At 48.1% G+C, this 288,358-nt stretch overlaps 2 protein-coding genes and 1 long non-coding RNA gene across 4 annotated transcripts; 1 reads left to right on the plus strand and 2 right to left on the minus strand.

Annotated features, from left to right (window-relative positions):
• Positions 1 to 24,014: 24,014 nt before the first annotated feature.
• Positions 24,015 to 190,836, minus strand: ARHGAP39 (Rho GTPase activating protein 39). Of its 2 annotated transcripts, XM_040433245.1 has the most exons (10): positions 190,640 to 190,836; positions 140,095 to 140,529; positions 87,098 to 88,493; positions 77,005 to 77,566; positions 64,599 to 64,685; positions 44,945 to 45,018; positions 34,811 to 35,010; positions 34,611 to 34,702; positions 31,041 to 31,210; positions 24,015 to 24,737 (listed from the first exon to the last, which is right to left on the minus strand). In XM_040433245.1, the coding sequence occupies exons 1-10, from the start codon at positions 190,648 to 190,650 to the stop codon at positions 24,543 to 24,545; spliced, it is 3,222 nt and encodes a 1,073-aa protein (XP_040289179.1). In that variant the 5' UTR covers positions 190,651 to 190,836; the 3' UTR covers positions 24,015 to 24,542. The 2 variants fall into 2 exon arrangements, with proteins under 2 accessions (XP_040289179.1, XP_040289180.1); XM_040433246.1 differs by lacking the exon at positions 64,599 to 64,685.
• On the minus strand, positions 46,920 to 47,293 carry LOC121001962. The gene is made up of 3 exons (XR_005779191.1): positions 47,241 to 47,293; positions 47,027 to 47,174; positions 46,920 to 46,956 (listed from the first exon to the last, which is right to left on the minus strand). It is a non-coding gene; the product is annotated as an uncharacterized LOC121001962 (long non-coding RNA).
• A 72,111-nt stretch (positions 190,837 to 262,947) lies between the features above and the next one.
• On the plus strand, positions 262,948 to 279,316 carry GFUS (GDP-L-fucose synthase). Its single transcript, XM_040433068.1, has 11 exons — positions 262,948 to 263,008; positions 272,928 to 273,081; positions 274,030 to 274,144; positions 274,772 to 274,900; positions 274,974 to 275,047; positions 276,835 to 276,968; positions 277,058 to 277,122; positions 277,581 to 277,647; positions 277,720 to 277,799; positions 278,401 to 278,500; positions 278,817 to 279,316. Exons 2-11 carry the CDS (start codon positions 272,939 to 272,941, stop codon positions 278,870 to 278,872), a joined length of 963 nt encoding a protein of 320 aa, XP_040289002.1. The 5' UTR covers positions 262,948 to 263,008; positions 272,928 to 272,938; the 3' UTR covers positions 278,873 to 279,316.
• Positions 279,317 to 288,358: the final 9,042 nt, after the last annotated feature.

The following is a 288,358-nucleotide window of genomic DNA, read 5'->3' on the forward strand; positions in this document are numbered from 1 at the left end:
AAGTTTGGACACACATTCTCATTCAAAGAGTTTTCCTTATTTTCATGACTATGAAGGCATCAAAACTATGAATTAACACATGTGGAATTATATACATAACAAACAAGTGTGAAACAACTGAAAATATGTCATATTCTAGGTTCTTCAAAGTAGCCACCTTTTGATTTGATTACTGCTTTGCACACTCTTGGCATTCTCTTGATGAGCTTCAAGAGGTAGTCCCCTGAAATGGTCTTCCAACAGTCTTGAAGGAGTTCCCAAAGATGCTTAGCACTTGTTGACCCTTTTGCCTTCACTCTGCGGTCCAGCTCACCCCAAACCATCCCGATTGGGTTCAGGTCCGGTGACTGTGGAGGCCAGGTCATCTGGCGCAGCACCCCATCACTCTCCTTCATGGTCAAATAGCCCTTACTTTCAAAGTTTTCCCAATTTTTCGGCTGACTGACTGACCTTCATTTCTTAAAGTAATGATGGCCACTCGTTTTTCTTTACTTAGCTGCTTTTTTCTTGCCATAATACAAATTCTAACAGTCTATTCAGTAGGACTATCAGCTGTGTATCCACCTGACTTCTCCTCAACGCAACTGATGGTCCCAACCCCATTTATAAGGCAATAAATCCCACTTATTAAACCTGACAGGGCACACCTGTGAAGTGAAGACCATTTCAGGGGACTACCTCTTGAAGCTCATCAAGAGAATGCCAAGAGTGTGCAAAGCAGTAATCAAAGCAAAAGGTGGCTACTTTGAAGAACCTAGAATATGACATATTTTCAGTTGTTTCACACTTGTTTGTTATGTATATAATTCCACATGTGTTAATTCATAGTTTTGATGCCTTCATAGTCATGAAAATAAAGAAAACTCTTTGAATGAGAAGGTGTGTCCAAACTTTTGGTCTGTACTGTATGTGGAGACTGCTGAGCAGTCAGCAAAGAACTGGTTAACTGTTAAAGGGGGTGTCTTATCTTGACAATGAACTCTGACCACCAGCTTGCTGGGCACTTCTGTTGCTCCTATGTACTGCAATGGGAGCTAATGAAACAGCGCCGCGCCAGCCAGCAGGTGGTTGGGGGTTTAGTCTAATCTCGCCTTAGTAACGGTCAGATGAGACAACCCCTTTAAAGGGAACCTGTCACTATAAAAATGCAAATTAATCTGCAGGTGGCAGGTTATTGAGCAGGAGGAGCTGAGCAGACTGGTATATAGTTTTAGGGAAAAGATTAATCAAAACTTGTATTTCAATCATTTTAAATCCTGTTCATTCTGGGCTTTGAATACCTGGACATATGTGTGTGGGGGGTGAATACCTGGACATATATGTGTGGGGGGTGAATACCTGGACATATATGTGTGGGGGGTGAATACCTGGACGTGTGTGTGGGGGGTGAATACCTGGACATATATGTGTAGGGGGTGAATACCTGGACATGTGTGTGCGGGAGGTGAATACCTGGACATGTGTGTGTGGGGGTGAATACCTGGACATATGTGTGCGGGGGGGTGAATACCTGGACATGTGTGTGTGTGTGGGGGGTGAATACCTGGACATATGTGTGCGGGGGGGTGAATACCTGGACATGTGTGTGCGGGGGGGTGAATACCTGGACATGTGTGTGTGGGGGTGAATACCTGGACATATGTGTGCGGGGGGGTGAATACCTGGACGTGTGTGTGTGGGGGGTGAATACCTGGACATATGTGTGCGGGGGGGTGAATACCTGGACATGTGTGTGTGGGGGGTGAATACCTGGACATATGTGTGCGGGGGGGTGAATACCTGGACATGTGTGTGCGGGAAGTGAATACCTGGACATGTGTGTGGGGGGTGAATACCTGGACATGTGTGTGCGGGGGGTGAATACCTGGACATGTGTGTGCGGGGGGTGAATACCTGGACATGTGTGTGGGGGGGTGAATACCTGGACATATGTGTGCGGGGGGGAGGGGTGAATACCTGGACATATGTGTGCGGGAAGTGAATACCTGGACATGTGTGTGTGGGGGGTGAATACCTGGACATATGTGTGCGGGAAGTGAATACCTGGACATGTTTGTTGGGGGTGAATACCTGGACGTGTGTGTGCGGGGGGGAGGGGTGAATACCTGGACATGTGTGTGCGGGGGGTGAATACCTGGACGTGTGTGTGGGGGGTGAATACCTGGACATGTGTGTGGGGGGTGAATACCTGGACATGTGTGTGGGGGGTGAATACCTGGACATGTGTGTGGGGGGTGAATACCTGGACGTGTGTGTGGGGGGTGAATACCTGGACATGTGTGTGGGGGGTGAATACCTGGACATGTGTGTGGGGGGTGAATACCTGGACATGTGTGTGGGGGTGAATACCTGGACATGTGTGTGGGGGTGAATACCTGGACATGTGTGTGGGGGTGAATACCTGGACATGTGTGTGGGGGTGAATACCTGGACATGTGTGTGCGGGAGGTGAATACCTGGACATGTGTGTGGGGATGAATACCTGGACATGTGTGTGGGGGGTGAATACCTGGACATGTGTGTGCGGGGGGTGAATACCTGGACATGTGTGTGGGGGGTGAATACCTGGACATATGTGTGCGGGGGGGAGGGGTGAATACCTGGACATATGTGTGCGGGAAGTGAATACCTGGACATGTTTGTGGGGGGTGAATACCTGGACGTGTGTGTGCGGGGGGGAGGGGTGAATACCTGGACATGTGTGTGCGGGGGGTGAATACCTGGACATATGTGTGTGGGAGGTTAATACCTGGACGTGTGTGTGGGGGTGAATACCTGGACATGTGTGTGGGGGTGAATACCTGGACATATGTGTGTGGGGGGTGAATACCTGGACATGTGTGTGGGGGTGAATACCTGGACATGTGTGTGCGGGAGGTGAATACCTGGACATGTGTGTGCGGGAGGTGAATACCTGGACATGTGTGTGGGGGGTAAATACCTGGACATATGTGTGTGGGAAGTGAATACCTTGACATGTGTGCGGGGGGTGAATACCTGGACATGTGTGTGCGGGGGGTGAATACCTGGACATGTGTGTGGGGGGGTGAATACCTGGACATGTGTGTGGGGGGTGAATACCTGGACATGTGTGTGTGTGTGTGGGGGGTGAATACCTGGACATGTGTGTGGGGGGTGAATACCTGGACATGTGTGTGGGGATGAATACCTGGACATGTGTGTGGGGGGTAAATACCTGGACATATGTGTGCGGGAAGTGAATACCTTGACATGTGTGTGGGGGGTGAATACCTGGACATGTGTGTGCGGGGGGTGAATACCTGGACATGTGTGTGCGGGGGGTGAATACCTGGACATGTGTGTGGGGGGGTGAATACCTGGACATATGTGTGCGGGGGGGGAGGGGTGAATACCTGGACATGTGTGTGTGTGGGGGGTGAATACCTGGACATATGTGTGCGGGAAGTGAATACCTGGACATGTTTGTTGGGGGTGAATACCTGGACGTGTGTGTGCGGGGGGTGAATACCTGGACGTGTGTGTGGGGGGTGAATACCTGGACATGTGTGTGGGGGGTGAATACCTGGACATGTGTGTGTGGGGGGTGAATACCTGGACATGTGTGTGGGGGGTGAATACCTGGACATGTGTGTGGGGGTGAATACCTGGACATGTGTGTGCGGGAGGTGAATACCTGGACATGTGTGTGGGGATGAATACCTGGACATGTGTGTGGGGGGTAAATACCTGGACATGTGTGTGCGGGGGGTGAATACCTGGACATGTGTGTGGGGGGTGAATACCTGGACATATGTGTGCGGGGGGGAGGGGTGAATACCTGGACATATGTGTGCGGGAAGTGAATACCTGGACATGTTTGTGGGGGGTGAATACCTGGACGTGTGTGTGCGGGGGGGAGGGGTGAATACCTGGACATGTGTGTGCGGGGGGTGAATACCTGGACATATGTGTGTGGGAGGTTAATACCTGGACGTGTGTTTGGGGGTGAATACCTGGACATATGTGTGTGGGGGGTGAATACCTGGACATATGTGTGTGGGGGGTGAATACCTGGACATGTGTGTGGGGGTGAATACCTGGACATGTGTGTGCGGGAGGTAAATACCTGGACATGTGTGTGTGGGGGGTGAATACCTGGACATGTGTGTGGGGGTGAATACCTGGACATACAGGGAGTGCAGAATTATTAGGCAAGTTATATTTTTGAGGATTAATTTTATTATTGAACAACAACCATGTTCTCAATGAACCCAAAAAACTCATTAATATCAAAGCTAAATATTTTTGGAAGTAGTTTTTAGTTTGTTTTTAGTTTTAGCTATTTTAGGGGGATATCTGTGTGTGCAGGTGACTATTACTGTGCATAATTATTAGGCAACTTAACAAAAAACAAATATATAGCCATTTCAATTATTTATTTTTACCAGTGAAACCAATATAACATCTCAACATTCACAAATATACATTTCTGACATTCAAAAACAAAACAAAAACAAATCAGTGACCAATATAGCCACCTTTCTTTGCAAGGACACTCAAAAGCCTGCCATCCATGGATTCTGTCAATGTTTTGATCTGTTCACTATCAACATTGCGTGCAGCAGCAACCACAGCCTCCCAGACACTGTTCAGAGAGGTGTACTGTTTTCCCTCCTTGTAAATCTCACATTTGATGATGGACCACAGGTTCTCAATGGGGTTCAGATCAGGTGAACAAGGAGGCCATGTCATTAGATTTTCTTCTTTTATACCCTTTCTTGCCAGCCACGCTGTGGAGTACTTGGACGCGTGTGATGGAGCATTGTCCTGCATGAAAATCATGTTTTTCTTGAAGGATGCAGACTTCTTCCTGTACCACTGCTTGAAGAAGGTGTCTTCCAGAAACTGGCAGTAGGACTGGGAGTTGAGCTTGACTCCATCCTCAACCCGAAAAGGCCCCACAAGCTCATCTTTGATGATACCAGCCCAAACCAGTACTCCACCTCCACCTTGCTGGCGTCTGAGTTGGACTGGAGCTCTCTGCCCTTTACCAATCCAGCCACGGGCCCATCCATCTGGCCCATCAAGACTCACTCTCATTTCATCAGTCCATAAAACCTTAGAAAAATCAGTCTTGAGATATTTCTTGGCCCAGTCTTGACGTTTCAGCTTGTGTGTCTTGTTCAGTGGTGGTCGTCTTTCAGCCTTTCTTACCTTGGCCATGTCTCTGAGTATTGCACACCTTGTGCTTTTGGGCACTCCAGTGATGTTGCGGCTCTGAAATATGGCCAAACTGGTGGCAAGTGGCATCTTGGCAGCTGCACGCTTGACTTTTCTCAGTTCATGGGCAGTTATTTTGCGCCTTGGTTTTTCCACACGCTTCTTGCGACCCTGTTGACTATTTTGAATGAAACGCTTGATTGTTCGATGATCACGCTTCAGAAGCTTTGCAATTTTAAGAGTGCTGCATCCCTCTGCAAGATATCTCACTATTTTTGACTTTTCTGAGCCTGTCAAGTCCTTCTTTTGACCCATTTTGCCAAAGGAAAGGAAGTTGCCTAATAATTATGCACACCTGATATAGGGTGTTGATGTCATTAGACCACACCCCTTCTCATTACAGAGATGCACATCACCTAATATGCTTAATTGGTAGTAGGCTTTCGAGCCTATACAGCTTGGAGTAAGACAACATGCATAAAGAGGATGATGTGGTCAAAATACTCATTTGCCTAATAATTCTGCACGCAGTGTATGTGTGCGGGAAGTGAATACCTGGACATGTGTGTGCGGGGGGTGAATACCTGGACATATGTGTGCGGGGGGGAGGGGTGAATACCTGGACATATGTGTGCGGGAAGTGAATACCTGGACATGTGTGTGCGGGGGGTGAATACCTGGACATATGTGTGCGGCGGGGTGAATACCTGGACATGTGTGTGTGGGAAGTGAATACCTGGACATGTGTGTGCGGGGGGTGAATACCTGGACATATGTGTGCGGGGGGGAGGGGTGAATACCTGGACATATGTGTGCGGGAAGTGAATACCTGGACATGTGTGTGCGGGGGGTGAATACCTGGACATATGTGTGCGGGGGGGAGGGGTGAATACCTGGACATGTGTGTGCGGGAAGTGAATACCTGGACATGTGTGTGCGGGGGGTGAATACCTGGACATATGTGTGCGGGGGGGAGGGGTGAATACCTGGACATATGTGTGCGGGAAGTGAATACCTGGACATGTGTGTGTGGGGGGTGAATACCTGGACATATGTGTGCGGGGGGGAGGGGTGAATACCTGGACATATGTGTGCGGGAAGTGAATACCTGGACATGTGTGTGCGGGGGGTGAATACCTGGACATATGTGTGCGGGAAGTGAATACCTGGACATGTGTGTGCGGGGGGTGAATACCTGGACATATGTGTGCGGGGGGAGGGGTGAATACCTGGACATATGTGTGCGGGGGGGAGGGGTGAATACCTGGACATATGTGTGCGGGAAGTGAATACCTGGACATGTGTGTGCGGGGGGTGAATACCTGGACATATGTGTGCGGGGGGGAGGGGTGAATACCTGGACATATGTGTGCGGGGGGGAGGGGTGAATACCTGGACATATGTGTGCGGGGGGGAGGGGTGAATACCTGGACATATGTGTGCGGCGGGGTGAATACCTGGACATGTGTGTGGGGGGTGAATACCTGGACATATGTGTGCGGGGGGAGGGGTGAATACCTGGACATATGTGTGCGGGGGGGAGGGGTGAATACCTGGACATGTGTGCGGCGGGGTGAATACCTGGACATGTGTGTGTGGGGGGTGAATACCTGGACATATGTGTGCGGGGGGAGGGGTGAATACCTGGACATATGTGTGCGGGAAGTGAATACCTGGACATGTGTGTGTGTGGGGGGTGAATACCTGGACATATGTGTGCGGGGGGTGAATACCTGGACGTGTGTGTGCGGGGGGGGAGGGGTGAATACCTGGACATGTGTGTGCGGGGGGTGAATACCTGGACGTGTGTGTGCGGGGGGGGAGGGGTGAATACCTGGACATGTGTGTGCGGGGGGTGAATACCTGGACATATGTGTGTGGGAGGTGAATACCTGGACGTGTGTGTGCGGGGGGAGGGGTGAATACCTGGACATGTGTGTGCGGGGGGGGGTGAATACCTGGACGTGTATGTGCGGGGGGAGGGGTGAATTTCTGGACGTGTGTGTGCGGGGTGAATACCTGGACGTGTGTGTGCGAAGGTAGGTTGAATACCTGGACGTGTGTGCGCGGGGGGTGATTACCTCGACGTGTGTGTGCGGGGGGATGGGTGAATACCTGGACGTGTGTGCGCGGGGGTGAATACCTGGACGTGTGTGTGCGAGGGTAGGGTGAATACCTGGACGTGTGTCTGCGGGTGGGGGGGAGAATACCTGGACGTGTGTGCGCGGGAGGGGAAGGGGTGATTACCTGGACGTGTGTCTGCGGGGGAGGGGGTGAATACCTGAATGTTTGTGCGCGGGGTGTGATTACCTGGACGTGTGTGTGTGAATACCTGGACGTGTGTGTGTGTGCGGGGGGGGTGAATACCTGGACGTGTATGTGCGGGGGGAGGGGTGAATTTCTGGACGTGTGTGTGCGGGGGGAGGGGTGAATACCTGGATGTGTGTGTGCGAGGGGAGGGGTGAATACCTGGATGTGTGTGTGCGGGGGGTGAATACCTGGACGTGTGTGTGCGAAGGTAGGGTGAATACCTGGACGTGTGTGCGCGGGGGGTGATTACCTCGACGTGTGTGTGCGGGGGGAGGGGTGAATACCTGGACGTGTGTGCGCGGGGGTGAATACCTGGACGTGTGTGTGCGAGGGTAGGGTGAATACCTGGACGTGTGTGGGGGTGAATACATGGACGTGTGTGTGTGTGTGAATACCTGGACGTGTGTGCGCGGGGGGTGAATACCTGGACGTGTGTCTGCGGGGGGGGGGGGGAGAATACCTGGACGTGTGTGCGCGGGGGGGGGGAAGGGGTGATTACCTGGACGTGTGTGCGCGGGGGGGGGGGAAGGGGTGATTACCTGGACGTGTGTCTGCGGGGGGGGGATGAATACCTGAATGTGTGTGCGCGGGGTGTGATTACCTGGACGTGTGTGTGTGAATACCTGGACGTGTGTGTGCGGGGGAGAGAAGGGGTGAATACCTGGACGTGTGTGTGCGGGGGAGAGAAGGGGTGAATACCTGGACGTGTGTGTGCGGGGGAGAGAAGGGGTGAATACCTGGACGTGTGTGTGCGGGGGAGAGAAGGGGTGAATACCTGGACGTGTGTGTGTGCGGGGGAGAGAAGGGGTGAATACCTGGACGTGTGTGTGTGCGGGGGAGAGAAGGGGTGAATACCTGGACGTGTGTGTGCGGGTGGGGGGAGGGGTGAATACCTGGACGTGTGTGTGCGGGGGGGGGGAGGGGTGAATACCTGGACGTGTGTGTGTGGGGGAGAGAAGGGGTGAATACCTGGACGTGTGTGTGCGGGTGGGGGGAGGGGTGAATACCTGGACGTGTGTGTGCGGGGGGGGGGAGGGGTGAATACCTGGACGTGTGTGTGCGGGGGAGAGAAGGGGTGAATACCTGGACGTGTGTGTGCGGGGGGGGGGGGGAGGGGTGAATACCTGGACGTGTGTGTGCGGGGGAGAGAAGGGGTGAATACCTGGATGTGTGTGCGCGGGGGGGATGAATACCTAGACGTGTGTGTGGGAGGGGAGGGTGAATACCTGGACGTGTGTGCGCGCAGTGGGTGAATACTTGGACGTGTGTGTGCGCAAGGGGGGTGAATACCTGGACGTGTATGTGCAGAATGGGAATACCTGGACATGTATGTGCAAGGGGTGAATACCTGGACACGGCCTCCGTTATTAAGTACCTCTCATACAGTTGAGTTCAAAATAATAGCAGTGTGTTTAAAAAAGTGAATAAAGCTCTAAATCCTTCTAATAGCTTTTATTTCCATACACACAAATGCATTGGGATCACTACACATTCTATTCCAATCAAAACATGAAGAAAAATATATCAAATTTGTGTTATTCACTTTTCTTCAATTTTTTTTTAGAAGAACATTAGACTGTTCAAAAAAATAGCAGTGTTTATATTCTTCTTTACAAACGCAAACATTTACTATATAAACTGAAAAATGTTTGAAGACTTTGCTTTCCTTTGAATCACTTATAACCGCTGTTTCTGAGAACTGCTGGACATCTGTGCTGCTCGGAGACGACCACCTTCTGCCTCTGTGACCAGGTATTCCAGCCCAGGATGATTGGACTACAGTTCACAGTTCTTCTCTATTTCTTGGTTTTGCCTCAGAAACTGCATTTTTGATGTCACCCACAAGTTTTCTATTGGATTAAGATCCGGGGATTGGACCGGCCGCTCCATAACATCAATCTTGTTGGTCTGGAACCAAGATGATGCACGTTTACTGGTGTGTTTGGGGTCGTGGTCTTGTTGGAACACCCATTTCAAGGGCATTTCCTCTTCAGCATAAGGCACCATGACCTCTTCCAGTATTCTGATGGATTCACACTGATCCATGATCCCTGGTCTGCGATAAATAGGCCCAACACCGTAGTATGAGACACATCCCCATCTCATGATGCTTGTCCGCCATGCTTCTCTGTCTTCACAGTGTACTGGGGCTTGAATTCAGTGTTTGGGGGTCGTCTGACAAACTGTCTCCGGCCACTAGACCCAAAAAGAACAATCTTACTTTCATCAGTCCACAAAATGTCTCTTTAGGCCGTCAATGTGCTCTTTGGCAAATTGTAACCTCTTCAGCACATATCTTTTTTTCAATAGTGGGACTGTGAGGAATATGGATTAATATTTACTGTCAGCCATGTTCCCACACCAACCATCTGCTGAAAGGTAGCAGAGGTAGTGAGCACCACAGTGGGGGGCCTGCTTCAAAGCCAGCCAGATGCCAGAGAGCAGTCCACCTTTGTTTACATTTCTTACCTCCATTCAGCCAGCCAGGAACCAAGCTAATGGAACAGGAAAAACTTCCCTGCAGGGGGTCTAGGCCATTCCCCAGTTCAATGAACATTATCAGACATCATGGAACCGGTGGTTCATAAGGAATTATGAATCGCCCGTCCATCACTGACATAAACCAGATACACATTTGTGTCCCTGGCCACGATGAACAGGTCTGTGGTCATAGTTTGGTGGTGGGATGCCAGGGAAGGGAGATATACATATCTCTCCACAGAAACTAAATAACGGTACCATGCTTGGACTCTACTGGTAGCTGGAACCCAGGCAGATCTAATGGTCCCAGAACCACCTCCCTGCGACATTCTAGTCTGGAGCCATGAGCCCTAATAGGTTTTGTGGCTCATGTGCTGCTGACCCAGCAGAGGACAGGTTAAAAGGCTTGTGCTAGCAAGCGGGCGGGTCTTTCTCTGTGCTTCTCATGTGACCACAGCTAAGAACTCATCACAACCCAAAAGACTCCTATACCTGGTAAACTGACTTTTGTTCTGCTTAACCCTGTTTGTACCACGCCATCTGTATTTGTAACCTCAGACCACTCTATATATTCATGTATGTTAATATTATATCCGCGCAGGCTTTTATGAATAAATTCTGACAATTCATATCCTTCTTCACAAGTTCCTTTAGATTTCACATGTACAGTCGCATAGTTTCCTACCTTAAAAGCTTGTAGTCACTTGTTCTTCTATGCGGACATGAGCCGGGAGCTTGTTGCAGAGTGTTGTGATCTTCAGCTCTACTGTACATGTGAATCTAAAGGAACTTGTGAAGAAGGATATAAATTGTCTGAATTTATTAATAAAAGCCTGCGCGGATATAATATTAACATACATAGATATACTTTATTCCATTGCCAGCCCTATCAGGGGGACTGGAACCTATATCCAGCAGCGGCATCCTGCTAGTACTAGCAGGATAGAACACAGGATTAGCACATACGGTAGGGCAGAAGTGTATATCTATAATATTACTATAACACTGTATATATTCTTTGTGTGTATGGCGTTATTTCTAGTGAGCTCTTAAGGCGATTAAATATATAATTTAATATTGTGCTGTCTGGCATCTCGATCACGAATCCCCACGTCCCTGTTTCGGCCTAGTAATACGCTACCGTGGGTTGGTTTCTCACCCTATATAATGGGGCAGTGAAAAGGCTCTCAGCTTGTTGCCTCTCTGTGCCCGCGTGGACCTTACCCGCTCCTCCAGGAGGGCGTAACGTCACACCTTGGTAACCATACCGTATCTCGCTGGCTCTACGTAGTTGACGTCCAACGTCAGTAGGGGTACGGTATTCATCACAGGGACTTTGAGGGGGCTTCTTGCAGATAGCTCGGCTTCACATAGGCGTCTTCTAATTGTTACAGTCCTCACAGGTAACTTTAGACCTTCTTTGATCTTCCTGGAGCTGATTGTTGGCTGAGTCCTCGCCATTTTGTCTATTCTTCTATCCATTCGAATGGTTGCTTTTCGCTTTCTTCCACGTCTTTCAGGTTTTGGTTGCCATTTTAAAGCATTTGCGGTCATTTTAGCTGAGCAGCCTATCATTTTCTGCACTTCTTTATATGTTTTCCCCTCTTTAATCAACTTTTTCATCAAGGTACGCTGTTCTTCTGAACAATGTCTGGAACGACCCATTTTCAATATAACAAAATAATAGCAAAGACAGGTGCACTCTGCTTTCTTACTAAACCCTCAAACTGATTTTAAAATTGAGAGATTAGCCAACATGTCCTACGGTGTAGGACATGTCTGAGCCCGAGCACCGCGCCAAGGTTTCTCAAGTAGCTCAGGGGCCTAACACTCCCCTACCTGTGCCATATGGGCAATACCAGGAGCCAGTGGGCAAATTACAGGAGCATGAGGCTGACTCACAGACAACTGTGAGTTACATGCTGGAGGTAACTGGTGAGTTGTCTGTGAGTCGGCCTCATGCTCCTGTAATTTGCCCACTGGCTCCTGGTATTGCCCACATGGCGCAGGTAGGGGAGTGTTAGGTCCCGAGCTACGTGAGAAACCTTGGCGCGGTGCTCGGGCTCAGACATGTTCTACACCGTAGGACATGTTGACTAATCTCTCAATTTTAAAATCAGTTTAAGGGTTTAGTAAGACCGCAGAGTGCACCTGTCTTTGCTATTATTTTGTTATATTGTTATATTAATTATCACATCCACATAATTGCTATCTTGTGTGGGATGTCTATTGTAGTACTTGTGGTTCGCTGCGGGCATCCTCCACTGTATGCATTTTTGCTGGGGATAGCCATTAGCAACGGGCCACAAGTGCAGGATTTGCTCCCCTATATATATGCACAACTGCATGTGGGTCTGAGCACTTCCTGCCTGTTTAATACCACAACGACCCATTTTCCTCAGAATTTCAGAGAGAAATGCACTGTAACCAGCATACTCAACATTTGCTGCCTTCCTTCCTTAAATAAGGGCAATAATTGCCGCCTGTTTTTTCAAAGAATGAATGACCTCACTCATTGAACTCCGCTCTGCTATTATTTTGAACATGCCCCTTTCAATTAGTGATTCAATTACACAGAATCAGCAGCATGCATGTCATGACTATTGGGTTTCTATTACTCTAATACACCTGCTAGTAAATTATTTGCCATGTAGAAATATCATTTCTATCAAAAACAGTGATTGATAAGGTTAGTGATGTCTGACTGCTATTATTTTGAACACAACTGTATATGATATATGGTGTGTATATATATATATCATATACATTTGAGCACTATACATTATTGGGATGTTCCCGGTACTGTAGGGGCTGCAGAACACCCCAGGTCCTTATGAAGACCTGACCCAGGAGTGAATGGCTCTGTGGCTCTAGATTGGCCCTATTTCCTTTTCTCAGATTACAATGGGCTCCATCATATTCCATAAGGCACAATATTCAGCATAAAACTTCTGGAGTGGAGCTGTAGTTCCAGGGTTAGCCACAAGATGGCGCCAGTGCTCTATAAATCCTTCACAGGCCATCCCTTCTGTAAAGTCTATCCTGCAGTGATTATGCAGAGGATCCATCATCTGTAGGGTGACTGTATGTCCGATTTTTCCTGGACACGTCCTCTTTCGGGGACCTAAAAAAATTTGTCTGGCTGGTATGTATAGGTTACCAAAAACATCCAGAATTCTGATGGAGGAAGGGAAGGCGGGTGGAAATAAGGCACTATTACCAAAGAGCACTTCCATTGTTGAGCGCTCATTAGTGGTGGCGGTGTTAAGGAGAGGCGAGTATTTTTTTCTCTCTCCTAGTCTGAGGTCGGCAACTCTGCATTTAGGGGAAGGAGGCGTTGGGTGGGCCAAGAGGGTAACCTATGGGGGGCTGTGCATGGCATGAATTTGGGTCTGTATGAATTTGGAGGTCTGAGGGCATGGTGGACGGGCTGCAGAACAGCCCATGCTTCCAAAGTGAAGAGGAGCAGAAGTTAGAACTCCAATCTATTTCCACCTCATGTGCCCCCAAGAGTCCTCCTTTTTTGAAGTCCAAAATATGGTCACCCTCATCATGTGTGCTCCAATGTGGCCACAAGACGCCCCGTAATCTCACTAATAACCACATGGGGCGATCCGGGGCGGACCCATGGGAATTTCTGCTTCAAATACATAAATCATACCCAGGAGAAATAACCGAGAAAGCTGGCTGACAACCAACACTTCATTATACAGTGCATTGGGAAAGTCTTCACACCCTTTCAATTTCATTCCATTTTATTTTGCTCCTTGTGCTATAAATTCCCCCAAAATGAAAAAGTGATAACAGAATGCTAGAAATCTTTACAAATTCATAGAAAAGGATAAACTAAGGCTACTTTCACACTAGCGGCAGGACGGATCCGACAGGCTGTTCACCCTGTCGGATCCGTCCTGCCTCTATTTCGCCGTGCCGCCGCTCCGTCCCCATTGACTATAATGGGGGGGGGGGGGGGGGGCGGAGCTTTGGCGCAGCACGGTAGTTCGCTGTGAGAGGCCGCCGGACAAAAAATTCGGACATGCAGTACTTTTAGTCCGGTGGCTTTTCGCCGTGCTGCGCCCCGTCCCCATTATAGTCAATGGGGACGGAGCGGCGGTCCAGCGGCATAGCGAAATAGCGGCAGGACGGATCCGACAGGGTGAACAGCCTGTCGGATCCGTCCTGCCGCTAGTGTGAAAGTAGCCCAAAATGTCAAAAAGTCTTCAGCCCCTTTACTCGGGTCACAAGTCTTCAGCCCCTTTACTCGGGTCACAAGTCTTCAGCCCCTTTACTCGGGTCACAAGTCTTCAGCCCATTTACTCGGGTCACAAGTCTTCAGCCCCTTTACTCGGGTCACAAGTCTTCAGCCCCTTTACTCGGGACATACGTCTTCAGCCCCTTTACTCGGGTCACAAGTCTTCAGCCCCTTTACTCGGGTCACAAGTCTTCAGCCCCTTTACTCGGGTCACAAGTCTTCAGCCCCTTTACTCGGGTCACAAGTCTTCAGCCCCTTTACTCGGGACATACGTCTTCAGCCCCTTTACTCGGGTCACAAGTCTTCAGCCCCTTTACTCGGGACATACGTCTTCAGCCCCTTTACTCGGGACATACGTCTTCAGCCCCTTTACTCGGGTCATAAGTCTTCAGCCCCTTTACTCGGGTCACAAGTCTTCAGCCCCTTTACTCGGGTCACAAGTCTTCAGCCCCTTTACTCGGGTCACAAGTCTTCAGCCCCTTTACTCGGGTCATAAGTCTTCAGCCCCTTTACTCGGGTCATAAGTCTTCAGCCCCTTTACTCGGGTCATAAGTCTTCAGCCCCTTTACTCGGGTCATAAGTCTTCAGCCCCTTTACTCGGGTCACAAGTCTTCAGCCCCTTTACTCGGGTCATAAGTCTTCAGCCCCTTTACTCGGGTCATAAGTCTTCAGCCCCTTTACTCGGGTCACAAGTCTTCAGCCCCTTTACTCGGGTCATAAGTCTTCAGCCCCTTTACTCGGGTCATAAGTCTTCAGCCCCTTTACTCGGGTCATAAGTCTTCAGCCCCTTTACTCAGGACACAAGTCTTCAGCCCCTTTACTCAGGACTTAGTTGGAGCTCTTTTGTCAGTGATTCCAGCCTCCAGTCTTCTTGGAGATGAAACCACAAGGTTTACACCTGGATTTGGGGATTTTCTGCCATTCTTCTCTGCAGATCCTTTCCAGTTCTGTCAGGTTGGATGGGGGAGGTCGGTGGACAGCCATTTTTAGGTCCCTCCAGAGATGTTCCATTGGGTTCAGGGCTCTGGCTGGGCCCCTCAAGGACATTCACACAGTTGTCCTGGCCGTGTGCTTAGGGTCATTGTCTTATTGGAAGGTGAACCTTCGGCCCAGAGCTCTGGATCAGATTTTTATGAAGAATATCTCTGGACTTTGCTCCATTCAGCTTTTCCTCCAGCCTGACCAGTCTCCCTGTCCCCCCAGCATGATGTTCCCACCACCATGCTTCACTATAGAAATGGTATTGGGCAGGTGATGAGCAACGCCTGGTTTCCTCCAGACATGACACTTAGGGCTCTTTCACATGCACGGATCCCATGTGGGTAATCCGCTGCGTGAAAGAGAGCCAAGTCCCGTTCTGGACAGCAGAGACACGGACCATTAACATGACTGATAATGCTCCGTGCCTCTCTGTGATCTTTTTACTACAAAATCACAGTGAGATAAAGCGGTCATTGTGATTTTGTAGTAAAAAGATTACCCGCTCGTGTAAAAGAGCCCTTAGAATTGAGGTCAAAAAGTTAAATCTTCAGAGCAAAGTATCTTGTTTCTCACAGTCTCAGGGTCCTTTAGGTACTTTCTTTGTAAACTCCAGGCGGCTTTCATGTGTCTTTTACTGAGGAGAAGCTTTATTCCTGCCGCTCTGCCATAAAGCCCAGATCGGTGGAGGCTGGAGTGACAATTGACCTTCTGGAAGTTTCTCCCATCTGCACACAGGATCTTTGGAGGGACCATTGGGTTCTTTGTCACCTCTTCTCCCCCGAGCGGCAGCTCCAGGAACAGTCCTGGTTGTTCTTCTTCCATGTAAGAATTATGGAGGCCACTGTGTTCCTGGGAACTTTCACTGCAGCAGACATTTTTTGTCCCCTTCTCCAGATCTGAGCCTCCACACAATCCTGTCTCTGAGCTCTACAGGCAGTTCTTTCCTCCTCATGTCTTTGCTCTGATGCATTGTCAGCTGTGAGATCTTATATAGACGGGGCTGTGTCTTTCCAGATCATGTCCAATCCACTGAATTTACCACAGGTGACTCCAATCAAGGTGTAGAACATCTCAGAGATGATTCAGTTAGGCCGCATTCACACATACGTGGATTTAAAAACCCGGCCTGCCGTCCTGCTGAGTGCGGGAGCGCACGGCGTCATTGGTTGCTGTGGCGCCGTGCACTTCATGCTGCTGTACAGTAATACACTCATATGATCTATACGAGTGAATTACTATACAGGGGCACGAAGCGCAGGACGGAATCATAGAAACCAATGACGCCGTGCGCTCCCGCACTCAGCAGGACGGCAGGCCGGGTTTCCACAGACCGTGGCTCGTGAAAATCCATGTATGTGTGAATGCGGCCTTAAAATGGAAGGCCCCAGAGCTCAATGTCAAGTGTCACAGCAAAGGGGCTGAATACTTACAGTACAGACCAAAAGTTTGGACACACCATCTCATTCAAAGAGTTTTCTTTATTTTCATGACTATGAAGGCATCAAAACTATGAATTAACACATGTGGAATTATATACATAACAAACAAGTGTGAAACAACTGAAAATATGTCATATTCTAGGTTCTTCAAAGTAGCCACCTTTTGCTTTGATTACTGCTTTGCACACTCTTGGCATTCTCTTGATGAGCTTCAAGAGGTAGTCCCCTGAAATGGTCTTCCAACAGTCTTGAAGGAGTTCCCAGAGATGCTTAGCACTTGTTGGCCCTTTTGCCTTCACTCTGCGGTCCAGCTCACCCCAAACCATCTCCATTGGGTTCAGGTCCGGTGACTGTGGAGGCCAGGTCATCTGGCGCAGCACCCCATCACTCTCCTTCATGGTCAAATAGCCCTTACTTTCAAAGTTTTCCCAATTTTTCGGCTGACTGACTGACCTTCATTTCTTAAAGTAATGATGGCCACTTGTTTTTCTTTACTTAGCTTCTTTTTTCTTGCCATAATACAAATTCTAACAGTCTATTCAGTAGGACTATCAGCTGTGTATCCACCTGACTTCTCCTCAACGCAACTGATGGTCCCAACCCCATTTATAAGGCAAGAAATCCCACTTATTAAACCTGACAGGGCACACCTGTGAAGTGAAGACCATTTCAGGGGACTACCTCTTGAAGCTCATCAAGAGAATGCCAAGAGTGTGCAAAGCAGTAATCAAAGCAAAAGGTGGCTACTTTGAAGAACCTAGAATATGACATATTTTCAGTTGTTTCACACTTGTTTGTTATGTATATAATTCCACATGTGTTAATTCATAGTTTTGATGCCTTCATAGTCATGAAAATAAAGAAAACTCTTTGAATGAGAAGGTGTGTCCAAACTTTTGGTCTGTACTGTATGTCCAGGAGAAAGGGGCTGAATACTTATGTCCAGGAGAAAGGGGCTGAATACTTATGTCTAGGCCAAATTTTAAATTTCATTTTCTATAAATTAGTAAAGATTTCTAACATTCTGTTCTCACTATGGGGTATTGAGTGCAGATTGATGGGGAAGCTTGAAATTTTTTTAAATTTTAGCTCAAGCAGCAACATAACAAAATGTGAAAGAAGTGAAAGGGTCTGAAGACTTTCTGAACGCACTGTACTTCATTTTACTATAGTGCAGTATTGCACTACCACACTATTACATTGCACTATGCTGTACACTATACTAAGTCACCGTAATACCATACTCCTACCAAGCAGGACCACTGGACCATCCTGCACAGAGCACCATGTAATGTGAGGCCTGCCCTGGGTAATCTGCGGGAGCCATATTGGTGGCCAAACTGTCACCCGGCTTTCTCAGATGCAGCTATAAGAAAGGTTCCCCCGCACTGACGGACGCCCCTGCGGACCCACAATCAGACGGCGGCGGGTCAGGGCTCTGGTACAGAATCACACTGAGACGCCATCCTGGTTTTAGATGCTGAAATTAGTCTTTATTCCGGTGGACGCACTGTGACATCTGCATCTACTCAATAGGAAGAAGAAGAATGTTAGAACCATCGCTTTACCAAGGAGGGGTCGTTACAACGGGATGACTCGCATCAGATTGTTCTCATCCCGACACAATTTTTTACATTTTTTTTTAACAATTATTCCGTAATTATTTTTTTTTAATAAATAAAACAGTTGTAAAAAATAAAAATTAAATAGATTCTGTAAAAACAGTGAAAAAAACAAGACGTAGAAGGCTACAAAGCAAAGCTCTATGGCCGGCGTCATGTACAATGTCGTGTCGCTCTACCGGGAAAAGGAACAGAAAGAAACCAAGTCCATGGACACCTCCTCCTCCGATCTAGAGCCGTAAAGCTGGTGGTTGTCGTACGCAGGAAGCGGGGGAGGGGTCGTGGCTGCGTGTACATGTACCGGGAGGGGATATGCACACACACGCGGACCCCAGGATTCCAGCGGGGGAGGGGGGGGGCACTGTATCAATGATGGGGTCAGAGCACGGTGACAAGTCTGGTGATTATACAGTGTATGGGTCATGCAGGAGTCGCGCCTCTTCTGTACACGGTAACAATGCATCATTTATATTACAGATCGTGATTATTATGGAAGAAAGAGCGAAAAATATTCCGGTCGGACGCGTTTCGTTTTCTGTCCCCTGATTGACGCTCATTTCCACAGAAAACATCATGGCGGTCAATGATCTAGTTGGTTTGGGGTCACATGATGGCGTTGGGTCCCTTTCTCTCTCTGGACATAGATGATGATGATGATGATGGTGGAGTCAGGATATTTCATCTTACGATACAGACTGGGAAGGGCGATGGCGCGGAGTCGCTCTCGCAGGGCACTGGGACGCTTTGTGGACGGGCGGCTGAGAACCTGGCAGGATCTGCAGCAAGGGATGGCAGAAAGTTGGCACTGTGCCACCCCTTCCATATTTCTCTATGTAATCACAAATCACCTAGTCTTGGTGCAACCGCCCCTTTAAATATGACGGTAAAGCTCCAGGTTTAAGGGAGATTTACAGTATAAAGCTAAATATCCTTTTACTGATCAAAAGGTACATCATCCACTCCGATCACATCCAGAGCTGCAGTCATTGCTCTGTTGTTTTCCATTCATCTCTGAAGCTGCAGGATCTCATTGCCGCCCTCTGCTGGCTCAGTGTCTGAGCTACATCATGCTCCGGTTACATCCAGAGCTGCAATCATTGATCTGTTGGTTTCAGGGTCTGAACTACATTGCGTCTTATGCTCCGGTTACATCCAGAGCTGCAATCATTGATCTGTTGGTTTCAGGGTCTGAACTACATTGCGTCTTATGCTCCGGTTACATCCAGCGCTGCAATCACAGTCCTGTCTAGAAATTACACTCTGGTTTATTTCTGATAAAGGTCCTCACAGAAACCCTAAAGAATAACGGATGTAAGAAAACAGATGATTGTCGCACCCGTCCGCTCCAGGCAGTGTATATATATATATCTTTGGGTGCACCGCCACATTGAGAGCAGCCGCCCACGAGGAGCGCGCACGTACGATGGCAGCCCGATGTGGACATCGCGCTCTAGATCTAATCTGAGGCCGACACGTTTCTACCTGCAGAGGATCACGGGAGGGATGTACGCATCATGTGCACTATAAGAACACCGCGGCGGCGGCGCGCACAGACGTGTGATAATGTACAGAACGGATCCTCATCCAATAAATATAATTTACAGTGAGAACTCTCTATATACAGACATAATACATCAACGCGACAACAGCCTCCAGGGAGCGGGGCTTGCACTAGGTTGTCAGCGACCAGACCAAGAGTCGAGAAGTTAGAAGTCCTATCACCGTCCTCGAGACACAAGGGGGCGTTAAATAACCAATAAATAAATAGTGTTCTAAAGTCTCCGCAGCTTTGTGCCGGACGAGTAAGTGACATAAGCGATGATGTCATCCTGCCAGCGTAGTCACCAGAAGACACCTTGGGAGGGGGGTGCCATCATTTGCAACTTTTTGCTTTTCTTGCTACTTTTCAAATAGTGCAAATAAAAGGGGTGGGATTAGGAGGAGGGGGCGGAGCCACATTTACCATAAATTCCCCAGAAACTGCTGTAAATTATAGATCAATGCTACGCCAGCCCATAGCTGCACGGAGTTATTGCGAGGCCTGTGCATCGCACACCAGTAAACAGGAGATCGAGACTGGCACAGGAAAGGCGGATAAATCTGGTGCTGTTACATTACCAGATTATTCGGCTGAGCATAGAACACGCGTCCATCAGACTGTGCCCCTCTCTAACGGATCTGAGCAGGTCACATCATAGAACCAAGAACGAAACGATCCAGCACTTGATAAAACCCGTAATCCCCTTTAAAGCATAAAATCACAGCATCCAGTGCGGGAGACCACCTACGCGTTTCGGACGCCTGGTGCGATCTGAGTCAGGGTAAAATAGGCGCCCCACAGCGTCAGGGGGCATTGATTAACCACTACAGACTGGCGGTACCCACATGTGTCATGTACCGCAACAGCTGTAGTCAAATCAATAAACCGCTAAGAACAAATACAAGTGAATATAAAATCAACGCCCTCATGAGCCAGATGAGGAGGGAAGATACATCACATATTAAATGTATACAGGATGGGTGAAGGAGAACAGAAACGATCTGCTTATACATATATGTCGCTGACTTTGCATACGTTGGCGGCCGGCCATGAAGGGGCTTACCAACAAACCTTCAATAACGACGCAGAAGTTCCCGTCTTAAGTTACGAAATATCCAATATGCCTCCCTGTCTAAAGGTTGGCGTTTTAAGCCTCCACCCCTGGCGGTACGCTGTCTATAATGATCAATGTTCAGCTGCACTAGAAATACGGAACCAGATTATTTTATTTTTATATTTTTTCCTCCCTCCACCTAAAAGACTTCAGTTTGTTTTTCCATGGAGTTGTACAGTTTATAGGTCACATTAAAGGGGGAAAAAGTTCTGAAATGATTTATCTTTGTCTCATTTATTTACATCACAGAAACCTGACATTTTAGCTACAGGGGCGTGTAGACTTTTTATATCCACTGTATGTGGTATGTGATCTCCGAGCAACCACCCTACAGCCATCTGGTCATCATCTGTAAGGACTTTTACCTTGTGTCCGCTGTAGGTAGGTACCAGGGTCGGACTACTATTCTTGGTAATACGCTTCTTACTTCTATGTTTACCAAAAAGCAGTTCCTCCCCATTTTTAGTGATGGCGAATCGCCATTGGCGATATATTAAATGTAGGTTCACAGGTCACCACCTCATCTTCTGCCTCCGCTACTGAATCGGTTTCCACTCTCCGGACTCTGATCATTCACCCACCAGGACAGTGTGGGGGCCGGTAGATCTCCCTCCCACATAAAGAGGAGGCCCTCGATACAGTGCATTGTGTGTGTTGGTTTTGTTTTTAGCGGTTTATAGATTTGATTACAGCTGTTGCGGTACCGTGTGTAAATGGCGACACATTGTATACTGAATTTACCTGCTGTAATGGTTAATCGATTCCGTCTGATGCTGTGGGGTTCTACTTGGCCACGACTAAGAGCGCACTAGGCCTTTGAAACGCGTAGGCGGCCCTGCAGTGGGTGCTGTGACTCTCTGTACTGCTGTGACGCTTTTGTCCTGTGCTGGATCGTTTCTTTCTTGGATTTATTTTCCGCTGGAATTATCGCTTTTGTACATGTTACATCGGGGTCATGAGAATGTGACATATCCATGGTAACCTGCCTCCAGTTACTCCCCGCCGGGCAGCACGCGGCCAGGGATGGGCACAGCTCACTCTGCCATCATGGAGCCAATTAAAAGCAGAACAGCTCACTGGGCATCTGCAGCGTTAAAATAATGTGTGCACCGGAGACAGCGCCAGACGCCCCCAGACGTTCCGTCCAGCAGTTGGCGCGGCCACAGGGCGATTCATTTAATAACCAATGTAGAATTAAATAGCATTTTCCCTCCAACATTGTTTACATCCGTTTTCCATGTATTTCCTCTTGCTGGCTCCCGGTTATTAATATGGGTCCCAGCACCAGCTGCCCTTCTGACCCTCCAGCATACCCTTTTCTAGCCACCACTAGAGGGCAGCACTAACCTCTGCAATCTCTTCTTTAGCCACCGACCAAGGACAGCACTACTGACCTGTACACTCCCATCTTTATCCACCAACAGAGGGCAGCACTAACCTGTGAATACCTTTCTATAGCCAACATGAGAGGGTTGCACCTCTGCATTTCTCTTTAACCACCACTAGAGGGCAGCATCACTGACCTGTGCCTACCTTTCTATAGCCATGTTGATCTGTTCACACATGCAGCTTGTCAGTAGATTGCAGCATCACTGATCTGTTCATACCAGCACCCACCACTAGAGGGCAGCATTACTGATCTGTTCATACCAGCACCCACCACTAGAGGGCAGCATCACTGATCTGTTCATACCAGCACCCACCACTAGAGGGCAGACTCACTGATCTGATCATACCAGCACCCACCACTAGAGGGCAGCATCACTGATCTGATCATACCAGCACCCACCACTAGAGGGCAGCATTACTGATCTTGTTCATACCAGCACCCACCACTAGAGGGCAGCCTCACTGATCTGATCATACCAGCACCCACCACTAGAGGGCAGCCTCACTGATCTGTTCAGACCAGCACCCACCACTAGAGGGCAGCATTACTGATCTGATCATACCAGCACCCACCACTAGAGGGCAGCATCACTGATCTGATCATACCAGCACCCACCACTAGAGGGCAGCCTCACTGATCTGATCATACCAGCACCCACCACTAGAGGGCAGCATTACTGATCTGATCATACCAGCACCCACCACTAGAGGGCAGCATCACTGATCTGATCATACCAGCACCCACCACTAGAGGGCAGCATTACTGATCTGTTCATACCAGCACCCACCACTAGAGGGCAGCATCACTGATCTGATCATACCTGCACCAACCACTAGAGGGCAGCATTACTGATCTGTTCATACCAGCACCCACCACTAGAGGGCAGCATCACTGATCTGATCATACTAGCACCCACCACTAGAGGGCAGCATTACTGATCTGTTCATACCAGCACCCACCACTAGAGGGCAGCATCACTGATCTGATCATACCAGCACCCACCACTAGAGGGCAGCATTACTGATCTTGTTCATACCAGCACCCACCACTAGAGGGCAGCCTCACTGATCTGATCATACCAGCACCCACCACTAGAGGGCAGCCTCACTGATCTGTTCATACCAGCACCCACCACTAGAGGGCAGCATTACTGATCTGATCATACCAGCACCCACCACTAGAGGCAGCATCACTGATCTGATCATACCAGCACCCACCACTAGAGGGCAGCCTCACTGATCTGATCATACCAGCACCCACCACTAGAGGGCAGCCTCACTGATCTGTTCATACCAGCACCCACCACTAGAGGGCAGCATTACTGATCTGATCATACCAGCACCCACCACTAGAGGGCAGCATCACTGATCTGATCATACCAGCACCCACCACTAGAGGGCAGCATTACTGATCTGTTCATACCAGCACCCACCACTAGAGGGCAGCATCACTGATCTGATCATACCAGCACCCACCACTAGAGGGCAGCATTACTGATCTGTTCATACCAGCACCCACCACTAGAGGGCAGCATCACTGATCTGATCATACTAGCACCCACCACTAGAGGGCAGCATTACTGATCTGTTCATACCAGCACCCACCACTAGAGGGCAGCCTCACTGATCTGATCATACCAGCACCCACCACTAGTGGGCAGCATCACTGATCTGATCATACCAGCACCCACCACTAGAGGGCAGCCTCACTGATCTGTTCATACCAGCACCCACCACTAGAGGGCAGCATTACTGATCTGATCATACCAGCACCCACCACTAGAGGGCAGCCTCACTGATCTGTTCATATTCACAGCCCACCACCAGGGGGCAGCCTCACTGATCTACGTGGAGGGTAGAGCTGACCTATGCCTGACATGGGAGAGGATACGGCTTATTTTATAAGCTTGGTAATGGAAAGCACATTATATGTGCTGGAGCACAGTCACAAAACAACACGCCTCACAACTCTGGCACATGTATGCGTACACGTTAACCCCTGCAGTCAGTGTCCTGCACTCCCATCATGCCTTGCAGGGACATATGCTGCACTTTGGTCCGAGGTGGAGGGGTGTGGGGTCCTTATTGCCACAGCAGATGACTCATTCACTCCATGTTGTCTGTACAGGATGAGAATGTGGTGGGAGCGGAGGTCTCTGCTGGAATAATGAGAAGACAGAGACGGTCGCACAATATTCCTGTATTCGCGTGTCCTGGGGGACATCACAATCTGCTATAGAACGGCCTCCATGAAGCTTGTGTCCAGGTGCTGGATCAGGACCCGGATGAAGGACATTTCTTTCCTGGTGTTCTCGAAGATGATACGCGGATCGTCCGACTGGCAGCGCAGACAGTTTGGCGCCATCACCATGGCGAGGTTACTGACGTCCATTTTTGTAACAGCCACATTGGCTGGCTGGACAAATACCTGGAAGACAGAACAAAGTCGGAGTTATGGAGAACCCATCAGGAATCCTTAAAGGGGTTGTGCAGGAATGGGAGGTTTATGGATCGGACTTGTAGAGGGAAGCTTACTTTCCTGCTTCCCGCCCAGCTCCTCTTACGTCATGTCAAATGGTCACATGATGCAAGGGGATCCAGTCTCCACCGCAGCCAGCGATTGGCTGCAAGCGGATGTTTTCCTACCCTAGCGGAGCATCACAGGCGGGGAGGAGACGGAGCCCGGAAGCAGGTAAGTAGGCTTCCCGTTACAGGTCTGGGCCAAGCTCCCCCCCAACCCCATTCTTGCACAACCCCTTTAACACTTTTGCCCCTGGTGACATCATGTCACTTGATTGACAGGTCCAGGTGTGATTCCGTTTACACTGCCTGACCCTGTCAATCAAAGTGCAGAGGGCGTGGCAGTTTCAGGGAGAGCCGAACCTCTGGTGTAATGGCAACGCCCCTGTTGCTCCTAGAGGCTCATTTGCATATATTAACCACCTCAGCCCCCAGTGCTTAAACACCCTTATAGACCAGGCCACTTTTTACACTTCTGACCTACACTACTTTCACCGTTTATTGCTCGGTCATGCAACTTACCACCCAAATGAATTTTACCTCCTTTTCTTCTCACTAATAGAGCTTTCATTTGGTGGTATTTCATTGCTGCTGACATTTTTACTTTTTTTGTTATTAATCGAAATTTAACGATTTTTTTTGCAAAAAAAGGACATTTTTCACTTTCAGTTGTAAAATTTTGCAAAAAAAACGAGATCCATATATAAATTTTGCTCTAAATTTATTGTTCTACATGTCTTTAAAAAAAAAAAAAGTTTGGGTAAAAAAAAAAAATGGTTTGGGTAAAAGTTATAGCGTTTACAAACTATGGTACAAAATGTGAATTTCCGCTTTTTGAAGCAGCTCTGACTTTCTGAGCACCTGTCATGTTTCCTGAGGTTCTACAATGCCCAGACAGTAGAAACACCCCACAAATGACCCCATTTCGGAAAGTAGACACCCTAAGGTATTCGCTGATGGGCATAGTGAGTTCATAGAACTTTTTATTTTTTCTCACAAGTTAGCGGACAATGATGATTTTTTATTTTCTTACAAAGTCTCATATTCCACTAACTTGTGACAAAAAATAAAAACTTCCATGAACTCACTATGCCTATCAGCGAATACCTTGGGGTGTCTTCTTTCCAAAATGGGGTCACTTGTGGGGTAGTTATACTGCCCTGGCATTCTAGGGGCCCAAATGTGTGGTAAGGAGTTTGAAATCAAATTCTGTAAAAAATGACCAGTGAAATCCGAAAGGTGCTCTTTGGAATATGGGCCCCTTTGCCCACCTAGGCTGCAAAAAAGTGTCACACATCTGGTATCTCCGTATTCAGGAGAAGTTGGGGAATGTGTTTTGGGGTGTCATTTTACATATACCCATGCTGGGTGAGAGAAATATCTTGGCAAAAGACAACTTTTCCCATTTTTTTATACAAAGTTGGCATTTGACCAAGATATTTCTCTCACCCAGCATGGGTATATGTAAAATTACACCCCAAAACACATTCCCCAACTTCTCCTGAATACGGAGATACCTGATGTTGTGACACTTTTTTGCAGCCTAGGTGGGCAAAGGGGCCCATATTCCAAAGAGCACCTTTCGGATTTCACTGGTCATTTTTTACAGAATTTGATTTCAAACTCCTTACCACACATTTGGGCCCCTAGAATGCCAGGGCAGTATAACTACCCCACAAGTGACCCCATTTTGGAAAGAAGACACCCAAGGTATTCCATGAGGGGCATGGCGAGTTCCTAGAATTTTTTATTTTTTGTCACAAGTTAGTGGAAAATGATGATTTTTTTTTTTTTTTCTTACAAAGTCTCATATTCCACTAACTTGTGACAAAAAATAAAACTTCCATGAACTCACTATGCCCATCAGCGAATACCTTGGGGTGTCTTCTTTCCAAAATGGGGTCACTTGTGGGGTAGTTATACTGCCCTGGCATTCTAGGGGCCCAAATGTGTGGTAAGTTGTTTGAAATCAAAATCTGTAAAAATTGGCCGGTGAAATCCTAAAGGTGCTCTTTGGAATATGGGCCCCTTTGCCCACCTAGGCTGCAAAAAGTGTCACACATGTGGTATCGCCGTACTCAGGAGAAGTTGGGGGAATGTGTTTTGGGGTGTCATTTTACATATACCCATGCTGGGTGAGATAAATATCTTGGTCAAATGCCAACTTTGTATAAAAAAATGGGAAAAGTTGTCTTTGCCAAGATATTTCTCTCACCCAGCATGGGTATATGTAAAATGACACCCCAAAACACATTCCCCAACTTCTCCTGAATACGGAGATACCAGATGTGTGACACTTTTTTGCAGCCTAGGTGGGCAAAGGGGCCCATATTCCAAAGAGCACCTTTCGGATTTCACTGGTCATTTTTTACAGAATTTGATTTCAAACTCCTTACCACACATTTGGGCCCCTAGAATGCCAGGGCAGTATAACTACCCCACAAGTGACCCCATTTTGGAAAGAAGACACCCCAAGGTATTTCGTGATGGGCATAGTGAGTTCATGGAAGTTTTTATTTTTTGTCAAAAGTTAGTGGAATATGAGACTTTGTAAGGGAAAAAAATAAAAATCATCATTTTCCGCTAACTTGTGACAAAAAATATAAAATTCTAGGAACTCGCCATGCCCCTCACGGAATACCTTGGGGTGTCTTCTTTCCAAAATGGGGTCACTTGTGGGGTAGTTATACTGCCCTGCATTTTCCAGGGGCCCTAATGTGTGGTAAGTAGGTAAATGACCTGTGAAATCCTAAAGGTGCTCTTTGGAATGTGGGCCCCTTTGCGCATCTAGGCTGCAAAAAAGTGTCACACATGTGGTATCGCCGTACTCAGGAGAAGTTGGGGAATGTGTTTTGGGGTGTCTTTTTACATATACCCATGCTGGGTGAAAGAAATATCTCGGCAAAAGACAACTTTTCCCATTTTTTAATACAAAGTTGGCATTTGACCAAGATATTTATCTCACCCAGCATGGGTATATGTAAAATGACACCCCAAAACACATTGCCCAACTTCTCCTGAATACGGCGATACCACATGTGTGACACTTTTTGCAGCCTAGATGCGCAAAGGGGCCCACATTCATTTTATGAGGGCATTTTTAGATATTTGGATCCCAGACTTCTTCTCACGCTTTAGGACCCCTAGAATGCCAGGGCAGTATAAATACCCCACATGTGACCCCATTTTGGAAAGAAGACACCCCAAGGTATTCAATGAGGGGCATGGCGAGTTCATAGAAATTTATTTTTTTTTGGCACAAGTTAGCAGAAATTGATTTTTTTTTTTTTTTCTCACAAAGTCTCCCTTTCCGCTAACTTGGGACAAAAATTTCAATCTTTCATGGACTCAATATGCCCCTCACGGAATACCTGGGGGTGTCTTCTTTCCGAAATGGGGTCACATGTGGGGTATTTATACTGCCCTGGCATTCTAGGGGCCCTAAAGCGTGAGAAGAAGTCTGGAATATAAATGTCTAAAAAATTTTACGCATTTGGATTCCGTGAGGGGTATGGTGAGTTCATGTGAGATTTTATTTTTTGACACAAGTTAGTGGACTTTGTAAGAAAAAAATATATAATTTCCGCTAACTTGGGCCAAAAAAATGTCTGAATGGAGCCTTACAGGGGGGTGATCAATGACGGGGTTGATCACCCCATATAGACTCCCTGATCACCCCCTGTCATTGATCACCCCCCTGTAAGATCCATTCAGACGTCCGCATGATTTTTACGGATCCACTGATACATGGATCGGATCCGTAAAACACATACGGACATCTGAATGCAGCCTTACAGGGGGGTGAGCAATGACAGGGGGGTGAGCAATGACAGGGGGGTGATCAATGACAGGGGGGTGAGCAATGACAGGGGGGTGAGCAATGACAGGGGGGTGAGCAATGACAGGGGGGTGAGCAATGACAGGGGGGTGATCAGGGAGTCTATATGAGGTGATCACCCCCTTGTCATTGATCACCCCCCTGTAAGATCCATTCAGACGTCCGCATGATTTTTACGGATCCACTGATACATGGATCGGATCCGCAAAACACATACGGACATCTGAAAGCAGCCTTACATGGGGGTGATCAATGACAGAGGGGTGATCAATGACAGGGGGGTGATCAATGACAGGGGGGTGATCAGGGAGTCTATATGGGGTGATCAACCCCGTCATTGATTACCGCCCTGTAAGGCTGCATTCAGATGTCCGTATGCGTTTTGCGGATCCGATCCATCTATCAGTGGATCCGTAAAAATCATACGGACGTCTGAATGGATCTTACAGGGGGGTGATCAATGACAGGGGGTGATCAGGGAGTCTATATGGGGTGATCAACCCAGTCATTGATCACCGCCCTGTAAGGCTGCATTCAGATGTCCGTATGCGTTTTGCGGATACGATCCATCTATCAGTGGATCCGTAAAAATCATACGGACGTCTGAATGGATCTTACAAGGGGGTGATCAATGACAGGGGGTAAACAGGGAGTCTATATGGGGTGATCAACCCCGTCATTGATCACCGCCCTGTAAGGCTGCATTCAGATGTCCGTATGCGTTTTGCGGATCTGATCCATCTATCAGTGGATCCGTAAAAATCATACGGACGTCTGAATGGATCTTACAGGGGGGTGATCAATGACAGGGGGTGATCAGGGAGTCTATATGGGGTGATCAACCCCGTCATTGATCACCGCCCTGTAAGGCTGCATTCAGATGTCTGTATGTGTTTTGCGGATCCGATCCATCTATCAGTGGATCCGTAAAAATTATACAGACGTCTGAATGGATCTTTACAGGGGGGTGATCAATGACAGGGGGGTGATCAATGACAGGGGGGTGATCAGGGAGTCTATATGGGGTGATCAGGGGTGATCAGGGGCTAATAAGGGGTTAATAAGTGACAGGGGGGGGTGTAGTGTAGTGTGGTGCTTGGTGCTACATATTGCTGAGCTGCCTGTGTCCTCTGGTGGTCGATCCAAACAAAAGGGACCACCAGAGGACCAGGTAGCAGGTATATTAGACGCTGTTATCAAAACAGCGTCTAATATACCTGTTAGGGGTTAAAAAAATCACATCTCCAGCCTGCCAGCGAACGATCGCCGCTGGCAGGCTGGAGATCCACTCGCTTACCTTCCGATCCTGTGAACGCGCGCGCCTGTGTGCGCGCGTTCACAGGAAATCTCGCGTCTTGCGAGAGGACGCGCCGGCGCGTCCACCCAGAGTAACAGGACCGCCGCAAAGACGCAATCCTGCGTACGGCGGTCCTGAGGAGGTTAAAACATACTTTTTCTCAGCAGTGCGAGCACATATGAACATGGGAGAATAAAAGCGTTCCTGCTTCGGCGCTTCACAACCACTTGAGCCGGTCTTTTTTTTAAGAGTATTCTTTCAACCTGATGAAGTGGACTTAAGATTCCCCGAAACGCGTTGTTGCATGCACCTTTTATTTAATAAAGAAGAATTTTCTTTAAAAAAAAGACCGGATCAAGTGGTTTTGAAGCCCCGAAGCAGGAACTCTTTTATTCTCCTTAAACGATCCTCCGGAGGGACTGGACGTCTTCTCTGAGGAACCCAACACCCTGCGGCAGCACACCCAAAGACCGGGTCTCGCCTGCCAAGTGCTCAATAGTGTTACACCTATTCTAGCGTAACCATACAAGGTGAGCCTTTCACTTGCTCTATTGGTTAACCAGTGTGAACATGCTACCCTATTGTGCGCCATCCTTATTAAGCCCTAGGCACGTCCACCACCTTCCCCCGCTCAGTTCAGTTCCAAAGGTGGGACCCACACCTATCAGACAATAAGCCCCCATTATTTGTGATGGGAATACCCCTTTAAAGAGGTTTTACAGGCTATTAATATTGATGACCTATCCTCAGGATAGGTCATCAATATCAGATCGGCGGGGGTCCAACACCCGGCACCCCCGCCGATCAGCTTTATGAAGAGGAGGCAGACGCCGTGCTCGCGTGCCATCTCCTGCCTCTCTTCCTGTTGGCTGCTGCTATGTCTATGGCAAGCAGGAAGAGAGGCAGGAGACGGCACGTGAGCATGACGCGTGCATCCTCCTCGTACAGCTGATCGGCGGGGTTGCGGGGTGTCGGACCCCTGCTGATCTGATATTGGGGACCTATCGTGAGGATAGGTCACCAATATGAAAAGCCTGAAGAACCGCTTTAAGCTTCAGATGTTGAGACGGCATCACCTGTAGGAAGCGGATGAGGTAGCACAGCACCATCTTGTTCAGTTTTGGGAGTGAAAGCACAACTGCAATGGCCGCCTCTGGGTTCTCGTAGTGAGTGATGCACTGCTCGTAGAATTCGTGAGGGATCAGAGGCTCCTCCAGCTCCCGGTACCACAGTTTTAATAACGACGCTGTGAGGAAAAGAGCAGAAAAGAGTGTAAGCGGGAGGTCTACATCATTACATGTGAGAGGAGGCCCCCATCACCACGGAACACCATACCGAGCCTGCGACTCCGAGGGGGCTTCTGCTATCCTCCTCAGCTACAGCATAATAATACTCAACTGCTGCAGAACCTCTTTAAGGAGGAAGCAGGAGGCTCCTGTCAATCACTGAAGTACATCAATCAACAGATTTCTGCAGCAGAGTTTTTATTAGTGTCAACCATCGACCCCCCCAAAAAGTGCCAAGTATTGTGCCCCCCACGGAGGGGACCCTGCGCTTCATGTAAGACAATGTCCACAAATCTCTCTCCTGTCCTGAGAGTTTGTTACAATGTATCAGTGCAGGTAACATGTATCACCCCATACATCTGCACTGGATACAACTGCAACAAATAGAGGAAAAAAAATTAAAAAAAAATCAGGAATGTTCCCATTCGCTGACAGCAAGCAGAGACTGTGAAAATCTAAAACGTACAGCAGAAAGTTATATAAAAACAAAACTGAATCACAGAAAAACAGTTCTATGAAATGTCCCTAGAAAAAACTGGGAATGGGCCCCGGGGGGGGGGGGGGAAACTACAAGTCCAAGCAGATCACAAAAGGCTGAATTTCAACAAGCTTTATTTCTATAAATGCAGATCCCACAGCACAGAGCACGAAGATCTCCTTAGTTACACAGATATGGGGCGGTGTGTAGGACATGGGCAATAAATCACTGAGGCAGAGAGGAGCGGAGAGGACATAAGGGCACAGCTTTGGGGGTGCAGTTCTTGTGGCACTACATGCACCTCCACCAGTGCAGCCCTTCCGCCATCAATGCATTGCCTGGAGGAGGGGCCCTTTCCTGCCGCACTACATCCACCTGCACGGCCCCCTCACACTGGTGGTGTAAAAAGGGGTGACACGGGATCTCCGCATTTAGAACAGACCCTCCTCCCCCTGGTTTCCATGGTAACCGGGTGCTGCTCCAGGGACCCAGACAGCAGTGATATACCGCATAAGCACAAAGCATCGCTGCGCACAATGTCATATAGAGCACAGGAAGCGGCAGACGAGCAGCCCCCGCAGGTCCGTCTGCCCCCAGACATAATAGGACCCGCTTTCCGGGAAATATGCTCCAATAGCAGAGCACACACGGATCCTCGTCTGATCTCTGTGCAAGGTCAGGCTGGACCACCAGAGTACTACAGGACGTCCTCATGGGCCCCTAATGCAACAGGGCCCCAAAGGTCCAGCAGAAGACAATCCCATTTCTTTGTGACTTTGCAGCCAATCAATTGGCACTAGAATCACCCCCCCTCCCTGCGTTCAGGGAGAACAGTCTACTGTGCCTGATGGAACGGGTGTGTCCCCCATAATGCACCTGGACTACACAGCCACTGAGGCAGCAGGGAGTGCTGCATGGCATTACAAGTAAAGCAGACAGGGACGTTCAATGCTCTGATGCTCTTAGGGACTTTTCTATAAGCCCACCTCTACGGGAAGTGAAGGGCAGATCTTATAGTCATATAGATCCTGAGCTCACTATATAAAGTCATGAAGAAAGTGGAAAGCAACATGTCTGCTTGTTAAGCTGCAGGTTCAGAGCTCAGCGAGCATCATCTGCTGAAGGAGCTGCAGGTTCAGAGCTCAGCGAGCATCATCTGCTGAAGGAGCTGCAGGTTCAGAGCTCAGCGAGCATCATCTGCTGAATGAGCTGCAGGTTCAGAGCTCAGCGAGCATCATCTGCTGAAGGAGCTGCAGGTTCAGAGCTCAGCGAGCATCATCTGCTGAAGGAGCTGCAGGTTCAGAGCTCAGCGAGCATCATCTGCTGTAGGAGCTGCAGGTTCAGAGCTCAGCGAGCATCATCTGCTTGTGAAGCTTCAAGTTCAGAGTCCAGTGAGCATCACCTGATTGTGGAGCTGCAGGTTCAGAGCTCTGCGATCATCATCTGCTGAAGGAGCTGCAGGTTTAAAGCCCAGTGAGCATCACCTGAATGTGGAGCTGCAGGTTCAGAGCTCAGAAAGCATCATCTCCTGAAGGAGCTGCAGGTTGACAGCTCAGTGGACGTCCCCTACTTGTAGAGCTGCTGGTTCAGAGCCCAGTCGATGTCCCCTTCTTGCGGAGCTGCAGTTTCAGAGCTCAGCACACATCCCCTGCTTGTGGAGCTGCAGGTACAGACCTCGGTAAGCATCAACTGCTTGTGGAGCTGCTGGTTCAGAGCCCAGTGGATGTCCCCTACTTGTGGAGCTGCAGGATCAGAACTCAGCAGAAATCCCCTGCTTGTGGAGCTGCTGGTTCAGAATACAGAGAGCATTCCCTGCTTAATGAGATACAGTTTCAGACCTCAATGATTTTTAGTGATATTTAGTGAAGCAGCTGCCGAGGTTCAGGTTGTTTTTGTCCTTTGGACCTTCTTCCTGACATGTTTGCTTATCAAGCTGCAGGTTCAGAGCTCAGGGGACAACATCCCCAGCTTGTGCAGCTTAGTGGACTTTACCTCCTTGTGAAGCTGCAGATTCAGAGCTTGGTGAGCACCACCTGCTTGTGAAGCTGCAAGTTCAGAACTCAGTGAGCATCATATGATTGTGGAGCTGCAGGTTCAGGGCTCAGTGAGCTTTCCTTGCTTGTGAAGATGCAGGTTCAGAGCTCAGTTAACATCACCTGATCGTGGAGCTGCACATTTAGAGCTCAGTAAGCTTCACCTGTAGAGCTGCAGATTCAGAGTTCAGTGGGCATTCACTGCTTATGAAGCTACATGTTCAGTAATCGATCCCTGATTGTAGAGCTGCAGGTTTAGGCCTCAGATGGCATTCCCTGTAAAGCTCTTCTCTCCTCTCCTTTCTCTCAATGTTTTTGTCTAATCTGTTGCATTAAAAATATTGGAGCTGAGACATGAAAAATGTTTACAGACTGAATTGTGATGTGATATTTAATTTGGCTTTTGCAAATCATGAACCCTGACCACAACAGCTGCTACTGACCTCTCTTCCTGGCTTGTGCCCGTTTCTACTGCAATCTCTTCCTCATAATCAATAAAAGACTACGTCCAGTTTCCAGCGGCCACAATGTTGCATGAGTGAATGGTATTTTGCACCTGTGCAACCTCCCTCCTACAGCACTGTGGCTTTTCTGCATCCTGCTGAGAGTTGGCATTATAACGTCTCATTTTATTAGTAAGTATGGCTTCTTTCAGTGAAATGTTGCAAAAGTAATCTTTTTTTTTTTTGTAATTTGGAGGTGTAAAAACTTCAGGAAGAAAACTCTAATTAAAAATGAAGGTGGTGAAATATTGTACAGAATATTTTCAGGGGAAAATTATAAAAGCTACATAATTAAAGAATTAAAAAAACATAGACGAGAAGCATTTCAATCCAGTCAGTGCCTAACCTGGAACATGGGGGTCTTCTAGGCCGGTTGGAATCTTCCACTGATCAACCTGCAGCTTTAGGGCGTTCACTTCATCTATATCTCCAGGTACCCTGAAAGGGCAAACAATGATGTAGATATAACCAGCGGTGCTGTAGCCTATACACCCTACACTGTCTGAAGACACTGAACACATCTAACACTATATCGCCAGCAAGTACCTGAAAATGCCCTCAGTCTGGTCACCATTTAGTGCCAAGACTTCCTCGGAGAGCCGTGTTTGTACCCAAGGCAGCTGCCTTTCCGGATATTTCTCTTTCTGCATATTCATGATCTCCTGTAAGGAGCTTCCGAACATGGAAGGGCTGAACACAGCGTTACGGGCATGCCGGATTTCCTCAATGTTTGGTTTCTTCAATCCCTACAAAATAAATAATAGTGATTAGATATAAGATAGTAGGATCAATGACATCATCAGCATCTGCGGAAAGGGCTTTCCCCTCCACATTAGCGTATGCCATATCACTGGGGAATATTACTGAGGGGTTCATATACTTACTGCAGAGTTACCTTAGTCTCTTTCTCTGCAGTATACTACAGATGGCCATTATCACACTGTCTATAGATATAACCTAGCTTTCCTCATAGTCCCAGCTCTCTCATGCCACTTAGATGCTGTGGTTGCTAATGACTGCAGCATCTAAGGGGTTAAGCCACCAGGATAAGAGTTTTGCCGATCACTGCCTATAGGGCAGGAGCCTAACATTTATACCAGGCTGCAGATGTATTTGTGATCACCAAGGGGTTAAGTTGTTCCTCCTCATGTATATATAATAAGAACACATATAGTACTTTGTACGTGACGATGAGGATAGACACACGCACTGCACACGCAGACAGACAGCTCCATTACAACACACATGAACACCCTGCTGACTGTTCCCATGGTCCTTCACTGCAGCCAGACAAGACATTAGTAAGAAGATCAGAGACATGACCTCTGCCCGGGAGGTGACCTCTCTGTGGTGAAGACATCCTGTAATCTGCATGAGATCAATACAGACAGTCCTGTACACAGCACTCACACAGCCCACCCTATTACTACAGGCAGTCCTGTACACAGCACTCACAGAGCCCACCCTATTACTACAGGCAGTCCTGTACACAGCACTCACAGAGCCCACCCTATTACTACAGACAGTCCTGTACACAGCACTCACAGAGCCCACCCTATTACTACAGACAGTCCTGTACACAGCACTCACAGAGCCACCCTATTACTACAGACAGTCCTGTACACAGCACTCACACAGCCCACCCTCTTACTACAGACAGTCCTGTACACATCACTCACAGAGCCCACCCTCTTACTACAGACAGTCCTGTACACATCACTCACAGAGCCCACCCTCTTACTACAGACAGTCCTGTACACATCACTCACACAGCCCACCCTATTACTACAGACAGTCCTGTACACAGCACTCACACAGCCCACCCTCTTACTACAGACAGTCCTGTACACAGCACTCACAGAGCCCACCCTCTTACTACAGACAGTCCTGTACACAGCACTCACAGAGCCCACCCTCTTACTACAGACAGTCCTGTACACAGCACTCACACAGCCCACCCTCTTACTACAGACAGCCCTGTACACAGCACTCACAGAGCCCACCCTCTTACTACAGACAGTCCTGTACACATCACTCACAGAGCCCACCCTCTTACTACAGACAGTCCTGTACACAGCACTCACAGAGCCCACCCTCTTACTACAGACAGTCCTGTACACAGCAGTCACACAGCCCACCCTCTTACTACAGACAGTCCTGTACACAGCAGTCACAGAGCCCACCCTCTTACTACAGACAGTCCTGTACACAGCAGTCACACAGCCCACCCTATTACTACAGGCAGTCCTGTACACAGCACTCACAGAGCCCACCCTATTACTACAGACAGTCCTGTACACAGCACTCACACAGCCCACCCTCTTACTACAGACAGTCCTGTACACAGCACTCACAGAGCCCACCCTATTACTACAGACAGTCCTGTACACAGCACTCACACAGCCCACCCTCTTACTACAGACAGTCCTGTACACAGCACTCACACAGCCCACCCTATTACTACAGACAGTCCTGTACACAGCACTCACAGAGCCCACCCTCTTACTACAGACAGTCCTGTACACAGCAGTCACACAGCCCACCCTCTTACTACAGACAGTCCTGTACACAGCACTCACAGAGCCCACCCTATTACTACAGACAGTCCTGTACACAGCACTCACACAGCCCACCCTCTTACTACAGACAGTCCTGTACACAGCACTCACAGAGCCCACCCTCTTACTACAGACAGTCCTGTACACAGCACTCACAGAGCCCACCCTATTACTACAGACAGTCCTGTACACATCACTCACACAGCCCACCCTATTACTACAGACAGTCCTGTACACAGCACTCACACAGCCCACCCTCTTACTACAGACAGTCCTGTACACAGCACTCACAGAGCCCACCCTCTTACTACAGACAGTCCTGTACACAGCACTCACAGAGCCCACCCTCTTACTACAGACAGTCCTGTACACAGCACTCACACAGCCCACCCTATTACTACAGACAGTCCTGTACACAGCACTCACAGAGCCCACCCTCTTACTACAGACAGTCCTGTACACAGCAGTCACACAGCCCACCCTCTTACTACAGACAGTCCTGTACACAGCACTCACAGAGCCCACCCTATTACTACAGACAGTCCTGTACACAGCACTCACACAGCCCACCCTCTTACTACAGACAGTCCTGTACACAGCACTCACAGAGCCCACCCTCTTACTACAGACAGTCCTGTACACAGCACTCACAGAGCCCACCCTCTTACTACAGACAGTCCTGTACACAGCACTCACACAGCCGACGCTATTACTACAGACAGTCCTGTACACAGCACTCATAGAGCCCACCCTCTTACTACAGACAGTCCTGTACACAGCACTCACAGAGCCCACCCTCTTACTACAAACAGTCCTGTACACAGCACTCACAGAGCCCACCCTCTTACTACAGACAGTCCTGTACACATCACTCACACAGCCCACCCTATTACTACAGACAGTCCTGTACACAGCACTCACAGAGCCCACCCTCTCACTACAGACAGTCCTGTACACAGCACTCACACAGCCCACCCTCTTACTACAGACAGTCCTGTACACAGCACTCACAGAGCCCACCCTCTTACTACAGACAGTCCTGTACACAGCACTCACAGAGCCCACCCTCTTACTACAGACAGTCCTGTACACAGCACTCACACAGCCCACCCTCTTACTACAGACAGTCCTGTACACAGCACTCATAGAGCCCACCCTATTACTACAGACAGTCCTGTACACATCACTCACACAGCCCACCCTATTACTACAGACAGTCCTGTACACAGCACTCACAGAGCCGACCCTCTTACTACAGACAGTCCTGTACACAGCACTCACACAGCCGACCCTATTACTACAGACAGTCCTGTACACAGCACTCACACAGCCCACCCTCTTACTACAGACAGTCCTGTACACATCACTCACAGAGCCCACCCTCTTACTACAGACAGTCCTGTACACAGCACTCACACAGACCACCCTCTTACTACAGACAGTCCTGTACACAGCACTCACAGAGCCCACCCTCTTACTACAGACAGTCCTGTACACAGCACTCACACAGCCGACCCTATTACTACAGACAGTCCTGTACACAGCACTCACAGAGCCCACCCTCTTACTACAAACAGTCCTGTACACAGCACTCACAGAGCCCACCCTCTTACTACAGACAGTCCTGTACACATCACTCACACAGCCCACCCTATTACTACAGACAGTCCTGTACACAGCACTCACAGAGCCGACCCTCTTACTACAGACAGTCCTGTACACAGCACTCACAGAGCCCACCCTCTTACTACAGACAGTCCTGTACACAGCACTCACAGAGCCCACCCTATTACTACAGACAGTCCTGTACACATCACTCACACAGCCCACCCTATTACTACAGACAGTCCTGTACACAGCACTCACAGAGCCGACCCTCTTACTACAGACAGTCCGGTACACAGCACTCACAGAGCCCACCCTCTTACTACAGACAGTCCGGTACACAGCACTCACACAGCCCACCCTCTTACTACAGACAGTCCTGTACACAGCACTCACACAGCCGACCCTATTACTACAGACAGTCCTGTACACAGCACTCAGAGCCCACCCTCTTACTACAGACAGTCCTGTACACAGCACTCAGAGCCCACCCTCTTACTACAGACAGTCCTGTACACAGCACTCACAGAGCCCACCCTATTACTACAGGCAGTCCTGTACACAGCACTCACACAGCCCACCCTCTTACTACAGACAGTCCTGTACACAGCACTCACACAGCCGACCCTATTACTACAGACAGTCCTGTACACATCATTCACAGAGCCGACCCTCTTACTACAAACACTCCTGTACACATCACTAACAGAGCCCACCCTATTACTACAGACAGTCCTGTACACAGCACTCACAGAGCCCACCCTATTACTACAGACAGTCCTGTACACAGCACTCACACAGCCGACCCTTTTACTACAAACACTCCTGTACACATCACTAACAGAGCCCACCCTCGTACTACAGACAGTCCTGTACACATCATTCACAGAGCCCACCCTATTGATACAGACAGTCCTGTACACATCATTCACAGAGCCCACCCTCGTACTACAGGCTTGTACACAGCATTTATAGAGCCTACCCTCTTACTACGCACAGTCCTGTACACAGCACTCACAGAGCCCACCTTCTTACTACAGAAAGTCTTGTACACAACACTCATGGAGCCCACTCTCTTAATACAGACAGTTCTGTACACAGCACTCACAGAGCCCACCCTATTAGTACAGTCGGTTCTGCTCCACATCATGCACAGAGCCCACCCTATTAGTACAGACGGTTCTGCTCCACATCACGCACACAGCCCACCCTATTAGTACAGACGGTTCTGCTCCACATCACGCACAGAGCCCACCCTATTAGTACAGATGGCCCTGCTTCACATCACGCACACAGCCCACCCTATTAGTACAGACGGTTCTGCTCCACATCATGCACAGAGCCCACCCTATTAGTACAGTCGGTTCTGCTCCACATCACGCACACAGCCCACCCTATTAGTACAGACGGTTCTGCTCCACATCACGCACACAGCCCACCCTATTAGTACAGACGGTTCTGCTCCACATCATGCACAGAGCCCACCCTATTAGTACAGATGGTCCTGCTACACATCATGCACAGAGTCCACCCTATTAGTACAGACGGTTCTGCTCCACATCACGCACACAGCCCACCCTATTAGTACAGACGGTTCTGCTCCACATCATGCACAGAGCCCACCCTATTAGTACAGATGGTCCTGCTACACATCATGCACAGAGTCCACCCTATTAGTACAGACGGTTCTGCTTCACATCACGCACACAGTCCACCCTATTAGTACAGACGGTTCTGCTCCACATCATGCACAGAGCCCACCCTATTAGTACAGATGGTCCTGCTACACATCATGCACAGAGTCCACCCTATTAGTACAGACGGTTCTGCTCCACATCACGCACACAGCCCACCCTATTAGTACAGACGGTTCTGCTCCACATCACGCACACAGCCCACCCTATTAGTACAGATGGTTCTGCTCCACATCACGCACACAGCCCACCCTATTAGTACAGACGGTTCTGCTCCACATCACGCACACAGCCCACCCTATTAGTACAGATGGTTCTGCTCCACATCACGCACACAGCCCACCCTATTAGTACAGATGGTTCTGCTCCACATCACGCACACAGCCCACCCTATTAGTACAGACGGTTCTGCTCCACATCATGCACAGAGCCCACCCTATTAGTACAGACGGTTCTGCTCCACATCATGCACAGAGCCCACCCTATTAGTACAGACGGTTCTGCTCCACATCATGCACACAGCCCACCCTATTAGTACAGACGGTTCTGCTCCACATCACGCACAGAGCCCACCCTAGTAGTACAGACGGTTCTGCTCCACATCACAGTTCACGCGGGTCATCGGCTGCAGAAGTGTAATTGACCCTGTGCATCCGAAAGTTTACAGGAAAGACTGCAGAGGGAGAACAGGGACCCGAAACAGAGTGGCGGGAAGCAGGTGAGTATGGTTTTCCCAAAAGGTATAGCTCGGTGTACTTCACATTTACAAAAAAGTGTAAAAAGCTAGAAAACCCCTTTAATGGTCTGAAACATTGGCTTATAACACTGCAGGACTAATACACACTGATCAGCAAAAACACTGAAACCACTGACAGGTGAAGTGAATGATATAAGTAGAAAAAATAGGCAAGTGTAAGGATCTGAGCACCTCTGACAAAGGTAAAGCTGTGAAGGCTAGACCACTGGGTAAGAGCATCTCTGAAATGGGTGGACTGCTCCCCGTCCAAACAAGGACAACCAGTGAATCTGAAAAAAGGGTCATGTCACCCAAGTTCCTTCTGGCCACGACAGAAAGGCATCAGGACACAGGTTATTGCTGCTTGATGTTTATGGGGCGGTGTACCTGCAGACCAGTGGAGTGTCCATGCTGTCCACCACTGAAAGTGCCTACAATAGGCCCATGAGCATCAGAACTCTACCATGGAGGAAAGAAATAAGGCGGCCTAGTCTGAGGAATCATGTTACATGGTGTGGTACGGCAGGTGCGTGTGCGTCATTTACCTGGGGAAGAGATGGCACCAGATGCACTATGGGAATAAGGCAGCCTGGTCTGATGAATCATGTTACATCATGTGGACGGGTGGGTGCGTGTGCGTTACTTACATGGGAAAGAAGTGGCATCAGGTGCACTATGGGAATAAGGCGGCCTGGTCTGAGTAATCATGTTACATGGTGTGGACGGCGGTGTATGTGCGTCACCTACCTGGGGAAGAGATGGCACCAGGTGCACCATGGGAAGGAGATGGCCTGGTGTGATGACTTACATTACATTATATGGATGACCATGTGTGTGGGTGTGCAGAATGCGGCCTGGTCTGATGAATCACATTACATCATGTCGATGGCTGGGAGCGTGTGCGTCACTTACCTGGAGAAGAGATGGCACCAAGTGCACTATGGGAAGAAGACAAGCTGCTGGAGGTGGTGTGATGCTCTGGGCAATGTTTTACAGGAAACCTTGGGTCCTGGCATCATGTGGATGTGGCAAGTGCCACCTACCTAAACACTGTACAGAGAAGTACCCCCCTGCATGGCAGCAGTGCCCCATAATGGCAGTGACCTCTTTCAGAAGGATAATGCCCCGGCCGCACTGCAAAAACTGTCCAGGAATGAGAAGAGTGACAAAGGGATCACAGCAATGACTTGTCTCCCAATTCCCAAATCTCAATCCAAAACATGGAGGTCACCAAGAATGTTACAGGATTTAGAGCAGCGATCAGCAACCTTCGGCACTCCAGCTGCTGTGGAACTACAACTCCCAGTATGCAAACATGCTCAGCAGTTCTCATAACTCCTATAAAAGTGTACGGAGCATTCTGGGAAGTGTAGCTTGAGAACACCTGGAGTGGCGGAGGTTGCCGATACCTGATTTACGGGATACAGATACCACAGGACACCTCAGAGGTCTTGTGGAGTCCTTCAGAGGTCCTCAGAGAGGTGGAGCTACACAGTATCAGACAGGTGGTTTTAAGGTTATGGCTGATCAGTGTACATTTCCAACTATTACTGATCTGGATGCAGTGTGGACCTGTGAGGAACCATGACCCCCGAGCCTACTGCAGGGGACAGGAGGATTTGGCTTCCACTCCTCCTACCAGTTTGCTTGGCCTCGGGTTTTCTGCTGTGACATAGGCTGTTGCTGGGCAGGATCAGAAGAACGTTCTCCATCACTGCGGACACACAGCAACAGGGGCTCTCTAAAAGGCTGCAGAGGTCCCTGCGGACAACAGCCCCCCAACGAGTGCAGACTAATCCAGGAGCCAGACGTCTGAGCGCTAATGCTGAGGACCCGCCAGGGATATGATGATGCCGTGCTATTACTCTGAGGTGTGCTACAGGAAAGAGAGAGGAAGGTGCAGTGCTGCGGGTTACCATGGCAACACTGGCTCCTCACTGCACATTGAGAATTAACACCACGACCGCCATCTACTTGTCAGTGAACTCCGTCACCGGCGGCAACAGAGAACTACAAGGAGGGGTGAACATCCCACTGATACACTGTGCAGTCCTATGTAACACCACAGATAACACAGGAAAAACTGAATACAGATAATGTAGTAGATGTCACCTGCAGTCCTATGTAACACCACAGATAACACAGGGATAACTGAGTACAGATAATGTAGTAGATGTCACCTGCAGTCCTATGTAACACCACAGATAACACAGGGATAACTGAATACAGATAATGTAGTAGATGTCACCTGCAGTCCTATGTAACACCACAGATAACACAGGGATAACTGAATACAGATAATGTAGTAGATGTCACCTGCAGTCCTATGTAACACCACAGATAACACAGTGATAACCCTCTGAGTACAGATAATGTAGTAGATGTCACCTGCAGTCCTATGTAACACCACAGATAACACAGTGATAACCCTCTGAGTACAGATAATGTAGTAGATGTCACCTGCAGTCCTATGTAACACCATAGATAACACAGTGATAACTGAATACATATAATGCAGTAGATGTCACCTGCAGTCCTATGTAACACCACAGATAACACAGTGATAACTCTCTGAGTACAGATAATGTAGTAGATGTCACCTGCAGTCCTATGTAACACCACAGATAACACAGTGATAACTCTGAGTACAGATAATGTAGTAGATGTCACCTGCAGTCCTATGTAACACCACAGATAACACAGTGATAACTCTCTGAGTACAGATAATGTAGTAGATGTCACCTGCAGTCCTATGTAACACCACAGATAACACAGTGATAACTCTGAGTACAGATAATGTAGTAGATGTCACCTGCAGTCCTATGTAACACCACAGATAACACAGTGATAACTCTCTGAGTACAGATAATGTAGTAGATGTCACCTGCAGTCCTATGTAACACCACAGATAACACAGTGATAACTCTCTGAGTACATATAATGCAGTAGATGTCACCTGCAGTCCTATGTAACACCACAGATAACACAGGGATAACTGAATACAGATAATGTAGTAGATGTCACCTGCAGTCCTATGTAACACCACAGATAACACAGTGATAACCCTCTGAGTACAGATAATGTAGTAGATGTCACCTGCAGTCCTATGTAACACCACAGATAACACAGTGATAACCCTCTGAGTACAGATAATGTAGTAGATGTCACCTGCAGTCCTATGTAACACCATAGATAACACAGTGATAACTGAATACAGATAATGTAGTAGATGTCACCTGCAGTCCTATGTAACACCACAGATAACACAGTGATAACTCTCTGAGTACATATAATGCAGTAGATGTCACCTGCAGTCCTATGTAACACCACAGATAACACAGTGATAACTCTCTGAGTACAGATAATGTAGTAGATGTCACCTGCAGTCCTATGTAACACCACAGATAACACAGTGATAACTCTGAGTACAGATAATGTAGTAGATGTCACCTGCAGTCCTATGTAACACCACAGATAACACAGTGATAACTCTGAGTACAGATAATGTAGTAGATGTCACCTGCAGTCCTATGTAACACCACAGATAACACAGTGATAACTCTCTGAGTACAGATAATGTAGTAGATGTCACCTGCAGTCCTATGTAACACCACAGATAACACAGTGATAACTCTCTGAGTACAGATAATGTAGTAGATGTCACCTGCAGTCCTATGTAACACCACAGATAATGATAATTCTCCTAGTACAGATAATGTAGATGTCACCTGCAGTCCTATGTAACACCACAGATAGCACAGAGATAACTGAGTACAGATAATGTAGTAGATGTAACCTGCAGTCCTATGTAACCCCATAGATAACACAGTGATAACTCTCTGAGTACAGATAATGTAGTAGATGTCATCTGCAGTCCTATGTAACACCACAGACAGCACAGTGATAACACAGATGCGGACACTCTACTCACTGATAAACAATGCAAATTAATTGTCAGTTAATTAGAAATATCCTCCAGACCTGAACTGACGGTGCAGCAAATGTGAGACTGTAGACGACAGGTCATATTATATAGAGACATTCATGTGAGAGCAGAAGATACTGGGGGTGGGGGAGGGGCAGGTACCTTTTTCGCTCCCATCAGAGCTGCTTTCTGAAGTTTCCTGTAACAGTATTTGGCATAGGTGCTGATCGCCACTCCTGAAATAAGAAGAAGAAGACAGAGTGAGGTCTCGTGTGATAAGTTACCATACACTATATTACACTCATTGACAAAAAAATCCCCCCTCTAGAATGGATACAAGATGAGATACGGCCTCTAGCCTGGATACAAGATGAGATACGGCCTCTAGCCTGGATACAAGATGAGATACAGCCTCTAGCCTGGATACAAGATGAGATACGGCCTCTAGCCTGGATACAAGATGAGATACAGCCTCTAGCCTGGATACAAGATGAGATACGGCCTCTAGCCTGGATACAAGATGAGATACAGCCTCTAGCCTGGATACAAGATGGGATACAGCCTCCTGCCTGGATACAAGATGAGATACGGCCTCTAGCCTGGATACAAGATAAGATACGGCCTATAGCCTGGATACAAGATGAGATACGGCCTCTAGCCTGGATACAAGATGAGATACGGCCTCTAGCCTGGATACAAGATAAGATACGGCCTCTAGCCTGGATACAAGATGAGATACGGCCTCTAGCCTGGATACAAGATGAGATGCGGCCTCTAGCCTGGATACAAGATGAGATACTGCCTCTAGCCTGGATACAAGAAGAGATACGGCCTCTAGCTTGGATACAAGATAAGATACGGCCTCTAGCCTGGATACAAGATGAGATACGGCCTCTAGCCTGGATACAAGATGAGATACAGCCTCTAGCCTGGACACAAGATGAGATACGGCCTCTAGCCTGGATACAAGATGAGATACAGCCTCTAGCCTGGATACAAGATAAGATACGGCCTATAGCCTGGATACAAGATAAGATACGGCCTATAGCCTGGATACAAGATGAGATACGGCCTCTAGCCTGGATACAAGATGAGATACGGCCTCTAGCCTGGATACAAGATAAGATACGGCCTCTAGCCTGGATACAAGATGAGATACGGCCTCTAGCCTGGATACAAGATGAGATGCGGCCTCTAGCCTGGATACAAGATGAGATACAGCCTCTAGCCTGGATACAAGAAGAGATACGGCCTCTAGCTTGGATACAAGATGAGATACGGCCTCTAGCCTGGATACAAGATGAGATACGGCCTCTAGCCTGGATACAAGATGAGATACAGCCTCTAGCCTGGACACAAGATGAGATACGGCCTCTAGCCTGGATACAAGATGAGATATGGCCTCTAGCCTGGATACAAGATGAGATACGGCCTCTAGCCTGGACACAGGATGAGATACGGCCTCTAGCCTGGATACAAGATGAGATACGGCCTCTAGCCTGGACACAAGATGAGATACGGCCTCTAGCCTGGATACAAGATGGGATAAAGCCTCTAGCCTGGATACAAGATGAGAGACAGCCTCTAGCCTGGATACAAGATGAGATACAGCCTCTAGCCTGGATACAAGATGAGATACGGCCTCTAGTCTGGATACAAGATGAGATACGGCCTCTAGCCTGGACACAAGATGAGATACAGCCTCTAGCCTGGATACAAGATGAGATACGGCCTCCTATAAATGCTGGATTGGTGATAAATCTGGTGACAGGACAGCCATAGAAAGTGTTGTAATCTGGGAAGACATTCCTGGGAAACCCTTGCTGTGTGCAGCAGAGCATTATTCTACCATGAGAAGAACTCATGTGGCGGCAGGATGTCCTGGCAGGTGTCCCTCATATCACTACTAGGGGTGAAAGACCGCGGTGTGCGATGGCTCACATGGTGACAATCAGTCCTCACCTCTCCTGTCCTTATACTATAGATAAGCAGGGTGTTCTAGTGATGATAGATAATCAGTTCTCACCTCTCCTGTCCTTATACTATAAACAATGATAAGCAGGGTGTTCTAGTGATGATAGATAATCAGTCCTCACCTCTCCTGTCCTTATACTATACACAGTGATAAGCAGGATGATCCAGTGCTGATAATCAGTCCTCACCTCTCCTGTCTTCTCCCCTGTCCTTATACTATAAGCAGTGATAAGCAGGGTGTTCTAGTGATGATAGATAATCAGTTCTCACCTCTCCTGTCCTTATACTATACACAGTGATAAGCAGGATGATCCAGTGCTGATAATCAGTCCTCACATCTCCTGTCTTCTCTCCTGTCCTTATACTATAAACAATGATAAGCAGGGTGTTCTAGTGATGATAGATAATCAGTCCTCACCTCTCCTGTCCTTATACTATACACAGTGATAAGCAGGATGATCCAGTGCTGATAATCAGTCCTCACCTCTCCTGTCTTCTCCCCTGTCCTTATACTATAAGCAGTGATAAGCAGGGTGTTCTAGTGATGATAGATAATCAGTTCTCACCTCTTCTGTGTTCTCGCTGTCCCTTATACTTGGTATCTACATGGTGCTCAAAGGCCTTTAGTTAAAATGCCTGAAACTGTGCTGCACATGCTCAGTAGTAATAGGAAGAAGTCCACTACTGGTCATGCCTGTAGTCATTTCAGAACTGCTAGACAGAACAGGAAGACAGCATTAAAGGGGATGTCCAGGAATAAGTAACTTTTCTCAAGTGCCCGCAGCCTGCCTCTGCTATGGAAAGAGTCCTACTTCTCTACTACCCGATTCTGTGGTCCTGCATCCTGGCTCCTGTGTGTCCAACTTCTGGTGCGTGGCTTGTTTACTTCCTCTCTGTCATGGGTATAATCATCTGCTGCGCTGCAGACAATGACTCGATTTAGTGGTGATTTGTCTCCTGTGGACACCAGTCATTGGCTGCAGTGGATCAGATCATCATGCCCATGTCGGAGAGGAAGTAAACAAGCTGCGGACCAGAAGATAGACACAGGAGAGCCAGTGCGCAGGACCAGAACTGCAAATAACAGGTAAGTATGAATCTTCCCATGGAGGAGGCTGAGGCTCCTTTGAAAAGCTCTTTATTCCCACTGAATATAGCAGCTCCACTTCTTAATCCCATTTAGACTTGCAGATAATTCTCTGCATTTCCAGGACAAGATTTTCTAATGTTTTCTGAGGACAAGTTCCTAGGTAGGAAAAAGCCGGACGTCACCATTTTACTACAGGAAACTTCTTATTACTAAATTTTTGGCCATTTATGAAGTCGGAGAGGGATAAAATGCGGAGTCGGAGTCAGAGCTCTGCCTGACCGACTCCACAGTTTTTGACCAGTGAAATGAGATGATTTCTTCGTTACTGTCTCGGAGGACATTTTGCTATTTCAATGGCAGATGCTAAATCGAAGACACGAGCAGCGGGCACAATGGAAGGAGCGATGTGTGGGAGCTGAAGATTAGCATCTGTCTTATCGTCCTCCGGCATATCGTACATGGGTCTCTTCAGAAAGACACACGCCGCTACACAAAAAATATTGATCAGACCGAGTCAAGGGTCATTCGCATAAAGCCTGAGATAACGGCTGCACAAGAACGTCCACGAGGGATCAATGTGTCCATCAAAAATGCAGAGCCACCATGTTGTTTTAAGGGAAATAGCTGTAGAGGATCCGTCCTCCCAAGCCCTTCATCAGGACCCTTCCCATCTCAGGGCAGCCGCCTGTTCAGCTTTTTATGAATTTCATGAATGACTGGCAGGACGAGCGGCTGCAGACAACTGAAGGTAAGTGTCGGTTTAGCGAGGACTCAAATGCTGGGGTCCCCACCGATCACAAGACCCGGAATCCCATGTTCCCGTCTGAATGCAGCAGTGGACACACATGTGCACTCTTTTCAACTCTATGGGGCTGGGGGAGATAGCCGAGTACAACGCTCACCTATCTCCGAGAGTCCCATAAAACTGACTAGGCCAGCATCACACAGGCACTTAAGCGCCCCATTCACATGGGGGAACACGGGCCCTCGTTCTTGTGATTGGTGGGGGCTCCAGTATTTGGATTTTCACCAATCAGACACTTATCCCATATGCTGAGGATAAAGCTATGCTGTTGTGGTGGGACAATGCCATTTACTCATCATCAAAAACGTGATGCCAGATGTAGATTTGCCGGCCATTCCATCGGATTGCGGGGCTGCTATTTACAGTGGAGCCGTCTACGTAAAGCAAGGAAATGAATGAACAGGAATGTATGAAATCAGGTCTTGTGAACTGCACTGATGAACATTAGCCCAGTATTCAGGACCGTCCAAGTGCGCTAGTGTGAACGTGGCCTGTTAGAGTCTGTTCACACGCCGCAGATCTGTGGAAGAAATTTGTACAACAGAAATCAGAGTTATACAGAAATTTTCTGCAACAAATCTGCTACTGCCCTTAGGGTATGTTCAAACAGAAAGTAAAAAGCAGCGGGAAAATCCAATCTGTAAGGCCTCATGCACACAACTGTGTCCGTTTTGCGGTCCACAAATCGCGGATCAACAAAATGCGTATGTTGTCCATGTGCGGTCTGCATATTTTCTGCAGACACATTGACCTCGGTTTGCGGACATAGTCTATCTTGCAGAGCGCACGTACGGATGCGGAATGCACAGGGATGATCTGTGTGCTTTCTGCATCCACATGTCCTATACTTGACCACAAACCCACTGAAGTCCAAGGGTCTGCAGAAAATGCAACATGGACGGTATCCGTATTTTGCGGATCCGTAATTTGCAGACCGCAAAATACATACAGTCATTTGTGGATTTGCTGCAGATTTCTCCCTATGAATTATGCAATCTTTATGCAGCAGAGGGAAGTGATTTATTTAAATCTCATCCACTCTCTTCTCTGCTTGTAATTCCTTCTTGTGTAAATGTACCCCAAGTCTGCCGGGCCCGGATCCAGTGCACGCAGAGTGCTGCTCCACATAGAGGTGCCGGGAGTGTAACTGGGACATCTGGTTCAATAGTCATGAGCTCGTCTTCCAATGGAAGCAAGAATCAAGCGAAATTCACCACAAAATGTGCGCCACCAAAATAGAGCAAGTGAGATGCATCATAATGCCAGACGTGCGCCACCGCTAATCTTGTGCGGCTCCATAGCAGAACAATACTAAGGCTCTGTTCACATCACGCTTGTGGCCAGCTATAGCATGTAGACAGGTGTGTAAGTTATCCCCTATACACAGCATAAGCCTCTGATTCGTGGAGGTCCACCCATTCAGAACCCCCCACCGATCATGAGAAAGTGGGTCCCAATCCCCCAAACAATGGAGCAGAGGTCGAGCACGAGCACCAGCGCTCCGTACATCTCTCTTATCCTGTGGACAGCGGATAATTTTACATAACATCACATTATTATTATAAAAACTCAGAGCATTTCCTAATCACACCGCATGACACGTGAGCCCAACGTCAACCGACGAATGTCTCTGTGACAGCGGCCTGCGAGGTCTGAGATGAGTGTGACGAGGGATCCACACAGGATAGCAACTCATGCACTGGTCAGGACGAGCGCTGCTCCTGGGCATGCACTGCAGGCATTAAGGAGCTGTAAGGCTGCGATCACACATGCAGTAAAGTTGATCAGATTTGGTTCTGGGCCGCTATATACAGTATGTGACCCATTTCTGCATTACTAAGACTGTGACTGACAGGATAGTCCATCACCGATATCCTACCGCATACAGCTGTACGGAATAGTACTGTGCGGTACCCCAAGGAAGCCACAGAGCGGGCGATCTTCATTATGGTTTTACTTCACAACTGATTGCTTTGTTGTTGTTTTTTTCTCTTTGATTCTTGGCTATTTATGCTTGTGGGTATATATATATATATATCTACACTGCTCAAAAAAATAAAGGGAACACAAAAATAACATCCTAGATCTGAATTAATTAAATATTCTTCTGAAATACTTTGTTCTTTACATAGTTGAATGTGCTGACAACAAAATCACACAAAAATAAAAAAATGGAAATCACATTTTTCAACCCGTGGAGGTCTGGATTTGGAGTCACACTCAAAATTAAAGTGGAAAAACACACTACAGGCTGATCCAACTTTGATGTAATGTCCTTAAAACAAGTCAAAATGAGGCTCAGTAGTGTGTGTGGCCTCCACGTGCCTGTATGACCTCCCTACAACGCCTGTGCATGCTCCTGATGAGGTGGCGGACAGTCTCCTGAGGGATCTCCTCCCAGACCTGGACTAAAGCATCTGCCAACTCCTGGACAGTCTGTGGTGCAACATGACGTTGGTGGATAGAGCGAGACATGATGTCCCAGATGTGCTCAATTGGATTCAGGTCTGGGGAACGGGCAGGCCAGTCCAAAGCATCAATGCCTTCGTCTTGCAGGAACTGCTGACACACTCCAGCCACATGAGGTCCAGCATTGTCTTGCATTAGGAGGAACCCAGGGCCAACCGCACCAGCATATGGTCTCACAAGGGGTCTGAGGATCTCATCTCGGTACCTAATGGCAGTCAGGCTACCTCTGGCGAGCACATGGAGGGCTGTGCGGCCCTCCAAAGAAATGCCACCCCACACCATTACTGACCCAATGCCAAACCGGTCATGCTGGAGGATGTTGCAGGCAGCAGAACGTTCTCCACGGCGTCTCCAGACTCTGTCACGTCTGTCACATGTGCTCAGTGTGAACCTGCTTTCATCTGTGAAGAGCACAGGGTGCCAGTGGCGAATTTGCCAATCTTGGTGTTCTCTGGCAAATGCCAAACGTCCTGCACGGTGTTGGGCTGTAAGCACAACCCCCACCTGTGGACGTCGGGCCCTCATATCACCCTCATGGAGTCTGTTTCTGACCGTTTGAGCAGACACATGCACATTTGTGGCCTGCTGGAGGTCATTTTGCAGGGCTCTGGCAGTGCTCCTCCTGTTCCTCCTTGCACAAAGGCGGAGGTAGCGGTCCTGCTGCTGGGTTGTTGCCCTCCTACGGCCTCCTCCATGTCTCCTGATGTACTGGCCTGTCTCCTGGTAGCGCCTCCATGCTCTGGACACTACTCTGACAGACACAGCAAACCTTCTTGCCACAGCTCGCATTGATGTGCCATCCTGGATAAGCTGCACTACCTGAGCCACTTGTGTGGGTTGTAAACTCCGTCTCATGCTACCACTAGAGTGAAAGCACCGCCAGCATTCAAAAGTGACCAAAACATCAGCCAGGAAGCATAGGAACTGAGAAGTGGTCTGTGGTCACCACCTGCAGAACCACTCCTTTATTGGGGGTGTCTTGCTTATTGCCTATAATTTCCACCTGTTGTCTATCCCATTTGCACAACAGCATGTGAAATTGATTGTCACTCAGTGTTGCTTCCTAAGTGGACAGTTTGATTTCACAGAAGTGTGATTGACTTGGAGTTACATTGTGTTGTTTAAGTGTTCCCTTTATTTTTTTGAGCAGTGTATATATATATTGTGCGGTGATTTCTGTGTAATACAAAGTGGGGGTCGGTCTGGGGGAGTGAGGGGTCACTTATCATGGCGTGTGCCCCACTCATATCGTGGTGGAGTTTGCCTTTTTATTGTGGTCTTTGGCGTCACATTTTGTTCATATTTAACCCATTTCTTTGTTTTTCGCTCTCACTTTCGTTAGTTGTTTTGGGCAGGAGGGACTTACATGACTATTCCTATATACTGCGACAGGGTAAGGGCTCATGCACACAGTCGTTGTTTCAGTTCTCATCTAATCCGCATTTTTTGAAGGTCGCATGTGGATCTATTCTCTTCGATGGGACCGTGTGCTGTCCGTATCCGTATGTCCGTTCCACGACCCCACAAAAAAATAGAACATGTCCTATTATTGTCTGCGACTGTTCTATTACGGGCGGACGTTCAGTTCTGGAAAATGCAGACCGCACATGGCCAATATCCGTGTTTTGTTTAATCCGCAATTTATGGCCCGCAAAAACGGCTATGGCCGTGTACAAGAGCCCTAAGCGTGATACAAACCCTGCTTATTCGTTCTGACCGTGGTTCGTCTTCAAATCCCATTAATGTCTCGGCCAATCACACATAAAATCACGAAACGGCCTTTCCTGCATTAGTGGAAATCCTCTGGGCTCAGCGTCATATCCAGCAGTCGCTGCAGCCAGACGTACAGCCAGACGCCGGCAGAAGGCAGCTCCGCATTCCACCGTCATCTACCTCCCCAGCTGCCCATCAGGTCAATGATGTCGATGAAGAGGGTCTTTTCGTAACTTTAGAACATGTACCCAGAATAATGCACCTCAGGGGTTCACTAACTTTAACTATAAAACAAATACAAGGTGCATGAAATGCACGTCTGTCCTGCGGTCTGTGAGAGGACTGGTGCTTACCTGCAGTGATACCACAAGAAACAGCAGCACAGAGGAACAGAGTCCGTTTCATTAGTCATTAGGGTGTGAGGGTATGGCTACACAGAGATTTTGGGAGCTACCATAGGAATAAAACGAGATTTTTGTAAAACTTACCAGTAAAATCTCTTTCTCGCTCTTCATTGGGGGACACAGAGACCGTGGGTATAGCTATGTCCTCTAGGAGGCACTGACACTAGATAAAGCTGTTAGCTCGTCCCCTGGCAGCCATACCCCCTCCAGCCTGGAGAGAGAGCTTTCGTTTGTGAGAAGCAGTAGAAGAAGCAAGCCAACCAAGAAAAAACGTGGAACAGCAACCATGCCAAGAACCGAACCCGGGTTCTAACCAGCAACAGCCACAACTGTGGTCGAACAACAATACTGGGTGGGTGCTGCGTCCCCCAATGAAGAGCGAGAAAGAGATTTTACAGGTAAGTTTTACAAAAATCTTGTTTTCTCGCCCATATTCATTGGGGGACACAGAGACCGTGGGACGTCCTAGAGTAGTCCACAAGGAGGGAAAACCACAGACCCATGGAGTAAGCGCCCCTGCAGGTAACTAAGAACTGCCGCCTGTAAGACCAAGTGGACCAAAGGCGGCGCCCGCCGAAGCATAAGCGTGCATCTGGCAAACCTTTGTGAATGTGTGCAAAGAGGACAGTAGCCGTCCTGCACAACTGCACGGCCGAACTTTGAATCCTCCAAGCCCAAGAGCGCCCACCGCCCTGGTGGAGTGAGCCGTGACGCCGAAGGGCGGGACCCTCTCCCGGGTGCAGTATGCTTAAGCAAATGTAGATGTGCAATTGCCCCCTGGAGGCCGCCAATGCCCAGCGAGGACCCTCCGTGATGACATAAAAGGAGAGTCCGTACTCCGGAAGGATCTGGAGGCTAGCAATAACTTGTCAGAGCCCTGACAACTTCCAAATGATCTAACTCCCGTTCCCTAGGAGGTGAAGGGGAGGGACACAGTGATGGAAGGACAGTTTCTTCATTGAAATGGAACTCAGAGACCACTGTCGGAGAAAGGAATGAACGGGCCGGGGAACCACTTATCCCTGTCAGAACCAGGAGGTTCTCTGCAAGAGAGCGCCCCAACCCGAACAACCATCTGATGGATGTGATAGCCACAAGAAAAAAACACCTTCCAGAACCGGAGTCAGAGAGACATCTCCCGCAAGGGTTCAAGGGGAGAATTCTGGAGCGCTGAAAGGACTAAGGTCAGATCCTAAGGCGGTAAAGGAGGACGGTATGGAGGAACCGCATGTGCCCAGGAAACCACACATTGGCTAGGTAAAAGCAGAGACGATATGAGAATCACCGGCGGTGGAGTTCCTTCAACGACCATGTATTAACGGAGTAGCAACACTGCTTGACAGAAAATTTAGAACAGACCAAGACGAGAGAAAAAAACTCCTGCCTTGAAGAGGAAGAAAAGAAGGGGTGTTCCGTTCCAGAAACGAAACTCCATCAACAGTCGTGACAGCACCCCTGCTCAGCCTGGCGTGGTGAGTCTCGTAGTCAAGCCACGGAACGTGCAGTGAAAAGGCATGACTACATCAGACTGACATGGCAGTCACTAGTCAAGTGGTGAGGTAGTTGTAGATACGGGTAGTACACCCAGGACCAACGGGTAGTAGTCGGAAAGAAAAAGCCACAGCCCAACAGTCGGTCCGGAACAGGACTTGGAAGAAAAAACCACAGAACCAATACCCTGCCACCCACATAGATGAGGGGAAGTAGTAACGTAGGAGATACCAAGGTTTGCGGAATGGCCGTGAACCCTGAGCCAGAAAGGGAAAAGAAAATCGGAAGAAAAAATGGCAAGGCGAAGTCCATTCCCCATCTGAGACTGAAGTAGCCCCCGAATGATAGTGGTGGTGCCACACTCCGCCTAAGGAGGAGGCCATGCAGTGTACACCACCGAATCTAGCGTCAGGAGAATTCGTCACCTGACGGAGGAGCCGTGTAGGAGGAGCCAGAGTACATAATGGCTACTCCAGGACCCCCGTACTGTAGTATCCGCAGTGCGCCCGCCAGCACAAGCTGAGGGGCAGACTAGAGGGATCCGGTAGAGGCCATGGTACCATACTGCCTCAGGAAGGAGAGCTAACCTTAAATACTTCACCAGGGAAGGGCGTTAGACAGGAACAACCGCCAAGCCAGCGTCAGGGTAGAACCCCTACCTGAGGGAATGACCCACTGCAGCGACTGCGAACGCTAATATCAGCGTAAAAAGTCTGCATCAGCGGAGGAGAACACGCTGCAATGCTAAACCAGAGTGCCAGCAAAAATGGTGGATAGGGAATATAGAGTCAGTGTAACACTCGACTTGCTGAAACGTAATCACAACATTACGTGCCATGGTGTACGCACTACATATTGTTGAAGACCCATATTGGAGAGAGGATGTCATACTCATCCCCTAAAACGGCACCAAGGACAAAGACACAACGTGGAAACCGCCACAGTATCCCTGGCGGCACCAAAATACCATGAGAAGAAGAGGACAGGGCCCCAGCGTGTATCGATACTTGCTGCGCTCCACTTGTAAAAGAAGCTAAGACAACTATAACCATGGCGTAGTTGAAGTGCAACATCCAAGATGTGTACTCATTCCCCACGGTAGTGGATCAGTCGTGGAAAGGGCAGTGTTGCAATTATTCCAACATTTAAAGGGGGTAATGCTTAAGGCAAGCACTACACTAGTGGTAGTGCAAATACTCCACCATGAGGGTGGTGATGCAGTAATGCATCTAGCAGGAACGGAATCCAAGTAGAGAGAGAGTACGCCTGTTACGGAGAAAAGGGCAAGGCATAAGGAGAGTCCCGTATCCATACCCCACCTACGTAAAGGGGTAATACATACAGTAAACACAGAAGCAGGGACAATGCCATAGCGCCACCTATGCAAGAGGCTAATGCATACCATAAGTACTGTCCCCAGTGGGAAACACCTACTGCCGGCACTGAAACCGTGCTAGCGCGGTTAGACCCCAATAGAGGAAGGTAATAACCCAGGGAGTACTGCATCCAGTAGTAGTGCAAATACTCCGCCTGAGGAAGGGGGTAATGCATACGACAAGTACTGCTGTCTACCTCGGAAGCCATCTTGGAAGATCGCACCGGAATCACGGCAGAGACCGAACCACTGATCCTCCCTTCAGACCGAACCTCTCCAGGGAGGGAGGGCGCGTCTGAGCGTGACCCTAGGGAGGAAGGGTGGGGGTGTGGAGGTGACCGAGGAGGAGTATATCCTGCTTTGGCCCACTATGTGCAATCCTGCCTCACAAGAACACGACCATGGCAGCTGAGACTGCGCCGGTCGAATCTATCAACCAAATTACTTGGGGTGGAATGGCAACGTCTAGAGGTTCACTCACCGGATTGCGCAGGCGGAGGTACATCAACCAAAAGAGCCCCGAGGGTGAATTGGGAATTTTTAGAGGTCCTCCATTGGGTTGCACAGGCAGTTCTTTAATCAAACGACCTCTAGGGTGCATTGGGAAAGTCCGGAGATCCACCATTGGATTGTGCCGGCGGTGCATATCCCAACAAACAACCCAGGATGGTGACTGGAAAGATCCGGAGATCCACCATTGGATTGCGCAGGCAGCGCTTTATCAACCAAACTGACCCCGGAGGGTGATTGGGAAGGTCCGGATGTCCACAATTGGATTGTACAGGTGGTGCTTATCAACCAAACGACCCCGGAGGGTGAGTGGGAAGGTCCGGATGTACACAGTCGGATTGCGCAGGTGGTGTCTATCAACCAAACGACCCCGGAGGGTGAGTGGGAAGGTCCGTATGTACACCGTTGGATTGCGCAGGCAGCGCTTGGCGACCACACGGCCCCAGAGGGTGAGTGGAAAGACAGATAGATCTACCATTGGATTGCGCAGGCAGCGCTTGCTAACCAAAGCAACCCGGAGGGTGAATGGAAAACTGATGGGTCCTCTTTTGACCGTGATAGGACACAGGCCCAGTCTGACACAGACTGAGGGGGAGGACCCGAATGGACTTATTTGTGTTCATTTATAATTATTATTTTTTTATATTTTCTTTTTTTTATTTTTTATAAAAAAACTGGGATGCTCACCTCAATTGGGCAAGAGGCAGAGGAGATAAGTCCCTCAACAGTAAAGCCCCTCAGCCAGAACCCCATATAACCCTGTGTCAGCTTCAAGAGAAGTCTGACCAGGAAGGGTTAACTGCCTGAGGACCGAGGCCGGGCTCTGCGAGCTACAGGGGGAGGGGAAGGCAAGGCGCGAAGAATTTGCACCAGACTGCCCCCTCCCCGGAGAAGAATTATGGGCTAGTAGGCCGCAAGCTGGAGTCTAAAGTTATGGGACCCGACCGACTGTACCGCCGGCGCACCGAGGGCTGTGGGGACAACGGTGTATGACCGCGGCCGGCCGAATCGGAATGAGCAGGTGAAAAGGTCCGGCGTGTACCACCCACCAGCGATCGCTGTAAGCGCAGGTAGCGCTTTTGAATGGCGCCAGACTGTAGAGAAATGCCCCTGCATGTAGAAGCGCAGGCCGGAGTGAAGGCGGAGCCAGATTAATGGTGTCCGGAGCCAAGCTGGCGTTAGGTTCCTGGAGCGTTGCGCACTCCAGGGATGAATATCACAGGGGAGCAGAAGTTATCAACCAAACGACCCCGTGTAAGCGTTAGTTGCGCAGGCACTCTGCGTCCGTTCTCCACTCCCGACCAAAGCGGTATGCAAGGAGTCCGCTGTATAATATAATAGCGCCTGCGGGGAGCAGGCCATTAACCCCCTTATGTGCCCAAATATCAACGTCACAGAGGGGAAGGGAAGGAAGACTGTTGGAAGCTGGGCTAGTGATAAATGAAGCCCATGTCTGGTCAAAGAGGGAGCCTTTTCCGTAGAACCCTTTAATAGGAAGGGAAGGGAGGGGGTTAACATACTCACCTAGTCCCGTACTCACCTATCTTCACCCTCCCTAAGTGGGCCCATAAGGTACCTTTTTCCAGCAGGGTCACCTCCTCAGCAGCTGGCACCGGAGTGGCAGGAGTCTGGTATGGCGGGAGGGTCTTCTCTTTGGCGGACCTAGGTGACCCCTTGGCTGGCGGGATGCAGGGGAGCAAGTGTGCCCTGGTCCACCTTGTCTTCTGTGGGGGAGGCAGCAGTGCAGACGACCGGCACTGGCGCAACTCGACCCCGGGAGAACAGGGAGGCGAGGCGACCACTGTTGTCCCATCTGAAAAAAATAAAAATCTTCAAGGTCTTGCCTCCTATTGACACTAGAAAAAACGCCTCCTAGAGGACATAGCTATACCCACGGTCTCTGTGTCCCCCAATAAATATGGGCGAGAAATGGGGTCGCAGCACAACTCGCATGTTTGCTGCAACCGTGACGCGTGAATTGCAAAAAAAAATTATAGATTTTTAATTGTTATTTTTAACAGCCGTTAAAAACAGACAGATGGATAGACAATGGATGCACACCCTAATGCAAAAAGGCCATGAAGAACTGACAGTGTATCCGCTTGCGGTTAAAGATTCCTTTAATACAGACGTCCAAAAGCAGCCGAGTTTTGGTCATCTGAAAGAGGCCTAAAGGGTCCGATTAGCGGCATGAGCAGTACCAGGGCAAGTGCACTGGGTGGGTTTATAATGTCATTCGTGGACAATGGGGGTCAGTTACAAAGACCAGTGTTTTACACGAGTCTTTGTTTCCCCCTCTGCGTTGGCAGAGAAAGCGTCTAATTTATGATGAGGTTCAGGCGCGCCGCTGTCTGTCCATGTGCCTGGAGTAAAACAGCTCTAGCCCCTGACTGATAGACCCCCGACTGACAGACCCCTGACTCATAGACCCCTCGCTGACAGTCCCCCGACTGACAGGCCCCTGACTGACAGACCCCCAACTGATAGACCCCCGACTGATAGACCCCCGACTGATAGACCCCTGACTGACAGACCCCCGACTGACAGGACCCTGACTGACAGGCCCTTGACTGTCAGACCCCTGACTGACAGACCCCTGTCTGACAGGCCCCTGTCTGACAGACCCCTGACTGACAGGCCCCTGACTGACAGACCCTTGACTGTCAGACCCTTGACTGTCAGACCCCTGACTGACAGACCCCTGACTGACAGACCCCTGACTGACAGACCCCTGTCTGACAGGCCCCTGTCTGACAGACCCCTGACTGACAGACCCCTGACTGACAGGACCCTGACTGACAGACCCCTGACTGACAGGCCCCTGACTGACAGGCCCCTGACTGACAGGCCCCTGACTGACAGACCCCTGACTGACAGATCCCTGACTCACAGACCCCTGACTGACAGACCCCTGACTGACAGACCCCTGACTGACAGACCCCTGACTGACAGGCCCCTGACTGACAGACCCCTGACTGACAGATCCCTGACTCACAGACCCCTGACTGACAGACCCCTGACTGACAGACCCCTGATTGACAGACCCCTGACTGACAGACCCCTGATTGACAGACCCCTGACTGACAGGCCCCTGACTGACTGACCCCTGACTGACAGGACCCTGACTGACAGACCCCTGACTGACAGGACCCTGACTGACAGACCCCTGATTGACAGACCCCTGACTGACAGGCCCCTGTCTGACAGACCCCTGACTGACAGACCCCTGACTGACAGGACCCTGACTGACAGACCCCTGACTGACAGACCCCTGACTGACAGGCCCCTGACTGACAGGCCCCTGACTGACAGACCCCTGACTGACAGATCCCTGACTCACAGACCCCTGACTGACAGACCCCTGACTGACAGACCCCTGATTGACAGACCCCTGACTGACAGACCCCTGACTGACAGACCCCTGATTGACAGACCCCTGACTGACAGGCCCCTGACTGACTGACCCCTGACTGACAGGACCCTGACTGACAGACCCCTGACTGACAGACCCCTGACTGACAGGCCCCTGACTGACAGGCCCCTGACTGACAGATCCCTGACTCACAGACCCCTGACTGACAGACCCCTGATTGACAGACCCCTGACTGACAGGCCCCTGACTGACTGACCCCTGACTGACAGGACCCTGACTGACAGACCCCTGACTGACAGACCCCTGACTGACAGGCCCCTGACTGACAGGCCCCTGACTGACAGATCCCTGACTCACAGACCCCTGACTGACAGACCCCTGATTGACAGACCCCTGACTGACAGGCCCCTGTCTGACAGACCCCTGACTGACAGACCCCTGACTGACAGGACCCTGACTGACAGACCCCTGACTGACAGACCCCTGACTGACAGGCCCCTGACTGACAGGCCCCTGACTGACAGACCCCTGACTGACAGATCCCTGACTCACAGACCCCTGACTGACAGACCCCTGACTGACAGACCCCTGATTGACAGACCCCTGACTGACAGACCCCTGACTGACAGACCCCTGACTGACAGACCCCTGACTGACAGGCCCCTGACTGACTGACCCCTGACTGACAGGACCCTGACTGACAGACCCCTGACTGACAGACCCCTGACTGACAGGCCCCTGACTGACAGGCCCCTGACTGACAGATCCCTGACTCACAGACCCCTGACTGACAGACCCCTGACTGACAGACCCCTGACTGACAGGCCCCTGACTGACAGACCCCTGACTGACAGGCCCCTGACTGACAGACCCCTGACTGACAGACCCCTGACTGACAGGCCCCTGACTGACAGGCCCCTGACTGACAGATCCCTGACTCACAGACCCCTGACTGACAGACCCCTGATTGACAGACCCCTGACTGACAGGCCCCTGTCTGACAGACCCCTGACTGACAGACCCCTGACTGACAGGACCCTGACTGACAGACCCCTGACTGACAGACCCCTGACTGACAGGCCCCTGACTGACAGGCCCCTGACTGACAGACCCCTGACTGACAGATCCCTGACTCACAGACCCCTGACTGACAGACCCCTGACTGACAGACCCCTGATTGACAGACCCCTGACTGACAGACCCCTGACTGACAGACCCCTGATTGACAGACCCCTGACTGACAGGCCCCTGACTGACTGACCCCTGACTGACAGGACCCTGACTGACAGACCCCTGACTGACAGACCCCTGACTGACAGGCCCCTGACTGACAGGCCCCTGACTGACAGATCCCTGACTCACAGACCCCTGACTGACAGACCCCTGACTGACAGACCCCTGACTGACAGACCCCTGATTGACAGACCCCTGACTGACAGACCCCTGACTGACAGACCCCTGATTGACAGACCCCTGACTGACAGGCCCCTGACTGACTGACAGACCCCTGACTGACAGGCCCCTGACTGACAGGCCCCTGACTGACAGACCCCTGACTGACAGGCCCCTGACTGACAGGCCCCTGACTGACTGACTGACAGACCCCTGACTGACAGGCCCCTGACTGACAGACCCCTGACTGACAGGCCCCTGACTGACAGGCCCCTGACTGACAGAACCTTGACTGACAGACCCCTGACTGACAGGTCCCTGACTGACAGACCCCTGACTGAAGTGGTTTTCACTCCGCTTTTATGCCTCCTTCCTGGCATAAAAGATGGTAAATGTCCCGGCCCATCACACCCCTTCACTCCCAAGTGGAGAGCACAGTACAAAAATGTTGAAAAAGTTGCAAACGGGATCAAAAATAGACGTAGCGCTCTTTGTAAATGACTCCCAATGTACCTATAAAAACTGCATCACAGAACATGCTTTAATAAAATGAGAGGCTAAAGGGGTTCAGGTCACCGATCCCGTGCCTCTGCGTTCTGACACTTACTGGTTTCCACTACCTGGTCCTGTGTTCACACCAAAAAGACTGGAAATGCCTGCTCAGCCAATCTCTGGCTAAGATGAATCGTCCCTATGGCCTGTGGACATTTCCTGTGTGTCGAGAGGCATGAAATAGGAGAGACCAGGGGACCCGGTAAGCATCACAACTGGAGCGGCAAGGAAACAGTATGGTGAGTGTCACAGAGGAGCTGGTTCCCGTCTACCTCACCCTCAGTTTGACATGCACGGTGGGTTTCGCCATGTCATGTGGGCCCTGACATTGGTCCCCATTTGCCAGGTCCTAACACGAAACGGGCAAACATTCCCAACTTCACTAGCACCGCGGCACAGACACAACTGGCAGACAGACAGAGACAAGTCCAAAAAGTTATAAAAGAACACAATCAAGTCCTTCCCCAGCAGTGGAGAAGGAAAAGGAGTGGTTATCATCCGCGGTTAGGAGGACACGTCATTCTGGAACACATACCACCCATCACACGGTGATACACTGTGACGGACCAGTAACAAGACGCTGAACACTTAGAGGTTATGTTATTAGCTGCAGATGGTGGGGTCAGCAGGACAGAAGAGGCAGAGGACGGGTTAGATGGGGTTTAGTAGAAACGCTCACTGACCAGATGACACTAAAATATCTCCTCTACTTGCTGCAGATGGCAGTTCCTTCAGATACCCAGAGGTTTGTAGGGCCCCGCGGCAGTCTGCACTCTGAACACCTGCAGACACAGGTTGTCCTAAAGGGCACCTGATGTTATCACAGAGCCCCGCTCAACCCCCACCAGCTTAGGGGGTACCAGCGTACAAATCAGCGCACTTGGGCATGTCGTAAAGCCATGTTTGGGTCTTAGTTGCACATGCCTTTTATAGGGGATGTCCAGCTTCAAGACATTTTAACTGTGGGCAGCAGTGTGTTGTACATGTTGAAATAATTGTACTCCTCTGCCCCCCACCGCTCCGGTCCCTTCACTGGTCTCCGTCACTGCTGGGAGTAGTTACTGGCTGCATCATCGCACCCGATACAGGACGGGGGCCAGAAGACCAGCGAAGGGGGCAAGAACAGAGCGGCGGGGAAACCGGTGAGTACAAAACAGGTACAACACACCGCTGTCTACATCTACAAATGTCCCAAAGCTGGTGTCCTTCACACATGCCCAGCAACCCATGCCCTCCAGCTTGGCATAGGGATGGCAGAAGGAAACTGATGCCAGAACTGATCACATACTTTCTTTGAAGAGCAGTTTTGGCATTAGCGGCTTGCAGCGAGACGCCTGATGTCTCCTTGTACCGAACAATTCCCTGTGGCAGGCTCTGGGCATTGGACAGTTAGCCCTCTTTCACACGGGCGTTGCGGGAAAATGTGCGGGTGCGTTACGGGAACACCCGCGATTTTTCCGCACGAGTGCAAAACATTGTAATGCGTTTTGCACTCGTATGAGAAAAATCGCACATGTTTGGTACCCAAACCCGAACTTCTTCACAGAAGTTCGGGCTTGGGATCGGTGTTCTGTAGATTGTATTATTTTCCCTTATAACATGGTTATAAGGGAAAATAATAGCATTCTGAATACAGAATGCATAGTACAATAGCGCTGGAAGGGTTAAAAAAAATAAAAAATAATTTAACTCACCTTAATCCACTTGAACGCGTAGCCCGGCATCTCCGTCTGTCTCTTTTACTGAATGGGACCTGTGGTGAGCATTAATTATAGTTCAAGGACCTGTGATGACGTCATTCCGGTCATCACATGGTACGTCACATGATCTTTTACCATGGTGAATCACCATGGTAAAAGATCATGTGACGTACCATGTGATGACCGGAGTGACGTCATCACAGGTTCTTGAACTATAATTAATGCTCACCACAGGTCCCATTCAGTAAAAGAGACAGACGGAGATGCTGGGCTATGCGTTCAAGTGGATTAAGGTGAGTTAAATGATTTTTATTTATTTTTTTAACCCCTCCAGCGCTGTTTTACTATGCATTCTGTATTCAGAATGCTATTATTTTCCCTTATAACCATGTTATAAGGGAAAATAATAATGATCGGGTCTCCATCCCGTTCGTCTCCTAGCAACCGTGCGTGAAAATCGCACCGCATCCGCACTTGCTTGCGGATGCTTGCGATTTTCACGCAACCCCATTCATTTCTATGGGGCCTGCGTTACGTGAAAAACGCACAAAGAGGAGCATGCTGCGATTTTCACGCAACGCAAAAGTGATGCGTGAAAATCACCGCTCGTGTGCACAGCCCCATAGAAATTAATGGGTCGGTATTCAGTGCGGGTGCAATGCGTTCACCTCCCGCATCGCATCCGCGCGGAATACTCGCTCGTGTGAAAGGGGCCTTACAGAAAGTGCATAAAACTGTCATAAGCTGAGCCTCCACGCCCTGGTATCGCCTCAACCCCATGAGGCACAGCGGGGAGCGCAGCAGCATCTGGTGGTTGGGCTTTTCTAAGGGACGGGATATTTCATGGCGTCTGGTCATCTAGACTAGGTCTGGTCTAAGAACAGGTTAAGTGTAGACCAGGGTGAGAGAGAAGTGACACAGAAAGCCAGGGGAGGTAAAGCCACGACGGAGACAGCTCGTCACCCTACCATCACGCTCTTCAATATAAGGTTTTGGTTTCTTTCTCATTTTGGATCTCTTCTCTCTTTCCAGAAGTTCTTTTATGTGATGATTCACTGGGGAACAAACAAAATGATGAACACAAGACAAATATGGCAAAGACAGGAACCCCGACAATACTGGCGGTATGCACATCTGATGGAAATACAAGAGGGGGCAACACCGGGTGAAGTGGCCATGAGACCTACAGCGACTACCCGATGTCCACAGAGGACTAGATAACAGGTATGGATACTAATGCTTCTGGATGCAGCTCTGGAAGTGACTGGAGTACAGCAGAGTTATGAACATGGCTGTGGGTATGACTGGGTGTCATTAAAGCAATGGATATCTCTTTTATTACAGGTCATACATGGAGGCAGTTCGTACATTCCTATGAGATGGATGCAGGCAGCAGATGCCGCCGGTCCAAGCAATGGCGGTCCAACGGTCCAAAGTGTCAAACATTTTATGGAATTGTAGTTTAAGTGTGATGAACTGCGGCAGAACTTCTTCAGGCCGGGAGCTGCGCTGCGGGTCAGTGCTGGGAGGTCAAGCCGGGAGCTGCGCTGCGGGTCAGTGCTGGGAGGTCAGGCCGAGAGCTGCGCTGCGGGTCAGTGCTGGGAGGTCAGGCCGAGAGCTGTGCTGCGGGTCAGTGCTGGGAGGTCAGGTCGAGAGCTGCGCTGCGGGTCAGTGCTGGGAGGTCAGGCCGGGAGCTGCGCTGCGGGTCAGTGCTGGGAGGTCAGGCCGAGAGCTGCGCTGCGGGTCAGGGCTGGGAGGTCAGGCCGGGAGCTGCCCCTGTGGACTCGCAGTGTGACAAACGCTCGCCTGCGAGGGGCCTAATGCAGAATCCAATGGAAGAGAAAATCTGATAGTCCACCACTTGTTTCTCACATTGCACTGCAAGAAAACCTGATCTAGGAGCACAACACTCAGCAGAGAAGCAAAGATGAGAGATTCCTTCCTAGAGATTCTCCCCCCTTGCAAGTAAATTTTATGTTTTTCTCTGACTGATAATTCAGAATTGAAAGGGATAATCCCAATTTACAAAGTGATGGCACATCGTTAGGGGGCCAGCTTTATGATTGGGGGGGGGGGGGGGGCGCAATCTTTGGGATCCTCACTGAACCGGAGAATGAAAGCTCCGCAGTGCAGGGTGAGAGCTGATTGTGACAAATAGCAAAATAAAAGTAATTTAAATAATGCAAAGCCCCTCCCTTCCCCCATTAACGTGCACAGCCATCTGTTCACACAGGAAGTGCTCGGACGGGTTCTGTGCTTCATTTGCAGGTGGCAGATTGTGGCGTTTGCAGCCAGATCTTGTTTTGCAACTTGTTAAACCTCTGTGTCAGGATATTTGGTCGCACAGGCATTTTTACGCCGTCTTCCCTACTTGGGAGTAGTGAAGGAAAGGCGAGGGTCGGCAAATTTACTAACATTTACGCCTGGGAAAAGATGTAAAAGAGGAGTGAAAACGGCTCCAGTCAGGGCTGGCGTAATGTTCACTCTGGGTGCACGGACTGCTGGAGGTGTGCCGAAATTATGACGAGCAGCACAGGGGCTGTCAAAAGAGCGGGGTAAAAAGAAGGCCGGTCCCATTTACTTGACCGTGTGCCAGCTGCATCGCCCGGACCCGAACTGGCTGTATCATGGAGATTTATCTGGTTAGAGCCGAGGTCAGACTGGCAGTGAGCCAACATAAATCTTTATTGTGGAGTAGGAGCCGCCGTCGGTCCGGGAGATGCGGCTAAGCAGCAGGGGATGCTAAAGTTCTCCCCTACGCCCCACCACTCCCAAATGGCGAGGACGTCGCTAGAACACCCGTGTGACAAAATATTGTCCCATGGATGTGAAAAAAGTCGCAGAGGGTCTTGTGACTTTTTTTACGCCAAAAAGTGTCATGAGGTGCTTTGTAATGACCCCCAATCTCCACTGCCCCTTTATCACACAACAGGTTTACGCTTTGGGGGACTGGCTTAGATTCGCCCCTACGCTGCCGTATGATTCGGCTAATTTATGATGATCGCCTTGTCATAAATTAGGTGAATCTAAGGCAGTCTGTGCGCCAGGCGTAAAATCTACTTCAGCCGCTTGCTGGAGTCGTTTTTTGCCAACATTTACTCCTGTTTCCAGACAGAAATGTTAGCAAATTTTCTGTGGCCCCCGACACATCCCCATTCCTCCCCGTCGTGCAACTAAATATTATCGCACCGCCGGTCAAAAATAGGGACTTTTTTAGGATTAAAATGGCAACAAGTCCCTTGATAAATGACCCCCTTTATTTACAGATTGTTTGGTACAACTCCAAAGCCTGAAGAAAGACTGCAAATAGCACTGACTGATAATCTACCGCTTCCTGGCAGACCTATGTGCCACCATACAGATTACCAAAAAATACTGTGGGGGTCATTTATCACATACCAGCACTTTACACCGGTCTTTGATAGCCCCTGCATGGGCGGAGGACGAGGCGCGGTGCACCTGCAGCAACAAACACTGCGCCAGCCCCACGCTGGACTGGATGTCACTCCTCTTTTACACCGGTTTCATACCGTAAATGTCAGTAAGTTTGCCCAGCCCCCACCTCTCTCAAGTGGCGAGGACAGAATAAAGACCTGTGCCTACGGAATCCGCAGAGTAACATCACCAGCGAGGTGGAGAGCTCACAGATCGCCAGCGAGGTGGAGGAGAGCTCACAGATCGCCATCACCAGCGAGGTGGAGGAGAGCTCACAGATCACCAGCGAGGTGGTGGAGAGCTCACAGATCGCCAGCGAGGTGGAGGAGAGCTCACAGCCATCACCAGCGAGGTGGAGGAGAGCTCACAGATCACCATCACCAGCGAGGTGGAGGAGAGCTCACAGATCACCATCACCAGCGAGGTGGAGGAGAGCTCACAGATCACCATCACCAGCGAGGTGGAGGAGAGCTCACAGATCGCCATCAACAGCGAGGTGGAGGAGAGCTCACAGATCACCAGCGAGGTGGAGGAGAGCTCACAGATCACCAGCGAGATGGAGGAGATCTCACAGATCACCATCACCAGTGAGGTGGAGGAGAGCTCACAGATCACCATCATCTGCGAGGTGGAGGAGAGCTCACAGATCACCAGCGAGGTGGAGGAGATCTCACATATCACCAGCGAGGTGGAGGAGAGCTCACATATCACCATCACCAGCGAGGTGGAGGAGAGCTCACAGATCACCATCACCAGCGAGGTGGAGGAGAGCTCACAGATCACCATCACCAGCGAGGTGGAGGAGATCTCACATATCACCATCACCAGCGAAGTGAAGGAGAGCTCACAGATCACCATCACCAGCGAGGTGGAGGAGAGCTCACAGATCACCATCACCAGCGAGGTGGAGGAGAGCTCACAGATCACCATCACCAGCGAGGTGGAGAAGAGCTCACAGATCACTATCACCAGCGAGGTGGAGGAGAGCTCACAGATCACCATCACCAGCGAGGTGGAGGAGAGCTCACAGATCACCATCACCAGCGAGGTGGAGGAGAGCTCACAGATCACCATCACCAGCGAGGTGGAGAAGAGCTCACAGATCACTATCACCAGCGAGGTGGAGGAGAGCTCACAGATCACTATCACCAGCGAGGTGGTCGAGAGCTCACATATCACCATCACCAGCGAGGTGGAGGAGAGCTCACAGATCACCATCATCTGCAAGGTGGAGGAGAGCTCACAGATCACCATCACCAGCGAGGTGGAGGAGTGCTCACAGATCACCATCATCTGCAAGGTGGAGGAGAGCTCACAGATCACCATCACCAGCGAGGTGGAGGAGAGCTCACAGATCACCATCACCAGCGAGGTGGAGGAGAGCTCACAGATCACCATCACCAGCGAGGTGGAGGAGAGCTCACAGATCACCATCACCAGCGAGGTGGAGGAGTGCTCACAGATCACCATCATCTGCAAGGTGGAGGAGAGCTCACAGATCACCATCACCAGCGAGGTGGAGGAGAGCTCACAGATCACCATCACCAGCGAGGTGGAGGAGAGCTCACAGATCACCATCACCAGCGAGGTGGAGGAGATCTCACATATCACCATCACCAGCGAGGTGGAGGAGAGCTCACATATCACCATCACCAGCGAGGTGGAGGAGAGCTCACAGATCACCATCACCAGCGAGGTGGAGGAGAGCTCACAGATATGTAGTATATACAGCAGTGTACTGATATGTGAGGTACGAGGTATAATAGATGCAGTGTACAGATATATAGTATATACAGCAGTGTACTGATATGTGAGGTACGAGGTATAATAGATGCAGTGTACAGATATATAGTATATACAGCAGTGTACTGATATGTGAGGTACGAGGTATAATAGATGCAGAGTGTACAGATATATAGTATATACAGCAGTGTACTGATATGTGAGGTACGAGGTATAATAGATGCAGTGTGTACAGATATATAGTATATACAGCAGTGTACTGATATGTGAGGTACGAGGTATAATAGATGCAGAGTGTACAGATATATAGTATATACAGCTGTGTACTGATATGTGAGGTACGAGGTATAATAGATGCAGAGTGTACAGATATATAGTATATACAGCAGTGTACTGATATGTGAGGTACGAGGTATAATAGTGTGTACAGATATATAGTATATACAGCAGTGTACTGATATGTGAGGTACGAGGTATAATAGATGCAGAGTGTACAGATATATAGTATATACAGCAGTGTACTGATATGTGAGGTACGAGGTATAATAGATGCAATGTGTACAGATATATGGTATATACAGCAGTGTACTGATATGTGAGGTACGAGGTATAATAGTGTGTACAGATATATAGTATATACAGCAGTGTACTGATATGTGAGGTACGAGGTATAATAGATGCAGTGTACAGATATATAGTATATACAGCAGTGCACTGATATGTGAGGTACGAGGTATAATAGATGCAGTGTGTACAGATATATAGTATATACAGCAGTGTACTGATATGTGAGGTACGAGGTATAATAGATGCAGTGTGTACAGATATATAGTATATACAGCAGTGTACTGATATGTGAGGTACGAGGTATAATAGATGCAGTGTACAGATATATAGTATATACAGCAGTGTACTGATATGTGAGGTACGAGGTATAATAGATGCAGAGTGTACAGATATATAGTATATACAGCAGTGTACTGATATGTGAGGTACGAGGTATAATAGATGCAGTGTGTACAGATATATAGTATATACAGCAGTGTACTGATATGGGAGGTACGAGGTATAATAGATGCAGTGTGTACAGATATATAGTATATACAGCAGTGCACTGATATGTGAGGTACGAGGTATAATAGATGCAGTGTACAGATATATAGTATATACAGCAGTGTACTGATATGTGAGGTACGAGGTATAATAGATGCAGAGTGTACAGATATATAGTATATACAGCAGTGTACTGATATGTGAGGTACGAGGTATAATAGATGCAGTGTGTACAGATATATAGTATATACAGCAGTGTACTGATATGGGAGGTACGAGGTATAATAGATGCAGTGTGTACAGGTATATAGTATATACAGCAGTGTACTGATATGTGAGGTACGAGGTATAATAGATGCAGTGTGTACAGATATATTGTATATACAGCAGTGTACTGATATGTGAGGTACGAGGTATAATAGATGCAGTGTGTACAGATATATGGTATATACAGCAGTGTACTGATATGTGAGGTACGAGGTATAATAGATGCAGAGTGTACAGATATATGGTATATACAGCAGTGTACTGATATGTGAGGTACGAGGTATAATAGACACAGAGTGTACAGATATATAGTATATACAGCAGTGTACTGATATGTGAGGTACGAGGTATAATAGATGCAGTGTGTACAGATATATTGTATATACAGCAGTGTACTGATATGTGAGGTACGAGGTATAATAGATGCAGTGTGTACAGATATATGGTATATACAGCAGTGTACTGATATGTGAGGTACGAGGTATAATAGATGCAGAGTGTACAGATATATAGTATATACAGCAGTGTACTGATATGTGAGGTACGAGGTATAATAGACGCAGTGTGTACAGATATATAGTATATACAGCAGTGTACTGATATGTGAGGTACGAGGTATAATAGACGCAGTGTGTACAGATATATAGTATATACAGCAGTGTACTGATATGTGAGGTACGAGGTATAATAGATGCAGTGTGTACAGATATATAGTATATACAGCAGTGTACTGATATGTGAGGTATGAGGTATAATAGATGCAGAGTGTACAGATATATAGTATATACAGCAGTGTACTGATATGTGAGGTACGAGGTATAATAGTGTGTACAGATATATAGTATATACAGCAGTGTACTGATATGTGAGGTACGAGGTATAATAGACGCAGTGTGTACAGATATATAGTTTATACAGCAGTGTACTGATATGTGAGGTACGAGGTATAATAGATGCAGAGTGTACAGATATATAGTTTATACAGCAGTGTACTGATATGTGAGGTACGAGGTATAATAGATGCAGAGTGTACAGATATATGTGGTCAGTTATATGTTATGGTCACTATGTGAGGTACACGAGGTATACGGCTTGTAACTGTCTACAGTACTATATATGAGATATGAGTAAAGACAGGGAATGGGTGGGGGAGGGCAAATGAAGAGAAAGGAGGAGGACCTGCTCTCACCGCTCCATCCTGGTCTCAGTGGAGAGCTCACCCTGCAGTTCTTCTCCATGCTGTTGGGGGTTGAAGGACCTGTGATGATGATGATGACGTCAGGACAGGTCCTGGCAGATGCTCCTATCTAACCTGAGAACCATTCTTTGTGCAGTTCTTTTACTAGACGCAGTTCTTCACTGATGACAGGGATACTATACTAGATCTTGGACAGTAATTAGTATAATTAGGGGGCGGGGCCTTTGGTTTAGGAAGGGCCCCTTTTCCCCACGGCCCCCAAAGCAGCTGCGTGGTTTGCCAATGCATTTCACCAATTTCAAAAACACAGCAAAACTCATAAGTAAAACATGCAGTTTCTGGTGCTGAAAAGCACAAATATCCAGAATGTAGAATTTCTTCAAGACGACGCTCCCCCGTGTGCAGGAAGCCCAAATGTTCTTCTGTGGTTCCCCCTAGCCCCAGTGAGTGAGCGCTGGGGTTGTGAGGGGCTGATATGAACGGTGACATCGCTGCAGAATACGGTGGAGCCATATAAACAACACAAAATAAATCATTTAAAAGAATATAAACTGAAATAAAATGGTCTATAATGCCGTTCCTTTGTATTTAGCCCTTGTGCCTCCAATATACAGGTCACTGGACGGCTGCAGCATGAGGACTAGTAAGTCGCTGGCACCAGACCCAGGAGCCGCCAGCAGCACCAGAAGCTTCACGTATCACACACAGATCAGCACAACAATTACAGCTCCAAGCATCCCCGAGGGACAGAGGTAAGTGGCCGCTCATGGACGCTTCAGTAAACTGTCTTTAGCTGATGTAACTGTATGACGTACCGGGGGCCACTGCTTCACTGAAGAGTGTCAGAGAGCTGGATGAGCAGGTAAGATCACTGGGGACGGGTCAGACCACCCCACCGATCAGAGGGTCTATCACTTATGTAACATGCTATAAAACATAATCTATACAAATCACAAGGGGTTAAATCCTGGGGAGGTCCTATGTGTTCCTGGGACTGGGATTTTACACATCCATCCAAGATGTGTATTAACATCCAGCCTCCAGCCATGCAGTCTACTATTACCACAGTGTATAACATCCAGCCTCCAGCCATGCAGTCTGCCATTACCACAGTGTATAACATCCAGCCTCCAGCCATGCAGTCTGCCATTACCACAGTGTATAACATCCAGCCTCCAGCCATGCAGTCTGCCATTACCACAGTGTATAACATCCAGCCTCCAGCCATGCAGTCTACTATTACCACAGTGTATAACATCCAGCCTCCAGCCATGCAGTCTACCATTACCACAGTGTATAACATCCAGCCTCTAGCCATGCAGTCTACCATTACCACAGTGTATAACATCCAGCCTCTAGCCATGCAGTCTACTATTACCACAGTGTATAACATCCAGCCTCCAGCCATGCAGTCTACCATTACCACAGTGTATAACATCCAGCCTCTAGCCATGCAGTCTACCATTACCACAGTGTATAACATCCAGCCTCTAGCCATGCAGTCTACCATTACCACAGTGTATAACATCCAGCCTCCAGCCATGCAGTCTACCATTACCACAGTGTATAACATCCAGCCTCTAGCCATGCAGTCTACCATTACCACAGGTGTATAACATTCAGCCTCTAGCCATGCAGTCTACCATTACCACAGTGTATAACATCCAGCCTCTAGCCATGCAGTCTACCATTACCACAGGTGTATAACATCCAGCCTCTAGCCATGCAGTCTACCATTACCACAGTGTATAACATCCAGCCTCCAGCCATGCAGTCTACCATTACCACAGGTGTATAACATCCAGCCTCCAGCCATGAAGTCTACCATTACCACAGTGTATAACATCCAGCCTCTAGCCATGCAGTCTACCATTACCACAGGTGTATAACATCCAGCCTCCAGCCATGCAGTCTACCATTACCACAGTGTATAACATCCAGCCTCCAGCCATGCAGTCTACCATTACCACAGGTGTATAACATCCAGCCTCCAGCCATGCAGTCTACCATTACCACAGGTGCATAACATCCAGTCCCAGGCCATGCAGTCTACCATTACCACAGTGTATTAACATCCAGCCTCTAGCCATGCAGTCTACCATAACAACAGTGTATAAAATCCAGCCTCTAGCCATGCAGTCTACCATTACCACAGTGTATAAAATCCAGCCTCTAGCCATGCAGTCTACCATTACCACAGTGTATTAACATCCAGCCTCTAGCCATGCAGTCTACCATAACAACAGTGTATAACATCCAGCCCCCGTCCATGCAGTCTACCATAACAACAGTGTATAAAATCCAACCTCTAGCCATGCAGTCTACCATTATCACAGTGTATAACCTCCAGCCATGCAGTCTACCATTACCACAGGTGTATAACATCCAGCCTCCAGCCATGCAGTCTACCATTACCACAGGTGTATAACATCCAGCCTCCAGCCATGCAGTCTACCATTACCACAGGTGCATAACATCCAGTCCCAGGCCATGCAGTCTACCATTACCACAGGTGTATAACATCCAGTCCCAGGCCATGCAGTCTACCATTACCACAGTGTATAATATCCAGCCTCCAGCCATGCAGTCTACCATTACCACAGTGTATAACATCCAGCCTCTAGCCATGTAGTCTACCATTACCACAGGTGTATAACATCCAGCCTCTAGCCGTGCAGTCTACCATTACCACAGGTGTATAACATCCAGCCTCTAGCCGTGCAGTCTACCATTACCACCGTGTATAACATCCAGCCTCTAGCCGTGCAGTCTACCATTACCACAGTGTATAACATCCAGCCTCCAGCCATGCAGTCTACCATTACCACAGTGTATAACATCCAGCCTCTAGCCATGCAGTCTACCATTACCACAGTATATAACATCCAGCCTCTAGCCGTGCAGTCTGCCATTACCACAGTGTAGAACATCCAGCCTCGAGCCATGCAGTCTACCATTACCACAGTGTATAACATCCAGTCCCAGGCCATGCAGTCTACCATTACTACAGTGTATAACATCCAGCCTCTAGCCATGCAGTCTACCATTACCACAGGTGTATAAAATCCAGCCTCTAGCTATGTAGTCTACCATTACCACAGTGTATAACATCCAGCCTCTAGCCATGCAGTCTACCATTACTACAGTGTATAATATCCAGCCTCTAGCCATGCAGTCTACCATTACCACAGTGTATAACATCCAGCCTCTGCCATGCATTACCACAGGATGCCACCACTGCCACAAATCACTTCCTGACATGTCTTCTCTTCTAGATATTCCACCATCACCTGTGGGCAGTTTTATTGTAAAGTGGAAGGAACCGCATTAACTCAGCCACAGAGGAGCACAGAGCATAAAATTCACCCACGCTCTGCTGACTCCATAACTGCAGAGTGCAGACCTCCCAAGCCATTAACATCAGCAGAAAAACTGCTGTGCCAGGAGCTTCATAGCATGGTAGCCATTCATCATCAAGCACAACGCCAGGAGTAGAATGGAGCGGTGTAAAGCCAGAGAAGTGGAGACTAGTGTTGAGCGAGCACCAAAGTGCTCGTGTGTCCTACCGAGCACCCGAGCACATTGGAAGTCAATGGGAGAACCCCAGGCACCCCCTGCTCTGAAGAGGGAAGGGTGTCGGGACTCTAGTTCGGCTTAGGAGTCCCTGCTCTGACTCCATATATAGTTATGTCCATATATGGAGTCAGTGCTCGGGGACACCCAGTGCATTTAAATCTAATTTAGCCTCTATTTCAGAAATTTTTTTGCCGGGATTCGAACTCACAACCTTCTGTATTAGAGGCAAGGCACCTAACCACTCAGCTATAATAGCTGCTTAGCCAGTTACTTTAAAAAAAAAGACTTCTACTGTACTGTACTTCTACTGAGACCTATACAGTAGAAATCTCATATTTTTATTTATAAATTTTTTTAGTGACTGGCTATGCAGCTTTATAGTGTAGTGGTGTGATGCAGAAGCTGTGAGTTCAAATCCTATCACAAACTTTTTCGGAAATAGAGGCTAAACTTAATTTAAGTTTTTAGCCATAATATATTTACACATATTATATATTTAGAATATATAATATATATAAATATATTATGGCTAAAACATCAGTAGTAGTTTCCCACATATTATGCATTCATATATATCAGAAGTTTGATTTTATCTATATAGATTTTTATTTTATTTTTATTTTTCTAGAAATTTCACATTTATTTTGTGCCATACATTTTTTACAATTACTAAAAAATATATAAAATAGATAAATTTAATCTATATTTCTGAAAAATTTTGTGGCGGGATTTGAACTCACAGCTTCTGCATCATAGCCCAGAACTTTAACCACTACACTATATAGCTGCTCACCAAAAAATAAATAAAAAATATGAGACTTCTACTGTACAGTAGAAGTCTCAAATATTTACATTTTTTTTTGTAAGTGGCTATGCAGCTATTATAGCTGAGTGGTTAAGTGCCTTTCCTCTAATGCAAAAGGGTGTGAGTTCGAATCCTGGCAGAAACTTTTCAGAAATAGAGGCTAAATTAGATTGGACATAGCTATATATGCAGTCAGAGTAGGGACTCCTATACTGCAGGCTCACATTGAGGGATTCCCTCACTGTACAGCGATCTTCTGCATAGAGATAGAGGCTAAATTAGATTTAAATACACTGACTCGAGCACACGTGGTGTTTGGCCGAACTCCGTGATGTTCCGAGCATAGCTATGCTAGAGCCTAATTGGTGTTGCTCGCTCAACACTAGTGGAGACGTCTTCTGTGCAGTGACCAATCACACTTCTCTATCTGGTGTCTGATGGATGAGTCTGGTGAATGCCAGGAGGATGTTACCTACCTGACTGCACTGTGCCAGCTGTACAGTAGGGTGAGGGAGGGATAATGCTTTGGAAGAGGGGGGGGGTCTTCAGGGGTCGACCTCGGCCCCTTAGTTCCAGTAAAGTGAAGTCTTAATGCTTCAGCAGACAAGACACTGTGGACAATTTTATGGTGGGAACAGTTTGGGGAAGACCTTTGTCCGTTCCACCATCACTGCGCCCCAGTGCAAAAAGCAAGGTATATAAAGACATGCTTGGGGGAGTCTGGTGTGGAAGAACATGACCATCTGCACACAGCCCGACCTCCCAGGTGGGAGGGAACTTGTTGTGATTTTTAAAATTGTGATATTTTTTTTTATGACTAAGAATGACTAACATCTGAAACGCGTAAGGCTACTTTCACACTTGTGGCAAGACGGATCCGACAGGCTGCCTTCCGCAATTTCGCCGTGCCGCCGCTCCGTTCCCATTGACTATACTTTTTAGTCCGGCGGCCTCTCAGCGCGAACTGCCACAGCGAAATAGCGAAAGGACGGATCCGACAGGGTGAACAGCCTGTCGGATCCGTCCTGCCGCAAGTGTGGAAGTAGCCTAAGGCTTTTAGCACAGCGGGGCACATGCTGTAAATTCTTTGCGTTAATAGAAGGCATCGGGTGGTGATCTCCTGTCATCTTGGAGTTTCTCTTAAGTGCTGACTGATTTCTACAGCTCGGGAGTCACATCTCCATCCCCACGACGTAGACAACAGATAAGAACAGAACATGTAGGTCCCAGCCCTGACATGAACCCCCAGAACCTACCACCTGCCCAGTATGAGGGTGACGTGTGCATTGGGTCTTACCTTTCGTGTCGTTCACAGGGTCCATGTGTCGATAAATATATCCCTCCAAGTAAGAATGAAATTTAGGAGTTGGTGGGAAAAAAGCCAAACAAATGGTCATTAGTTCCCACCCACGCGCCAGGCTTTCGTAGCGGAAGTTCTCAGTGGTCTGCCGGCACAGTTGGATGTAAAGCTCGTCCCTCAGACCTTGCATGCTCCACCCTTTGGTGGCGATCTCTAAGGCGACGCTGAGTTGGTCGGTCTTGGATCGGCGGTCTCCCATGTACATCTGAATGAGCTTGAATATCTCGCAGGCCTCCTTCTTCACATTGCGGTCGTTGGTCATTATCATGGGCTTCTTGATGGACTCACTACTCCAGGCCAACATGTTGGCAATGGACACCTTCCTCCGGAAAAGACCCTGCGTGTGCTTGTTGAAATGCTTGGAGGCCCAGTTCTCAATGTCGGTCTCAGAAGAAGGCTTCCTCAAGGTGAAGGTTGGGAAGACACAGCTGGAACTGGGCATCATGTTCCTGTTGTTTCGACTGTTCTCAAACTGAGCGCAGGCACCGAGGTCTTCAGACTACGAGACAACAGACAGAGAACTAGGTTTATCACCAGAGCGTGTTACATCGGCTGCCGCTCTCTGCACAGCAGATAATTGTCTGACTGACTTCACAACACATGCCACTCATTTTACTAATTGCATTTTCCAAAAATAAAAAAATTTCAAGTATTTATAAATGTGATAAGAGCAGGGCGGACACAGAGGCGATGAGTGACGGACGTCACCGCCGGGTCATGTGACCACATTCCTGTCACCAGAAACGCTGCTGTTTTCCGAGCACGGACACAGGACGCAACCTCAGCCTTGTGCATTGTAAAGTTCTGCAACTATCTAATACGCTTTTTAACAGTTTTCACTACCTCAGATTGCTGTCAGTGAACATTCTTTTTTTATACTGAAAGACAGAACACTGTAACAGGTCCGGTGCTGCTCATACCGCAGCGTGGGTTGTGGCAGAGCAAAAGAGCCATCCTAGGGCTGGGTCTGCACACTGCGGTATTGTGCCACATACTGCGGTTTTGTAATAACTAGGCATAGCCAAAAACCAAGGCGAATGCATGCCACGTGGCGCTTTACCAATAAGCGAGACCGGGTTTCATACCACAGAGGAGTAAGGCTGCACACAATGGGCCACATTTACTAAGGGACTTGTGACTATTTTATGACTAATCTTTAGTCGCATGGCTGGTTTTAAAGGGGTATTCCCATCTCAGACCATGGGGGCATATCACTAAGTTATGCCCCCCAGGGTCTGATAGGGGCAGGTCCTATATTTTGTAAACACAGCTGAAAAGGAAGCCGTGGTCCGGCCACCACCGAGTCTTCCTATTGGCCCGGTGCTCATGTTCATGGAAAGAAAGCGATGCAAGTAGTGCAGCCTCTTCCCTCAAATATGATGGAGACCCCGACACTGATGTGAACACAGCCTTAGCTGGAATTGTCTCCCCGCGCCATGACGCTCTATTCACATCACCTGAAGGGCACACATTTCTTCATTCATTAAAGGTCCGGGGTGGGTTCTGACTGTATACAGCATTATCAGTAATGGCCGCCACCCAGACCGAACACGATAGATGCTCCTGTTTTGCCTTCTCCTGTCCGTCCTAACCAAGCCATGAAGGAGGGTCTGCAGCGGGACTGTCCGAGAGCAGTAAGGATCGCCGGGTCCTGGAGGAGGACACACCTGCTTGGCTGTCGCTGTCCCTTCCCATCCCGACAGCTAGTCAGCACACTGGCTGAGACAGGAGGCCCCCGGGGCCCCGGCTGTCAGCTGCAGAGGTTCTCCTAGTATAATGGCCTGCGGGGTGGAAAACCAGGACCTTACATTACAATTTACTTCTGCATTAAACCTCACTCTGGACCAGTCAGCGCCTGAGATCCTGCAGGGAACCACGCCGGGGCCCGAGTCACAGACAAGGAGGTGTGGTGGTGGTGGTCCACCTCACCTGACGAGGTCCTGTCTGAGCCGATTCTGGTAATTTTCTACATGAAGCACATTTGTTATATAATGAGGAGTTATTTCAAGGACAGTTCTCAGCACGATTAGTCTCTGCTTGCTGTCAGTGAATGGTAACAATCTGTCCAGACCTAATACTTCTCACAGCTGAGGGTTTGTTACAATTTGCAGCACTGAAGTAAACAGCCTAGACTGGTGGTTGAAGGATCTTACCTATACTGATACACTGTGCCAGGGGCGGGATGGAAAATTAAAGTGACCCTGTAAAAAACCCTAGAAGTGGCCCCATGTTGTAGGAATGTCTACACTGACCGAAGGGGGGTCAACACGAATCAGCAGAGACAACAGAAGTAATGGGGGGGGGGGGGGGGGGGCAGCAATACGGTGGTACAGCACAATATACTGCCCCAGCAGAACCAGATACCACAGTACAGCACAATATACTGCCCCAGCAGAACCAGATACCACAGTGCAGCACAATATACTGCCCCAGCAGAACCAGATACCACAGTGCAGCACAATATACCGCCCCAGCAGAACCAGATACCACAGTGCAGCACAATATACCGCCCCAGCAGAACCAGATACCACAGTACAGCACAATATACCGCCCCAGCAGAACCAGATACCACAGTACAGCACAATATACTGCCCCAGCAGAACCAGATATCACAGTGCAGCACAATATACCGCCCCAGCAGAACCAGATACCACAGTGCAGCACAATATACTGCCCCAGCAGAACCAGATACCACAGTGCAGCACAATATACTGCCCCAGCAGAACCAGATATCACAGTGCAGCACAATGTACTGCCCCAGCAGAACCAGATACCACAGTGCAGCACAATATACTGCCCCAGCAGAACCAGATACCACAGTGCAGCACAATATACTGCCCCAGCAGAACCAGATACCACAGTGCAGCACAATATACTGCCCCAGCAGAACCAGATACCACAGTACAGCACAATATACCGCCCCAGCAGAACCAGATACCACAGTGCAGCACAATATACTGCCCCAGCAGAACCAGATACCACAGTACAGCACAATATACCGCCCCAGCAGAACCAGATACCACAGTGCAGCACAATATACCGCCCCAGCAGAACCAGATACCACAGTGCTGCACAATATACCGCCCCAGCAGAACCAGATACCACTGTGCAGCACAATATACCGCCCCAGCAGAACCAGATACCACAGTGCAGCACAATATACTGCCCCAGCAGAACCGAATACCACAGTGCAGCACAATATACTGCCCCAGCAGAACCAGATACCACTGTGCAGCACAATATACTGCCCCAGCAGAACCAGATACCACAGTGCAGCACAATATACCGCCCCAGCAGAACCAGATACCACAGTGCAGCACAATGTACTGCCCCAGCAGAACCAAATACCACAGTGCAGCACAATATACCGCCCCAGCAGAACCAGATACCACAGTGCAGCACAATATACCGCCCCAGCAGAACCAAATACCACAGTGCAGCACAATATACTGCCCCAGCAGAACCAGATACCACAGTGCAGCACAATATACCGCCCCAGCAGAACCGAATACCACAGTGCAGCACAATATACTGCCCCAGCAGAAGCAGATACCACAGTGCAGCACAATATACTGCCCCAGCAGAACCAGACACCACAGTGCAGCACAATATACCGCCCCAGCAGAACCAGATACCACAGTGCAGCACAATATACCGCCCCAGAAGAACCAGATACCACAGTGCAGAACAATATACTGCCCCAGCAGAACCAGATACCACAGTACAGCACAATATACCGCCCCAGCAGAACCAGATACCACAGTGCAGCACAATATACTGCCCCAGCAGAACCAGATACCACAGTGCAGCACAATATACTGCCCCAGCAGAACCAGATACCACAGTGCAGCACAATGTACTGCCCCAGCAGAACCAGATACCACAGTGCAGCACAATATACCGCCCCAGCAGAACCAGATACCACAGTACAGCACAATATACTGCCCCAGCAGATCCAGATACCACATTGCAGCACAATATACTGCCCCAGCAGAACCAGATACCACAGTGCAGCACAATATACTGCCCCAGCAGAACCAGATACCACAGTGCAGCACAATATACTGCCCCAGCAGAACCAGATACCACAGTGCAGCACAATATACTGCCCCAGCAGAACCAGATACCACAGTGCAGCACAATATACCGCCCCAGCAGAACCAAATACCACAGTGCAGCACAATATACTGCCCCAGCAGAACCAGATACCACAGTGCAGCACAATATACTGCCCCAGCAGAACCAGATACCACAGTACAGCACAATATACTGCCCCAGCAGAACCAGATACCACAGTACAGCACAATATACCGCCCCAGCAGAACCAGATACCACAGTGCAGCACAATATACCGCCCCAGCAGAACCAGATACCACAGTACAGCACAATATACCGCCCCAGCAGAACCAGATACCACAGTGCAGCACAATATACCGCCCCAGCAGAACCAAATACCACAGTGCAGCACAATATACTGCCCCAGCAGAACCAGATACCACAGTGCAGCACAATATACTGCCCCAGCAGAACCAGATACCACAGTGCAGCACAATATACTGCCCCAGCAGAACCAGATACCACAGTGCAGCACAATATACCGCCCCAGCAGAACCAGATACCACAGTGCAGCACAATATACCGCCCCAGCAGAACCAGATACCACTGTGCAGCACAATATACTGCCCCAGCAGAACCAGATACCACAGTGCAGCACAATATACTGCCCCAGCAGAACCAGATACCACAGTGCAGCACAATATACCGCCCCAGGAGAACCAAATACCACAGTGCAGCACAATATACTGCCCCAGCAGAACCAAATACCACAGTGCAGCACAATATACTGCCCCAGCAGAACCAGATACCACAGTGCAGCACAATATACTGCCCCAGCAGAACCAGATACCACAGTGCAGCACAATATACTGCCCCAGCAGAACCAGATACCACAGTGCAGCACAATATACCGCCCCAGCAGAACCAGATACCACAGTGCAGCACAATATACTTCCCCAGCAGAACCAGATACCACAGTGCAGCACAATATACCGCCCCAGCAGAACCAGATACCACAGTGCAGCACAATATACCGCCCCAGCAGAACCAAATACCACAGTGCAGCACAATATACTGCCCCAGCAGAACCAAATACCACAGTGCAGCACAATATACCGCCCCAGCAGAACCAGATACCACAGTGCAGCACAATATACCGCCCCAGCAGAACCAGATACCACAGTGCAGCATAAAATACTGCCACCTCCGCTGCAGTATTTAACGGCTTCCTGAGGAGGGAAATACAGTTGAATTCGGAGGGTACCTGCGGCTGCCGCCAGGTGTATATGTGCCTGATTCTCCTACATTAACCGTAAGACCCTAGGACATCGGCTCAACGGGAAATTTCCCTGCAGGGTCTATGGCCAGTCCGCCCCTGCACCGTGCTGCTTAGACTGCTTACAACCACTGTGGGCGCTATCAGGTGAGATGTAATGAGGACATTTTCCAATTCAGTGACAGCCAACAGAGAACACCTAGGAATATGAGATTTGCAGAACAATTCTGTTTTATACTACATTTTAAACGCACACCATTACTTCTTCTCCCTGGGGGGCAGTCGTGGGCAGGCAGCGGCTGGTCAGTGACTTCACCAGCCTCCGCCCGCCGAGCGCTGGGCATTCCCAGTCTCCATTCTCACCATCATGTATTTGGTGTCTTTACTGTATGGTTCGGGAGCAATCCCCCCCGGGGTTCCCCGGTGTACAGGCAGGGCTGCCGCTCACAGTATTACAGTCCTATAAATGATGCAGATTCTTCTTCCGTCGTCTTTATTTATTTTGCTCCCAAAGAGAGAATTATTTGTTGTTGAATAAGAGATGAAACATAAAAGGCAATGATTTATATTTCATCAATTACCTTCCTCCTGTAACAGTAAATGGATAGATTTCATTACTCGGATGGAGTGCACTTCTTAGGCCTTGTTCACTTCTGCGCCGGAATAGACCGCCAGTGTTCACCGTTTTTGGCATAGCCGGATACCACTGGGTCCCCTCTCACTTTTATGGGACCCGGACGCTCTCGGCTTTCAGCTGGACAAAAAATGCTGCGTGTACTATCTTTGTTTGGCTGAAAGCCGACATGTCGGCCGGACACAGTGACTGGATTACAGATGTGAACCCGGCCTTACCAAGAGGGAGACCTTTTCACTTCAGATTAAAGGGGTTGTCCGGAGCTGATTCCGGACATAACCCCTTCTTCACCCCTCCAGCGTTTCATCCGCCGATGCTCCCCCTTGCACAGCATTGCGCAGGACAAGGGCTATTTGTTTACATCTTACACTGCTAGGTGGAGGCTTCCGCCTAGCAGTGTTCCCGGTGATGTCACAGGCTTTAGCGCTGTCCTAGACAGTTTTACAGGCTACGGCAGAGCTAAAGACCGCCCATTAGTGCCAGTGACGTCACCAGGGCTCACTGCTAGGTGGAAACCTCTGCCTAGCAAACTATGAGAAAGTCCGGATAAGAAGGAAAAAACCCTTGCCCTGGGCAAGGGAGAGCATTGGAGCAGAGGGGCTGGAGGGGTAAGAAGGGGTTATGTCCGGGTTCAGAGCCCGGGGGATTCTGGTTGTTACAAGTTATTCCCTATCCACAGGAGAGGGGATAACTATTAGATGGGTGGGGGTCCTACAACTGGGACCCCCACCAAGCACAAAAATGGGGACCTCGGAGCCCCCCGAAATGAACAGAGTGGCAGGTCAGCCATGAGAAATGTCGCTCCATTCATCTCTATGGGTGTTCTGGAGATAGTAGAGCCCTGCACTCAGCTGTCTCCGGGATTCCCACAGAGATGAATGGAGCGGCAGTAGGACCCCCACCGGTCTAATATGTAACCCTATTCTGTAGAATGGGTACAAGTTGTAACAACCGGAATACCCCTTTAAGGAGACCAGATGCATGAAGAATTACCGGCAATGCCCCATGGGGAAAATAACATGCAAACATGTATCTCCCCAGAGAAAGAGAACAGATAACTGGGAGCACTGGTAATAAAAAGCATGAGTTCCTCTCTCATAAAACTTAAACTGGTTATCCAGGAATTGATCATCATGACCTATCCTCAGGATATAAAATCGGAGGGGGGCCGAGTACTGGCACCTGTGACAATCAGCTGCTGCGCCTATTGGAGCTCTGGTGGGCGCTGCCGTCTCCTGCCAGCTTTCCAAGCACAGCGCCGTACATAGTATGGTGGAAGTGCTCGGTACTGCAGCTCAGTGCCATTGACTTGAATGGGGCTGAGCTGCAACTAGGCCACATGACCAATGTATGAGGTGCCGTACAGCTGATTGGTGGGGGTCCCGGATGTGACCACCTCCGATCTGATATTGATGAACTATCCAGAGGATAGATCATCAATATAAATTCCCAGATAACCCCTTTAAAAAAAGTCTTACAAATTCTGCATTCGCATACACAGCAGTGTAGTTTATGCAGAATTTCCACAACTAAATTTTGTGCGGTATTTGGTGTTTTGGTGTCACAGATTTTATCCCAGATCTCACTCTTTGCTTTACAAAGGGTGAAATCGGTTCTGAACAGCCACAGCTGTCATGCTGCAGACTTCAAAATCCACAGCACGGGTAAATTTCAACCCGAAACGTTCTGCACCGCGTCATCGGATCATCTGGTGCCGTATTGTATGACCTGAAAATCTGCCACATAATACGAACTGTGTTCACATACCCCAAACTGGTTTTCTGGGATCAGGACATTGACGGGCTATGCTCAGGATAGGACATCTATATCAGAACTGACTTCATTCACCTTTTTAAGGAGGCCTCTCACCTGTTCACCTAGTGGTGGTGCGGGGGACTGCAGCTTTGTCCTATTCCTAAGTCAATGTTAGTGCAGAGGTGCATTCCTGAAGATAGGCCGTCAATCTCCTGATTCAGGAAAAGCCAATGGCACAAAGTGGAAATTTATCAAACCCTACACTCCAGAATTCTGGCTTCACAAAGTAGAAAAATGGGGCTTTGCGATTTCTGGAGAAAAAAAATATTGTGACATTTTGCATTTTTAGACCTAGTTCACACGACCGTATGGCTTTTATGGTTTTTTGCAGTCAGTTTTTCAGGGATCCGTTGTTCCGTTTTTGAGTTCTGTTGTGTTTCTGTTTCCTTTCCGCTTTTCCGTTCCGTTTTTCCGTATGGCGTATACAGTAATTACATAGAAAAAATTGGGCTGGGCATAACATTTTCAATAGATGGTTCAGCAAAAACGGAACGGATACAGAAGACATACGGATGCATTTCCGTATGTGTTCCGTTTTTTGGACGGACCCATTGACTTGAATGGAGCCACGGAACGTGATTTGTGGGCAATAATAGGACATGTTCTATCTTTCAACGGAACGGAAAAACGGAAATACGGAAACGGAATGCTTACGGAACACATTCCGTTTTTAATGCGGAACCATTGAAATGAATGGTTCCGTATACGGACCGTATACGGAACACAAAACAAACAACCTGTACAATCGCAAAAAAAAAACGATCGTGTGAACTAGGCCTTACACCCTTCACTCCAGTTCTGAAAAGTGTTAGTCTGTCAAGCTGATTTAAGCCAGATTCATCAACTGTAACTTTTTACCATCACATTGTTCTCATTTTGAGCTAAATATCATTTTTTCAATTGGTCTTTATTAAAATGTTTCAACAGTTTTTCTTCTACAGCTTTCAATTCCAGGGTATTTGCTGACTATTGCTTCCCTCTTCACAGTAAACCCATCAGAGATCTGCTCTGACAACTCAATCTGTCGCCCTTATCTCTGAACTCCTGACAGCTCATAAAAACTCATTACAGCTAAATTCTTATCCGACTAGTAATGTATCTATAATAAGTGTCTATGAGCTGTTAGGAAAGTACACAAAAGGACGACAGATCGAGCCGTCAGAGTCAGATTCACCGTGAAGAGGAAAGCAATAGGCTGCACATGAACTGAACGTCAAAACTGTATAGGAAAAACTGTTGGAAATGCTGAAAAAAATTATTTCTTCCCCAAAACAATGTTGCCCCGAAGATGTCCATAGCCTTTAAAGATTCACCAAATCTATCACACATTGGCAATATTTAATAAATTTGCCAAAAAATTATCGCAACGCAGATTCCTGCAAAACTGACTTTAAAAATTCTGAATACAATAAGGGTCCATTCACACGTCCGCAAAATGGGTCCGTATCCGTTCCGCAATTTTGCGGAACAGGTGCGGACCCATTCATTTTCAACGGGGCCGGAATGTGCTGTCCGCATCCGCATTTGCAGATCCGCATTTCTGTTCCGCAAAAAAAATAGAACATGTCCTATTCTTGTCCGCAATTGCGGACAAGAAAAGGCATTTTCTATGAGAGTGCTGGCGATGTGCGGCCCGCAAAGTGTGGAACGCACATTGCCGGTGTCCGTGTTTTGCAAATCCGCAAAACACATACGGACATGTGAATGGACCCTAAATCCTCCCCACGTCTCTCCGATGACTTCTGGCGGTCATATAACATCTGAACTCCAACAGAAGTGACTGGGAGGGAAGTGTCTACACAATGGTAACGCATATTGCTATTCACTTTTTTAGGTTCTTTATTAGCAAAAAGTTGTAACTTACTGATTGACAAGCAGTCCGCACCTTAGATTTTACATCTTACACATACGACAGGGGCTGCAAACATGGTGTGAACCTAGCCCCAAAGCTGTCTAACCCTGTTGTAAGAGGTGTTTCTTCAGCCTCAAAGGCATTGACTTACAGGCCTTCGTTTACATACAGAGGTGCTCGAAATCATACTGGGACTTCCTACTGAGAGAGAGGGAAGCAAGAGCTGAATCTTTCATAGTCCGGACACAGAATTAGTAACCAAATGCACCACAATTCTGGCTTAAACTGCGCCAATGAACTGGAGTACATTCCGTGTGCCAGATTTATTATGGAGGATCCAGCTCTAACGACAACTTTCTCATAGACGAAACTTTGAAAAAATGATCCAGAACTTTACCTGAGAAGGGTGTAAATACGGCTCTGGAGAAGCCAAATTGGTCTGAACGGACACACTTTTTTCCAGTAGTATTTGTGGAAAGCCAAGTTTTTCAAAGGTGCTTCTCTTCCAGTGTTTGCTGTCTTGCTGCGCGAGTGCTTCATCCTCACTGAAGGCCCTAACAACAGGACCTGGCATCGGTAAAGGCACTGCACCATCGCTCTCATAGCCGGAGCCATCCTTCTGGGAGTCCCAACTGCTTCTCTGTTTCATGTGGAAGTGCGCCTGCTGGGCCTCCCAGGCAAGCCGGGCTTGTGCCATGAAGGCTTCTGTAGAGGTCCGATGCATGTCTGCCTCCGATGAGCGGCTTTCCGTTCGGCTCATCAGTGGGCGGTTAGGCATTGATGAAGGCCTTTCCTCGATCATACCCTGGTCGTTGTGCCCCTCTCTATCAGATGATCCTTCGGACGGAGATGGGTTCGGTTCCAGAGACAAAGAAGGTTTTCTGCTTTTCCTTTTCCTCGTGTTGGGAGAATAACTGGCAGAGGACATGCTGTCCTGCTGACTAGACCAAGACATGGAGTCTTCTGAGTGGAAGGGATGTTGTTGCTGACCTTGCCGTGAATCTGAACCTTCCATACTACTGTAGTCTCCAGATTTAACTTCAAGACGCTGGTCCCTCATGTACGGAGGATTGTGTTGCAATGAGTATGACCCACCTATCGTGTTAGGCATGTATTTGTGCCTTAAACCCGTTTTCATCTTGGGGCTGGAACCAGACTGTTCAACATACACTAACTGGCGGACATATTCCTTGCCCGCCGGACTGTAATCCAGACTCATGAACCTGTCCGAGCATTTCTGTTTGGTCAACACCAGCTGTTGGTACGGAGAGTTGGAGGCCTGTTTTGGAGATTGAAGAAAGGTATGTGGCTTGCGAACAGGGGACTTTTGAGGGGACATTGCTCTGTAGTTTCCACTGGCGTCATACTGCATCTCCATGGGTGGTTCATCATAGAGGGGAGCCTGATACTCCATGGGAGGCTCTTCGTACAGTGGCGGCTCGTAGGCATAGCGAGGAGATGATGGCTGGGACTCATTGGAATGCTTCCTGTGTTGTAAGGTGCAGAATGATTCCCCTCGTCCAAGTAATGGGGAACAAGAGCCGACATGATCTGCTCGTTTCATATATGGTGACTGCTTTCGCTCAGAAAAAAAGACAGAGTTGTCGGTATCGACTGAGAATGTCTGCATGATGGGCGATGGCTGTCCCCCTGACGGCCGGCGGGAGCGGGTACCTTGTGAATTGTCAGTAGTATAACCGTTCCCTTGGTGCATCAGAAAGCTGGGCTCTCGGTCTGTCACTTTAATCAGCATTCTTTCTTTGGTGCCTGTGTTCCATCTGAGGGAAGACGTCCTGCACAAGAACACAAAGATGCAAAAGTAATGAGTCATAATCAGTCAATTAAAAGAACGCTCCTAATAAAAGTGACACTGGGTAATGCCCAGCGCAGGGCCGGAGAGGGCGGAGCGTGACTCCGAGTCACACACCGGCCCCTCAATCCCTGCCTCAGTCATCACCAGGAGGATCGCTAAACTATCATTACAATAAAAACTGACAAACATATAAAGAAATCTTCTCCGTGTGTCTCCGGGGCTCAGCAGTGTCCACCCTCCTCCCCATTATCTGGTGTCTGACTGTAGGACAAAGCCTCCCCTCCTGACTTTAGTTAGGCCCCATCCCCGCAGGGGTTTAACTCCTATGTTCTCTGCAGGAATATCTACAAGACCTTTAGTTCTGGATCCTGCAGACTGACAGCAGTGGGTGAGGAGATCTCCTGGTTACTGCAGAGCTCTAGTTCCATCAGCCCTTCCCAACTTATGTACCATGAGAACGTACGTCGCGGTCGGTGCTCGTCCGGCTGGAGATCAGCAGCAGGAGTAAGTATTACAGAGCCCTGTTCCTGCATAGAAGGCCCGAAACGTGGCGAGGCTGCCCTAGGTCCACGTCCCAGCCTGGTCAGTACTATATTATTATAGCATACTGTATCCACTTTATTAGCGGTTATATACTAACTGACATTTTTGGTTTGTTCACTTATTGGAAAATTGTTTTGGACAAGCTCTTAATTATTATCAGTTTTTTATTTAATTACACATTTCTTGGCATCTTTTTGCCACAGTTTTACTAATTTATTTATATCCATATTAATTCAGTATACAATATAATCATGACATTCTTTTTTTTACTATAGTGGCCCTTTTATGAATTTTATTATATATTTTATGTGTTTTTTATGTTTGGATTATTGTGGGATTTTAGCTGTTTTGTTTTAATTGTACGTTCTTGGCCGTTAACGGGCAATATCTAATATTATACCGGTAGGTGTATATCATGTTATTTAACCTGCATGCTGAACGCCCTAAACAAAAAAACAAAAGCAGAAATGCAGTTTTTTTGATCACTTACAAAGCGATCAAAAAGTCATATTTATCACAATGAAAATGTCGACTTATCCAATAAAAAACAAGCCCTCGCAGAGCTCGGAAAAGTAAAGTTATGGCTCCCAGAATATGGCGACACAAAAACAAATGTGCAAAAGCCGTAATCGTACGGACCCGCAGAATAAAGTTATTGTGTCGTTTATACTGCAAGATGAACGCTGGGAAACTGAAACCCAAAAAAGTGCAGAAAGCTAAGGCCTCTTTCAGACGGGCGTTGCGGGAAAATGTGCGGGTACGTTGCGGGAACATGCGCGATTTTTCCGCGCAAGTGCAAAACATTGTAATGCGTTTTGCACTCGCGTGAGAAAAATCGCGCATGTTTGGTACCCAAACCTGAACTTCTTCACAGAAGTTCGGATTTGGGTTAGGTGTTCTGTAGATTGTATTATTTTCCCTTATAACATGGTAAAAGATCATGTGATGGACCATGTGATGACCGGAGTGAAGTCACCACAGGTCCTTTTCCTGCTATCAGCAAAGAAGGAGACAGAAGGAGATGCCGGGCTGCGCAAGCAAGTGGATTAAGGTGAGTTAAATTATTATTATTTTTTTTTAACCCCTCCAGCGCTATTGTACTATGCATTCTGTATTCAGAATGCTATTATTTTCCCTTATAACCATGTTATAAGGGGAAATAATAATGATCGGGTCTCCAGCCCGATCGTCTCCTAGCAACCGTGCGTGAAAATCGCACCACATCCGCACTTGCTTGATTTTCACGCAATCCCATTCACTTCTATGGGGCCTGCGTTACGTGAAAAACGCACAAAGAGGAGCATGCTGCGATTTTCACGCAACGCACAAGTGATGCGTGAAAATCACTTCTCGTGTGCACAGCCCCATAGAAATGAATGGGTCGGGATTCAGTGGGGGTGCAATGCGTTCAACTCCGCATCGCATCCGCGCGGAATACTCGCCCGTGTGAAAGGGGCCTAACTAATAAATGATATGCACTGGATGATGCCACTGAAAAACTCAACTCGTCCCGCAAGAAAACAAGCCACGTACAGCCACATCGACAGTAAAATAAAAAATGGTGCTTGCAATGAAAGGATGATTTTTTTTTTCAAAAAACAAAAATAGGCAGGTCATTAAGTAAGGGGTTAATCAGACATTTGCACAGATATTAAAGGGGTTATCCAATGTCTCCAACAGCCCCGCCATGTGCCAGGCCCCTCACAGGTCATACACTTACCCCGCTCCTGGTCCCCGCACCGCCGCCGCTGCCTCTCCCTGTACACTGATGAAAACATCCAGTGTCTGGGGGAGCAGCCAATGGCAGGCGGGGACGGGGACGAACCTCCCTAGCATCGCGGTCGACACTAGGGAGGCTCGTCCCCACCTGCCATTGGCTACTCCCCCCCAACACCAGATGTTTTCGTCAGTGTACAGGGAGAGGCAGCAGCGGCGGTGCGGGGTAAGTGTATGACCTGTGAGCAGTGTCGGACTGAGGTACCTAGGGACCACCAGTAAAATATATTTTGGGGGCCTACCGTACGGATACATTCAAATCTAATAAATAATCTAACAAGTTTTTTTATATGAACATAAGCTGGTTGAGGTGCTGTACATTGAATATATGTATGTAGTGCAGAAAGTCTAATGTGTTCTGTGCCACTTGTGCAGGGGGTGGGAGACTAGGGGCCCACCTTGCTCAGGGGCCCACCGGGGGATTCCCCTGTACCCCTGTGGGCCAGTCCGAGCCTGCCTGTGAGGGGCCCAGCACATGGGGGGGCTGTTGGAGACATTGGATAAGCCCTTTAAAGCTGTACAGCTCATCTATATGATGACAATGGGGCCTGAATACTGCAGATTTTAAAACAGGTTCCTGCATAGTCATCTCCCCTGGTCGTATCAATCAAGAAGAGGGAGGGGCTAGCAGAGGAAGCAGGAGGAGCAGAGTGACTTGGCCACACCCTCAGGACACTTAACTGCTAATTTGCATATGGATTAAAAGTTTTTTTTTCTCCAGAATGAAGCCACGGATCTCTAAATGAAAAGCATCCATACATGCAGCTGAGCCAGCCCTGCGCCTGGGGTAAGGTGCCTTTGATGGCTTTTAGGGTACGTTCACATGAGGAAATTACGTGTCTGCTGGACGCTGAACCGAGAATGAAGACGGGGGGAACTACGGCACAAACTCCCATCATAATTAAGGGATTTTAGTGCTGGAAAACTCACTGAAATCTGCCCCAGATAACCTCCGTGTGAACACACACGGGGCGATACCCAAACGACGGATGATAATTCACTTGATCCACGCTGATCGCATCTTTAGGCCGCATTCACACCACTGTAAGTGTTTTGTGGATCCGCCATTTCCATATTTGTGCAGCCTTGCCACAAAAGAAGGGACTTCTTCTATACTTTAACGTGAGGAGCACCGACCCATTGAAGCGAGTCTACCCTGAGACGCCGCATGCACATGGCCGTAACGGTGTTTGGTGGATCTGCGTTTTGAGCAACGCAAAACAGTTGCGGTCGTGTGTGAATAAACCTTTAATGCGTACCTGCGCTTTGAAAGAACATCGGATCTGCCCAGACCAGAACCCGGAGAGAGAAGCGCTCACACAGGGTTCTGTCTGGAGCCAACCAGTAGTAGTATGGCGTTAGACGCGTGTACCATCAGCCTGAGCCCTGAGATAAACCTGGCGCCACCTACAGGCTTCGTGAATTTACCCCCCTTGTAGACAGACGCTTTCGGTAGAAGGAGCCTCGCCCCCTGTGAAGCCGATTCTCTCCGTCCGCTCGTGCTGCTCCACAGATATGTATTTAGAAGGATTTTATTTATTACCGTATAAACTGATATAAGTTCCTCCTGCCTTTATGAATCACTTTGCACTCAGCTTGGATATAGATCAGCAGAAGACTCGTTGATCCTGAGACGTCTGCCCCCTGTCAGCCGCTCAATAGAAGATAAAAGGAATTGGATGTATTTTCTCTTTTCGGTCCGGACCCACTTGGATCCTGCAGGGATCATGCACATGTCCGTAAGTGTTTTGCGGTCCGCCAATCAGATGTCAGAAGTGGCTGCGAAGCCCGGGCCTCCTCGCAGCTTACCAACTACAGCGCCATTCATTGGATAGTGGCTGTGCTAGGTATTGCAGCTCAGCTCCATTCACTTGAATGGGACTGTGCTGCTCCTAGGCCAGGTGACCGATGAACGTGATGTCACTGGCCTCGGAGGAGGCCACAGTGCTCGTTATTACAGGAGCCGGCAGAGACGCGTTATCGTCGTGGTATTACAGGAGTCGGCAGAGACGAGTTATCGGTCGTGGTATTACAGGAGCCGGCAGAGACGAGTTATCGGTCGTGGTATTACCGGAGCCGGCAGAGACGAGTTATCGTCGTGGTATTACAGGAGTCGGCAGAGACGAGTTATCGGTCGTGGTATTACAGGAGTCGGCAGAGACGAGTTATCGGTCATGGTATTACAGGAGCCGGCAGAGACGAGTTATCGGCCGTGGTACTACAGGAGCCGGCAGAGACGAGTTATCGGCCGTGGTATTACAGGAGCCGGCAGAGACGAGTTATCGGCCGTGGTATTACAGGAGCCGGCAGAGACGAGTTATCGGCCGTGGTATTACAGGAGCCGGCAGAGACGAGTTATCGGCTGTGGTATTACAGGAGCCGGCAGAGACGAGTTATCGGCCGTGGTATTACAGGAGCCGGCAGAGACGAGTTATCGGCCGTGGTATTACAGGAGCCGGCAGAGACGAGTTATCGGTCGTGGTATTACAGGAGCCGGCAGAGACGAGTTATCGGCTGTGGTATTACAGGAGCCGGCAGAGACGAGTTATCGGTCGTGGTATTACAGGAGCCGGCAGAGACGAGTTATCAGCTGTGGTATTACAGGAGCCGGCAGAGACGAGTTATCGGTCGTGGTATTACAGGCGCTGGCAGAGACGAGTTATCGGTCGTGGTATTACAGGAGTCGGCAGAGACGAGTTATCGGCCGTGGTACTACAGGAGCCGGCAGAGACGAGTTATCGTCGTGGTATTACAGGAGCCGGCAGAGACGAGTTATCGGCCGTGGTATTACAGGAGCCGGCAGACGAGTAACAGGATACAGCACCAAAGGAGCCTGTCAGGCAGCCCACAGAGGACGCAGAGAATTTTTTAAAACTGGTGCAAAGCAAAACTTGCTTAGTTGCCCATTTTCCAAAGGAGCTCTGAAAAAGGAAAGCTGGAACCTGATTGGTTGCTATGAGAAACTAAGCCAGATTTCCTTGTTACCAGTTTTGATAAATCCCCCCCCCCCATGTGTGCGTACCCTAAATCAATCACTTTATACATATGTATGAATGCCATGGTGACAGGTTCCAGGATCCAGGGGGCCACTGCCCTGCCTACCTTACAGTTTCCCTAAGGTGACCACCACATCCACCCCACTTTTGGAGTACAGAAGGGGTGGATTCGAGCACGTGGTGCCCCTTGGCCTGACTGGGCGTACATGACATAACGCGCTGCCACTAAGGAACGCCCCAGCCTCTCCCCACGCACAGGCTGCCAAACGTCCCGCTGATCAATCCAAGTGCCAGTAGCTTGTCCAGGCTGGCGACCAGAGCAGAATGCTAAGGATTGCAGTCAGAGTTCCCCCTGACACTAATCTGCATGACCTGACTACCAGGCTGCCCCCTCCTCCCTCCCGCAGCACAATGAGTCCTCTCTGTCTTCAGATTAATGCTAGGAGCATGAAGGCTCCGGCCATCCCCAGCAGCAGACACGTCAGCATGGCCGGAGCTCGATGATTGCTCATTTCTGCAGGGAACGGCGAAGATTCAACGTGATCGGAGGATGAATGCAGAACACGAGATGCGGTAATTCATTCCACGTACGGCAGCGGTGATGGCGGAGTTATGTGTCAGCCCTAGAACTGCGAATATACACCGTATGGAAATCTCCGTGTCGCTCTAATGTGTGACAACCAGTAAAGGGGCACTCCCGCCTCAAACACTTATTACACGTGAACCCCCGGGATGTGGAGGCACGAGCCGGCTGGGACTACGTTATGCTGTCTCCACTTTTTACGCTCATGTACACAGACCCATTGAAATGAATGGGTCCGGATTCAGTGCGGGTGCTATGCGTTCATGTCATGCATTGCACCCGCGCGGAAAACTTGCTCGTGTGAAAGGAGCCTAACAGTCTGTTGCTCTGTCTGGTGTCAGTCTTCACTGTAGCTCTGGAATTTACACCGGATGATGATGAAATAAACCATTGCTAGCTCCTGATCATCGCCCCATGTGAACATACCCTCCAGCTGACAAATGGGGGGGGAAAAAACCCACTCATTTCTGCAGGTATAAAGTCATCAGTGGTCGGGCAGCACTTGGCCTAGTGTGAACAGGGATGTGCTGCCGACCATAATGGGTCTATATGTGCCGGACAATTGCACTAAGGATCCTTCAGTCATTAACTATATCATCAATCAGCGTCTGTGACTGGCAGGAGGAGTACCCAGGCCTTCCAGGTAGGGGGCGCTACAAGAAATGGAACTGTGCAATGACAGACAAAAAAGGGATGCAAATGAGCTCTTAGCAAGCTCCGCCTCTAATGCCACCAGATGCAGCTATCCTATAAAAGGGCTGCCTTACATCTGGCGGCATTATCCTATATGGCAGCATTAGAGGCGGGGCTTGTTAAGAGCTCATTTGCATCCCTTGTATGTATGGACGTATGGCCTATAAATCTCCTCACCCTGATTCAGGCGGTCTCCTTAAGGAGAGATAGCCCCCCCAATTCCTGCCATCATCAGTGATCTCTGTACAGGTGACCCCCCCCCCCCCCCCTCTCTCTTGTCATTTCTGGGGCGTGATGAATAATGACAGGGTCCGGACGTGTCACGTGGCAGGCAGCGCTGACAGAGGGGACACGTCTCACATTATATACTGAATAACGGATGAGGCAGCACATCGTTATCTGGGAACAGCTGGAGAAGCGCGTCTAATGAGGGCTAAATCTTCACACCCCCCCCCCCGCCATGTACTCCCTGCTCATCCTCACACTGATGTGCTGGGGCGACTACTACATCCAATATACTGCCAGTATTCCTGTGCCCTCATCTGGCGGTTTACAGAAAGCAGCTCAGTGCGCAGACAGTACGGACGATCCGTATCAGGTACCGCAGCTCAGTACGCAGACAGTACGGACCCTCCGTATCAGGTACCGCAGCTCAGTACGCAGACAGTACGGACCCTCCGTATCAGGTACCGCAGCTCAGTACGCAGACAGTACGGACCCTCCGTATCAGGTACCGCAGCTCAGTACGCAGACAGTACGGACCCTCCGTATCAGGTACCGCAGCTCAGTGCGCAGACAGTATGGAAGCTCCGTATCAGGTACCGCAGCTCAGTACGCAGACAGTACGGACCCTCCGTATCAGGTACCGCAGCTCAGTACGCAGACAGTACGGACGCTCCGTATCAGGTACCGCAGCTCAGTACGGACCCTCCGTATCAGGTACCGCAGCTCAGTGCGCAGACAGTATGGAAGCTCCGTATCAGGTACCGCAGCTCAGTACGCAGACAGTACGGACGCTCCGTATCAGGTACCGCAGCTCAGTACGCAGACAGTACGGACCCTCCGTATCAGGTACCGCAGCTCAGTACGCAGACAGTACGGACGCTCCGTATCAGGTACTGCAGCTCAGTACGCAGACAGTACGGACCCTCCGTATCAGGTACCGCAGCTCAGTACGCAGACAGTACGGACCCTCCGTATCAGGTACCGCAGCTCAGTACGCAGACAGTACGGACCCTCCGTATCAGGTACCGCAGCTCAGTACACAGACAGTATGGAGGCTCCGTATCAGGTACCGCAGCTCAGTACGCAGACAGTACGGACCCTCCGTATCAGGTACCGCAGCTCAGTACGCAGACAGTACGGACCCTCCGTATCAGGTACCGCAGCTCAGTACGCAGACAGTACGGACGCTCCGTATCAGGTACCGCAGCTCAGTACGCAGACAGTACGGACCCTCCGTATCAGGTACCGCAGCTCAGTACACAGACAGTACGGACCCTCCGTATCAGGTACCGCAGCTCAGTACGCAGACAGTACGGACGCTCCGTATCAGGTACCGCAGCTCAGTACGCAGACAGTACGGACGCTCCGTATCAGGTACCGCAGCTCAGAACGCAGACAGTACGGACCCTCCGTATCAGGTACCGCAGCTCAGTACGCAGACAGTACGGACCCTCCGTATCAGGTACCGCAGCTCAGTACACAGACAGTACGGACCCTCCGTATCAGGTACCGCAGCTCAGTACGCAGACAGTACGGACGCTCCGTATCAGGTACCGCAGCTCAGTACGGACGATCCGTATCAGGTACCGCAGCTCAGTACGCAGACAGTACGGACGCTCCGTATCAGGTACCGCAGCTCAGTACGCAGACAGTACGGACCCTCCGTATCAGGTACCGCAGCTCAGTACGGACGATCCGTATCAGGTACCGCAGCTCAGTACGCAGACAGTACGGACGCTCCGTATCAGGTACCGCAGCTCAGTACGCAGACAGTACGGACCCTCCGTATCAGGTATCGCAGCTCAGTACGGACGATCCGTATCAGGTACCGCAGCTCAGTACGCAGACAGTACGGACGCTCCGTATCAGGTACCGCAGCTCAGTACGCAGACAGTACGGACCCTCCGTATCAGGTATCGCAGCTCAGTACGCAGACAGTACGGACGCTCCGTATCAGGTACCGCAGCTCAGTACACAGACAGTATGGAGGCTCCGTATCAGGTACCGCAGCTCAGTACGCAGACAGTACGGACCCTCCGTATCAGGTACCGCAGCTCAGTACGCAGACAGTACGGACCCTCCGTATCAGGTACCGCAGCTCAGTACACAGACAGTATGGAGGCTCCGTATCAGGTACCGCAGCTCAGTACGCAGACAGTACGGACCCTCCGTATCAGGTACCGCAGCTCAGTACGCAGACAGTACGGACCCTCCGTATCAGGTACCGCAGCTCAGTACGCAGACAGTACGGACGCTCCGTATCAGGTACCGCAGCTCAGTACGCAGACAGTACGGACGCTCCGTATCAGGTACCGCAGCTCAGAACGCAGACAGTACGGACCCTCCGTATCAGGTACCGCAGCTCAGTACGCAGACAGTACGGACCCTCCGTATCAGGTACCGCAGCTCAGTACACAGACAGTACGGACCCTCCGTATCAGGTACCGCAGCTCAGTACGCAGACAGTACAGACGCTCCGTATCAGGTACCGCAGCTCAGTACGGACGATCCGTATCAGGTACCGCAGCTCAGTACGCAGACAGTACGGACGCTCCGTATCAGGTACCGCAGCTCAGTACGCAGACAGTACGGACCCTCCGTATCAGGTACCGCAGCTCAGTACGCAGACAGTACGGACGCTCCGTATCAGGTACCGCAGCTCAGTACGCAGACAGTACGGACGCTCCGTATCAGGTACCGCAGCTCAGTACGCAGACAGTACGGACCCTCCGTATCAGGTACCGCAGCTCAGTACGCAGACAGTACGGACGCTCCGTATCAGGTACCGCAGCTCAGTACGCAGACAGTACGGACCCTCCGTATCAGGTATCGCAGCTCAGTACGCAGACAGTACGGACCCTCCGTATCAGGTACCGCAGCTCAGTACGCAGACAGTACGGACCCTCCGTATCAGGTACCGCAGCTCAGTACGCAGACAGTACGGACGCTCCGTATCAGGTATCGCAGCTCAGTACGCAGACAGTACGGACCCTCCGTATCAGGTACCGCAGCTCAGTACGCAGACAGTACGGACCCTCCGTATCAGGTACCGCAGCTCAGTACGCAGACAGTACGGACGCTCCGTATCAGGTACCGCAGCTCAGAACGCAGACAGTACGGACGCTCCGTATCAGGTACCGCAGCTCAGTACGCAGACAGTACGGACGCTCCGTATCAGGTACCGCAGCTCAGTATGCAGACAGTACGGACCCTCCGTATCAGGTACCGCAGCTCAGTACGCAGACAGTACGGACGCTCCGTATCAGGTACCGCAGCTCAGTACGCAGACAGTACGGACGCTCCGTATCAGGTACCGCAGCTCAGTACGCAGACAGTACGGACGCTCCATATCAGGTACCGCAGCTCAGAACGCAGACAGTACGGACGCTCCATATCAGGTACCGCAGCTCAGAACGCAGACAGTACGGACCCTCCGTATCAGGTATCGCAGCTCAGTACGCAGACAGTACGGACCCTCCGTATCAGGTACCGCAGCTCAGTACACAGACAGTACGGACCCTCCGTATCAGGTACCGCAGCTCAGTACGCAGACAGTACGGACCCTCCGTATCAGGTACCGCAGCTCAGTACACAGACAGTACGGACCCTCTGTATCAGGTACCGCAGCTCAGTACGCAGACAGTACGGACGCTCCGTATCAGGTACCGCAGCTCAGTACACAGACAGTACGGACACTCCGTATCAGGTACCGCAGCTCAGTACGCAGACAGTACGGACGCTCCATATCAGGTACCGCAGCTCAGTACACAGACAGTACGGACCCTCCGTATCAGGTACCGCAGCTCAGTACACAGACAGTACGGACGCTCCATATCAGGTACCGCAGCTCAGTACGCAGACAGTACGGACCCTCCATATCAGGTACCGCAGCTCAGTACGCAGACAGTACGGACGCTCCGTATCAGGTATCGCAGCTCAGTACGCAGACAGTACGGACCCTCCGTATCAGGTACCGCAGCTCAGTACGCAGACAGTACGGACGCTCCGTATCAGGTACCGCAGCTCAGTACGCAGACAGTACGGACGCTCCGTATCAGGTACCGCAGCTCAGTACGCAGACACTACGGACGCTCCGTATCAGGTACCGCAGCTCAGTACGCAGACAGTACGGACGCTCCGTATCAGGTACCGCAGCTCAGAACGCAGACAGTACGGACCCTCCGTATCAGGTACCGCAGCTCAGTACGCAGACAGTACGGACCCTCCGTATCAGGTACCGCAGCTCAGTACGCAGACAGTACGGACGCTCTGTATCAGGTACCGCAGCTCAGTACGCAGACAGTACGGACGCTCCGTATCAGGTACCGCAGCTCAGAACGCAGACAGTACGGACGCTCCGTATCAGGTACCGCAGCTCAGTACGCAGACAGTACGGACCCTCCGTATCAGGTACCGCAGCTCAGTACACAGACAGTACGGACGCTCCGTATCAGGTACCGCAGCTCAGTACGCAGACAGTACGGACGCTCTGTATCAGGTACCGCAGCTCAGTACGCAGACAGTACGGACGCTCCGTATCAGGTACCGCAGCTCAGTACGCAGACAGTACGGACCCTCCGTATCAGGTACCGCAGCTCAGTACGCAGACAGTACGGACGCTCCGTATCAGGTACCGCAGCTCAGAACGCAGACAGTACGGACCCTCCGTATCAGGTACCGCAGCTCAGTATGCAGACAGTACGGACGCTCCGTATCAGGTACCGCAGCTCAGAACGCAGACAGTACGGACGCTCTGTATCAGGTACCGCAGCTCAGTACGCAGACAGACCACGGCCCTACAGGTGCTGTTTATGGCAGCCTGTCTCTATTCAATGGACCAGCTGTGTTGTATCTAGATAACAATTCCGAAAATCATCAAGGTGGCTCCACTGTGATCTGTGGCATGTGAAACCATCAGAAGGATCACTGGGCCCCTGGTTTTCACACTTCTGGCACATCCAGGGGCCCGCTGCATGGAGTGACTTGTTGGCAGGCTGCTCAGCCAGCAGAATGGCTGCAATAGGAAAAGCAAAAATTCTTCTGCTCCATCAACAGAGGCGACTCCTGTTAACAGATCTGGATGTATCTCCAGTCCGATACTGTGCGCTGGAGAGGAGCGCTCCCTTCAATGCGGTGAAGTGGAGAAGGGGGCAATGGTGACAGGGAGCCTAGATGCCGCAGTTTCCATTGACCGCGGCATCTAAGGAGTTACACGGCCAGGACTGAAGCTACCTCCGTACCGGCCCTTACAGATTATGGGTGTGAGTGGCAGGGACTGAACCCACTACGCAGCCTGCCCTGATACAATATGATGTAACAAAAACCAACATCGCTGGGATCTGAGAGGGTGAAATAATGAGATTAATCGCCCAGCCCTAGATGAGAGTCTTGAGGGCAATACTCTCTAGGAAAAACTATGCACGTTTTCCTCCAGAAGAAAGAAAGCTTTCCTCAGGGCCATCTAGATATCTGGGTAGCTATTCTGCAATGTCCATATGGCAGTCAAATTATTTCCCAAAGTGCAGCAAACTCATACCTGATTATTGGGGCGGCCATCTTGCCTGAGCTCCTCTGTTATCAGAGGTCTGCTTCAAAGCAGCAACATGGACCATAGGAACCTGTGGCCCAGGAAAACTTATTGGGGCAGATTTAGTAACAAAAATGTGCCACGTTTATTATGCTGTGCTTTTTTAGCGTTTCAGACACTTTATGCATCTCGCCTCTCGACAAAGTGGCATGGCTCAGCGCAAAGGGGACGTGGATCTGTAGAAAGGGGCACATTTATTACACAGCGTCGGCCACTGTGGGAAATTTACCATATCTTCAGCCTGTAGAAGTTCACACTGTATAAATATTAGCCAGTGTCACCCATTGACTATGAAAGAAAAGGGCTGTGGGCATGCTGAGTGACCTGTGCTAAGGTCACTGTGCAGGGAGGGGGAGGAGGTGAGCTGTCTCCACCGCCTACTGACTTCTTTTACACACCATAGTGGTCATGCTCTGTGCTATGATCACTGTGCAGGGAGGGGGAGGAGGTGAGCTGTCTCCACCGCCTACTGACTTCTTTTACACATCATAGTGGTCATGCTCTGTGCTATGGTCACTGTGCAGGGAGGGGGAGGAGGTGAGCTGTCTCCACCACCTATTGACTTCTTTTACACATCATAGTGGTCATGCTCTGTGCTAAGGTCACTGTGCAGGGAGGGGGAGGAGGTGAGCTGTCTCCACCACCTACTGACTTCTTTTACACAGCATAGTGGTCATGCACTGTGCTAAGGTCACTATGCAGGGAGGGGGAGGAGGTGAGCTGTCTCCACCACCTACTGACTTCTTTTACACAGCATAGTGGTCATGCACTGTGCTAAGGTCACTGTGCAGGGAGGGGGAGGAGGTGAGCTGTCTCCACCACCTATTGACTTCTTTTACACAGCATAGTGGTCATGCTCTGTGCTATGATCACTGTGCAGGGAGGGGGAGGAGGTGAGCTGTCTCCACCACCTATTGACTTCTTTTACACAGCGTAGTGGTCATGCTCTGTGCTAAGGTCACTGTGCAGGGAGGGGGAGGAGGTGAGCTGTCTCCACCACCTACTGACTTCTTTTACACAGCATAGTGGTCATGCTCTGTGCTATGGTCACTGTGCAGGGAGGGGGAGGAGGTGAGCTGTCTCCACCGCCTACTGACTTCTTTTACACATCATAGTGGTCATGCTCTGTGCTATGATCACTGTGCAGGGAGGGGGAGGAGGTGAGCTGTCTCCACCGCCTACTGACTTCTTTTACACAGCATAGTGGTCATGCTCTGTGCTATGGTCACTGTGCAGGGAGGGGGAGGAGGTGAGCTGTCTCCACCACCTATTGACTTCTTTTACACATCATAGTGGTCATGCACTGTGCTAAGGTCACTGTGCAGGGAGGGGGAGGAGGTGAGCTGTCTCCACCGCCTACTGACTTCTTTTACACATCATAGTGGTCATGCTCTGTGCTAAGGTCACTGTGCAGGGAGGGGGAGGAGGTGAGCTGTCTCCACCACCTATTGACTTCTTTTACACAGCATAGTGGTCATGCTCTGTGCTATGATCACTGTGCAGGGAGGGGGAGGAGGTGAGCTGTCTCCACCACCTATTGACTTCTTTTACACAGCGTAGTGGTCATGCTCTGTGCTAAGGTCACTGTGCAGGGAGGGGGAGGAGGTGAGCTGTCTCCACCGCCTACTGACTTCTTTTACACAGCATAGTGGTCATGCTCTGTGCTATGGTCACTGTGCAGGGAGGGGGAGGAGGTGAGCTGTCTCCACCGCCTACTGACTTCTTTTACACATCATAGTGGTCATGCTCTGTGCTATGATCACTGTGCAGGGAGGGGGAGGAGGTGAGCTGTCTCCACCGCCTACTGACTTCTTTTACACAGCATAGTGGTCATGCTCTGTGCTATGGTCACTGTGCAGGGAGGGGGAGGAGGTGAGCTGTCTCCACCACCTATTGACTTCTTGTACACATCATAGTGGTCATGCACTGTGCTAAGGTCACTGTGCAGGGAGGGGGAGGAGGTGAGCTGTCTCCACCGCCTACTGACTTCTTTTACACATCATAGTGGTCATGCTCTGTGCTAAGGTCACTGTGCAGGGAGGGGGAGGAGGTGAGCTGTCTCCACCACCTATTGACTTCTTTTACACAGCATAGTGGTCATGCTCTGTGCTATGGTCACTATGCAGGGAGGGGGAGGAGGTGAGCTGTCTCCACCGCCTACTGACTTCTTTGACACATCATAGTGGTCATGCACTTTGCTAAGGTCACTGTGCAGGGAGGGGGAGGAGGTGAGCTGTCTCCACCACCTACTGACTTCTTTTACACAGCATAGTGGTTATGCACTGTGCTATGGTCACTGTGCAGGGAGGGGGAGGAGGTGAGCTGTCTCCAACACCTATTGACTTATTTTACACACCATAGTGGTCATGCTCTGTGCTATCATCACTGTGCAGGGAGGGGGAGGAGGTGGGCTGTCTCCACCACCTACTGACTTCTTTTACACAGCATAGTGGTCATGCTCTGTGCTATGATCACTGTGCAGGGAGGGGGAGGAGGTGAGCTGTCTCCACCACCTATTGACTTCTTTTACACAGCGTAGTGGTCATGCTCTGTGCTAAGGTCACTGTGCAGGGAGGGGGAGGAGGTGAGCTGTCTCCACCGCCTACTGACTTCTTTTACACAGCATAGTGGTCATGCACTGTGCTAAGGTCACTGTGCAGGGAGGGGGAGGAGGTGAGCTGTCTCCACCACCTACTGACTTCTTTTACACAGAATAGTGGTCATGCTCTGTGCTATGATCACTGTGCAGGGAGGGGGAGGAGGTGAGCTGTCTCCACCACCTATTGACTTCTTTTACACACCATAGTGGTCATGCTCTGTGCTATGATCACTGTGCAGGGAGGGGGAGGAGGTGAGCTGTCTCCACCACCTATTGACTTCTTTTACACACCATAGTGGTCATGCTCTGTGCTATGGTCACTATGCAGGGAGGGGGAGGAGGTGAGCTGTCTCCAACACCTATTGACTTCTTTTACACACCATAGTGGTCATGCTCTGTGCTATGATCACTGTGCAGGGAGGGGGAGGAGGTGGGCTGTCTCCACCACCTACTGACTTCTTTTACACATCATAGTGGTCATGCTCTGTGCTATGGTCACTGTGCAGGGAGGGGGAGGAGGTGAGCTGTCTCCACCACCTACTGACTTCTTTTACACATCATAGTGGTCATGCTCTGTGCTATGGTCACTGTGCAGGGAGGGGGAGGAGGTGAGCTGTCTCCACCACCTACTGACTTCTTTTACACATCATAGTGGTCATGCTCTGTGCTATGATCACTGTGCAGAGAGGGGGAGGAGGTGAGCTGTCTCCAACACCTATTGACTTCTTTTACACACCATAGTGGTCATGCTCTGTGCTATGGTCACTATGCAGGGAGGGGGAGGAGGTGAGCTGTCTCCACCACCTATTGACTTCTTTTACACATCATAGTGGTCATGCTCTGTGCTATGGTCACTATGCAGGGAGGGGGAGGAGGTGGGCTGTCTCCACCACCTACTGACTTCTTTTACACAGCATAGTGGTCATGCTCTGTGCTATGATCACTGTGCAGGGAGGGGGAGGAGGTGGGCTGTCTCCACCACCTACTGACTTCTTTTACACATCATAATGGTCATACTCTGTGCTATGGTCACTGTGCAGGGAGGGGGAGGAGGTGGGCTGTCTCCACCACCTACTGACTTCTTTTACACAGCATAGTGGTCATGCTCTGTGCTATGATCACTGTGCAGGGAGGGGGAGGAGGTGAGCTGTCTCCACCACCTACTGACTTCTTTTACACAGCATAGTGGTCATGCTCTGTGCTATGGTCACTGTGCAGGGAGGGGGAGGAGGTGAGCTGTCTCCACCACCTACTGACTTCTTTTACACAGCATAGTGGTCATGCTCTGTGCTATGGTCACTGTGCAGGGAGGGGGAGGAGGTGGGCTGTCTCCACCACCTACTGACTTCTTTTACACATCATAGTGGTCATGCTCTGTGCTATGGTCACTGTGCTGGGAGGGGGAGGAGGTGAGCTGTCTCCACCACCTATTGACTTCTTTTACACATCATAGTGGTCATGCTCTGTGCTATGATCACTGTGCAGGGAGGGGGAGGAGGTGGGCTGTCTCCACCACCTACTGACTTCTTTTACACATCATAGTGGTCATGCTCTGTGCTATGGTCACTGTGCAGGGAGGGGGAGGAGGTGAGCTGTCTCCACCACCTATTGACTTATTTTACACATCATAGTGGTCATGCTCTGTGCTATGGTCACTGTGCTGGGAGGGGGAGGAGGTGAGCTGTCTCCATCATCTATTGACTTCTTTTACACATCATAGTGGTCATGCTCTGTGCTATGATCACTGTGCAGGGAGGGGGAGGAGGTGAGCTGTCTCCACCACCTACTGACTTCTTTTACACAGTATAGTGGTCATGCTCTGTGCTATGATCACTGTGCAGGGAGGGGGAGGAGGTGAGCTGTCTCCATCATCTATTGACTTCTTTTACACAGCATAGTGGTCATGCTCTGTGCTATGGTCACTGTGCAGGGAGGGGGAGGAGGTGAGCTGTCTCCACCACCTATTGACTTCTTTTACACAGCGTAGTGGTCATGCTCTGTGCTATGGTCACTGTGCAGGGAGGGGGAGGAGGTGAGCTGTCTCCACCACCTATTGACTTATTTTACACATCATAGTGGTCATGCTCTGTGCTATGATCACTGTGCAGGGAGGGGGAGGAGGTGAGCTGTCTCCACCACCTATTGACTTCTTTTACACAGCGTAGTTGGGCATGCTCCGTGATATGTGTTGAGGTCACTGTGCAGGGAGGGGGAGGAGGTGAGCTGTGTCTATCATTTACTCTCTATAGGACAGTGTAGAGGGCATACTCTGTGACCATCACCTTCTTTCAATGGTGGATTATGTGTTTTCTCACCTTATGCTGCCTGTGATGATAATGAGATGACAGTGAGGTAAGCAGCATGGTAGCAGTATGGCAGTCAGTGTGGTAAGCAGAGCGGTAAGCAGTGTGCTGGGTACAATACTGGGATTTCGAGATTCAGGACAACCATTCCTTGAAGTTAATGATCCAGAAGGGCAGAGGTAAACAGTACATGCAGCATTATTGGCTCAGTTAGCATATTGATCTCTGATGGCGGAGCCGTATGTCAGTGATGTGCAGTGCGGTATCCAGGGATTCAGGATAAAGATTCCTGGAAGCAGATCATCCAGAGCAGAGGTAACCGGTAAATGCAGAATTATTTGCTCCTGTACATACTGATCACTGACAGCGGAGCCAATATCAATTTAACCCTTCAGCTGACAGCAAAAATAATGCAAGGGAAAAAAGAGGAAAAGCTGAGCCTATAGTGACCAAAATAATTACAGAAGCGCCAATAAACTGATGCATAAAGATAGACCCTCCGATAATACCGTAAGCCATAACCAGGGCAGTTGTATCGCACATATCACATACAGATATTTCTGCAAAACATACAGGGGGCCAGTGACCACTACACAACATACGTGACTGTGCAATGTAAAACTGACCCTAAGGTCAAGAGAAAGCCGCCCAGGAGGATCCTGCAGAAAACTGCAGCATAATGGGGGACATAAAATATTCCCACAAGCTACAGGATAATGGGGGTCCTCATTGGAGCTCTCGACGCGTTTCCTGAAGATAAATGACCCCCTATATGTTTTGCAGTAATATCTGTGTGTGATATCTGTCATACGGCTACCCTGGTTACGACCTACAGTATATTATCGGTGAGTCTATCTTTATGCATTCATTTAACTAATAGCATTTTTGTGATTATTTCGTTACATTTTGTTTTGTTTGTGGCCAGGGCTCTGCTCCATCTTCTGTCCTGCCGCTAAATGGCCATAATAACCCCCCCAAATAGAAAATAAACTGCTTTTCCCAATTTTCACATCGGCCTGTGCTCCTCCACAATGCACCACACCGGCCTGCGCTCCCCCACAACGCACCACACCAGCCTGCGCTCCCCCACAATGCACCACACCAGCCTGCGCTCCCCCACAATGCACCACACCAGCCTGCGCTCCTCCACAATGCACCACACCAGCCTTCGCTCGCCCACAATGCACCACATCGGCCTGCACTCCCCCACAATGCACCACACCAGCCTGCGCTCCCCCACAATGCACCACACCAGCCTGCGCTTCCCCACAATGCACCACACCAGCCTGCGCTCCCCCACAATGCACCACACCAGCCTGCGCTCCCCCACAATGCACCACACCAGCCTGCGCTCCCCCACAATGCACCACACCAGCCTGCGCTCCCCCACAATGCACCACACCTGCCTGCGCTCCCCAACAATGCACCACACCAGCCTGCGCTCCCCCACAATGCACCACACCAGCCTGCGCTCCCCCACAATGCACCACACCAGCCTGCACTCCCCCACAATGCACCACACCAGCCTGCGCTCCCCCACAATGCACCACACCAGCCTGCGCTCCCCCACAATGCACCACACCAGCCTGCGCTCCCCCACAATGCGCCACACCAGCCTGCGCTCCCCCACAATGCACCACACCAGCCTGCGCTCCCCCACAATGCACCACACCAGCCTGCGCTCCCCCACAATGCACCACACCAGCCTGCGCTCCCCCACAATGCTCCACACCAGCCTGTGCTCCCCCACAATGCTCCACACCAGCCTGCGCTCCACCACAATGCACCACATTGGCCTGCGCTCCCCCACAATGCACCACACCAGCCTTCGCTCCCCCACAATGCACCACATCGGCCTGTGCTCCCCCACAATGCACCACACCTGCCTGCGCTCCCCAACAATGCACCACACCAGCCTGTGCTCCCCCACAATGCTCCACACCAGCCTGCGCTCCCCCACAATGCTCCACACCAGCCTGCACTCCCCCACAATGCACCACACCAGCCTGCGCTCCCCCACAATGCACCACACCAGCCTGCGCTCCCCCACAATGCACCACACTAGCCTGTGCTCCCCCACAATGCACCACATCGGCCTGTGCTCCCCCACAATGCACCACATCGGCCTGTGCTCCCCCACAATGCTCCACACCAGCCTGAGCTCCACCACAATGCGCCACAACAGCCTGCGCTCCCCCACAATGCGCCACACCAGCCTGCACTCCCCCACAATGCACCACACCAGCCTGCGCTCCCCCACAATGCACCACACCAGCCTGCGCTCCCCCACAATGCACCACACCAGCCTGCGCTCCCCCACAATGCACCACACCAGCCTGCGCTCCCCCACAATGCACCACACCAGCCTTCGCTCCCCCACAATGCACCACATCGGCCTGCGCTCCCCCACAATGCACCACACCAGCCTGCGCTCCCCCACAACGCACCACACCAGCCTGCGCTCCCCCACAATGCACCACACCAGCCTTCGCTCCCCCACAATGCACCACATCGGCCTGCGCTCCCCCACATTTCACCACACCGGCCTGCGCTCCCCCACAACGCACCACATCGGCCTGTGCACCCCCACAACGCACCACACCAACCTGCGCTCCCCCACAATGCACCACACCAGCCTGCGCTCCCCCACAACGCACCACACCAACCTGCGCTCCCCCAAAATGCACCACACCGGCCTTCGCTCCCCCACAATGCACCACACCAGCCTGCGCTCCCCCACAATGCTCCACACCAGCCTGAGCTCCCCCACAATGCACCACACCAGCCTGCGCTCCCCCACAATGCACCACACCAGCCTGCGCTCCCCCACAATGCGCCACACCAGCCTGCGCTCCCCCACAATGCGCCACACCAGCCTGCGCTCCCCCACAATGCACCACACCAGCCTGCGCTCCCCCACAATGCACCACACCAGCCTGCGCTCCCCCACAATGCGCCACACCAGCCTGCGCTCCCCCACAATGCACCACACCAGCCTGCGCTCCCCCACAATGCACCACATCGGCCTGCGCTCCCCCACAATGCACCACATCGGCCTGCGCTCCCCCACAATGCACCACACCAGCCTGCGCTCCCCCACAATGCACCACATCGGCCTGTGCTCCCCCACAATGCACCACATCGGCCTGTGCTCCCCCAGGTCCGTATTTGCCATGGTTTTCTCTCTGCATTCACCAAATGTGAATGAGCCCTTAGACACTCAGGTGTTCTGTGCATCTGTGGTTTTGAAGTACCAGAAGAACGCTGATTAATACTCAAATCTGTTTTCTAACCCGGCTCCTCGTTGGGTCTCTCTTATGTTCCTCTTCCAGCACATTATATCGCCGTTCAATGCTGGCATATTCAGATTTTTTGGATTAGTAAAAGCCGGATTAATGGAATTTCAGTCTAAGGTTTATGACTGCTGTCAGCAGTAAGCATCGCCGCTTCCATGGCTGCACTTTCTTGGGGCTTCTATGGTATCATTGATATTTTCACTCATTATTATTCTTTCCACTTCCACTTGTGAAATATTAGAAAACACGGTAAGCAGAGACGACACGTGTCCTCGGCGTGTACGCTTAGTATGCACATAAAATTAGCCGTGTGCGGTCACACTGCTGTGTGGCGCTGGGAGAAGTCAGCGAAGGTCTCGGTAACCTTGAGGAGAGAAGAAACCTCGGAACAATTTCCTATTGATTGCAGAGCATTAAATTAAAGGGCCGGTGGAGATCTTAAAGGCTTCACGCTCCGGCGCTCCTGTTCTGTTCTGCTGCCGCTAAAGCGAAAAAGTGTGAGGAAGACGCCATGAATAATTCACTGGCCGCAGTCTCATGTTTATTTTAGGGCACCCGAACTGACAGGTCCTAGCGATGAGCCGCCTGCCGCACCGCAGCCGAAAACCTCCATCATTTAGTGAGGGGTCAATAACCAACAACATGAGGCCTTAGCGGCTCTTACAGCAGAGACGTGATGTCCTCCTGCCGCGCATCATACGCCACCTCAATGTAGACGTGAGGGTCATTCTCAGTGTGCCACGACTCCGGACCCTACATCTGGCTGAATTCACACTGTGTCTGGAAAGCTCCATCACATCCATAAGGTAGCAGTCTGCTGTGCTAAACATGGCAGCCTAAGGATGACGCAGCCACCGCGATCCGCCTGACATACTCTGCACACCGATCCTAAAACTGACCATTGAGCACCGTTCTAACATACTGTACCTTAAAGGGAGCCATCCTTTTAGAATACTACTTAAAGGGGTTGTCTGAGTTATTGAAAAAGTGTGGCCAAATGCAGGGACTGTACTAACGTAACAAAACCGCCCTATACTTACCCGTTGGACTCCCGCCACTCCCAGTGCTGCCGCTCCTCTGCCTCCCTCCTGTCTTTGGTCACCTGGCTGCAGGGTGATGTGCCTGAAAACATGACTGCTGCAGCCAACCACTGGCCTCAGTGCTACAGTGTATGGCATGAAGCCAGTGATTGGCTGATTCCAGTCATGTGTTATGAGCATGTGACCACTGTAGACAGGGGCAGGCAGAGGAACAGCGGAGGCACTGGAAGTGACGTGGCTCCTATGGGAAAGTATGTTTTTTTTTTTCCCTATACAGTCCCTCCATTTGGCCACACTTTTTTAATAACTCGAACATCTCTTTTAAAGGGGTTGGCCAGTTTTTGCATTTTTTATTTTGGCAACCTCCTTCCCCCTTCCTGGGACGACCAGGCTCCTTTGCTCCCCGTCCGCCACGTTCAGGTCCCCTGCTGTCAACAACCCATTTGATGCCGCCGCAGCCAATGGGTGACCTGACCCCTTGCATCACATCACTAAATGACTTGACGCAAGGCGAGTAGATCACCACTGCGGCCAACAATTGGCTGCAGAGGTGTCAAAGTTGACGTTGAAAGCAGTGCACCTGAGCGAGGCAGTCGGGACCCAGAGGCAGGAAGCAGGTAAGTATTGGATTTACCAAAAATGCCCCAAACGGTAGCCAACACCAAAACACTGCCCAGTCATACGGCTGACACACTTTGTGTGTGAATTCTGAATATTGCACCGTATACGCGGATTGCTGCACCTTCCCCAGTGATGTCTGTACAGCGCTGCAGTATATGTCAGCGCTATAGAAGTAACGTAAATAAACGAAATCACAAAGCCTATGAGCGCATCGCTTAGAACGGCTGGACACTGGGGTTTTCTTGGGGTCATCCATACGTGGAGGTAACATTTCCCAAACATCTTAGTTGTCAGAATCCATAAAAGCGGTGCCCGCCATCTGCCAGCTCGTTGATAGCGCTGCCCCATCTCTGTGACCGCAGAGGCCGGATGGACACTTTGCTGTTTGCTTCCATTACTTTTCAGAGTGATTTACTCATTATGGTGAAATTTCCCTTTTTTAATAAATGATGAGAGTAGTAATGGAGTGGGAGGTTGGGCATTCCTGTCACATTATGGTCTTTGGAGAGATTTAAAGCGTCCCTCTGATTTTGGGTTTTTAAATCCATTTATGTTCCACAAATTCCAGGACTTAAAACCGATGACCTATCCCAGTACCCCCGGTGATCAATTGGTTGAAGGGGTTGCAGCGCTTGGGTGGGCCCGGTGTGTGACATTTATGTAGGGAAAACTAACTGACCACACACACGGACAGATCCGACACACAGACACAGATACGGATACGGACACACAGATACGGACACACAGATATGGACACACAGAAATGGACACACAGACACAGATACGGACACACAGATATGGACACACAGATATGGACACAAAGATACAGCACACAGACACAGATACGGGCACACAGATACAGACACAGATACGGACACACAGACACAGATACGGACACACAGATATGGACACAAAGATACGGCACACAGACACAGATACGGGCACACAGATACAGATACAGACACAGATACGGACACACAGACACAGATACGGGCACACAGATACAGATACAGACACAGATACGGACACACAGATATGGACACACAGATACGGGCACACAGATAAAGATACAGACACAGATACGGACACACAGACACAGATACGGACACACAGACACAGATACGGCACACAGACACAGATACGGGCACACAGATACAGATACAGACACAGATACGGACACACAGACACAGATACGGACACACAGACACAGATACGGGCACACAGATACAGATACAGACACAGATACGGACACACAGATATGGACACACAGATACGGGCACACAGATACAGATACAGACACAGATACGGACACACAGACACAGATACGGACACACAGACACAGATACGGCACACAGACACAGATACGGGCACACAGACACAGATACAGATACAGATACGGACACACAGACACAGATATGGACACACATATACGGCACACAGATACGGGCACACAGACACAGATACAGACACAGATACGGACACACAGACACAGATACGGACACACAGACACAGATACGGGCACACAGATACAGATACAGACACAGATACGGACACACAGATATGGACACACAGATACGGGCACACAGATACAGATACAGACACAGATACGGACACACAGACACAGATACGGACACACAGACACAGATACGGCACACAGACACAGATACGGACACACAGATATGGACACAAAGATACGGCACACAGACACAGATACGGGCACACAGATACAGATACAGACACAGATACGGACACACAGACACAGATACGGACACACAGACACAGATACGGGCACACAGATACAGATACAGACACAGATACGGACACACAGATATGGACACACAGATACGGGCACACAGATACAGACACAGATACGGACACACAGACACAGATACGGACACACAGACACAGATACGGCACACAGACACAGATACGGGCACACAGATACAGATACAGACACAGATACGGACACACAGACACAGATACAGACACAGATATGGACACACATATACGGCACACAGACACAGATACGGGCACACAGACACAGATACAGACACAGATACGGACACACAGACACAGATACGGACACAGATATGGACACACATATACGGCACACAGACACACAGTCATCAGATGTAGGGAAAACTAACTGACCACACACAAAGACATAGACAGACACACACACACAGACGCAGACACACCAAGACACATGGACACGGCACACTTTAGGAACTCATCTCAGCGCTCGGACTCATTTATATGAACAATATTCACATCCAGCCGCTGTGCGAGCCTAGAAGAGCCAGCGCCCAGTCTGAACACTGACCCATAAAAGTCAACTCCCTTGAATAATCGGTCCGTGCAGAGAAGCCTGCAGCCTGCGCCATCCGGCTCCCATTCCCCACAAAACTCATTCACTCAACTGAATGACTGTACAAGAGACACGGACGACAGACAGACGCCATCCACGTGCATTGTGTGTACGAGCTCTTCCCAGTGGCTGGGAGGCAGATGGTCTGTCTGATGCAGCCGCAGGTCTGGAAGCAACAGCAGCGCCTGTACAGTACAAGAAATGCAATAAAAGCTGTTCTGTAAAAGTGAAGAAATCGCAGCCATCTTTAGGACATGGGGGCGACTCCTGCTTATCAGCGGGACAAGGCACCAGGACTACACAGCTCCATCCACTCCCGGTGTTACGTTATATTTCCCTACCTCCTGAGATTTCCCTACCCTCGTCACTTCCGGTCGCACCGGACATGACGCGAGGAGATGTGCCGCGCAGGCGCACAACGACGGGGTAGGGAAATTTCACAGCTGAGTGCGCATGCGCCGGGAGCCTCGCCAGCGGTTAGGGTAGGGAAAAATTACGGGCAAGTGCGCAGGCGCGGTGATCGAATGGATGTTCTCAGCTGGACACCGGCCGACACTGCACATGCGCTGGGAGCCTCACCAGCGGTTAGGGAGGGGAAGAAGCACTGGCCCGTAATTTTTCTCTTCCCTAACCGCTGGTGAGGCTCCCGGCGCATGCGCAGTGTTGGCCGATATCCAGCTGAGAACATCATTCCGATCACCGCGCCTGCGCACTCTGCTGTGAAATTTCCCTACCCCGTCGTTGTGCGTCTGCGCGGTGCACCTCCTCACGTCATGTCCGGTGCGACCGGAAGTGACGAGGGTAGGGAAAGCTCACGGGGTAGGGAAATATAACGTAACACCGGCACACCCCTGTCCATCTGAAGACGCAGGAAATCCCTGCCTGAGCGCCTGCTTGCCTGAGCGGTCACTTCCTGCGTATCGAGAGGGATCAGGACATACAGACCGGCGGGGGTCCGGGAAGCAGCAGGGGATCGGTCAATAAAAATTAAGTGACCACACAATTTTTTTTTTAATTGCATACCAAAAGATATAACTTTTTTGTTTTTTCATCAATGTACCTGTATGAGGGCTTATTTTTTGCAGGACAAGTTACAGTTTTTAATGCCCCATTTTGGGTACATATTGATTAAGGCCAGCGGTCTAGCTTACACCCCTTTCTTTACGTCAGTAAAAAGGCGTATTAGTGGTCACTAAGGGGTTAAGTGTGAACTATAGTCTTATGAATGCCTTCCCCAGGGCTATGCTGCTCTATGTTGAGACTCTTGCTGGAAATGGGGCTGATTCGGCCAGTAACAGTATATGGCGGTATAGTATCAGTACTCATAAGTAAATGCACCCGTTTTTGAGGCGGTTTTGCAGATGAAACATATTTTGTTCATATTTCACATGAAAAGCACAGAGTGTTCTTCTTCTGTGTGATTTTAACCCTTACTTGTGACTAAGCCCTTAGGGAATTGCACAAAATGCAGGTAGCCTGTAACGCGGAAATGCATTTCCCACGTACAATGCTCCTGCGCGGAGGACTTATAATTCATGTGAAGTCGCCGTGTGTGTGCCATTCCCTTCCACTGGTGTCTCACGGGCACTTGTGGCGCTGAAAAATGCGATCAATATTACCATGGAAACACTGCGGAAAAGAAAGGGATTGGCTGCAAGCAGACGCTCAACTCCCAACAAGACGCTCGGCATTGGGGAAGGGGGGGGGGGGTCGCGTCTTTCTGAGCAGCAGCTTCTTGTCTGACTCCTTCTACAAGGGGAGGAAACTGACAGAGATCCTATGACCGATTAATCCAACGCTATGGATTCTACAGGCAGCCTCAGCGCTCGCCGTTGTGGTTCCTCAGGTTCCTGCAGGTTCCTTATGGATACACATGGACTCTGCATACAGAACCCACACACGCAGCACCATATCCGCCGGGGCCCTACACCTACATCATATGGTATCCGCAGCTTCTATATAATCACCGGTATCATGGACGTCCTCACACTTACCATCCCACCATCTATATGTGCCGCCCCTGTAACCTGCGGCACCTCACAAGTAATAATATCTGCCGATACCCCAAAGTGTAACAAGAAGGTATGTGTAGAGCAAAGGAGCTTCTCCACCAACAGAAAAGATGGTTCTTTACTGTAAGAGCAGTGAGACTATGGACTCTATACTGTAAGAGCAGTGAGACTATGGACTCTATACTGTAAGAGCAGTGAGACTATGGACTCTATACTGTAAGAGCAGTGAGACTATGGACTCTTTACTGTAAGAGCAGAGAGACTATGGACTCTTTACTGTAAGAGCAGTGAGACTATGGACTCTTTACTGTAAGAGCAGTGAGACTATGGACTCTTTACTGTAAGAGCAGTGAGACTATGGACTCTTTACTGTAAGAGCAGTGAGACTATGGACTCTTTACTGTAAGAGCAGTGAGACTATGGACTCTTTACTGTAAGAGCAGTGAGACTATGGACTCTTTACTGTAAGAGCAGTGAGACTATGGACTCTGTACTGTAAGAGCAGTGAGACTATGGACTCTATACTGTAAGAGCAGTGAGACTATGGACTCTATACTGTAAGAGCAGTGAGACTATGGACTCTTTACTGTAAGAGCAGTGAGACTATGGATTCTTTTCTGTAAGAGCAGTGAGACTATGGACTATTACTGTAAGAGCAGTGAGACTATGGACTCTATACTGTAAGAGCAGTGAGACTATGGGCTCTGTACTGTACGAGCAGTGAGACTATGGATTCTTTACTGTAAGAGCAGTGAGACTATGGGACTCTTTACTGTAAGAGCAGTGAGATTATGGGACTCTTTACTGTAAGAGCAGTGAGAATATGGACTCTTTACTTTAAGAGCAGTGAGACTATGGACTCTTTACTGTAAGAGCAGTGAGACTATGGACTCTATACTGTAAGAGCAGTGAGACTATGGACTCTTTACTGTAAGAGCAGTGAGACTATGGACTCTTTACTGTAAGAGCAGTGAGACTATGGACTCTTTACTGTAAGAGCAGTGAGACTATGGACTCTTTACTGTAAGAGCAGTGAGACTATGGACTCTTTACTGTAAGAGCAGTGAGACTATGGACTCTATACTGTAAGAGCAGTGAGACTATGGACTCTATACTGTAAGAGCAGTGAGACTATGGACTCTTTACTGTAAGAGCAGTGAGACTATGGACTCTATACTGTAAGAGCAGTGAGACTATGGACTCTATACTGTAAGAGCAGTGAGACTATGGACTCTTTACTGTAAGAGCAGTGAGACTATGGACTCTTTACTGTAAGAGCAGTGAGACTATGGACTCTTTACTGTAAGAGCAGTGAGACTATGGACTCTTTACTGTAAGAGCAGTGAGACTATGGACTCTATACTGTAAGAGCAGTGAGACTATGGACTCTATACTGTAAGAGCAGTGAGACTATGAACTCTTTACTGTAAGAGCAGTGAGACTATGGACTCTTTACTGTAAGAGCAGTGAGACTATGGACTCTATACTGTAAGAGCAGTGAGACTATGGACTCTATACTGTAAGAGCAGTGAGACTATGGACTCTATACTGTAAGAGCAGTGAGACTATGGACTCTTTACTGTAAGAGCAGTGAGACTATGGACTCTTTACTGTAAGAGCAGTGAGACTATGGACTCTATACTGTAAGAGCGGTGAGACTATGGACTCTATACTGTAAGAGCAGTGAGACTATGGGTTCTTTACTGTAAGAGCAGTGAGACTATGGACTCTGTACTGTAAGAGCAGTGAGACTATGGACTCTTTACTGTAAGAGCAGTGAGACTATGGACTCTATACTGTAAGAGCAGTGAGACTATGGACTCTATACTGTAAGAGCAGTGAGACTATGGACTCTATACTGTAAGAGCAGTGAGACTATGGACTCTTTACTGTAAGAGCAGTGAGACTATGGACTCTTTACTGTAAGAGCAGTGAGACTATGGACTCTATACTGTAAGAGCGGTGAGACTATGGACTCTATACTGTAAGAGCAGTGAGACTATGGGTTCTTTACTGTAAGAGCAGTGAGACTATGGACTCTTTACTGTAAGAGCAGTGAGACTATGGACTCTTTACTGTAAGAGCAGAGAGACTATGGACTCTTTACTGTAAGAGCAGTGAGACTATGGACTCTTTACTGTAAGAGCAGTGAGACTATGGACTCTTTACTGTAAGAGCAGTGAGACTATGGACTCTGTACTGTAAGAGCAGTGAGACTATGGACTCTATACTGTAAGAGCAGTGAGACTATGGACTCTATACTGTAAGAGCAGTGAGACTATGGACTCTTTACTGTAAGAGCAGTGAGACTATGGATTCTTTTCTGTAAGAGCAGTGAGACTATGGACTATTACTGTAAGAGCAGTGAGACTATGGACTCTATACTGTAAGAGCAGTGAGACTATGGGCTCTGTACTGTACGAGCAGTGAGACTATGGATTCTTTACTGTAAGAGCAGTGAGACTATGGGACTCTTTACTGTAAGAGCAGTGAGATTATGGGACTCTTTACTGTAAGAGCAGTGAGAATATGGACTCTTTACTTTAAGAGCAGTGAGACTATGGACTCTTTACTGTAAGAGCAGTGAGACTATGGACTCTATACTGTAAGAGCAGTGAGACTATGGACTCTTTACTGTAAGAGCAGTGAGACTATGGATTATTTACTGTAAGAGCAGTGAGACTATGGGCTCTGTACTGTACGAGCAGTGAGACTATGGATTCTTTACTGTAAGAGCAGTGAGACTATGGATTCTTTACTGGAAGAGAAGTGAGACTATGGACTCTTTACTGTAAGAGCAGCGAGACTATGGATTCTTTACTGTAAGAGCAGTGAGGCTATGGACTCTACTGTAAAAGCAATGAGACTATGGATTCTATACAGTAAGAGCAGTGAGGCTATGGATTCTTTACTGTAAGAGAAGTGAGGCTATGGATTCTTTACTGTAAGAGCAGTGGAGGCTCTGGATTATTTACTGTAAGAGCAGTGAGACTATGGATTCTTTACTGTAAGAGCAGTGAGACTATGGATTCTTTACAGTAAAAGCAGTGAGGCTATGGACTCTTTACTGTAAGAGAAGGGAGACTATGGATTCTTTACAGTAAAAGCAGTGAGGCTATGGATTCTTTACTGTAAGAGCAGTGAGGCTATGGATTATTTACTGTAAGAGCAGTGAGACTATGGATTCTTTACTGTAAAAGCAGTGAGACTATGGATTCTTTACAGTAAGAGCAGTGAGACTATGGATTCTTTACTGTAAAAGCAGTGAGACTATGGATTCTTTACTGTAAGACCAGTGAGACTATGGACTCTTTACTGTAAGAGCAGTGAGACTATGGACTCTTTACTGTAAGAGCAGTGAGACTATGGACTCTTTACTGTAAGAGCAGTGAGACTATGGATTCTTTACTGTAAGAGCATTGAGACTATGGATTCTTTACTGTAAGAGCAGTGAGACTATGGACTCTATACTGTAAGAGCAGTGAGACTATGGACTCTTTACTATAAGAGAGGTGAGACTATGGACTCTTTACTGTAAGAGCAGTGAGACTATGGACTCTTTACTGTAAGAGCAGTGAGACTATGGATTCTTTACTGTAAGAGCATTGAGACTATGGATTCTTTACTGTAAGAGCAGTGAGACTATGGACTCTTTACAGTAAGAGCAGTGAGACTATAGACTCTATACTGTAAGAGCAGTGAGGCTATGGATTCTTTAGTCAGGCTAGTTTCTCCGGCAGGCTGTGCCGGCGGGTGAACAGCCTGTCGAATCCGTCCTGCCACTAGTGCACGCGTGCCCCCGGACTACCGCTCCGGCCCCATTGACTATAATGGGGGCGGGGCGGAGTTCTGGCGGCAGCCTCGCCCCTATTATAGTCGATGGGGCCGGAGCGGTAGTCCGGGGGCATGCGTGCACTATCGGCAGGACGGACCCAACAGGCTGTTCACCCGCCAGTACAGTCTGCCGGAGTCCCTTGCCGCTAGTGTGAAAGTACCCTTAGAGCAGTGAGACTATGGAACTGTACAGTAAGAGCAGTGAGACTATGAGACTCTCTGCCAGAGGAGGTTGAGATGGTGAACTCACTAAAAAAGAAGAGGGGCCTGGATGTCTGGAGTGTAATAATATTACAGGTTATAGTTACTATTGTTCTGGAGATGGAATGGTTATTCTGATGCTGGATTAGGGGTTGTGAAGGAATTTTCCTTACGTGCGGCTCCTTGCCTTCTACCTCATGAGCGTCTTTTGCCTTCCTCTGGATCTACTCTTCAGGACAGGAGGCTGAGCGGGACGGACGGACAGCTTTTTTCTACCTATGTTACTATAAGTTAATATACATAAAGCTTTGTCACTACTTTTCCGAACGCCTAAAGATGTCACATTAACTGGTCAGAAATGATCCTCCATCTGTTTTCTTCTCACTGTGAGACTGCAGAAATAGAACAGGGCAGGTTTACCAATCCTGTCGACTATGCTGTCAGTGTGAACTTAGTTCAACTATTCGTCAAATTCATCAGAGTGGCTCAGGCTGGGTGATAAATCTGACATTTTTGTCGATTTTCATACTACATATTGGTTGTTATGAGCTGAAATTTTGCAAAAACACATTGGTGCACGGTAGTGTATCTTAAAGGGGTTGTCTCACCTCAGACATTGAGGGCATATCACTAGGATATGCCCCCAATGTCTGATAGGTGCAGGCCCCACCTCTATCTTTAGAATGGAGCCCGCGCACGCGCACCCACCATCCATTCGTTCCTTTGGGAGCACTGAAAATAGCCAAGTGCGCTGCTTCCATAGGAATAAATGGAGGGTAGCTGCACATGCGCGGTGCGCCCTGCTTCACTTTGCAGGCTCTGTTCTAAAGATAGGTGCAGGTCTCAGAGGTGGGACCTGTACCCATCGGACATTGGGGGCATATCCTGGTCATATGCACCGAATGTCTGAGGTGAGACAACCCCTTTAAGTCATGCCCCTCTCCTGCTAAGTCACAGCCCTTGTCAAGCAAGACACAAAAAGTATCTAAAGCCCATAATCAATATGTTATAAAACATGTCTGGCAGTTTTTTTATATTATTTTTGGAGCAAACTACTGTATGCCACACCTGCCATGCACTTTTGTGGTAACCCGCCGCGGCCGGTACACTATGAATGGAGCTGCGCTAGTTCCGATGCCGGAGGCCACAGGGGGACCAGGTGTCGGACCCCCTCCGATCGTATGTCGATGGCCTATTCTGAGCATAGGTCATCAATATGTGGAGCTTAGAAAACCCCTTTAAAAATGAAGGTCTACAGATTTCTGATGTGTGGCGGAAAGTAAATGTTATTCCCCATTTCTAATATGTAAATGCTTCACTTTTAGGCCTAAAGGGGAAATTACAAGAAACGCCGATGTATGGGACAGTCACAGAGACTTCTACAACGCTGCCACGTGTGAACGTGCCCTAGAGTCTGCATGGAGTTGGTATGTTCTCCCTGTGTTGGCGAGGGTTTCCTCCGGGTTCTCCGGTTTCCTCCCACACTCCACAGACAGACTGATAGGGACCTTAGACCGTGAGCCCCATTGGGGACAATAATGTCTGTACAGCGCTGCGGAATATAGTCTGCTATATAAGTGCATAAAATAAGTAAATAAAGTGAGCATTTTAAGGATGCAATGTAAGTTCTATTCGCCTTACGCCATCTTTGTCTATCAGTACTTGGCCTTACCCTTTAGTTCTCACAGGCTCCATATTACAGCGGGTGGTCTGCTAGAAGCACATCTGTGGCAGCTGTAACTGCACACCCTATGGGGGGCCCAATCATGGAAGGTGCACATATACGACAAGTAAGACAATGCCTAATTTCTGGAATACTCCTTTAATTTGCAAGAGATGACCTCTGTCACAGGGCACAATGGTGGAGAAGGGGGCTTGGCAATTCAAAGGGTGAAGAAGCAACACCTTACAGAAGAAGGGCTGGGAAGGAGAAAGTCGGAAGGCGTGTAATCTGCCCATTTCCACCGTCGCGGCTCTCGGTTCCCGAGCAGGTCTCACTATAACATATCACAAGGTTGCTCTGAATTATTCAAATAAAATAAATGTTTAAGCCTCTGATTTTACTGCTGTGATGGATGTGTCAGAGCCGCCAGGCCGCATCCTGCATCTAAACTCCACTTAATTATACATAATTCATATTAATGACGCTTCAGAAGGACAATTATTGGGGGAAAGTCTCCGGATCTCATTTATCCTGACAGATGGTATTATTGCTGATTCAACAAATGGGAAACATGAAATGAGCGAGCGGGGACCGCGGGGAAGCCGTCCGTCTGAAAATTATGCTGCAGATGGACAAATTACTGGAGATTTTAGTAGCCACTTAATTAGACTCCTTTAATGGCCTGAACCTTCAGAAATATCAATGCACGATGTTAAAAAGTCAGGTGACAATGGACAATGTTTAGGCTCGTTAGCTGCTCGGCCCATGGTGCCAATCGGGCCTGTATTACGTCTCACAAGTGTAACTGTCAGGCTCAATGTGCCGCAAACGTCCCCTGCGCCTGCCGCCATCGGACCCTCCAGCCGGCCGTTCTGTGACAATCACTGACTAAAATGAACGGATCACGCTATATGGCCCCTGCAGATGTAAAGTAGCAGGCCTTAGGTTGGTACTTACCTTTCAGTAATGAATAGCTGGATGCTGGCTGGATTACCACAAGCACCTGGATGAGGACAGAACGCCTTTTGTGCTCAGCCCAATCACTATTTCGGAATACACCTTGATCCACATCCAAGGACTTGTGGTGTTCTTACCTATCTCCAGGTTCAGATCAACCTCAGATTTCTGACACCTGTGGGGATTCTCTCTGGTAGTTAGGACTAGCGGATGCGGTATAGAGGCAAAGTGCACAGTTCTTGAATCAAACAGCGGTGTTTATTCACACACTGGTGTATAGGAAGATGCAGATAAGGTGTATCACAAAACGCAGGTGGCTTGGTGTTTGTTCACACACAAGGAAAGTTCATAAACAAAACAGTCACCTGTTATCCTAGGTGTTAGCTCACACCCGATCGGCAGACCTCCCAAACTCAGGCCTCCAGCCTAGCACATGGCTCAGACCCCAATCCAGCGATTGCCAGAGCGCCTCTGTCAGAGAAAGAAGTAATTACCACCAGCTGACACTGCTGGCATTTTTTTTTCTTTTATAGGCCAGTCAAGACCCGGCCTGGAACGTGGGGAGTAGTCACCCACCCAGCACTTTGACTACTCCTAGTAAGAGCCGTCCCGGGTCTGCTATTACAGCTATACTAAATAGCAAGGTGTCAAACAGCAACTGCTGCTGACACATGAAAACTGGCTCTTACTCCACCGAGGCCAGGAACCTCGGTGACACATACCTTCCGTCAATGACGGTCCCTTGCGCACACCGTACTAATTTAAAAAGGTTTTCCGAGATTTTAATACAGATCGGTGGGGGTCCAACCAATCAGCGGTTTGAGAAGGCAGCGGCGCTCACAGCTCACCAAGCACAGCGGCGTACATTGTATAGTGGCCGTGTTTTGTACCGCAGCTCAGTCCCATTCACTTCTATGGGGCTGAGCTGGGACCTGGCCGTGTGACCGATGAACGGGTGCGGAACTATTCATTCTCTATGGGGACTGAATGGATGCGGAGAGCACACTATGTGCTCTCCGCATCCCCGGAGCGCGGCCCCGATCTTCTGGTCCGCAGCTCCGCATGAAAATAGAGCATGTCCTATTCTTGTCCGCAATTGCGGACAAGAATAGGCATTTCTAAGGGGTGTCGGCCGGGTGTATTGCGGATCCGCAATACACTACGGACGTCTGAATGGACCCTAAGGCCAAATAACTGTGGCCAAATGTTTTGATAAGTTTTATAACTTTTGTTGACAAATCCATTAGGTTTATGCAAAGACTCAATATATCCAGTGTTTACCCTTCTTTTTCTTCCGCAGTTCGTCTTGGAGGCTGGATGTCAGCTTCTGGGCCAAATCCTGACTGATGACAACCCATTTTTGCCTAATCAGTACTTGGAGTTTATCACAATTTCTGGGTTTTTCTTAGTCCACCCGCTTTTTGAGGCCGGACCACAGGTTGTCAATGGGATTGAGATCCGGGGGTTTCCTGGCCATAGACCAAAAATGTCACTGTTTTGTTCATCGAGCCACTTACAGGGAGTGCAGAATTATTAGGCAAGTTGTATTTTTGAGGATTAATTTTATTATTGAACAACAACCATGTTCTCAATGAACCCAAAAAACTCATTAATATCAAAGCTGAATATTTTTGGAAGTAGTTTTTAGTTTGTTTTAAGTTTTAGCTATTTTTGGGGGATATCTGTGTGTGCAGGTGACTATTACTGTGCATAATTATTAGGCAACTTAACAAAAAACAAATATATACCCATTTCAATTATTTATTTTTACCAGTGAAACCAATGTAACATCTCAACATTCACAAATATACATTTCTGACATTCAAAAACAAAACAAAAACAAATCAGTGACCAATATAGCCACCTTTCTTTGCAAGGACACTCAAAAGCCTGCCATCCATGGATTCTGTCAGTGTTTTGATCTGTTCACCATCAACATTGCGTGCAGCAGCAACCACAGCCTCCCAGACACTGTTCAGAGAGGTGTACTGTTTTCCCTCCTTGTAAATCTCACATTTGATGATGGACCACAGGTTCTCAATGGGGTTCAGATCAGGTGAACAAGGAGGCCATGTCATTAGATTTTCTTCTTTTATACCCTTTCTTGCCAGCCACGCTGTGGAGTACTTGGACGCGTGTGATGGAGCATTGTCCTGCATGAAAATCATGTTTTTCTTGAAGGATGCAGACTTCTTCCTGTACCACTGCTTGAAGAAGGTGTCTTCCAGAAACTGGCAGTAGGACTGGGAGTTGAGCTTGACTCCATCCTCAACCCGAAAAGGCCCCACAAGCTCATCTTTGATGATACCAGCCCAAACCAGTACTCCACCTCCACCTTGCTGGCGTCTGAGTCGGACTGGAGCTCTATGCCCTTTACCAATCCAGCCACGGGCCCATCCATCTGGCCCATCAAGACTCACTCTCATTTCATCAGTCCATAAAACCTTAGAAAAATCAGTCTTGAGATATTTCTTGGCCCAGTCTTGACGCTTCAGCTTGTGTGTCTTGTTCAGTGGTGGTCGTCTTTCAGCCTTTCTTACCTTGGCCATGTCTCTGAGTATTGCACACCTTGTGCTTTTGGGCACTCCAGTGATGTTGCAGCTCTGAAATATGGCCAAACTGGTGGCAAGTGGCATCTTGGCAGCTGCACGCTTGACTTTTCTCAGTTCATGGGCAGTTATTTTGCGCCTTGGTTTTTCCACACGCTTCTTGCGACCCTGTTGACTATTTTGAATGAAACGCTTGATTGTTCGATGATCACGCTTCAGAAGCTTTGCAATTTTAAGAGTGCTGCATCCCTCTGCAAGATATCTCACTATTTTTGACTTTTCTGAGCCTGTCAAGTCCTTCTTTTGACCCATTTTGCCAAAGGAAAGGAAGTTGCCTAATAATTATGCACACCTAATATAGGGTGTTGATGTCATTAGACCACACCCCTTCTCATTACAGAGATGCACATCACCTAATATGCTTAATTGGTAGTAGGCTTTCGAGCCTATACAGCTTGGAGTAAGACAACATGCATAAAGAGGATGATGTGGTCAAAATACTCATTTGCCTAATAATTCTGCACGCAGTGTAGTTCTCACTTTTGCCTTGTGACGTGGTCTCCATCATGCTGGAAAAAGCGCTGTTCATCGCCACATTGCTCCTGGATGGTTTGGAGAAGCTGCTCCTGGATGGTGGGAAGAAACTGGTCTTGAAGAAGGTTTTGGTCCCATTCTTTATTCATGGCAATGTTCTTAAGCAAGATTGCGAGTGAGTCTACCCCATTAGATGAAATTATGTTAGTTAATCATTTTGTGGCAGGGCTGAAATGCGGTGAAAATAGAGATTTGTGATTAAGTTAATTTTTATGGTAAGAAATTATATTGCAATTAATTGCAATAAATTTGTGGCACGCTTCAGAAGGGTGCCGTAAATGTATTGCACTAATATTTGGAAGCATCCTTTGTGAGCACGTTCGCACTACAAGGTGTGCGGTACCACTGCTACTTGGACATCGCAATTTATTGCAATCTAGATAATGCAAACTGACACCATAAAAACTGAAGCAGAAAACTCTGTGAAAACCAAAATTGATGCCAGTCTCCAAACTTTTGACCATGACGGTACATCCAGGACTACAGGCGCACAACATGGAGAAAGCAGCCCCCATAGTGTATGGAGCTAATCTTGGGACAGCAGCCTGGGATTATCCTATTTTGAGATGGGGCATAGTGGTGCAAAGACATAAGTTTTGCCCCTTTCTCTCATGGCGCACACTTATGGCAGGAAGACGAAACGCTCAACATCAAATATCACCAAACTTAACCAGTTTCTTAGTGTTGAGCGAGCATCGCTATGCTCAGCACATCGCAGTGTTCGGCCGAATACTGCGGGTGCTCGAGCACAATTGAACACAATGAAAATCAATGGGAGACCCGAGCATTAAACCAGGCACCCCCTGCTCTGAAGAAGAAGGTGTCTGGTTCACAGAAAAAGGTTAGAAATTGATGGAAACACCACCGAAATGGTTTGAAAACAGCATGGGAAAGACGTCTGGATGCATCTTGGACTCCGATTACCTATCACATAAAATAGACAACCGCACAAAGGCTATATGCCAAAAGCCAGGTATGTGCAAGCCAACAACCTATCCAGGAGACAGATAACAGCCAGCATACCTTACAATGGCAGCCTTGTGCACTATGAGATATTCCAGACCAGCTCTCATCTGACTGAGAACCAGTAAGCCTCAAAGTTACTTCAGATCTGCTGGATGGCTTGGGTGGACCTGCGCACCTAGATCATTATCATTAGGGTGACAAAAAGTTTTCTGATTACCCTAACATAATATTCAATAACCTTTCTATACAGTTTTGTCATGTAAACTAGTTTGCATAATTGTGGGCATATGGGAAAGACATGCAAATGAGCAGAATCTGCTTGTTTTTCAGCTGAAACACCATTTGCATGGAAAATGCGCGATAAAAATTTGCGATCAACACTACTCAGAGGTTTCATAGTCTTTTTTTTTTTAAATATATTTTATTAGGTTTTGATATAATTTGCACATTTACATTCAAAGGTACATATTGGATCAAATTACAGGTCATATTCCTTTTTTACAGATACCGTATATGCCGGCGTATAAGACGACTGGGCGTATAAGACGACCCCAACTTTTCCATTTAAAATATAGGGTTTCGGCTATACTCGCCGTATAAGACTACCCCTGAATGCCCAGCCCTCCCTGTCTTCAAGACGACATTCTCCAGTCCAGGGAACTGACTGGGATCTGTGGATGGCACTGTTATGGGGAGGGGGATCAGTGGATGACACTGCTATTGGGGGGATCAGTGGATGACACTGCTATGGGGAGGGGGATCAATGGATGACACTATATAGCATCTTATGCTATATGTGTCATCCACAGATCCACCCCATGACAGTGTCATCCACAGATCCACCCCATGACAGTGTCATCCACAGATCCCCCTCCAAATAGTGCCATCCACAGATCCCCCCCTAAACAGTGCCATCCACAGATCCCCCCCTTAACAGTGCCATCCACAGATCTCCCTACCCATAACAGTGCCATCCACAGATCACCCCCCATGACAGTGCCATCCACAGATCCCCCTCCCATAACAGTGTCATCCACAGATCCCCTCCATGACAGTGCCATCCACAGATCCCCCCCATGACAGTGCCATCCACAGATCCCCCTCCCCATAACAGTGTCATCCACAGATCCCCCCCATGACAGTGTCATCCACAGATCTCCCTCCCCATAACAGTGCCATCCACAGATCCCCCTCCCCATAACAGTGCCATCCACAGATCCCCCTCCCATAACAGTGTCATCCACAGATCCCCCCATGACAGTGCCATCCACAGATCTCCCTCCCCATAACAGTGCCATCCACAGATCCCCCTCCCATAACAGTGCCATCCACAGATCCCCCTCCCATAACAGTGTCATCCACAGATCCCCCCATGACAGTGCCATCCACAGATCCCCCTCCCCATAACAGTGTCATCCACAGATCCCCCCCATGACAGTGTCATCCACAGATCTCCCTCCCCATAACAGTGCCATCCACAGATCCCCCTCCCATAACAGTGCCATCCACAGATCCCCCTCCCATAACAGTGTCATCCACAGATCCCCCCATGACAGTGCCATCCACAGATCCCCCTCCCCATAACAGTGTCATCCACAGATCCCCCCATGACAGTGCCATCCACAGATCCCCCTCCCTATAACAGTGCCATCCACAGACCCCCCTCCCCATAACAGTGCCATCCACAGACCCCCCTCCAAATAATGCCATCCACAGATCCCCCCCTAAACACTGCCATCCACAGATCTCCCTCCCCATAACAGTACCATCCACAGATCCCCCCCTTTCCCCACCATGACAGTGCCATCCACAGATCCCCCTCCCCGACGCTCAGAGGAGTATACATTTATTAACTGTAATCTGTAACTTTAACTTTAAATGAGCGCTCATCTCTTTACTAGGGTACCTTACTCTCAGCTCTGGTAATAGGCAGTGCGGGCGGCGCTCACTCAGTGACGTCACGCGCCTGCGCCACCTAGTGGGAGGAGCAGGCACGTGACGTCAGTGAGTGAGCGCCGCCCGCACTGCCTGTTAGCGGAGCTGAGAGTAAGGTACCCTAGTAAAGAGATGAGCGCTCATTTAAAGTTAAAGTTACAGATTACAGTTAATAAATGTATACTCCTGTGAGCGGCGGGGCCCTGTATATTATAACCCCCAGGCAAGCGTCCCCGTCACCATGGGAACGCCTGGGGGTTAGAATATACCATCGGATCTGAGTATACCCGGCGTATAAGACGACCCCCGACTTTTGAAAATAATTTTTAGTGTTAGAAAGTCGTCTTATACGCCGGCATATACGGTATGTGCAGTGAAAACAAAGATAAAACACATATATACAGTGCAATAATCCTTTCCCTACACATTTCCCCTCCCCCTTCTATACAGGTGATGTGGTTTAAAGTTTTCTTTTTATTATAAGTATTCCTGGAGGTGTCTCATTTCGGAGTTCATGTGGATTTATTGTCGTGTAGTCTCATGGTAGTGCGTCTTTATGTAAGGATGGATGATGCTTTATATGTTATTGGTTTCATAGTCTTATGACAAGACTATGAATCCAATAGATGGCGCTGTTCATGAGTAGTGTTGATCACGAATATTGTAATCGCCAAGTTTTATCGCAAATTTTCCATGCAAATGGTTTTTCAGTCTTTCCCATATTCCCATGTTTATGCAAATGAGTTTACATGGCAAAACTGTATATAAAGGTTATTGAATATTATGTTAGGAGAATCAGAAAACTTTTTGTCACCCTAATGATATTGATCTAGGTGCGCAGGTCCATCCAAGCCATCCAACAGATCTGAAGTAACTTTCAGGCTTACTGGCTCTCAGTCAGATGAGAGCTGGTCTGGAATGTCTCATAGTGCACAAGGCTGCCATTGTAAGGTATGCTGACTCAGCCTGTCATCTGTCTAATGGATAGATTGTTGGCTTGCACATACCCGGCTTTTGGCATATAGCCTTTGTGCGGTTGTCTATTGTGTGTGATAGGTAATCGGAGTCCAAGATGCATCCAGACGTCCTCCTCATGCTGTTTCCAAACCATTTTGGTGGTGTTTCCATCAATTTCTGACCTTTTCCTATGAACCAGGCATCCTCTCCTCTTCAGAGCAGGGGGTGCCTGGTTTAATGCTCGGGTTCTCCCATTGACTTCCCGATGTGTTCGGCCCTAGCCCCAGAGCACTTTGGTGCTCGATCAACACTACCAGTTTCCAATAGGTAGAGCACTGAGCTCTGTTGTGAGCCCCTAAGTGCAGCCACTGAAAACAAAGAGGTTAGTGCAGATCGCCGCTGTCTGAAGCCTGGAAATGCAGCTCTGCTACCAGGATATGATGACTGCAGTACTACACCGGTGACGGCAGGATGGATCCAGCAAATATTTACTTCCACTTTAGAAGATAAAATGATTGCATTTTCTCACAGATGTAATTTGCATCTAGTTAGCTCCCCAGTCACTTCAGAGACAATGAAGCAGGTGGGGAAGAGATGTCACCCCCGCAAGAAGAGACGAGGTGAGGAGGCAGCGTCAACCCTCATTAGTATCACCTAGTCAGCAGATCACCCGGGCTGTGTTTACACACAGGGTATATGCCGCCTGTGTCACTCCATCCATGTGCCGTGCTTACGGGGCGCCGCTGAATCCTACACTGGGAAATTAGAGGCGGCACTTTATGAAGGCATGCACCACATTCAATCTCATCCCTATCTGCGACATGTAGAACAGGTCTTTAGGCTGGAGAAAGCCATTCAACTTCTCTTTTCCTTTGCTCAGAAATGTCTCACTCTTCTTGTGATGTGCTAGTCATCTGCTTTATCTTTAGGTCGTGTTCACATGGAGCGATGGAGGAGCAGTTAGAACAACGCAATGCACTTTTGATGCAGTTCTGGTTGTTACAGGTGAACCATTTATTTGATCTGTGAAGACCGCCATCGTACTGAAAGCTGAATCCAAATAGCATTGCAATTTTTCTGATGCGGTTTTGATGCGACTTTAACAGCACAACCGCTACGTGTGAACGTACCTTTACACTAAAGCAAATCGCCAAGTGGCTAGTCTTTAGGGGCACACGAAAGACACCTCAGGTCTACTTCTGAGCAGATACAATGCTGCGCCCTATGCATGTCAGTCTGCAATACTTCACCCTTCAGAAAGCTTTCTACAATGAACAGCTCTGAGCTTTAAAATCCAAAAAGTGAGGGTCAAAGCTTCGACACGGTTCACACATGCTCCATCTCCTCCTTTTTTTGGGGTTCTGAGAACCGCTCCCCATGAAATAAGGGTCCCTCCACGGCATTCCCAAAGGAGATCTGCACCAGCACCAAAGCAGTCCGGGGCTTTATGAAGAGTCTGGGGTGATGGACCCCGCGCCATTCAATCCATCCTCGTATCACTCAGGCCTCCACATCACGGGCGCAGTGTGACTTTTGCCATGGTTTTCCGCAATTACGGAAAAAAACTGTGATGCGGCTGCAACATGTAAACCAGCCCAAGACATGTCAGAAGTTAAAGCTAAAACTGGAAACCGCCTGTAATATAAATGTCGGCCCAAACAGCGGCTCTGCGGCTGGCAATTAGAGAGAGCGTAATTGTTTTATAGAAAACGGATTGCTGATTGTAATCCTCCGCGTCCACCTTTCATCTTATCAGCTCATTAAACACACATGAAAGGTGTCTTCTACGTTAATGCACACTATGAGGTTGTCGCATTAGTCACGATCACGGGCGGCGTGCTGAACGCTCATCTGAAGCCATCGCTCTAAGGGAACGTCAACTTAATTCCAAATTACTGCGTGAAATCAAGAGAAAACGATGGAACTGAAAGAGAAAGAAATACGGAAGCCAAGTACACCATGGAGCGTAAAGAGTTAAAAGGGCCTCAGCATCTGATGTGCGACACTCGGGGTAATCAGAAGATTCACAGTCTCTTAGTCTAGTAGCCAGGAGGGCGTCGACGTGACTATCGTGGACCTCCCGCGCGCTGCGTTTCGTGTCCTCAGGTAAACATGTTAGACGCTGCTTTGTACAAAAGGTAATTTTTCAATAATTTTTCGAATGTTGCTAGATAAGCCTTTCTTTGGCCACCTCTGCCACAGAGGGCGGGCGATCCGTGGATAACAGACATGGCCACGTGCAGTACAACTAAGTATTATTCAGCTCTGACACCGGCGAGCTCCACATGGAGATGACACACTAAGACCACACCTGACCTAAAGGAGCACACCGCCTGACCGGAACCGGTGCAGAACCCATGTGGGCACCTATAAAACCCTTCTGAATATTACAGACTGCGCCAAGGCTGACCAGTGGATGACACGATGAATGCGCCCCATGGACCCGCAGATATCACTTCTGAGGCTGACCAGTATGGAGGACGGATTTCCTAGTGAACAGTTATGAGCGACTCTGGTAACTGGAAGTGTTTTGTGCACACTGTGATGACTGCATTTACTAAATGCACATTATAGGGGTTTTCAAACTTCATATTTTTTTTTATTGACCCCCCCGCCCACCGAGCATGACCTATTCGGGAAAGCATACGGACCCGCTCCTGCACATGGCACATGACTGCAGTGCTGAGGCCAGTCACTGGCTGCAGCAGCACACCTCACCTCATCTGTGCGGGGACTAAAGTGCAGTGAAGACCGTGGTGGACCCACAGAGCCATAGCAGAGTGTATGCGCCCCAGGTCCCACTGAACAAGAAGGAGGGTGGATTCTGCTTTAAAAAAAAAACATGAAAAGTGCATGGAGTTTATTTTGAATGTCACATACATGATTATGGCCTTTTTTTTGGGGGGGGGGGGGGTTTCGCTACAGAGTAGACGATGAAAAAATACCACTGATCAACAATCAACCGGCTGCTTTAAAAAAAAGCCACAGATACAAAGAATGCACATAAATGAAAAAAACAAAACACTACTATTAAAAAAATGCCTGATTGTCCTCATACCTCCCACAGACTGACAGCTAACATCTGGAGTTGGTGCAAAAGAAAATGTACAACAAAAGTGTCAAAAACATTGGAAAAATGTCAGAGCTGTGTCACTCCAGCCTTAGCCGGGCTCACACCACATTTAGCAATGACATTTGGCAGGACTATATGAAGCATACACCCCGCAGTATGCCTTGTATACCTACCCAGCTGCACACATCTGCAGGGTATATAAGGCGCGGGCTGCGCCTTCTCTGGTACAGTTTCATTGAGGCCTCCTGACATACATCAAACGTACGCCAACAGGAGACTCCTCTGCCATGCATCTAGCTGTGAATATCATGGGCAGAGTAGTCACATGGGTATACAGATGACATGTATCACAGGCCGAGCCCTACACAGACGGACGTCATGCATCACAGGCCAAGCCCTACACAGACAGACGACATGCATCACAGGCCGAGCCTTACACAGACGGACGACATGCATCACAGGCCGAGCCCTACACAGACAGACGACATGCATCACAGGCCGAGCCTTACACAGACGGACGACATGCATCACAGGCCGAGCCCTACACAGACGGACAACATGCATCACAGGGCGAGCCTTACACAGACAGACGATATGCATCACAGGCCAAGCCCTACACAGACAGACGACATGCATCACAGGCTGAGCCTTACACAGACAGACGACATGCATCACAGGCCGAGCCTTACACAGACAGACGACATGCATCACAGGCCGAGCCTTACACAGACAGACGACATGCATCACAGGCCGAGCCTTACACAGACAAACGACATGCATCACAGGCCGAGCCTTACACAGACAGACGACATGCATCACAGGCCGAGCCTTACACAGACAGACGACATGCATCACAGGCCGAGCCTTACACAGACAGACGACATGCATCACAGGCCGAGCCTTACACAGACAGACGACATGCATCACAGGCCAAGCCCTACACAGACAGACGACATGCATCACAGGCCGAGCCTTACACAGACGGACGACATGCATCACAGGCCGAGCCTTACACAGACGGACGACATGCATCACAGGCCAAGCCCTACACAGACAGACGACATGCATCACAGGCCGAGCCTTACACAGACGGACGACATGCATCACAGGCCGAGCCCTACACAGACGGACAACATGCATCACAGGGCGAGCCTTACACAGACAGACGATATGCATCACAGGCCAAGCCCTACACAGACAGACGACATGCATCACAGGCCGAGCCTTACACAGACAGACGACATGCATCACAGGCCGAGCCTTACACAGACGGACGACATGCATCACAGGCCGAGCCTTACACAGACAGACGACATGCATCACAGGCCGAGCCTTACACAGACAGACGACATGCATCACAGGCCGAGCCCTACACAGACAGACGACATGCATCACAGGCCGAGCCTTACACAGACAGACAACTTGCATCACAGGCCGAGCCTTACACAGACAGACAACTTGCATCACAGGCAGGGCCTTACACAGACAGACGACATGCATCACAGGCCGAGCCATAGACAGATTGGCGGGATTAAAACAATTTAGGGACCATTCACACAACCATATATTTCGGTCCGCATCCTTTCAAGTTTTGCGGAATGGATGCGGACTCATTCATTTCAATGGGACCGCAAAAGATGCAGAGAGCACACCGCGTATTGTCCACATCCGTACTTCCGTTCCATGGCCCCGCAGAAAAGACAGAACAAGTCCTTTTCTTGTCCACAACTGCAGACAAGAATAGGCATTTCTACACAGGAGAAAGATGATCCCATCCGCAAAATGCAGAACACATGTGTCCGGTATCCGTGTTTTGCGGATTCATTCCATCACATTATAAACTGCTTGTTATGATCATCCTGCAATCTAGCAAAGGTGGTCGTGCTTGCACAGTATTGGAAAAAGCTATGACTTATGCGCACTACCGTGGTCCCGGCCACCATAGGGGTCGGTGACTTTTCTTACAGGGTGCAAGCACGACTACCACTGCTGTATTACAGGGTGGTCGTAACCTCTGGATATGTGCGGTGCGCAAGGTAGTGGAAAAATGAATCGATATGGACAATCACAATACATTAGTAAGTGCCTTGTATTAACCCCATCCTGACCAGAGTCTTCGAAGATGGCACCCGCTCCATAGCCGTGGTGTGCCTGCTGTTTCATAGCTCGTGACCGGCATTATCGCATTTAACACTGAGCGCAGCAAATCTGGAAGTGTGTGCATCCGGGTATGCTCTGGCTCCCTCCAGGCGCTGGAGCTTGTGTGCAGCAGCCCCTGTCATGGCAGAATGACAGAAGGCCGCTGCACAGTGTTTCCTATGGAGCTCCCGCCTGTAATACGGCTCCATAGGAAACTAGTACATTTCTCATAGACTCCAATGATAATGCACTGTGGTCTCTGAGAATAGCAATCTAATGATTGCTTGTTATAGTTCCCAATGGGAACTATAAAAAATAAAAATAAAGTGTAAAAAAAAAGAGTTTTTAAAAATCAAAAAATATATAAAAATTCAAATCACCCCCCTTTACCCAAAAAATAAAAAAAAAATACACATCATGGGTATTGCCATGTGCGAAAACACCCATGCTATAAAATTACTTTCCCCATACGTCAAATGGTGAAACAGAAAAAAAAACGTCAAAATGACTGATTTGCGTTATTGGTTGCTTCATTTCCCACAAAAAAAATTAATAAAAAATGATCAAAAAGTTGAAAACACCCTAGAATGGTATCAATGAAAAGTACAGATCACCCTGCAAAATATGAGCCCCCCCCCCCCCGTACAGCTCCGTACACATAAACAAATAAGTTATAGGGGTTAGATTTATGGTGCCGAAAAAAAAAAATATAATTTCCAAGGTTTTTATTATTTTATCAGTATCAAAACGCAAAAGAAACTATACATAGAAGGTATCGCCGGATTCGTACTGACCTCTAGAATGAAAAGTAATGGTCCGTTTTACCACACGCTAAAAGTCGTAAATAAAAGAAACCTGTAAAATTGTGGTAGAATTGCTTTTTTTTTCCCAATTCCACCGCATTTGGAATTTTTTTCCTGCTTCCCAATACATCATATGTAATATTAAAATGAAGACGTTGGAAAGTACAAGAAACAAGCCCTCTTGCAGCTATATGAACGGAAAAATACAAAAGTTATGGCTCTGGGAAGGCAGGGAGTGGGGAAAAAAAGGGTTAGAAAGGGTTAACCTTGTCTTCATGATAAATGCCATCTTCTGCAATGAGACTACCCCTTTAAGAGGTGAGTAATGCTTTACTACACCCCCTGTACATATGGCTGCTGTGACACTGGGACAGCAGCCGCCACGTGCGAGGGCGCATTTACATCAGCCCTTGTTTTCATGGTTAATTTTTTTATATCATTACAAAACCCTATTAGAAAAACTGCGGTGTTACTGCCACAATTACTAAAACATGGCAAAAATCTGCGAGAGAACAAAAGCTCATGTAAATACCCGGTAAAAACTCACCGCTATCTTACAAAAACGAGTGTTACAACAGGAATGTGAAGACTGCACAAGGGCGCCGACACCCCGTACGGTGCGGTACCTACATATTCCTAATCGCAGACTCTTATTCCATTCCTTGTGCTCATTATGGGATAAGACACGACTCGGCACATGGACGCTCACACAATATCCGCTCGGCGAGGTGAGTCAGCCCGGGCTGCTGCAACCAACAGAGCGTCACACACCAAAATGAAATGTGATAGAAATAGGTCAATACTCGTCTGATAAAGGATTTCATAGAGATGGCGTCAGCGGCCGCACCTAGTAATGTGGACGTGAGCTGAATGTAAAGTACCTGCCGCTAAGGAGAGAGACGACCGTCCTATCCAGATCACGCTCATTTACTTTTTTTTATGTTTTATTCCAAGCTCCAAATCTGAACAGTAATACAGCTGTAAGATAATAACCGGCCGTTCAGAGATGACGACGGTCTCCGTTCTAAGTATTATTTTTAATCATTTTATTTTTGCGCCCTTTCACAGTTACCCCATTATGGGTGTGACGTTATCACAAGCGTCTCAGCTCAGGCACAGAATGAGGAGCCATTCAGGGCTGGGTGGTAGCACTACCGTCACTGTGATGGGATACATGTCGCCACATTTCCATGGGAGCGACTTCCAGTAGAGGACACGACCAAAGCTGGAGCTAGGACGCTACTGACAAAGCCGGACATCTGGGAAATACAATGGACTATTGGCTGTTTCCGCAGCTCAGACAGTAGAAAGCGGCGCAGTCCTCATGATACAGACTCTAGATTCTCAGTTCTGGGGACCGTGTATAACATTGCACACCCAACAATCCCAGTAACATCATGGAGCGTAACTGGGAATCACCTTCTGTGTGCGCTGCAGTCATTACTAGAAGGAAGCTGCTCCCCACATAAATGGATTTAGTCTAACGGCACTTTCACACTTGCGTTATTCTTTTCCGGCATTGAATTCCGTCCCAGGGGCTCTATACCGGAAAAGAACTGATCAGTTATATCCCCATGCATTCTGAATGGAGAGCGATCCGTTCAACATGCATCAGGATGTCTCAGGTCAGTCCCTCTTAAGTTTTTTGGCCGGAGAAAATACCGCAGCATGCTGCAGTTTTATCTCCGGCCAAAAATACTGAACACTTGCCGGAATGCCGGATCCGGCATTAATTTCCATTGAAATGAATAAAAATTGCTGCACTGACGAATCTGTTCTTCCGGTCCACGCATGTGCAGACCTATAAAAATGTGAAAAGATAAATACCGGATCCGGCATTGCAATGCATTTGTGAGACGGATCCGCATCCGGATCCGTCTCACAAATGCATCCGTTTGCGTCCAGGATGCCGGTTCCAGTAGGCAGTTCGGGCGACGGAACTGCCTGCCGGAATCCTCTGCCGCAAGTGTGAAAGTAGCCGAAGGCTCCTCCGCAACATTCGGTTCTCCATAAGTAAATGTCACACAATAATTATGACTTGCACTCAACCTTAGGGTAAATTCACACGTCCGTTTTTTCTTTCCTGATCTGTTCCGTTTTTTGCGGAACAGATCAGGACCAGTTCTGGACCCATTCATTTTCAATGGGTCCTGGAAAAAATCGGACAACACAATGTGTGCTGTCCGTTTCCGTTGTTCCGTTCCGCATGTCCGATTAAATATAAAACTTGTCCTATTCTTTTCCGCAAAAATCGGATCCTGCTACAATACAAAGTCAATGGATCCGCAAAAAACGGAAGACATTCGGATGTCATTACGTATGTCATCCGTTTTATGTGGATTCCGTTCCTGGTTATTACATTTTAATTTTTTTATTTTTTTTTTCAAAGAAATCCAAACAACTTTATTTGCTTATTGAAATTTATACATGTTTTCGTTTTTTTGCGGATCCGCAAAAAACGGATGTCATACGGATGACATACAGAAACATTTTCAAGAACAACGGATCCGCAAAAAACGGGCCGAAAATCGGGATATAGAAAAATACTGACGTGTGAATGTAGCCTTAGGCCTCTTTCACACTACAGTATGTCCATTTCAGTGTTTTGCGTTCCGTTTTTCACGGATCCGTTGTCCCGTTTTTGGGTTCCGTTGTGTCTCCGTTTCCGTTCAGTATGTCCGCAAAAACCTTTCAGTATGGTTTCCGTATGGTTCCCGTATACGGTCCGTTTTTCACGGATCAAAAACGGAAGCCACCTGTATTTGTGCTCAGCCAAAGTTTGGCAACAAGAAACACATGGCCACAGTGGGCTGGGCCTAGCATTTGTTAATGACGGATCCGCAAAAAACGGAAGACATTCGGATGTCATTACGTATGTCATCCGTTTTATGTGGATTCCGTTCCTGGTTATTACATTTTAATTTTTTTATTTTTTTTTTCAAAGAAATCCAAACAACTTTATTTGCTTATTGAAATTTATACATGTTTTCGTTTTTTTGCGGATCCGCAAAAAACGGATGTCATACGGATGACATACAGAAACATTTTCAAGAACAACGGATCCGCAAAAAACGGGCCGAAAATCGGGATATAGAAAAATACTGACGTGTGAATGTAGCCTTAGGCCTCTTTCACACTACAGTATGTCCATTTCAGTGTTTTGCGTTCCGTTTTTCACGGATCCGTTGTCCCGTTTTTGGGTTCCGTTGTGTCTCCGTTTCCGTTCAGTATGTCCGCAAAAACCTTTCAGTATGGTTTCCGTATGGTTCCCGTATACGGTCCGTTTTTCACGGATCAAAAACGGAAGCCACCTGTATTTGTGCTCAGCCAAAGTTTGGCAACAAGAAACACATGGCCACAGTGGGCTGGGCCTAGCATTTGTTAATGACGGATCCGCAAAAAACGGATGACATACGGATGACATACGGATGCCTTCCGTATGCATTCCGTTTTTTTGCGGACCCATTGACTTTAATGGAGACACGGACCGTGATTTGCGGACAAACATAGGACATGTTCTATCTTTCCACGGCACGGAAATACTGAAATACTGAAACGGAATGCACACGGAGACACTTCAGTATTTTTTGCTGAACCATTGAAATGAATGGTTCAGTATCTGTTCCGTATACTGAACTCAAAAAACGTCCAGTATACTGAACGCAAAATACTGTAGTGTGAAAGAGGCCTTAAACAGGTATTCCAGCACAAAGAAAAACTGTCTGAGGCTACATGCAAACGAAAGCGGAAAAAAAAATCAGTTAAAAAAGGGATAAACTGTCAATTTTTTAAGGGGTTCTCCGGGAAATATAAGAATGAAAATACTGAAAAAACATGTTATTACAAAAAAACTCTTAAATGCCTTTAATTATTTACAATGGCTTGCTTAGTCTAGGGGACAATCAGTGGAGGAGCTAAAATGGTGTCTCTTAGGCTACTTTCACACTTGCGGCAGAGTGATCCGGCAAGCAGTTCCATCGCCGGAACTACCTGCCGGATCCATTAAAACGTATGCCAACTGATGGCATTTGTCAGACGGATATTTGGCATTACTGGCATTCCGGTATTTTTAATGCCGGATCCGGCACTAATACATTCCTATGTAAAAAAAATGCTGCAAGTGTTCTGGATATTTGGCCGGAGATAAAACGGTAGCATGCTGCGGTTTTATCTTTGTCCTGATCAGACAAAAAGACGGAACTGAAGACGTCCTGATGCATCCTGAACGGATTACTCTCCATTCAGAATGCATGGGGATAAAACTGATCAGTTCTTTTCCGGTATAGAGCCCCTAGGACGGAACTCAGCGGCGGAAAAGAAAAACGCTAGTGTGAAAGTAGCCTTAGATTTATGATCATAAAATCTGTCCTGCTCGTGACACTGCAGGACGGCCGGTGTGAGAAAGCAGAGCACAGAGCCCTATGTAAAGTCTGCCGGTCTCAGCGCGGTGAAGCTGAATATTATGTGCAGATGACGGCTGAGATACCTGCTCCGCTGTGTCCCTGTGCTTCAGAGAGGACTTTACCTCACCCCGTACTCGGAGGCTGAAGGGTAGGAATGAAGACTAGACGCGCTGCTGTGGGGGAGGAGCGTCATTAGAAAACACTTCAGCCTCTGGGTACGGGACCTCAGTTACAGTCAATCTGGTGGGCCGTGTAAGGCTCCGCCCCATCTCTTTTCTCGTCTCTTTAGAAAATTGACAAAAAGCTTAAAAAGTCGCAAATTATGGTGCAGATGTGAGTCTTTAACAACACTCCAATGCACGGGCAACATCTGTGCAGCGGGCCGGACCCATTCAATTTGAATGGTTCTGTGGTTTGTCCGCACCGCAAAAAAAATATGACATGTCATATTTATTTGCGGTGCGGAACAACGGAAAGAAACACCACGGATGCACTCCGTAGTGCTTCCAGTGTTCTGTTCTGCATCTCTGGAATTGCGGACCCATTCAAGTGAATGGGTCTGCATCCGTGATGCGTGGTGCACACGGCCGGCGGCCGTGGATTGCTGACCCGCCATTTGCGGGCCGCAATAGGGCCACGGCCGCCCAACGGCCGTGTGCATAAAGCCTAAGCCTGTCGATAAGAGACTGCTGTAAACACTAAAGTTGTCAGTAGAGATGAGAGAAAGTGTGAAAATCTGTGCTGCCAGTGTCTCCTCGATGGGCACATTTCCTACCACAGGGCGGTATGTCCCAGATATGAGGAGGCTCCACCGTACACACAGATAACAAGGCTCCACAGATTGTGAGCTACATCTTAGAATTACCTGTCTGAGTCCTCTTTCACCACGAAGTATGGAGCTGAGTGGCGATTGGTTTTCACTTGGTCAGGACCCTTGTCTCCTCCGTCCAGCTCCTGCTCCAGGGACGAGCTGGTGCTCCCTTCTCTGCTGATGTTGCTGCCCTGTACGGGGCTGTTTTCGGTGGATGCCCTGGGGGACTCTGTGTTCTGCTTCAGTGTCTGTAGTTTGGCTAAAGGGATGATATCACAGTTTTGTGGCCGGTGCCAGACTGTCCTCTGGGTGCTTGCATTGTAGTAGTAGAATCGAGATGTATTGGGGTCAAACAGTTCCCACCATTGATTCTCATTGGTGCGTTTTATCCGGACGCCGGACGGTGGATCCCAGACACATTCCCCTGTGATCAGGTTGGCGTACATACACTCTCGTGTCCGCGGCTCTATGATCTCGACCCATTCCAGCCTAATAAAAAAAAAAGGCAGAAAAAAAGCTATTAATTTTCATCTCCAACGGCTTCTCACATCACCTCTCCTGCATCCATTACTACAGCAATCGGACCGTGCCCCACACACAGAATGTGACGGAACGCCCTTTATAAAGGGGTCTTAAAAATATCAACTCTGGCCCAATTTCAGCAAACTGCGCAGTGATTTCTATATCTTATATTGATGAACTCCAGTGCACGCTCCTGGTCCCTTACATAATGTCCCCGGCCTGAAGTGTATTTACTCTCTGCCTACTGACAAACAGAGGCTTATTCACACTTCACAGACTCGGCAGATGGTGCACAGGGCTCTTCAATGGGGGAGGGGCGCAGGCGTACACTGATTTCCTAGGTTTAGGACTTTTTATAGACTCCGTGGGGAGGAGATCAGTGATCCCTATTTCTAGGAGCTCGTGGCATCGAGTAGTTTTATCTAGTATCTCTCATTATGTCTTATATTATCCCGTTCATGCTCTGGATGTTTGAGGATCAAGCTACGTGTGACCCCCAAAAGCTGGGGTGCAAACTTGACCACTTTACATGCAGATGACTACATCCTGTATTATACTCCAGAGCTGCACTCACTAGGGGGCACTGATCATGTCTCTCAATGATGTGAAAAGGTAGAGACATGGGATTAAATGACTCCTGCCACCGTGTCTTCAGGAGAGAGGGTAGAAACCTTCCTCATGGCGGCTGTTACTCCTCTTCCTCCTGCTGCTGGGATTCAGAACATAGACCTCACGGGCCGCCGTCTACTAATGAGCGCTGACAGTCCTTCTAATCCATAAGTTCCACCTGTCCGATCCGTAGCAGAACATCGGGATAACAATAATTACCATTAGATTAACAAGAAATGTGAAACTATCCCCCACCTGACAGTAGACACTGACGGCGGCGTCACACTGCATACAGAAATCTACTTCTAATCCAGCGTCAATGGGAACCGGCAGACACTGGATTGTTAATGAATATCAGTGGCCGGTCACAGAAAACATACCCGAGTACAGTGACCCAATGGACTGAGGTGGTGTAGGCTCGGCCCGGCCGTCCAGTCCTGAGTCTTCACAGGGCTCGGGCTGGAGGATAAATCTGCCGCAGGGACCGACGCGCGTCTCCGATTCCACATCAACTATTGCGTGACTTACTTTCAGACAGATTTTCACGCCAAAATTGTGGCACATCTCAGATCCCCCTCTTCTTCCCACAAAGCTCTGATCCTTTTAGCTAAGCCGAGCCCCATGTTGAGCAAATCAGGAAAAGTGTAGAAAACCCTAAGGCTGGGTTCACACGGGCGAGATTTCCACGCGGGTGCAATAAGTGACGTGAACGCATTGCACCCGCACTGAATCCGGACCCATTCACTTCAATGGGGCTGTGCACGTGAGCGTTTTTTTTCACCTGGTGCTAGAGTTCGACACATCGCAGATCGGGTTGACAGATTACTGGGAGGGGCTGGAGAAGATCCAGCGGTCATGGTCCATATCGAACCAATGACAAAGTTAGGGGAAGGTGGAGAGTCCTTAAAAATGATTTCAGGGATTTAGGTCAAAAGCTTAGGGCAAGGACCTCAAAGGTAGTATTTTCCGAAATACTGCCTGTACCGCGAGCCACACAAGAAAGGCAGTGGGAGATTAGGGAGATTAACAAGTGGCTCAAGAACTGGTGTAGGAAGGAGGGGTTTGGGTTCCTGGAGAACTGGGCCGACTTCTCTATCACCTACAGGCTCTATCGTAGGGACGGGCTGCACCTCAATGGGGAAGGGGCAGCTGTGTTGGGGAAGAAGATGGCTAGAAGGTTGGAGGAGTGTTTAAACTAGGGACTGGGGGGGAGGGTAATTATACTATAGAAGGGGAAGATAGTGCAGATAGAGACCGGGGGCAGGTAGTGGGACTGGGGGAGGAATGGAAGGAGGGACTAGAACAGTTCAGAAGGAAAGGTGTAGGGTAAAAAATATACATAAACCTCTCAAATGTATGTATACTAATGCCAGAAGCCTGACTAATAAACCGGGGAACTGGAATTAGTGATGTGTGAGGAGGACTATGATATAGTGGGAATAACTGACACACGGCGGGATGATAGCTATGACAGTGGGAATAACTGAGACATGGCTGGAGGATAGCTATGACAGTGGGAATAACTGAGACATGGCTGGATGATAGCTATGACAGTGGGAATAACTGAGACATGGCTGGATGATAGCTATGACAGTGGGAATAACTGAGACATGGCTGGATGATAGCTATGACAGTGGGAATAACTGAGACATGGCTGGATGATAGCTATGACAGTGGGAATAACTGAGACATGGCTGGATGATAGCTATGACAGTGGGAATAACTGAGACATGGCTGGATGATAGCTATGACAGTGGGAATAACTGAGACATGGCTGGATGATAGCTATGACAGTGGGAATAACTGAGACATGGCTGGATGATAGCTATGACAGTGGGAATAACTGAGACATGGCTGGATGATAGCTATGACTGGGCAGTTAATGTACAAGGTTACAGTCTGTTTAGAAAGGATCGTCAAAACCGGAGAGGGGGAGGGGTCTGCCTTTATATAAAGTCCTGTCTAAAGCCCACAGTCCGAGAAGATATAAGTGAGGGACATGAACATGTGGCGTCACTGTGGGTAGAGATACATGGAGCTAAAAACAACAATAAATTACTGATAGGAGTTTATTATAAACCACCTAATAACCAGAGTCCACAGAAAATCTACTACTAAACGAGATAGACGAGGCGGCAAATCATAATGAGGTGGTTATTATGGGGAACTTCAACTACCCAGATATAGACTGGGAAACTGAAACTTGTATATCTCATAAGGGAAACAGGTTCTTGACAATAACCAAAAACAATTACCTCTCCCAACTGGTTCAGGACCCGACTAGAGGGACGGCCATACTGGACTTAGTATTAACCAATAGACCTGACAGAACAACAGACGTGCAGGTCGGGGGACACCTGGGAAATAGTGACCATAAAGTAATAACCTTCCAAATATCATTCAAAAGAGCGTTTCTACAGGGAGGAACAAAAATACCAAACTTCAAAAAAGCTAAATTTAGCCAACTAAGAGAGGCCATAGGCCTAACTAACTGGGACAAAGTCCTCACAAATAAAAATACAGCCACAAAATGGGATATCTTTAAAAACATCCTAAAATCTCATTGTGAGAGGTACATACCGTATGGGAATAAAAGGTTAAGGAACAAAAAGAAACCAATGTGGATAAATAGAACTGTAAAGAAAGCAATAAATGACAAAAAGAAAGCATATAAATCACTAAAACAGGAGGGTTGCACGGAAGCACTGAAAAACTATAAGGAAAAAAACAGAACATGTAAAAAACATATAAAAGCGGCCAAACTAGAGACCGAGAGATTAATTGCCAAAGAGAGTAAAACTAACCCTAAAATGTTCTTCAATTATATAAATGTTAAAAAGTATAAATCTGAAGGTGTCGGCCATCTACAGAGTAATGAGGGGGGAGTCGCAGAGAGCGACGAGGAGAAAGCAAAGCTGTTAAATATTTTTTTCTCCACTGAGGAAAATAAACTGTCAGATGAAATGCAGAATGTTGAAATAAATTCCCCATTAAAAGTGTCCTGTCTGACCAAGAAGAAGTACAACAGTGACTTAAAAAGATTAAAATAGACAAATCGCCAGGACCAGATGGCATACACCCCCGTATCCTAAGGGAATTAAGTAATGTCATAGCCAGACCCTTATTTCTGATATTTGCAGACTCTATAATGACAGGGAATGTCCCACAGGATTGGCGCATGGCAAATGTGGTGCCAATATACAAAAAGGGTCCAAAAACAGAGCCTGGAAACTATAGGCCGGTAAGTTTAACATCTGTTGTGGGTAAACTGTTTGAAGGTTTTCTAAGAGATGCTATCTTAGAGCATCTTAACGGAAATAAGCAAATAACGCCATATCAGCATGGCTTCGTGAGGGATCGGTCATGTCAAACTAATTTAATCAGTTTCTATGAGGAGGTAAGTTCTAGACTTGACAGCGGCGAATCAATGGATGTTGTATATCTGGACTTCTCCAAAGCATTTGACACTGTACCACATAAAAGGTTAGTATATAAAATGAGAATGCTCGGACTGGGAGAAAACATCTGTATGTGGGTAAGTAACTGGCTGAGGGATAGAAAACAGAGGGTGGTTATTAACGGTACACACTCAGATTGGGTCACTGTCACTAGTGGGGTACCTCAGGGGTCAGTATTGGGCCTTATTCTCTTCAATATATTTATTAATGATCTTGTAGAAGGCTTGCACAGTAAAATATCAATTTTCGCAGATGACACTAAACTGTGTAAAGTAATTAACACTGAAGAGGACAGTATACTGTATATATACTACAGAGGACAGTATACTGTATATATATATATACTACAGAGGACAGTATACTGTATATATATATACTACAGAGGACAGTATACTGTATATATATATACTACAGAGAATAGTATACTGTATATACACTACAGAGGACAGTATACTGTATATATATACTACAGAGGACAGTATACTGTATATATACACTACAGAGGACAGTATACTGTATATATACTACAGAGGACAGTATACTGTATATATATACTACAGAGGACAGTATACTGTATATATACTACAGAGAACAGTATACTGTATATACACTACAGAGGACAGTATACTGTATATATACACTACAGAGGACAGTATACTATATATATATACTACAGAGGACAGTATACTGTATATATATACTACAGAGGACAGTATACTGTATATATATATACTACAGAGAACAGTATACTATATATATATATATATATATATATACACACTACAGAGGACAGTATACTATATATATACACTACAGAGGACAGTATACTGTATATATATACTACAGAGGACAGTATACTGTATATATATACTACAGAGGACAGTATACTGTATATACACTACAGAGGACAGTATACTGTATATATACTACAGAGGACAGTATACTGTATATATATACTACAGAGGACAGTATACTGTATATACACTACAGAGGACAGTATACTGTATATACACTACAGAGGACAGTATACTGTATATATACACTACAGAGGACAGTATACTGTATATATACACACTACAGAGGACAGTATACTATATATATATATACTACAGAGGACAGTATACTATATATATATATTATACTACAGAGGACAGTATACGGTATATATACTACAGAGGACAGTATACTGTATATATACTACAGAGGACAGTATACTGTATATATACTACAAAGGACAGTATACTGTATATATACTACAGAGGACAGTATACTGTATATACACTACAGAGGACAGTATACTGTATATATACTACAGAGGACAGTATACTGTATATATACTACAGAGGACAGTATACTGTATATACACTACAGAGGACAGTATACTGTATATATATATACTACAGAGGACAGTATACTGTATATATACACTACAGAGGACAGTATACTGTATATATACTACAGAGGACAGTATACTGTATATATATACTACAGAGGACAGTATACTGTATATATACACTACAGAGGACAGTATACTGTATATATACTACAGAGGACAGTATACTGTATATATACTACAGAGGACAGTATACTGTATATATACACTACAGAGGACAGTATACTGTATATATACAGTTGGGGAAATAATTATTTGACCCCTCACTGATTTTGTAAGTTTGTCCAATGACAAAGAAATGAAAAGTCTCAGAACAGTATCATTTCAATGGTAGGTTTATTGTAACAGTGGCAGATAGCACATCAAAAGGAAAATCGAAAAAATAACTTTAAATAAAAGATAGCAACTGATTTGCATTTCATTGAGTGAAATAAGTATTTGAACCCTCTAACAAAAAAAGACTTAATACTTGGTGGAAAAACCCTTGTTTGCAAGCACAGAGGTCAAACGTTTCTTGTAATTGATGACCAAGTTTGCGCACATTTTAGGAGGAATGTTGGTCCACTCCTCTTTGCAGATCATCTCTAAATCCCTAAGGTTTCGAGGCTGTCTCTGTGCAACTCTGAGCTTGAGCTCCCTCCATAGGTTTTCGATTGGATTAAGGTCCGGAGACTGACTAGGCCACTCCATGACCTTAATGTGCTTCTTCTTGAGCCACTCCTTTGTTGCCTTTGCTGTATGTTTTGGGTCATTGTCGTGCTGGAACACCCATCCACGACCCATTTTCAGTTTCCTGGCAGAGGGAAGGAGGTTGTCGCTCAGGATTTCACGATACATGGCTCCGTCCATTTTCCCGTTTATGCGAATAAGTTGTCCTGTGCCCTTAGCAGAAAAACACCCCCAAAGCAAAATGTTTCCACCCCCATGCTTGACGGTGGGGACGGTGTTTTGGGGGTCATAGGCAGCATTTTTCTTCCTCCAAACACAGCGAGTTGAGTTAATGCCAAAGAGCTCTATTTTGGTCTCATCAGACCACAGCACCTTCTCCCAGTCACTCTCTGAATCATTCAGGTGTTCATTGGCAAACTTCAGACGGGCCTGCACATGTGCCTTCCTGAGCAGGGGGACCTTGCGAGCCCTGCAGGATTTTAATCCATTGCGGTGTAATGTGTTTCCAATGGTTTTCTTGGTGACTGTGGTCCCTGCTAATTTGAGGTCATTAACTAACTCCTCCCGTGTAGTTCTAGGATGCTTTTTCACCTTTCTCAGAACCATTGACACCCCACGAGGTGAGATCTTGCGTGGAGCCCCAGAGCGAGGTCGATTGATGGTCATTTTGTGCTCCTTCCATTTTCGAACAATCGCACCAACAGTTGTCACCTTCTCTCCCAGCTTCTTGCTAATGGTTTTGTAGCCCATTCCAGCCTTGTGCAGGTCTACAATTTTGTCTCTGACATCCTTGGACAGCTCTTTGGTCTTTCCCATGTTGGAGAGTTTGGAGTCTGCTTGATTGATTGATTCTGTGGACAGGTGTCTTTTATACAGGTGACTAGTTAAGACAGGTGTCCTTAATGAGGGTGACTAATTGAGTAGAAGTGTCTAACCACTCTGTGGGAGCCAGAACTCTTAATGGTTGGTAGGGGTTCAAATACTTATTTCACTCAATGAAATGCAAATCAGTTGCTATCTTTTATTTAAAGTTATTTTTTCGATTTTCCTTTTGATGTGCTATCTGCCACTGTTACAATAAACCTACCATTGAAATGATACTGTTCTGAGACTTTTCATTTCTTTGTCATTGGACAAACTTACAAAATCAGTGAGGGGTCAAATAATTATTTCCCCCACTGTATATACTACAGAGGACAGTATACTGTATATATACTACAGAGGACAGTATACTGTATATATACACTACAGAGGACAGTATACTGTATATATATATACTACAGAGGACAGTATACTGTATATACACTACAGAGGACAGTATACTGTATATATACACTACAGAGGACAGTATACTGTATATATACTACAGAGGACAGTATACTGTATATATACTACAGAGGACAGTATACTGTATATATATACTACAGAGGACAGTATACTGTATATATATATACTACAGAGGACAGTATACTGTATATACACTACAGAGGACAGTATACTGTATATATACTACAGAGGACAGTATACTGTATATATACTACAGAGGACAGTATACTGTATATATACACTACAGAGGACAGTATACTGTATATATATATATACTACAGAGGACAGTATACTACTACAGAGGGATCTGGATAGATTAGAGGCTTGGGCAGATAAGTGGCAGATGAGGTTTAACACTGACAAATGTAAGGTTATGGAGATGGGAAGGAATAATGCAAGTCACCTGTACATACTAAATGGTAAAACACTCGGTAACACTGACATGGAAAAGGATCTAGGAATTTTAATAAACAGCAAACTAAGCTGTAGAAACCAGTGTCAGGCAGCTGCTGCCAAGGCCAATAAGATAATGGGTTTCATCAGAAGGGGCATAGATGCCCGTGATGAGAACATAGTCCTACCACTTTACAAATCACTGGTCAGACCACACATGGAGTACTGTGTACAGTTCTGGGCTCCTGTGAACAAGGCAGACATAGCAGAGCTGGAGAGGGTTCAGAGGAGGACAACTAAAGTAATAACTGGAATGGGGCAACTACAGTACCCTGAAAGATTATTAAAATTAGGGTTATTCATGTTAGAAAAAAGACGACTGAGGGGAGATCTAATTACTATGTATAAATATATCAGGGTCAGTACAGAGATCTATCCCATCATCTATTTATCCCCAGGACTGTGACTGTGACGAGGGGACATCCTCTGCGTCTGGAGGAAAGAAGGTTTGTACACAAACATAGAAGAGGATTCTTTACGGTAAGAGCAGTGAGACTATGGAGCTCTCTGCCTGAGGAGGTGGTGATGGTGAGTACAATAAAGGAATTCAGGAGGGGCCTGGACGTATTTCTGGAGCGTAATAATATTACAGGCTATAGCTACTAGAGAGGGGTCGTTGGTCCAGGGAGTTATTCTGATTGGAGTCGGGAAGGAATTTTTTATTCCCCTAAGGCCTCCTGCACACGACCGTTGTGTGCACCCGTGGCCGTTGTGCCGTTTTCCGTTTTTTTTCGCGGACCCATTGACTTTCAATGGGTCCGTGGAAAAAACGGAAAATGCACCGTTTTGCAGCCGCATCCGTGATCCGTGTTTCATGGCCGTGAAAAAAATATGACCTGTCCTATTTTTTTCACGGCCAACGGTTCACGGACCCATTCAAGTCAATGGGTCCGTGAAAGAACACGGATGCACACAAGATTGGCATCCGTGTCCGTGATCCGTGGCCGTAGGTTAGTTTTTATACAGGCGGATCCGAAGATCCGTCTGCATAAAGCTTTTTCAAAGCTGAGTTTTCACTTTGTGAAAACTCAGAACCGACAGTATATTCTAACACAGAAGCGTTCCCATGGTGATGGGGACGCTTCTAGTTAGAATACACTACAAACTGTGTACAAGACTGCCCCCTGCTGCCTGGCAGCACCCGATCTCTTACAGGGGGCCGTGATCAGCACAATTAACCCCTTCAGGTGCGGCACCTGAAAGGGTTAATTGTACTATCATATCCCCCTGTAAGAGATCAGGGCTGCCAGGCAGCAGGGGGCAGACCCCCCCCCCCCTCCCCAGTTTGAATATCATTGATGACCGTGCGCCCCCCCCCCCCCCCTCTATTGTAATTATTTGTTGGTGGCACAGTGTGCGCCCCCCATCGGCCCCCCCTCCCTCTATAGCATTAACATTGGTGGCCAGTGTGCGGCTTCCCATCTCCCTCCCCCATCATCATTGGTGGCAGCGGAGTTCCGATCGGAGTCACAGTTTAATCGCTGGGGCTCCGATCGGTAACCATGGCAACCAGGACGCTACTACAGTCCTGGTTGCCATGGTTACATAGCAATAGTACAATAGTAGAAGATTCATACTTACCGGCTGCTGCGATGTTCGTGTCCAGCCGGGAGCTCCACCTACTGGTAAGTGACAGCCTCAGGTCTGTGCGGCGCATTGCTAAATGAACTGTCACTTACCAGTAGGAGGAGCTCCCGGCCGGACACGAACATCGCAGCTCCCAGGTAAGTATGAATCTTTTACTATTGTACTATTGCTAGTAACCCGCTGCCAACAATGATCGGGGGGGGGAGATGGGAGGCCGCACACTGGCCACCAATGTTGTTAATGCTATAGAGGGAGGGGGGGCCGATGGGGGGCGCACACTGTGCCACCAACGATTTATTACAATAGAGGGAGGAAGGGGGGGGGGGGGCGGGGCGGCGCACACTGTGCCACCAACGATTTATTACAATAGAGGGAGGAAGGGGGGGGGGGGGCGCACACTGCCACCAACGAATTATTACAATAGAGGGAGGAAGCGGGGGGGGCGCACTGGCCACCAATGATATTCAAACTGGGGAGGGGGGGGGGGGTCTGCCCCCTGCTGCCTGGCAGCCCTGATCTCTTACAGGGGGATATGATAGTACAATTAACCCCTTCAGGTGCGGCACTTGAGGGGTTAATTGTGCTGATCACGGCCCCCTGTAAGAGATCGGATGCTGCTAGGCAGCAGGGGGCAATCATGTACACAGTTTGTAGTATATTCTAACTAGAAGCGTCCCCATCACCATGGGAACGCCTCTGTGTTAGAATATACTGTCGGAAATGAGGTTTCACGATCTAACTCATATCCGACAGTATATTCTAACATAGGGGCGTTCCCATGGTGATGGGGACGCTTCAAGTTAAAATATACCATCGGATTGGAGAAAACTCCGATCCGATGGTATAAAAGGGACTCCAGACTTTACATTGAAAGTCAATAGGGACGGATCCGTTTGAAATGGCACCATATTGTGTCAACGTCAAACGGATCCGTCCCCATTGACTTGCATTGTAATTCAGGACGGATCCGTTTGGCTCCGCACGGCCAGGCGGACACCAAAACGACTTTTTTTTCATGTCCGTGGATCCTCCAAAAATCAAGGAAGACCCACGGACGAAAAAACGGTCACGGATCACGGAAAAACGGGACCCGTTTTTGCGGACCGCAAAAAAATAAGTTCGTGTGCAGGAGGCCTAAAGTGGGGAGAATTGGCTTCTACCTCACAGGTTTTTTTTGCCTTCCTCTGGATCAACTTGCAGGATGACAGGCCGAACTGGATGGACAAATGTCTTTTTTCGGCCTTATGTACTATGTTACTATGTTACTATCAGTTCTACGTTGCTTGAAAAACGCAGCATGTTCAATATTCAGCGTTTTTCACGCAGCCCTGGCCCCATAGAAGTGAATGGGGCTTCAGTGAAAAAAACGCATCGCATCCAGAAGCAGGTGCAAATGCAGTGCGATTTTTACTGATGGTTGCTAGGAGATGATGTTTGTAAACCTTCAGTTTTTTATCACGCGCATGAAAAACGCCTCAAAACGCATTGCACCCGCCTGGAATAAACTGAACAACTGAACGCAATCGCAGAAAAAACTGACTGAACTTGCTTGAGAAATGGTGCGAGTTTCACTGAACGCATCCGGAGCCAGTCCGTTATGCTCGTGTGAAAAAGGCCTTAATGTGCCTAATATTGCCATATTTTTGGAGCAGAAACATTAGTAAATCTGGGCCACAGTGAGCAAATAATTATCCTGTACTGATCCTGAGTTACATCCTGTATTATACTCCAGAGCTGCACTCACTATTCTGCTGGTACAGTCACTGTGTACATACATTACTTATCCTGTACTGATCCTGAATTACATCCTGTATTATACTCCAGAGCTGCCCTCACTATTCTGCTGGTGCAGTCACTGTGTACATACATTACTTATCCTGTAATGATCCTGAGTTACATCCTGTATTATACTCCAGAGCTGCACTCACTATTCTGCTGGTGCAGTCACTGTGTACACACGTTACTTATCCTGTACTGATCCTGAGTTACATCCTGTATTATACTCCAGAGCTGCACTCACTATTCTGCTGGTGCAGTCACTGTGTACATACATTACTTATCCTGTACTGATCCTGAGTTACATTCTGTATTATACTCCAGAGCTGCACTCACTATTCTGCTGGTACAGTCACTGTGTACATACATTACTTATCCTGTACTGATCCTGAGTTACATCCTATATTATACTCCAGAGCTGCACTCACTATTCTGCTGGTGCAGTCACTGTGTACATACATTACTTATCCTGTACTGATCCTGAGTTACATCCTGTATTATACTCCAGAGCTGCACTCACTATTCTGCTGGTGCAGTCACTGTGTACATACATTACTTATCCTGTACTGATCCTGAGTTACATCCTGTATTATACTTCAGAGCTGCACTCACTATTCTGCTGGTGGAGTCACTGTGTACATACATTACTTATCCTGTACTGATCCTGAGTTACATCCTGTATTATACTCCAGAGCTGCCCTCACTATTCTGCTGGTGCAGTCACTGTGTACAGACATTACTTATCCTGTACTGATCCTGAGTTACATCCTGTATTATACTCCAGAGCTGCACTCACTATTCTGCTGGTGCAGTCACTGTGTACATACATTACTTATCCTGTACTGATCCTGAGTTACATCTTGTATTATACTCCACAGCTGTACTCACTATTCTGCTGGTGCAGTCACTGTGTACATACATTACTTCTCCTGTACTGATCCCGAGTTACATCCTGTATTATACTGCAGAGCTGCACTCACTATTCTGCTGGTGCAGTCACCGTGTACATACATTACTTATCCTGTACTGATCCTGAGTTACATCCTGTATTATACTTCAGAGATGCACTCACTATTCTGCTGGTGGAGTCACTGTGTACATACATTACTTATCCTGTACTGATCCTGAGTTACATCCTGTATTATCCACCAGAGCTGCACTCACTATTCTGCTGGTGCAGTCACTGTGTACATACATTACTGATCCTGAGTTACATCCTGTATTATACTCCAGAGCTGCCCTCACTATTCTGCTGGTGCAGTCACTGTGTACAGACATTACTTATCCTGTACTGATCCTGAGTTACATCCTGTATTGTACTTCAGAGCTGCACTCACTATTCTGCTGGTGGAGTCACTGTGTACAGACATTACATTACTTATCCTGTACTGATCCTGAGTTACATCCTGTTTTATACACCAGAGCTGCACTCACTATTCTGCTGGTGCAGTCACTGTGTACATACATTACTTATCCTGTACTGATCCTGAGTTACATCCTGTATTATACCCCAGAGTTGCACTCACTATTCTGCTGGTGCAGTCACTGTGTACATACATTACTTATCCTGTACTGATCCTGAGTTACATCCTGTATTATACCCCAGAGCTGCACCCACTATTCTGCTGGTGCAGTCACTGTGTACATACATTACTTATCCTGTACTGATCCTGAGTTACATCCTGTATTATACTCCAGAGCTGCCCTCACTATTCTGCTGGTGCAGTCACTGTGTACATACATTACTGATCCTGAGTTACATCCTGTATTATACTCCAGAGCTGCACTCACTATTCTGCTGGTGCAGTCACTGTGTACAGACATTACTTATCCTGTACTGATCCTGAGTTACATCCTGTATTATACTCCAGAGCTGCCCTCACTATTCTGCTGGTGCAGTCACTGTGTACAGACATTACTTATCCTGTACTGATCCTGAGTTACATCCTGTATTATCCACCAGAGCTGCACTCACTATTCTGCTGGTGCAGTCACTGTGTACATACATTACTTATCCTGGACTGATCCTGAGTTACATCCTGTATTATCCACCAGAGCTGCACTCACTATTCTGCTGGTGCAGTCACTGTGTACATACATTACTTATCCTGGACTGATCCTGAGTTACATCCTGTATTATACTCCAGAGCTGCCCTCACTATTCTGCTGGTGCAGTCACTGTGAACATACATTACTGATCCTGAGTTACATCCTGTATTATACTCCAGAGCTGCACTCACTATTCTACTGGTGCAGTCACTGTGTACATACATTACTTATCCTGTACTGATCCTGAGTTACATCCTGTATTATACTTCAGAGCTGCACTCACTATTCTGCTGGTGGAGTCACTGTGTACAGACATTACATTACTTATCCTGTACTGATCCTGAGTTACATCCTGTTTTATACTCCAGAGCTGCACTCACTATTCTGCTGGTGCAGTCACTGTGTACATACATTACTTATCCTGTACTGATCCTGAGTTTCATCCTGTATTATACCCCAGAGCTGCACTCACTATTCTGCTGGTGCAGTCACTGTGTACATACATTACTTATCCTGTACTGATCCTGAGTTACATCCTGTATTATACTCCAGAGCTGCCCTCACTATTCTGCTGGTGCAGTCACTGTGTACATACATTACTTATCCTGTACTGATCCTGAGTTACATCCTGTATTATACTCCAGAGCTGCACTCACTATTCTGCTGGTGCAGTCACTGTGTACATACATTACTGATCCTGAGTTACATCCTGTATTATACTCCAGAGCTGCACTCACTATTCTGCTGGTGCAGTCACTGTGTACATACATTACTGATCCTCAGTTACATCCTGTATGGTGATGGCAGGCTCCCTTTAAACTCTTGGGGCCCATTGCAACATCTGTACCAGGGCCTCCTGCTACCCCTGCGCCCCCTATAGCTGCACTCCTGACTACATTGCCTGGTGTCAGATAATCCCAGAATACAGATGACCAGAGTGAGTTCTGTGCTGGGAGATTTCAGCAGTGAGTGTAGCTCTGGAGTGTAAGGACTCATGCACACGGCTGTTGCTGGCCGTGGCCCGTATTGCGGCCTGAAAACAGCTTGAATGGGTCTGCAATCCGGAGCTGTGGTCCAGGAAAGGAGGCACGGAACCCCATGGAAGCACTATGGTGTGCTTCCGTGGCGTTTGTGTCCGTGCCTCCGCACCGCCAAAAAATAGAATATGTTCTATTTTTTTTAAAGGTACAGGCGGATCACGGACCCATTCAAGTTAAATAGGTCTGAATCTGTTGCGGCTGCCACATGGATGGGACCCGTGCACTGCAATTGTGGTCCCCAATGCACGGAACGGCCGCACAACGGCGGTGTGCATGAGGCCTAATACTGCACCAGTCTTACAGCCGTCCTCCTAAAGCCATGTTACTGGGCACACGCAGAGTTTCCAGTACGGTGTGGAGCCGGTATCGCACTGTGTATCTATTACATGACTGGTTTCCAGTACGGTGTGGAGCAGGTATCGCACTGTGTATCTATTACATGACTGGTTTCCAGTACGGTGTGGAGCTGGTATCGCACTGTGTATCTATTACATGACTGGTTTCCAGTACGGTGTGGAGCTGGTATCGCACTGTGTATCTATTACATGACTGGTTTCCAGTACGGTGTGGAGCCGGTATCGCACTGTGTATCTATTACATGACTGGTTTCCAGTACGGTGTGGAGCTGGTATCGCACTGTGTATCTATTACATGACTGGTTTCCAGTACGGTGTGGAGCCGGTATCGCACTGTGTATCTATTACACGACTGGTTTCCAGTACGGTGTGGAGCCGGTATCGCACTGTGTATCTATTACATGACTGGTTTCCAGTACAGTGAGGAGCTGGTATCGCACTGTGTATCTATTACACGACTGGTTTCCAGTACGGTGTGGAGCCGGTATCGCACTGTGTATCTATTACATGACTGGTTTCCAGTACGGTGTGGAGCCGGTATCGCACTGTGTATCTATTACACGACTGGTTTCCAGTACGGTGAGGAGCTGGTATCGCACTGTGTATCTATTACACGACTGGTTTCCAGTACGGTGTGGAGCTGGTATCGCACTGTGTATCTATTACACGACTGGTTTCCAGTACGGTGAGGAGCTGGTATCGCACTGTGTATCTATTACATGACTGGTTTCCAGTACGGTGTGGAGCTGGTATCGCACTGTGTATCTATTACATGACTGGTTTCCAGTACGGTGTGGAGCCGGTATCGCACTGTGTATCTATTACATGACTGGTTTCCAGTACGGTGTGGAGCCGGTATCGCACTGTGTATCTATTACACGACTGGTTTCCAGTACGGTGAGGAGCTGGTATCGCACTGTGTATCTATTACACGACTGGTTTCCAGTACGGTGTGGAGCCGGTATCGCACTGTGTATCTATTACACGACTGGTTTCCAGTACGGTGAGGAGCTGGTATCGCACTGTGTATCTATTACACGACTGGTTTCCAGTACGGTGTGGAGCCGGTATCGCACTGTGTATCTATTACATGACTGGTTTCCAGTACGGTGTGGAGCCGGTATCGCACTGTGTATCTATTACACGACTGGTTTCCAGTACGGTGTGGAGCTGGTATCGCACTGTGTATCTATTACATGACTGGTTTCCAGTACGGTGTGGAGCAGGTATCGCACTGTGTATCTATTACATGACTGGTTTCCAGTACGGTGTGGAGCTGGTATCGCACTGTGTATCTATTACACGACTGGTTTCCAGTACGGTGTGGAGCTGGTATCGCACTGTGTATCTATTACATGACTGGTTTCCAGTACGGTGTGGAGCTGGTATCGCACTGTGTATCTATTACACGACTGGTTTCCAGTACGGTGTGGAGCTGGTATCGCACTGTGTATCTATTACATGACTGGTTTCCAGTACGGTGTGGAGCTGGTATCGCACTGTGTATCTATTACATGACTGGTTTCCAGTACGGTGTGGAGCTGGTATCGCACTGTGTATCTATTACATGACTGGTTTCCAGTACGGTGTGGAGCCGGTATCGCACTGTGTATCTATTACATGACTGGTTTCCAGTACGGTGTGGAGCTGGTATCGCACTGTGTATCTATTACACGACTGGTTTCCAGTACGGTGTGGAGCTGGTATCGCACTGTGTATCTATTACATGACTGGTTTCCAGTACGGTGTGGAGCCGGTATCGCACTGTGTATCTATTACACGACTGGTTTCCAGTACGGTGTGGAGCCGGTATCGCACTGTGTATCTATTACACGACTGGTTTCCAGTACGGTGTGGAGCTGGTATCGCACTGTGTATCTATTACATGACTGGTTTCCAGTACGGTGTGGAGCTGGTATCGCATTGTGTATCTATTACATGACTGGTTTCCAGTACGGTGTGGAGCAGGTATCGCACTGTGTATCTATTACATGACTGGTTTCCAGTACGGTGTGGAGCTGGTATCGCACTGTGTATCTATTACACGACTGGTTTCCAGTACGGTGTGGAGCTGGTATCGCACTGTGTATCTATTACACGACTGGTTTCCAGTACGGTGTGGAGCTGGTATCGCACTGTGTATCTATTACATGACTGGTTTCCAGTACGGTGTGGAGCCGGTATCGCACTGTGTATCTATTACACGACTGGTTTCCAGTACGGTGTGGAGCTGGTATCGCACTGTGTATCTATTACACGACTGGTTTCCAGTACGGTGTGGAGCCGGTATCGCACTGTGTATCTATTACATGACTGGTTTCCAGTACGGTGTGGAGCCGGTATCGCACTGTGTATCTATTACACGACTGGTTTCCAGTACGGTGTGGAGCTGGTATCGCACTGTGTATCTATTACACGACTGGTTTCCAGTACGGTGTGGAGCTGGTATCGCACTGTGTATCTATTACATGACTGGTTTCCAGTACGGTGTGGAGCCGGTATCGCACTGTGTATCTATTACATGACTGGTTTCCAGTACGGTGTGGAGCTGGTATCGCACTGTGTATCTATTACACGACTGGTTTCCAGTACGGTGTGGAGCTGGTATCGCACTGTGTATCTATTACATGACTGGTTTCCAGTACGGTGTGGAGCCGGTATCGCACTGTGTATCTATTACACGACTGGTTTCCAGTACGGTGTGGAGCCGGTATCGCACTGTGTATCTATTACATGACTGGTTTCCAGTACGGTGTGGAGCTGGTATCGCACTGTGTATCTATTACACGACTGGTTTCCAGTACGGTGTGGAGCTGGTATCGCACTGTGTATCTATTACATGACTGGTTTCCAGTACGGTGTGGAGCCGGTATCGCACTGTGTATCTATTACACGACTGGTTTCCAGTACGGTGTGGAGCCGGTATCGCACTGTGTATCTATTACACGACTGGTTTCCAGTACGGTGTGGAGCTGGTATCGCACTGTGTATCTATTACACGACTGGTTTCCAGTACGGTGTGGAGCTGGTATCGCACTGTGTATCTATTACATGACTGGTTTCCAGTACGGTGTGGAGCTGGTATCGCATTGTGTATCTATTACACGACTGGTTTCCAGTACGGTGTGGAGCTGGTATCGCACTGTGTATCTATTACACGACTGGTTTCCAGTACGGTGTGGCGCTGGTATCGCACTGTGTATCTATTACATGACTGGTTTCCAGTACGGTGTGGAGCCGGTATCGCACTGTGTATCTATTACACGACTGGTTTCCAGTACGGTGTGGAGCTGGTATCGCACTGTGTATCTATTACACGACTGGTTTCCAGTACGGTGTGGAGCTGGTATCGCACTGTGTATCTATTACACGACTGGTTTCCAGTACGGTGTGGAGCCGGTATCGCACTGTGTATCTATTACATGACTGGTTTCCAGTACGGTGTGGAGCCGGTATCGCACTGTGTATCTATTACATGACTGGTTTCCAGTACGGTGTGGAGCTGGTATCGCACTGTGTATCTATTACATGACTGGTTTCCAGTACGGTGTGGAGCTGGTATCGCACTGTGTATCTATTACATGACTGGTTTCCAGTACGGTGTGGAGCTGGTATCGCACTGTGTATCTATTACACTCAGGGCAGTTTGTTCGGCTTCCGGGAGATTTTCTCTCTCACAGGACGAGAGTAAAATGCCATCAGATATCCGCACAATGTCACCACGAGGTCACAATTCCTGATATTACAGACAATTATAGCAGAACCCGAGGTAAGACTCAGACTTGTATCTAATCCCACAAAGGTCACTGGTTTTATTGGAAGTCGTAGCGGTTTATTAAAGTGTAAAAGTACAAAAATCTCCAAGTGTGGAAGAAATAGATGAAAGCATAGACATTTCAGAAAGAACGCGTGTGACCGATCGCCCGCTGCCAAATGATCGCGTCCTAACCACCCACAGAAGAACAACGTCAGCGGGGAGAACCCCAACCCCCCCTCTGCATTTTATGGTTTCTCCTGGGGGGGGTACTGGTATTTGTGAAGGCAGCAGCGTGATGGAGCTGAAGGACCACACTGGGCTCTGTTCACATCTGCCTAAGGCCTGTTGCACACGACCGTATGTATTTTACGGTCTGCAAAAAATACGCATGACATCCGTGTGCATTCCGTATTTTGCGGAACTGAACAGCTGGCCCCTAATAGAACAGAACTATCCTTGTCCGTAATGTGGACAATAATAGGACATGTTCTATTTCTTTGCGGAAAAAATACGGACAAAATATGGAATGCACACGGATGTCATACGGAAATACGGAAATGGAACGCACACGGAGTAACTTCTGTTTTTTTTGCGGACCCATTGAAGTGAAGTGCAAGAGGCCTTACTTTACCACACAATTCGCGCGGATGGGGTTTTCTAAACATCAACTACGGTTAGTGGGGAAAAAAGGAATTTCCGCTGCCGATTTTTTTGTGGCTTTTGCTGCGGATTTCATCCTATGCGTTGTAATTGATGATATCTGCAGGGATATCCGCAGCATAAATTGAAATACTGCAGATTTAAAATCCACAACGCAGGTCAATTTACACTGCAGATTTTTTATTTTTTTTGCACTGGGAGAATGAGATTTTGCATGCAAATTCCTTTGAATATCTGTGGTGTGGGGAAATCCCCCACGGGTATGTTCACACGTGGTGGATACCTGCGGGGTCCCATTAGAGGCAGATTTATCACAGAAGGACCCATAGAGCCAGGATAGACGTGAGCTCCTGTATTAAACACATTGGGGGTCATTTTTGAACATTTTTCCACCAGTTTTTGGTTGCATGACCCTTTTTGTACCGACTTTTTGAACAGGGCCTCCGTCCCTGAAAGAATTTACCAGCATTTATGGCTGGACATAGGCGTAAATGTTGTCAAAAACCTGCGCAGGTCAGGGGCAGGTCTAGTTTTTCCACCAGGCACGCGCCTCGTCGTAAATTAGGGGCATCTTGTGCTGGGAAATGCCAGTGCAAAAGGGCGGCGTAAAAAGGCGGACTTTGTAAATGACCCCCCTGAACGCAGGGCTCCGCAGCGTTCGCTGTTGTTGGGCAGAGTTTATTGATTTTAATCTAAGAGATTTATCAGGATAGAAATGACTTCAGAGGAAGCCTTGATTTAAGCCGTCGGGTTACAGCAGAATTCACATCAATCAATCTTGTTAAAGAAATGCATTTTTTATTAGCGGGAGCATAAAACCTGTGAGCGGGGAAGAGGCCGACGCCGCGCGGGTCTATCCTGCAGTATGGGGGCCAGTATGGTTCAGGAGACTGAGAACCAACGCCCAGATTCTACAGGAGGGGAGTGATAACGTGTCGGGTGGTAGGGACTTGTCGCATGGTCCATGGACAGACCCCACGAGGACCTCTGCTCAGCATCGTTCTAGAGTCCTAGGTCTCCATGAAGATCTCCGCTGGACACCACCGGTCACCGGTGAGATGCCATGATGCCCAGTGCCATCAGCTATGGCGGTCACAGCTCTGCTGCGCTGTGTGGACAGGTTTTATAATCCAAGTAAATGCAATGAAGTGATGGTAACCCAGGCATGCGTCCTGGGACACCCGCCAGCCAACGTCTGCTCAATTTTTATTTATTTGGGGAAATTTTCAATGCTGTTTTTTCTTCTATTTCTGCTACATTTTCATCTGGAAATATATCAGATAATGGAAATCACAATGACCACAGGGGCATGGAAACTATGGCTCATCCTGGGACCTGACACTGCAGCCCGCGGAGGCATCCTATCTGGAGCCGGGGTCAGACGAGAGGTGACAGCTGCATTGTGTGGAAGGAGAGGCGCAGAATGTGCAGTCACGGCCAGGAAAATGTTCTGCGACGCTCCTAATCAGGGTGGGGAATGGCTTCCGGCAAAGCTGGGAGTGTCTGGGATAGTCCGAGCTCATCCCGTGGAAAAAGAGCTGAGGAGAAGCAATAATACGGCAGGCGAGCGTCTCACTGTCAGTGATGATGTCAGTGCGATCCACTCGGCGTGATGAACACCGCAGATCCCTGCGAAGCCTGCACTTCATTAACAAAAAGCATTTGCAGGGTTTACAAGAGCCAAAAGCATTGGGAGCGGAGCCAGTAAAATGGAAATGCAATAAGAAAAGTCACTTCTTGACACGGGGAGCATTTCTATTAAGGGAGATGCAGGATAAGGAGCCCATCCCCCATCGTGTCCCTATAGCACGCCCAGCGGTGCGGGCGCCGGTCATACAAGTCATCCTTGGCATTTCTATGCGCTGATACAAGCCATACACAGCTGCTGGGGCGCCTTCACTGAAAATCAGTTCCATCCATTGGACATGGATTTATGCAGGCTCCACTCACATGAATGGAACATGAATACAATCCATGGCGTGTGATTGGCCAATAGCTATTCCTTCCAACGCCCAAGCTCATGCATGCTGGCCCTGGCTGAGCATGGAACACTTCTGACCTCGGCCCCCCCTGCACTGGATATGCTGAAATCCAGTAAATGTCAGGGGTGGGGGGACTGGAGTTGGAACACCCCATACATATTAGACAGTCAGTCCTGACATCATTTTTTGCACTTTTTGGTAAAATCTCCAAACTCACCCTTTCTATTAACCATCCGTCTACGAGCAAAGACTGGGCCTTGTTGTCAGGACCTTGGAGCAGAATGACTGGGTTTTCCAAGATTTCACTGCCGATGACCTCTCCTCAGGACAGGTCCTCAGTGTCTGATCGGTGGGGGTCCGACACCCGGGACCACCGCTGATCAGCTCTTTGAGAAGGCATGGACTTCTCTGTGCTGACGGCGCCAAAGCCTCGCCTCCCCCCCCCCCGCTGGGTAACGCTGGTACGATCACTTGACGTTTTGGGTGGATTCCTCTCATACTGGTGACCGTTCTTACTGCTGCTCCAGGATCCCATCATCCCTGTAATAATCACTGGTTCCACGGAGCCGTGTCCGGCAGAGGTGCAGTCCCTGGTGCCGAGCCGTCCAGGACACTGTTCACACCCTCCTGTCTGTACCAGAGGAACATAAGGGAGATGGAGCGCAATCTGCCGAGCATCATGTTCAGCCACAAACTGCTCCTCGGGTTGTTGTTTTGCCAGTTTGCTGAGATCTGAATGTTCTCTTCCTAAACCCGCTTTCACACGACCGTATGGAAATCCGTGCGTATTGCGGATAATACACCATCCAGATCTGCAGTGTATTCCTTCCTTCCTGCATTTAATTTGTGTATTTTCTTCTAAAAAACTCAGACATGCTGCGGATTTCATATACTGACGAAAATGATATGCCCATGTGAATAGCCCTAATCAGCAACCTTAGCAGCGGATTCCGGGTCATAGAATCGTGTACGGCGCGTGTGAAAGAGAAAGAACATGTGCACAACACGGAACCGCAGCCCTGAATCCTGCATCATACAATGTCCGCCCCTGAGCCCCAATATACTGATATATATATAATTATATGAACAGTGCAGTCACTGTGTACATACATTACATTACTTATCCTGAGTTACATCCTGTATTATACTCCAGAGCTGCACTCACTATTCTGCTGGTGCAGTCACTGTGTACATACATTACATTACTTATCCTGAGTTACATCCTGTATTATACTCCAGAGCTGCACTCACTATTCTGCTGGTGCACTCACTGTGTACATACATTACATTACTTATCCTGAGTTACATCCTGTATTATACTCCAGAGCTGCACTCACTATTCTGCTGGTGCACTCACTGTGTACATACATTACATTACTTATCCTGAGTTACATCCTGTATTATACTCCAGAGCTGCACTCACTATTCTGCTGGTGCAGTCACTGTGTACATACATTACTTATCCTGTACTGATCCTGAGTTACATCCTGTATTATACTCCAGAGCTGCACTCACTATTCTGCTGGTGCAGTCACTGTGTACATACATTACTTATCCTGTACTGATCCTGAGTTACATCCTGTATTATACTCCAGAGCTGCACTCACTATTCTGCTGGTGCAGTCACTGTGTACATACATTACTTATCCTGTACTGATCCTGAGTTACATCCTGTATTATACTCCAGAGCTGCACTCACTATTCTGCTGGTGCAGTCACTGTGCACATACATTACTTATCCTGTACTGATCCTGAGTTACATCCTGTAATATACTCCAGAGCTGCACTCACTATTCTGCTGGTGCAGTCACCGTGTACATACATTACTTATCCTGTGCTGATCCTGAGTTACATCCTGTATTATACTCCAGAGCTGCACTCACTATTCTGCTGGTGCAGTCACTGTGTACATACATTACTTATCCTGTACTGATCCTGAGTTACATCCTGTATTATACTCCAGAGCTGCACTCACTATTCTCCTGGTGGAGTCACTGTGTACATACATTACTTATCCTGTACTGATCCTGAGTTACATCCTGTATTATACTCCAGAGCTGCGCTCACTATTCTGCTGGTGCAGTCACTGTGTACATACATTACTTATCCTGTACTGATCCTGAGTTACATCCTGTATTATACTCCAGAGCTGCACTCACTATTCTGCTGGTGCAGTCACTGTGTACATACATTACTTATCCTGTACTGATCCTGAGTAACATCCTGTATTATACTCCAGAGCTGCACTCACTATTATGCTGGTGCAGTCACTGTGTACATACATTACTTATCCTGAACTGATCCTGAGTTACATCCTGTATTATACTCCAGAGCTGCACTCACTATTCTGCTGGTGCAGTCACTGTGTACATGCATTACTTATCCTGTACTGATCCTGAGTTACATCCTGTATTATACTCCAGAGCTGCACTCACTGTTCTGCTGGTGGAGTCACTGTATACATAACCTATCCTGTACTGATCCTGAGTTACATCCTGTATTATACTCCAGAGCTGCACTCACTATTCTGCTGGTGCAGTCACTGTGCACATACATTACTTATCCTGTACTGATCCTGAGTTACAACCTGTATTACACTCCAGAGCTGCACTCACTATTCTGCTGGTGCAGTCACTGTGTACATACATTACTCATCCTGTACTGATCCTGTATTATACTCCAGAGCAACATTCATAATTCTGCAGTCTTCACAGTGGCGATTTGTATTCCTACACTGCGTGCAGAATTATTAGGCAAATGAGTATTTTGACCACATCATCCTCTTTATGCATGTTGTCTTACTCCAAGCTGTATAGGCTCGAAAGCCTACTACCAATTAAGCATATTAGGTGATGTGCATCTCTGTAATGAGAAGGGGTGTGGTCTAATGACATCAACACCCTATATTAGGTGTGCATAATTATTAGGCAACTTCCTTTCCTTTGGCAAAATGGGTCAAAAGAAGGACTTGACAGGCTCAGAAAAGTCAAAAATAGTGAGATATCTTGCAGAGGGATGCAGCACTCTTAAAATTGCAAAGCTTCTGAAGCGTGATCATCGAACAATCAAGCGTTTCATTCAAAATAGTCAACAGGGTCGCAAGAAGCGTGTGGAAAAACCAAGGCGCAAAATAACTGCCCATGAACTGAGAAAAGTCAAGCGTGCAGCTGCCAAGATGCCACTTGCCACCAGTTTGGCCATATTTCAGAGCTGCAACATCACTGGAGTGCCCAAAAGCACAAGGTGTGCAATACTCAGAGACATGGCCAAGGTAAGAAAGGCTGAAAGACGACCACCACTGAACAAGACACACAAGCTGAAACGTCAAGACTGGGCCAAGAAATATCTCAAGACTGATTTTTCTAAGGTTTTATGGACTGATGAAATGAGAGTGAGTCTTGATGGGCCAGATGGATGGGCCCGTGGCTGGATTGGTAAAGGGCAGAGAGCTCCAGTCCGACTCAGACGCCAGCAAGGTGGAGGTGGAGTACTGGTTTGGGCTGGTATCATCAAAGATGAGCTTGTGGGGCCTTTTCGGGTTGAGGATGGAGTCAAGCTCAACTCCCAGTCCTACTGCCAGTTTCTGGAAGACACCTTCTTCAAGCAGTGGTACAGGAAGAAGTCTGCATCCTTCAAGAAAAACATGATTTTCATGCAGGACAATGCTCCATCACACGCGTCCAAGTACTCCACAGCGTGGCTGGCAAGAAAGGGTATAAAAGAAGAAAATCTAATGACATGGCCTCCTTGTTCACCTGATCTGAACCCCATTGAGAACCTGTGGTCCATCATCAAATGTGAGATTTACAAGGAGGGAAAACAGTACACCTCTCTGAACAGTGTCTGGGAGGCTGTGGTTGCTGCTGCACGCAATGTTGATGGTGAACAGATCAAAACACTGACAGAATCCATGGATGGCAGGCTTTTGAGTGTCCTTGCAAAGAAAGGTGGCTATATTGGTCACTGATTTGTTTTTGTTTTGTTTTTGAATGTCAGAAATGTATATTTGTGAATGTTGAGATGTTATATTGGTTTCACTGGTAAAAATAAATAATTGAAATGGGTATATATTTGTTTTTTGTTAAGTTGCCTAATAATTATGCACAGTAATAGTCACCTGCACACACAGATATCCCCCTAAAATAGGTAAAACTAAAAACAAACTAAAAACTACTTCCAAAAATATTCAGCTTTGATATTAATGAGTTTTTTGGGTTCATTGAGAACATGGTTGTTGTTCAATAATAAAATTAATCCTCAAAAATACAACTTGCCTAATAATTCTGCACTCCCTGTACACCAGCCCTCTGCATTCTAGGAATAGAGATGTTAGGGGGATGAGAACGTATTTACCCCACGTATATACAAGCAGTACCGAACGCTCCCTACTGATCCCCGGAGCTGACAGCCACAGACCGTCCTCTCCAGTTCATCACTGTGCATTATTTCTATTCACTTTCATTTTCACCCCAATTTTATGGCAGAATCACGAGGAGACGCGGCAGACAGGAGGCTACAGCCGAGCACTGTGTAAAATAGACAACATACATGTCAGTACGAGAGGGTGGAAAACTGAGGGATGACCCTGAGGGGAACGATGGCCGCCGTGACTACAAGGTCCGGCTGGTCCCTCGAAGGACCCCCCGGTGGGCACCGTCTCTGACATTCCATCTTTCATGTGATGGTAAAACCTTTTTTGCGTTTTCCCCCTGACATGCTAGTGTGAACCTGGCCTGACGTGAGCCTCGCTCTTCCCAGAAGTCACAGAAACACAAAGAGCCTAGTAAAACCCGAGAACAATATCTGCACAATGCCGCGTCTCAGGAACGCCAAGGTTTTCTATTCAGCAGCCGAGTTGTCATGGCAACCACGCACGGCAAAATGCAGAATGAGAGTTACTTAAAGGGAGCTGGCAGGTGGAAGTGCAGGATCGGGGGAGAAAACGTCCGTGTATGAGGTTACTGGTCAGACGTGCAGGCGCACACAGGAGATACAGGAGCATGCACAGTGACTGCGCACACAGGAGATACAGGAGCGTGCACAGTGACTGCGCACACAGGAGATACAGGAGCGTGCACAGTGACTGCGCACACAGGAGATACAGGCGCGTGCACAGTGACTGCGCACACAGGAGATACAGGCGCGTGCACAGTGACTGCGCACACAGGAGATACAGGAGCGTGCAGAGTGACTGCGCACACAGAAGATACAGGAGCGTGCACAGTGACTGCGCACACAGGAGATACAGGAGCGTGCACAGTGACTGCGCACACAGAAGATACAGGCGCATGCACAGTGACTGCGCACACAGGAGATACAGGAGCGTGCAGAGTGACTGCGCACACAGAAGATACAGGAGCGTGCACAGTGACTGCGCACACAGGAGATACAGGAGCGTGCACAGTGACTGCGCACACAGGAGATACAGGAGCGTGCACAGTGACTGCGCACACAGGAGATACAGGCGCGTGCACAGTGACTGCGCACACAGGAGATACAGGAGCGTGCAGTGACTGCGCACACAGGAGATACAGGAGCGTGCACAGTGACTGCGCACACAGAAGATACAGGCGCATGCACAGTGACTGCGCATACAGGAGCGTGCACAGTGACTGCGCACACAGGAGATACAGGAGCATGCACAGTGACTGCGCACACAGGAGATACAGGAGCGTGCACAGTGACTGCGCACACAGGAGATACAGGAGCGTGCACAGTGACTGCGCACACAGGAGATACAGGCGCGTGCACAGTGACTGCGCACACAGGAGATACAGGCGCATGCACAGTGACTGCGCACACAGGAGATACAGGAGCGTGCACAGTGACTGCGCACACAGGAGATACAGGAGCGTGCACAGTGACTGCGCACACAGGAGATACAGGAGCATGCACAGTGAGTGCAAACACAGGAGATACAGGAGCATGCAGAGTGACTGCGCACACATGATATACAGGAGCGTGCACAGTGACTGCGCACACAGGAGATACAGGAGCGTGCAGTGACTGCGCACACAGGAGATACAGGAGCGTGCACAATGACTGCGCACACATGATATACAGGAGCGTGCACAGTGACTGCGCACACAGGAGATACAGGAGCGTGCACAGTGACTGCGCACACAGGAGATACAGGAGCATGCACAGTGAGTGCAAACACAGGAGATACAGGAGCATGCAGAGTGACTGCGCACACATGATATACAGGAGCGTGCACAGTGACTGCGCACACAGGAGATACAGGAGCGTGCAGTGACTGCGCACACAGGAGATACAGGAGCGTGCACAATGACTGCGCACACATGATATACAGGCGCGTGCACAGTGACTGCGCACACAGGAGATACAGGAGCGCGCACAGTGACTGCGCACACAGGAGATACAGGAGCGTGCACAGTGACTGCGCACACAGGAGATACAGGAGCGTGCACAGTGACTGCGCACACAGGAGATACAGGAGCGTGCACAGTGACTGCGCACACAGGAGATACAGGAGCGTGCACAGTGACTGCGCACACAGGAGATACAGGAGCGTGCACAGTGACTGCGCACACAGGAGATACAGGCGCGTGCACAGTGACTGCGCACACAGGAGATACAGGAGCGTGCAGTGACTGCGCACACAGGAGATACAGGAGCGTGCACAGTGACTGCGCACACAGGAGATACAGGAGCGTGCACAGTGACTGCGCACACAGGAGACACAGGAGCATGCACAGTGAGTGCAAACACAGGAGATACAGGAGCATGCAGAGTGACTGCGCACACATGATATACAGGAGCGTGCACAGTGACTGCGCACACAGGAGATACAGGAGCGTGCAGTGACTGCGCACACAGGAGATACAGGAGCGTGCACAATGACTGCGCACACATGATATACAGGCGCGTGCACAGTGACTGCGCACACAGGAGATACAGGAGCGTGCAGTGACTGCGCACACAGGAGATACAGGAGCGTGCACAGTGACTGCGCACACATGATATACAGGAGCATGCACAGTGACTGCGCACACAGGAGATACAGGAGCGTGCACAGTGACTGCGCACACAGGAGATACAGGAGCATGCACAGTGAGTGCAAACACAGGAGATACAGGAGCATGCAGAGTGACTGCGCACACATGATATACAGGAGCGTGCACAGTGACTGCGCACACAGGAGATACAGGAGCGTGCAGTGACTGCGCACACAGGAGAGACAGGAGCGTGCACAATGACTGCGCACACATGATATACAGGCGCGTGCACAGTGACTGCGCACACAGGAGATACAGGAGCGTGCACAGTGACTGCGCACACAGGAGATACAGGAGCGTGCACAGTGACTGCGCACACAGGAGATACAGGAGCGTGCAGAGTGACTGCGCACACAGGAGATACAGGAGCGTGCAGAGTGACTGCGCACACAGGAGATACAGGAGCGTGCACAGTGACTGCGCACACAGGAGATACAGGAGCGTGCACAGTGACTGCGCACACAGGAGATACAGGAGCGTGCACAGTGACTGCGCACACAGGAGATACAGGCGCGTGCACAGTGACTGCGCACACAGGAGATACAGGAGCGTGCAGTGACTGCGCACACAGGAGATACAGGAGCGTGCACAGTGACTGCGCACACAGGAGATACAGGAGCGTGCACAGTGACTGCGCACACAGGAGACACAGGAGCATGCACAGTGAGTGCAAACACAGGAGATACAGGAGCGTGCACAGTGACTGCGCACACAGGAGATACAGGAGCGTGCACAGTGAGTGCAAACACAGGAGATACAGGAGCGTGCACAGTGACTGCGCACACAGGAGATACAGGAGCATGCACAGTGAGTGCAAACACAGGAGATACAGGAGCATGCAGAGTGACTGCGCACACATGATATACAGGAGCGTGCACAGTGACTGCGCACACAGGAGATACAGGAGCGTGCAGTGACTGCGCACACAGGAGATACAGGAGCGTGCACAATGACTGCGCACACATGATATACAGGCGCGTGCACAATGACTGCGCACACAGGAGATACAGGAGCGTGCACAGTGACTGCGCACACACTGAAGACAAGGCCTTGTGGACACAGCATTGCGGTGGATCAATAATACCGTACCCACACAAACCTACAGGCCCACCGTCTACCGCTTTGTGCCTCCAGTGTCATGCAAAGGCGTTTGTGGTAAAATCCTGGCATGTTCCATCACTTGGCATATTGGGCTGTGCCAGCACCCGGACTAGGGCTTTCTGACAGAGGTTACCGATTGTAAGAATGGCGCCTACTGCACCTGTGTTCTTACAGAAATGTCGGATTGCTGCAAAACTCAGCATGCAGATGTGTAAAGGATTTGAGGGCTGGTCTGATTAGACACTGGGACATAAAAGTGCTCCCCCCACTGCCCTATAAAAAAAAAAGGCTCTCAGAGGCTACTTTTGGGTAGTGTACCTATTTGTGAGGGATCTGCTAGACGTGCCTCCACAACGCACTTGAAGACATTTTGTGCAGTTGACAGACGTTGTTTCGATGAATTGCCCACCATCCAGCCTATTCTGATCTAGATGACAGGAGGCGCTGAGAACACTCTTTCGGCAGGATAATGCTCGCCCCCAGGAAAGTCTCCTCCAGATTACACTTCCTTGGCTGCCCGGTCACCAGATTTATCACCAATCCAGCATTGGAACGCAGCTGTGACATCTGTAGGCAATTCACCAGCACCCTGCCAGTACAGTGGTCTCCGTGGCCTCCTGATTAAGACCCAGCTTGTGCTGTTCTGTGTAGTCCACACCTTTGTCAGATATCTTCAGAGAACTGGCCCTTTGCCGGATTGGAATAGCCTTTATTTCTAAAGTACAAGAGATTCATAATAAAGTTCTTTCTTTCTGGCCATTTTAAGAGCATAAATCAAAGCCACAAAAGTTGGTGCTCCGGGTACTCAAATCACTCAGAGAAAGCCAGTAGTACTGCTCCCTAAGGCCTCAGTCCCGCGTCCCGCTCCGTTTGACGCCAGTGAAAAAACAGTCAGTGTTTCATCCGTGAAGATGTCCATGAAGGTTCTGGTCCGTGTGCCATCCACCATCCACTTTCAATCATGTGACGATGTATACTTACCTGCGCCCCGCGCCGGCCCCATCTTGCGGTCCCCGGCTACAGCGGTGATTCGCTCGCTGCTTGTGGGCAAAATGTAAATTTAATTATTTTCTTTCCAAATCCTTGAACTTCTTTGTGCTGCAACAATTCCTCGCAGATTTCAAGATCTCTGCATCGCAACGGCTGCCCTCCGTGCCTGAATCAGCAGAATGTGCGCAGACAGGGCGAGCTGCAGAACCGCGTGTGCGTGCGCCTACATGGGGCTCAGTGTATGAATACGGTATGGAAACACATAAGCATTTTGATTGCAGGGAAGCTTCTTTACAGATGCACAGTCCAATTGGTCGATGCCAATCAGCATCCGTCAGATGGCGCAGAGCACAATGTTTCATACGGCGGCACATGGAGCGCGGATTAGTAAAAACCTCAGCGCAAAAATCCAGCATCACGCAGAGGTACCGGGGATAAAGCAAATGCCACATTCAGATCACACAGATCTGCAGGCATCCGATCGGCAAAGCCTCTGTAGTCAGCGATGACAGGGCGGCCATTAATCAGGCAGTAATTAGAGTGTAACGGGGCGCATGCGGCCGGTCGCTATCCCTCGCCCTAATGAATGGCAGAGATTGAACGCCTGACAAGAGGAATGTTTATTTAAGACCTCCTTCAAGTGTGTAAACAAATTACTGAACGGCAGGGAAGGGGGGCCGGCGTCAGAGGGTCCTGGAGCCCCCCCCCCCTAGTGTACATTGGGCCCTCCATTAGGTTACTGCTGTATTAGGGGATGATGTTCTGGGCCATGTAGTGACTCAATGTAAAGCCTCATGCAGACGTCCGTGGAACACGGTCCGTGAGATACCGGACTGGCATTGCAGGAGCGCACGGCGTCATTGGTTGCTATGCCAGTCCGGTATCTCACGGACCGTGTTCCACGGACGTCTGCATGAGGCATAACACGGCGCTTCTGTCTTTACCGGAGAGATTGCGGGAGAATCCAGAACAATGAATAATGCGCTAATTAACAGCCTCACTGGAACTAATCGCTTATGGAATAAAATAATTTCCTTGCATCTGTTTAAGCGGCCGTCCTCAGAGACCTCGCCGCGTCGTTTACGCCGCATCGCTCGCCCCAGCAGTTATCCATCATTCCAGGGCGGATCAGACAGAAGTGATTTGCAAGAGATCCTAGCAATGATTCTGAGGGGGCTCCCAGAGATGAGGATGATGGGAGTGATAACACTGGGTTATGTTGGTAGGTGCTGGTCGCTGGCCTAGATTTCAGGTATAGGCTCCATTCACACATCCGCAATTCCATTCCGCATTTTGCGGAACGGAATTGCGGACCCATCCATTTCTATGGGGCCGCAATACGTGCGGACCCGAACTTCCGGGTCCGCAATCCCGATCCGCAATAGCGGACAAGAATAGGCATATTCTCTTAGTGCCGGCAATGTGCGGTCCGCAAAATGCGGAACACACATTGCCGCTGTCCGTGTTTTGCGGATCCGCAAAACACAGACGGATGTGTGAATGGACCCTTAACCTACACTGGTTTTCTGGCAGAAGTGATCATAAACTGGTCAAGCCACATAGTCCCCGCGCCCTCCGCTTCACGCTCCGCCCTCTTTTTAGAAAAGTGGCGAGTGCGGCATAAAAAGGGGGGAAGTTGCAAATCTTTTAACATGATGAGCCTTGTGCAAATATGTGCGACTTTTCTACACCAGAGCAGTGTCATGAAAGTGTTAATAAATTTCCCCTGTGAGTGACAGGGCGATTAGATGTGGAGCTTCTGGCAGATGATGGGAGTGATACGCTGTGTAAGGGTTGAAGAATGATAGTCACGTCCGGGTGCTGTGCGGGCGTAGAACAGACAGCGCCCGGGCCAATTCACAGACCGTCGTATCATGCACCATCCAGCTCCAATTTTCCCACAAGAGTCATTGGGGATCATTTATTAAGGTCGTCGCCTAAAAATAGTCGCAAAGGGCATTTTTATGGCAAGTACGACAGATGGAAGGATGGGAGCGGGTGGGGGCGGCGCAGGGGTGTGTTGGGGGCCGCGCCGGGGCAGAACGCTGGCCCTGGCAAATTGGCTACTTTTTCTCTTAGGCGAAAAAGTAGACTAAGGCCTCATGCACACGACCGTTCCGTTTTTTGTGGTCCGCAAATTGCGGATCTGCAAAACACGGAAGTCGCCCGTATGCCTTCCGCAATTTGCAAAACAGAACGGGCAGCCCATTGTAAAAATGCCTATTCTTGTCCTCAAAACGGACAAGAATAGGACAGGTTATATTTTTTTTTTCGAGACCACGGAATGGAGCAACGGATGCGGACAGCGCACGGAGTGCTGTCCGCATCTTTTGCGGCCCCATTGAAGTGAATGGGTCCGCACCCGAGCCGCAAAAACGGATCGGATGCGGACCAGAACAACGGTCGTGTGCATGAGGCCTAAGGCTACTTTCACACTTGCGGCAGAGTGATCCGGCAAGCAGTTCCATCACCGGAACGGCCTGCCAGATCCGGCAATCTGCATGCAACCGGACAGCATTTATAGACGAATACGGATGCGGGTCCGTCTCACAAATGCATTGCAAGAACTGATCCGTCTGTCCGTTTTTATTTTTTTCAATTTTTTTTTCATTAATGCCGGATCTGGCACTAATACATTCCTATGGAAAAAAATACGGCATTCTGCCAAGTTTTCCGGATTTTTGGCCGGAGATAAAATGGTAGCATGCTGCGGTATTATCTCCGTCCTGATCAGTCAAAAAGACTGACCTGAAGACATCCTGATCAGTGATGGCCAGTTCGCAGTGTTCGCCGACGAACACATGCGATCTGCCATCTTTATTCCCAAGTCTGGCGATGCAGAGGTAAGTCCCTACCTGTGCCTGCGCCGCGAGTCGCTCTGAAACACATGCGGTCACCGGAAGCAGGCAGTTCCGAGAACAGCCTTTATCGGATGAACTGCCTGCTCCCGGTGACCGCATGTGTTTCAGAGCGGCTCGCGGCGCAGGCACAAGTAGGGACTTACCTCTGCATGGACGGATCGCTCTCCATACAGAATGCATGGGGATAAAACTGATCAGTTCTTTTCCGGTATTGAGCCCCTAGGACAGAACTCAGTGCCGGATAAGAAAAACGCTAGTGTGAAAGTAGACTAAAAACGATGCCAGGCGACGGGCGGCCATATATGCGCCTGATTTATGACGAGGTGCATACTACGTAGCTGTATACTACAACAGAGCAAGGGAGACAATTAAGACCGCTGTAAAAAGCCGTCTTAGTAAATGCCCCCCGTTTATGGTCTATTTAAAAGCTTGTCAGCGTTTACTGCCTGAATACGCCCAGCACAAGCTATAATCAGGCCGGTTTAGTCTCCGCTCACATCCTTCTGACCCTGCGAATATCAGGACTGCTTTCTGGTTGATGCTGGCACACAGTCCGATGCCGACGATACATTCAGTGTCAGTCGACCATCCATTGTGATGAGACAGGCCGCCATGAATGCTCTGCTGCTGATAATTCCCAGTCCGAGGGGACAGGATTTAGATGTTATCCATGCTGTTTGAAGGCAGATCACAGCCAATCCCAGGGAGCTCACAAAGCTCCACATCACAACACTAAACCCCCCATTTTTCCAACCTCAAGACTCCCTTTCATGCCGCACTAATCGCTGTGACTGAAGGAAGCGTTAATCATCCATCAGAACCTGGCACAGTTCATATCAGGCATCGCCTCGAAGCCGGGAGCGCAGATCTACTTATCACCCGGATGACAAGTGGCAATGGACGGTGCTATGTGCCCGATATCTTGGACCATGAGACGTCTACAGTCTCCACTGCAGTCCAATGTGCGCCTCATCCGGCCATGGTTGCTAAAAAATTCAGGCCAAAATATTATTCAGATTGGCAGTCCTTCCAAAAGACCTGCCGCCGGCCGGCCCTCTTGTGCCAGACGTCTTTCTATGAAGTACTCCAGGCTGTAAGCTCTTGAGACATGACAAAGCCACTCGACCCATTCCCAGTCTTCAGCTGTGGCTGGCAGATCGTCTAAGGGTCCATTTACAGTCCGCATCCGTTCAGCAATTTTTCGGAAAGTGTGCTGTCCTCATCCGCACTTCCGTTCCGCGGCCCACAAAAAAATAGAACATGTCCTATTCTTGTCCGCAGACACAGACAAGAAAATACATTTCTATTAGGCCTCATGCACACGGCCGTTGCCCGCCCCGAAAACAGCGGGTCCGCAATATGCAGGCATCGGACGTGTGCTCCACGCTTTACTTGAATGGGTCCGCAATCCGGAGCTGCGGTGCAGAACGGAGGCACGGAAGCACTATGGAGCGCTTCCGTGGTGTTTCTGTCCGCGCCTCCACACCGCAAAAAAATAGAACTTGTTCTATTTTTTTGCGGTGCAGATGGATCACGGACCCATTGAAGTTGAATGGGTCTCGATCCGTCCCGGCTGCTGCATAGACGTTGCCCGTGTATTGGGGATGGCAAATTGCGGTCCCCAACGCACGGAACGGACGTGTGCAAGAGGCCTTATAGTGCCGGCAATGTGCGATCTTCAAAATGCGGAACGCACATGGCCGGTGTCCGTGTTTTGCAGATCCACAATTTGCGGACCACAAAACACTTGCAGACGTGTGAATGGACCCTTAGGCTGTGTTCAGACAGAGCGCTCTTGGCGCATTTCTTGCCTCGATGCCAATAGCTGTGCAGCAAAAACTTCATCCGTCTTACTGTTAAAGGTGGCAATGTCAGCAGCGGTGGAACTGCGGCAAATAGTGGTAAAACCGAGGCGCAGTTCTCGCCCTTTCCACTGGCATTTCCTCTGCAGTAACTGGGAATGAATGGCTGCTCTTGTAATCGTCCAACAGAACAGGGTCACCCACACAGAGAGGCCTTCTGTCCGGCTCACAGAGGGAAGCCCAGGCAGATGACCCCCCTATCCGTACACCCGGGGGCTGTACACATGAGACAAGCCCTTTAACAGCCGGGGCCCCAGACTGATCCATTTTACCTGTAGTGATACACTGCTCCATTCACACGTCCGCAAAATGGGTCCGCATCCGGTGGGTGTGGACCCAATCATTCTCTATGGGGACAGAATGGATGCGGACAGCATTTGCGGTGTGCGGCCCCGATCTTTAGGTCCGCAACTCCGCAAAAAGATAGGGCATGCCCTATTCTTGTCCGCAGCTTGCGGACAAGAATAGGCATTTCTATGGGGGTGCCGGGCTGGTGTGTTGCGGACCCGCAATTTGCGGGCCCGCAACACACCACGGACGTGTGAATGCAGCCTAACAAACTCGCAGTCCAGGAAAGAGATTTGCTTGGATGTTTTGGTAACTCCCATAGGTTTTTGTGGATCAGATGCGGACACATTCAAAAATATTGTCGCACAGGTGTTTAAAACGTCAAATTTTTTAATGCCGAACTGCCGTTAAAACACAATGGGGGCCATTTACTGAGTTGCAAGCTCATGTACATGATCTACATGTGAATAATGTGGCTGGGCTGAACCGTGTAGTCCGCCCTGAGGTTGCCTGTACACGGTGAAGACGTGAAGCGCTAACTACCTGCAGATTACAGCTTACTGCTGGGACATGCGCGTAACCCGACAATTAGCGGTAACCTGCATGTGATTACCGCAGGCAGCGCACTGTGTACAGGCAATCTAAGGCCGAGAAAATCTGCAGCGTAATACCGCACCCGCTAAGAAGATACGATTTCTAGAAGGTGCAGAAACCAATCTACAGTGAAGGGGGTCATTCACTAAGAACGGTGTTTATTTAAGCTGTTCTGTTACTCCTCTTTTGCGCTGGCTTTGCTGCCGGAAGATGTGCATCATAAATTGGGCGCACCTTCAGCAGTCCATGCACCTTGCAGATGCAGATTTGGTCGGGATTTTTTGTGGAAACGCACAGAAAATCTGCATAAAGTACACTGCCATGTGCATTTACCCTGAGGGCTCATGCACATGACTGTGAGCAGGCTGGAAAACACGGGCCGTGTCAGCCTCGGCGGCTCCAGTGACACCAGCTCACTGCAGCTACCATTAGACCCTATTGTACATGAACTCCCAATCATGCGCCCATTAGCTGCCGTGGGTGGGCATCAGCTGTATGGGACGAGCCCTGCCGTCTGGCCAGGTTTTATGCATTTATAATCTACACACAAGACGTATAATTGCTGGGACCCCTACCGCCGCTGCTGTTCTCCATTCACAGTCTATGGGACACAGGCGCAGCGGATTGTGATGTCAGTCACTCACGCCTGTACAATTCATTTAAAAGGCTCGTACAAAAGTATAAATCCTCTATCAGCCGGCAGAAGCCGAAACTGTCTGCATCAGCCATCCTCACTATGTGCACAGTCAATGCAGGGTCTCCATGATCTAGGCAGCACGCCGCTCTCACCCCGGCCTGTGATCTCCAGTACACGACATGAGGACGGCGCCAGCGATCTCCATAGCAACGCTGCAGAGGGCGAGGCGTAGGCTACACCACAGATCAGTAATGCACCGCTCGCTGCACATGGAGGGAAGGATCGCACCGTCCAAGAAACACTAAATTACTACATTAAGGCTAGGTCTACACAACGACATTTGTCGCGCGACAATTTTTATAATGGCAGTCTATGGTGTCGCAATGCAACATGCTGCGACTGCGACGCAACAGTCGCAGAAAATCCATCGAGATCCAGGCGCAGCATGTCGCATGTCGCATGTTGCAGTGCGACACCATAGACTGCCATTATAAAAATTGTCGCGTGACATTGGTGCAACAAAATGTTGCGCGACAAATGTTGCGCCCTTATTGTCGTGCGACAAATGTCGTCGTGTAGACCTAGCCTAATACTGAAGACCTGCCGTTAGGCTCCATTCACACATCCGCAAAATGGGTCCGCATCCGTTCCGCAATTTTGCGGAACAGGTGCGCACCCATTCATTCTCTATGGAGACGGAATGGATGCGGACAGCACACAGTGTGCTGTCTGCAGCCGCAATTGCGGAGCGCGGCCCCGATCTTCGAGTCCGCAGCTCCGCAAAAGATAGAACATGTCCTATTCTTGTCCGCAACTTGCTATGGGGGTGCTGGGCGGGTGTGTGGCGGATCCGCAATTTGCGGGTCCGCAACACACCACGGACGTCTGGATGTGGCCTAAGAATGACTCCCAGCACCCGCACCAATCAGATGTTTGCCGGGCACGACCACTACACAGAGCGGCACCGAGTTCTGGTGAACCATGCCAGGAGTCAGACCCCCGCTGGCCTGATATTGATGCCCTATCCAAAGGCAGGGCATCAATAGTAATACCTATGGATACGCTCACATCTGCGTTCACATAGCTGGGTAATGCCGCGAACTGCCGAATCCCTATCACCTATAACGGGATCTGACAGCCGCTTCCCGACAGAAATTGCAGCTTTCCGCAGGATTTTTTGTCCGGCCAAAAGCCACCAATGACGCCAGAAAGCGGCCAGATCCCATCATCCGACAGGCTGTTCCTCTGTTTTCTGGCGTAATCCTCCATTTTCATAAGGCCTCATGCACACAAATGTTGTTTTGGTCCGCATCCGAGCTGCAGTATTTGCGGCTTGGATGCGGACCCATTCACTTCAATTTGGCCGCAAAAGATGCGGACAGAACTCTGTGTGCTGTCCGCATCCGTTGCTCCGTTCCGTGGTCCGCAAAAAAAATCTAAAACCTGTCCTATTCTTGTCCGCGATTTGAAAACAAGAATAGGCAGTTATATTAATGGCTGTCCGTGTCCTTCTGCAAATTGCAGAACGCACATGGACGCCAAACGTGTTTTACGGATCCGCAATTTGCGGACCGCAAAACACACAACAGTCGTGTGCATGTAGCCTTAGACCAGGCATGTCCAAAGTGCGGCCCTCCAGCTGTTGCAAAACTACAACTCCCAGCATGCCTGGATAGCTTACGCTATTAGGGCATGCTGGGAGTTGTAGTTTTGCAACAGCTGGAGGGCCGCACTTTGGACATGCCTGCCTTAGACGATTTTCCATTTTGCAGATTGTACGGACGCTGTCACACGTCCCCGGCACAGAATACAAAGCCTGTGATGACGTCTGTGACAAGGTGGACGGTGGTTTACCTGTGTACACGATCCGTGTTTCTTTGGTCCGTGTCTACTTTTTGCCCTCCATGTGTCGGCCATATTCAAGAGACACTGCAAGGCTGAAAAGAGATTTCCAGAGCCCGTCCTACGTACGATGCCCTCTGTCTACCGTCAGTGGTTTTCACGGACCCACAGACTTCAATGGGTGTGTTTGGGCTGCATCACGGATCAAAACAGAGCAGGTCTCTGTGTTTTTTCCTCTGACCCACAGTCACTGGAAAATCAATAATGTAATCGCATTAAAATGAACTGTTACGTGTGCTGCCTGTGATTCCCTGAGGTGTGAACGAGGCCTTAGCATTCACGTATAGACCTAATCGCCATATAATGGGGAGAGGCTCGGCAGTACTCATCACTCTGGAGGCGATTCCTCATGACATCTCACCGCCCGGCACAATCCACGTCATGTGTTTAACACACAAACGCCAATGATGTATAAACTTCAGAGCTTAAGGAGGCAGAACAGAGAGCGTTTAATAATTTCCGTAATTGCCCTCATTTTCCTAAGCTTCGATTTCCTATTCTGTCATCAGTAGAAAGAGGAGGGGATCAGCAGCTAAATACAGTGATTAGGCTTAGAAAACCATTACACAAGCCCCGATTATTAAAAAGGATGTGAATGGCGCTTCTGTCTGCATTAGCCCTCTTGCACACGACCGTATGTAATTTGCAGTCCGCAAAAAAACAGATCCGCAGAAAAAAAAACGGAAAAAGAACGGAACAGCTGGCCCTTCATAGAACAGTACTACCCTTGTCCGTAATGGGGACAATAATAGGACATGTTCTATTTTTTTGCAGAACGGAAATATGGACATACGGAAACGGAGTAACTTCCGTTTTTTTTTGTGGACCCATTGAAGTAAATGGTTCCACATACGGTCCACAAAAAAAAATAAAAAAAATGAACAGACACGTTCGCATGCAAGAGGCCTAAATGTCAGAGCGGCTGGCTTAGTACTGGCCTCCTTAGAGGGTCTTATCACATCCCTGGAATCGGACGCGTTTACCGCCTCTGTACGAGGTACCGGAGCTCAGATGGGCCGACTGCTCTGAGGCGGCGTCTGAGGCCCTGTGATACCTGCGGCCATCACCACAGTGATCATCGGCACAAATGTGCATCAATAAAACCCAATGAGCCGAGCGATGAACGGCCAACACTCAGACCACAGCCGCGCTCTGCAACTGCTAATTAAGATATATTAGGAAACTGCTTAAACAGTAATCCCCTAATGTAAAGTACAACCCCTGCATCTGCAGTGGCCCACTGGTTCACTGCTAAAGGGTTCATGTCTTGGCTCACTTTAACTCTTTCAAGACCCTGCTATCTTCCCTTTTTGTGTTTTCGTTTTTTAGTCCCTGCCTTCCAGGAGCCATAACTTTTTTATTTTTCTGGTAGTTCGTTGCAGTCTATGGGACAATAGCTCTAACGATCATATGGTCAAGTTCCTTTGGGGAAAAAAAAGTTCCTTTTGGGGAAAAATAAAATGTAAATGCAAAAAAAAAAATTTAAATCACCCCCATAAAGCGGTATTCACACGACTGTGAGACGGCCGCGCCCGTTTATCGGAGCACAAACCACAGATCCGCAAAATACGGGCACCAGCTGTGTGCTCGCCACATCGCGGATCCACCGACTTCAATGGGTCCATGATCTGCAAGATGCTGCCAAAGATAAGGCATGTCCTCTCTTTGGCGGAGCGGAGGCACGGACTCAGAAGCACACAGAAGGGCTTCCGGGTGTTTCCAGGTTTGTGCCTCCGCACCACAAAAGACAGGACATGCCCCATATTTGGCAGCATCTTGTGGACGGACTTCAATGGGGCCATGTGAACGCAGCCCAATACAAATAAACAAAAAGATTATTTGCACCGCCACGTCCCAAAAATACCCGTACTATAAAAAATATAAGCGTATTTATCCCATATGGTGAACACCGTAACAGAAAAAAATGCTAATTGTTTTTCGTTGCTTTACATCCAAAAGAATTGGAATAAAAAGTGTTCACAAAGTTGAACACGCTTCAAACTATTATAATTGAAAACTACAGATCTCCCCGGAAATAAGGAGCCCGCACAGCTCTGCGGACAGAACATTGTGGAGGGATTGCATTTTTTTCTAATTCACCACATTTGGACATGTTTTCCAGCTTCCCACTACGTCGTGGCCAATAGAAAGTGCTCCAGGAAGGCAGATAATAAAAACAAAAACGGATAGGGGATAACTAGTAGATCCTACCGCTCAGACCCCCACCGTTCACGAGAATGGCGGCCCCTGCAGCCCCCCTGAAACGAACAGAGCGGCTGGTCTGGCATGCATGTAGCTGTTCCGTTCATTTCAATGGGAATCTCCGGAACTCCCATAGAAATGAATGGAGCGGCCACGCACATGTGCGACCAGACGCTCCGGTCATTTCAGGGAAGCTGCAGGGGATACTGGAACCCTGTTCTCGTGATCGGTGGGGGGGCCCAGGGGTAGGACCCCCACCAATCTAATAGTTATTCCCTATCCTGTGCTTAGAGCATAACTTCTAACAACCGGAATACCCCTTTAAGGACCAAAAGGAGAAGTGCATAGACAGTAAGGCTGGTTTCACACGGGCGTTGCGGATTGGGGCCGGATGCGTTCAGAGTGCGTTCAGTGAAACTCGCACTATTTTGCAAGCAAGTTCAGTCAGTTTTGTCTGCGATTGCGTTTAGTTCAGTTTTTTCGCGCCGGTGCAATGCGTTTTGATGCGTTTTTCACGCGCGTGATAAAAAACTGAAGGTTTACAAACAACATCTCTTAGCAACCATCAGTGAAAAACGAATCGCACCCGCACTTGCTTGCGGATGCAATGCGTTTTTCACGCAACCCCATTCACTTCTATGGGGCCCGGGCTGCGTGAAAACGCAGAATATAGAACATGCGGCGATTTCCTGCGTTGTGCATTTGAAATCTGCGTCATGTCAATGCAGCGGAACCTCCAAATGAAGAGAGTGAAATCCGCAGCCATTTTCGGCGGCACTAATGCAATTTTTGTTGCGTTTTCTTGCTGCAAAATCTAAAAGCCAAGTTTTCCACTGCAGTTTCGCCGTACACAAGTATCGAAGCGCGGTGGCTCCGTGAGCGCTGGTACACTAAAACAAGGCCATCAGCTCGGGTAAGCAAGACAAGATCAGAACTTATTTTTAGTCTCTGGATGCTTACATTCACTGGCAGCAAGCAGAAATGGCAGCACTGGTGCCTTGCAGCGCTGGGGTCCTGGGCGGTCCTGCGTGGAGTTTGTGTTTTCTCCCCGTGTTTCCTCTCACACTCCAAAGACAGACTGAAAGAGACATTAGATTGTGAGCTCCTGGGGACAGCGTGATGCTAATGTCTATAAAGCGCTGCGGAATATGTCAGAAATAAGGCGTTCAGATGCGGAGTGACCGCGTGCCCACGATCCTCTGCTCTCCCACATATAACGGCATCCTTCTCAGCTCCTCACCCGATGTGGCAGACTGTGTGTGAACAGGTGTTTGACGCCTTTATTGGTGGAATCCGCAGCTGCTGTATCCCGCGGTGACCGCGGCCGGTCCTCTTCCCTGCCCTGCACGCACTGCGTCCGCATTTCACTAATTAGCTGATTTGCATATGGAAAGGGAATGAGACGGAGCGATTCATAAGCGTCACCAGAACTTCCAGATGACAAGTCCCAGTCCTGTCACTGGAGGACAATAGTGAAGAGACGGCACCGTCTGTGGTCAGGGCACAGAGCGGCAGGGGGTTGGTTTTTTTGTTTTGTTTTTAGGAAACTGCGTCTCATATTTCCCGTAGATCTTCGGCGTCACACGTGGAGCGGACGTTTTTACTGCAAAAAAACTCCGCTAAAATGCAAAAGGCAGAAAAATGAGTGAATCCTCCGTGAGGACGGTGAACATCTCAGATCGCTGTGTTGTTTATAGCAATGGCCGTTCCAGTGATCCAGAAATGTCGCCAGTAGTTTCGTGATGGAAGGCCTCATTCACATTTCCCTGTCATCCGTGTTTCATCCGTGAAGATATCCATGAAGAATCCGAGTTTGGTCCGTGTGTCCGTTTTTCTCGCCCTCCCATATTCCACAGACGCTGCTCAGCTAAAAATTTATTTCCAGAGCATCTCCTAGCAATGGACCATCACTGGTTCTTCATGGACCCACAGACTTCAATGGTCATGTTAGTACACGTCACGGACCACAACAGTCCATGTCGCCACGAGATTTCCTGACCCCCGGGTCACTGGAAAACCACTGATGTGTAAAGCAACAATGGGGAAAATTTACCAAAACTGGCGTAAATGGGAAAACTGGCTTAGTTGCCCTAGCAACCAATCAGATTCCACCTTCCATTTTCACAGCTCCTTTGAAAAATGAAAGGTGGACTCTGATTGGTTGCTAGGGGTACTAAGTCAGTTTTCCTTTACACCTGTGTTGATAAATCTCTCCAATGGGTTAATGTGAACAAGGCCTAAGAGTCTGATCACCGCAGTGAGGCCCCAGCAGAGACAGCGGCGCGGTCTGTACGAGGGGACAACCACCCAGCCCTGGCGGAGCGCTGCCCTCTCACATTACCGCCACATTCATCAGTCGCATCGCTCTGTCATGTCCTCCGCTTCTACATATATTATTGATGAGCAGCCGGATAAATCTCTTCTCCTGGTCAGCACCAGACGGGGGCTGGGATCTCGTAACTGAGAACAGTCTCTGTCCATGTCCTAATACAGCTATATAATATGGTCTATACAGGGTCCGGGACATTACCGGTAAAGCCTGGCGATACTAATACAGCTATATAATATGGTCTATACAGGGTCCGGGACATTACCGGTAAAGCCTGGCTGTCCTAATACAGCTATATAATATGGTCTATACAGGGTCCGGGACATTACCAGTAAAGCCTGGCTGCACTAATACAGCTGAATAATATGGTCTATACAGGGTCCGGGACATTACCAGTAAAGCCTGGCTGTACTAATACAGCTATATAATATGGTCTATACAGGGTCCGGGACATTACCGGTAAAGCCTGGCGATACTAATACAGCTATATAATATGGTCTATACAGGTTCCAGGACATTACCGGTAAAGCCTGGCTGTCCTAATACAGCTATATAATATGGTCTATACAGGGTCCGGGACATTACCAGTAAAGCCTGGCTGTCCTAATACAGCTATATAATATGGTCTATACAGGGTCCGGGACATTACCAGTAAAGCCTGGCTGTACTAATACAGCTATATAATATGGTCTATACAGGGTCCGGGACATTACCGGTAAAGCCTGGCGGTACTAATACAGCTATATAATATGGTCTATACAGGGTCCGGGACATTACCGGTAAAGCCTGGCGATACTAATACAGCTATATAATATGGTCTATACAGGTCCAGGACATTACCGGTAAAGCTGGCTGTACTAATACAGCTATATAATATGGTCTATACAGGGTCCGGGACATTACCAGTAAAGCCTGCGGTACTAATACAAGCTATATAATATGGTCTATACAGGGACCGGGACATTACCGGTAAAGCCTGGCGGTACTAATACAGCTATATAATATGGTCTATACAGGGTCCGGGACATTACCGGTAAAGCCTGGCGGTACTAAGCACATGAGCGTGACCACAATTTACCGAACACTGAACCGCCATTATAATCCTCTCCTGGCAGGCGCCTCTCACCGACTAGAGATATACACCGTGTGGTAAGTCTGGACACATACCGTACATCTTTTAACTGGTGTAACGTGTAGAAAATTGATTTCCAATGAAAGTGATTATGCCAGTTTTTGCCCTAAAAAAAGTCACAAGACCCCTACTTGCGACTTTTTAAACACCTATGCGACAATAGTTTGTGCTGTGCTCGCCATTTGGGAGTGGCGAAGAGGTAAAAGTGGCAGGAGCCAGGACACGGGGCCCGACATATCTACCATCTTTTACACCTGGAAGCAGACGTTAAAGTGGAGTGAAACTACTCCAGGCCCTGACTCCGGGCACGCGGACTGCCGGCGGTGCGCCTAATCCGTGATGTAAAAGGCCGGTCTTTGTAAACACTGGAAGGGACGGTTTTGACCTATCTTTACCTGTTTAGGAGTTAAAGGGCTAGTCTGGTTGGTTAAAGTTATGGTAGGGGATAACTATCAGATTGGTGGGTGTCCTACCGCTGGGACCCCCACCCATCACCAGAACGGGGCCGCAGTACCCCCTGAAAATAATGGAGCGGCGGGAGATAGGCGAGTACAGTGCTCAGCTATTTCCAGAACTCCCACGTACTGGCAGTGGATGCCCGGGGGTGCATGCACTGGGCACCACAGCGAGGCAGAAGGGGCAGCGCCCCCGGCCACACCTGCCACATGGAGCCCCTGATTGTGCCTTCCTTACATAGGGAGCAATGCAGCAAATGGAGACCGGTCCCCTGAAACAGAACCGTGCAAAAATCTCAGGCCACGTGACCCCGGAGACAAGCAGCTGGTGCCGCACATTTCCACATGGTTCAGTCCCATCCTTCTCGGCTGCCGACTGCGGCTCCACCCTCCGCTCTGACTGTGTCCTGGGAGCGGAGCCGTGCACACGGAGGGCACCATGCTGCCTGCCCCACAGGAGGCCACCGTTTATTAATACATCAAGGGAAACAAGAGGCGGTTTATAAAACGTACAATAAAGCTGTGGATTAATGTACTCAGCGCTCATCAGAGGCCGCCTGCTCCGATCACTGGGACAGCGCCGCAGAGAGACCGTTGTGCCCGGATACCAAGCAGCCGCGGCGCCCGTGTCACCTAATCCGACCTGTCACAACAGAGCGAGCCGCTGAGCCCCGCCATCCCCAGCACAGGCCCACAGTGTACTGCAGCATCCGGGGCCACACAACCGGCCCCGGGGTACGGCACAGAGTAAGCACAACGCACATCTAACTATATACACGGAGTCCAGGCCTCACATGCGGCTTCTTCTGGACTATACCGGGCAGTACGGCAGCACATGCAGTATAATACCGCTCTATAATACACATTCCAGGACCAGACGTCTGTGACAACCACGAGAAATATTATTCTAACTCTGAACAAGTCCTGCTAAATCTTTCAGGCCATCTGTCTGGCCCCTCCCCTTTTTGAGGCCCCACCCCCTCATTGTAATATTAATTTTCTCCCTGCTGTCCCTGTAGAAGTAATATGTCAGCTCCACATCCTGCTGAACCTGTCCTTCCACACAACAGCCACAGAGCAGAGCAGAAGTGTGCAGCATGGGGGATAGAGCAGTAGCTGGAAACGTCATCCCTGCTCAACCAGATATTTACCATTCGGTGCTGCAGGGGTTAATCATCTTCCTGACCGGAGGTGGCCTACAGGTTGATCACATGACCCATCAGCTGGTCAACACCGCTCCTGTGCCCTCACACCCACCGTATCCTGGCAGTGCCCATCTGTCCGTAGGGACGAGCCCCGACTAGGCTTACGTTAATGGAGGCCTCAGACTGATGCCATACAGCGCCATCCGTAAAATTAAAAAGTATACGTTAAGGTGTGCCGCCGCAAGTGGGCAGGTCACCGCCGTGGCCTGCTATTGGCTGCACCCGTCAGGGGAGATGCGAAGACGGCGTAGAGAGATCCGGGAGGAAGCCGTCGCCGGGGCCCAGGTGAGTATAGTCAATATGGCGGTCCAGGTACTGTCGGGGGAGGGTTATTACTATGTATCATGTAGAAAGGGTTAATACAAGGCTGGTACTAATGGACTGTGATTCCTTTCCCATCACATTATACACGGATCATCTCCCGGGGTCACGACCACCTGGTAATCCAGCAGCGGTGGTCGTGCTTGCTCACTATAGGAAAAAAGTGGCAGCTTATCCACACTCCCGTGGTCCGGGCCAACAGAGAAGCCGGCGGCCTTCCTATAGTGTGCAGCCACGTCGTAACCATGGATACGGGCAGTGTATCAGGAGGCAATATGGAGAGTCACAAGACATTAGTGAGGGCCTGGTATTAACCCCATCTACAGGATCACTGCCAACCCCCGTACGGGCACACAGAGACCCCGAGGGACCTCATATTAACCATATCCTGCCCACACAGGAAGCCGGAGGTAGAGAGTGTTAACCATTTACTGCTCAAAGCAAAGAAACAGTTCACACACACAAGATGCTGATGTTACCTCACATTAACCCTTCCCTCCCCTCACACACACACAAGATGCTGATGTTACCTCACATTAACCCTCTCCTCCCCTCACACAGATATAAGATGCTGATGTTACCTCACATTAACCCTCTCCTCCCCTCACACAGATATAAGATGCTGATGTTACCTCACATTAACCCTTCCCTCCCCTCACACAGATATAAGATGCTGATGTTACCTCACATTAACCCTTTCCTCCCGTCACACACAAGATGCTGATGTTACCTCACATTAACCCTCTCCTCCCCTCACACAGATATAAGATGATGATGTTACCTCACATTAACCCTTTCCTCCCCTCACACACATATAAGATGCTGATGTTACCTCACATTAACCCTTTCCTCCCCTCACACACATAAAAGATGCTGATGTTACCTCACATTAACCCTTCCCTCCCCTCACACAGATATAAGATGCTGATGTTACCTCACATTAACCCTCTCCTCCCCTCACAGATATAAGATGCTGATGTTACCTCACATTAACCCTTTCCTCCCCTCACACAAGATGATGTTACCTCACATTAACCCTTCCCTCCCCTCACACACATATAAGATGCTGATGTTACCTCACATTAACCCTCTCCTCCCCTCACACAGATATAAGATGCTGATGTTACTCACATTAACCTTCCCTCCCCTCACACACACACAAGATGCTGATGTTACCTCACATTAACCCTCTCCTCCCCTCACACAGATATAAGATGCTGATGTTACCTCACATTAACCCTCTCCTCCCCTCACACAGATATAAGATGATGATGTTACCTCACATTAACCCTTTCCTCCCCTCACACACATATAAGATGCTGATGTTACCTCACATTAACCCTTTCCTCCCCTCACACACATAAAAGATGCTGATGTTACCTCACATTAACCCTTCCCTCCCCTCACACAGATATAAGATGCTGATGTTACCTCACATTAACCCTCTCCTCCCCTCACACAGATATAAGATGCTGATGTTACCTCACATTAACCCTTTCCTCCCCTCACACACATATAAGATGCTGATGTTACCTCACATTAACCCTTTCCTCCCCTCACACACATAAAAGATGCTGATGTTACCTCACAATAACCCTTCCTCCCCTCACACAGATATAAGATGCTGATGTTACCTCACATTAACCCTCTCCTCCCCTCACACAGATATAGATGCTGATGTCCACACATTAACCCTTTCCTCCCCTCACAAAAGATGATGTTACCTCACATTAACCTTCCCTCCCCTCACACAGATATAAGATGCTGATGTTACCTCACATTAACCCTTATCCTCCCTCACACAAGATGCTGATGTTACCTCACATTAACCCTCTCCTCCCCTCACACAAGATGCTGATGTTACCTCACATTAACCCTTTCCTCCCCTCACACAAGATGATGTTACCTCACATTAACCCTTTCCTCCCCTCACAGTTTATAAGATGCTGATGTTACCTCACATTAACCCTCTCCTCCCCTCACAGATATAAGATGCTGATGTTACCTCACATTAACCCTCTCCTCCCCTCACAGATATAAGATGCTGATGTTACCTCACATTAACCCTTTCCTCCCCTCACACAAGATGCTGATGTTACCTCACATTAACCCTCTCCTCCCCTCACAGATATAAGATGCTGATGTTACCTCACATTAACCCTTTCCTCCCCTCACACAAGATGATGTTACCTCACATTAACCCTTTCCTCCCCTCACAGATATAAGATGCTGATGTTACCTCACATTAACCCTCTCCTCCCCTCACAGATATAAGATGCTGATGTTACCTCACATTAACCCTCTCCTCCCCTCACAGATATAAGATGCTGATGTTACCTCACATTAACCCTTTCCTCCCCTCACACAAGATGATGTTACCTCACATTAACCCTTTCCTCCCCTCACACAGATATAAGATGCTGATGTTACCTCACATTAACCCTCTCCTCCCCTCACACACATATAAGATGCTGATGTTACCTCACATTAACCCTTTCCTCCCCTCACAGATATAAGATGCTGATGTTACCTCACATTAACCCTTTCCTCCCCTCACACAGATATAAGATGCTGATGTTACCTCACATTAACCCTCTCCTCCCCTCACACAAGATGCTGATGTTACCTCACATTAACCCTCTCCTCCCCTCACAGATATAAGATGCTGATGTTACCTCACATTAACCCTCTCCTCCCCTCACAGATATAAGATGCTGATGTTACCTCACATTAACCCTTTCCTCCCCTCACACAAGATGATGTTACCTCACATTAACCCTTTCCTCCCCTCACACAGATATAAGATGCTGATGTTACCTCACATTAACCCTCTCCTCCCCTCACACAGATATAAGATGCTGATGTTACCTCACATTAACCCTTTCCTCCCCTCACAGATATAAGATGCTGATGTTACCTCACATTAACCCTTTCCTCCCCTCACACAAGATGATGTTACCTCACATTAACCCTCTCCTCCCCTAACACAGATATAAGAGGCTGATGTTACCTCACATTAACCCTCTCCTCCCCTCACACAGATATAAGATGCTGATGTTACCTCACATTAACCCTCTCCTCCCCTCACACAGATATAAGATGCTGATGTTACCTCACATTAACCCTTTCCTCCCCTCACACACATACAAGATGCTGATGTTACCTCACATTAACCCTTTCCTCCCCTCACACAGATATAAGATGCTGATGTTACCTCACATTAACCCTTTCCTCCCCTCACACAGATATAAGATGCTGATGTTACCTCACATTAACCCTTTCCTCCCCTCACACAGATATAAGATGCTGATGTTACCTCACATTAACCCTCTCCTCCCCTCACACAGATATAAGATGCTGATGTTACCTCACATTAACCCTCTCCTCCCCTCACACAGATATAAGATGCTGATGTTACCTCACATTAACCCTCTCCTCCCCTCACACAGATATAAGATGCTGATGTTACCTCACATTAACCCTTCCCTCCCCTCACAGATATAAGATGCTGATGTTACCTCACATTAACCCTCTCCTCCCCTCACACAGATATAAGATGCTGATGTTACCTCACATTAACCCTCTCCTCCCCTCACACAGATATAAGATGCTGATGTTACCTCACATTAACCCTTTCCTCCCCTCACAGATATAAGATGCTGATGTTACCTCACATTAACCCTTTCCTCCCCTCACACAGATATAAGATGCTGATGTTACCTCACATTAACCCTTCCCTCCCCTCACACAGATATAAGAGGCTGATGTTACCTCACATTAACCCTCTCCTCCCCTCACACACATATAAGATGCTTATGTTACCTCACATTAACCCTCTCCCCTCACACAGATATAAGATGCTGATGTTACCTCACATTAACCCTCTCCTCCCCTCACACACAGATACATGATGAGGTTGCCTCATTAACCCTTCCCTCCCCTCACACACAAGATGCTGATGTTACCTCACATTAACCCTTCGGTCCCCTCACACACAGATACATGATGAGGTTGCCTCATTAACCCTTCCCTCCCCTCACACAGGCAGAGGATGCTGCGGTTACCTCTCCGCCATCTTCCCGGCGGTGTTGCTCACAGTCCCCTCCGGTCGCCGGTGTCCCCGGGATCTCCGGGTCCTGTGCTCCGGGTTAGCAGGGTGCTCGGGAGGCCATGAGGATCAGGAGGACGGATGTGGCGGAGGATGAGGCCGCCCGTCCCCCCCCGCGATCGCCGACAATCCTCTCCCTCTCTGTCAGCCAGCGGGGCCGCGCAGGCTCGGATCAGGGCGCGCGCCCGGCCGGTCACCTGCTGCTGAGGCGCGCGCCCGAGAGAGAGCGGCAGGTGCGGGAGAGACTGTGCGTGCGATGTGCGTGATATATCTGCGTGTGTACTGTACATTATATATCACCCTGTACTGTACATTATATATCAGGGTGTACTGTACATTATATATCAGGGTGTACTGTACATTATATATCAGCCTGTAATATACTGTACATTATATATCACCCTGTACTGTACATTATATATCACCCTGTACTGTACATTATATATCAGGGTGTACTGTACATTATATATCAGGGTGTACTGTACATTATATATCAGCCTGTACTGTACATTATATATCAGGGTGTACTGTACATTATATATCAGCCTGTACTGTACATTATATATCAGCCTGTACTGTACATTATATATCAGCCTGTACTGTACATTATATATCAGCCTGTACTGTACATTATATATCAGCCTGTACTGTACATTATATATCACCCTGTACTGTACATTATATATCAGCCTGTACTGTACATTATATATCAGCCTGTACTGTACATTATATATCAGCCTGTACTGTACATTATATATCACCCTGTACTGTACATTATATATCAGCCTGTACTGTACATTATATATCAGCGTGTAATATACTGTACATTATATATATCACCCTGTACTGTACATTATATATCACCCTGTACTGTACATTATATATCACCCTGTACTGTACATTATATATCAGCCTGTACTGTACATTATATATCAGCGTGTAATATACTGTACATTATATATCAGCGTGTAATATACTGTACGTTATATATCAGCGTGTAATATACTGTACATTATATATCACCCTGTACTGTACATTATATAATCAGCGTGTAATATACTGTACGTTATATATCAGCGTGTAATACACTGTACATTATATATCAGCGTGTACTGTGCATTATATATCAGCGTGTAATATACTGTACATTATATATCAGCGTGTAATACACTGTACATTATATATCAGCGTGTAATATACTGTACATTATATATCAGCGTGTAATATACTGTACATTATATATCACCCTGTACTGTACATTATATATCAGCGTGTAATATACTGTACATTATATATCAGCGTGTAATATACTGTACATTATATATCAGCGTGTAATATACTGTACATTATATATCACCCTGTACTGTACATTATATATCAGCGTGTAATATACTGTACATTATATATCAGCGTGTAATACACTGTACATTATATATCAGCCTGTACTGTACATTATATATCAGCGTGTAATATACTGTACGTTATATATCAGCGTGTAATACACTGTACATTATATATCAGCGTGTAATATACTGTACATTATATATCAGTGTGTAATACACTGTACATTATATATCAGCGTGTACTGTGCATTATATATCAGCGTGTAATATACTGTACATTATATATCAGCCTGTAATACACTGTACATTATATATCAGCGTGTAATATACTGTACGTTATATATCAGCGTGTAATATACTGTACATTATATATCAGCGTGTAATATACTGTACGTTATATATCAGCGTGTAATACACTGTACATTATATATCAGCCTGTACTGTACATTATATATCAGCGTGTAATATACTGTACATTATATATCAGCCTGTAATACACTGTACATTATATATCAGCGTGTAATATACTGTACGTTATATATCAGCGTGTAATATACTGTACATTATATATCAGCGTGTAATATACTGTACGTTATATATCAGCGTGTAATACACTGTACATTATATATCAGCCTGTACTGTACATTATATATCAGCGTGTAATATACTGTACGTTATATATCAGCGTGTAATACACTGTACATTATATATCAGCCTGTACTGTACATTATATATCAGCGTGTAATATACTGTACATTATATATCAGCGTGTAATACACTGTACATTATATATCAGCCTGTACTGTACATTATATATCAGCGTGTAATATACTGTACATTATATATCAGCCTGTAATACACTGTACATTATATATCAGCGTGTAATATACTGTACATTATATATCACCCTGTAATACACTGTACATTATATATCAGCGTGTACTGTGCATTATATATCACCCTGTAATACACTGTACATTATATATCAGCCTGTAATATACTATATAGAAAATGCCTTTTCTTGTCCGCAATTGCAGACAAGAATAGGACATGTTCTATAGGCTCTACAAAAAAACGCAGTGTTCGCCCGATCAGGCCTGATCTTGTGCGCACACTTGCGTTCAGTCCGCCCCACCGCAGTGACAGAATTTTTTTTTTTCTGATCACTGCAAAAACACCGTAAAATCGCTGCGGCCCTATAAAGATAACTTTTGAGGGGCATGGCGAGTTCATAGAAGATTTTTTTTTTTTTGGCACAAGTTACCGGAAATTGACTTTTTTTTGTTGTTTTGTTTTTTCTTACAAAGTCTCATATTCCACTAACTTGTGGCAAAAAATAAAATCTCACATGAACTCACCATACCCCTCACGGAATCCGAATGCGTAAAAAATTTTGACATTTAAATTCCACTTTAGGGCCCCTAAAATGCCAGGTATAACTACCCCACAAGTGACCCCATTTTGGAAAGAAGACACCCCAAGGTATTCCATGATGGGCATAGCGAGTTCATGTAAAATTTTATTTTTTGTCACAAGTTAGTGGAATATGAGACTTTGTAAGAAAAAATAAAATAAAAATCATTTTCCGCTGACTTGTGACAAAAAATAAAAAGTTCTATGAACTCACTATGCCCATCAGCGAATACCTTAGGGTGTCTACTTTCCGAAATGGGGTTATTTGTGGGGTTTTTCTGCTGTCTGGCCATTGTAGAACCTCAGGAAACATGACAGGTGCTCAGAAAGTCAGAGCTGCTTCAAAAAGCGGAAATTCACATTTTTGTACCATAGTTTGTAAACGCTATAACTTTTGCGCAAACCAATAAATATACACTTATTCCATTTTTTTTATCAAAGACATGTAGTACAATCAATTTAGAGGAAAATTTATATAGAAATGTAGTTATATTTGAAAAATTTTACAACAGAAAGTGAAAAATGTCAATTTCGATTAATAACAAAAAAAGTAAAAATGTCAGCAGCAATGAAATACCACCAAATGAAAGCTCTATTAGTGAGAAGAAAAGGAGGTAAAATTCATTTGGGTGGTAAGTTGCATGACCGAGCAATAAACCGTTAAAGTAGTGTAGTGCAGAAGTGTAATAAGTGGTCTGGTCATTAAGGGGGTTTCAGCTAGGGGGGCTGAGGGGGTTAAGGGTTTCTGTCGGCGCAGTAGACAGGGAAACGCACTAACCTTACACCGCGAGCCCTAACTTGCACCCAACCCGCTGTCCCTGCCTACTTGGGGAGCAAGCCCTAAGTGGCAAGTCCACAACTGGTCAACCGTCCCTATGCTGGTAAGTGCAGGGAGTCAAACCATGCCACCGCGGTAAAAACTGCAGGGACCTGTTCACACAACTGGAACCCCGAACAGACAAACACAGGGAAAGGTCAAAGCCGGGAGGTCAATATGGTGCCAAACCACAGAGCAGAGAGGGAGAGAGGTCACATCCAATAGTAACAATCCAAACCGCAAAATAGCAACAGGAGCACAGCAAGGGAAACCTATAACCCGGCAGGGTGTACCGCCAGCAGGGGGTTAAATAGAGTGCCGAGTCCCCGGATCAGAACCTGATAGATCCATTTCTCTGTGCTCCATTAGCCAGAACACAGGAGAGATCAGCTGAACAATCAGCCACTGCTAGTCACAAGCCGGCTGTGCGGAGAAAGAGGATTGCAACCAATCACATCATCAGGGGGCGTGTCCTAGCAGCATGTCCCCCCCGACGCAGCTGCGCTGAAGATCTCACCGCTGGAGCCCGGACAAGTACGTCTGTGACAATTTCATGCTTTGCCGTTTAGGCGTTCTATACAATAGATTGCTTGTAGCATACTGTATATATGTGCAGTATATTATAGATGAATGTATCACACACTACACAGATATATACACACACTCACCTAAAGAATTATTAGGAACACCATACTAATACGTGTTGGACCCCCTTTGCCTTCAGAACCTGCCTTAATTCTACGTGGCATTGATTCCACAAGGTGCTGATAGCATTCTTTAGAAATGTTGGCCCATATTGATAGGATAGCATCTTGCAGTTGATGGAGATTTGAGGATGCAATCCAGGGCACGAGCTCCCGTTCCACCACATCCCAAAGATGCTCTATTGGGTTGAGATCTGGTGGACTGTGGGGCCATTTTAGTACAGTGAACTCATTGTCATGTTCAAGAAACCAATGTGAAATGATTGGAGCTTTGTGACATGGTGCATTATCCTGCTGGAAGTAGCCATCAGAGGTGGATACATGTTCTCATTCTGTTTACCCCAAATTCAGACTCTACCATTTGAATGTCTCAACAGAAATGGAGACTCATCAGACCAGCAACATTTTTCCAGTCTTCAACAGTCCAATTTTGGTGAGCTCGTGCAAATTGTAGCCTCTTTTTCCTATTTGTAGTGGAGATGAGTGGTACCCGGTGGGGTCTTCTGCGGTTTGTAGCCCATCCGCCTCAAGGTTGTGCGTGTTGTGCTTCACAAATGCTTTGCTGCAGACCTCGGTTGTAACGAGTGGTTATTTCAGCCAACGTTGCTCTTCTATCAGCTTGAATCATGTCGGCCCATTCTCCTCTGACCTCTAGCATCCACAAGGCATTTTTGCCCACCAGGACTGCCGCATACTGGATGTTTTTCCCTTTCTCACACCATTATTTGTAAACCCTAGAAATGGTTGGTGCGTGAAATCCAGTAACTGAGCAGATTGTGAAATACTCAGACCGGCCCGTCTGGCACCAACAACCATGCACGCTCAAAATGGCTTAAATCACCTTTCTTTCCATTCTGACATTCAGTTTGGAGTTCAGAGAGATTGTCTTGACCAGGAGCACCCCCCTAAATGCATTGAAGCAACTGCCATGTGATTGGTTGACTAGATAATTGCATTAATGAGAAATAGAACAGGTGTTCCTAATAATTCTTTAGGTGAGTGTATATATGCAGTATATTATAGATGAATGTATCACACACTACACAGACGTACAGTACAGACCAAAAGTTTGGACACACCTTCTCATTCAAAGAGTTTTCTTTATTTTCATGACTATGAAGGCATCACAACTATGAATTAACACATGTGGAATTACAAACCGGATTCCTAAAAAGTTGGGACACTAAGGCTACTTTCAAACTTGCGGCAGAGAGATCCGGCAAGCAGTTCCGTCGCCGGAACTGCCTGCCGGATCAGGCAAAACGTATGCTAACTGATGGCATTAGTAAGACTGATCAGGATCCTGATCAGTCTTAAAAATGCCTGATCAGTCGAAAAAATGCATTGAAATGCCGGATCCGTCTTTCCGGTGTCATCCGGCAAAAACGGATCCGGAATTTATTTTTTCACCTTTTTGTTCAGTCTGCGCATGCGCATACCGGAAGGACGGATCCGGCACTAATACATTCCTATGGGAAAAATGCCTGATCTGGCATTCAGGCAAGTCTTCAGTTTTTTTAGCCAGAGATAAAACCGTAGCATGCTACGGTTTTCTCTTTTGCCTGATCAGTCAAAACGACTGAACTGAAGACGTCCTGATGCATCCTGAACGGATCGCTCTCCATTCAGAATGCATGGGGACATACCTGATCAGTTCTTTTCCGGTATAGAGCCCCTGTGACGGAACTCTATGCCGGTAAAGAACAACGCAAGTGTGAAAGTAGCCTTAACAAATTGTGAATAAAAACTGAATGCAATGATGTGGAGATGGCAAATATTTTATTTGTAATAGAACGTAGATGACAGATCAACCGTTTAATCCGAGTAAATGTATCATTTTAAAGGAAAAATACGTTGATTCCAATTTTCACGGTGTCAACAAATCCCCAAAAAGTTGGGACAAGTAGCAATAAGAGGCTGGAAAAAGTAAATGTGAGCATAACGAAGAGCTGGAAGACCCAATTAACACTAATTAGGTCAATTGGCAACATGATTGGGTATAAAAGAGCTTCTCAGAGGGGCAGTGTCTCTCTCAGAAGCCAAGATGGTAGAGGATCACCAATTCCCACAATGTTGCGGCAGAAAGATAGTGGAGCAATATCAGAAAGGTGTTACCCAGCGAAAAATTGCAAAGACTTTGCATCTATTCATCATCAACTGTGCATAACATCATCCGAAGATTCAGAGAATCTGGAACAATCTCTGTGTGTAGAGGGTCAAGGCCGTAAAACCATACTGGATGCCCGTGATCTCCGGGCCCTTAAACGACACTGCACCACAAACAGGAATGCTACTGTAAAGGAAATGACAGAATGGGCTCAGGAATACTTCCAGAAACCATTGTCAGTGAACACAATCCACCGTGCCATCCGCCGCTGCCAGCTGAAACTCTACAGTGCAAAGAAGAAGCCATTTCTAAGCAGATCCACAAGCTCAGGCGTTTTCACTGGGCCAGGCTCATTTAGAATGGAGTGTGGCAAAATGGAAGACTGTTCTGTGGTCAGACGAGTCACGATTCAAAGTTCTTTTTGGAAATCTGGGACGCCATGTCATCCGGACCAAAGAGGACAAGGACAACCCAAGTTGTATCAACGCTCAGTTCAGAAGCCCTGCATCTCTGAAGGTATGGGGTTGCATGAGTGCGTGTGCATGGGCAGCTTGCATGTCTGGAAAGCACCATCAATGCAGAAAAATATATTCAGGTTCTAGAACAACATCTGCTCCCATCCAGACGTCATCCTCTTTCAGGGAGACCCTGCATTTCTCAACGAGATAATGCCAGACACATTCTGCATCAATCACAACATCATGGCTGAGTAGGAGAAGGATCCGGGTACTGAAATGGCCAGTCTGCAGTCCAGATCTTTCACCTATAGAGAACATTTGGCGCATCATAAAGAGGAAGGTGCAACAAAGAAGGCCCAAGACGATGGAACAGTTAGAGGCCTGTATTAGACAAGAATGGGAGAGCATTCCTATTTCTAAACTTGAGAAACTGTCTCCTCGGTCCCCAAGGTCTGGTTGAGTGTTGTAAGAAGAAGGGGAGATGCCACACAGTGGTGAAAATGGCCTTGTCCCAACTTTTTTGGGATTTGTTGACACCATGAAATTTCTGATTCAACATATTTTTCCTTAAAATGGTACATTTTCTCAGTTTAAACTTTTGTTCCGTGATTTATGTTCTATTCTGAATAAAAATTTAGAAGTTGCACCTCCACATCATTGCATTCAGTTTTTATTCACGATTTGTATAGTGTCCCAACTTTTTTGGAATCCGGTTTGTATATACATAACAAACAAGTGTGAAACAACTGAAATATGTCATATTCTAGGTTCTTCAAAGTAGCCACCTTTTGCTTTGATACTGCTTTGCACACTCTTGGCGTTCTCTTGATGAGCTTCAAGAGTAGTCCCCTGAAATGGTCTTCCAACAGTCTTGAAGGAGTTCCCAGAGTGCTTAGCACTTGTTTGGCCCTTTTTGCCTTCACTCTGCGGTCCAGCTCACCCCAAACCATCTCGATTGGGTTCAGGTCCGGTGACTGTGGAGGCCAGGTCATCTGGCGCAGCACCCCCATCACTCTCCTTCATGGTTCAAATAGCCTTACTTTCAAAGTTTTCCCAATTTTTGGCTGACTTACTGACCTTCATTTCTTAAAGTAATGTTGGGCCACTTGTTTTTCTTTACTTAGCTGCTTTTTTCTTGCCATAATACAAATTCTAAGAGTCTTTCAGTAGACTATCAGCTGTGTATCCACCTGACTTCTCCTCAACGCAAAGATGGTCCAACCCCATTTATAAGGCAAGAAATCCACTTATTAAACCTGACAGGGCACACCTGTGAAGTGAAGACCATTTCAGGGACTACCTCTTGAAGCTCATCAAGAGAATGCAAGAGTGTGCAAAGCAGTAATCAAAGCAAAAGGTGGCTACTTTGAAGAACCTAGAATATGACATATTTTCTGTTGTTTCACACTTGTTTGTTATGTATATAATTCCACATGTGTTAATTCATAGTTTTGATGCCTTCATAGTCATGAAAATAAAGAAACTCTTGATGAGAAGGTGTGTCCAAAACTTTTGGTCTGTACTGTGTATATGTATATATACATACAGTATATTATAGATGAATGTATCACACACACATATATATATATTATATATATATATATATATACACACACAGTATATTATTATAGATTTCCATCACTTGTTGGATTTCGATCAGGTAAACTGATGTGACATCAAAAGTCGAATTCCTTCAGGTTACCCAATGAAATATAAAAGCAGATAAAGCAGACATTTCCTGAACTCGGGTTCAGTTCTAAGGTACCACTTGGAACCGAATCCGAGTTCGGGAAATGTTTTTTTACAGTACAAATTAATTTATGAAGTTATTTCATGAAGTTTCGCAAGACTTCGCAAAGCAATAACTTCGGCTCATTGGAGCCAATACATTCTAATACTGTACAGAGCTCCTGGCTCCTGCTCGTACAGTATTAGAAGGAAGGTTTATGCGAATCGAATTCGGATGTTTCATCCGAAGTTGATTCGCTCATCCCTAGCAGTGACGTCACAAGTGGGTTTCCATCGGGTATCTGCAGCGACACTGTAGTATTCTAGTGGTGTCAGTGGACCCTTACCTGTACATACACGACAGGTGACTATATAGCGTGTCACGGTCTGTGTTACTCCTCCTGTAACCAGTGTAAGGCATTTTTCAGACTGAGGATCAGGATCCTGATAAGTCTGAAAAATGCCTGATCAGTCAGAAAAAATTAGATGCTTTTGCAGACAGTTCAGGCAACGAAACTGCCTGCCGGAATCAAACAACGCAAGTGTGAAAGTACCCTAAACCGTTCAACCACCCAGAAAGATCCAACGCGTTTCATACTGTCCTGTTTCTGGGTGTATTACACACGCCATCATGTAATAAGATAATATAGTACAGGGAGGCTGCAGGCACAGAGGGCCCTGGAACTGAGTGCCCCGATGTGTGTGACCCCCAATAGAGTGCCCTAAGGTATATTACCCCTCTGAGTGCCCAAATGTGTGTGACCCATAGAGTGCCCTAAGGTATATTACCCTCTGAGTGCCGAAATGTGTGTGACCCACTGAGTGCCCTGATGTGTGACCCACTGAGTGCCCCGATGATGTGTGTGACCCACTGAGTGCCCCGATGATGTGTGTGACCCACTGAGTGCCCTGATGTGTGACCCACTGAGTGCCCCGATGATGTGTGTGACCACTGAGTGCCCCGATGATGTGTGTGACCCACTGAGTGCCCTGATGTATGAACCTACTGAGTGCCCAAATGTGTGTGACCCATTGAATGCCCCAATGATTGTGACCCACTGAATGCCCCAATGATTGTGACCCACTGAATGCCCAATGATTGTGACCCACTGAATGCCCCAATGATTGTGACCCACTGAATGCCCAATTGTGTGACCCACTGATGCCCCAATGATTGTGACCCACTGAGTGCCCCGATGATGTGTGTGACCCACTGAGAGCCCCGATGATTGTGACCCACTGAATGCCCCCATGATTGTGGACCCACTGAATTGCCCCAATGATGTGTGTGACCCACTGAGTTGCCCCGATGATTGTGACCCACTGAATGCCCCAATGATTGTGACCCACTGAGTGCCCCGATGATGTGTGTGACCCACTGAGTGCCCCGATGATTGTGACCCACCTGAGTGCCCCAATGTGTGTGACCCACTGAATGCCCCAATGATTGTGACCCACTGAATGCCCAATGATTGTGACCCACTGAGTGCCCCGATTATGTGTGTGACCCACTGAGTGCCCAATGTGTGTGACCCCACTGAATGCCCCAATGATTGTGACCCACTGAATGCCCCAATGATTGTGACCCACTGAATGCCCCGATGATGTGTGTGACCCACTGAGTGCCCCGATGATTGTGACCCACTGAATGCCCCAATGATTGTGACCCACTGAATGCCCCAATGATTGTGACCCACTGAATGCCCCAAGTGTGTGACCCACTGAATGCCCCAATGATTGTGACCCACTGAATGCCCCGATGATGTGTGTGACCCACTGAGTGCCCCAATGATTGTGACCCACTGAATGCCCCGATGATGTGTGTGACCCATAGAGTGCCCTAAGGTATATTACCCTCTGAGTGCCCTGATGTGTGTGACCCACTGAGTGCCCCGATAATGTGTGACCCACTGAGTGCCCCGATAATGTGTGACCCACTGAGTGCCCCGATGATGTGTGTGACCCACTGAGTGCCCCAATGATTGTGACCCACTGAGTGCCCGATGTGTTTGCACCATAAAGCAGTATCTTCTATGGGGATCAGAAGCCGCGGGCGATGAGTTGCACACCTCATATTTTCCAGGTGTTACTTACAGTGTTGCCTTACCCATAAGAAACAACATGGGCAGGAAGCGGTTAATTTCCAATACTCTTCTTCCTCTGTTTCCCCATCATTATTCGAGGCGTCTTTAGAAGGCGATTAGCCGAGCTGTGTAATTGTGAGGAATAAATAACTTCCTCGCGGCGCAGCTTTATTTTTAGATTTGTTGGGCTGCACTTTTGAACAGAATATTTATCTCCAAGTCCGAGGGAGCAGGATTTAGGTGTAACCCCCCTGGACTGGACCCAGTACCTGACACCTGCGAGGCGCTCTCCTGTCACCGCCGTCTGGACCGTGGCTCGCTGCAACGTATCTCATCCTTCTTAATGGAGCACTGTGTGAAGGGATCTATGCACAGTTCTTACTGAAATTAGGATAGGTGATAAGTATCTGATCAGCTGGAGTCTGACCTCTGGTAACCCCACCCATCATGAGAACGGGGTCCTGGTGGAGCAATGGTGGCGCATGAGTACTGCCGCTCCGTTCATCTCTATGATACTGCGGGAGACTGCGGAGCGCTGCAGGACCATAGAAGTGAATGAAGCAGCAGAGCGCGTGCTCCACCGTAATGCGCAACCGGCCCTAGACAGACAGATGACTTGGGGAATAAACAGGGTCCAACACCCTATTCACTGCATATTGGGGTGCTGCCTCGTTTTTTGTTTTTGGATCTTTCAATGGACCTTGTGTCTGTCGTCCTGGAGGGATTGCACCCTGTACCCTGCTGCTGTATTTTAAGCATAACTTTGGGCACCCTGCATGGTTAGTACATAGTAGCGTGCCCTTTGGCAAGTATCACAGCTTGTAAGCGACCAAGAGTCGTTCAGTTCTTGTTTGAGGGATTTTCCTCCATTCTTCCTTGCAGACTTCTTCCAGTTCTGTAAGATTCCTGGGCCGTCGTGCATGCTCTGCTCTTTTGAGGTCTATCCACAGATTTTCAATGATCAGATCAGCGGGCTGTAAGGGCCATGGTAAAACCTTCAGCAGATCAGCGGACTGTGAGGGCCATGGTAAAACCTTCAGCAGATCAGGGGACTGTGAGGGCCATGGTAAAACCTTCAGCAGATCAGGGGACTGTGAGGGCCATGGTAAAACCTTCAGCAGATCAGCGGACTGTGAGGACCACGGTAAAACCTTCAGCAGATCAGGGGACTGTGAGGGCCACGGTAAAACCTTCAGCAGATCAGGGGACTGTGAGGGCCACGGTAAAACCATTGGCAGATCAGGGGACTGTGAGGACCATGGTAAAACCTTCAGCAGATCAGGGGACTGTGAAGACCATGGTAAAACCTTCAGCAGATCAGGGAACTGTGAGGACCATGGTAAAACCTTCAGCAGATCAGCGGACTGTGAGGACCACGGTAAAACCTTCAGCAGATCAGGGGACTGTGAGGGCCACGGTAAAACCTTCAGCAGATCAGGGGACTGTGAGGGCCACGGTAAAACCATTGGCAGATCAGGGGACTGTGAGGGCCGTGGTAAAACCTTCAGCAGATCAGGGGACTGTGAGGGCCATGGTAAAACCTTCAGCGGATCAGGGGACTGTGAGGGCCATGGTAAAACCTTCAGCAGATCAGGGGACTGTGAGGGCCATGGTAAAACCTTCAGCAGATCAGGGGTCTGTGTAGGGTTGCCACCTTTTTCTTAAAGCCAAACCCAAACATAAGGGAGGGAGGGTGGGCGTGTCTGAAGTCAGCGCCACCCTGGGCTAGCATCGCATCACTCCCAGCTGATCGCTGTGCCCGGGTCTGAGAAAGGCTTGTACCCGGGCACAGGATTACAAACCGGGACTGTCCGGGTCATTCCCGTACGGGTGGCAACCCTAGGTCTGTGAGGGTCATGGTAAAACCTTCAGCAGATCAGGGGACTGTGAGGGCCTTGGTAAAACCTTCAGCAGATCAGGGGACTGTGAGGGCCATGGTAAAAGCTTCAGCAGATCAGGGGACTGTGAGGGTCATGGTAAAACCTTCAGCAGATCAGGGGACTGTGAGGGCCATGATAAAACCTTCAGCAGTCTGTGAGGGCCATGGTAAAACCTTCAGCGGATCAGGGGTCTGTGTAGGGTTGCCACCTTTTTCTTAAAGCCAAACCCAAACATAAGGGAGGGAGGGTGGGCGTGTCTGAAGTCAGTGCCACCCTGGGCTAGCATCGCATCAAGGGAACACTTAAACAACACAATGTAACTCCAAGTCAATCACACTTCTGTGAAATCAAACTGTCCACTTAGGAAGCAACACTGAGTGACAATCAATTTCACATGTTGTTGTGCAAATGGGATAGACAACAGGTGGAAATTATAGGCAATTAGCAAGACACCCCCAATAAAAGAGTGGTTCTGCAGGTGGTGACCACAGACCACTTCTCAGTTCCTATGCTTCCTGGCTGATGTTTTGGTCACTTTTGAATGCTGGCGGTGCTTTCACTCTAGTGGTAGCATGAGACGGAGTCTACAACCCACACAAGTGGCTCAGGTAGTGCAGCTTATCCAGGATGGCACATCAATGCGAGCTGTGGCAAGAAGGTTAGCTGTGTCTGTCAGCGTAGTGTCCAGAGCATGGAGGCGCTACCAGGAGACAGGCCAGTACATCAGGAAACGTGGAGGAGGCCATAGGAGGGCAACAACCCAGCAGCAGGACCGCTACCTCCGCCTTTGTGCAAGGAGGAACAGGAGGAGCACTGCCAGAGCCCTGCAAAATGACCTCCAGCAGGCCACAAATGTGCATGTGTCTGCTAAAACGGTCAGAAACAGACTCCATGAGGGTGATATGAGGGCCCGACGTACACAGGTGGGGGTTGTGCTTACAGCCCAACACCGTGCAGGACGTTTGGCATTTGCCAGAGAACACCAAGATTGGCAAATTCGCCACTGGCGCCCTGTGCTCTTCACAGATGAAAGCAGGTTCACACTGAGCACATGTGACAGACGTGACAGAGTCTGGAGATGCCGTGGAGAACGCTCTGCTGCCTGCAACATCCTCCAGCATGACCGTTTTGGCATTGGGTCAGTAATGGTGTGGGGTGGCATTTCTTTGGAGGGCCGCACAGCCCTCCATGTGCTCGCCAGAGGTAGCCTGACTGCCATTAGGTACCGAGATGAGATCCTCAGACCCCTTGTGAGACCATATGCTGGTGCGGTTGGCCCTGGGTTCCTCCTAATGCAAGACAATGCTAGACCTCATGTGGCTGGAGTGTGTCAGCAGTTCCTGCAAGACGAAGGCATTGATGCTATGGACTGGCCCGCCCATTCCCCAGACCTGAATCCAATTGAGCACATCTGGGACATCATGTCTCGCTCTATCCACCAACGTCACGTTGCACCACAGACTGTCCAGGAGTTGGCAGATGCTTTAGTCCAGGTCTGGGAGGAGATCCCTCAGGAGACCGTCCGCAACCTCATCAGGAGCATGCACAGGCGTTGTAGGGAGGTCATACAGGCACGTGGAGGCCACACGCACTACTGAGCCTCATTTTGACTTGTTTTAAGGACATTACATCAAAGTTGGATCAGCCTGTAGTGTGTTTTTCCACTTTAATTTTGAGTGTGACTCCAAATCCAGACCTCCATGGGTTGAAAAATTAGATTTCCATTTTTTTATTTTTGTGTGATTTTGTTGTCAGCGCATTCAACTATGTAAAGAACAAAGTATTTCAGAAGAATATTTAATTAATTCAGATCTAGGATGTGTTATTTTTGTGTTCCCTTTATTTTTTTGAGCAGTGTATTATAAGCCGTATATTTACAGCTTACATTAGTTTCCTCTCCATTACTCCTCTGTCTTTGTGTCAGTCTGCACTAAAGTTCTTACATTCTGTTCATAGTGATTACATAGTTCATACGGTTGAAAAAAGACAAAAGTCCATCAAGTTCAACCAGATCCTCCAGTAAAGCAGTGACTATGGGTCCAGTGTAGTCACTCCCCCCCTGTGGTGCCCATGTAACCTGTGGCCCCTGTATGCAGTGCCCGCTGAGTTATGGTAGACCCTAAACATCCGCTAATTGGGAGATTACATGTGAGAGGTCTGTGCTCTTCCCCCGGAGACCCCTCCACAATTTCATTTCCTGCTGGGGTCCTGAGGGGACGGGGCCGCTCCTCTGTAAATTGATTTTATGCAGGGTATTTAGAGGCTGAGCGAGGCCGGGCCTCAATCCTCCTGGGCCTAATAGACGCTGACAGTCTGTGTCATTTCCCAGAGAAGACGACGCCGAGTGAATCCAATTAATATTCTACAGCAATTTACAGGTAATATCCTTCACCTGCAGCCCTGGGGCCACATCTGTGCACAGGAGGGTCTATCTATCTATCTCATATCTATCTCTATATCATATCTCATATCTATCTATATATCATATCTCATATCTATCTATCTATACAGGGAGTGCAGAATTATTAGGCAAATGAGTATTTTGACCACATCATCCTCTTTATGCATGTTGTCTTACTCCAAGCTGTATAGGCTCGAAAGCCTACTACCAATTAAGCATATTAGGTGATGTGCATCTCTGTAATGAGAAGGGGTGTGGTCTAATGACATCAACACCCTATATCAGATGTGCATAATTATTAGGCAACTTCCTTTCCTTTGGCAAAATGGGTCAAAAGAAGGACTTGACAGGCTCAGAAAAGTCAAAAATAGTGAGATATCTTGCAGAGGGATGCAGCACTCTTAAAATTGCAAAGCTTCTGAAGCGTGATCATCGAACAATCAAGCGTTTCATTCAAAATAGTCAACAGGGTCGCAAGAAGCGTGTGGAAAAACCAAGGCGCAAAATAACTGCCCATGAACTGAGAAAAGTCAAGCGTGCAGCTGCCAAGATGTCACTTGCCACCAGTTTGGCCATATTTCAGAGCTGCAACATGACTGGAGTGCCCAAAAGCACAAGGTGTGCAATACTCAGAGACATGGCCAAGGTAAGAAAGGCTGAAAGACGACCACCACTGAACAAGACACACAAGCTGAAACGTCAAGACTGGGCCAAGAAATATCTCAAGACTGATTTTTCTAAGGTTTTATGGACTGATGAAATGAGAGTGAGTCTTGATGGGCCAGATGGATGGGCCCGTGGCTGGATTGGTAAAGGGCAGAGAGCTCCAGTCCGACTCAGACGCCAGCAAGGTGGAGGTGGAGTACTGGTTTGGGCTGGTATCATCAAAGATGAGCTTGTGGGGCCTTTTCTGGTTGAGGATGGAGTCAAGCTCAACTCCCAGTCCTACTGCCAGTTTCTGGAAGGCACCTTCTTCAAGCAGTGGTACAGGAAGAAGTCGCATCCTTCAAGAAAAACATGATTTTCATGCAGGACAATGCTCCATCACACGCGTCCAAGTACTCCACAGCGTGTCTGGCAAGAAAGGGTATAAAAGAAGAAAATCTAATGACATGGCCTCCTTGTTCACCTGATCTGAACCCCATTGAGAACCTGTGGTCCATCATCAAATGTGAGATTTACAAGGAGGGAAAACAGTACACCTCTCTGAACAGTGTCTGGGAGGCTGTGGTTGCTGCTGCACGCAATGTTGATGGTGAACAGATCAAAACACTGACAGAATCCATGGATGGCAGGCTTTTGAGTGTCCTTGCAAAGAAAGGTGGCTATATTGGTCACTGATTTGTTTTTGTTTTGTTTTTGAATGTCAGAAATGTATATTTGTGAATGTTGAGATGTTATATTGGTTTCACTGGTAAAAATAAATAATTGAAATGGGTATATATTTGTTTTTTGTTAAGGAAGATCACCACGAACCTATTCAGGAAGAAAACGTCAACCAATAATCTCCTGCATTGGGAAAGTGGTCATCCACTGGCCTTCAAAAGAGGTATTCCAAAAGGTCAGTACCTGAGGGCCAGGAGGAACTGTTCACAGCTAGGTGATTTTAGAGCGGCTGCATCTGACTTAAGAGGCCTATTTATGAGTCGTGGGTACCCACAATACACTTTAAAAAATGCGTTCCATCACTCTATGAGTGCGGATCGCACACGGCTCCTGGTTCCAAAACCAAGAAGTGCAGAAGATCCAACACCCAGAATCGTTGCCACCTTTGATAAAGCCCACAAAAATGTTTGCGACATTTTATTGAATCATTGGTCCATATTGCAATCAGACCCAGATATTGGGGAGCTTATTCCGGACTATCCCTCAATTACGTACCGACGTAGCTCTAACTTACGTGACCACCTGGTACATAGCCTATACATTCAACGTAAGTCTGAAACCTGGTTGAAGAACACTCTAAAGGGTACCTTCCCGTGTGGCTCATGCATTATCTGCAAGTACATCCTGAGAGGTGGATCATTTATTAGCCACACAACGGGGAAAAGGTACAATATACGTTCTTTCATCAGATGTACTTCTATAGGTATGGTGTACCTGATTAGTTGCCAGTGTGGGTCACAATACGTCGGTAAAACAAAACGCGAATTGAGACGCAGATTTGGGGAACATATGTCTGATATCCGGAATAAGCGGGACACATCAGTGGCACGCCATGTATGTGAGATGCATGACGGTAACCCTGATGTGTTACGCATACAGGGGATTGAACAGGTGAAAACATCAATCCGTGGTGGTGACACTGATATACCCCTACTACGCAAAGAAGCAATGTGGACCTACAAGTTGCAGACAGTTCAACCACAAGGGCTTAATGAGGCCATCTCATATGCCAGTTTCATTTGATGTATCAGCTATACCACAATACGAGGATGCACTGTATCCTGTATTAGGGGTGCACGTTTGTCTCTTATTTACTGTTTCATGTGCTCATTCAATCAGGACTTTTTCCATTATCTCCTATGTAGCTGATCAGTGTACATACTTTAAGATACTTATGTACACTAGCTATACAAATGATATATCCAGCTGTGGGCTACAGTAGCACAGGCATTAGCTCATTATTGAGTGGTGTTGCCCCTCCCCGCTGGCTATATACAGGTCAGAGGGGGATCGGTATCTGCTATTTTCGGTTTTTTACCATTTTTTGTGGGTCTCTGCCAGTGTACATGTCTCTGAGTCAACTGATAATGTATGGGCCGCGACTGAGTTTCCCCCATGAATCGCGCTAATGCGCTATACTTGCCGAGAGAGGTATGAACTATTACGGCCTCCTCCGGTCAGAGGACGGAACTGGTTAGTCCGCCCCTAATTCTGATTGGCTGAGTAACCGGAACGCCCCTCCCGATAGGCGGGGCTTTGGCCATATGATGTCGGCGTTCTCCTGGCCGCGCGCGGCCACTACAGCGCCAGAGCGATAGCACGCTACAGTGCGGCTCGTTTGTCCTGACATAGGCACATAAGCTCCTGATGATACGTGACAACCACTTGTCACGTGGAAACGCGTTGAGCTGCTGTTAACTATTAGGACACGGCTCACTAGGCAGGGCGGTACTTGATACAATACGTTACCCTGAAGCCTGAGTGTGAATGTTATGTATGGATGGAGCCAAAATATACTGGCTTAGCTGTGTGACGTGAGCCAAAATATACTGGCTAGGAATGATTGTGTTTAGCCCAATATACTGGCTGCAGGTGTGGGGCTGAGACTCTTATCCCGGCCGCAAGCTTTATATATAAAAAATAGTGTGGTCTGAACACTGCACTACGCTTAAGTGTACACACATGCCCGTCGAGGCTTCACTTGTGTAGAGACGCGACCTATGAACGAGGCTCCACAACCACACCTGGTGGATACAATCAGGAGGCTTTATAGTCACTCCTGGCATATACAATCAGTAGGATCACAGGCTTGTAACACACCAGTGTCCATTTCACATACAGCACCGTGCTCTCAATTCTGACTTGCATACTATTGGCAACCACTAGCCAGCAAGCCAGACCTTTAGCCCAGTCCCTCAACTGCACAGAGGATTTATTTATTACCCTTCTCTGTGCATTTTTGAGACTGGTTGCCTGATGGTCACAGACTGTGACATATAGGCTTTTTTGCCCCCTTTTAAACGGACTTTAATAAAGGTTTTGTTTTGTTCATTTTTAAACGTTCATCAGGCTGTGAATTTATTATTATTTAGGAACGTCTACTCACTCATTTGTTTCTAGTGTGAAATAATTTTTTGTTAAGTTGCCTAATAATTATGCACAGTAATAGTCACCTGCACACACAGATATCCCCCTAAAATAGCTAAAACTAAAAACAAACTAAAAACTACTTCCAAAAATATTCAGCTTTGATATTAATGAGTTTTTTGGGTTCATTGAGAACATGGTTGTTGTTCAATAATAAAATTAATCCTCAAAAATACAACTTGCCTAATAATTCTGCACTCCCTGTATATCATATCTCATATCTATCTATCTATCTATCTATCTATCTATTATCTATTATCTATCTATCTCATATCCATCTATCTATCTATCTATCTATCTATCTATCTATCTATCTATCTATTATCTATCTCATATCTATCTCATATCCATCCATCTATCTATCTATCTATCTCATATCCATCTATCTATCTATCTATCTATCTATCTCATATCCATCTATCTATCTATCTATCTCATATCTATCTCATATCCATCCATCTATCTATCTATCTCATATCCATCTATCTATCTATCTATCTATCTATCTCTATCCATCTATCTATCTATTCTATCTATCTATCTATCTATCTATCTATCTATCTATCTATCTATCTATCTCATATCTATCTCTATCTAGTATCTATCTATCTACTATCTATCTATCTATCTATCTATCTATCTATCTATCTACTCTATCTATCTTCTATCTATTATCTATTCTCATATCTATTATCTATCTATCTATCTATCTATCTATCTATCTATCTATATCTCATATCCATCTATCTTTCTATCTATCTATCTATCTATCTATCCATCCATCTATCTCATATCTATTGCGTAGCTAAAGGCTCATGGACTCTGCTGCAAGGATTCAGCTTGGGCCCCCCTTCCCTCAGTGCTCTGTGGCCAGGGGCTGGGAGGCACATAGCCTTCGTGCTGACTGAGTCAAAATATTTAAATCCCCCCCCATGCCAAATTCTTCACCTTACCCTTCCTCCAGCCAGGGGTGTAACTTTGACCAGCATGCACTTTCTATAATACTGGTGTCTTCTTATGTGGCACAAGGGTCTTTGGGCCCCCCTCAGGCTCCTGGGCCCGGTAGATAAGAGACTGCTATCTCTGCACCCCCTATAGCTACGCCCCTGTCTCATATCTATCTATCTCATATCCATCTATATATCTACCTCATATCTATCTATTGTAAGAAGGTACAAGGAATCATCGTAGAGGATAGGTATGTGTCACCAAAGTTCCTGGCCTTGGTGGAGTAAGAGACAGTTTTCTGTGTCAGCAGCAGTTGCTGTAAATAGCTGATCCAGGACGGCTCTTACTGGGAGTAGTCAAAGTGCCAGCATCAGGTGCACCCCCCCCCCCCATGTGCCAGTATCAGGTGCCAACCCCTCTCCCCCCATGTGCCAGTATCCGGTGCCTCTCTCCCCACCAGGTGCCAGTATCAGGTGCCTCCCCCCATGTGCCAGTATCAGGTGCCTCCCCCCATGTGCCAGTATCAGGTGCCTCTCTCCCGACCCCCCCATGTGCCAGTATCAGGTGCCAACCCCTCCCCAGGTGCCAGTATCAGGTGCCAACCCCCCCTTCCCCCACCAGGTGCCAGTATCAGGTGCCAACCCCCCCCCCCCATGTGCCAGTATCAGGTGCCTCTCTCCCCCCCCCCCAGGTGCCAGTATCAGGTGCTCTCTCTCTCCCCCCCCCCCCCAGTGCCAGTATCAGGTGCCTCTCTCCCCCCCCCATGGGTCAGTATCAGTGCCTCTCCCCCCCCCCCCCCGGTGCCAGTATCAGGTGCCAACCCCTCCCCCCCACCCAGGTGCCAGTATCAGGTGCCAACCCCTCCCCCCCCCCAGGTGACCAGTATCAGGTGCCAACCCCTCCCCCCCCCCAGGTGCCAACCCCTCTCCTCCCCCCCCCCCCATGTGTAAGATGTACACTTAGCCAGCTATAACAAGAGAAGTCTCCTTTTTTTTCAGTCAGTTGTAATGCAGCCTTTAGGGTTGTGAGGGTTAATGCTTTGCCTCTTATACACTTAGACTTTGGAGGTGTGGGTTCGAATCCCAGACACATCAGAAGACTTTAGAGACAAGAAAGATTAGATCATATTAGCGAGGGGCCTGGTCAGCTGCTGTGAAGGGGCCCTGAACAGTTAAGGCCTCTTTCACACTTGCGTTGTTGGGATCCGGCATGCACTTCCGTTGCCGGAGGTGCCTGCTGGATCCGGAAAAACGCAAGTGTACTGAAAGCATTTGAAGACGGAACCGTCTTCCAAATGCTTTCAGTGTTACTATGGCACCCAGGACGCTATTAAAGTCCTGGCTGCCATAGTGGGAGCGGGGGGGAGCCCGGGGAGCGTATACTTACAGTCCGTGCGGCTCCCGGGGGCGCTCCAGAATGACGTCAGAGCGCCCCATGCGCATGGATGACGTGATCCATGCGTTTGCGGCGCCCTGACGTCACTCTGGAGCGCCCGGGGAGCCGCACGGACGGTAAGTACTATGGACCTCATAGGCCCAGTACCGAAGTCCGCCAGAGGGCATCAACACATCCTAGTCATTCTAGACAATGCCACTCGCTACCCGGAGGCGATGCCACTGCAACATACCTCGGCCAAACTCATAGCTAAGGAGTTAATGGAGATGTTTTCCCGAGTAGGACTGCCTAAAGAGGTTCTGACCGACCAAGGGACCCCTTTTATGTCCAAGGTGATGAGGGAACTCTGTAAGTTGCTGCAGATAAAACAACTACAGACGTCCGTTTACAATCCGCAAACGGACGGTCTGGTAGAACGGTTTAACCAAACATTAAAAATATGTTGAAAAAGTTAGTGTTTAAAGATGGGAAGGACCGGGGCCTCCTTCTGCCCTATCTTATGTTCGCAGTGCAAGAGGTACCCCAGGCCTCTCCTGGGTTCTTGCCCTTCGAACTGCTATATGGCAGACACCCTTGCGGTCTCTTGGACGTCGCCAAAGAGGCGTGGGAACAACAACCCACTCAGGGGCGTAACTAGAAGTGACTGGGCCCCACAGCAAATATTTGTAAGGGCCCCCCCCCCCCAGCGCGCTTCGCACCTTCCTCCTCCTGTGTAAACCCCACTCCTTTGGCACAGTGTAGCGGTATACTGTATATTGTGGGGCACAGTGTAGCGGTATACTGTATATTGTGTGGCACAGTGTAGCGGTATACTGTACATTGTGTGGCACAGTGTAGGCTATATGTGTATAACAAACATATTTCACATGAAAACTTACAGTTACTTGACCCTTGGGGATCTCGGACACCACTTCAACACTTTGGTCGGGGGCTCCATATATAGTGCCCCAGTAGATGCCCCTCAGTGTCCGGCCTCTGATAGGCGCCGCCTAGTGTCCCCTATAATGCCCCCCCCTCATGTGCCAGTATCAAGTGCCTCTCTCCTCCCCCCCACCCCCACATGTCCCAGTATCATAGTGCCACCTCCCCCCCCCCAAAACAAAAAAAGTGCCAGTATCAAGTGCCTCCCCCCCCCCCAGGTGCCAGTATCAGGTGCCAACCCCTCTCCCCCCATGTGCCAGTATCAGATGCCTCTCCCCCCCCCATTGCTAGTATCAGGTGCCTCCCCCCCATGTGCCAGCATCAGGTGCACCCCCCCCCCCATGTGCCAGTATCAGGTGCCAACCCCTCTCCCCCCATGTGCCAGTATCCGGTGCTCTCTCCCCACCAGTGCCAGTATCAGGTCCTCCCCCCATGTGCCAGTATCAGGTGCCTCTCTCCCGACCCCCCCATGTGCCAGTAATCAGGTTGCCAACCCCTCCCCAGGTGCCAGTATCAGGTGCCAACCCCCCCTTCCCCCACCAGGTGCCAGTATCAGGTGCCAACCCCCCCCCCATGTGCCAGTATCAGGTGCCTCTCTCCCCCCCCCCCCAGGTGCCAGTATCAGGTGCCTCTCTCCCCCCCCCCCCAGGTGCCAGTAGTCAGTTGCCTCTCTCCCCCCCCCATGTGCCAGTATCAGGTTGCCTCTCTCCCCCCCCCCCCCCAGGTGCCAGTATCAGGTGCCAACCCCTCTCCCCCCACCCAGGTGCCAGTATCAGGTGCCAACCCCCTCCCCCCCCCCCAGGTGCCAGTATCAGGTGCCAACCCCTCCCCCCCCCCAGGTGCCAACCCCTCCCCCCCCCCCCCCCCCAATGTGTATAGATGTACACTTAGCCAGCTATAACAGTAGAAGTCTCCTTTTTCAGTCAGTTGTAATCCAGCCTTTATGGTTGTGAGGGTTAATGCTTTGCCTCTGATACACTTAGACTTTGGAGGTTGTGGGTTCGAATCCCAGACACATCAGAAGACTTTAGGAGACAAGAAAGATTAGATCATATTAGCGAGGGGGCCTGGTCAGCTGCTGTGAAGGGGCCCTGAACAGTTAAGGCCTCTTTCACACTTGCGTTGTTGGGATCCGGCATGCACTTCCGTTGCCGGAGGTGCCTGCCGGATCCGGAAAAACGCAAGTGTACTGATGAAAGCATTTGAAGACGGAACCGTCTTCCAAATGCTTTCAGTGTTACTATGGCACCCAGGACGCTATTAAAGTCCTGGCTGCCATAGTGGGAGCGGGGGAGCAGTATACTTACAGTCCGTGCGCTTGGGGCGCCCTGACGTCACTCTGGAGCGCCCGGGGAGCCGCACGGACGGTAAGTACACTGCTCCCCCGCTCCCCCGCTACACTTACCATGGCTGTCAGGACTTTAGCGTCCCGGCAGCCATGGTAACCACTCTGAAAAAGCTAAATGTCGGCTCCGGCAATGCGCCGAAACGACGTTTAGCTTAAGGCCGGATCCGGATCAATGCCTTCCAATGGGTATTAATTCCGGATCCGGCCTTGCGGCAAGTGTTCCGGATTTTTGGCCGGAGCAAAAAGCGCAGCATGCTGCGGTATTTTCTCCGGCCAACAAACGTTCCGTACCGGAACTGAAGACATCCTGATGCATCCTGAACGGATTTCTCTCCATTCAGAATGCATTAGGATAATCCTGATCAGGATTCTTCCGGCATAGAGCCCCGACGACGGAACTCTATGCCGGAAGACAAGAACGCAAGTGTGAAAGAGCCCTTAGACATCGATAGAACTTGAAAATAAACTGTCACACACGCTGCCGACGCCGGGCCCCGAAGCAGCTGCTTCCCCTGCTTCCCCGGTAGTTACGCCACTGAACCCACTCCACATAAAAGTGTCATTGACTACGTTACCCAGATGCAAGATCGGACAGAAACAGTGTTGCCGCTTTTTAGGGAGCATATGGAGGCAGCTCAGCGAGCCCAGAGTCGGGTCTATAATCGGCAGGCTCGGGTCCGGATCTTTAACCCGGGTGATCGGGTTTTGGTTCTGGTGCCGACCGTGGACAGTAAATTCCTGGCTAGGTGGCAGGAGCCCTACGAGGTACTCGAGAAAATTGGAGATGTAAACTACAAGATACACCAGCCAGGGCGGCGGAAGCCGAAGCAGGTTTACCGTGTGAATTTACTCAAACAGTGGAAAGATAGGGAAACCTGTACAGAAGACAGCCCACGGCCGGGTTTTCTAGGGGAAGAGGTTCCGGCCCCTCGGTCTGATGCAAGGGAAGTGGCTGCCACAGTGAAGATTGCTGACAGCCTCTCCTCTAAACAGACTCAGGAGGCCTGGGAGTTGGTTAGTCAGAACACGGATGTGTTCTTGGACCTCCCTTGATGCACTTCCATAATCCAGCATGACCTTGTCACTGAGCCTTAGGCAAAAGTCCGATTAAAACTATATCGGGTACCCAAGGCTTGGCGACAAGCCATATTGGAGGAGGTGCAGCTATTGTTGCAGCTAGACATAGTTAAGGAGTCAAAAAGTGAGTGGGCCAGTCCTATAGTATTGACACCCAAGCCGGACGGGACATTGCGGTTTTGTAACGACTTTCCAAAACTTAATGAAGTTTCCAAATTCGATGCGTATCCCATGTTCCGGGTGGATGAGCTCATCAAGAGGTTAGGACATGCCTGGTATTTTTCTGTTTTGAACCTCACAAAAGGGTACTGGCAGGTGCTCTTAACGGAGGCTGCCAAAGAGAAAACTGCCTTCATCACGCCAGAGGGGCTGCACCAATATAAGGTGTTACCCTTTGGTCTGCATGGCGCCCCTGCCACTTTTCAGCGACTAAAGGACATTATGCTTCGTCCACATCGTCGGTACGCTTCGGCTTACCGGAACGATATTGTCATCCACAGTACCGACTGGGAAAGTCACCTTCCTAAAGTGCAGGCTGTAGTGGACTCCCTTCGGAAAGCTGGCCTAACCGCTAACCCAAAAAAATATGCGATAGGGTTAGAAGAGACTAAGTACCTGGGGTATGTCATTGGGCGCGGACTCATCAAACCCCAAGTGAACAAAATAGAGGCGATACGGAATTGGCCCCGACCTGTCACCACTAGGCAAATAAAGTCATTCCTGGGAATGGTGGGCTACTATATGAGGTTTTTTCCCCAATTTGCTACTCTAACCGCGCCCTTGACAGGACTCTTGAAGGGACGAAAATCAGTGATGGTTTGCTGGAATGATCGGGCGGAAGAGGCTTTTGGCACTTTGAAGTCGGCCTTTGTGGGTCACCTGTTTTGTTGAAGCCCGACTTCAAGAGGGAGTTCGTGGTACAAACGGATGCCGCCGAAGTAGGCCTCGGTGCTGTACTGTCTCAGGGAGTCAACGGGGAGGAGCATCCCATTATCTTCCTCAGCCGTAAGCTCACTCCAGCGGAGACCCGATACAGTATAGTGGCGAGAGAGTGCCTGGCTATCAAGTGGGCACTCGAGTCTCTCCGCTACTATTTGTTGGGGAGAAAGTTCCGCCTAGTGACCGAACACTCACCTCTCAAGTGGATGAGCCAAGCCAAAGACAGGAATGCCCGGGTCACCAGATGGTTTTTGTCTCTGCAGAACTTTAAGTTCTCTGTAGAACACAGGGCAGGCCCTTGCAGGGAAACACGGATGCCCTGTCCCGAGTGCACTGACTGCCATGTGTTCACCCCCTCAGGGTTGAACAAAGGGGGGAGGTATGTAAGAAGGTACAAGGAATCATCGTAGATGATAGGTATGTGTCACCAAGGTTCCTGGCCTCGGTGGAGTAAGAGCCAGTTTTCTGTGACACCTTGAAAGCTAGTATGGCTGTAAATAGCTGATCCGGGACCGCTCTTACTGGGAGTAGTCAAAGTGCTGGGTGGGTGACTACTCTCCACGGTCCAGGCTGGGTTTTGGCAGCACCTGGCTGTCCTTAAATAGGCAGGTGGGCTCAGCAGAGATGTCTCTGTTTTTTTGGATCTGAGGCTTTGTGCCGTGCTGGAGGGCTGAGAGCCGCACGCTGGGGAAACAGGCCCCCTAAAGCCTGCTGTGGACTACTGGAGGCAGAACTGCCAGCAAGGTGACTTGTGTTATATGAACTTTCCATTGTGTGTGAATTAACACCAAGACTGCAAAGTTATGTGCTGTTTTGTGCAAGTGCCTCAAGTGTGAATAAACACTGACATTTTTAGTTAAGAATTTATAATTTGCCTCTGTTCTGCGCCCACTTACCATATCTACCAGAGCGAAACCCCACATTATCTATTAATCCATCTATCTATCTATATATCTATCTTTCTATCTAGCAATAGAAAATCGGCAGCACTCCAATATACCGTGAAACAAGTGGCTGGTTTATTAACCCATCTAGCAGCGACGTTTCAGCTCTACTCAGCGGAGCCTTCGTCAGGCTGTGATAACATGTGCCATACATGACATAGAAATACTAGTGTCAATCAGGTGTAACAGGATTACATAATTATCAATTTTTTTTTTAAAAAAGTGTGATTACACTTCAAAATTCCAAGAAAGTGCATAATGATAAAGTGCAGCAGACTCCATTTGTGACATGATTGCATAAAGTCACAATCTCCAAAAAATGATCTAGTGCACAGAATGGATAACGTGACATGATTCCCATTAGTAAGTCAATCTGGTGTACCAAATGAATCAATTGTGCATAATAAAATCAATTAAAATCTCTCTGTAGTCCATAGGCAGATCTCAGCAGGCGCTGGATAACATCGAGATCAAGTTCGGCGTCAGGAAACATGTCGTCTCGTCCGTACTCACGCGAGATACGCGATTAAAGAAATCAACTGAGAAACCATAGTAAAGATGGCCGCCGCCTACTGAGTACTCGTAGCGCATGTATATTCCCATACGTGGGCCGCATCGGCATATTCGTCACCTAGGTGACAGTAAACAAACCATATTCAGTGGATACCATATGACGATCACATGGCACTATAGAAGGGGGTCAGTGCTGGCGGAGGGGAGGTGTCATAGTGGAAACACCAGTCACCGGCCCTCACAGAACAACCCGATCGCCATGGCCAGCACCTGTACGGTGTCGGACACACCCAGCACTAAAAACCACCATAAATAGGACCCATGGGGCCGGGAGACCGCCCGTAAGGCAGGGAAAGGTCCCAATGGCAGACGGGGAGGAGCTTCCCTAGAGTCACCCGCGATGCTGGGGAGGCTCCCCCCCGCCTGCCATTAGCTGCTCAACCCCCGACACCGGATGTTTTCATCCTTGTGCAGGGAGAAGCAGCAGCGGCGGTGCGCGGACCGGGAGCAGGGTAAGTGTATTCCCTCTGAGGGGCCCGGCACATGGGGGGTGAGGGGGGGGTTGCGATTCATTTTTCCATCACATTATACACTGCTCGTTTCCATGGTTACAGACCACCCTGCAATCCATCAGTGGTGGTCGTGCTTGCACACTATAGGAAAAAGCGTCAGCCTCTCTGGTGGCCGGGACCATGGGAGCGGACATAGGCTGGTGCTTTTTCCTATAGTGTGCAAGCACGACCACCACTGATGGATGACAGGGGGGTCTGTAACCATGGAAACGAGCAGTGTATAATGTGATGGAAAAATGAATTAGTGTAAAGTCCAGCCACGAGAGAGACAATTGTTGTAGTAGAATGTAGTCCATTCGGCTATAAGAAGAATGTGGGGCAGAGTAGAAAGAGTAATCTTTATCCGCCTGGTGTTAAAGACGCCACGGGTCATAAAACTGTAATTGGAGGAGCGCTTTCCTAACTTTTTTAATGGTCGAATAGGGAAGGGAAGCGTGCCCAGTAAAGTTATCAAGTGTGGGGTCTAGTGTGAGATTAAGATCCCCACAGAGGACAACCGTACCACGGATTAGGGGCAGGGCCGTGTCAACCAGGTCTAGAAGAAAGGAGGCCTGATTTTGATTAGGGGCATAAACATTCAAAATTGTGTTGCATGAAACTGGTCCTTGGTGCAAAAAAGGTTGGGGACCACTGATTTGACCAGATGGGTTAGGAGAGGGTCTTGTGGAATAGAAGAGGAGGGGACATGATGTGTGGGCATGTTGGGGGACCGTTGCTGGTGGTCCATGGGGTGTCCTTGGGGAGAGACCAGTGTCTCGCTGTGGCTGCATAGTGGAGGGCCCCTGGTGGATAGCTGGGGCATATTGCACTGCAAGTGAGGGCCCTCTGGGCCAGAAAAGTTGCGCAGAAGGCCTCAAGAGACAGTCCACTGGGGTGGCAGGTCTGGAAACCACTACTGGTGGAGATAGTGAGGCTGGGGATGGGCCCCCTGGACTGACCTGTGACTCCATGGTCTGTCCCGGTTCCAGTAGGTGCAGAGAGGAGAGGCCGGGGTGCGCATGTGGCGAGCGCGACCGTGGTGATGATGAGATCTGGTCGGGACCCTGGAGCTGTACTTGGTGCACAGCAGAAGGTAAGGAGGGCACCGATGCGGACCGGCGTCTGCGAGTCTGTGGGGAAGGGCTTTCGGACACCTCATGCGGCGATTCTGGCGGCCGCGGGGTGCTAGCGCCAGCGCCTTCTTGGGAGCGCATGGCACGTACTTGCAGAGCCGGGCCTAGGGAGGCGGTTTGCCGGGTGAAGAGGAGAGGGAGATCCCTTGTGAAGATGTCAGGGGAGCCGATGGCCGGGCTCTACACTTTTTCAGCGTTTTGCCCATCAGTAGAGGCGAAAATGAGGAGAATGTCGTCAGGGATGTAGCGGAGCTCCTGTAAGCACGTCCTCACACTCTCATGGCTCTCAAATATTTAGAAGTGTAATCACGCTTTTTTATAATTTCTTTTGATAATTATGTAATCCTGTTACATCCGATTGACACTAGTATTTCTATGTCATGTATGGCGCATGTTATCACAGCCTGACGAAGGCTCCGCTGAGTAGAGCTGAAACGTCGCTGCTAGATGGGTTAATAAACCAGCCACTTGTTTCACGGTACATTGTAGTGCTGCCGATTTTCTACGACTATCGAGCGGACCTTGGGCTCTGGTCCATATTGAAGAATTTGCACCCTCATTGCTGTGTGCTGCTTTTTATCTTAGTTTTTTCTATCTATCTATTATCTATCTAATATCTAATCTCATATCTATCTATCTAATCTCATATCTATCTCATGTCTATCTATATTTCTATCTCTATATCTTCCGACTAGAACTTCAGAAATGAACCGAGTTCGGTTTCAAGTTTTGAAGTGTTTTTCCACTTTAAAAACCAACTACCAAAGTTATTCAGTGAAGTGAAGCATGACTTCGTGAATAAATAACTTCGGCTCATCGGAGCCCATACATTCTAATACTGTACAGTCCCCAGTGTAAATAACTGGACACCAGGGACTGTGACACTAAATAACTGGACACCAGGGACTGTGACACTAAATCACTGGACACCAGGGACTGTGACACTAAATCACTGGACACCAGGGACTGTGACACTAAATAACTGGACACCAGGGACTGTGACACTAAATCACTGGACACCAGGGACTGTGACACTAAATCACTGGACACCAGGGACTGTGACACTAAACCACTGGACACCAGGGACTGTGACACTAAATAACTGGACACCAGGGACTGTGACACTAAACCACTGGACACCTGGGACTGTGACACTAAATCACAGGACACCAGAGACTGTGACACCAAACCACTGGACACCAAGGACTGTGACACTAAACCACTGGACACCAGGAACTGTGACACTAAATCACTGGACACCAAGGACTGTGACACTAAATCACTGGACACCAGAGACTGTGACACTAAACCACATGACACCAGGGAATGTGACACTAAATAACTGGACATCAAGGACTGTGACACTAAATCACTGGACACCAAGGACTGTGACACTAAACCACTGGACACCAGAGACTGTGACACTAAACCATATGACACCAGGGAATGTGACACTAAATAACTGGACATCAAGGACTGTGACACTAAATCACTGGACACCAAGGACTGTGACACTAAACCACTGGACACCAGGGACTGTGACACTGAAACATTAGATACCAGGGACTGTGACACTAAATAACTGGACACCAAGGACTGTGACACTAAATCACTGGACACCAAGGACTGTGACACTAAATCACTGGACACCAGAGACTGTGACACTAAATCACTGGACACCAGAGACTGTGACACTAAATCACTGGACACCAGGGACTGTGACACTAAATCACTGGACACCAAGGACTGTGACACTAAATCACTGGACACCAGGGACTGTGACACTAAACCACTGGACACCAGAGACTGTGACACTAAACCACAGGACACCAGGGACTGTGACACTAAACCACTGGACACCAGGGAATGTGACACTAAATAACTGGACACCAAGGACTGTGACACTAAACCACTGGACACCAAGGACTGTGACACTAAACCACTGGACACCAGAGACTGTGACACTAAACCATATGACACCAGGGAATGTGACACTAAATAACTGGACATCAAGGACTGTGACACTAAATCACTGGACACCAAGGACTGTGACACTAAACCACTGGACACCAGGGACTGTGACACTGAAACATTAGATACCAGGGACTGTGACACTAAATAACTGGACACCAAGGACTGTGACACTAAATCACTGGACACCAAGGACTGTGACACTAAATCACTGGACACCAGAGACTGTGACACTAAATCACTGGACACCAGAGACTGTGACACTAAATCACTGGACACCAGGGACTGTGACACTAAATCACTGGACACCAAGGACTGTGACACTAAATCACTGGACACCAGGGACTGTGACACTAAACCACTGGACACCAGAGACTGTGACACTAAACCACAGGACACCAGGGACTGTGACACTAAACCACTGGACACCAGGGAATGTGACACTAAATAACTGGACACCAAGGACTGTGACACTAAACCACTGGACACCAAGGACTGTGACACTAAACCACTGGACACCAGGGAATGTGACACTAAATAACTGGACACCAAGGACTGTGACACTAAACCACTGGACACCAAGGACTGTGACACTAAACCACAGGACACCAGGGACTGTGACACTAAACCACTGGACACCAGGGAATGTGACACTAAATAACTGGACACCAGTGACTGTGACACTGAAACATTAGATACCAGGGACTGTGACACTAAACCACAGGACACCAGGGAATGTGACACTAAACCACTGGACACCAGGGAATGTGACACTAAATAACTGGACACCAGGGACTGTGACACTGAAACATTAGATACCAGGGACTGTGACACTAAACCACTGGACACCAAGGACTGTGCATTCTGATGTGACAAAGCTGCTCATACATATGGGATTCCAGGTTCCAGAGGGGCTTTTGTCAGTCTCTGCCCCCATACCCTGTATGGGGGCACAATTTCTTAGAACTATATCACACCAACAGAATATCTGACAGATGGCCAATTACACACACATCTTTTGTTCTACACACCAACTACTGGTCTGATTGGACAGATATTGGTCAGATAATCTGTCGGTGTAATAGGGCCCTTATATCAAAGTCTGCCAGAGGCGACTTTACTGTTGAGTCAATAGTTATGCAATCACCTTTTTCCCCCATCACAACTTCCAGGGGTGTTAATACTTTGTAAACCTCAGGTATAATTCCTGTATGATGGCAGGAGACATGACAAAGCAGATGACTACCCGTAGAGGTACCATATGGGCGGGGGGCATAAACGGCATAAGCATCGTAAACGTTTTGGTCCCTATGAAAAGGATCAGATGATTTTGTGGAATATAATGATGTTTTGGTTGGGGGTCATTGTTGAGGGGGATATTTTTGGGGACCGGTGACCCGGGGATGGTGGTAGAGGGTGTGACATCAGTGCAGAGGAATGCGTGATGTGCACCCGCTGCGGATGACAATGGCCGCTGGGACCTCTCCCCACCCCCACAGCGGCCATTGTGAGCCGAAGAAAAGCCCCATTCAGGGCCGGCTGGTGTCATTGTCCTCGGTCCACAATAAGATGGGGCTGCAGCTCCCGGGGGACGGGAAGAAGGACACATTCTGTCCGGGGAGGTGGGAGAATTCATATCTGTCTGCGTGGGAGAGGAGAAGAAAGCCAAGCATTGAGCGTCCGCATGACAGCCCACAACTGTCACTCAAGACGCACAAGGGACGGCTTATGTGACATCATAAGGGTCCACGGACCCTCAGCGACCACACATCACACTGCCCAGCCACAGTCATCTCCACTTCTCATACCGGTCAATACAGTCTACTGCTCCCTGTTATCGGCCATTTCAGGGGAGAGGATGACTGTAGGACAGGAGAATACAGTCTATTGCCCCCTGTTATCACCCATTTCAGGGGAGAGGATGACTGTAGGACAGGAGAATACAATCTATTGCCTCCTGTTATCACCCATTTCAGGGGAGAGAATGACTGTAGGACAGGAGAATACAGTCTATTGCCCCCTGTTATCAGCCATTTCAGGGGAGAGGATGACTGTAGGACAGGAGAATACAGTCTATTGCCTCCTGTTATCAGCCATTTCAGGGGAGAGGATGACTGTAGGACAGGAGAATACAGTCTATTGCTCCCTGTTATCAGCCATTTCAGGGGAGAGGATGACTGTAGGACAGGAGAATACAGTCTATTGCTCCCTGTTATCAGCCATTTCAGGGGAGAGGATGACTGTAGGACAGGAGAATACAATCTATTGCCCCCTGTTATCAGCCATTTCAGAGGAGAGGATGACTGTAGGACAGGAGAATACAATCTATTGCCCCCTGTTATCAGCCATTTCCGGGGAGAGGATGACTGTAGGACAGGAGAATACAGTCTATTGCTCCCTGTTATCAGCCATTTCAGGGGAGAGGATGACTGTAGGACAGGAGAATACAGTCTATTGCTCCCTGTTATCAGCCATTTCCGGGGAGAGGATGACTGTAGGACAGGAGAATACAGTCTATTGCCCCCTGTTATCAGCCATTTCAGGGGAGAGGATGACTGTAGGACAGGAGAATACAGTCTATTGCCCCCTGTTATCAGCCATTTCAGGGGAGAGGATGACTGTAGGACAGGAGAATACAATCTATTGCTCCCTGTTATCAGCCATTTCAGGGGAGAGGATGACTGTAGGACAGGAGAATACAGTCTATTGCTCCCTGTTATCAGCCATTTCAGGGGAGAGGATGACTGTAGGACAGGAGAATACAGTCTATTGCTCCCTGTTATCAGCCATTTCCGGGGAGAGGATGACTGTAGGACAGGAGAATACAGTATATTGCCCCCTGTTATCAGCCATTTCAGGGGAGAGGATGACTGTAGGACAGGAGAATACAGTCTATTGCTCCCTGTTATCAGCCATTTCAGGGCAGAGGATGACTGTAGGGCAGGAGAATACAGTCTATTGCCCCCTGTTATCAGCCATTTCAGGGGAGAGGATGACTGTAGGACAGGAGAATACAGTCTATTGCCCCCTGTTATCAGCCATTTCAGGGGAGATGATGACTGTAGGACAGGAGAATACAGTCTATTGCCCCCTGTTATCAGCCATTTCAGGGGAGAGGATGACTGTAGGACAGGAGAATACAGTCTATTGCCCCCTGTTATCAGCCATTTCAGGGCAGAGGATGACTGTAGGGCAGGAGAATACAATCTATTGCCCCCTGTTATCAGCCATTTCAGGGGAGAGAATGACTGTAGGACAGGAGAATACAGTCTATTGCTCCCTGTTATCAGCCATTTCAGGGGGGAGGATGACTGTAGGACAGGAGAATACAGTCTATTGCCCCCTGTTATCAGCCATTTCAGAGGAGAGGATGACTGTAGGACAGGAGAATACAGTCTATTGCCCCCTGTTATCAGCCATTTCAGGGGAGAGGATGACTGTAGGATAGGAGAATACAGTCTATTGCCTCCTGGTATCAGCCATTTCAGGGGGGAGGATGACTGTATGACAGGAGAATACAATCTATTGCCCCCTGTTATCAGCCATTTCAGGGGAGAGAATGACTGTAGGACAGGAGAATACAGTCTATTGCCCCCTGTTATCAGCCATTTCAGGGGAGAGGATGACTGTAGGACAGGAGAATACAGTCTATTGCCCCCTGTTATCAGCCATTTCAGGGAGAGGATGACTGTAGGACAGGAGAATACAATCTATTGCCCCCTGTTATCAGCCATTTCAGGGAGAGGATGACTGTAGGACAGGAGAATACAGTCTATTGCCCCCTGTTATCAGCCATTTCAGGGGAGAGGATGACTGTAGGACAGGAGAATACAGTCTATTGCCCCCTGTTATCAGCCATTTCAGGGGAGAGGATGACTGTAGGATAGGAGAATACAGTCTATTGCCTCCTGGTATCAGCCATTTCAGGGGGGAGGATGACTGTAGGACAGGAGAATACAGTCTATTGCCCCCTGTTATCGGCCATTTCAGGGGAGATGATGACTGTAGGACAGGATAATACAATCTATTGCCCCCTGTTATCAGCCATTTCAGGGGAGAGGATGACTGTAGGACAGGAGAATACAGTCTATTGCTCCCTGTTATCAGCCATTTCAGGGGAGAGGATGACTGTAGGACAGGAGAATACAATCTATTGCCCCCTGTTATCAGCCATTTCAGGGGAGAGGATGACTGTAGGACAGGAGAATACAATCTATTGCCCCCTGTTATCAGCCATGTCAGGGGAGAGGATGACTGTAGGACAGGAGAATACAATCTATTGCCCCCTGTTATCAGCCATTTCAGGGGAGAGGATGACTGTAGGACAGGAGAATACAATCTATTGCCCTCTGTTATCAGCCATTTCAGGGGAGAGGATGACTGTAGGACAGGAGAATACAGTCTATTGCCCCCTGTTATCAGCCATTTCAGGGGAGAGGATGACTGTAGGACAGGAGAATACAATCTATTGCTCCTGTTATCAGACATTTCAGGGGAGAGGATGACTGTAGGACAGGAGAATACAGTCTATTGCCCCTGTTATCAGCCATTTCAGGGGAGAGGATGACTGTAGGACAGGAGAATACAGTCTATTGTTCCCTGTTATCAGCCATTTCAGGGGAGAGGATGACTGTAGGACAGGAGAATACAGTCTATTGCCCCCTGTTATCAGCCATTTCAGGGGAGAGGATGACTGTAGGACAGGAGAATACAGTCTATTGCCCCCTGTTATCAGCCATTTCAGGGGAGAGGATGACTGTAGGACAGGAGAATACAGTATATTGCTCCCTGTTATCAGCCATTTCAGGGGAGAGGATGACTGTAGGACAGGAGAATACAGTCTATTGCCCCTGTTATCAGCCATTACAGGCCGGGGAGAGGATGACTGTAGGACAGGAGAATACAGTCTATTGCCCCCTGTTATCAGCCATTTCAGGGGAGAGGATGACTGTAGGACAGGAGAATACAGTCTATTGCTCCCTGTTATCAGCCATTTCAGGGGGGAGAATGACTGTAGGACAGGAGAATACAATCTATTGCCCCCTATTATCAGCCATTTCAGGGGAGAGGGTGACTGTAGGACAGGAGAATACAGTCTATTGCTCCCTGTTATCAGCCATTTCAGGGGGGAGAATGACTGTAGGACAGGAGAATACAATCTATTGCCCCCTGTTATCAGCCATTTCAGGGGAGAGGATGACTGTAGGACAGGAGAATACAGTCTATTGCCCCCTGTTATCAGCCATTTCAGGGGAGAGGATGACTGTAGGACAGGAGAATACAGTCTATTGCTCCCTGTTATCAGCCATTTCAGGGGAGAGGATGACTGTAGGACAGGAGAATACAGTCTATTGCTTCCTGTTATCAGCCATTTCAGGGGGAGAGGATGACTGTAGGATAGGAGAATACAGTCTATTGCCTCCTGGTATCAGCCATTTCAGGGGGGAGGATGACTGTAGGACAGGAGAATACAGTCTATTGCCCCCTGTTAGTAGCCATTTCAGGGGAGAGGATGACTGTAGGACAGGAGAATACAGTCTATTGCTCCCTTTTATCAGCCATTTCAGGGGAGAGGATGACTGTAGGACAGGAGAATACAGTCTATTGCCCCCTGTTATCAGCCATTTCAGGGGAGAGGATGACTGTAGGACAGGAGAATACAGTCTATTGCTCCCTGTTATCAGCCATTTCAGGGGAGAGGATGACTGTAGGACAGGAGAATACAATCTATTGCCCCCTGTTATCAGCCATTTCAGGGGAGAGGATGACTGTAGGACAGGAGAATACAGTCTATTGCCCCCTGTTATCAGCCATGTCAGGGGAGAGGATGACTGTAGGACAGGAGAATACAGTCTATTGCCCCCTGTTATCAGCCATGTCAGGGGAGAGGATGACTGTAGGACAGGAGAATACAGTCTATTGCCCCCTGTTATCAGCCATTTCAGGGGGGAGAATGACTGTAGGACAGGAGAATACAGTCTATTGCCCCTGTTATCAGCCATTTCAGGGGAGAGGATGACTGTAGGACAGGAGAATACAGTCTATTGCTCCCTGTTATCAGCCATTTCAGGGGAGAGGATGACTGTAGGACAGGAGAATACAATCTATTGCTCCCTGTTATCAGCCATTTCAGGGGAGAGGATGACTGTAGGACAGGAGAATACAGTCTATTGCTCCCTGTTATCAGCCATTTCAGGGGAGAGGATGACTGTAGGACAGGAGAATACAGTATATTGCCCCTGTTATCAGCCATTTCAGGGGAGAGGATGACTGTAGGACAGGAGAATACAGTCTATTGCCCCCTGTTATCAGCCATTTCAGGGGAGATGATGACTGTAGGACAGGAGAATACAATCTATTGCCCCCTGTTATCAGCCATTTCAGGGGAGAGGATGACTGTAGGACAGGAGAATACAATCTATTGCCCCCTGTTATCAGCCATTTCAGGGGAGAGGATGACTGTAGGACAGGAGAATACAGTCTATTGCTCCCCGTTATCAGCCATTTCAGGGGAGAGGATGACTGTAGGACAGGAGAATACAGTCTATTGCTCCCTGTTATCAGCCATTTCAGGGGAGAGGATGACTGTAGGACAGGAGAATACAATCTATTGCCCCCTGTTATCAGACATTTCAGGGGAGAGGATGACTGTAGGACAGGAGAATACAGTCTATTGCCCCCTGTTATCAGCCATTTCAGGGGAGAGGATGACTGTAGGACAGGAGAATACAATCTATTGCCCCCTATTATCAGCCATTTCAGGGGAGAGGATGACTGTAGGACAGGAGAATACAGTCTATTGCCTCCTGTTATCAGCCATTTCAGGGGAGAGGATGACTGTAGGACAGGAGAATACAGTCTATTGTTCCCTGTTATCAGCCATTTCAGGGGAGAGGATGACTGTAGGACAGGAGAATACAGTCTATTGCCCCCTGTTATCAGCCATTTCAGGGGAGAGGATGACTGTAGGACAGGAGAATACAGTCTATTGCTCCCTGTTATCAGCCATTTCAGGGGGGAGAATGACTGTAGGACAGGAGAATACAGTCTATTGCCCCCTATTATCAGCCATTTCAGGGGAGAGGGTGACTGTAGGACAGGAGAATACAGTCTATTGCTCCCTGTTATCAGCCATTTCAGGGGGGAGAATGACTGTAGGACAGGAGAATACAGTCTATTGCCCCCTGTTATCAGCCATTTCAGGGGAGAGGATGACTGTAGGACAGGAGAATACAATCTATTGCCCCCTGTTATCAGCCATTTCAGGGGAGAGGATGACTGTAGGACAGGAGAATACAGTCTATTGCTCCCTGTTATCAGCCATTTCAGGGGAGAGGATGACTGTAGGACAGGAGAATACAATCTATTGCCCCCTGTTATCAGCCATTTCAGGGGAGAGGATGACTGTAGGACAGGAGAATACAGTCTATTGCTTCCTGTTATCAGCCATTTCAGGGGGAGAGGATGACTGTAGGACAGGAGAATACAGTCTATTGCCCCCTGTTATCAGCCATTTCAGGGGAGAGGATGACTGTAGGACAGGAGAATACAGTCTATTGCTCCCTGTTATCAGCCATTTCAGGGGAGAGGATGACTGTAGGACAGGAGAATACAGTCTATTGCCCTTGTTATCAGCCATTTCAGGGGAGAGGATGACTGTAGGACAGGAGAATACAATCTATTGCCCCCTGTTATCAGCCATTTCAGGGGAGAGGATGACTGTAGGACAGGAGAATACAGTCTATTGCCCCCTGTTATCAGCCATGTCAGGGGAGAGGATGACTGTAGGACAGGAGAATACAGTCTATTGCCCCCTGTTATCAGCCATGTCAGGGGAGAGGATGACTGTAGGACAGGAGAATACAGTCTATTGCCCCCTGTTATCAGCCATTTCAGGGGAGAGGATGACTGTAGGACAGGAGAATACAGTCTATTGCCCCCTGTTATCAGCCATTTCAGGGGAGAGGATGACTGTAGGACAGGAGAACACAGTCTATTGCTTACTGTTATCAGCCATTTCAGAGGAGAGGATGACTGTAGGACAGGAGAATACAATCTATTGCTCCCTGTTATCAGCCATTTCAGGGGAGAGGATGACTGTAGGACAGGAGAATACAGTCTATTGCCCCTGTTATCAGCCATTTCAGGGGAGAAGATGACTGTAGGACAGGAGAATGCAATCTATTGCCCCCTATTATCAGCCATTTCAGGGGAGAGGATGACTGTAGGACAGGAGAATACAGTCTATTGCTCACTGTTATCAGCCATTTCATGGGAGAGGATGACTGTAGGACAGGAGAATACAGTCTATTGCTCCCTGTTATCAGCCATTTCAGGGGAGAGGATGACTGTAGGACAGCAGAATACAATCTATTGCCCCCTGTTATCAGCCATTTCAGGGGAGAGGATGACTGTAGGACAGCAGAATACAGTCTATTGCCCCCTGTTATCAGCCATTTCAGGGGAGAGGATGACTGTAGGACAGGAGAATACAGTCTATTGCTCCCTGTTATCAGCCATTTCAGGGAAGAGGATGACTGTAGGACAGGAGAATACAATCTATTGCCCCTGTTATCAGCCATTACAGGCCGGGGAGAGGATGACTGTAGGACAGGAGAATACAGTCTATTGCCCCTGTTATCAGCCATTTCAGAGGAGAGGATGACTGTAGGACAGGAGAATACAGTCTATTGCCCTCTGTTATCAGCCATTTCAGGGGAGAGGATGACTGTAGGACAGGAGAATACACTCTATTGCCCCCTGTTATCAGCCATTTCAGGGGAGAGGATGACTGTAGGACAGGAGAATACAGTCTATTGCCCCTGTTATCAGCCATTTCAGGGGAGAGGATGACTGTAGGACAGGAGAATACAGTCTATTGCTCCCTATCAGGGGGTACAAGAAAACAATTCCCCCTATAACATCTGCAGAGTTGCATCCAGCAGCTACGGTAAAGCTCCCCTCCCCCTTGGCGGTCAGATGGCGTTCTGACTTTTTCTGACAATCACTATCTATAACTATCTCCTTCTGCCTGGACAGATGGATAATTTAATCTGCAGTTCCGATAACGAGTGGCAACATATTTTACGCCTACCGATAAATGTTCTTCCCCATGGAAGTCTGGTCAAGTAGTTTCATGCTGTGACCACAGGAGGGCGTTACAGAGAAGCAGTATTTAGCTATGCCGGTGGTTTCGCCTCATCCCACCCAGGTTGTTAATCTGAGATTACACAGGGACAAACCTATTAACATTGTCACGGTGATCTGCTCAGCAGCAGCTGCCGTCCCCAGGGGCCCGCTTTCATCTCTCAGGCAGATCAGGTGACCCCTCTCTCCCTCTAACCTCCATTGTATTCCCGGGGCGAAAAACAATAAGAGCCCCCCCCATGACACTTGCTGATTTTAACGTCCTGTATTGACTCTGGAGATTTAACTTGTGGATGTTCTTACAGAAGAAACTGTATATTGTGTGGGGCACAGTGTAGAGGTTTACTGTATATTGTGTGGTACAGTGTATAGGTATACTGTATATTGTGTGGGGCACAGTGTAGAGGTATACTGTACATTGTAGGGCACAGTGTAGAGGTATACTGTATATTGTGTGGGGCACAGTGTAGCGGTATACTGTATATTGTGTGGGGCACAGTGTAGCGGTATACTGTATATTGTGTGGTACAGTGTATAGGTATACTGTATATTGTGTGGGGCACAGTGTAGAGGTATACTGTACATTGTAGGGCACAGTGTAGAGGTATACTGTATATTGTGTGGGGCACAGTGTAGCGGTATACTGTATATTGTGTGGGGCACAGTGTAGCGGTATACTGTATATTGTGTGGGGCACAGTGTAGCGGTATACTGTATATTGTGGGGCACAGTGTAGAGGTATACTGTATATTGTGTGGCACAGTGTAGCAGTATACTGTATATTGTGTGGCACAGTGTATAGGTATACTGTACATTGTGTGGCACAGTGTAGAGATATACTGTATATTGTGTGGCACAGTGTAGAGGTGTACTGTATATTGTGTGGCACAGTGTAGAGGTATACTGTATATTGTGGGGCACAGTGTAGAGGTATACTGTATATTGTGTGGCACAGTGTAGAGGTATACTGTATATTGTGGGGCACAGTGTAGAGGTATACTGTATATTGTGGGGCACAGTGTAGAGGTATACTGTATATTGTGGGGCACAGTGTAGAGGTATACTGTATATTGTGGGGCACAGTGTAGCGGTATACTGTATATTGTGGGGCACAGTGTAGAGGTATACTGTATATTGTGGGGCACAGTGTAGCGGTATACTGTATATTGTGGGGCACAGTGTAGAGGTATACTGTATATTGTGTGTGGCACAGTGTAGAGGTATACTGTATATTGTGTGGCACAGTGTAGAGGTATACTGTATATTGTGTGTGGCACAGTGTAGAGGTATACTGTATATTGTGTGGCACAGTGTAGAGGTATACTGTATATTGTGGGGCACAGTGTAGCGGTATACTGTATATTGTGTGTCACAGTGTAGAGGTATACTGTATATTGTGTGTCACAGTGTAGAGGTATACTGTATATTGTGTGTCACAGTGTAGAGGTATACTGTATATTGTGGGGCACAGTGTAGAGGTATACTGTATATTGTGGGGCACAGTGTAGAGGTATACTGTATATTGTGTGTGGCACAGTGTAGAGGTATACTGTATATTGTGTGGCACAGTGTAGAGGTATACTGTATATTGTGTGTGGCACAGTGTAGCGGTATACTGTATATTGTGGGGCACAGTGTAGAGGTATACTGTATATTGTGGGGCACAGTGCAGAGGTATACTGTATATTGTGTGGCACAGTGCAGCGGTATACTGTATATTGTGTGGGGCACAGTGTAGCGGTATACTGTATATTGTGTGGGGCACAGTGTAGCGGTATACTGTATATTGTGGGGCACAGTGTAGAGGTATACTGTATATTGTGTGGCACAGTGTAGCGGTATACTGTATATTGTGTGGCACAGTGTATAGGTATACTGTACATTGTGTGGCACAGTGTAGAGATATACTGTATATTGTGTGGCACAGTGTAGAGGTATACTGTATATTGTGTGGCACAGTGTAGAGGTATACTGTATATTGTGGGGCACAGTGTAGAGGTATACTGTATATTGTGGGGCACAGTGTAGAGGTATACTGTATATTGTGGGGCACAGTGTAGCGGTATACTGTATATTGTGGGGCACAGTGTAGAGGTATACTGTATATTGTGGGGCACAGTGTAGCGGTATACTGTATATTGTGGGGCACAGTGTAGAGGTATACTGTATATTGTGGGGCACAGTGTAGAGGTATACTGTATATTGTGTGTGGCACAGTGTAGAGGTATATTGTATATTGTGTGGCACAGTGTAGAGGTATACTGTATATTGTGTGGCACAGTGTATAGGTATACTGTACATTGTGTGGCACAGTGTAGAGATATACTGTATATTGTGTGGCACAGTGTAGAGGTGTACTGTATATTGTGTGGCACAGTGTAGAGGTATACTGTATATTGTGGGGCACAGTGTAGAGGTATACTGTATATTGTGTGGCACAGTGTAGAGGTATACTGTATATTGTGGGGCACAGTGTAGAGGTATACTGTATATTGTGGGGCACAGTGTAGAGGTATACTGTATATTGTGGGGCACAGTGTAGCGGTATACTGTATATTGTGGGGCACAGTGTAGAGGTATACTGTATATTGTGGGGCACAGTGTAGCGGTATACTGTATATTGTGGGGCACAGTGTAGAGGTATACTGTATATTGTGTGTGGCACAGTGTAGAGGTATACTGTATATTGTGTGGCACAGTGTAGAGGTATACTGTATATTGTGTGTGGCACAGTGTAGAGGTATACTGTATATTGTGTGGCACAGTGTAGAGGTATACTGTATATTGTGGGGCACAGTGTAGCGGTATACTGTATATTGTGTGTCACAGTGTAGAGGTATACTGTATATTGTGTGGCACAGTGTAGAGGTATACTGTATATTGTGTGTCACAGTGTAGAGGTATACTGTATATTGTGGGGCACAGTGTAGAAGTATACTGTATATTGTGGGGCACAGTGTAGAGGTATACTGTATATTGTGTGTGGCACAGTGTAGAGGTATACTGTATATTGTGTGGCACAGTGTAGAGGTATACTGTATATTGTGTGTGGCACAGTGTAGCGGTATACTGTATATTGTGGGGCACAGTGCAGAGGTATACTGTATATTGTGGGGCACAGTGCAGAGGTATACTGTATATTGTGTGGCACAGTGCAGCGGTATACTGTATATTGTGTGGGGCACAGTGTAGCGGTATACTGTATATTGTGTGGGGCACAGTGTAGCGGTATACTGTATATTGTGGGGCACAGTGTAGAGGTATACTGTATATTGTGTGGCACAGTGTAGCAGTATACTGTATATTGTGTGGCACAGTGTATAGGTATACTGTACATTGTGTGGCACAGTGTAGAGATATACTGTATATTGTGTGGCACAGTGTAGAGGTATACTGTATATTGTGTGGCACAGTGTAGAGGTATACTGTATATTGTGGGGCACAGTGTAGAGGTATACTGTATATTGTGGGGCACAGTGTAGAGGTATACTGTATATTGTGGGGCACAGTGTAGCGGTATACTGTATATTGTGGGGCACAGTGTAGAGGTATACTGTATATTGTGGGGCACAGTGTAGCGGTATACTGTATATTGTGGGGCACAGTGTAGAGGTATACTGTATATTGTGGGGCACAGTGTAGAGGTATACTGTATATTGTGTGTGGCACAGTGTAGAGGTATATTGTATATTGTGTGGCACAGTGTAGAGGTATACTGTATATTGTGGGGCACAGTGTAGAGTTATACTGTATATTGTGTGGCACAGTGTAGAGGTATACTGTATATTGTGTGGCACAGTGTAGAGGTATACTGTATATTGTGTGGCACAGTGTACAGGTATACTGTATATTGTGGGACACAGTGTAGAGGTATACTGTATATTGTGGGGCACAGTGTAGAGGTATACTGTATATTGTGGGACACAGTGTAGAGGTATACTGTATATTGTGGGACACAGTGTAGAGGTATACTGTATATTGTGGGGCACAGTGTAGAGGTATACTGTATATTGTGTGTGGCACAGTGTAGAGGTATACTGTATATTGTGTGGCACAGTGTAGAGGTATACTGTATATTGTGTGGCACAGTGTAGAGGTATACTGTATATTGTGGGGCACAGTGTAGAGGTATACTGTATATTGTGTGTGGCACAGTGTAGAGGTATACTGTATATTGTGTGGCACAGTGTAGAGGTATACTGTATATTGTGTGGCACAGTGTAGCGGTATACTGTATATTGTGGGACACAGTGTAGAGGTATACTGTATATTGTGTGGCACAGTGTAGAGGTATACTGTATATTGTGGGACACAGTGTAGAGGTATACTGTATATTGTGGGGCACAGTGTAGAGGTATACTGTATATTGTGTGGCACGGTGTAGCGGTATACTGTATATTGTGTGGCACATTGTAGAGGTATACTGTATATTGTGGGGCACAGTGTAGAGGTATACTGTATATTGTGGGGCACAGTGTAGAGGTATACTGTATATTGTGGGGCACAGTGTAGAGGTATACTGTATATTGTGTGGCACAGTGTAGAGGTATACTGTATATTGGGTGGCACAGTGTAGAGGTATACTGTATATTGTGTGTGGCACAGTGTAGAGGTATACTGTATATTGTGTGGCACAGTGTAGAGGTATACTGTATATTGTGTGGCACAGTGTAGAGGTATATTGTATATTGTGTGGCACAGTGTAGAGGTATACTGTATATTGTGTGTGGCACAGTGTAGAGGTATATTGTATATTGTGTGGCACAGTGTAGAGGTATACTGTATATTGTGTGGCACAGTGTAGAGGTTTACTGTATATTGTGGGGCACAGTGTAGAGGTATACTGTATATTGTGGGGCACAGTGTAGAGGTATACTGTATATTGTGGGGCACAGTGTAGAGGTATACTGTATATTGTGGGGCACAGTGTAGAGGTATACTGTATATTGTGTGGCACAGTGTAGCAGTATACTGTATATTGTGTGGCACAGTGTATAGGTATACTGTACATTGTGTGGCACAGTGTAGAGATATACTGTATATTGTGTGGCACAGTGTAGAGGTATACTGTATATTGTGTGGCACAGTGTAGAGGTATACTGTATATTGTGGGGCACAGTGTAGAGGTATACTGTATATTGTGTGGCACAGTGTAGCGGTATACTGTATATTGTGTGGCACAGTGTAGAGGTATACTGTATATTGTGGGGCACAGTGTAGAGGTATACTGTATATTGTGGGGCACAGTGTAGAGGTATACTGTATATTGTGGGGCACAGTGTAGAGGTATACTGTATATTGTGGGGCACAGTGTAGCGGTATACTGTATATTGTGGGGCACAGTGTAGAGGTATACTGTATATTGTGGGGCACAGTGTAGCGGTATACTGTATATTGTGGGGCACAGTGTAGAGGTATACTGTATATTGTGTGTGGCACAGTGTAGAGGTATATTGTATATTGTGTGGCACAGTGTAGAGGTATACTGTATATTGTGGGGCACAGTGTAGAGGTATACTGTATATTGTGTGGCACAGTGTAGAGGTATACTGTATATTGTGTGGCACAGTGTAGAGGTATACTGTATATTGTGGGGCACAGTGTAGAGGTATACTGTATATTGTGTGTGGCACAGTGTAGAGGTATACTGTATATTGTGTGGCACAGTGTAGAGGTATACTGTATATTGTGTGGCACAGTGTACAGGTATACTGTATATTGTGGGACACAGTGTAGAGGTATACTGTATATTGTGGGGCACAGTGTAGAGGTATACTGTATATTGTGGGACACAGTGTAGAGGTATACTGTATATTGTGGGGCACAGTGTAGAGGTATACTGTATATTGTGTGTGGCACAGTGTAGAGGTATACTGTATATTGTGTGGCACAGTGTAGAGGTATACTGTATATTGTGGGGCACAGTGTAGAGGTATACTGTATATTGTGTGTGGCACAGTGTAGAGGTATACTGTATATTGTGGGGCACAGTGTAGAGGTATACTGTATATTGTGTGTGGCACAGTGTAGAGGTATACTGTATATTGTGTGGCACAGTGTAGAGGTATACTGTATATTGTGTGGCACAGTGTAGAGGTATACTGTATATTGTGGGGCACAGTGTAGAGGTATACTGTATATTGTGTGTGGCACAGTGTAGAGGTATACTGTATATTGTGTGGCACAGTGTAGAGGTATACTGTATATTGTGTGGCACAGTGTAGCGGTATACTGTATATTGTGGGACACAGTGTAGAGGTATACTGTATATTGTGTGGCACAGTGTAGAGGTATACTGTATATTGTGGGACACAGTGTAGAGGTATACTGTATATTGTGGGGCACAGTGTAGAGGTATACTGTATATTGTGGGGCACATTGTAGAGGTATACTGTATATTGTGGGGCACAGTGTAGAGGTATACTGTATATTGTGGGGCACAGTGTAGAGGTATACTGTATATTGTGGGGCACAGTGTAGAGGTATACTGTATATTGGGTGGCACAGTGTAGAGGTATACTGTATATTGTGTGTGGCACAGTGTAGAGGTATACTGTATATTGTGTGGCACAGTGTAGAGGTATATTGTATATTGTGTGGCACAGTGTAGAGGTATACTGTATATTGTGTGTGGCACAGTGTAGAGGTATATTGTATATTGTGTGGCACAGTGTAGAGGTATACTGTATATTGTGTGGCACAGTGTAGAGGTTTACTGTATATTGTGGGGCACAGTGTAGAGGTATACTGTATATTGTGGGGCACAGTGTAGAGGTATACTGTATATTGTGGGGCACAGTGTAGAGGTATACTGTATATTGTGGGGCACAGTGTAGAGGTATACTGTATATTGTGGGGCACAGTGTAGAGGTATACTGTATATTGTGTGGCACAGTGTAGAGGTATACTGTATATTGTGTGGCACAGTGTAGAGTGTTGTGGAAATTTTATTAGGATGTGTATTTAATATTTTGTGTATTGTCACCATGTCTCTCAGTGTCAGGGTAAACCATTGGAGTGGATATCTTCCTGTGTATGTCCTGTCACAGCTGCTGGGCGCAGAGGTCTCCGTCGGCGAATGGTCCATGTGCTAAGCACTGGGCTGCGGGCCGGGGGAGACTGATGTGTTCAGCAGAGCAGTGTTTTGTTGGCTGATGTATGGACGCCGGCTAGGGCCCCCGCGCAAGACGCAGATTTATTGGCTTGGCGTGGATGCATTTGTTAAGAGAACAATATATGAAAGGAACGTGCGTTTGTTGTCTCTAGTGCGCCTGATCAGCCGCTGGAGATAATGACGCTGTCCTGTACATAAACATGCATGAGGATCATAGTAACTTTATCTGGCATTGATCACTGAGCAAGGATGGATAAAGTTACCTCCAGTGGTAATGGTAGGTTATAGTATACATGTACAAACGGAAAATACAAATGGAAATTTCGCCATAGTGATGTGCACCTACATACAGGTTGTGCTGACTCAATCCCCCACATTTTTTCTTTATAGTATACATGTGTTTGTTAGCTAGGTTATTCTAAATGATGGCGTCTTGTCTTCCTATGTCATCACTTCCTGTTCCCTTGTCTTGGGCCAGCCCCTTTTACACCTTTTGTGAGTAAATAAAGGTGAGCAGACTGAGGAGGGCGGGAGGAATTTGCTCAGAATTTTCAATCAACATGGTAACGCCTGGTTTTGTCTCTGACTGGGGCTGAGAGAAGGGATTCACCTTTTTCCTTACACAAACTTTGATGTGAGCGGATTACAACTATTAATATTCACCACAACAAGAGGTATACTGTACATTGTGTGGCACAGTGTAGAGGTATACTGTATGGCACAGTGTAGAGGTATACTGTATATTGTGTGGCACAGTGTAGAGGTATACTGTATATTGTGTGGCACAGTGTAGCGGTATACTGTATATTGTGTGGCACAGTGTAGAGGTATACTGTATATTGTGTGGCACAGTGTAGAGGTATATTGTGTGGCACAGTGTAGAGGTATACTGTACATTGTGTGGCACAGTGTAGAGGTATACTGTATATTGTGTGGCACAGTGTAGAGGTATACTGTATATTGTGTGGCACAGTGTAGAGGTATACTGTACATTGTGTGGCACAGTGTAGAGGTATATTGTGTGGCACAGTGTAGAGGTATATTGTGTGGCACAGTGTAGAGGTATACTGTATATTGTGTGGCACAGTGTAGAGGTATACTGTATATTGTGTGGCACAGTGTAGAGGTATACTGTATATTGTGTGGCACAGTGTAGAGGTATACTGTATATTGTGTGGCACAGTGTACAGGTATACTGTATATTGTGGGGCACAGTGTAGAGGTATACTGTATATTGTGGGACACAGTGTAGAGGTATACTGTATATTGTGGGGCACAGTGTAGAGGTATACTGTATATTGTGTGTGGCACAGTGTAGAGGTATACTGTATATTGTGTGGCACAGTGTAGAGGTATACTGTATATTGTGTGGCACAGTGTAGAGGTATACTGTATATTGTGGGGCACAGTGTAGAGGTATACTGTATATTGTGTGTGGCACAGTGTAGAGGTATACTGTATATTGTGTGGCACAGTGTAGAGGTATACTGTATATTGTGTGGCACAGTGTAGCGGTATACTGTATATTGTGGGACACAGTGTAGAGGTATACTGTATATTGTGTGACACAGTGTAGAGGTATACTGTATATTGTGGGGCACAGTGTAGAGGTATACTGTATATTGTGTGGCACGGTGTAGCGGTATACTGTATATTGTGTGGCACATTGTAGAGGTATACTGTATATTGTGGGGCACAGTGTAGAGGTATACTGTATATTGTGGGGCACAGTGTAGAGGTATACTGTATATTGTGGGGCACAGTGTAGAGGTATACTGTATATTGTGTGGCACAGTGTAGAGGTATACTGTATATTGGGTGGCACAGTGTAGAGGTATACTGTATATTGTGTGTGGCACAGTGTAGAGGTATACTGTATATTGTGTGGCACAGTGTAGAGGTATATTGTATATTGTGTGGCACAGTGTAGAGGTATACTGTATATTGTGTGTGGCACAGTGTAGAGGTATATTGTATATTGTGTGGCACAGTGTAGAGGTATACTGTATATTGTGTGGCACAGTGTAGAGGTATACTGTATATTGGGTGGCACAGTGTAGAGGTATACTGTATATTGTGTGTGGCACAGTGTAGAGGTATACTGTATATTGTGTGGCACAGTGTAGAGGTATACTGTATATTGTGTGGCACAGTGTAGAGGTATATTGTATATTGTGTGGCACAGTGTAGAGGTATACTGTATATTGTGTGTGGCACAGTGTAGAGGTATACTGTATATTGTGTGGCACAGTGTAGAGGTATATTGTATATTGTGTGGCACAGTGTAGAGGTATACTGTATATTGTGTGTGGCACAGTGTAGAGGTATACTGTATATTGTGTGTGGCACAGTGTAGAGGTATACTGTATATTGTGTGGCACAGTGTAGAGGTATATTGTATATTGTGTGGCACAGTGTAGAGGTATACTGTATATTGTGTGTGGCACAGTGTAGAGGTATATTGTATATTGTGTGGCACAGTGTAGAGGTATACTGTATATTGTGTGTGGCACAGTGTAGAGGTATATTGTATATTGTGTGGCACAGTGTAGAGGTATACTGTATATTGTGTGGCACAGTGTAGAGGTTTACTGTATATTGTGGGGCACAGTGTAGAGGTATACTGTATATTGTGTGGCACAGTGTAGCGGTATACTGTATATTGTGGGGCACAGTGTAGAGGTATACTGTATATTGTGTGGCACAGTGTAGCGGTATACTGTATATTGTGTGGCACAGTGTAGAGGTTTACTGTATATTGTGTGGCACAGTGTAGAGGTATACTGTATATTGTGTGGCACAGTGTAGAGGTATACTGTATATTGTGTGTGGCACAGTGTAGAGGTATACTGTATATTGTGTGTGGCACAGTGTAGAGGTATATTGTATATTGTGTGGCACAGTGTAGAGGTATACTGTATATTGTGTGGCACAGTGTAGAGGTTTACTGTATATTGTGGGGCACAGTGTAGAGGTATACTGTATATTGTGGGGCACAGTGTAGAGGTATACTGTATATTGTGTGGCACAGTGTAGAGGTTTACTGTATATTGTGTGGCACAGTGTAGAGGTATACTGTATATTGTGTGGCACAGTGTAGAGGTATACTGTACATTGTGGGGCACAGTGTAGAGGTATACTGTATATTGTGTGGCACAGTGTAGAGGTATACTGTATATTGTGTGGCACAGTGTAGAGGTATACTGTATATTGTGGGGCACAGTGCAGAGGTATACTGTATATTGTGGGGCACAGTGCAGAGGTATACTGTATATTGTGTGGCACAGTGTAGCGGTATACTGTATATTGTGTGGCACAGTGTAGAGGTATACTGTATATTGTGGGGCACAGTGTAGAGGTATACTGTATATTGTGGGGCACAGTGTAGAGGTATACTGTATATTGTGGGGCACAGTGTAGAGGTATACTGTATATTGTGGGGCACAGTGTAGAGGTATACTGTATATTGTGTGGCACAGTGTAGAGTGTTGTGGAAATTTTATTAGGATGTGTATTTAATATATTGTGTATTGTCACCATGTCTCTCAGTGTCAGGGTAAACCATTGGAGTGGATATCTTCCTGTGTATGTCCTGTCACAGCTGCTGGGCGCAGAGGTCTCCGTCGGCGAATGGTCCATGTGCTAAGCACTGGGCTGCGGGCCGGGGGAGACTGATGTGTTCAGCAGAGCAGTGTTTTGTTGGCTGATGTATGGACGCCGGCTAGGGCCCCCGCGCAAGACGCAGATTTATTTGCTTGGCGTGGATGCATTTGTTAAGAGAACAATATATGAAAGGAACGTGCGTTTGTTGTCTCTAGTGCGCCTGATCAGCCGCTGGAGATAATGACGCTGTCCTGTACATAAACATGCATGAGGATCATAGTAACTTTATCTGGCATTGATCACTGAGCAAGGATGGATAAAGTTACCTCCAGTGGTAATGGTAGGTTATAGTATACATGTACAAACGGAAAATACAAATGGAAATTTCGCCATAGTGATGTGCACCTACATACAGGTTGTGCTGACTCAATCCCCCACATTTTTTCTTTATAGTATACATGTGTTTGTTAGCTAGGTTATTCTAAATGATGGCGTCTTGTCTTCCTATGTCATCACTTCCTGTTCCCTTGTCTTGGGCCAGCCCCTTTTACACCTTTTGTGAGTAAATAAAGGTGAGCAGACTGAGGAGGGCGGGAGGAATTTGCTCAGAATTTTCAATCAACATGGTAACGCCTGGTTTTGTCTCTGACTGGGGCTGAGAGAAGGGATTCACCTTTTTCCTTACACAAACTTTGATGTGAGCGGATTACAACTATTAATATTCACCACAACAAGAGGTATACTGTACATTGTGTGGCACAGTGTAGAGGTATACTGTACATTGTGTGGCACAGTGTAGAGGTATACTGTGTGGCACAGTGTAGAGGTATACTGTATATTGTGTGGCACAGTGTAGAGGTATACTGTATATTGTGGGGCACAGTGTAGAGGTATACTGTATATTGTGTGTGGCACAGTGTAGAGGTATACTGTATATTGTGTGGCACAGTGTAGAGGTATACTGTATATTGTGTGGCACAGTGTAGCGGTATACTGTATATTGTGGGACACAGTGTAGAGGTATACTGTATATTGTGTGGCACAGTGTAGAGGTATACTGTATATTGTGGGACACAGTGTAGAGGTATACTGTATATTGTGGGGCACAGTGTAGAGGTATACTGTATATTGTGGGGCACATTGTAGAGGTATACTGTATATTGTGGGGCACAGTGTAGAGGTATACTGTATATTGTGGGGCACAGTGTAGAGGTATACTGTATATTGTGGGGCACAGTGTAGAGGTATACTGTATATTGGGTGGCACAGTGTAGAGGTATACTGTATATTGTGTGTGGCACAGTGTAGAGGTATACTGTATATTGTGTGGCACAGTGTAGAGGTATATTGTATATTGTGTGGCACAGTGTAGAGGTATACTGTATATTGTGTGTGGCACAGTGTAGAGGTATATTGTATATTGTGTGGCACAGTGTAGAGGTATACTGTATATTGTGTGGCACAGTGTAGAGGTTTACTGTATATTGTGGGGCACAGTGTAGAGGTATACTGTATATTGTGGGGCACAGTGTAGAGGTATACTGTATATTGTGGGGCACAGTGTAGAGGTATACTGTATATTGTGGGGCACAGTGTAGAGGTATACTGTATATTGTGGGGCACAGTGTAGAGGTATACTGTATATTGTGTGGCACAGTGTAGAGGTATACTGTATATTGTGTGGCACAGTGTAGAGTGTTGTGGAAATTTTATTAGGATGTGTATTTAATATTTTGTGTATTGTCACCATGTCTCTCAGTGTCAGGGTAAACCATTGGAGTGGATATCTTCCTGTGTATGTCCTGTCACAGCTGCTGGGCGCAGAGGTCTCCGTCGGCGAATGGTCCATGTGCTAAGCACTGGGCTGCGGGCCGGGGGAGACTGATGTGTTCAGCAGAGCAGTGTTTTGTTGGCTGATGTATGGACGCCGGCTAGGGCCCCCGCGCAAGACGCAGATTTATTGGCTTGGCGTGGATGCATTTGTTAAGAGAACAATATATGAAAGGAACGTGCGTTTGTTGTCTCTAGTGCGCCTGATCAGCCGCTGGAGATAATGACGCTGTCCTGTACATAAACATGCATGAGGATCATAGTAACTTTATCTGGCATTGATCACTGAGCAAGGATGGATAAAGTTACCTCCAGTGGTAATGGTAGGTTATAGTATACATGTACAAACGGAAAATACAAATGGAAATTTCGCCATAGTGATGTGCACCTACATACAGGTTGTGCTGACTCAATCCCCCACATTTTTTCTTTATAGTATACATGTGTTTGTTAGCTAGGTTATTCTAAATGATGGCGTCTTGTCTTCCTATGTCATCACTTCCTGTTCCCTTGTCTTGGGCCAGCCCCTTTTACACCTTTTGTGAGTAAATAAAGGTGAGCAGACTGAGGAGGGCGGGAGGAATTTGCTCAGAATTTTCAATCAACATGGTAACGCCTGGTTTTGTCTCTGACTGGGGCTGAGAGAAGGGATTCACCTTTTTCCTTACACAAACTTTGATGTGAGCGGATTACAACTATTAATATTCACCACAACAAGAGGTATACTGTACATTGTGTGGCACAGTGTAGAGGTATACTGTACATTGTGTGGCACAGTGTAGAGGTATACTGTGTGGCACAGTGTAGAGGTATACTGTATATTGTGTGGCACAGTGTAGAGGTATACTGTATATTGTGTGGCACAGTGTAGAGGTATACTGTATATTGTGGGGCACAGTGTAGAGGTATACTGTATATTGTGTGGCACAGTGTAGAGGTATACTGTATATTGTGGGGCACAGTGTAGAGGTATACTGTATATTGTGTGGCACAGTGTAGAGGTATACTGTATATTGTGTGGCACAGTGTAGAGGTATACTGTATATTGTGTGGCACAGTGTAGAGGTATACTGTATATTGTGTGGCACAGTGTAGAGGTATATTGTGTGGCACAGTGTAGAGGTATACTGTATATTGTGTGGCACAGTGTAGAGGTATACTGTATATTGTGTGGCACAGTGTAGAGGTATACTGTATATTGTGTGGCACAGTGTAGAGGTATACTGTATATTGTGTGGCACAGTGTAGCGGTATACTGTATATTGTGTGGCACAGTGTAGAGGTATACTGTATATTGTGTGGCACAGTGTAGAGGTATATTGTGTGGCACAGTGTAGAGGTATATTGTGTGGCACAGTGTAGAGGTATACTGTACATTGTGTGGCACAGTGTAGAGGTATACTGTATATTGTGTGGCACAGTGTAGAGGTATACTGTACATTGTGTGGCACAGTGTAGAGGTATATTGTGTGGCACAGTGTAGAGGTATATTGTGTGGCACAGTGTAGCGGTATACTGTATATTGTGTGGCACAGTGTAGAGGTATACTGTATATTGTGTGGCACAGTGTAGAGGTATACTGTATATTGTGGGGCACAGTGTAGTGGTATACTGTATATTATGGGGCACAGTGAAGAGGTATACTGTACATTGTGTGGCACAGTGTAGAGGTATACTGTATATTGTGTGGCACAGTGTAGCGGTATACTGTATATTGTGGCGCACAGTGTAGAGGTATACTGTATATTGTGGGGCACAGTGTAGAGGTATACTGTATATTGTGGGGCACAGTGTAGAGGTATACTGTATATTGTGTGGCACAGTGTAGAGGTATACTGTATATTGTGTGGCACTGTGTAGAGGTATACTGTATATTGTGTGGCACAGTGTAGAGGTATACTGTATATTGTGGGGCACAGTGTAGAGGTATACTGTATATTGTGGGGCACAGTGTAGAGGTATACTGTATATTGTGGGGCACAGTGTAGCGGTATACTGTTTATTGTGTAGCACAGTGTAGAGGTATACTGTATATTGTGGGGCACAGTGTAGCGGTATACTGTTTATTGTGTAGCACAGTGTAGAGGTATACTGTTTATTGTTTAGCACAGTGTAGAGGTATACTGTATATTGTGTAGCACAGTGTAGCGGTATACTGTATATTGTGGGGCACAGTGTAGAGGTATACTGTATATTGTGGGGCACAGTGTAGAGGTATACTGTATATTGTGGGGCACAGTGTATGCTATATGTGTATAACAAACATATTTCACATGAAAACTTACAGTTACTTGGCTTGGCCCTTGGGGATCTCAGACGCCACTTCCACACTTTGGCCGGGGGCACGGCGGAGCTGATGTTGTGTTTTATTCTAATGAGAAAGATTTCATACTAGGGGGGTCATACCATGGGGGAGTAATAAAGCCCACCATAATGCCCCCCCCAGTAGTAATAATTCTCCTTATAATGTGACTGTGCAAAAAATACCCCCTTGTAATGCCCCAAGTTGAGCTAATGTTCCAAATAACCAAATAGTGCCCCCATTATGTGCCAGTATAAAATACCGCTATACAGTGCCCCCAGTAAATGCCCCCATAGTGCTCCTCTCCCCCATGATGTACCAGTATAACATGCCCCATATATAGTGCCCCAGTAGATGCCCTCAGTGTCCCCCATAATTTGTAAGTATAAAATACCCCTTCTTAGTGCCCCGTAGATGACCCCATAGTGCTCCTCTACCCCCTTTCCCATTTTACCCACCATAATGTGTTCCAGTATAAAATGCCCCTATACAGAGACCCCATATAAAATACCCGTTCTTTGTGGCCTCAGTAGATGCCCCTATAGTGCCACCCAATAATGTGCCAGTAATAAGTGCCCCCATAGATGCCCCCCCAATCATGTGCCAGTAACAAGAGCCCCTCCACCATCATGTGCCGATAGCCAGAGCCCCCCCATCATGTGCCAGTAGCCAGACCCCCCCCCCCCCATATCATGTGCCGATAGCCGCCAGTATTGTACACATATAAAAAAAACACTTAGGCCCCTTTCACACGGGCGAGTACTCCGTGCGGATGCGATGTGTGAGGTGAACGCATTGCACCCGCACGGAATACCGACCCATTCATTTCTATGGGGCTGTTCACATGAGCGGTGATTTTCACGCATCACTTGTGCGTTGCGTGAGAATCGCAGCATGCTCCTCTTTGTGCGTTTTTCACGTAACGCAGGCCCCATAGAAATGAATGGGGCTGCATGAAAATCGCAAGCATCAGCAAGCAAGTGCGGATGCGGTGCGATTTTCACACACGGTTGCTAGGAGACGATCGGGATGGAGACCCGATCATTATTATTTCCCCTTATAACATGGTTATAAGAGAAAATAATAGCATTCTGAATACAGAATGCATAGTAAAACAGCGCTGGAGGGGTTAAAAAAAGTAATAAAAAAATTTAATTCACCTTAATCCAATAGTTCGCGCAGCCGGCATCTCTTCTGTCTTCATCTGTGAGCAATAGGACCTTTGATGACGTCACTACGCTCATCACATGATCCATCACCATGGTGATGGATCATGTGATGGACCATGTGATGAGCGCAGTGGCGTCATCAAAGGTCCTATTGCTCACAGAACAAGACAGAAGAGATGTCGGCTGCACGAACAAGTGGATTAAGGTGAGTTAAATTATTATTATTATTTTTTAACCCCTCCAGCGCTATTGTACTATGTATTCTGTATTCAGAATGCTATTATTTTCCCTTATAACCATGTTATAAGGGAAAATAATACAATCTACATTCGTGGCCAAAAGTTTTGAGAATGACACAAATATTAGTTTTCACAAAGTTTGCTGCTAAACTGCTTTTCGGTCTTTGTTTCAGTTGTTTCTGTGATGTAGTGAAATATAATTACACGCACTTCATACGTTTCAAAGGCTTTTATTGACAATTACATGACATTTATGCAAAGAGTCAGTATTTGCAGTGTTGGCCCTTCTTTTTCAGGACCTCTGCAATCCGACTGGGCATGCTCTCAATCAACTTCTGGGCCAATTCCTGACTGATACAACCCATTCTTTCATCATCACTTCTTGGAGTTTGTCAGAATTAGTGGGTTTTTATTTGTCCACCCGCCTCTTGAGGATTGACCACAAGTTCTCAATGGGATTAAGATCTGGGGAGTTTCCAGGCCATGGACCCAAAATGTCAACGTTTTGGTCCCCGAGCCACTTGGTTATCACTTTAGCCTTATGGCACGGTGCTCCATCGTGCTGGAAAATGCATTGTTCTTCACCAAACTGTTGTTGGATTGTTGGAAGAAGTTGCTGTTGGAGGGTGTTTTGGTGCCATTCTTTATTCATGGCTGTGTTTTTGGGCAAAATTGTGAGTGAGCCCACTCCCTTGGATGAAAATCAACCCCACACATGACTGGTCTCAGGATGCTTTACTGTTGGCATGACACAGGACTGATGGTAGCGCTCACCTTTTCTTCTCCGGACAAGCCTTTTTCCAGATGCCCCAAACAATCGGAAAGAGGCTTCATCGGAGAATAGGACTTTGCCCCAGTCCTCAGCAGTCCATTCACCATACTTTCTGCAGAAGATCAATCTGTCCCTGGTGGGTTTTTTGGAGAGAAGTGGCTTCTTTGCTGCCCTTCTTGACACCAGGCCATCTTCCAGAAGTCTTGGCCTCACTGTGCGTGCAGATGCGCTCACACCTGCCTGCTGCCATTCCTGAGCAAGAGTAATGAAGAAAAGGATGGGCACTCTTATACCTGGACCACAAAGTTAGCAATATAACACTAGTTTATTAATAACAGTATATAGAGGTCACCATGAACAGATAAAATGAAGTGATATATCCTGAACATATTAAAACCCTATTAAAATGCAATTAATAAAATAAAGAGATATAAATATAATTCAATATCAGTCCACTGATATAGCTAATATAGGGGGGTGGGGGCCTGAAATTCCGGCCAAGGGGTGGTATATATGTGACCAAGGTTTAGCCAGGCTGTATGCAGGCTGTGATAATGACTGTGCTTAGGCCTCTTTCACACTTGCGTTGTCCGGATCCGGCGTGTACTCCACTTGCCGGAATTACACGCCGGATCCGGAAAAACGCAAGTGTACTGAAAGCATTTGAAGACGGAACCGTCTTCCAAATGCGTTCAGTGTTACTATGGCACCCAGGACGCTATTAAAGTCCTGGCTGCCATAGTAGTAGTGGGGAGCGGGGGAGCAGTATACTTACAGTCCGTGCGGCTCCCCGGGCGCTCCAGAGTGACGTCAGAGCGCCCCATGCGCATGGATGACGTGATCCATGTGATCACATGATCCATGCGCTTGGAGCGCCCTGACGTCACTCTGGAGCGCCCGGGGAGCCGCACGGACGGTAAGTATACTGCTCCCCTGCTCCCCACTACACTTTACCATGGCTGCCAGGACTTTAGCGTCTTGGCAGCCATGGTAACCACTCTGAAAAAGCTAAATGTCGGGTCCGGTAATGCGCCGAAACGACGTTTAGCTTAAGGCCGGATCCGGATCAATGCCTTTCAATGGGCATTAATTCCGGATCCGGCCTTGCGGCAAGTGTTCCGGATTTTTGGCCGGAGCAAAAAGCGCAGCATGCTGCGGTATTTTCTCCGGCCAAAAAACGTTCCGTTCCGGAACTGAAGACATCCTGATGCATCCTGAACGGATTTCTCTCCATTCAGAATGCATTAGGATAAAACTGATCAGGATTCTTCCGGCATAGAACCCCGACGACGGAACTCTATGCCGGAAGACAAGAACGCAAGTGTGAAAGAGCCCTTAATTAGTTAAAGCAGTGGCCAGTACCAATTATATCTCCACAAAAGTGATACAAAGTGTGCAAATAGTGGCAAAATAGTGCGTCAATACAATAAATATAAACAGTATGTTGGTGATAAAAAAGTGACATAAAAATCATGTTGATAGATCGGTGAGATATAGATCAGAATAACAGTGCTCAAATGATTACGATAATACGTATCCGTGAGAAGCGTCTGTGGAGATTAATCCTAGAGTTCAGTCTTTCTGCAATAGTGTAGCAAAGGCTCCTGGAAATCAGCTGAATGTTCCAACATTGGATCCAGGAAATGTACCATGTTGCACAATATAACAATCCATCAAATCTCTGGTTTTGGTTGCAGTGGCAATAGTTCGTTAGATATGTAATGAAGCGGTTAAGCAGCAGTATGTGCACATGTAATATAATGTATTTGTTACTCACGTACGGACTTTCTACTATCCTCGCCGTGGCGTCCCACGTAGTAGGTTCAGGGTAGGTTTTACCCCTGGACAGCAAGCAGAGGAGCTGCCTAGCTATTAGGTTGTGGTCTTATGTTTTTCCAGGTCCGGCTGTGAGTAGAGGTGCTTTGTAATGCTTGCTCTGTCCCACTGCAGGTTCACCTTGGATTTCCTTGATTAGACTGAGTGTTCCACTGAGGGGGGCAGCGTGAAGCTCGGATTTTAAATACAGTCTATCACTGTGGCTTAGTAGTATACTAACAAGGAATCACACAGTGCCTACACATTATACAGTTTGGCACTAGTGTGTAATCACCTAGTAGAAGGTATACCTTGTCAGGTAACAATCCTGACAGGACAATTTAGGCGACACAAAGGCCAGTGATCACTGGGAATTTTAATGATTTAGTTATTTACACCAGTCATATTAGTAAGAATCAATAAAAGTTAAGTCTTAGTTAATTAGGTAGGTGCAGGATTAATAGGTGTAATCTAGTCCTAAAGGACATCAGTAGTAAGGAATTGTTGTATAACACACCACATCCTTGCACTTAAAGGGAAAGCATAGTACTTTAAGTTAATTTTCATGGCAAAGAAGGACTATGCAATTCATCTGATCACTCTTCATAACATTCTGGAGTATATGCAGATTGCTATTATAAAAACATAAGCAGCAACTTTTCCAATTTCCAATATTTATGTAATTCTCAAAACTTTTGGCCACGACTGTACATTACAACTAAGGCCTCTTTCACACTTGCGTTGTCCGGATCCGGCATGTACTCCACTTGCCGGAATTACACGCCGGATCCGGAAAAACGCAAGTGTACTGAAAGCATTTGAAGACGGAGCCGTCTTCAAAATGCGTTCAGTGTTACTATGGCAGCCAGGACGCTATTAAAGTCCTGGCTGCCATAGTAGTAGTGGGGAGCGGGGGAGCGGTATACTTACAGTCCGTGCGGCTCCCCGGGCGCTCCAGAATGACGTCAGTGCGCCCCATGCACATGGATGACGTGTCCATGCGATCACGTGATCCATGCGCTTGGGGCGCCCTGACATCACTCTGGAGCGGCCGGGGAGCCGCACGGACGGTAAGTACACTGCTCCCCCGCTCCCCACTACACTTTACCATGGCTGCCAGGACTTTAGCGTCCCGGCAGCCATGGTAACCACTCTGAAAAAGCTAAACGTCTGATCCGGTAATGCGCCGAAACGACGTTTAGCTTAAGGCCGGATCCGGATCAATGCCTTTCAATGGGCATTAATTCCGGATCCGGCCTCGCGGCAAGTCTTCAGGATTTTTGGCCGGAGCAAAAAGCGCAGCATGCTGCGGTATTTTCTCCGGCCAAAAAACGTTCCGTTCCGGAACTGAAGACATCCTGATGCATCCTGAACGGATTTCTCTCCATTCAGAATGCATTAGGATAATCCTGATCAGGATTCTTCCGGCATTGAGCCCCGACGACGGAACTCTATGCCGGAAGACAAGAACGCAGGTGTGAAAGAGCCCTTACCCAAACCTGAACTTCTGTGAAGAAGTTCGGGTCTGGGTACCACAGTCGGTTTCTTATCATGCGCGTGCAAAATACATTGCACCCGCGCGATAAAAACTGAACATCGGAACGCAATCGCAGTCAAAACTGACTGCAATTGCGTTCCTACTCGCACGGGTTTGCCACAATGCACCAGGACGCATCCGGACCTAATCCGGACACGCCCGTGTGAAAGAGGCCTTATACTTACCTCCATGTCAGCGATGCGATGCAGCCTCTTCCGACCTGTGTCCCGCGCTGTACGGCTCAGGCGGCCCGATGACGTCATCGCACCGCCTGCACTGGTCTCTGATAGGCTGCCTGCCTAGGGCCGGCAGCCTATCAGAGGAAGGGGAAGGGACACGCCTCTCCCTCCTCTGCCTCAGCACATCCATCTGTATCGCTGTCCTGAGGACGGCGATACAGATGACTATGGAGATGAACGTTTCCACAATGGAAGCGCTCATCTCCCTGTGTGACTGTCCTGCCGCCACTGCCCTCACTTGCCGCCATGGGGCTTACGAAAATATAGTTAGTTGCGGACCGGCGGGGGCCACTAAGGGGCCACCTGTGCAGAGCAGTGCCAGGTGGAGTCTATGCCCCTACGGCTTACGCGTTTCGACCACCTCTGTTTCTTCCTCAAAGCATTTATACATTCAGCATCGCAAAAGGTGTAAAAGCAAAGGGGACCAATAGGTGCAACCTGAGCACCCGCCAAGGGACCAGGGGTAACGGGTGAACTCGGGTTCTCGTGCCGGGGACTTTTTAGATTTGTCAGTGAAGTTCCTTGCACCTGAATGAGCCATGGAGACACAGGGGACTTGACCTGGATGATGGGTTCTTCTAATGGTCCCTCTGTAGGCAGCAATGCCATGGTGCCATGCAGTGAGCCCCGTCATCAGTGTCGAGCCCCATATGGCCCAACGCAAAATGTGAGAAATTTATTGTGATCTCTAATATAGATAATAAATATCTGATCAGTGAGGTCTGACTCCCGTCGGATGGGGCTGTGATGCTGTGACCTCTTCCTCATGTCCATCGGTGGCATGGCCTTTCTGCAGCTTATCAAGTGAATGGGATTGAGCTGCAATTCCAAGCGCAGCCACTATACAATGTGCGGCGCTGTGCTTGGCATACTATGAAGAGGCCAGGGTGCCACTGATCTGATATGGGTGACCTATCCTGAGGATACACCGTCAGTAATGGGAAGTGTTTAATTCTCTAGGCAGTGATCCCCCCCTAGTGGTGGCTACATGTATACGCTATGACTGTATGGGAAGCAGGGAAACCGTCCAGTGCAGGCTCCCCACTATGGCAGGATCTAACTCTGGGGATATACCACTGGATATACTGGTAGGTAGCAGGCTCTGTCACTGGATATACTGGTAGGTAGCAGGCTCTGTCACTGGATACACTGGTAGGTAGCAGGCTCTGTCACTGGATATACTGGTAGGTGGCAGGCTCTGTCACTGGATATACTGGTAGGTGGCAGGCTCTGTCACTGGATATACTGGTAGGTAGCAGGCTCTGTCACTGGATATACTGGTAGGTAGCAGGCTCTGTCACTGGATATACTGGTAGGTAGCAGGCTCTGTCACTGGATATACTAGAAGGTAGCAGGCTCTGTCACTGGATATACTGGTAGGTAGCAGGCTCTGTCACTGGATATACTGGTAGGTAGCAGGCTCTGTCACTGGATATACTGGTAGGTAGCAGGCTCTGTCACTGGATATACTGGTAGGCAGCAGGCTCTGTCACTAGATATACTGGTAGGTAGCAGGCTCTGTCACTGGATATACTGGTAGGTAGCAGGCTCTGTCACTGGATATACTGGTAGGTAGCAGGCTCTGTCACTGGATATACTGGTAGGTAGCAGGCTCTGTCACTGGATATACTGGTAGGTAGCAGGCTCTGTCACTGGATATACTGGTAGGTAGCAGGCTCTGTCACTGGATATACTGGTAGGTAGCAGGCTCTGTCACTGGATATACTGGTAGGTAGCAGGCTCTGTCACTGGATATACTGGTAGGTAGCAGGCTCTGTCACTGGATATACTGGTAGGTAGCAGGCTCTGTCACTGGATATACTGGTAGGTAGCAGGCTCTGTCACTGGATATACTGGTAGGTAGCAGGCTCTGTCACTGGATATACTGGTAGGTAGCGGGCTCTGTCACTGGATATACTGGTAGGTAGCGGGCTCTGTCACTGGATATACTGGTAGGTAGCAGGCTCTGTCACTGGATATACTGGTAGGCAGCAAGCTCTGTCACTGGATATACTGGTAGGCAGCAAGCTCTGTCACTGGATATACTGGTAGGTGGCAGGATCTGTCACTGGATATACTGGTAGGTAGCAGGCTCTGTCACTGGATATACTGGTAGGTAGCAGGCTCTGTCACTGGATATACTGGTAGGTAGCAGGCTCTGTCACTGGATATACTGGTAGGTAGCAGGCTCTGTCACTGGATATACTGGTAGGTAGCAGGCTCTGTCACTGGATATACTGGTAGGTAGCAGGCTCTGTCACTGGATATACTGGTAGGTAGCAGGCTCTGTCACTGGATATACTGGTAGGTAGCAGGCTCTGTCACTGGATATACTGGTAGGTAGCAAGCTCTGTCACTGGATATACTGGTAGGCAGCAGGCTCTGTCACTGGATATACTGGTAGGTAGCAGGCTCTGTCACTGGATATACTGGTAGGCAGCAGGCTCTGTCACTGGATATACTGGTAGACAGCAAGCTCTGTCACTGGATATACTGGTAGGCAGCAGGCTCTGTCACTGGATATACTGGTAGGCAGCAGGCTCTGTCACTGGATATACTGGTAGGTAGCAGGCTCTGTCACTGGATATACTGGTAGGTAGCAGGCTCTGTCACTGGATATACTGGTAGACAGCAAGCTCTGTCACTGGATATACTGGTAGACAGCAAGCTCTGTCACTGGATATACTGGTAGGCAGCAGGCTCTGTCACTGTATATACTGGTAGGTAGCAGGCTCTGTCACTGGATATACTGGTAGGTGGCAGGCTCTGTCACTGGATATACTGGTAGGTAGCAGGCTCTGTCACTGGATATACTGGTAGGTAGCAGGCTCTGTCACTGGATATACTGGTAGGTAGCAGGCTCTGTCACTGGATATACTGGTAGGTAGCAGGCTCTGTCACTGGATATACTGGTAGGTAGCAGGCTCTGTCACTGGATATACTGGTAGGTAGCAGGCTCTGTCACTGGATATACTGGTAGGCAGCAGGCTCTGTTACTGGATATACTGGTAGGTAGCAGGCTCTGTCACTGGATATACTGGTAGGTAGCAGGCTCTGTCACTGGATACACTGGTAGGTAGCAGGCTCTGTCACTGGATATACTGGTAGGTGGCAGGCTCTGTCACTGGATATACTGGTAGGTAGCAGGCTCTGTCACTGGATATACTGGTAGGTAGCAGGCTCTGTCACTGGATATACTGGTAGGTACCAGGCTCTGTCACTGGATATACTGGTAGGTAGCAGGCTCTGTCACTGGATACACTGGTAGGTAGCAGGCTCTGTCACTGGATACACTGGTAGGTAGCATGCTCTGTCACTGGATATACTGGTAGGTAGCAGGCTCTGTCACTGGATACACTGGTAGGTAGCAGGCTCTGTCACTGGATATACTGGTAGGTGGCAGGCTCTGTCACTGGATATACTGGTAGGTAGCAGGCTCTGTCACTGGATATACTGGTAGGTAGCAGGCTCTGTCACTGGATATACTGGTAGGTAGCAGGCTCTGTCACTGGATATACTGGAAGGTAGCAGGCTCTGTCACTGGATATACTGGTAGGTAGCAGGCTCTGTCACTGGATATACTGGTAGGTAGCAGGCTCTGTCACTGGATATACTGGTAGGTAGCAGGCTCTGTTACTGGATATACTGGTAGGTAGCAGGCTCTGTCACTGGATATACTGGTAGGCAGCAGGCTCTGTTACTGGATATACTGGTAGGTAGCAGGTTCTGTCACTGGATATACTGGTAGGTAGCAGGCTCTGTCACTGGATATACTGGTAGGTAGCAGGCTCTGTTACTGGATATACTGGTAGGTAGCAGGCTCTGTCACTGGATATACTGGTAGGTAGCAGGCTCTGTCACTGGATATACTGGTAGGTAGCAGGCTCTGTCACTGGATATACTGGTAGGTAGCAGGCTCTGTCACTGGATATACTGGTAGGTAGCAGGCTCTGTCACTGTATATACTGGTAGGTAGCAGGCTCTGTCACTGGATATACTGGTAGGCAGCAGGCTCTGTCACTGGATATACTGGTAGGTAGCAGGCTCTGTCACTGGATATACTGGTAGGTGGCAGGCTCTGTCACTGGATATACTGGTAGGTAGCAGGCTCTGTCACTGGATATACTGGTAGGTAGCAGGCTCTGTCACTTGATATACTGGTAGGTAGCAGGCTCTGTCACTGTATATACTGGTAGGTGGCAGGCTCTGTTACTGGATATACTGGTAGGTAGCAGGCTCTGTCACTGGATATACTGGTAGGTAGCAGGCTCTGTCACTGGATATACTGGTAGGTAGCAGGCTCTGTTACTGGATATACTGGTAGGTAGCAGGCTCTGTCACTGGATATACTGGTAGGTAGCAGGCTCTGTCACTGGATATACTGGTAGGTAGCAGGCTCTGTCACTGGATATACTGGTAGGCAGCAGGCTCTGTCACTGGATATACTGGTAGGTGGCAGGCTCTGTCACTGGATATACTGGTAGGTAGCAGGCTCTGTCACTGGATATACTGGTAGGTAGCAGGCTCTGTCACTGGATATACTGGTAGGTAGCAGGCTCTGTCACTGTATATACTGGTAGGTGGCAGGCTCTGTCACTGGATATACTGGTAGGTAGCAGGCTCTGTCACTGGATGTACTGGTAGGTAGCAGGCTCTGTCACTGGATATACTGGTAGGTAGCAGGCTCTGTCATTGGATATACTGGTAGGTAGCAGGCTCTGTCACTGGATGTACTGGTAGGTAGCAGGCTCTGTCACTGGATATACTGGTAGGTAGCAGGCTCTGTCACTGGATATACTGGTAGGTAGCAGGCTCTGTCACTGGATATACTGGTAGGTAGCAGGCTCTGTCACTGGATATACTGGTAGGTAGCAGGCTCTGTCACTGGATATACTGGTAGGTAGCAGGCTCTGTCACTGGATATACTGGTAGGTAGCAGGCTCTGTCACTGGATATACTGGTAGGTAGCAGGCTCTGTCACTGGATATACTGGTAGGTAGCAGGCTCTGTCACTGGATATACTGGTAGGTAGCAGGCTCTGTCACTGGATATACTGGTAGGTAGCAGGCTCTGTCACTGTATATACTGGTAGGTGGCAGGCTCTGTCACTGGATATACTGGTAGGTAGCAGGCTCTGTCACTGGATGTACTGGTAGGTAGCAGGCGCTGACACTGCATATACTGGTAAGTAGCAGGCTCTGTCACTGGATATACTGGTAGGTAGCAGGCTCTGTCACTGGATATACTGGTAGGCAGCAGGCTCTGTCACTGGATATACTGGTAGGTAGCAGGCTCTGTCACTGGATATACTGGTAGGTAGCAGGCTCTGTCACTGGATATACTGGTAGGTAGCAGGCTCTGTCACTGGATATACTGGTAGGTAGCAGGCTCTGTCACTGGATATACTGGTAGGTAGCAGGCTCTGTCACTGGATATACTGGTAGGTAGCAGGCTCTGTCACTGGATATACTGGTAGGTAGCAGGCTCTGTCACTGTATATACTGGTAGGTAGCAGGCTCTGTCACTGGATATACTGGTAAGTAGCAGTCTCTGTCACTGGATATACTGGTAGGTAGCAGGCTCTGTCACTGGATATACTGGTAGGTAGCAGGCTCTGTTACTGGATATACTGGTAGGTAGCAGGCTCTGTCACTGTATATACTGGTAGGTAGCAGGCGCTGACACTGCATATACTGGTAAGTAGCAGGCGCTGTCACTGGATATACTGGTAGGTAGCAGGCTCTGTCACTGGATATACTGGTAGGTAGCAGGCTCTGTCACTGGATATACTGGTAGGTAGCAGGCTCTGTCACTGTATATACTGGTAGGTAGCAGGCTCTGTCACTGGATATACTGGTATGTAGCAGGCTCTGTCACTGGATATACTGGTAGGTAGCAGGCTCTGTCACTGGATATACTGGTAGGTAGCAGGCTCTGTCACTGGATATACTGGTAGGTAGCAGGCTCTGTCACTGGATATACTGGTAGGTAGCAGGCTCTGTCACTGAATATACTGGTAGGCAGCAGGCTCTGTCAGTGGATATACTGGTAGGTAGCAGGCTCTGTCACTGGATATACTGGTAGGTAGCAGGCTCTGTCACTGGATATACTGGTAGGTGGCAGGCTCTGTCACTGGATATACTGGTAGGTAGCAGGCTCTGTCACTGGATATACTGGTAGGTAGCAGGCTCTGTCACTGGATATACTGGTAGGTAGCAGGCTCTGTCACTGGATATACTGGTAGGCAGCAGGCTCTGTCAGTGGATATACTGGTAGGTAGCAGGCTCTGTCACTGGATATACTGGTAGGTAGCAGGCTCTGTCACTGGATATACTGGTAGGTAGCAGGCTCTGTCACTGGATGTACTGGTAGGTAGCAGGCTCTGTCACTGGATATACTGGTAGGTAGCAGGCTCTGTCACTGGATATACTGGTAGGCAGCAGGCTCTGTCAGTGGATATACTGGTAGGTAGCAGGCTCTGTCACTGGATATACTGGTAGGTAGCAGGCTCTGTCACTGGATATACTGGTAGGTAGCAGGCTCTGTCACTGGATATACTGGTAGGCAGCAGGCTCTGTCACTGGATATACTGGTAGGTAGCAGGCTCTGTCACTGGATATACTGGTAGGCAGCAGGCTCTGTCACTGGATATACTGGTAGGTAGCAGGCGCTGTCACTGGATATACTGGTAGGTAGCAGGCTCTGTCACTGGATATACTGGTAGGTAGCAGGCTCTGTCAGTGGATATACTGGTAGGTAGCAGGCTCTGTCACTGGATATACTGGTAGGTAGCAGGCTCTGTCACTGGATATACTGGTAGGTAGCAGGCTCTGTCACTGGATATACTGGTAGGCAGCAGGCTCTGTCACTGGATATACTGGTAGGTAGCAGGCTCTGTCACTGGATATACTGGTAGGCAGCAGGCTCTGTCACTGGATATACTGGTAGGTAGCAGGCGCTGTCACTGGATATACTGGTAGGCAGCAGGCTCTGTCACTGGATATACTGGTAGGTAGCAGGCGCTGTCACTGGATATACTGGTAGGTAGCAGGCTCTGTCACTGGATATACTGGTAGGTAGCAGGCTCTGTCACTGTATATACTGGTAGGTGGCAGGCTCTGTCACTGGATATACTGGTAGGTGGCAAGCTCTGTCACTGGATATACTGGTAGGCAGCAGGCTCTGTCACTGGATATACTGGTAGGTAGCAGGCTCTGTCACTGGATATACTGGTAGGCAGCAGGCTCTGTCACTGGATATACTGGTAGGTAGCAGGCGCTGTCACTGGATATACTGGTAGGTAGCAGGCTCTGTCACTGGATATACTGGTAGGTAGCAGGCTCTGTCACTGGATATACTGGTAGGTAGCAGGCTCTGTCACTGGATATACTGGTAGGTGGCAGGCTCTGTCACTGGATATACTGGTAGGTAGCGGGCTCTGTCACTGGATATACTGGTAGGTAGCGGGCTCTGTCACTGGATATACTGGTAGGTAGCAGGCTCTGTCACTGGATATACTGGTAGGTAGCGGGCTCTGTCACTGGATATACTGGTAGGTAGCAGGCTCTGTCACTGGATATACTAGAAGGTAGCAGGCTCTGTCACTGGATATACTGGTAGGTAGCAGGCTCTGTCACTGGATATACTGGTAGGTAGCAGGCTCTGTCACTGGATATACTGGTAGGTAGCAGGCTCTGTCACTGGATATACTGGTAGGCAGCAGGCTCTGTTACTGGATATACTGGTAGGTAGCAGGCTCTGTCACTGGATATACTGGTAGGCAGCAGGCTCTGTTACTGGATATACTGGTAGGTAGCAGGCTCTGTCACTGGATATACTGGTAGGTAGCAGGCTCTGTCACTGGATATACTGGTAGGTAGCAGGCTCTGTCACTGGATATACTGGTAGGTAGCAGGCTCTGTCACTGGATATACTGGTAGGTAGCAGGCTCTGTCACTGGATATACTGGTAGGTAGCAGGCTCTGTTACTGGATATACTGGTAGGTAGCAGGCTCTGTCACTGGATATACTGGTAGGTAGCAGGCTCTGTGCAGGTGCATATGTGGAACATATGGTAGATCCACCTACACATAGACGTTTGCTGTGTTACTGGTGACCATGTTGCTTTCTGTTCCTCACAGGTTTTATTTCAGCGTTACTGCCGGTCTTGTGATGAGTTACGGTCACGGTCGTGTTCTGATTTTCATATCTTCTCCTGAATGCTGCCTCCTTGATAACTCTCATCATCCATGTAGTCACCTGTCCTCAGCAGCATATCCTTTAGTCGGAGGTTGATGCGCTGGACCAGATGTTGCTCCGTCTGATGTGACCCTGCAGGGCGAGACTCACTTCAATCATCGCTGTCTGCAAGTTTCTTGTAGGATTTGTTCTCTATTTTAGGGCTCATGCACACGACCGTGCGTGTTGTTTCTCCGCATCCAATCCACATTTTTTGCAGACCAGATGTGGATCCATTCACCTCAATGGGGCTGCAAGAGATGCGGATATCCTGGTGTATCCCTGCAGTATTGTAATTCTACTTGTCACCACTAGAGTGGAGTATTCCATATGTCCCCTTTTTCTGTACTTTTATGACAGAAAACTGTCCCAAAAAGTCATAAATTCTGGTGCTCATTATTTTTCGACAAACATTTGCAACTTTTTGCCATTTTACATAGCTTTTGCCACTTTTGAAAAGTGGACGCGATCAGTGCTGTAAATTTGTTTCGCTCCAGATTTATCACTGCAATTTAATAAAGAATTTGCACACCCACTGTACAGCGGTAAGACCGCCTGCTGAATGTACCAGTAACTATAATGGGGTCCAGCCGAGATCCAGCTGCTACCTAGCAAATGTGCCAAGAACTGGCCGGACAAAAAACACTGCAGACATGTGTGAAAGAAAAAACCCATCTGTATTACTGTTAACACAGGTAGAAGCACACCTCCCAACAGTCTGGGGTCCAGCGGGACAGTCTCAGATTTCAGTGGCTGTCCCGCGGTCCTGGAATGACTGATTGTAATGGTGAAGCAGAGAGCCATCCGCTCCCCATTTCACCATTCATCCGCCGTCCGCTCCCCACTGCTGGTCTGTGTAGAAGGAGCGGGGCCGGACGGGGAATCATCTCCTGCTCCTCCAACACAGACCAGCAGCGCGATGTGTGACAGTATCCCGCTGTTCATCGGAGGAACTAGGTCAGCATATACAGTTTTTTATTCTTCCTGTGAAGTGGGCACATATCTGGGCATAACTACAGTGAGGGGCACATATCTGGACATAACTACTGTGAGGGGGCACATATCTGGGCATAACTACTGTGAGGGGCACATATCTGGACATAACTACTGTGAGGGGGCACATATCTGGGCATAACTACTGTGAGGGGGCACATATCTGGGCATAACTACTGTGAGGGGCAAATATCTGGACATAACTACTATGAGGGGGCACATATCTGGGCATAACTCCTGAGAGGGGCACATATCTGGGCATAACTACTGTGAGGGGCACATATCTGGGCATAACTACTGTGAGGGGCACATAACTGGCCATAGCTACTGTGAGGGGGCACATATCTGGCCATAACTACTATGAGGGGGCACATAACTGGCCATAGCTACTGTGAGGGGGCACATATCTGGCCATAACTACTGTGAGGGGGCACATATCTGGGCATAACTACTGTGAGGGGGCATATATCTGGGCATATCTACTGTGAAGGGGCACATATCTGGACATAACTACTGTGAGGGGCACATATCTGGGCATAACTACTGTGAGGGGGCACATAACTGGGAATAACTACTGTGAGAGGGCACATATCTGGGCATAACTACTGTGAGGGGGCACATATCTGGACATAACTACTGTGAGGGGGCACATCTGGCCATAACTCCTGTGAGGGGGCACATATCTGGGCATAACGACTGTGAGGGGGCATATATCTGGGCATATCTACTGTGAAGGGGCACATATCTGGACATAACTACTGTGAGGGGCACATATCTGGGCATAACTACTGTGAGGGGGCACATAACTGGGAATAACTACTGTGAGGGGGATATATCTGGGCATAACTACTGTTAGGGGGCACATAACTGGACATAACTAATGTGAGGGGCACATATCTGGCCATAACTACTGTGAGAGGGCACATATCTGGGCATAACTACTGTGAGGGGGCACATATCTGGACATAACTACTGTGAGGGGGCACATCTGGCCATAACTCCTGTGAGGGGGCACATATCTGGGCATATCTACTGTGAGGCACATATCTGGGCATAACTCCTGAGAGGAGGCACATATCTGGCCATAACTACTGTGAGGGGCACATATATGGACATAACTACTGTGAGGGGCACATATCTGGGCATAACTACTGTGAGGGGCACATATCTGGATATAAATACTGTGAGGGGGCACATATCTGGGCATAACTCCTGAGAGGAGGCACATATCTGGACATAACTACTGCAAGGGGCACATATCTGGACATAACTACTGTGAGGGGCACATATCTGGACATAACTACTGTGAGGGGCACATATCTGGACATAACTACTATGAGGGGCACATATCTGGACATAACTACTGTGAGGGGCACATATCTGGATATAACTACTGTGAGGGGCACATATCTGGGCATAACTCCTGTGAGGGGCACATATCTGGACATAACTCCTGTGAGGGGGCACATATCTGGGCATATCTACTGTGAGGCACATATCTGGGCATAACTACTGTGAGGGGCACATATCTGGGCATAACTACTGTGAGGGGGCACATATCTGGACATAACTACTGTGAGGGGGCACATATCTGGGCATAACTACTGTGAGGGGGCACATATCTGGACATAACTACTGCGAGGGGGCACATATCTGGCCATAACTACTGTGAGGGGGCACATATCTGGACATAACTACTGTGAGGGGCACATATCTGAACATATCTACTGTGAGGGGCACATATCTGGCATAACTACTGTGATTGGGCACATATATGGGCATATCTACTGTGAGGGGCACATATTGTGTGTGGGGGGAACATAAGAGGCTATCATACAGGTTGGGGTCCTCCCTCTGATCTGGGACCCCCGCTGTTACATCCATGGGCTGAAGAAGCAGGCGGCCGCTCCGTGTCTGCACATATCACAGGATCCTTCCATCTTATATTTGGCTACTTATTTATTTCTGATATTTTGCGGACATGACAGCTGCACGCACCCCCCTCGCCCACCCCTGTCATGGTATATATAGACCTCCGAAAATCTTCTGTCGCCGAACTGGAGCCCTCAGCCGAAATACCAAGATGGTGACAATCCTACATGCAGGACTTTTGCTCCCGTCTAAAATAACGGATTTCTGACGGATCCGTTTTGTATTGCATTAAAGTCAATGAGTGACGGATTGTAACGGATTGTATGTGATCCGTTATGCAATCCGTATTTCTGTTCCGTTTTTTTTTCTGAGCATGCTCAAATGAAATTTGAAAAAAAATAAACGGATGAATAAAAACAATGAATAACGGAACATAACGGAAAGCGAACGGATGTCTGTTAAAAAGACAGAAAATATGCTTTCCGTTAGTGTCTGTTGGCTTTTCCGTTATTTATTTACTTTCCGTTATTTTGAACGGATTAGGGTGGGATCACATCTGCGTTCTGGACTTTGTTATGGCTTTATAAAATGGTTATAAAAGAAAATAACGGAATCCATAAGACGGAAGGACGGATCCGTTATGCTGCCCCATAGACTTGTATTATGACGGAATGCAAAACGGAAGCCTTTAAACCGCTTTCCGTTTTGCTTTCCGTCTTAATAGAAGTCTATGGGCAGCAGAACGGATCCGTCCCGCTTCCGTTATGCAGGGCAAATATGAAATTCGCTCATCTCTAATTATAATATCAAACACAGGATTATTACAACTCACATATAGTCAGGTGAATTCTCCCCGTCACTGCAGGGGTTAAGTAGTGGGTGTGTCTGGACTACAGCTCCCGGCATTCCCTGCACACGTCACACCCGGAAGTGCAGCCTGTGGACTGAATGAGGGAGAGAGCAGCAGGTGAGCGACGTGTACGGTGGGGGGTGGACATCACCGGGGAAGACACCGGAGCGGAGGGCGGCCGATAAGGGACACGTCACCCCCCCCGACTATCTGTTATCAGCCATGTCAGGGGAGAGGACGACTGTAGGACAGGAGAATACAGTCTATTGCTCCCTGTTATCAGCCATTTCAGGGGAGAGGATGACTGTAGGACAGGAGAATACAGTCTATTGCCCCCTGTTATCAGCCATTTCAGGGGAGAGGATGACTGTAGGACAGGAGAATACAGTCTATTGTCCCCTGTTATCAGCCATTTCAGGGGAGAGGATGACTGTAGGACAGGAGAATACAGTCTATTGCCCCCTGTTATCAGCCATTTCAGGGGAGAGGATGACTGTAGGACAGGAGAATACAGTCTATTGCCCCCTGTTATCAGCCATTTCAGGGGAGAGGATGACTGTAGGACAGGAGAATACAATCTATTGCCCCCTGTTATCAGCCATTTCAGGGGAGAGGATGACTGTAGGACAGGAGAATACAGTCTATTGCCCCCTGTTATCAGCCATTTCAGGGGAAAGGATGACTGTAGGACGGGAGAATACAGTCTATTGCTCTCTGTTATCAGCCATTTCAGGGGAGAGGATGACTGTAGGACAGGAGAATACAGTCTATTGCTCCCTGATATCAGCCATTTCAGGGTGGGGAGAGGATGACTGTAGGACAGGAGAATACAGTCTATTGCCCCCTGTTATCAGCCATTTCAGGGGAGAGGATGACTGTAGGACAGGAGAATACAATCTATTGCCCCCTGTTATCAGCCATTTCAGGGGAGAGGATGACTGTAGGACAGGAGAATACAGTCTATTGCCCCCTGTTATCAGCCATTTCAGGGAAGAGGATGACTGTAGGACAGGAGAATACAGTCTATTGCTCCCTGTTATCAGCCATTTCAGGGGAGAGGATGACTGTAGGACAGGAGAATACAGTCTATTGCTCCCTGTTATCAGCCATTTCAGGGGAGAGGATGACTGTAGGACAGGAGAATACAGTCTATTGCTCTCTGTTATCAGCCATTTCAGGGGAGAGGATGACTGTAGGACAGGAGAATACAGTCTATTGCTCCCTGTTATCAGCCATTTCAGGGGAGAGGATGACTGTAGGACAGGAGAATACAATCTATTGCCCCCTATTATCAGCCATTTCAGGGCAGAGGATGACTGTAGGACAGGAGAATACAATCTATTGCTCCCTGTTATCAGCCATTTCAGGGGAGAGGATGACTGTAGGACAGGAGAATACAGTCTATTGCCTCCTGTTATCAGACATTTCAGGGGAGAGGATGACTGTAGGACAGGAGAATACAGTCTATTGCCCTCTGTTATCGGCCATTTCAGGGGAGAGGATGACTGTAGGACAGGAGAATACAGTCTATTGCCCCCTGTTATCAGCCATTTCAGGGGAGAGGATGACTGTAGGACAGGAGAATACAGTCTATTGCCCTCTGTTATCAGCCATTTCAGGGGAGAGGATGACTGTAGGACAGGAGAATACAGTCTATTGCTACCTGTTATCAGCCATTTCAGAGGAGAGGATGACTGTAGGACAGGAGAATACAGTCTATTGCTCCCTGTTATCAGCCATTTCAGGGGAGAGGATGACTGTAGGACAGGAGAATACAGTCTATTGCCCCCTGTTATCAGCCATTTCAGGGGAGAGGATGACTGTAGGACAGGAGAATACAGTCTATTGCCCCCTGTTATCAGCCATTTCAGGGGAGAGGATGACTGTAGGACAGGAGAATACAGTCTATTGCTCCCTGTTATCAGCCATTTCAGGGAGAGGATGACTGTAGGACAGGAGAATACAGTCTATTGCCTCCTGTTATCAGCCATTTCAGGGGAGAGGATGACTGTAGGACAGGAGAATACAGTCTATTGCCCCTGTTATCAGCCATTTCAGGGGAGAGGATGACTGTAGGACAGGAGAATACAGTCTATTGCTCCCTGTTATCAGCCATTTCAGGGGAGAGGATGACTGTAGGACAGGAGAATACAGTCTATTGCTCCCTGTTATCAGCCATTTCAGGGGAGAGGATGACTGTAGGACAGGAGAATACAGTCTATTGCTCCCTGTTATCAGCCATTTCAGGGAGAGGATGACTGTAGGACAGGAGAATACAGTCTATTGCTCCCTGTTATCAGCCATTTCAGGGGAGAGGATGACTGTAGGACAGGAGAATACAGTCTATTGCCTCCTGTTATCAGACATTTCAGGGGAGAGGATGACTGTAGGACAGGAGAATACAGTCTATTGCCCTCTGTTATCGGCCATTTCAGGGGAGAGGATGACTGTAGGACAGGAGAATACAGTCTATTGCCCCCTGTTATCAGCCATTTCAGGGGAGAGGATGACTGTAGGACAGGAGAATACAGTCTATTGCCCTCTGTTATCAGCCATTTCAGGGGAGAGGATGACTGTAGGACAGGAGAATACAGTCTATTGCTACCTGTTATCAGCCATTTCAGAGGAGAGGATGACTGTAGGACAGGAGAATACAGTCTATTGCTCCCTGTTATCAGCCATTTCAGGGGAGAGGATGACTGTAGGACAGGAGAATACAGTCTATTGCCCCCTGTTATCAGCCATTTCAGGGGAGAGGATGACTGTAGGACAGGAGAATACAGTCTATTGCCCCCTGTTATCAGCCATTACAGGGGAGAGGATGACTGTAGGACAGGAGAATACAGTCTATTGCTCCCTGTTATCAGCCATTTCAGAGGAGAGGATGACTGTAGGACAGGAGAATACAGTCTATTGCCTCCTGTTATCAGCCATTTCAGGGGAGAGGATAACTGTAGGACAGGAGAATACAATCTATTGCCCCCTGTTATCAGCCATTTCAGGGGAGAGGATGACTGTAGGACAGGAGAATACAGTCTATTGCCCCCTGTTATCAGCCATTTCAGGGGAGAGGATGACTGTAGGACAGGAGAATACAGTCTATTGCTCCCTGTTATCAGCCATTTCAGGGGAGAGGATGACTGTAGGACAGGAGAATACAGTCTATTGCTCCCTGTTATCAGCCATTTCAGGGGAGAGGATGACTGTAGGACAGGAGAATACAGTCTATTGCTCCCTGTTATCAGCCATTTCAGGGGAGAGGATGACTGTAGGACAGGAGAATACAGTCTATTGCTCCCTGTTATCAGCCATTTCAGAGGAGAGGATGACTGTAGGACAGGAGAATACAGTCTATTGCCTCCTGTTATCAGCCATTTCAGGGGAGAGGATAACTGTAGGACAGGAGAATACAATCTATTGCCCCCTGTTATCAGCCATTTCAGGGGAGAGGATGACTGTAGGACAGGAGAATACAGTCTATTGCCCCCTGTTATCAGCCATTTCAGGGGAGAGGATGACTGTAGGACAGGAGAATACAGTCTATTGCTCCCTGTTATCAGCCATTTCAGGGGAGAGGATGACTGTAGGACAGGAGAATACAGTCTATTGCCCCCTGTTATCAGCCATTTCAGGGGAGAGGATGACTGTAGGACAGGAGAATACAGTCTATTGCCCCCTGTTATCAGCCATTTCAGGGGAGAGGATGACTGTAGGACAGGAGAATACAGTCTATTGCCCCCTGTTATCAGCCATTTCAGAGGAGAGGATGACTGTAGGACAGGAGAATACAGTCTATTGCCCCCTGTTATCAGCCATTTCAGGGGAGAGGATGACTGTAGGACAGGAGAATACAGTCTATTGCTCCCTGTTATCAGCCATTTCAGGGGAGAGGATGACTGTAGGACAGGAGAATACAGTCTATTGCCCCCTGTTATCAGCCATTTCAGGGGAGAGGATGACTGTAGGACAGGAGAATACAGTCTATTGCCCCCTGTTATCAGCCATTTCAGGGAAGAGCATGACTGTAGGACAGGAGAATACAGTCTATTGCCCCCTGTTATCAGCCATTTCAGGGAGAGGATGACTGTAGGACCGGAGAATACAGTCTATTGCCCCCTGTTATTAGTCATTTCAGGGGAGAGGATGACTGTAGGACAGGAGAATACAGTCTATTGCCCCCTGTTATCAGCCATTTCAGGGGAGAGGACGACTGTAGGACAGGAGAATACAGTCTATTGCCCCCTGTTATCAGCCATTTCAGGGGAGAGGATGACTGTAGGACAGGAGAATACAGTCTATTGCCCCCTGTTATCAGCCATTTCAGGGGAGAGGATGACTGTAGGACAGGAGAATACAGTCTATTGCCCCCTGTTATCAGCCATTTCAGAGGAGAGGATGACTGTAGGACAGGAGAATACAGTATATTGCCCCCTGTTATCAGCCATTTCAGGGGAGAGGATGACTGTAGGACAGGAGAATACAGTCTATTGCCCCCTGTTATCAGCCATTTCAGGGGAGAGGATGACTGTAGGACAGGAGAATACAATCTATTGCCCCCTGTTATCAGCCATTTCAGGGGAGAGGATGACTGTAGGACAGGAGAATACAGTCTATTGCCCCATGTTATCAGCCATTTCAGAGGAGAGGATGACTGTAGGACAGGAGAATACAGTATATTGCCCCCTGTTATCAGCCATTTCAGGGGAGAGGATGACTGTAGGACAGGAGAATACAGTCTATTGCTCCTGTTATCAGCCATTTCAGGAGATCGGATAACTGTAGGACAGGAGAATACAATCTATTGCTCCCTGTTATCAGCCATTTCAGGGGAGAGGATGACTGTAGGACAGGAGAATACCGTCTATTGCCCCCTGTTATCAGCCATTTCAGGGGAGAGGATGACTGTAGGACAGGAGAATACAATCTATTGCTCCCTGTTATCACCCATTTCAGGGGAGAGGATGACTCTAGGACAGGAGAATACAGTCTATTGCTTACTGTTATCAGCCATTTCAGGGGAGAGGATGACTGTAGGACAGGAGAATACAATCTATTGCCCCCTGTTATCAGACATTTCAGGGGAGAGGATGACTGTAGGACAGGAGAATACAGTCTATTGCCCCCTGTTATCAGCCATTTCAGGGGAGAGGATGACTGTAGGACAGGAGAATACAGTCTATTGCTACCTGTTATCAGCCATTTCAGAGGAGAGGATGACTGTAGGACAGGAGAATACAGTCTATTGCTCCCTGTTATCAGCCATTTCAGGGGAGAGGATGACTGTAGGACAGGAGAATACAGTCTATTGCCCCCTGTTATCAGCCATTTCAGGGGAGAGGATGACTGTAGGACAGGAGAATACAGTCTATTGCTCCTGTTATCAGCCATTACAGGGGAGAGGATGACTGTAGGACAGGAGAATACAGTCTATTGCTCCCTGTTATCAGCCATTTCAGAGGAGAGGATGACTGTAGGACAGGAGAATACAGTCTATTGCCTCCTGTTATCAGCCATTTCAGGGGAGAGGATAACTGTAGGACAGGAGAATACAATCTATTGCCCCCTGTTATCAGCCATTTCAGGGGAGAGGATGACTGTAGGACAGGAGAATACAGTCTATTGCCCCCTGTTATCAGCCATTTCAGGGGAGAGGATGACTGTAGGACAGGAGAATACAGTCTATTGCTCCCTGTTATCAGCCATTTCAGGGGAGAGGATGACTGTAGGACAGGAGAATACAGTCTATTGCTCCCTGTTATCAGCCATTTCAGGGGAGAGGATGACTGTAGGACAGGAGAATACAGTCTATTGCTCCCTGTTATCAGCCATTTCAGGGGAGAGGATGACTGTAGGACAGGAGAATACAGTCTATTGCTCCCTGTTATCAGCCATTTCAGAGGAGAGGATGACTGTAGGACAGGAGAATACAGTCTATTGCCTCCTGTTATCAGCCATTTCAGGGGAGAGGATAACTGTAGGACAGGAGAATACAATCTATTGCCCCCTGTTATCAGCCATTTCAGGGGAGAGGATGACTGTAGGACAGGAGAATACAGTCTATTGCCCCCTGTTATCAGCCATTTCAGGGGAGAGGATGACTGTAGGACAGGAGAATACAGTCTATTGCTCCCTGTTATCAGCCATTTCAGGGGAGAGGATGACTGTAGGACAGGAGAATACAGTCTATTGCCCCCTGTTATCAGCCATTTCAGGGGAGAGGATGACTGTAGGACAGGAGAATACAGTCTATTGCCCCCTGTTATCAGCCATTTCAGGGGAGAGGATGACTGTAGGACAGGAGAATACAGTCTATTGCCCCCTGTTATCAGCCATTTCAGAGGAGAGGATGACTGTAGGACAGGAGAATACAGTCTATTGCCCCCTGTTATCAGCCATTTCAGGGGAGAGGATGACTGTAGGACAGGAGAATACAGTCTATTGCTCCCTGTTATCAGCCATTTCAGGGGAGAGGATGACTGTAGGACAGGAGAATACAGTCTATTGCCCCCTGTTATCAGCCATTTCAGGGGAGAGGATGACTGTAGGACAGGAGAATACAGTCTATTGCCCCCTGTTATCAGCCATTTCAGGGAAGAGCATGACTGTAGGACAGGAGAATACAGTCTATTGCCCCCTGTTATCAGCCATTTCAGGGAGAGGATGACTGTAGGACCGGAGAATACAGTCTATTGCCCCCTGTTATTAGTCATTTCAGGGGAGAGGATGACTGTAGGACAGGAGAATACAGTCTATTGCCCCCTGTTATCAGCCATTTCAGGGGAGAGGACGACTGTAGGACAGGAGAATACAGTCTATTGCCCCCTGTTATCAGCCATTTCAGGGGAGAGGATGACTGTAGGACAGGAGAATACAGTCTATTGCCCCCTGTTATCAGCCATTTCAGGGGAGAGGATGACTGTAGGACAGGAGAATACAGTCTATTGCCCCCTGTTATCAGCCATTTCAGAGGAGAGGATGACTGTAGGACAGGAGAATACAGTCTATTGCTCCCTGTTATCAGACATTTCAGGGGAGAGGATGACTGTAGGACAGGAGAATACAGTATATTGCCCCCTGTTATCAGCCATTTCAGGGGAGAGGATGACTGTAGGACAGGAGAATACAGTCTATTGCCCCCTGTTATCAGCCATTTCAGGGGAGAGGATGACTGTAGGACAGGAGAATACAATCTATTGCCCCCTGTTATCAGCCATTTCAGGGGAGAGGATGACTGTAGGACAGGAGAATACAGTCTATTGCCCCATGTTATCAGCCATTTCAGAGGAGAGGATGACTGTAGGACAGGAGAATACAGTATATTGCCCCCTGTTATCAGCCATTTCAGGGGAGAGGATGACTGTAGGACAGGAGAATACAGTCTATTGCTCCTGTTATCAGCCATTTCAGGAGATCGGATAACTGTAGGACAGGAGAATACAATCTATTGCTCCCTGTTATCAGCCATTTCAGGGGAGAGGATGACTGTAGGACAGGAGAATACCGTCTATTGCCCCCTGTTATCAGCCATTTCAGGGGAGAGGATGACTGTAGGACAGGAGAATACAATCTATTGCTCCCTGTTATCACCCATTTCAGGGGAGAGGATGACTCTAGGACAGGAGAATACAGTCTATTGCTTACTGTTATCAGCCATTTCAGGGGAGAGGATGACTGTAGGACAGGAGAATACAATCTATTGCCCCCTGTTATCAGACATTTCAGGGGAGAGGATGACTGTAGGACAGGAGAATACAGTCTATTGCCCCCTGTTATCAGCCATTTCAGGGGAGAGGATGACTGTAGGACAGGAGAATACAATCTATTGCCCCCTGTTATCAGCCATTTCAGGGGAGAGGATGACTGTAGGACAGGAGAATACAGTCTATTGCCCCCTGTTATCAGCCATTTCAGGGGAGAGGATGACTGTAGGACAGGAGAATACAATCTATTGCCCCCTGTTATCAGCTATTTCAGGGGAGAGGATGACTGTAGGACAGGAGAATACAGTCTATTGCCCCCTGTTATCAGCCATTTCAGGGGAGAGGATGACTGTAGGACAGGAGAATACAGTCTATTGCTCCCTGTTATCAGCCATTTCAGGGGAGAGGATGACTGTAGGACAGGAGAATACAGTCTATTGCCCCCTGTTATCAGCCATTTCAGGGGAGAGGATGACTGTAGGACTGGAGAATACAGTCTATTGCTCCCTGTTATCAGCCATTTCAGGGGATAGGATGACTGTAGGACAGGAGAATACAGTCTATTGCCCCCTGTTATCAGCTATTTCAGGGGAGAGGATGACTGTAGGACAGGAGAATACAATCTATTGCCCCCTGTTATCAGCTATTTCAGGGGAGAGGATGACTGTAGGACAGGAGAATACAGTCTATTGCCCCCTGTTATCAGCCATTTCAGGGGAGAGGATGACTGTAGGACAGGAGAATACAGTCTATTGCTCCCTGTTATCAGCCATTTCAGGGGAGAGGATGACTGTAGGACAGGAGAATACAGTCTATTGCCCCCTGTTATCAGCCATTTCAGGGGAGAGGATGACTGTAGGACAGGAGAATACAGTCTATTGCTTCCTGTTATCAGCCATTTCAGGGGAGAGGATGACTGTAGGACAGGAGAATACAGTCTATTGCCCCCTGTTATCAGCCATTTCAGGGGAGAGGATGACTGTAGGACAGGAGAATACAGTCTATTGCCCCCTGTTATCAGCCATTTCAGGGGAGAGGATGACTGTAGGACTGGAGAATACAGTCTATTGCTCCCTGTTATCAGCCATTTCAGGGGATAGGATGACTGTAGGACAGGAGAATACAGTCTATTGCCCCCTGTTATCAGCTATTTCAGGGGAGAGGATGACTGTAGGACAGGAGAATACAGTCTTGGGTCTGTCCTTCTCTGAAATGCTATTAAAATCACCATTTGGCGTCCTACTTATTATATCTGTTTCTGGGAAAGCTGGGTTAGCACCAATATCTCTGCCATTACAGGTGGTTTACATGGCCGAGTGTAGGGTGACAACCCCTTTCACCGTTCTGATGGCAGTACTGCTGGTTGTCGCCCATCTGTCAGTGTCACATCCTCGTCCTGACGCTGCGGAGCTGCAGTGTCTCTCTTATGAGCAGCGCAGGAGCAGCAGCATTTAGTGCTACATAACTGGGGAGATTCATCATTCAGGAGTCGAAGTAAGCGAGCTGACAACCCATGAGGGAAAAGGCTGACAACCATTTTTAGCTGGTATTTTTATCAGTGGAAGGATCGGGTTCTGATCAGTCTGGAGTCCAGGATGTTTATATACCAGAGGACTGTCTAGAACAGACACATTGTAACAAACCCTCTGCCGTGACCGCTATTACTTCTTTACACGTTTTAGCCTTAGGATGTACATGTGATGCTCACAATTCACTGACAGCAAGCTGAGATCTTAAAGTAACGAGGAATTGTAACACAAAGACTATTAGAAAGCTCTATTATGCACCTGGCCTGTCCTCCACCCACATCCTGGAAAGTTATGTTCAGTCAGTGGCGGAGGACCACACCCTGAAACGCGTCACCTCTACAGGGAGAAGAGGACAGAGCACCTGGCCAGACAGCACGCCTGGTGGCAGACCCCCCCCCAGATCACTACCACTTCAGTATATTGTGAGACTTACTGCTCTTCATTGTCAGCCTCTTGGTTCATGAACAGAATTCCAGAACTTCAGTAAAGACGGTCACCTCCATGGGCCGTGCAGTATGAGCGAAGGAGCAGAAACGTTTAGATTCCTTTCAGGGTCTTTATTAAGCGGAGTTCAGGATGCCAGAGAAAGGGATTCACAGGGCGCCACACTGGATGACATGTTAAAAATGCTTCATCAGGTATCATTTATCATCTGCAGACCCTGTAATGGCTGCGCTAGAAGATCTATGAATACCTGAGTGGGTGGAGTAACGTGAACTGTGATGTCATGTGAGGGCGTGGAGTAACATGAGTTGTGATGTCATGTGAAGGGGTGGAGTAACTGTGATCTGTGATGTTTTTCTACAGTATAAATCACTATGGCGGAAAATAAACCAAAGAGAATTCTCGTGACCGGAGGCTCCGGCCTGGTGGGGAAAGCCATTGAGAAGGTTGTGGCGGATGGAGAGGGACGGTCGGACGAGGAATGGATCTTCTTATCATCCAAAGATGCTGACCTCACGTGAGTGCAGGAGATTCTCGGTGCCCTTCATTGGTGTCTACAGGAGCTGCCCTGTGGTCATCATTGGTGTCTACAGGAGCCGCCCGGTGGTCATCATTGGTGTCTACAGGAGCTGCCCGGTGGTCATCATTGGTGGTCATCATTGGTGTCTACAGGAGCCGCCCGGTGGTCATCATTGGTGTCTACAGGAGCCGCCCGGTGGTCATCATTGGTGTCTACAGGAGCCGCCCGGTGGTCATCATTGGTGGTCATCATTGGTGTCTACAGGAGCCGCCCGGTGGTCATCATTGGCGTCTACAGGTGCCGCCCTGTGGTCATCATTGGTGTCTACAGGAGCTGCCCGGTGGTCATCATTGGTTTCTACAGGAGCCGCCCGGTGGTCATCATTGGTTTCTACAGGAGCCGCCCGGTAGTCATCATTGGTGTCTACAGGAGCTGCCCGGTGGTCATCATTGGTGTCTACAGGAGCTGCCCGGTGGTCATCATTGGTGTCTACAGAAGCTGCCCAGGGGTCATCATTGGTGTCTACAGGAGCCGCCCGGTGGTCATCATTGGTGTCTACAGGAGCTGCCCGGTGGTTATCACTGGTGTCTACTGGAGCCGCCCGGTCGTCATCATTGGCGTCTACAGGAGCTGCCCGGTGGTCATCATTGGCGTCTACAGGAGCTGCCCGGTGGTCATCATTGGCGTCTACAGGAGCTGCCCGGTGGTCATCATTGGTGTCTACAGGAGCCGCCCGGTGGTCATCACTGGTGTCTACTGGAGCCGCCCGATGGTCGTTACTGGTGTCTACAGGAGCCATCTGGTGGTCTTCACTGGTGTCTTCTGGGGCTTCTTGGTGGTCATCACTGGTGTCTACAGGAGCTGCCGGTGGTTACCACTTGTATGCATGTTCTATACTGTCTCTGGCAGTAGTCATCCTCTATAATCCTCTCTGGTTCCTTGCAGGGACGCTGCAGACACTCGAGCGCTGTTTGAGAAGCACAGGCCCACCCACGTCATCCACCTGGCCGCCATGGTGGGCGGACTCTTCCGTAACATGAAGTATAACCTGGATTTCCTGGTAAGACGCGTCCACGGCACATAAGAGACTGTAATATGGAGTTACTGTACTCCACCAGGATGACATGATGGGAGTTGTAGTAGCTTTGTTGCTTTCTCTTCATATGTGTCACAGCTAGGTGTGACTATAACATAAGAATTGTGAATGCAGCTTTGGATGTGGCTGGAGTATAGGCACTGTAGATGGAGCTCTGGATGTGGCTGGAGTATAGGTACTGTAGATGGAGCTCTGGATGTGGCTGGAGTATAGGTACTGTGGATGGAGCTCTGGATGTGGCTGGAGTATGGGTACTGTGGATGGAGCTCTGGATGTGGCTGGAGTATGAAAAATTTGAATGGAGCTCTGGATGTGGCTGGAGTATGAAAAATTTGAATGCAGCCCTGGGTGTGGCTGGAGTATGAAAAATTTAAATGCAGCCCTGGGTGTGGCTGGAGTATGAAAAATTTGAATGCAGCTCTGGATATGACTAGAGTACAGACACTTGCCTCACTCTCCCTCCCATCTCAGCTTGTGTTTCCTGCCGGGTTGTCACAGGTCGCTCTCTAGCGCCCCCTAACACAGTTAGTGAGGGGTGTGAATACTTTTTAGATGCTGAGCCCCCAGATCTGATCTTGTTTCCTGTCCTAGAGGAAGAACCTCCACATTAATGACAATGTGCTGCATACCTCGTACGAGCTGGGGGTCCAGAAGGTTGTCTCCTGCCTCTCCACCTGCATCTTCCCAGACAAGACCACCTACCCCATAGATGAGACCATGGTAAGTGCCCCCTGTCACGTGTCATCTGACCGCCACTTATTGCTGCCCGCTCTCATCCCGCCCCTTCCTGCAGATTCACCTCGGGCCCCCACACGGGTCGAATTTCGGCTACTCCTATGCCAAGAGGATGATCGACGTCCAGAACAGGTAACGTAAACTCCAGGGGTCTGACATCGGTGTGTGCGGAGGGGCTGCTATAGGGCCCATGTGGTGAGGGGCCCCACGTGGAGCTACATACGATCCCAGAGTTTTCCCTATGGTATATACAGTTGCAAGAAAAAGTATGTGAACCCTTTGGAATGATGTGGATTTCTGCACAAATTGGACATAAAATGTGATCTGATCTTCATCTAAGTCACAACAATAGACAATCACAGTCGGCTTAAACTAATAACACACACAGAGTTAAATGTTACCATGTTTATATTGAACACACCATGTAAACATTCACAATGCAGGTGGAAAATGTATGTGAACCCTTGGATTTAATACCTGGTTGAACCTCCTTTGGCAGCAATAACTTCAACCAAACGTTTCCTGTAGTTGCAGATCAGACGTGCACAACGGTCAGGAGTAATTCTTGGCCATTCCTCTTTACAGAACTGTTTCAGTTCAGCAATATTCTTGGGATGTCTGGTGTGAATCGCTTTCTTGAGGTCATGCCACAGCATCTCCATCGGGTTGAGGTCAGGACTCTGACTGGGCCACTCCAGAAGGTTCTTCTGTTTAAGCCATTCTGTTGTTGATTTACTTCTATGCTTTGGGTCGTTGTCCTGTTGCAACACCCATCTTCTGATGAGCTTCAGCTGGTGGACAGATGGTCTTAAGTTCTCCTGCAAAATGTCTTGATAAACTTGGGAATTCATTTTTCCTTCGATGATAGCAATCCGTCCAGGCCCTGACGCAGCGAAGCAGCCCCAAACCATGATGCCCCCACCACCATACTTCACAGTTGGGATGAGGTTTTGAGGTTGGTGTGCTGTGCCTCTTTTTCTCCACACATAGTGTTGTGTGGTTCTTCCAAACAACTCCACTTGGGTTTCATCTGTCCACAGAATATTTTGCCAGTACTGCTGTGGAACATCCAGGTGCTCTTGTGCAAACTGTAAACGTGCAGCAATGTTGTTTTGGACAGCAGTGGCTTCCTCTGTGGTATCCTCCCATGAAATCCATTCTTGTTTAGTGTTTTATGTATCGTAGATTCGCTAACAGGGATGTTAGCATATGCCAGAGACTTCTGTAAGTCTTTAGCTGACACTCTAGGATTCTTCTTCACCTTATTGAGCAGTCTGCGCTGTGCTCTTGCAGTCATCTTTACAGGACGGCCACTCCTAGGGAGAGTAGCAGCAGTGCTGAACTTTCTCCATTTATAGACGATTTGTCTTACCGTGGACTGATGAACAGCAAGGCTTTTGGAGATACTTTTATAACCCTTTCCAGCTTCATGCAAGTCAACAATTCTTAATCGTAGGTCTTCTGGGAGCTCTTTTGTGCGAGGCATCATTCACATCAGGCAATGCTTCTTGTGAAAAGCAAACCCAGAACTGGTGTGTGTTTTTTATAGGGCAGGGCAGCTGTAACCAACACCTCCAATCTCATCTCATTGATTGGACTCCAGTTGGCTGACACCTCACTCCAAATAGCTCTTGGAGATGAAATTAGTCTAGGGGTTCACATACTTTTCCCACCTGCACTGTGAATGTTTACATGGTGTGTTCAATAAAAACATGGTAACATTTAACTCTTTGTGTGTTATTAGTTAAAGCAGACTGTGGTTGTCTATTGTTGTGACTTAGATGAAGATCAGATCACATTTTATGACCAATTTGTGCAGAAATCCATATCATTCCAAAGGGTTCACATACTTTTTCTTGCAACTGTACCCGGCTTACCCCTCGTCCTGTGCAGTGACCCCCTCCCTCCTCATACCGCAGGGCGTATCACGAGCAGCACGGATGTAAGTTCACCGCCGTCATCCCCACCAACGTCTTCGGCCCTCACGATAACTTCAACATTGAGGACGGTCACGTGCTGCCGGGGCTCATCCACAAGGTGTATCTGGCCAAAGGTGAGCATCTCCTGCCGCCATTATCTGCCCCCGACTCTTCCTCCTGTTCATCAGCCGGTAAATAACTGAAATGTACAATGTGATTGTAGAAAACGGCTCCGCACTCTCCATCTGGGGCACCGGGAAACCGCGGCGACAATTTATCTATTCTCTGGTGAGTCCTTATCTAGTAAAGGTCCATAGTCTGCATGTAGAATATATGTACACGTTACTTATCCTGTATTATACTCCAGAGCTGCACTCACTATTCTGCTGGTGCAGTCACTGTGTACATACATTACTTATCCTGTACTGATCCTGAGTTACATCCTGTATTATACTCCAGAGCTGCACTCACTATTCTGCTGGTGCAGTCACTGTGTACATACATTACTTATCCTGTACTGATCCTGAGTTACATCCTGTATTATACTCCAGAGCTGCACTCACTATTCTGCTGGTGCAGTCACTGTGTACATACATTACTTATCCTGTACTGATCCTGAGTTACATCCTGTATTATACTCCAGAGCTGCACTCACTATTCCGCTGGTGCAGTCACTGTGTACATACAGTACTTATCCTGTACTATGCTCCAGAGCTGCACTCACGCTGCTGATTTCCTTCCTCCAGGATCTGGCTCGCCTCTTTATCTGGGTGCTGCGGGAATACGATGAGGTGGATCCCATCATCCTGTCCGGTGAGGCTCCGCTGTATGTGACGAGTGCTGTAGGATCTGCACCGTGTATTATAATCACTTTGTGTATTACAGTGGGGGAGGAGGACGAGGTGTCCATCAGGGAGGCTGCCGAGAGCATCGTGTCCGCCATGGACTTCAAGGGGGAAGTTCTTGTATCCTGATATGTAAATGGGAGCTCCGTGCGGATATGACACATCAGTTATTTTACTGCAGTCACATTCAGAGCTGCAATCACTCTTCAGTTACAACGAGAGCTGCATTTGCAATTGATATACTACAGTCTCATCCATAGAGAGCTGCAGTTGTACTCCAGTCACACTCGGAGCTGCAGTCCCCATAGTCGTACTCCGGTCACACTCGGAGCTGCAGCCCCCATAGTCGTACTCCAGCCACACTCGGAGCTGCAGCCCCCATAGTCGTACTCCGGCCACACTCGGAGCTGCAGCCCCCATAGTCGTACTCCAGCCACACTCGGAGCTGCAGCCCCCATAGTCGTACTCCAGCCACACTCGGAGCTGCAGCCCCCATAGTCGTACTCCAGCCACACTCGGAGCTGCAGCCCCCATAGTCGTACTCCAGCCACACTCGGAGCTGCAGCCCCCATAGTCGTGCTCCAGCCACACTCGGAGCTGCAGTCCCCATAGTCGTACTCCAGCCACACTCAGAGCTGCAGCCCCGATAGTCATACTCCCAGTCCCCTCCGGCCATGTTGCACATATGTACAGTCCTGGTTTCTCTTAACCCCTCGCTCAGTTTGATAGCACCAAGTCTGACGGACAGTTCAAGAAGACGGCGAGCAACAGCAAACTGCGGAAATACCTGCCGGCCTTCAAGTTTACGCCGTTTAGTCAGGGTAAGTGATGGAGCAGCGGGGGGCGCCAGTGTGAGGACTGCAGAGGATAATGGAGGGAGCGATCACATGACGGATGGTGGTCAGACTACACCGGCATGGTTTGTAGTCTGTAACCATGGAGACACATAAAACAGCAGATGATTTTTAACCAAGACTATTTTCTAGGTGCAAAAGTGGAGGAGCCCTTTAACAAGCCCCGCGGCTCCACCTTTCTGGGGAGGGTGGGCTCTGTTCGGGTGTCGTGGGGTCCGTCGGGTCCCTGTGTCCTGGACTGGCTCCTTCCAGTCGCTGATGATATCTCACGTTCTCCTTGCAGCCGTCCAGGAAACGTGTGACTGGTTTACCGCCAACTACGCCCAGGCCAGGAAATGAGCCGACACCAGAGAGACGCGGACCGCGCGGTGACATCGGGGGTGCCACTCGGACTCATGGCGGATATTATTGGTTTTGGGTTTCTGGCTCCTGCTGTGGGATCATCATCCTCTCCTGGGGGCGAGCAGCAGCAGCAAACGGGGCCGACGTGACCCTGGGTCTTTGTCTATACGTAAACTACACAATTCTATGTATCTATGCAAATCACTGACTGATCGGCACCGGGGGGGGGTCACTTACTTTTGGAGCAGGGACCTTTTCTGTAGCGGGGGTCCCTACCGGCTGCCCACATGACCCTTCTGTGCAGTCTCATTGATTGTGATCATTTATAGTCACCGCAGAAGACTCCAGCAGCGTCCTTTGTTTATATGTGGACATGTTGGGGGGAGTAGTCCTGTGGAAATTTAGTCCAATGCTCTGATTAAATGATATTTTTTGATGGCATCTCCCTTTTTATATTTCATATTTCTTGTGTTGGGTTATGGGCTGGAGGAAATGAGAAGCGATCATCTCTCCTCACGCCTGGTGGTGGTGGTCGGCACAATCACAATATAACCGCCATATCCCAAACAATCAAATGTAACAGATAACACAAAGATGCAACGTGACAATACTCCCTGCATCTGATGGCAATGGAAGGGAGCGATCAGCAGCGCGGTCCAGGATCACACTGCCCACAGCCACAGGGAGGATCGGCTTCTGGGCGGAGTACGGAGCCCCTCAGAGACCCTGCATTTCCCCTTCTCGCAGCCGTGGAGTTTTATTTTAGATTTCCTATCACGCACAAAACATTGTGATTTAGCTTAAGAAAAATGTCCCCTCTTTCCCCTTCTGCCTGGACGCAGCTCTGTTTAACTGCTCAGAATCTCTGCACAACTGTGAGGCAGGGACGTATAGATGTGTGACGACGAGTATTCCTCTTTCCCCTTTGTCCTCAGGCAGCACATGAAGGATTAACATTCCTCTTGCTCCCAGCGAGGACAGAAGGACAGTATCAGTCTTATTAACCAATTAAAAGGAATCTGTCACACCGATTTTGGACCATTATCTACAATAATATACTTACATTTTTAACGTAAGTTTGTTTTCCCTTAGTCCTAACAGCAGCACAAGTGGGGATTCCTCCCCTGTGAAGCCGGTCAGGACAGGTGGAATTTTTGTTGAAAGAAAATTACTGCCAAGTATTAACTAATTAAACCCACCCCTATATAGGATTCCCCGCCCCGGCAGGAGGTGCTTTTTTTTTTTTTTAGCAAGTAGAACTAATAACTGAGATGGGGTGGGAAATTTGTGTGCTGCTGTTAGGACTAAGGGAAAACAAATTTACGTTAAAAATTAACGTTTCCCTGTCGTCCTAACCAGCAGCACAAGTGGGGACTTGGCAAGGAGTACTACACACAAATTGGGAGGGACCCCCTTACTCTTTTTTTTTTTTTTTTTAAGAGACAGGGGCACTTAGACTGTCCAAAAGCAACTCCCTCGGACCGTCTAGAATCTAGACATAAGGCTACACGACGACATTTGTCGCGCGACATTTTGTTGCACTGGTGTTGCACTGCGACTGCGACGCAACAGTCGCAGAAAATCCATTCGACATGGATTTTCCTGCAACTGTCGCATCGCAGTATGTTGCATGTTGCAGTGCGACACCATAGACTGCCATTATAAAAATTGTTGCGCTACAAATCTTGCAGTGTAGTTGTGTCCTATCTGTCGCGACTTATTGTCGTCGTGTAGACATAGCCTAATAAAGGTGCTCTGGGAGCTCCAGGAAGTGGCAGCACAGATCTGGTCTAGCGGAATCAGCTTCTTCTCGGCATAGGCTCACAGGACAGAAAAAAAGCACCTCCTGCCGGGGCGGGGAATCCTATATAGGGGTGGGTTTAGTTAGTTAATATTGATACTTGGCAGTAATTTTCTTTCAACAAAAATTCCGCCTGTCCTGACCGGCTTCACAGAGGAGGAATCCCCACTTGTGCTGCTGGTTAGGACGACAGGGAAATGAGTAGTCCTGCAGATAAGGAGTCCAGATCACTATGTATTATTTTCCTACTGCGCCCAGTCTCTAGTGGAATCTTGGGGGGATCCCCACTGTGCCCACTTCATCCTTTCCACCCTCGATGTGCTGTTTACTCTAGGTCAGGTGGCTTAGGACATCTTACAGGGTGTGAAGAACGGCAGCAACAGCCCTGTCTCCGGTAGGGGGCGCTGTAGAGCTGAGAAGTCAGACAGCGCTCTGCACTTGTCTGCGTCTTCACTTTGAGTTCGGGGAGACCTTAACAGAGACACACAGCATAGCCCGGTACTCAGCCTGACCTCAGCGTTAAGCCTCTTGCACACGACCGTATGTATTTTGCGGTCTGCAAAAGACGCATTTTGCGGAACGGAGCAGCTGGCCCTCAGTAGAACAGCACTTTCCTTGTCCGTAATGCGGACAATAATAGGACAGGGAAAATTCGTACCTGGGATTTTACTTTCCTTGAGTCCGAAGGCAGCACATCATGGGTTAAGCTTGTTTTTATTTATTTTCTAGGACCCCCCCACCTAGATAAAATAGATAATTAATGAATTAGCTAAATACTATATAGGGACATCCCCCATAATGCATCTCTGTGTTTTTTTTTTTTAAAGATAGATTCAGACAATTAGATGCAAATAACAGAGTTTTATTTAGGGAGGGTATCTATGTGCTGCCTTTGGACTCAAGGAAAGTAAAATCCCAGGTACGAGTTTTCTCTTTCCCTTTTCGTCCTATGGCAGCACATCACGGGATTTGTATAGATCACAAAGAAGGGGGGGGGGGGGGTGTCTACATCAAGTACTGCACTTAATACCCCAGTACCAAAGGCTGAGCTCTTAGCATTGATGTCCAGCCGGTAATGTTTCACGAAGGTTAGAGATGAGGACCAGGAGGTTGTCTTCTAGAGATACTTGCGCTTGCTCTGCCCAGGAGGTTGCAGTAGCTCTTGTAGAATGCGCTCTGATAGGAAAGGGAGAAGGTACTCCTTCTAAGTAATAGGCTTCCATAATTGTAGCTTCTATCCATCTCGCAAGAGTATCTTTGGACGGTTGTGGACCAAGGAAAGGGCTGGCAAATAACACAAATAGACTTTCCGCAGGTCTGAACTCTAAGGTTCTTTGAAGGTAGATTTCGATTGCTCTTTTGACATCCAGTGTATGTAAGAGATTTTGCTGCTCGTCACTAGGTTCAGGAAAAAAGACCGGAAGGAAAGATTCTCTGTTTGTGTTGGCCAAAGAAGGAACTTTGGGCAGAAAAGACGGCATGGTGCGCAGCAATACTCCATCTGGAAGAAATCCTAAGTAGGGATACTTTGAAGATGGGGCTTGCAGTTCTCCTAGTCTTTTTGCAGAAGTGATGGCGATCAGAAATAATACTTTATAAGAAAGCCATTTAAATTCCGCCCGATGAAGGGGCTCGAAAGGGTGGACTGTCAATCTTCTAAGAATCAAGGATAGGTCCCAGACAGGCATCGGTTCTCTTCTCTAAGTGTAGGTTTTAATTTCTTTACTGCTTTAAAAAACCGGAAAATAAGTGGGTGATGTAGGAATGTATTTTCAGTCGTAGCGTTGATTGCCGTCATATGTGTCTTTAACCACCTCAGCCCCCCTAGCTTAAACCCCCTTAATGACCAGGCCACTTTTTACACTTCTGACCTACACTACTTTCACGGTTTATTGCTCGGTCATGCAACTTACCACCCAAATGAATTTTACCTCCTTTTCTTCTCACTAATAGAGCTTTCATTTGGTGGTATTTCATTGCTGCTGACATTTTTACTTTTTTTGTTATTAATCGAAATTTAACGAAATTTTTGCATCCATATATAAATTTCTCTCTAAATTTATTGTTCTACATGTCTTTGATTAAAAAAAAATGTTTGGGTAAAAAAAAAATGGTTTGGGTAAAAGTTATAGCGTTTACAAACTATGGTACAAAAAAGTGAATTTCCACTTTTTGAAGCAGCTCTGACTTTCTGAGCACCTGTCATATTTCCTGAGGTTCTACAATGCCCAGACAGTACAAACACCCCACAAATGACCCCTTTTCGGAAAGTAGACACCCTAAGGTATTCGCTGATGGGTATAGTGAGTTCATAGAACTTTTTATTTTTTGTCACAAGTTAGCGGAAAATGATGATTTTTATTTTTATTTTTTTCTTACAAAGTCTCATATTCCACTAACTTGTGACAAAAAATAAAAACTTCCATGAACTCACTATGCCCATCAGCGAATATCTTGGGGTGTCTTCTTTCCAAAATGGGGTCACTTGTGGGGTAGTTATACTGCCCTGGCATTTTAGGGGCCCTAATGTGTGGGAAGTACACTGCTCAAAAAAATAAAGGGAACACAAAAATAACACATCCTAGATCTGAATTTATTAAATATTCTTCTGAAATACTTTGTTTTTTACATAGTTGAATGTGCTGACAATAAAATCACACAAAAATAAAAAAAATGGAAATCACATTTTTCCATAGCATCATCACGACGGCATACAAGGAGATTGACCCCTGACCTCTGTAGGGGCAGGAACAGAGAAAGGTTAAATACCCTCCTCCCACCACCAACACCAGTGTTTCCTGTCCCTACAGAGGACAGGGCAGAGAAAGGTCTCCCTGTATGCAGGGAGATGAAGCTAAGGAAATGGAACCTGTTTATTTTTTATTTTCCGTTACCTTTGGAAAACGCCGGCATCCAGCATGGCGTCCCCCTGCCCTCCCGCGGTCCAAGTACTAACGCTGGGCAGGGGGTTCAGGGCTATCTCGTCCTGGTTATTCCGGGGCCTGTCCCTGGCGCAGACTCCCTCCTAGCCTAAGGAAAGGGCGATAGCTGGGTGCGCGCCGGCGCATGGAGCGCATGTTTCTGACGTCACGGCCGGCGACCCGGAAGTGACGTCGCGGCGGCAGCGTGGAGCCCAGTTTAAAACCGAGGCATAAACGCTGGTTACCGCCCGTGTCAGAACGCTCCCAGGATCGGTCCCCACTGGTGCGGAACCCTTGCCTACAGAGAGGACGATGTCAGCATCTGAGCGATCCCCCAGAGCTGAGCCACCGGCGCTGCTACCAACTGTGAGTCCCCTTCGGGGGTATTGTTTGTGCAGGTCAGGGAGTCTGTTGATCCCCCTCTCCTGCTGTAATGGGTGGAAGGGGGAAAAAAGAGAGAGAGGAAGTTATTTCCAGGGGCAGCTAGCTCGCCTCTGCTGTCCCCCTCTTGCTCTCTCTCTCTCCCTCTAGTGGTCATACCCTGATGCCCTGCCTTCTCCTCTCTTTTAGGCTAAAGCCCCGAAAAAAATCAAAAAGACACTCAAATGTATCTCCTGCAATAGCAGACTTCCTGACTGCTACCCTAAAAAGTTGTGCAAGTCTTGTATTTCTAATATTGTACGGGATGAAGCACCCTCCTTAAAAGAGGAATTGAAAACCATGATTCAGGAAGAGATCCGTTCATCCCTGGCCCACCTGTCCACTAATCCCCCCGACTTGCCGCAACCTAAGAGGAAGCGGGCTAGGTCTCCGTCCCCTTCGGACCTAGAAGTTATGGCGGATGAAAGTGCCCACTCCGTTAAGTCATGGGAAGAGGGGGAGAGAGTCTCTGATACAGACTCAGTGGATGACAGTCGTAGATATTACTTTTCTACAGAAGAAATGTCCGACCTATTAAAGGCAGTAAGGTCGACCATGGGCGTGGAGGAAGTGCAACGTACCCATTCAGTACAAGAAGAAATGTTTGGGGGCCTAAGAGTCAAGAAAACTCGTGTGTTCCCCATTAACGAGAGTATTAGGGATATGGTCCTTGATGAGTGGGCAGATCCAGAAAGACGTCTGGGAGTCCCGGCTGCGTTCAAAAATAGGTTGCTTTTTGATCCAGAGGAATCTAAAATTTTCAATGAAATTCCCAAGATCGATGTACAGGTGGCCAAAGTGAACAAAAAAACATCTCTCCCATTTGAGGATACCTCCCAACTTAAAGATTCAATGGATTGTAAAGCGGACAGTCTTCTCAGGAAATCCTGGGAGGCGTCCATGTTCAATATTAAAACCAATATTGCGGCTACCTCAGTCGCCCGATCCATGTATCTTTGGTTGGGAGAATTGGAAACTCATATTAAGGATAGAACATCTAGGGAACAAATTCTTAGTTCTCTCCCTCTTTTAAAATCCGCCACGGCCTTCCTGGCGGATGCCTCTGCCGAATCAGTCCGATTCTCAGCCAGAGACGCGGCACTTTCCAATGCAGCCAGAAGAGCCCTCTGGATGAAGTGCTGGTCAGGGGACAAGACGTCTAAATTGAAGCTCTGTTCCATACCCTTTTCTGGAGAATATGTGTTTGGCCCGGTGCTAGATAAGATTCTAGAGAAGGCCGCGGACAGAAAGAAGGGGTTTCCGGAAGATCGCCCCTCCAGACGCCGGTATCCTTTTCGCCCCTCCTCGGGTCAAGAAAAAAGCTACAGGGGGAAAGGGAAATCAGGACGTTGGAGCTATCCAAAAGGGGGAAGAGGAAGAGGCCAATCCTTCTCCCACCCAAAATCCTCCGATAAGCAATGACGTCGGGGTGGGGGGAAGACTCTCAAGATTCCTGGGGTCATGGGAATCCATCTCCCAGAACCCCTGGATTTCCAAGGTAGTCGGGGCAGGCTACCAAATAGAGTGGTCTTCAAGACCCCCAAACAAATTTTCACTGACACGGTTCCAAATGAACCTTTGGCAAGGAGTCCAGAAACTTCACTTAATGAATGTAATCTCACCGGTCCCGCCTCCAGAAAGAGGCAGGGGTTTCTATTCAACCCTATTTCTAATCAGGAAGAAAGAAGGCACTTTTCGGACTATCATAAACCTGAAACCACTAAACAGATTCATCCGTTATCAAAAATTCAGGATGGAGACCCTAGCATCTACAATCCCTCTGCTAAGCAAAGACGTCTTCATGTGCACAATAGACCTACAAGACGCTTATTACCACATTCCCATTCACACCGACTCACAAAAGTTTCTCCGGTTTGCAATCCAGGATATATCAGGAAACGTCCATCACTACCAGTTCAGGGCCCTTCCCTTCGGGATTTCATCTGCGCCAAGAATATTTACCAAAGTAGTGGTAGAGATGGTCGCCTTTGCCCGAAGACAGGGACTTATGATAATCCCTTATTTGGACGATTTCCTTCTAGTCAGCGAAAGTCTCAGCCAAATCAGTTCGAACCTGAAGCTTTTTCTCTCCATCCTAGACGATCTGGGGTGGATCGTGAACAAAGGAAAGTCCGTCCTCACCCCCTCAAGGGAAGTTCGTTTCTTAGGGATGATCCTAGACTCCCGAAGGCAAGCGGTATTCCTACCTCGAGACAAAATATCAGTTCTCCAACAAAAGATCAGGTCCTTTCAAAAAAGAAGATCCTGCTCTATCAGAGAGGCGATGAGTCTGCTGGGCCTGCTAACATCCTGTATTCAGGCAGTTCCCTGGTGTCAAATACACTTCAGACCCCTACAGTCCTGGATCCTGAGTGTCTGGGACAAGTGCCAATCCTCTCTAGATCATCAAGTAAGTCCACCAACTCAGATTCTGCAGTCCCTAAATTGGTGGAAAGACCACGGAAACTTATCTCGGGGAAATCCGTGGCAGAAAACTCCCCAGGTCCAGGTAATAACAGACGCAAGTCTATCCGGCTGGGGTGCAAAGGTGGGGGATCGTATGTTCCAGGGCACTTGGCCAGATTCGATCAGATCCCAGTCATCGAACTTCAGGGAACTGAGAGCAGTCTGGGAGGTGTTAAAGGTAGCAGAGGAAATGTTGTGTCATCATCACATAAAAGTGCTGTCGGACAACACTACGGCCATTGCCTACCTCTCCCATCAAGGGGGAACGCGGTCCGTAACCCTACAAGCACTGTCAACAAAAATCTTTGCTTGGGCAGAACAGAATGTGGCCTCGATATCGGCAGTTCATCTGAAGGGAATACTAAATCAGGAAGCGGATTTTCTCAGTCGCCACAGAATCGACCATACAGAATGGTCTCTAAGTCCAGAAATATTCGGGCTAGTAGTAAGGAAATGGGGTATGCCCGACGTGGATCTGTTTGCCACCAGGGCAAACTCAAAGGTGGAAACATTCTGTTCCCTAAACCCCAGGGACAGACCTCATGCCTTAGACGCCTTCGCCATTCGTTGGCATTGGAATCTGTGCTATGCCTTCCCTCCACTTCCTCTAATTCCGAAGGTGGTACAAAAAATTCTTCAAGACAAGGCCACGGTGATTGTGATCGCTCCCCTATGGCCAAAGAGAAGCTGGTTCTCATCCCTCCAAAAATTTTCCCTACAAGATCCATGGCTCCTTCCTGTGCGGGGGGATCTACTCCAGCAGGGTCCAGTTCTACACCCAAACCCACAGTTTCTGAAATTGGCGGCTTGGATCCTGAGTCCCAAACCCTGAAGCTTCAGGGCCTGTCAGACGGAGTTATTGCTACTTTGAAAGCCTCCAGAAAGAAGGTAACGTCAGCAATTTACCTTAAGATTTGGAAACGTTTTTGTTCCTGGAGTGGGGACGAATCGCCACATTTGCGTAAACCCAACATCCAAAGAATACTGGATTTCCTACAGCAAGGTCTGGACCTGGGACTTAGACCCTCTACCTTGAAAGTCCAAATTTCAGCCCTAGGTTGTTTCTTTGACCAAGATATAGCCGGCCATCGTTGGATCAAAAGATTCATTAAGGCGGCGACGAGGCTCCGCCCAACGATCACCGCCCGTGTCCCTTCCTGGGATCTGAACGTCGTTCTTACAGGCCTTACTTTACCACCCTTTGAACCCATGTCTGACTGTCCAATAAAATTATGGTCCTTGAAAACGGCCTTCTTAATTGCGATAACTTCGGCCCGCAGAGTAGGGGAATTACAAGCCCTATCAATCAGGGAACCCTACCTCCGTATTCTAGATGATAGGATTATTCTCCGTTTGGATCCTGGATTTCTCCCCAAAGTCGTATCCAATTTTCATCGGAGCCAGGAGGTTACCCTACCTTCTTTTTGCCAGCACCCCTCTAATGATAAAGAATCGGCGTTTCACTCTCTGGACGTTAGACGGGCAGTCCTAAACTATATCACGGTGACTGAGAAGTTTAGAAAATCTGACAATCTTCTAGTCCTGTTTGGAGGAAGATTTAAGGGCCAAAAAGCCTCCCGGTCCTCTATAGCTAGATGGCTCAAAGAAGCCATTAGTCTTTGTTACCAGATACAAAACCTTACATGTCCAGTCAACATTAGGGCCCATTCCACTCGAGCCATGTCTTCCTCTCAGGCGGAGAGAGCTGGGGCTTCTCTGGAGGAAATCTGTCGTGCTGCCACTTGGTCCAGCATTCATACATTTATAAAGCACTATCGCCTGGATCTTTCCAGATCTTCTGATCTGTCCTTCGGGCGGAAAGTCCTCCAGGCTGTAGCCCCCCCTTAACTGATATATTTTTTATATCTCCTTGTA

The sequence above is a fragment of the Bufo bufo genome, chromosome 5, assembly GCF_905171765.1.
Source record: "Bufo bufo chromosome 5, aBufBuf1.1, whole genome shotgun sequence".
Lineage (NCBI taxonomy): Eukaryota > Metazoa > Chordata > Amphibia > Anura > Bufonidae > Bufo > Bufo bufo.

What these genes read in the sequence shown, in the direction of transcription:
- GFUS (XM_040433068.1), top strand. Translation starts at nt 272,939, where the DNA reads ATGGCGGAAAATAAACCAAAGAGAATTCTCGTGACCGGAGGCTCCGGC. An exon ending in AGTATAACCTGGATTTCCTG is followed by an intron (nt 274,145 to 274,771) that starts GTAAGACGCGTC and finishes TTCCTGTCCTAG; the next exon opens with AGGAAGAACCTCCACATTAA. An exon ending in ATGATCGACGTCCAGAACAG is followed by an intron (nt 275,048 to 276,834) that starts GTAACGTAAACT and finishes CTCATACCGCAG; the next exon opens with GGCGTATCACGAGCAGCACG.
- ARHGAP39 (XM_040433245.1), bottom strand. An exon ending in CGTATTTACACCCTTCTCAG is followed by an intron (nt 77,567 to 87,097) that starts GTAAAGTTCTGG and finishes GTTGTCTCGTAG; the next exon opens with TCTGAAGACCTCGGTGCCTG. An exon ending in TTATATTGAAGAGCGTGATG is followed by an intron (nt 45,019 to 64,598) that starts GTAGGGTGACGA and finishes TTCTTATTTCAG; the next exon opens with GAGTGGCGATCAGCACCTAT.